The sequence below is a fragment of the Sorex fumeus genome, unplaced genomic scaffold, assembly GCF_029834395.1.
Source record: "Sorex fumeus unplaced genomic scaffold, SorFum_2.1 ptg000051l, whole genome shotgun sequence".
Classification (NCBI taxonomy): Eukaryota; Metazoa; Chordata; class Mammalia; order Eulipotyphla; family Soricidae; genus Sorex; species Sorex fumeus.
The window spans coordinates 37,142,078-37,403,739 of NW_026606108.1; the positions used below are offsets into that span (position 1 = coordinate 37,142,078).

At 42.2% G+C, this 261,662-nt stretch overlaps 6 protein-coding genes across 17 annotated transcripts; 3 read left to right on the plus strand and 3 right to left on the minus strand.

The window, feature by feature from the left end:
- The first annotated feature begins 1,826 nt into the window (after nt 1-1,826).
- On the plus strand, nt 1,827-25,716 carry MYOT (myotilin). 2 transcript variants are annotated; one of them, XM_056124617.1, is made up of 10 exons: nt 1,827-1,905; nt 3,945-4,505; nt 11,477-11,651; nt 13,048-13,152; nt 16,475-16,524; nt 17,379-17,511; nt 19,511-19,718; nt 23,434-23,599; nt 24,176-24,309; nt 25,104-25,716. In XM_056124617.1, exons 2-10 carry the CDS (start codon nt 4,150-4,152, stop codon nt 25,274-25,276), a joined length of 1,500 nt encoding a protein of 499 aa, XP_055980592.1. In that variant the 5' UTR covers nt 1,827-1,905; nt 3,945-4,149; the 3' UTR covers nt 25,277-25,716. The 2 variants fall into 2 exon arrangements, with proteins under 2 accessions (XP_055980592.1, XP_055980593.1); XM_056124618.1 differs by having other exon boundaries at nt 16,478-16,524.
- A 4,273-nt stretch (nt 25,717-29,989) lies between these two features.
- On the plus strand, nt 29,990-80,664 carry PKD2L2 (polycystin 2 like 2, transient receptor potential cation channel). Its single transcript, XM_056124678.1, has 14 exons — nt 29,990-30,020; nt 30,800-30,898; nt 34,250-34,383; nt 37,226-37,482; nt 46,773-46,994; nt 51,265-51,493; nt 51,860-52,030; nt 52,508-52,689; nt 64,856-64,976; nt 65,230-65,331; nt 66,992-67,050; nt 67,629-67,683; nt 76,440-76,552; nt 80,625-80,664. The coding sequence occupies exons 1-14, from the start codon at nt 29,990-29,992 to the stop codon at nt 80,662-80,664; spliced, it is 1,815 nt and encodes a 604-aa protein (XP_055980653.1).
- Nucleotides 77,421-170,973, minus strand: FAM13B (family with sequence similarity 13 member B). Of its 11 annotated transcripts, none has more exons than XM_056124667.1 (24): nt 170,883-170,973; nt 140,973-141,139; nt 139,209-139,400; nt 138,257-138,469; nt 133,723-133,900; nt 133,276-133,417; nt 125,960-126,055; nt 123,062-123,228; nt 120,331-120,372; nt 113,898-114,024; nt 110,145-110,209; nt 107,868-107,916; nt 105,089-105,236; nt 101,442-101,507; nt 99,706-99,916; nt 98,799-98,928; nt 97,457-97,538; nt 93,176-93,405; nt 89,983-90,066; nt 89,618-89,713; nt 84,849-84,932; nt 84,595-84,758; nt 83,075-83,176; nt 77,421-80,875 (listed from the first exon to the last, which is right to left on the minus strand). In XM_056124667.1, exons 3-24 carry the CDS (start codon nt 139,363-139,365, stop codon nt 80,752-80,754), a joined length of 2,757 nt encoding a protein of 918 aa, XP_055980642.1. In that variant the 5' UTR covers nt 139,366-139,400; nt 140,973-141,139; nt 170,883-170,973; the 3' UTR covers nt 77,421-80,751. The 11 variants fall into 11 exon arrangements, with proteins under 11 accessions (XP_055980642.1, XP_055980652.1, XP_055980645.1 ...); XM_056124677.1 differs by lacking the exons at nt 125,960-126,055; nt 170,883-170,973 and adding exons at nt 118,230-118,385; nt 160,260-160,587; XM_056124670.1 differs by lacking the exon at nt 170,883-170,973 and adding an exon at nt 160,260-160,587 and having other exon boundaries at nt 93,176-93,315.
- A 22,260-nt stretch (nt 170,974-193,233) lies between these two features.
- Nucleotides 193,234-198,890, plus strand: WNT8A (Wnt family member 8A). The gene is made up of 6 exons (XM_056124773.1): nt 193,234-193,301; nt 193,391-193,424; nt 193,605-193,740; nt 195,888-196,013; nt 196,924-197,066; nt 198,372-198,890. Exons 1-6 carry the CDS (start codon nt 193,234-193,236, stop codon nt 198,888-198,890), a joined length of 1,026 nt encoding a protein of 341 aa, XP_055980748.1.
- Nucleotides 198,891-224,922: 26,032 nt separating this feature from the next.
- On the minus strand, nt 224,923-246,830 carry NME5 (NME/NM23 family member 5). The gene is made up of 5 exons (XM_056124679.1): nt 246,662-246,830; nt 231,885-232,090; nt 229,687-229,787; nt 227,537-227,655; nt 224,923-225,010 (listed from the first exon to the last, which is right to left on the minus strand). Exons 1-5 carry the CDS (start codon nt 246,788-246,790, stop codon nt 224,939-224,941), a joined length of 627 nt encoding a protein of 208 aa, XP_055980654.1. The 5' UTR covers nt 246,791-246,830; the 3' UTR covers nt 224,923-224,938.
- A 311-nt stretch (nt 246,831-247,141) lies between these two features.
- On the minus strand, nt 247,142-259,952 carry LOC130033079 (bromodomain-containing protein 8-like). The gene is made up of 8 exons (XM_056124775.1): nt 259,947-259,952; nt 258,343-258,621; nt 253,833-253,981; nt 251,065-251,154; nt 250,899-250,967; nt 248,822-248,999; nt 247,770-247,820; nt 247,142-247,291 (listed from the first exon to the last, which is right to left on the minus strand). The coding sequence occupies exons 1-8, from the start codon at nt 259,950-259,952 to the stop codon at nt 247,142-247,144; spliced, it is 972 nt and encodes a 323-aa protein (XP_055980750.1).
- Nucleotides 259,953-261,662: the final 1,710 nt, after the last annotated feature.

Below are 261,662 nucleotides of genomic sequence, written 5' to 3' on the forward strand. Positions count from 1 at the left end.
CAAATGAGGGAGTGGATTTAACCATTTGTCTTAGAACTTTTCTCCACTTGGGTAGAAGGGTGTATGTCAAAGTTTTAGGAATTAAAAGACCTTACATCTAGTATCTCCTCTTCCTTGCCCTAAATAAATTCTATTCCCTTCCAGAAAAAACAAGTATCAGTCACATAGGCCATACTTAAAGTGCTTTGAATAGTGCATTACTCAAAGTAAATGCCCATGTTGGTTATACATGTGATTTTATTATGTTACTTGCATTTACATTTTATGTCTATTTTGTATTGAAAGGCTCTGTTCCTATAAGTGGAATTTGAAAACTACTGATAAATATTCTGGATGGTCCTGAAATAAGACTCTGTAGACAAACATCTACTCCTCAAAACTAGTATGCTTTTTCCACTAAGATTGGGTAGCCACACAGCAATTATCAGTCTTTCTGAACACCAAATGTAAATCTGGTCAGTTGTAAAGAATTTTACATGGATCATAAGTGATCAAATATCTATTTGCCGCAACTTAATGTACATGATAATTAAATCAAGACTGAAGTACACATGAGGAAAGGGGATAAATAGATGAGTGTTTCTCAACCTTTTCCAACTGTTTTTTCCCTGTAACTTCTCTTTCACTTCCCACTTCCTTCTGAGGCCCCAGTCTCATGCAGACATGATTTTCACCCAGGTTGAGAATTCCCTGAAATATCCTAGGGTGAGAAACCCTGCTTTAAACAACAAAAGCATACCAAAACTAAAGTCAACAAGTGGAGATAACTTCCTCTGATTGGCCTAGTTCTCAAGCCACCTAACCCGCACCATCACATTTGCTGACTTGCAGCCTTCTTTCTCAGCATTTATTTGCCCATACAAAAATACAACATAAATACAAAGATGGCTTCTTCGATGAAAAGAGAAAGGAAAATGAGTGAATGATAGGAGCTAGGGGAGATTAAAGAAAGAAAGAACCTACAGAAAATAACCCTAGTTGTATAGATTACTCATTCGTTTCCTGTCTCAAAATTCTTTTAGAATGCAAGTGCAAGACCAGGGACTGGAGAGATAGCACAATGGGCCAGGCAACCTGGGTTCAATCCCTAGCACCTCATATGGTCATTCCCTGCAGGAGTGACCCCTAAGAACAGAGCCAGGAGTAAGCCCTGAGCACAGTCAGGTGTAGCAAAACAACAACAAAGTACAAGGTCAAGGAGACATGCCACACAGAATGAGAAAATTTGCTGAGATTAACTTATGACTCTCCAGCTTCCTCATGACACATCACCAATGACCCTTTCCAGCCTTTGACCACACTGTAGTCACTTTCCCCTTTTCCTTAAAACACACTTATTTCCCTTCCACTCCCAGTCCCATTTTACAAGAGTAGGAAAGAGGAGAAGCCTTTAAATGAAGAAATACCCTATCTGATGCAAGCCAATTTGGAGGCCATCCTTCACTGGACTTGTACTTCTGGAGAAGTATTACAATACAGAGTACCAGTCATAGAATGCTATTTCCCTCTTAGCAGAAGACTCTAAGAATTGTCTTCACCACAAGAAAGAAAATAAAGGTTGTTTTTTTTTTTTTCACTTTTCCCTATTTTCATTTTCATTCCCTTCTCTGTTTAAAACTCAGTCAAAATTCACATCTAAAATAGAGGCTGCAAGAGAAGTGAGTATAATCCCACTTCTAAAATATCACTGACATCTGGGATATTGTTTAGATTGTGGACTCTTACTTTGACACGCCAGCATAGGTAGAGGGCAGGCAAACACATCAGATGTCACTGTTTGGCAGCTGATAAAAGTCACTGGCACTATAACCCTTAGCACAGAGTCACTAGATCTGTGCGGGAAGAGGATGGTTCTTCCTTCCCTTCTCTAGCTGGTTAAACCCAGCTGGCACTCTGAAACCACAGGTAAGTCCCTTCTTTATTTCTGTTACAACTTAGGGTTTTGTTTTTGTATTTTGTTCAAATTAAAGGAATTAATACAAAGGTGATCTTCAGATAAAGTTTGAAAGCCACAACATGGCAATGATATGTAAATGTTGGAGAAGAAAGCGATCTATACATTTCATTGAAGCTTAAAGAACTTAAGAAATGGCAAAGCCAGTCATCTGTCATTATTTTTAAGTCATCATTTTTCTTTGAAAAGGGTACTTGGTCTGACTATTATTGTGGTGATGTCCTATGGTTTCCAAATATCCTCTAATATCCTCTCAATTTTTTGTGCAAGTCTGGGCTGTAATGGGGAAAATGCTATAATTTTCAATAGGTAGTTATTTTCTTTTTTAAATCTTTAAAACATACCAGTATTAAAATGACACTAAAATACAATCTATTGTAGAATTAAAGTGTTGAACAAAACTATAATCATAACAAAAATTTTTGAGTAACTATAGAATTTTACTAAGTCATGAAAAAATTAAACTTTCAACAGAATGTATTTTAAATTGAGCTTTTAAAAAGCTCAGTAACTGTTAATCATGCAGGCTCATAAAAAATGCACAGGAGAGTTAAAATTCATAAAAGTGTAAGGAAAAATAGGAAACTCTTTTTGAAAACTGTTTACTGGTTATTTGTTAGATAATTTATTCCTTGGTAACTGAGATGTATCTGAAAAAATTGCCTACTCAGACTGTAGAGAACAGTACAGCTGCTACTATTCTCTCCTGGTACTATTCTACCTTGTAAGCGACCAACCAGGGTTCAATCTCTGGCACCCCATTATGGTGCCCCAAAGTCCTGCCAGGAGTGAATCATGAGTACAGAGACAGGAATAAGCCCTGAAAACAGCCAAGAGTGGCCAAAAAAAAACCAAAATAATAAGTAAATTAAGTAAATTCGCCTGCTCAAAAAAAGGAATTCAGGAATCAAACTTTGAATTAAAAAATGCAATAGAATAAATCCCTAATTACAAAACCACTTGCCTAAAATTACTAGAAATAGTGTTTTAGTGTTTTGGATTTTTGGCTTTTTGGTTTGGGGGTATTTTGGGGTCTTTTTTGAGAGAGAATCTAATTAGAGTTTCTCCAGAGAAAGAGCTAATATTTCTCATTTCTAAAATACACACCAGAGGGGATTGGAGAGATAGTACAAGTGTTAAGGCACTTGCATTGCACAAAACAGATACGCAGCACCACATATCATCCCTTGAGCACAAAGCCAGGAGTAAGCCCTGAGCACTGCTAGGTGTGGCCCCCACACCAAAATAATAAAAAACAACAATAGAATATACACTCAAGGAAGATAAAATGGTTCATGGGATGACATACATACTCTGCATGCTGGAGCCCCAGTATGATCCCTGGTACTACATGATCTCAAGCACACTAAGAGTGGGTCCCAAAAAGGCACATTTTATTTTATTTTATATATATACTGAGTGACATCACAGAAATTTATCTCCTATATAACTATTTGGCAAACTCAAACTTTAGGCCCCTATATCTTGAAGTCCATGGACATGCTTTAAGAATTATTCTGATGGGACTAGAGAGATAGTTTAACATTCACTGGTCACATGCTATGCAAGCACAAGAACCCAAGTTCAAACCTTAGAACCACATGGCCCCTAAGCACTGTCAAGTGTAGCCTTTGAGGTCCTCAATAGTGCTGCACAACCTTGGGCCTGAGCATTAAATCATCCAGCCAGGTAGGGCAAGAATCAACAGGGGCAGTCTCCAGGCCACATAACGACTGCTTGGGAGGAAAGGTCCCAGCACCTAAAAGAACAGAGAATCACTCAAAGAAAGAGATACTAATAAATCTTTTTTAGAGAGACTTATGCAAAAACAGAAATAAAGAAGGGGAAGATAGGAGCAGTAAAGTCCTATCTTAAAACTTAGAAGCACACAGCTCCAAAAAGGAGGGAGGGAGGGAATGTAATCTCCTAGAGACAGTCAACAATACGGATATCTATGAAAATGTAAATAAATTATTTTCTCCTCTAAAAGGAACGATATTCTTCAAGAGAAGGCCATCCCATCAGAGCCTGGAGCACGGGATTCCCAGGAGCTCAAACAGGAGGGGCAGATTGAGGTCTCTGATCCCTCGCAACCTTCTGTAATTCCAGGCGTGCAGCCTCAAATCTGGAACCCAAGCCCTCTGGAAGCAAATCACCATAGTTATAAAGTGGCTTCTTCTGTACTCCAGCCAAGTATGTTTAACTACGAACGTCCAAAACACTTCATCCAATCCCAAACCCCGTGTGGCTCCAGAGTGCAGTCTCCTGGACCTGAAACTTCCAGCTTTTCCAGCCAGACCAAACAGTCTTCTATCATCATCCAGCCAAGCCAAGGCACAGAGCAAAGGTTTTCTGCCTCCTCAACAGTGAGCTCTCACATCACTATGTCCTCCTCTGCTTTCCCTGCCTCTCCTCAGCAGCTTACAGGCCCCAACCCTGGCCAGAGGGTTACAGCTACTTATAACCAATCCCCAGCCAGCTTCCTTAGTTCCATATTACCATCACAGCCTGACTACAGTAGCAGTAAAATCCCTTCCACTGTGGATTACAAGTAAGTGAGGATTGTTTTTTGTTTGTGTTTTTGTTTGGGGCGGGGGGGGGGGGGGGGGGGGGGGAATGAGGCAGGGTGGGGATGGGGAGGACACGCCCAGTGGTGTTCAGAGATCAGTCCCTCAAGGAACCATGTGGTTCCAGGGTGCAAAGAATGTGGTACAGTTTCTGAGCCATCTACCTGTCCCTAAACGAATTTTTGAAATAAAAATAGGAATGGAAGGGGAATACTGAGGGATGGAGGTATACTGTAGTTTATTCTTCCACAACTAAAAAGGCATTATAACTTCAAAGTCTCGTTCCACAATTCTTCCAGAACACAATGAATCATGGACCTCACAATAAGAGTCATCTGACCCACTGCCCAATGCCCATGAAAAGCTGAACCCAAAATAAGACTTCTAACATACCCAAGCAGAGTGAACTATTCGACTAGTTCTGAGAAAGTCTTCATTCTGTAAATCTGATCACTGAGATGAAGAACAATCTGTAAGCTAGTACTTCCTCTCCCCTAAGCAAAAGCTATTAAGTTTCTTCTCAGTCTTAGTCTGTTCTTCCTATTTTCCTCTCTGAATCCAAATATTCAATTAGCTAAAAAGAAAATCTGGAATGCAAACACTACAGGGTATGAACTTTCCTTACTAACATAAGAAAGACTTGAATAGATAAAGGCTTATGACCTTAAGATTTTCTTTGCTGCTGAAAATCACTTTGATCAAACTGGTTGGGTTGATCTAAATACAAAGATTACCTGCAGTCTTATGCAAGCACAAACTATTTCGAACTATTTCCGTAGTCCTAAAACTGTCCTATGAGAACCTGATATGAAGAAGGGCACAGTGGTTGTGCTTATTTAAAACATGAACTAAATACTTTGTGCTTATGCAAACTTTAGGGCTATCAGTTTTCCTGTTCTTTGGCTGGCTAGAATATCAGAGAATTAAATCAGAGGCATCTGGAAAACTGTCTGATGGAATATGTTTTGTTGCAGGCTTATCAACAGATTTACTAATAGTCTTGCTAATTTCCCTCAGTCTTCTCTAGGGGCAAGTCTTTCTAGGGAGTCTCAATGTTGGTGACTACTGTGAAGTACTTGAGTATAGCAATTTAAACTTGCAAAGAAAACTTTTCAGTACTTTTTAAAATAAAAACCAAAGATAAAAACATTTGTTAAAAGTCAAACCAATTGAAATGGCTAAAAGTTAACTATTTAACCTACAAAAATGGTACTGTCATAGATTTGATGAAACAATGATACATTCAATAATTGAAAGTCCTCCCAAATTTCTACATACCCAATATCAATCAATGTAAGTTTTTATGAAAACCATCCCTAAATTTTTTCATTTAGTTTTCAATTACTTCTAAATTTCCCATATAGCTTTAAATCTAAAACTATTTTTTGACTACTTTTCTTAGTCTTTCGATCCTGTTTCAAGTTTCTGTCCAAAAAAAGGAAAGCTATCAAATAAATGTTTCTGGACCTCAGTTATGAACCTAGCTCTGTATGGAGAAATAAGACAGGAAGAAAGGCAAAAATGGAAAGGAAAAGAAATTAAGGCATAAGAGGTGTCCAAACCAAAGATCAAAGCTTCAGCTTTAGCTGTTCCATTTTCAGCAACCAGAGATAATTCTTTTAATCTTCCCATAGCCACTTGATACCCACCCATGTCCAACTGCACAGGGTGGAAAACTCTGGCCCTTTGAACATTTCTGCACAACTCCCTCATTGTTAGGAAGGACTTATGCCTCCCCATCTCCTAAAATAATCTTGGATTCTGATCTAGAAAAGTTTAAAGGCTTTATTAGCTTCTCATCAAACCTTAAGCAGTCTCTTTCTTATTGATGTAGTTTTCTGAACCTTAACAAAACTAAGGATTTAGGTGATAAATAAAAAATTTTTAAATTATGAACGTGAAAGTATAACGATAGTTTATAAATATGAGTAGATGCCATGACCTAACACTTAAGTCATCTGTCCCTAAACTGGTAAGAAGAGAGATATTTAATGTATAAAGTTACTGAGATTACATTTACATTACAGTTAAAACCAGAATTATTTGGGGCCGGAGCAATAGTACAGAGGATAAGGTGCTTTAACTTGCATGCGGCTGATCTGGGCTCAATCTCTGGCACCCCATATGATTGAACCAACCAGGAATGATCCCTGATTGCAAAGCCCTGAGCACTTCTAGGTGTGGCCCAAAAACAAAACAAATAAAAACAAAATTATACAATACTAAATCATTTTTTTAAATTTAACATGTTTTATGTTACAAGGACAACAAAATGTTACAAAGAAGGCAGAGGGCATGAAAAAATAGGTGACTAGTCTCATCCTGATCTTAGAGGTGTGTATAAGTAGACTATAGACCGAACACAATGGCCACTCAATACCTCTATTGCAAACCACAACACCCTAAAGGAAAGAGAGCAAAAGGGAACTCCCTGCTGAGTTCTGAGATAATCTCAAGCAGCTACAGTGGCTGGTAAAGATCAAAGCTCTTTTGCCTGCCTAAGGGTCAAGATCTCTCTTTCTCTGCAAGCCTGATTATTGTCAAGTTTGGCCAGCAGACACAAAACCACTGCATTCTCTCCCCAAAAGTTTTAGCAAAAAATATGAAGTAGAATTAAGAGGGTGGAAGGTGGGAAGGATACTGGGATCATTGGTGGTAGAGAATGGGCACTGGTGGAGAGATGGGTACTCGATCATTGTATAACTGAAACCCAAGCACGAAAGTTTGTAAGTCTACAACTGTACCTCATAGTGTTTCACTAATAAAAAAAATAAATTAAAAAATTTTTTAAAAACAGGATACTATAATTACATATAGAGAGATAGGGTATCTATGAGGTAAAGACAGAATTTTTACCACTTTGACCTGAGAATTCAATCTTTAAAAAAAAAAAAACTCACTGTTCACTGAAACGTGATTTGACTGAACAAATCAGACTTTAAAAAGTTTAACACAGAAAAACCTGAAGATCTAAAAGTATACAGAGAAATATGCTAGCAATTTTTAAAACAACGCATATTAAATACAAGAAAACACTCAAACAGTTCAAGAGATAGTATCTCTAATATCCAGACTTTGTGTTGAGGATGCCAATGATGAGGAGGAAGGTATTTTTTTTTCCTTAAGGTGATTGTAATCCGGTGGTTAATAACCACAATTGCATTATTAACCCTGAAAAACTTAAAACTCTACCTATAAGTAAACGAAGATATACTTACACTTAGCTTAAAAATTCTTTTATTGGGGCCAGAGTGATAGTACAGAAGGTAGGGCATTTTCCTTGCATGTGGCTCACCCAGGTTTGATTCCAGAAATCCCATATGGTTCCCAGAGCCCCACTAAGAGTGATACCTGAGTGCAGAGCCAGGAGTAAGACCTGAATACCTCTGATGTGAGCCCGACCCCCATAATAATTCTTTTATTGAGGCTAGAGACATAGTGGGTAAGACATTTTTCTCTTGAATGCAGTTGACCTAGGTTTGATCCCAAGCACTACATATGGTCCCCCAAGCACCACCAGAAGTGATCCCTGAGTGCCAGGAGTAAGCCCTGAACAACAAAGGGTAAAAGTAAAGTAAAGTAAAGGCCCTCCCGTTGATCATCGATTTGCTCGAGCGGGCCCAGTAACATCTCCATTGGAGACTTTGTTGTTACTGTGTTTGGCATATCGAATACGTCACGGGGAGGTTGCCAGGCTCTGCCGTGCGGGCGAGATACTCTCGGTAGCTTGCCGAGCTCTCCGGGAGGGGCGGAGGAATCGAACTCGGGTCGGCCATGTTGGCTGTGTGCAAGGCAAATGCCCTACCACTGTGCTATCACTCCAGCCCATTGAGCTAGTGAGAACTTGAAATATGGCCTGACTGACTAAGTGTCTGAATTTTTCATTTTAACATAAGTTTTGGTATGTGGCTGTTCATCATACTAAGGACTACAATGGATAAAGATGAGCTTGTAAGAATGCTCCCAGTTGCAAAGTCTCCCTTCAAGCAACTAGTAGAGACTAACAAGTATCCAGTTCCAGCTTCTTAGAACAGTAACATTGATTGGGCCAGATATGTTATGCACCATCAGTGGTCAACTTCTTTGCCAAAGGGATAGGGAAAATGTATTAACAGCATGGCAGCCAGGGTTAACCTTTATGTGTAGAGAGGGGGATACAATTCATAGAGAAAGATGTCACACTTCAGACAGACTGTCCCACGGGTATCTGCTCCTCATCTTCACTGCCTTCTTATTAATTTCACTGATTATTTTCAAGTCACATTGTTTTCATGTAGGCAAAAGAGACAAGATATGTTTGTTCCAAAAATGGGGACTATACTTTCACTGAAAGTGGAAAGAGATGGCAATAGGATGAAATATAAATTGAAATTATTTCTGGAGACAACCTCATTTCAATTTGTTGGTAGAGATTTAGTTTTTGAGTATAATAGGTCACTGGACTAAGATTCTAGGAACATGAGAATCTTATTCTGTATCTTTATTTGTCTGCTGCATCGGAACAGCACTTGACCCTGAGACAGAGTCCTCTGCCCAAGTGAGAAACAACTTTTCTAGTGTAGGTAGATGAGGGGTGTCAAGTACAGAGTCAAGTCAAAGATCTCACTTTTCTTAGCTGGTGCCCTTGATTTAGACTGAGGAGGACTTCGACCCTGTTTATCTGATTACCTTATCTGACCTGACCTTGAAGCCTATTAGGCTCATTAAGGTCATGGCTATTGACATCTGATTTATTCTAGCCTCAAGCTTTGCTTTCTAACTTCCTAACCCTGCATGCTCCTTGATCCCAATTTTAAAATCAGTTTCCCAACCTTTAGTTTTCCGTGATCCATATCAGGCATTTCTCCAGCCCAACAACAAAGGGTATGATCCAAAATTTTTTTTTTAATATACATATTTTTGTTTAGGGGCCACACTTAGCAGTGGTCAGAATTCTCTGGATTATGTGCTCGGGGATCATTCCTGTTGGTGCTTGGGGAGCCATATGCAGTGTTGGGCGTCCAAACTGGGATCAGCTCTGTGAAGGCAAACACCTTAACCCTTAACCCTATGTGATCTCTCAAGTCCTACAAGTTCTTTTATTTATCTTTGTGAATATATCAATAGGAAGGCTGCCTCTTCTGGGTAACTAAGCATGTTTAGGATGATAATGGTATACCAGTCATTAGAGTAATGGCTAGTTTTCCCATATTAGCTAGCACCCACAGGGCCCTATAAATTGGTAAAAGCTGCACAAAGCACTGTGTAAAGTATGATTTATCTAAAAATACAGTACTAACTACTAAATCCCTCTAGTATAACTAATAGGAAAGTCTGGGAAGGCAAGAATTTTTAAAAGAAAATTGAAGATTATTACATGAAATAAGCATGACAATGCAAACTCATGAATCGTTCCATATTTCTCATTGTAACCATTAAAGAAGATTAATTTTATTAGTACAATTGTGATTTTCCAAAGCATATTTAATTGTTCTTTAAGTGTTCATTACTTTCAAAGTTGGTAGCGGTGAATTCTCATAATGAAATATTAAACTCACTTTGTTCCTTTAATGTAAACACTCAATAAACCTTATAAGTAAGAGACTATATATCTTTTATTTTTTTAAAATGCATTACTGCCTTTCTGACTTTGATCACTTCCAGTAAGTAAAAGTGTTGAATAAACATTTTCCCTATGTTAAAAAATAAAAAAAGAAGAGTTTTTTATTTGGAGTGATTAGCACAGCAAGGTAGGGTGTTTGCCTTGCAAGCAGCCAAACCGGGTTTGATTCCCAGCATCCCATATGGTCCCCCGAGCACCGCCAGGAGTAATACCTGAGTGCATGAACCAGGATTAACCCCTGTGCATCGCTGGGTGTGACCAAAAAAGAAAAAAAAAAAAGAGTATACACCAAATTCCTCAACTGCTATCCAAATTTGCTTTCCTTTTACAAATTTTATTCAATTTATTATTCTTTCTCTAATTTCCCCATTCTTTCTCTAAAAATTACTTTAGCAATGTTAATGAAACTGTTATTAACAGAAAATATTTATTTTTTATGCAATGCCATACTTGAATTTTCTGTAATTCAAAATAAATAGAAACTGGAAATAATAGTTTATTCTATAATAAAGTCAGAGACCATGGAGACTGCAGACTCTACTCAAAGCAACAGAATATCCACTGAAGATCAATGGTCATGCTACTGAATAGTTAAACAACTATCTCTGTAGGAAAAAGCATGATTTGTACTATTTATGCATTTCTCTGACTACCACCAATTTCAAACTATCAATATGAGATCACAGGGATCAAAAGATGCTAAATATCAGTTCTCTCAATCCCATATCAGTCAGTCACAAATCAAACTTGGGAAATTCAAAGCTGCTACTTACTGTCTCTTCTTTGGAGAAAAATCTCTGAGGCCATTCTCTTTAAGTCTAACCTAAATAATAACTCCTGCCACTTATTTTTATTTGCCAAGACTAAAAAGAAAAAAATTTTGATAATCATCTTATACAATGGTTGGTGTTTTTAATAATAGTAGCAATATTGAGTGGCACAATCTGCCAAAAAGATATCAATTCTATTTTAGGTATATACTATTTTCATGGACTGGAGTGATAGCACAGTGGTAGGGCCTTGTGCACAGCCGGCCTGGCTGAGCCGGGCTCAATTCCTCCATCCCTCTAGGAGAGCCTGGCAAGCTACCAAGAGTATCACACCCACACAGCAAAGCCTGGCAAGTTCCCCGGGCCATATTCAATATGCCAAAGTAACAACAAGTCTCACAATGGAGACATTACTGCTCAAGCAAATCAATGAACAACGGGAGGATCGTGCAGTGCTACTATTTTCATAAAAATTTTTAAACTTTTTCTTAATTTATTATAGTTTAAGTCACATTTTTGAAAAAGTGTTAACATTTATAGTTTTGATGTACATAGTTATCTAAAATTCTTTTTCTTTTTAAAGCTATCAACAACCTTCAGTTCACCAGTCTGTAAATGCTACACCATCACAAAGTGCAAATGCTAAGCCTACACCAAGGACTCCTGACCATGAAATACAAGGATCAAAAGAAGCTCTAATTCAAGATTTAGAGAGAAAACTAAAATGCAAGGATAGTCCTCTTCATAATGGAAATCAAGTAAGAGAGATTATTTTGTATAAAAGCTAACTAAACTATATAATCTAATCTCAGTAAGAAAGTTAGAAATTTTGTCTCATAGATCTACATCCATATTATCAGCTAGTTGCACTGCTTTCAACCAGAAATTAGTAAATATTCAGTGTTCGACTGAAAGTTCTCTATAAGGCTAGAAAGATAGTACAGGTGAGGGTACCTACCTTGCACACAATCTGCCTGGGTTCAATCCCTGGCACAATATGATCCCTCCAAGTACAGCCAAGTGTAACTCCTGAGTACATAGCCAGGAGTAACCCCTGAGCATTGATGGGTGTGCCTCTCCCACAAAAATAAATAAATAAATAAATAAATAAAGTGAAAAAATTCGTACTACATTCAAAGACCAAGCTAACTGTAATTTTTTTAAGATTTCTGTAATTTGGGGGGGGGCGGTCACACCCGACGATGCTCAGGATTTACTCCTGACTCTGCACTCGGTGCTCAGGGGACCATATGGGATGCTGGGAATCGAACCCGGGTTGGCTGCATGCAAGGAAAATGCCCTACCCACTGTGCTATCACTCCAGCCCAATTTCTATAAAATTTTGAAAAATTCTGTAAAATACTCTGAAAAATTTTCTCCAAGTAAAGAAAAAGCTATTTTTAAAACAAAGCAGCACGGTAGCACTGTCCTCCTGTTGTTCATCAATTTGCTCGAGCGGCACCAGTAACGTCTCCATTGTGAAACTTGGTGTTAGTGATTTTGGCATACCGAATATGCCAAAGGGAGCTTGCCAGGTTCTGCTGTGCGGGTGGAATACTCTCGGTAGCTTGCCGAGCTCTCCAAGAGGGACGGAGGAATCGAACCCAGGTCAGCTGAGTGCAAGGCAAACGCCCTACCCGCTGTGCAATTTCTGTATAATTTTTGAAATTTTGCTTCAGCCCAATTTCTGTAAAATTTTTTTAAAATTCTGTAAAATACTCTGAAAAATTTTTCCAAGTGAAGAAAAAGCTATTTTTAAAGCAAAGTAGTATGGATAGTTCAACAGATTCAATAATTCTTCCTTGGTATTTTCCTTACAGTTTTAAGGACTAATTCTACAAACAACTTTTATTAAATCATATTACTAAATCCTTGGGCTGGAGCGATAGCATAGCAGGTAGGGCATTTGCCTTGCACGCGACTGACCCAGGTTTGATTCCTCCATCCCTTTCAGAGAGCCCGGCAAGCTACCGAGAGTATCTCACCCGCATGGCAGAGCCTGGTAAGCTCCCCGTGGTGTATTCGAAATGCCAAAAACAGTAACAACAATTCTCACAATGGAGACGTTACTGGTGCCTACTTGAGCAAATCGATGAACAATGGGATGACAGTGCTACAGTGCTACTAAATCCTTAATGATTTATTTCTTTAAAGAAATTAACATACGAGGAGAAGATGGCTCGAAGATTGCTAGGACCACAGAATGCAGCTGCTGTTTTTCAAGCTCAAAATGACGGTGAGGCCCAAGATTCACCACAGGTGAGTTAGAATGATTTACCTACTTGAAGAACTTTTCTTTTGTGTTATTTTTAATGTCTGCTCAACTAAAGGTTTATAAATAGCAAATCATTCTGAAAGGAAAACCACTAATTTCTATATTCCACTAGGTATCAAGGCAAACGCCCTACCGCTGTACTATGGAGCGATAGCACAGCGGTAGGGCGTTTGCCTTGCACGCAGCCAACATGGTCGACCCGAGTTCAATTCCTCCGCCCCTCTCGGAGAGCCCGGCAAGCTACTGAGAGTATCTCGCCCGCATGGCAGAGCCTGGCAAGCTACCCGTGATGTATTCGAAATGCCAAACACAGTAACAACAAAGTCTCCAATGGAGACGTTACTGGACCCGCTCGAGCAAATTGATGAACAACGGGAGGACAGTGATTAGGTATCAAAGAGAGGCCATGATGGATAGAATAAGTATATGTAAATATATATAAATATTTGTGTGTTGTGTGACTTTTGGGCCACACCCTAAGGTGCTCAGGGATCACTCCTGGCAGGCCGGTGGTCAAATGAGATACTGGGGATAGAACCCACATAGGCTTTGTGCAAGGCAAGCGCCCTACCCACTATACTACCACTCTCACCCCTATACTTGTTTTTATTTTCCTAAGTTTCGGACAGTTCTGATATCTGCTTATCAAAAGTCACATAGTCAAAAAACACCATTAGGAAATTAATGGTGTCACTTTTTATCTGGATTATTATTATCATGGGTTATTTAGAACAAGACTATTTACAATGTCTGCATAGACAGAAAATTAACAATTGAAAATCTTTAACAAAGATATAGTTGAAACTCTGAAACTAATTATAGCCTTCTCTCAAAAGCTATTTATTTTGATTTGTGTGTGATATTTTCAATGTTTTAAAATATACTCTTGGTACTAATGAAACATTCCATTCTTTTATGAGGTTCCTATATTAAAAATGCTCTTGGAAACGGAGAGATAGTACAGGGGTTAAAGCATTTCCTGGCATGTAACTGACCCCAGTTCAATCCCTAGCACAGCGTACCATCCTGTGAACTCTATCAGAAGAAAAACCTAAACACAGATTCCCCTACAAACAAGGCAAGAGTAAGTCTTGAGTACCTCCAGCTGTGGCCTAAAAATAAAAAAGAGAGAGAAAGAGAGTGAGAAGAAAGGAAGGGAACGAAGGGGAGAGGGAAGAGGGGGAAGAGAGGGAAGGCAGAATGCTACTTAATTTGTAATTAAGGCAAGCTACTTAATTACAAAATGACAGACCTATTTAGTATATTCTAAAATGAACAAAAGCATACTATACAAGTAGGGATTAACTCCAGGGAAGACAAGTGAATATCCCACAGGCTTGTGTCTGATCAATATAATTTTAATAAGTAAATTTAACCCTAAAGAGACATAATCAGTTGGAGAAAAAGTTTGAATTTTCAATCGTCTTTCTCTTCCTTCAGAAGTGACCTCCCATTTCTTCCCTCAAAAACTCGACAAAAATTGAGAGACAGAGGGATGAAACTGGACACTCACAAATTTCAAGATTCTATGTATTAAAAACTGAAGACACTTGCATTTTGGGGCCAGAGTGGTAGTATAGTGGGTAGGGCATTTGCCTTGCACTCAACCGACCCGGGTTTGATCCCTGGCATCCCATAGGTACCCCAAGCACCGCCAGAAGTAATTCCTGAGTGCAGAGCCAGGAATAACCTCTGAGCATCACTGGGTGTGACCCAAAAAGAAAAAAAAAGACACTTGTATTGCATTGTGGCTGACCTTGGCTTGAATCCCCAGAACCACATACATATATGGGCCCATGCACACTGCTGGGATCATTCCTGGTACAGAACCAGAAACAGCCCCTGGAACCCACCAAATATGACCTAAACTCCCTTCCTCCACACACAAAAAAAGATTTTTGCTTTTGTTTTTGTTTTTGTTTTGTTTTTTAGATTTTTTCCTTTTGTTATATACAAGTAGATATACCAATAGAAAGCAGACTCTTATAGATGAATAACAAAATAGAAATTAAAACATTTTGAATTGCTAAAAATAAAACTATGGAACAATTCATGAGTTCATACATTCAACTAATTATGGAATACCTACCATGAGCTGGATTCTGATTACAGCAAGAATAAGACAAAAGCCCTTCCCTATTGGTCTAAATGACTCAAAGCAGGGGGCTGGAGAGATATAATAATAATAATTCAAAATATTCACAACATATGAATTTAAAGTCAATAATGTATTATTTTTTTGATTCTTCAAAAACTTAGAGAGGACTGAGTTCCATGGGCAACGTGTATTACAGAATTTTGAGACGTTTTTTAAATGACAAAATCTGTTAACATATTTATCCAAAATAGTTTGTAACAAAATTTTCTATGCTACTATACTGTTTTTCAGATATGTGGGTAGGAACTGTATTTTTCATTTGTTTCCTACTTTGTCAGGGTGAATTATGCAAAATAGGCACTAAATATTTACTCAATTCTATTATGCTTCATCAACACCTGATTTCACACTATAATAAAACTAATTTTCTGATGCTCAGTTTGAATCCTAAAAAAAATGCCTGCTTAAACACATTATTATTAAGCAGGAAGTAATTAATGTTTTTAAAACCTTTTCTAGAGCTACACATATCTTCCATGGTATTCACCCGGATTGAATTCCAGGAGCTAAAAAGAGAAGTATTTTCCAGACTAACATGTGTTTACTGCTGTTGGTTTTGAGACAGAGGCATAATACCATGTATCTACTGCCAACACAAGTGACTTCATGTCTATTCCTGTTTTACTAAGGGACAATTTGTACTGTCCCATTTCAAATACACTAGGGACACATCATACTTTGTTGTAAAATGGTAATCTAAAAAACTAACTACCATCAATTCAAAGTCTAATTTTCCTAAGTGTTACTTGTTACATATGCAAGTCATATGTCATATGTCCAATTAATTCTAGGGATTAGACTATTATATTAGTGCAATACATATATACATGTATATATGTGTATATATACATATATATATGTATGTATGGCACTGTGCTCAGGTATCACTCCTGATGACACAATCTGGGTATCATGTGTGATGCCAGGGAACAAACCCAGTTACCCACTTGCAAGGTAAACTACCCACTGTACTACCTCTTTGGCTCCTTGTGCACTCACTGTATTTTAAATGCTCAGAAGCTAAATATTTAGAATGACTGTAAAAAGCTAGCAAAAGCAGAAGTGTTCTTTCAACTGCAATACTCAATCCTCTCTTACTTAATGCTAACAACTACAACTTAATATTCCAACTTTGCTTTTATTTCAAGCAGCACAATGCAGAACATGCACGACTGCAAGTTCCTATGTCACATGTAAGGTAAAAATTCTTTTATTTTTAAAGATGTATTTTGCTACCTAACATGCTGTAAACCTAAACATGTAGTACTTATAAAAGCTCTTCATACACACCTTTTACAAAAATCAGTGTGAATTTCTAATGTCCAATATGATGATCAAAGATTCAACTTAAATGGAACACTTTTAATATTTTGGTCTAATAAGCCAGGACGACATTTCCACTAACAACTTTCTCATGGCAATCTAAACTCAATTTTAGGTGCCGGAATGATAGCACAGCGGGTAAGGTATTTGACTTGCAAGTGACCAACCCAGGTTCAATCCTGGGCATTCCCAGCACTGCCAGGAGGGATTCCTGAATCAGAGCAAGGAGTAATCCCTGAGCACTGCCAGATATGGCCCAAAAACTAAAATAAGTTCAATTCTAGTTATACCATCTTAGTACTTGATAAGCAATGTCCAGGAGATACTACTCTGCATTTTAATAGCTCTTTCGTCAATTCATAGTACTATATATATTAAAAAAATAAAGATGTATAATTTCTACTAATGCTTTTAATTTGCTACCATTTCATTTTTTTTCGGTTTTTGGATCACACCAGCAGCAGGGCTCATGGATTACTCCTGACTCGGCACTTAGGAATCATTCCCGGTGGGCTGAGAGTGGGGTTGGGGGTGCATTTGGGGATTAATCTGGGTCTGCAAGCCCATGCTACCACATTACACTAAATAAATGGCTAAGATCTCTCCACTGTTACTACACATCAGGTCAAAGAGACCATGAGGCTTCAAATATGATGGCTGAGATTTATTTGAGTGAAAAAAAGAACACTAATAACTCTTCTGCATGGTGATTATTAAAATTTTTTTTAGAAGTAGACCACCTTCAAGGGGAGATGTGAATGATCAAGATGCAATTCAAGAGAAATTTTACCCTCCTCGTTTCATTCAAGTGCCAGAGAACATGTCAATTGAAGAAGGAAGATTCTGCAGAATGGACTTCAAAGTAAGAGTTTTCAAAACAACGAAGAAAATTAACAATAGGATACTGAGATTTCCCTCCGCCCCTCTCGGAGAGCCCAGCAAGCTACCGAGAGTATTCGATATGCCAGACACAGTAACAACAAAGTCTCCAATGGAGACGTTACTGGGCCCGCTCGAGCAAATCGATGATCAACGGGAGGGCCTTTACTTTACTTTTACTTTTACTGAGATTTCAAAACTGCTTTTTTCCTCTCTATAGTTTGCTACATAGCTTGAGATGCAAGCAGAAGAGTGGATAAAAATATAAACTCTAGAGTCAGCCTATCCTTGGTATGAATTCTGGCTCTGCTGCTTCCCAATTGCAGAATCTTAGTCACTAAATGTCTCTGCTTATGTCTCATGTATAAAATGGAAACTAACAAATGTACTTACCTCATGAAGTTATTAAGAGGGAAAACTGAATAAACAAGTATCTGGTGCTCACAATAGTGCCTATCACTTATATATGTAAGTACATAACATAAACATAACATAACAATAGAATTTCTAAAGTAAACTGCAACCTTAATTCTTCTCCAACAAGAAATCCAAAACAGCAGCCAGAAAGATAGTACAAGGGTTAAGGCAACTGCATTGGTCAAATCCCTGGCACCACGTATGATCCCCCAAGTACTACTGGTGTCACACCTGAGCACAGAGCCAGGAGTTGCCCCTGAGCACCACCAGGTGAGGCCTCCCAAATGTTTGTAATTGTTCAATTTGGTGGTTTGGAGAGACACTTGGCAGGAAGAGGGTTTACCAACCCAGGTTCAATCCCCACTATCCCATATAGTTCTCCAAGCACTACCAGGAGTGATTCCTGAATACAAAGCCAGGAATAAGTCTTGAGCATCGCCAAGAGTGGACCAAAAACAGATAAAAAAAAATGTCCAATTTGTTTAAATCTTAGTAGCCTTAAACTGCATATGAAAGTGCTACAAGTGGTCTGAGATAGCCTGAAATCGTGTATTTATATCAAAGGTTTTAATTTCCACAGTTAAACTTTAAGTTTTTTTCCAATTAAAAAAAAATTTAAAGGTAACAACTAAACAGTTCTTAGGAAACAAGAGGCCACACCTGGCAGAGCTCAGCCAGGCATGGGTCAGTAGTACTTGTGAGCCACATCCAGCAGTGCTCAGAGGGTATGTGATGCCAGGGGCTGAATGCAGGGCTTTGCAAACACCTGGTATGTGCTTGAGTTACCTACTTGAGTTACCTCCTGACCCTTCCACTGTTTTGTTTTATTTTTGTTTTATATAGCACAGCGGTAGGGCATTTGCCTTGCACACAGCCAACATGGCCGACCCGAGTTCAATTCCTCCGCCCCTCTCGGAGAGCCTGGCAATCTACCGAGAGTATCTCGCCCGCATGGCAGAGCCTGGCAAGCTCCCCGTGCTGTATTCGATATGCCAAACACAGTAACAACAAAGTCTCCAATGGAGACGTTACTGGGCCCGCTCGAGCAAATCGATGAACAACGAGAGGGCCTTTACCTTACCTTTACCTTTTTTTAATTAGATAATTTGCTTTCTATTGCTGATTATGAAGAGCATATGATGTCGCGTCGCCGCGATAGTGGCCACATGATTTTGGATTTCTGATATTTTACTAATTAAGTCTGGAGGGATTTCTGCCAAAAGCCACTAGGTTCTGAGATTGGTTTGTGTGCCTCTGGGATCATGGCCATTCAGTAGCTGGAGGAGCCATTCATGAGCGGCAACTCAGGGTCTCATCGGCAAAGAAGGGCCAGTTCCACCCTTCATCCCGTAAGGTCCTGGGTGTCTCGTCACTGCCGGCTTGTACCTGGCTGTCCAATAGGCTCTCCACTGTTTCATTTTAAATGATGAAAATACCTTTATAAACTCTTCTCTGCATTTTCAATTATAAACCCATTCAGTTGTTAAAATTGTTAAGTATCATAAATGAATCGTGGGTTCCATTTATGCAATAATTTAAAATTATGTCATCTTTTTTGTTTCTAGGTGAGTGGACTGCCTGCTCCTGACGTGTCATGGTATCTAAATGGAAGACCAGTTTACTCAGATGAATTTCACAAAATGATAGTGTCTGAGAAGGGCTTCCATTCACTCATCTTTGAAGTGGTCAGAGTTTCAGATGCAGGGACATATACATGCGTTGCCAAGAATAGAGCAGGAGAATCCAACTTTACTGTGCAACTTGAAGTCCTAGGTAAACCCTCAAAGAAACTATTGCATGTTCTTTAAAATCTAGCCATATTTTAAAAAGCAAACTGTTAAAAATGAAAAGACTAGAGTCAAGGGTGAGTGAGGCTCAGTGTGGTATATATGTTCCAAGAAACCACATTCGCCCAATCCTAGCATTGCCAGGAGTGGCCTAAACCCTGATCACCACCCTGAACAGTTTCCACAACAACAGTGAAATGACAAAAAAGAATCCCAGAGGACTTCACATTAAAAGCTAACATCGGGGTCTAGAGTGATAGCACAGCCGGTAGGGCATTTGCCTTGCACGTGGCCGACCTGGGTTCGAGTTCCAGCATCCGATATGGTCCCCTGAGCACCGCCAGGAGTAATTCCTCAGTGCAGAGCCAGGAGTAACCCCTGTGCATTGCTGGGTATGACCCAAAAAACAATAAATAAATAAATAAATAAATAAATAAAGCTAACATCTATAATGTCTACACAATGCAGTGTAATTTTTTATCTGAAGCCATAATGGTTGGAAGGGAACAGCATTTTTTTAATTTTTGGCTTCTTGGGGCCATACCCAGTGATGCTCAGGACTTACTCCTGGCTCTGCAAATCAGGGTTCACTCCTGGCAGGGTTGAGGGAACTCTATGAGGGACTGGATATCAAACCCAGGTTGGCCATGTGCAAGACAAGAATCCTACTCATCTGTACTATAGTTCTGGCCCTAGGTAAACTCTGTGAAACTAAAATGATAGTCCTATCACCAGAGATTTTTCTGAAAAGAAAATTTTTTAATTATATAAGTTAGTATAAGTATTTCTAGGTAACTAGAAGGTATTAAGATGAAATGTTTCTGTCAGATCATTTACATTTTCTGTCTGATCATTTACCAGTATACATTCTAAAATAATCGACATGACTCTTATTTTCATTAAATTATCATTAATCATATATGGTTTAAAGTAAAATAGTGTATGTCAAATTTCAGCCTTAGGCTATATTCTCTTTAGTCAAAACAGTCTCTAATTATGATAACAAGACATGCCTTCTTGCTTTAGAAAACATATATGAAAAAACTCTTGTCTCAAGGTTTGCCAAAATTCAGGAGAAATGGTTCAAAGGATTAAGCAGAGCAGGTGCTTTACAAGCAGGATCCCAAGGTTTAATCCACAGTACTTAACGGTCTCTAAGAACCATCAGGCTCAGAAGTGGTCTCTGACAATGATAGTTGGAAATGATAACTCTGAACAAAAACTGAGTGCTGAAAGAAGGTAAAGTGATATGCATGATACCCTTTCAGTAACAGTATTACAAACCATAGTGCCTAAAAGGAAAATGATAGAGGGGGAGGAAGGAGGAAGAGAGAGAGAGAGAGAGAGAGAGAGAGAGAGAGAGAGAGAGAGAGAGAGAGAGAGAGAAAGAAAATTGTCTGCCATAGAAGCAGGCTGCAGGTGCAGTGCAGGGGAAGGAGGGCAGGAGGGAAACTGGGAACAGTGATGGCGGGAAATGTGAAGTTGAAACACTTTGTAATTGTATATTTCATAGCCATTCTATTTTTTTAAAGGGGGAGGAATAAGTGGTTTCTGAGCACCACTGGGAATGCCACTAACAGGTCAGGTGGGATGTGAAGAACTGTTGAACTGTTGGTGAGCTGGGGAGATAGCTCAAAGGGCTACTGTACAGCTTGGTATGCTGGAGGCCCTGATTAGATCCCCAGCACCATTTGGTTCCCCAAGAGCTGCCAAAAGCAATTCCCAAGCACTTAGCCAGGAGCAGCCTCTGAGCACTATTAGGTGTGGTTCAAAAAACAAAACAAAAAAAATATAGTTCTTGGGAGGGGCGAGAGAAACAGTACAGGGTTCGGCATGTAATCAATTCAGTGATTCCCTGAGCACCACCAGGGGTCAGTCTGTGCACAGAGACAGGAATAGCCTCTGGCACTACTGAGAGTGACCCCAAAACTTTTTAAAAAAAATTCTTTGGCCAAATAGGATTAAGCACACTTCACATGCAGGAGGCCCAGTTCAATACCTAGTACCACATGATCCCCTAAACACAGCCAAGAATGGATCTGAATAACAAGCTACTAGAAGTAGCACTAGAACAGTGCCATGTTTGGCCCAAAAGAAAGAACTGTCAATGTACTATTTTTAAATATTTGAGCCAGGAGTAAACCCTGAGCACTGCCAAATGTGGCCCAAAATATGAAAACTAAAAAATTACAACTTAGGACTGGAGAGATAATACATCAGGTAAAGTGTCTGCCTTGCACATGGCTTACCTAGGTTCGATCCCCAGCATCCCATATAGTCCCCCCAAGCCCACCAGGAGTAATTTCTGAGTGCAAAGCCAGGAGTAACCCCTGAGCACTGCTGGTTGTAGCCCTAAGGAAAAAAATTACAACTTAAGATTGGGGAGATGCTCAAAAGGCTAGTACTTTGAAGGCAGGAACCCCAAGCTTGATCCCTGCACTACCTGGTTCACCAGGCTCTGCAGGGAGTGATCCCTGAGCACTCAGCTGGGTGTAGCACCAGGGCATCACTGGGAATGGCCCAGAAACAAATAAAAAATTTTCAATTTGTAATGATATGCTCCATAACATATTTTTGCTATAATTTACTGCTAAAGTTAAAATATGAATAATTTTCACGAGTTTGTATTCTACTTAAATCAGTGAAAAATCTTTAAGAGAATTCTTTTTGTTTTCTTTTTTGTTGGTTTGGTTGTTTTTGTCACACTCAGAAATGTTCAGGGCCTACTCCTGGCTCTGTGTGGCTCAGGGGATCATATGAGGTTCCAGAGACTGACCCCAAGGTGGCCACATGCAAGACAAGCCCCTTACCTGCTGTATAAGCTCTCCAGCCTCTCTTAAGATTATTCTTTATAATAAAGGTTCTCATTCTAAGAGGAAGACCAGTGACCTAGAATTTTTAATTCAAGTGATTATACTTCGATCAAATCCTTTTTGTACCCAAAGCTCCTAAAACAGAATAATATAAAACTCAAAAAAAAAAAAAAAAACAATAGAAGACACTGTTCAATCTGCTTGTTTCTTTCAGATACACTAGGTTATTCGAATCCTTTTTTTCTCTCAGACATTTGAAAATAAGTGAAAATAATGATTTTTTATTGATATTTGTATATTATTTTACTGTGTATTTAAAGTGCTTTTTCATTATCTCAGTTGATTCATAGAATAATACTGTGTGTTAGGGACAGCAATCACTGTTACCGGAATATTACTCTACATTATATAAAATTGAGCTTCCAATAATCTAAGCAAATTATTCAGTATTGTGTGGACAGAGGGAAAAAGAATATTTGAACCTACATTTGTATGGTATTCTTTCCATCATTCATGATGCCTGCCTGTAGTTAAAATGATAAATGTAGTTAGGATCAATTCTTTGAAGAAAATGATTATTTTTATTTCTCTAAAACAATAGTATTTTAAATTGTTAAAACTAAATCTAAAACCTAAAGCTTCTAATTCTGTTAATATTTAAAATTTTGGGGAGGATTTGGGGGAGGGAGGGTGCTAACAGTCATTCACAGTAATTCTCATTTGTGCCAGAGACCAAACCTGGGTCTCTTTCATTCAAAGCATATACTCTGGCCCTTTCAGTCATTAGCTCAGTCCATTAAAACTTTTATATAAATATATAAATTTCATACTAATTTTCTTTAACTTAATTTTAATATTTCAAATACTTGTACTTTTATTCATATGTAGCAAAAGAACATAGAAGAGCACCAATGTTTATCTATAAACCACAGAGCAAAAAAGTTTTTGAGGGAGAATCAGCAAGGCTAGAATGCCAAATTTCAGCTATACCTCCACCAAAGATTTTCTGGAAAAGAAATAATGAAATGGTACACTTCAACACTGATCGAATAAGGTAAGATAAGTATTTCAAGGCTTGCATTTAAAGCCTATGTTCTTCCTTAATCATGTATCTTGCTTGCTTGTCTATGTTTTTGCTTGCTTATTTCTACTCTGGAGAAGCCTGTGTTCTCTCTCAAATATGTAGTTCTCTCTAAATCTTTCTAAATAAGTTTCAATAAACTCTATCTTGCTTCACCAAAATTAATAACAACATCTCTAAACCAATTTAATTGAATGAATATTGTTATACTCTAAAATGTATTTATGATCTCAATGTATCTAGTTTTTAAAATATACAGAAATAAAATAAGCCTGGTTAAGCCAGATTCCACAAATTAAGACTTAAGTCATAAAGTTACGATTTATCATTTTAGTTACAATTTAAAAAAATAGCTCAAAAAACAGATGGCATAAACAAGATTAAGAAAGGCTGTTTTTTCCCATTTGTCATTGACTAGCTGCAAATTCAGAATTTCCAAATGCTTCTTTTCTTCCTATTAGTCTAAGTCTATAAGTCAGAAGCAAAGTAAGTACATTTACACAGAAAAAGATTTAAACCCTGTACTTTCATTTTCATTTTTTTTTTCAGTTTATATCATGATAACACAGGAAGAATTACTCTGCTGATAAAAGATGTAACCAAGAAAGATGCTGGATGGTATACTGTGTCTGCAGTTAATGAAGCTGGAGTGATCACGTGTAACACAAGATTAGATGTTACAGGTATTGTCACACTATGAAGCCAAGTATTGTGTTATGAAGGGTCTAACAAGAAGATTTATTAAGATACATATACCCCTCCCTCAAGAAACTTAAAAAATTAAAAAGAAACACAAATCCCAAGTAGATCACATGCTTTATATGTAGAAGGCTGGGATTTGATCCCTAGCAAAACAAATGCCAGGCTTAACACAAAAATAAACAGAAAAAGAAATCCCTGCACAGTATAAAAATCTAAAGAATTTTACACAAGGATAATGTTTTTAATTTTTTATTTCCCTATTAATGAATTGGAACAGATTTTCTGAATGCTGAGGAGATAGTTCAAGGGTTGGGTACATCCCTGGCACCACTTGACCTCCCAAGCATCACCAGATGTAGTCCTGGAGGCCTTCAAGCATTGCTACATTTAGTCTTGGAGACCCATCCCTAGCAGTCCCTGGTACCTCAGTGTCTAAGCAGCACTGCATCCTCAGGCCCTAGCACTGACCCACTGCCTGGGTTAGTAATTAACACCAGAGAAGCCCTGAGTTTCTGAACCCCCAAACACTGCTTGGGAGTACCACTCAAATTTGAGTAGCCTAAAAAAAATGAGAATTTTTTCTGTCATTTATTTTTTATTTTTTGGTGTTTAAGCCACACCTGGAAGTGCTCAGGGCTTACTCTTAGCTCTGTGCACAGGGGGACACTCTTGGGATTCAGGTATCAAACCTGGGTCAGCTCCATGCAAGGCAAGTGTCCTACCCACTATACTATCTCTCCAGCCCCCAGATTAATTTTTATTTTCTCTATTTCAGCTCGTCCAAACCAGAATCTTCCAGCTCCTAAGCAGCTACGTGTTAGACCAACTTTCAGCAAATACTTAGCACTAAATGGGAAAGGTTTGGATGTAAAACAAGCTTTTAACCCTGAAGGAGAATTTCAGCGTCTGGCAGCTCAATCTGGACTCTATGAAAGTGAAGAACTTTAAGAATGCCAACACAGAAAAACACAACAACTACACTATTAATATATATCCAATTAAAGTTTTGAAATAAGTCCATGGCTGTATTAAAAGGTTATAGCTTTAATTAGGTAATATGAACTAATATATATTTTTAATATTACTTATCCTTTGACTCTTGCACTTCTAAGACATCTACTTCCCTGGTTTTTGAAACCTACCAAAAATCTGGATATCTGGGTTTGTAACTGTAAAAAACTACAATGAAATGTGGGATTTTAACACTAAAGTGAAACACACTTAAAAATTACAGATTATGAATATCAACTTTTTAAATATATGTAATGCTCATTAGTTTTATCAACGCTGCTTTCTAAATACTGTATACCTATTTCTTCATAGAATACTAACATGTATATGTTATTGGAGTGCTCCATAGTTTTATGTTAAAATAAAATTTGAAATATTTAAAAGAAATTGTGTTCACAAGTCTGAATCTTTCAAATAAAATTTCTGGGACCAAAAAGATAATACTGTAAGTAGGGAGTTTGCATTGGACACAGCCAATCCATGCAGAAGTGATTCCTAAGTAGAGTCAGGAGTTACCCGAGCATGGACAGGTATGCCCCCCCCAAAAAAAATCAAAACAAAATTAAATAAAACTTCTATATTTCACATATTAAATCATATTCATCAAAAACTATGAATAACAGTTCTAAAAAATAAGCAAATGGCCAAAAATGGGGTCACTTATACTAACCCCCACATTACCATCCCAGATTTAATTACAGACTTGACCTCTCCCCAGAAACAGAATCATAAATCAGTAAATCGAGAATCACTTTATCTGCTTAGCTGAGCAAGATATTCGATAGTCCTCCACCAACCTCTAAAGGAAAGTAGCTTTGTATAAACAATCCACTTTTTCCTTCCATGTGCCTATAAAAAAAGGATCTCATTCTGTTCACCTACTGTGACTTCCTCCTGCTAGCATGCGCGCTGTAAATGCTGACTGAAGAAAGTCAGCAAGATCTTCAAAGCTTCAATTGTTTAGCGAAAGTAATGTTAATCATGACTTTATCTCTCCTGAAATTGTGACTTCGTTTTAGCCAAATGGGTCTCTAGTTCTTCAAGATTTCATTAAGGTCCATGGATTAAGGAATCTAGAATCATCTGAGGAATTTTTCAGATTTAACATAAATTTTAGTTACTCATATTTTGGAATATTCCAAATTGAGATAACTTATTATATGAAGAAAGCATAATTTGGAAAAAACCTGGGAGTTGAAACACACGGGAAAAGCAAATCCTTTTGTTTAACTATTCTTTTATTTTTGTTTTTTAATTTTTTATTAGTGAAACACCGTGGGGTACAGTTACAGACTTACAAACTTTTGTGCTTGTGTTTCAGTCATACAATGATGGAATGCCCATACCTCTACCAGTGTCCATTCTCCACCATCAATGATCCCAGTATCCCAACCACCACCCCCACCCCATCCCCCACTCACCCACCCCACCTCTGAGGCAGAGCATTCCCTTTTATTCTCTCTTTCCTTGTGGGTGTTGTAGTTTGCACTAGAGGCTTTGAGTGGCCATTGTGTTCTATCTATAGCCTACTTTCGGCTTGCATCTCCCAACACGAGCTAGTCTAAATACCCTTTACTTGGTGTTCCCTTCTCTATCTGAGCTGCCTTTTCCCCCAGCATTTGAGGCCGGCTTCCAAGTTGTGGAGTAAACCTCCTGGTCCTTATCGCTACTATTCTTGAGTGTCAGTCTCCCATTCTGTTACTTTATATACCAGAGATGAGAGCAATCTTTCCATGTTGTCCCTCTGCTTTTGACTCATTTCACTTAACATGATACTTTCCATGTTGATCCATTTATACGCAAATTTCATGATTTCATCTTTTCTAACAGTTGCATAGTATTCCATTTTGTAGATGTAGCAAAGTTTCTTTAACCAGTCATCTGTTCCTGGGCATTCGGGTTTTTTCCAGATTTTCGCTATTGTAAATAGTGCAGCAATGAACATACAAGCGCAGATGTCATTTCTGCTATACTCTTTTGCCTCTCCAGGATATATTCCCAAAAGTGGTACAGCTGGGTCAAATGGGAGATCAATTTCTAATTTTTCGAGACTCATCCACACTATTTTCCAAAAGGGTTGAACCAGTCGGCATTCCCACCAGCAGTGAAGGAGAGTTCCTTTCTCCCCACCAGGTGCCAACACCAGCTGCTTTTGTTCTTTTGGATGTGGGCCAATCTTTATGGTGTAAGATGATATCTCATTGTTGTTTTGATCTGCATCTCCCTGATGATTAGTGATGAACTACTCTTTAGCTAAAAAGTTGCTAAGTCATTCTTATTCCTTTTTTCCTTGGTGGCCTTTGATTGTCACTGCTATGCAGCCTCATTTTGCTATTTATCTGCTCATAAGACACTGTTTATCAACTTCACTCTGGGAAATGACAAAAGTGACTTTTTTTTTCTGTTATTATATTTATTCAGCTGCACTAAAGATATATGAGATAGGACAACTAAAGGTTAAGACTGAGGACTTCATTTTTTAATTTTAAAACAGCTTGATGGTTTTCTTTGTGGGCTGCAAGGAGCCTCTGAATTGGGTTCTATAATTTCCCCTCTTCAAAACAGAATGACGTGATTCAATAAATAAATATAAGAAAAATAAACAAATAAAATTATGAAAAAAAAAGTAAGGTGGAGTTCATGCCCAATTCAATCAGTTAATCAGTGGCTGAATAAATAGCAGTACTCCTATATTTAAAAAAAAAAAAAACCAGAATGACTGTCCTGTCCTGTTTTAGAATCCCTTCAGGCTTTCCATCACCTTAATTTACAGCCAAATTTGTTTGGTCTTCGAACATTATTGCCACTCAATGTCTCTTTTGCAAACGACAGCACTCAAAAGGAGAGAGATAACAAAAGGGAATGCCCTGCCACAGAGGTAGGCTGGGATGGGGGGATGGAGGGTGGGAGGGATAATGGGATCAGTGGTGGTGGAGAATGGGCACTGGTAGAGGGATGGGTATTCGATCATTGTATAACTGAAACCCAAGCACAAAAATTTGTAAGTCTACAACTGTACCTCATGGTGTTTCACTAGTAAAAATTTAAGGAAAAAAAAACTTTGTTTGGTCTTTTCTTTTTATTTATTTATTTATTTTGTTAATTGAATCACTGTGGGAAAAGTTACAAAGCTTTGAAGTTTAAGTCTCGGTCATGCAATCATCAAACACATTTCCCTTCACCAGTGCTTATTTTTTCACCACCAAGAACCCCAATATACCTCCCCTCCAACCCTCCCAAGGCCTGAGAGGCAGATGAGTTCTAGTTAACACTCTATCTACTTTGATTAGATTCACTATTTCGAAAAAAATGCACCATTATTATTTAGAGTTTACACCCCAAAATCAGACCTGCTGAAAAGGAATTGTGAAATAATTTGTTTTCTACAGGTGGTTACAAGAATTGTTTGGTCTTTTCTTTACCTGGTTTTTTGTTTTTTGTTTTTCTTTTTTCTTTCTGGGTCACTCCTGCGATGCACAAGGATTACTCCTGGCGGTACTCGGGGGACCATATGTGATGCTGGGAATCAAAGCCAGGTTGGCCGCGTGCAAGGCAAACGCCCTACCCACTGTGCTATCTCTCCAGCCCCTTTACCTGATTTTAAAGACTTCTAGACTCTGCAAAGCTTCTGGGCCAACTAGAGTTCTGGATTCAAGGACAAAGGCTGGCCTTCCCTTTCTGCATAACGTCCACGGTTTAGTTTTTTTTTGTTTGTTTGTTTTGTTTTGGGGTTTTATTTTTTTCTGTAAGCCTTTTAACTTAAACTTCAGTCACGTTTATATAGTGGAAAGAGAACCGGAAGCTTTTCCAGCAAGAGTGCCCCTTAACAACAACCAATTTCAGCGGCAGGGACATGGCCCATAGCCCATGCCACTACCTTCCAAGTATAATAATCACAACCACCAATTTTTGCCGTAGCATGGGGGTGGGGTGGGGGGGGGCTCATGTGAGCATACTGCAATGTCACCCCAAAAGTCTTGGAACTTGGGCAAGTGAAAGGACTTCTCGCTTTCTTAAAATGTACTTTTAATGTGCCAGAGAGAGAGAGAGAGCACAGGGGGTAAAGCACCTGCCTTGTACACGGCAGGCCCGGGTTCGAGCTGCAGCACCCCATATGGTGCTCCAAGCCCCCGCCCCCCGCCCCCCCCCGGCTGTGATCTCTGGGTACAGAGCCAGGAGTAAGCCCTGAGCACTGCTGACTGTGGTCAAAATCCAACCAACCAAACGACAACAACAACAACAAACCCAAAATTTACAAAATTAAATGTCTTTTTAAGACATTCATGTTTCTTTTGAAAGACATAAAACGAGGTCAAAACACTTACCTCTCAAGAGTGTGTGTGAGGACGTGAAATAAGCCAATAAATGTAGCAAAATTTATCAGAGAAGACAGTGTTTGGGGACATTTTCTTGTGACTGACCACGTGCCCAAGAGCAACTGTTCCTGAGGAAGTCGGCCCTTCCTGGGGCAGCAGAACCAGCCTCGAAGAAGTCCTAAGTCCTTCCGGAAGGTTCTCCTTGCGCACACGCACCCAGGAGGTGGAAGATTTGCGCAGGCGCGGAGCGGAGCACAGCCACGCTGCAGGGCGACTGCGCAGGCGCAGGCACAGCTGCGGTTTTAAAAGGGCGTCGTGATCGTCCGGGTCCGCCATGTCTGAAGCATCCCGTTGGCGAGTCGGCGGTGAGGACCGGGCGGGGCGGGGCAGGGCGGGTCTAGCAAGGCCAGATTCCCTGGAAGGTGGACGTGTCTCCTGGGTCAGACAGGCCCTCCGGGTGCCCGGTTGACAGATGGGAAAACTGAAGCCTTGGGCGGACCTGACACTGTCCCCCTCGCCTGAGATTCCCGTCACCTGCTAGACGAATGGTCCATCTCAGGAGCCCTTTGTCAATGTGAAGAGCCTTAACTTGACAAATTGCTCAGTTTTCCCCTTCTGCAGAATCCCAAACTGCAGTTTTGACTGGTGGGAAAAGTGGGGACAGACACGAGGGGAAGTGGGGGGGGAGGGGTGGTTCGCTTTTATGTCTTGCTCTTTCATGATCAGACAAGGGCTGGCGCCGTGTTAGGAACTTCATCCGTGTATATTCACTGATACAGGCCATAAAATGACTTAACCTGTTCCCCCCTCACACCCCGCAAAATATGGAGATTTTTTTTCCTTATTCATAAAAATTTGACTTAAGGGCCAGAAATAGCTTGTAGACTGAGCATGTGCTTCACACACAGAAAGCTCTAGTTGGAGCCCCCAGCGTCACCCTCTAAAACACAAAAGCTGGGAATAATCTCAGGGCACTTAACAGGTGTGGCCCCAAAACAAACAAAAGATTAGAATTAAATAGTCATAAGAAGGTATTGGAGCATCCATCAATGTAACAGCTAAATGTTACTGTTTTTCCAACTGTTACTTACATACAATATGTATTGCATGATGTAAGGAAAACTACTGTTTTAATATCTAACAGGACCTCCACATAATCTGCATTACAGAAAGGAAGAAGAAATTAGAACTACACTTCGGGAATTATTACTCTACTTAATTTTTTTAATAAATTTATGCATATGTAAGTATCCACATGTAGATGAAGATGCTGTTTGAACTAGGACATAGAGATGAAAGTATGGAGAGATGAAAAATGTCTTCATAAACCTATAGTTTTTCAGATTGTTAAAATTTTTTGTCACATCTTAGACTGTTTTTGTTTTTTTGTGGTGTCCACACCTGGCTCGCATGTCTGTCGCCATGTGCTCAGGGATTACTTCTGGCTCTGCTCAGTGGTGGCTGGAGGACTATATAGGGTATGGGGGTTTGAACCAAAGCGACTGAGTGCAAGGGGAACACACCTTACCTGTGTACCTCTCTATCTGGCCCCACATCATAAACATTTTAAGTCTGCTTAGGTTGACACTATTGTTAATTGTTTTTATTATTATTATTGATAATTCTTAAGGAACAAAACTTTAGGTCATAGATATAATGAAAAGTTTTAACGACAATGGTGATGAGGTGGGGAGATGATCCCGGGGTGGAGCACTTGCCTTGCATATGTGAGGTCCTGGGTTCCATCCCAGCACTGTAACAACAAAAAGGAGTCCAGCAAGATGGCTTAAAGGACTTAGAGTTCATATTTTGTCCTCTGAACACAACTGCCTCCACCCTCCATGACCAATGCTGTCCCCAAAACAAAACCTGATAGAATTCTTTGACTTGGTAGTTCTATCTTGAATATATTCATTTCCTTGAGTATTCTAACTTGATTTTTTTTAGAGCCAAGTAAATGTATTATAAGTCAGTTGTATAAGTCAAACTATAAAAGAAGCCAACAAGCTAATCTCGGTGTCTGCTTTTTTCTTTTCCCCTGACTGTTGCACAGTTAATACTAAGATATGCTAACACCAAGTCATAAAAGGTATAAAAAAGTATAAATTATTTTAGGTGTTTAAAGAAGACCCAGAAAACATCTCCACCTGCATTCTTCCTATATATGTGTTGAGACTCTCTGAACATTATTATTAAAGAGTTTTTATCTCTAGCGAGCTTGAAATACACTATATGTAAACTCACTGTCCTAACATATGGTATGTTCTACTTACCATTGTTATGTCATCAGTTAACTAATTAATTGGTATTGTATGAATGGGTTTCAGTCAGATCTTGACTTAAAAAACCAAAGGCACTCCTATAGACGAATGATGAATTTATAAACCTTTGACTGGTTTATAAGTTATTAAAGATTATTTGGGGAATAAAAAAATAGTAAAAGATCATAAAACTGTCAAGGATTTTTAAGTGTCTTTTGGGGCCACAGAGATGTTGCAAGAGTTAAAGCATTTGCTGTACATGCAGACAACACCAGTTCAATTTCTGGCATTACATATGGTCATCTGAGTCCCACCAGGAGTGATCTCTGAGCACAGAGCCAGGAATAAGCCCTGAGCACTACCCAGTGTTACCCAACCTCCTACACACACCCGCACACACACACACACCAAATAAAGCCTTTTAGAGCCAGAGAGAGCACTCAATAGATTGGTTTCATGTTTTGCATGCAACAGGCCCAGGTTCCATTCCTGCACCACATGGTTGCCCAAGCATTACTAGAAATAACCCACCATCAGAGAGCTGGAAGTAGACCCCAAGCACAACCAAGTGTGTCCCAAAACAAAAGTCTTTCTGTAATTAGGAAGAATTGAAAACAATTCCAGCAACCAAGAATGTAATATTTAAGCATATCTAGTGAAGTAATATACACCATTAAAAAAATGGTCTAGGTGGGTGGGGAGAGAGAGAGAGAATACAGGGGTTAAAACCCTTATCTTGCATCCAGTTCTGTCCCCAGCACCACATGCGCCCTCCTTCCTCCCTCCCCCCGAGTATCACAGGGTGCAGCTCCAGAGGTCCACAAGCACTGTCAGGGTGGTTCAGTAATCCCCAGGACCACAAGGCCAGAGCAGTACCACATCCTGGGGCCTCACACTGAGCCAGAAAACTAGTTGACTGAGAATTTCCTGGAGGAGCTATGTGGCTCCTGTGTACTATTTAGGAGCCGCCTCATCACATGCAAAAGAAAGGCATAGTTTTATAATGTCTGTCATGGAATGGTGGTGATAAATGTTTTTTAAAAGCTAATGAGCTTTTAGTAGAAAAATAAAGATAAATTTGGTCTGTTACTTCTCCCTGCAAAACTCACCCTTTCACTCCTGAAGAGAATAAAGAACAATTTTAATTTTAGTTAATAGTTTAGCTGGGCTGGAGCGATAGCACAGCGGGTAGGGCATTCGCCTTACAAGCGGCCAACATGGCCGACCCGAGTTCGATTCCTCCGCCCCTCTCGGAGAGCCCGGCAAGCTACCGAGAGTATTCGATATGCCAGACACAGTAACAACAAAGTCTCCAATGGAGACGTTACTGGGCCCGCTCAAGCAAATCGACGATCAACGGGAGGGCCTTTACTTACTTACTTACTTACTAGTTTAGTTAAAATTGTTTCACATCTTTTTTTTTTTTTGGCTTTTTGGGTCACACCCAGCGATGCTCAGGTTCTGCACTCAGAAATTACTCCTGGAGGTGCTCAGGGAACCATATGGGATGCTGGGAATCAAACCCGTGTTGGCCGCATGCAAGGCAAATGCCCTACCCGCTGTGCTATAACTCCAGCCCCTAAAATTGTTTTACATCTTACCATGTGCCGAAATGGGTTTTGTTTGCTTTCATTTAGGTGGCCATCCTCAGTAGTGCATGTAGATAGCTCTTGACAGAGCTCAGTGAACCATGGGTACCAGGATTTGAAACTGGACCTTCCACATGTGAAGTATGCACTATCTCTCCAGCCCCAAATGCAGATTATAATGTTCCACATGCATTCTCTCACTTTTCATGAAAAAAAAACTATGAGGGGAAAAAATGATAGCCTTATGGGCTGAGATTCAAACCATTATATATTAATAACCTTGGACAGGAAAGGAATAAGTGTTTGCCTTGTGTGCAGTTGATCCAGTTTTATCCCATGCATCACCAATAGTGATCCTCAGCACAGAGCCAGGAGCAACCCCTGAGCAGGGCTGGATGTGGTCCTACCACCTCGCAAAAATTCTTAGCCTCAACTACTCAAATTTTGCGACTCTCAACAGAGAAAAAACTAACTTACAGGAAACAGTGGGGTACTATGTATATTGGTTATATGATTTTTGTAAAACTAAAACTATAATGTATGCCAGCCTAACTCAACAGAGTTTTAGGAAACTTCCTGGTTTGTATATTTCTATTTTAATAGTTACTGTTATTACTTTTTTATTAGGTAAAGTTGTATATTTAAAACAGTTGGATATTTAAAACAGTTGGGAACAAATTATAAATATAGTCTTAATCCTTATAAATAGGGTTTAAATTTTAAAACTATAATTCTTCTCCTTAGTAACTTTTGGAATGGTAAATCCACATATGTATTACTTAAACAAAGTTATGTCATCTTTGTTTTTGGACACTTCTGTGCCTGGTGAAGAAAGAACCAGCTTTAAGTCTATTCGCAGCATAACTGATTTTTGGAAGGTAAGGTATTATATGGCTATTATCCATAAAATAGCTTTGGGTTTTATATTTTAAAAGCCTTGGCATAGCAGGCATACAAAATGTGTTTTTTTGATGTTTTAAGTAAAAAGAAATGAACACAATTTCTTTAGAAGTATTAGTATCAGCCAACCAGTGAGTTTATTGAGAACCTATGTTCTTAGTGTGCTCTCTGTATTATATTTTTAACATTTTAATTATATTTTTAATGTTTACATTATTTTCAACATTGCACTTGAAAAACAAGAGACCTGTGTACTGGAGAGATAGTATAGCAGGTATGGTCCTTGACTTGCACGCAGCCAGCCAGGGTTCAACATCGGCACCCCATATGGTCTCTCAAGCACAGAGCATAAGGTGTGGCCCAGATGCCAAAATGGAAAAAGAAAACAATAGGTTTCTTTCTAAACTAGGTTATTAGGACCCAAAGTTAGTTTCTAATTATGTAGTAAAATTTCTATTAAAGTAGGTAGTAAAAGCTACTCTTAAAAATTCCTAAATATGGGCCAGAGAGATGGCTCAAAGGGTTGGAGTGCCTGCTATGCATGCTGGGCCTCTGGGTTCCATCCCCACCAAAAGGTCTCTTCCTACCACTAGGAAAAAGCTAGAAGTAGACCCTGAGCATTGCCAAATGTGGCCCCAAAACAACAAAAATTCCTTTTGCTAATGAAGTGTAATGTATATAGTTTGGGTATATAATCATGTATACTGTGTGCTTTGGTAATATACAAATATAATAGAGTACTTATAAAAATACATTTTCTAGTGCTTTTAATGACAAAAGATAAAGTCCCTTTTTCCCAGTGTCTAGAATCAGACCCATGTCTCCTGCCTGCAAAACATATACTTTACCACTAAGCCATATCCCTATCCTGGCACAGACTTGTTTTTTCTATTACATTAAACTTAGCAAGATATATTATGAGGGAAGAACAATTAAGAGAGCAGCAGTTTTTCAAATATCCAACTTTACAAACCTTGGAGCTTACAGGTAAGAGGGAAAGCTTTCCAAAGTTGATGACATTGAGTTGAGTTTTCAAGGATGAGCAATAAAGGGCATTCTAGGAAGAACAAAGAATATGTGCTGTTCCTTTATTACAGGATGTGCTTTTATTATTGTACATGTTTGCTTATGTAGATTTCTTCAAAAATGCCGAGTTAATCATGTAAATTTATTTTAAAAACAATATTAAGTAAAATTACACAGAACTAGAACGTTACTATTGAGGAATATGCTAAAGAGCTAAGAATATCAGAAAGAATTAATTTTAGTTTCATACTTATATAAGATGCCTATTATCAGCCTATTTACAAAAATATTTATTCTGTTCAATAGTTATACAGAGTGGTGAAATATTCTGTGTTCCTAAAAAACTATTGAGACTGAACTTTATTTCATCTTCCTGAATGAGTTGATTAAAACCATAGTGTGTTCTTTTTTATTCTAACTTATCCAAGACTTCCTTTTTGTATTCTAATAAAATCAAACTAAAAAAAAAGAATATGTGCTGTTAACACATATTCCTATTCCTCTCTAGTCCAACACTGTAAGTAAGCTATAAGGGAACTATGTTTGCATATAGACTTACAGAAGATGAAGACGAAAAGGTGAAACTGAATTGGAAACAGAATGAATGTCATGAGATATTTTAAGCTTCTCTCTCTCTCTCTCTCTCTGTTTGTGTGTGTGAGTGTGAGTGTGTGTGTGTGTCTGTGTGTGTGTCTGTGTGTATGTAGAGACTGTATCAAGGTCCACATGTGCAAAGCAGAAAGATGTTCTATCACTGAGCAGCATCCCTAGCCCAGTGTTAGGAACTTTTCAGTGCTACAAGATCACTTCCTGAGGGTGATGGCAGAAGTGTGTGAGGTGAAGTATATGACCTATAATCATTTGCTACCACTGGCAGGCCTAGTGGAAGAAAGAATGAGCAAATATTTTCCCTGAAAGAAATGGGACTGTCCCTGTTTTTTTTTTTATAACTGTACCATCTTTGTCAATAGGCAATAAATGAGAAGACAAAACCAGGAAATGAACCCTGGGCTTGGGTTTTCTAAGAGGAAATGGGCAAGGGGGCAAAACCAGGAGTAGTAGTCACTATTGCAAGAATTGAGGGGGTGAGAGGCACAATCAATTTTGAGGTAAAGTCATGATTTGTGGCTTTGATTAGCTCTGATATTCATGTTTTGGGGCACAGTTTTCAATTTATCTTATATAAGTATGAAACTAAAATTAATTCTTTCTGATATTTTTAGCTCTTTAGCATATTCCTCAATAGTAATGCTCTAGTTCTGTGTAATTTTACTTAAAATTGTTTTTAAAATAAATTTACATGATTAACTCGGGCATTTTTGAAGAAATCTACATAAGCAAATTTCATTCTCTTAGGACAAAACAGGTAATCAATTTAAATTCATACTTATAATGAGCAAGACCTAGTACATCATGAGTACTCAGCAAATGCTAACCATCTCCATTAACATTAAATTTGGGGCAAAAATAAATAGCTTAACAGGCTAATTACATATAGGAGTCCTGGGTTCAGTCTCTGGCACCACGTGGTCCCCTGAGCATGATCAAGAGTGACTCCTGAGCAGAGCCAGGAGGGGGCCCTGAGCATTGCTGGCTCAAATCCCCCAGAAAAAAAAAATCCCCCAAGACATCAATATCATCATCATAATGGTCGTGTCATCAACAATTTAGTTTTCATATCATCCTCAAAATCAGGCTTATGCTTTTATAGATAACATAAGCATAAATACAGATTCTGACAAATAATTGACATGAAAATATTTTTTCCCTTAATATGTATCTTTCTATGCAAAGTTTATGGAAGGACCCCTTTTGGAAGGTCTGTACTGGGATGCATGGTACAATAACCAGAAGTTGTACGACTTAAAGAACAGCAGTCGTATCTACTATGAAAACATACTTTTAGGAGTCCCCAGAGTACGTCAACTAAAAGTCCGCAACAACACATGCTTGGTCTACCCATCCTTTCGGTCTTTGATGAATGAATGTTATGACAGATACACTTCTTATAATGAAGACATAACTGAATTTGGCCTTAAACTTGATCCAGAGTAAGTACTATAAAATTAAACGCCAATTTTTCTAGCAGCTTCTTTTAAATTTGCGCAAATGAATGGTAGTGTTTGAAATAGGAGCATGTCAGAGCAATAGAACAAAGGATAGGACATTTGCCTTGCACACGGCTGACCTGGGTTTGATCCCCATCACTTCATATGGCCCCCAAGCCCCACTAGAAGTGATCCCTGAGTGCAGAGCCAATATTAAGCCCTGAACACTGCAGGTATGGGTCCCCTTCCTCCCCACACACACAAAAAAGAAAATGCATGAACTTATTTTGCTTACCTAAAACTGGAAAGTGTTTTCCTCCCCTTTTTTGTTTGTAGTATATAGAGTGCAAAAGATGAAGCAAAGCTTTCATTTTTGGTTTTACAATATTCAATAAATACACTTTTCTACCTCTGGTCAGATTCCAACATATCCTATATACTTCTTGAGATCCCAAGAAGTGTCACTGGTTACTTCACTGATATTTTATTGTTGCTGCTAATAGTAAAAAGGGGAAAGTTATGCTATACAGGCACTATGTCTGACTGTACCTGCCAGAGCTATCTTGACCACTGTTTCCCCAGGAGATTATTATTGTCAAGCTCATATCTACACTTCACTGTCACTGTTATCACTGTCATCCTGTTGTTCATTGATTTACTCGAGTGGGCACCAGTAACAGCTCTATTCGTCCCAGCCCTGAGATTTTAGCAGCCTCTCCTTACTCGTCTTTCCGAATGATTGGAGGCTCTTTCAAGGTCAGGGGAATGAGACCTGTTATAGTTACTGAATTTGGCATATCAAATACACCATGAAGAGCTTGTCAGGCTCTGCCCGTGTGGGCAGGATACTCTTGGTAGCTTGCTGGGCTCTTCGAGAGGCATATAAATATATATATATATACATATATGTATCACTATCACCCCCATTGTTCATCAATTTGCTCGAGCGGGCGCCAGTAGCATCTCCATTCATCCCTGTCACGTGCTAGTGTAGCCCGATGGCAAATTGGGGGCTCTTTCAGGGTAAGGGGAATAAGGACCAAATAATTCTTACTGTTTTTGGCATATCAAGTATGCCACAGATAGCTTGCCAGGTTCTGCCCTGTGGCAGGACACTCTCGGTAGCTTGCCGGGCTCTCTGAGAGGGATGGAGTCTTTGGGGACTGCCTTTAATCACCTTTACAGGTGTTCCCAGTCAGGCACATATTTGGGAAAGATACTCTCAGTAGCCTGCCTCAGTAGATACTCTCTGAGAGCGAGAATTAGACAATAAGAGGTCGCACGGCTGCAAATGCCATATATATATGAAATATATATATATATATATATATATATATATATTTCTGTCTATGATTTGTTGCCTACTGTCTGAACTCCATCAAACATGTTGTGGTAATTATGGAAAATGGGTAGGAAGTGTCTTATGACATCTTCTGCACGGTCCGGAAAGCAGCCTAGAGCGTGGCCATGGTTGGGTTGTGGAGGTCAGCTGCTGGGGCTGGGTCCCTTGGAGCAGGAAGGGCTCTCACCCTCCCCCCTCTTGGGTGCCCTGAGTGAAAACAGCCTGGCACAGAGTCCCACTTAACATTTGAAAATGTGAAAACCCAAAGCACAGACACAGAAACAGTTCGTATCATTACTTTTTGGAACCTACTAAGAAAAGAACAAATCTTTCCCAAAATGTAGCATAAAATGATACAGGGGGCTGGAGAGACAGTACAATAGGTAAGACACTTGCCTTGCATATGGTTCGATCCCCAGCACCCATGGTCTCCAGCTCAGTGTTTCCTTTGTTGATTAACCTTCCCCATTCTCCCAGTATATAATCTTTATTTTATAGGTTTTGTTAACTTATCTTTTCTTGGTATTAGTTTTTGGGTATTCTTGAAGTAAGAAAGTGTTTGTGTAATTTTTATAATCTAATAAATTCATACTTAAGGGATTTAGGTGCTTGCTTTGTATAAGGCCAACTTTGGTTCGCTCCCCAACACTACATATGGTACCCTGAGCCCCACCAGGAGACATCCCTGACCACAGAGTTAGGACTTATTCCTAAGCTCTACTATGTATGGCTCAAAACCCCCTCCAAAAGTTGTAAGAGAAATCAGGGATTTAACAATCTATTTTATATTGGAATCTTAAGGACAGTACAGTGGGTGGAGTGCTTGTCTTGTATGCAGCTCACCAGGATTCGATCCTCAGCATCTCATATGGTTCCTGAGCATTGCCAGGAGTGAATCCTTAGCACGGAGCCAAGAGTAAGCACTGAGCACCACCGGGTGTGACTAAAAATAAATTGAAATCATAAGACTAAGTGCTTTGTATCTAATACTCCAAAGTCTCAACAACTAAGAAAAATTAAATGCCAAAACATCATGGTTTGAGAACTGTAATACCTATCATCCTTAACAACTAAAATAGTCTGTGATATCTACCAGGTAATATTCATTTAAAACTTTTTTTAAACTTGCTTGAGACTAAAGAGATAGTACAGAGGTTACTTACTTTACATGCCGCCAACACCAGTTTGATCCCCAACACCACTTATTGTCCTCTGAGTACCACCAAGAGTCAGGAGTAAGCCCTGAGCACTGTCAAGTATGGCCCAAAAACCCAAAGAGAAAACAGTTATTTAAAAATTGGAATCCAGGGGCCAGAACAATAGTACAGCAGGCAAATCGATAGCACAGCGGGTAGGGCGTTCGCCTTACAAGCGGCCAACATGGCCGACCCGAGTTCGATTCCTCCGCCCCTCTCAGAGAGCCTGGCAAGCTACCGAGAGTATTCGATATGCCAAACACAGTAACAACAAAGTCTCCAATGGAGACGTTACTGGGCCCGCTTGAGCAAATATATTATAATTTATAATTATATGGTTGCCTTGCACACAGCCAACCCAGATTCAATCCTCAGCACCCCATTTAGTCCCCTGAGCCCTGCCAGGAGTAGTCCCTGCTGAGTGTGGCCCCAAACCAAAATAAATAATAAAAGTGGCAGCCAGAAGAAGATTGGTATACACATTTTGTAATAAATTCAGTTTTTAAATTATGGAAAACACTAAAAAATGTAACAACTTTTCTTAAATAAGAATATTTATCTTAAGTGGTTTCACTTCTCTGAGAGACACACAAAATACATGTAGGAGTGTAATAGAAAAATGAATTGGATAATGGCTTCTTTGAATAACTTTTTTTTTTAGTGAAGCAAAGTAATTTTAGGTAAGTGTGTGTGAGAGAGAAAGAGAGGAATACGTGTTCAAGAGAGACTATGGACTTCTAAGTGGAAAAAGCTTTTGACAGAAGGTCAAGTAGCTGTTGAAATCTCTTTCAGGAATACTGAATAGAAGTGAAATGCGGAATTAAAACATTGTTTTTTTAATCCCATAAAGTTAAAACTAGAAAACATGGAAAACTTAAGTTAGCTATATATATTCTACTTTGATTTATCTATTTTCATTAAAATAAGATCCCTATATAACAATAAAGATATTATAACAAAGTTTTAGTTTATTGGACATTAATGGTATATGAAATTAAGCTAACAACTTTTTTTTTCTTATTAGTGAAACACCATGAGGTACAGTTGTAGATTTACAAATTTTTGTGCTTGGGTTTCGGTTATACAATGATCAAATACCCATTCCTCCACCAGTGCCCATTTTCCACCACCATGGATAACATCCCTCCCCCCCATCCCCCCCATCCCACCCTGCCTCTGTGGCAGGGCATTCCCTTTTGTTCTCTCTCTCCTTTTGGGTGTTGTGCTCTGCAAAAGAGGCATTGAGTGGCAAACATGTTCAGTCTATAGTCTACTTTCAACATGCATCTCCCCTCCTGGGAGGATCCTCCAAACACCCTTTATTTGGTGATCCCTTCTCTATCTGAACTGCCCTTTCCCCTAGAATACCCAGCTGGCCTCTAAGCTATGGAGTAATCCTCCTGGTGTTGATCTCAGCTATTCTTGTGTATTAATCTCATATTTTGTTACTTTATATCCCCCAGATGAATGCAATCTTTCTATGTCTATCCCTCTCTTTCTGACACATTTCGCTTAGCATGATACTTACCATATTGTACCACTTGTATGTAAATTTCATGACTTCATCTTTTCTAAGAGCTACATAGTACTCCATTGTGTAGATGTACCAAAGTTTCTTTAACCAGTAATCTGTTCTTGGGCACTCAGGTTTCTTCCAGTTTCTGGCTATTGTAAAGAGTGCTGCAATGAACAAACAAGTGCAGATGTCACTTCGACTATACATTTTTGCCTCTCTGGGATATATTCCCAGGAGTGCTATTGCTGGGTCAAATGGGAGCTCAATTTCTAATTTTTTGAGAAACGTCCATACTGTTTTCCAAAAGGGCTGAACTAGTCGGCATTCCCACCAACAGTGAAGGAGTGTCCCTTTCTCGCCACATCCACGCCAGCATCGGTTGCTTTTGTTCTTTTGAATGTGGGCCAGTCTCTGAGGTGTGAGATGGTATCTCATTGTGGTTTTGATCTGCATCTCCCTGATGATTAATGATGTAGAGCATTTTCTCATGTGCTTTTTTGCCATTCGGATTTCTTCTTTGAGAAAGTTTCTGTTCATTTCATTGCCCCATTTTTGGATGGGGTTGGATGCTTTCTTCTTGTGGAGTTCAACCAGTACTTTGTATATCCTTGATATCAACCCCTTGTCAGATGTGTATTCGGCGAATATCCTTTCCCATTCTGTAGACTGTCTTTGTATTTTGATCACTGTTTCTTTGGAGGTGCAGAACCTTCTTAGTTTAAGATAGTCCCATCTATCTATCTCTGTTTTCACTTGCTCGGCCAGTGGCGTGGCATCTTGGAAAATACCATTAGCCTCAATGTCATGGAGGGTTTTGCCAACTTTGTCTTCAATGTACCTTATGGTTTCTGGTCTGATGTTGAGGTCTTTAATCCATTTTGATCTTACTTTTGTACATGGTGTTAGGCAGAGTTCTGAGCCCATTTTTTTGCATGTAGCCGTCCAGTGATGCCAGCAGAATTTGTTAAAGAGGCTTTCCTTACTCCACTTCACATTACTTGCACCTTTATCAAAGATTAGATGATCATATGATTGAGGGGAGATGTCAGTGTATTCAACCCTGTTCCATTGGTCTGCAGTTCTCACTTTGTTCCAGTACCATGCTGTTTTAATTATTACTGCTTTGTAGTAGAGCTTGCAGTTAGGGAGGTTGGTTCCTCCCATTTTCTTTTTCCCAAGAATTGCTTTAGCTATTCGTGGGGGCTTATTGTTCCATATAAATTTCAGGAGTGTTTGCTCCATTTCTTTGAAGAATTTCATGGGTATCCTTATAGGGATTGCATTGAATTTATACAATGCTTTCGGTAGTATTGCCATTTTGACAATGTTAAGTCTCCCGACCCATGAGCAGGGGATATCTTTCCATTTCCTCATGTCCTCTTTTATTTCCTGAAGTAGCGTTTTGTAGTTTTCTTTGTACAGGTCCTTTACTTCCTTAGTTAAGCTGATTCCTAGGTACTTGATTTTCTGGGGCACAATTGTGAATGGGATTGTTTTTTTTCATGTAGCTTTCCTCTCTCTCACTGTTTGCGTATAGGAAAGCCATGGACTTTTGGGTATTGATTTTCTAGCCTGCAACTTTACTATACAAGTCTATTGTTTCTAGGAGTTTTTTGGTGGAGGTTATTGGGTTCTCTAAGTGTAGAATCATATCATCTGCGAATAGTGAGAGCTTGATTTCTTCCTTTCCTACCTGAATGCCCTTAATATCTTGTTCTTGCCTAATTGCTATTACAAGTACTTCCAGTACTGTATTGAACAGCAGTGGAGAGAGTGAGCATCCTTTTCTCATCCCTGATCTTAGAGGGAAGGCTCTCAGTTTTTCCCCATTGAGGATGATGTTTGCTGTAGGCTTGTGGTAGATGGCTTTAACTATGTTGAGGAAAGTTCCCTCTATCCCCATTTTGGCTAGGGTTTTCATTATAAAGGGGTGCTGGATCTTGTCAAACGCTTTCTCTGCATCTACTGATATGGTCATATGCTTTTTATCTTTTCTTTTGTTGATATGATGAATTATGTTGATTGATTTCCGAACATCAAACCATCCTTGCATCCCTGGGATGAATCCTACTTGGTCATGGTGTATGATCTTTTTGATGAGTAGTTGGATTCTATTTGCTAGTAGTTTGTTGAGGATCTTTGCATCTGTGTTCATCAGGGATATCGGCCTGTAATTCTCTTTCTTTGTGGTATCTCTGTCTGCTTTTGGTATCAGTGTGATATTTGCTTCGTAGAAACTGTTCGAAAGTGTTTTTGACATTTCAATTTCTTGGAAAAGCTTAAAGAGGATTGGGAGTAAGTCCTCTTCAAAGATTTGGAAGAATTCACTAGTGAATCCGTCCGGGCCAGGACTTTTGTGCTTGGGGAGACTTTTTATTACCATTTCGATTTCCTTGGTAGTGATAGGTCTGTTCAGGTATTCCAGGTCTTCTTGGTTCAGCCTTGGGAGTCTGTAGGAGTCTAGGAATTTATCCATTTCCTCGAGGTTTTGATGTTCCATGGCATAAAGCTTCTCAAAGTACTCCCTGAGGATCCTTTGAATTTCAGTAGTTTCTGTTGTAATGACCCCTTTTTCATTTCTGATTCAGTTTATTAGGGTTTTCTCTCTCCCTTTCTTTGTGAGTTTTGCTAGAGGCATATCGATCTTGTTAATTTTCTCGAAGAACCAGCTCTTGGTTTTATTGATCTTTCGGATTGTTTTTTTGGTTTCAATCTCGTTAATCTCTGCTCTGAGTTTTATTATTTCCTTCCTCCTGTTCGGGTTGTGCACCTTTTGTTGTTCCTTCTCCAAGCTCTTAAGCTGTGAGGTTAGTTTATTTATGTGGGCTCGCTCCTCCTTTCTGAGGAATGCTTGTAGAGCTATAAACTTTCCTCTTAAGATAGCTTTTGCTGTGTCCCATAAGTTTTGGTAACTCGTGTCTTCATTTTCATTTGTTTCTAGGGATCTTTTGATTTCCTCTTTTATTTCCTTTCTAAGCCACTCATTGTTCAATAGCTCACTGTTTAATTTCCAGGTGTTTGATTTAGTTGTCTGTTTTTGTGTGTGATTTACTTCTAATTTAAGCGCATTGTGGTCTGAGAAGATTGTTGATACAATCTCCATCTTCTTAATTTTATGGAAGTATGTTTTGTGGCTCAGCATGTGGTCTCTCTTAGAGAATGTTCCATGTACACTTGAGAAGAATGTGTGTTCAGCTTTTTGAGGATGAAATGTCCTGTATATATCTACTAAGTCCCTTTCTTCCATTGTTTCCCTCAGATGAAGTATGTCCTTGCTAAGCTTGAGTCTGGTTGATTTATCAATAGGTGACAAAGCAGTGTTGAAGTCTCCCACTAGTATTGTGTTGCTATTGATGTTTTTTTCCAATTCTATGAGTAGTTGTTTTAAGTACTTTGCTGGTCTCTCATTAGGTGCATATATTTATTATTGTAAGTTCTTCCTGTTGTACAGATCCTTTGATCAATAAGAAATGGCCTTCACTGTCTCTTATGACCTTCTTCACTCTGAAATTGATGTGGTCTGATATTAGGATGGCTACCCCAGCTTTTTTATGGGAGCTATTTGCCTGTAGGATTGTTTTCCAGCCTTTGACTCTGAGTCTGTGTTTGCTTTGACTGTTGAGATGTGTTTCTTGCAGGCAGCAGAATGTTGGGTTCAATTTTCTAATCCATTCTGCCACTCTATGTCTTTTAATTGGTGCATTTAGCCCATTGACATTGAAAGAGATTATTGTTATGGGATTTTGTCCCATTGTTCTGTTGAAATTAGGTGTATTTGAGGAGCCTGTCTTGCCTTAAAGTAGCCCATTTAGTTGTTCTTTTAACCATGGTTTTGAGTCTATGAAGTTTCTGAGCTGTTGTTTGTCTGTGAAACTGTGTGTTGTTCCTTCTATTATGAATGAGAATCTCGCTGGGTAAAGTATTTTTGGAGAGGCATTTATTTCATTGAGTTTTTTCACTATGTCCCACCACTGTTTTCGGGCCATGAGGGTTTCATCAGAAAAATCAGCTGTGAATTTTAAGGATGCTCCTTTGTAAGAGATTTCTTTCTTCGATCTTGCTGCTTTCAGAATTTTGTCTCTGTCTAAAGTTTTGGTCATTTTGATCAGGATGTGTCTTGGGGTATTTTTATTGGGATTTCTTCTAGCTGGTACCCTTCAGGCCTCCTGAATGTGGTCACAAGTTTTCTTCAAGCTAACAACTTTTGTTTACCTCTTTTAGTCACACCTGGTAGTACTCAATATTATAACAAAATTTTAGTTTATTGGGCATTAATTAATGGTATATGAAATTAAGCTAATACCTTTTGTTTACCTATTTGGGTCACACCTGGTAGTGCTCAAGGGACCATATTTATCAGGGATCAAACATGGAGTATAAGGGTCAGAGAGATAGTACAAGGGTTATGGCACTTGCTTTGCATGCTGCCAATCCCACTTCAATTCCTGCCATCACCGTAAGGATTAAAGAGATAGTACAGCTGGCAAGGCACTTGCCTTACACAAGGCTGACCTGGGTTTGATCTCCATTACCTCAAATAGTCCTGAGCCCTCCAGGAGTGACCCCTGAACACAAAGCCAAGAGTAAGCTTGAGCATAGCCAGGTATAGTCATGTGTGACCCCAAAACAAAATAAGAAGAAAAATTCATGGCACCACATATGGTCCCTCAAGTATCACCAGGAGTGGTCCCTGGAACAGAATCCTGAGTATTGCTGGGTGGACCAAAAATTGAAAAAAAAATTAAACCTGGAGTTTTTAAAGATTGACCATCTCATAAGACAACAGACAATATGTTAAAGGAAAACAATTTTCAAGATGCTAAGTTTCCTGAGGTAACAGATAGGTCTAATTTTGTTTTCTCATCGTATATAGTCCAATGTGCTGCTCACAATAAGCATCTAAAAATGAAAATACTAAATATTAATCCTTCTAATTTAATACTTAACTCATCATGCTTGAAAATAATTATGAATTTAATACCACTTTTGTTTTGAGGGTTTTTTTGGTTTTGTTTTGGGACTACACCTAGCACAGCTCAAGGCTCATTCCTGGTGGGGCATAGGAGACCATATGAGGTAACATTAATCAAACTCCGGTCTGCGACATGCATGACAAGTGCTTTACCTGCTGTACTATCTCTCACCCCTCAACAACCGCTTTTGAACCAAACGTTGCTTGAATTCTTAAATACACAGTAAAGTTTTCTCATCTCTCCATCATTCTTTTTGTATCTAACAGATGGAAGTACTCTGCTCCTAGTACCAACTCCCCTTGGCACTGGGGATTTGTTGGTGTTTACAGAAGTGGGGGATTTATTTTCACTTTATCAAAATCAAAATCTGAAACCAGAAATAAGTTTGGCCACCTTCGAACGAATAGCTGGATCACAAGAGGAACTCGAGTTATTTTTATTGATTTTTCTTTATACAATGCTAACATTAATCTGTTCTGTATCGTAAGGTGAGTAACCCAAAACTTAGTAGCATATTAAATTTAAGAAGCATTCAAAGACCTCACTAGTTTATAGTTTGTACATCTTTGTACTGAGATTAAGATCATAAACTTTTAAATAATGTACATCTGCCAATAATGAAAAAGGTCATATCCAACCAAATTTATTGATCCATTGTTAGAATGTATTTCATTCATTATTAGAGAAAATGGTGAATTAGACAAACTGTTAGTTTAATATTAAGAATTTTTATTTTTTAATTTCTTGTAAATATTTTGAGCCACACCCAGCTGTGCTCAGGACCTAATCCTGGTTCTTCACTCAGGAATTACTCCTGGGGACCATATGGGGTGCTGGGGATCGAAACCGGTTAGTGCTGGTGAGTCTACAATTCTACAGTTCTAAAATTTTTATTTATTCCTTCACTTCAGATTATTAAAATCTATAGATTTCCTTTTTGAATGGAGATTTTTACCACATTAATTTTTGTCTTCTTAACAATTTAAATTCAAACAATATCTAAAAGCTGTACCCTAGATACCATGAATGTCTTAATGACTGGACAAAATGTTCTTGCCCGTTCACTTTTTTGCAACATTAACTTTGCACAGTCCTTGATGCTGGGCTCACTCTAGCCAATAAAATGTCAGCAGATATTGTCATTGTCACTGTCCTCCCATTGTTCATTGATTTGCTCAAGCAGGCACCAGTAACATCTCCATTGTGAGACTTCTTGTAACTGTTTTAGGCATATCGAATACGTCACGGGTAGCTTGCCAGGTTTTGCCATGTGGGCAAAATACTCTTGGTAGCTTGCCGGGCTCTCCGAGAGGGGCAAACACCCTATGCACTATGCTATCACCCCAGCCCAGCAGATACTGCATAAGCTTTAAATGAGTTTTCACTTTAAAACATGGTCTCTCTTAGGGCTGGAGAGACAGTACAAGAGTTAAGATATGTGTTGTGCATACTGCCAACCCCAGATTGAGCTTCCATTTTACTTATCCAACCTTGTGCATTAACTATGTGCACAGAGAAAACAGATCTGGGATCTATTGGATAACAGGTTGGTTTGTTTTGATACTTCGGTATCAATAAATTTTGCTAATACTATAAATACAAATAATTACATTGTCACATTTGCAATAGAGCTATTGGCTCATTAGATTACTGCAAATTCTGAATTATCTGGAGTTGTGGAAAACACTGGAAATATAGGAGCCAGAAAGATAGTACAGCAGGTAGGGCACTTGCCTTGCACATAGCCAACCCAGTTTCGATCCCCTGCACCTCAAGACATACCAGAGTTCAGATGGTCCTGAGCCCAAAACAAAAACAAAGGGGCTGGAGAAATATTATAGCAGGTAAGGTGCTTTAGCCCTGCATGCAGCCAACCCAGGTTCATTCCCCGGCATCTCATATGATCCGCTGAGAGTACTGCCAGTAGAGATTTCTGAGTGCAGAGCCAGGAGCAGTCCCTGAAAATTGCCAGTGGTGGCCCCAAAACCAAAATACTAATAATAATTTAGTGATTCTTATTTAAAAATAAATGCTAGAAGTATAGTGAACAATCTCAAAAATATTTTTACTTTTGGTCTTGTAATCAATATTTAGAATTCTATTTGCATATTTATCCAATACCCATTGAGTAAACAAAAAGCATTGCTTCAACAGAATATAAAAACCCATTTAGAAACAAAAAAAATATCTCTAAAGAGTATACTTCCCTCTTCTGAAATATCAAAAATTATATATTTGGGGGGAAGCCTGATGAATAACAGTAAAACAGGACAGCATCTTCCTGAACATCATCTCACTCTCCTGTGGGTAGACAGTATTCCCAGTTATAAACAAGCAATCTAAACATAGAATGAAAATCTAGATGAAATCACATCCTATTTTCCCATTTATATTGTATGTGACTATCATGGAGATATACACATATATGTATGTATACATACATACACATATACATACACACATATGTGTATATATAATATTAAAAAAGAGCCTCTAATGAAAAAATAAGTCTACTAGAAAATATTTAATTTAAGGATCAGGAGATAGCTTAAAGAGCTAGAGCCTCTTCTATGCATGTTGGAACCCCAGGCTCAATCCTTGACACCCATGGTCCTCTGAGAACTGTCAGGGGCTAGTTGCCCCTGAGTACTGCCACCTGTGATCCAAAAACAATCTAAACTTTTTATTTCTTTATTTTAATGTAGGAGTATTGCTATTTATTCAGCCATTGATTAGACTGATTTAATTGGGTATGAACTCCACAAGCAAAACTTTTTCAATTGAACTCATCGCCAGGGGTATGGTGCAGCCAGCAGGTCAATCCATATCTGTGAGGCGAGAGCATCAGCAGCCTGATGATGCCTTCAAACTTCCAGATACCCCAAAATTGCTGCTGTGCCTTTGGCCATACCCCAAAAACTTGGGGTCAAGTTTACCAAGAAAGTAAATGGCCATTGAGATTAGTACCAGGAATTTTACTCCATGGCTTGGAGGCCAACCACACATGCTAGGGGAAAAGGGAGCTCAGATAGAGAAGGAAGCACCAAATAAAGGGTGTTGGGAGGATCCTCCCAGGATGGGAGAAGCATGCTGAAAGTAGACTATAGACCAAACATGATTGCCACCCATTGCCTCTTTTGCAAACCACAACACCCAATAAGAGAGAGAGAACAAAAGGGAATGCCCTGCCACAGAGGCAGGGTGGGACGGGGTGGGGGGATGGGAGGTGGGAGGGATACTGGGATCCATGGTGATGGGAAATGGGCACTGGTGGAGGGATGGGTATTTGATCATTGTATAATTGAAAGCCAAGCACAAGAATTTGTAAGTCTACAACTGTACCTCAAGATGTCTCACTAATAAAAATAAAAAATAATATAAATTTTAAAAAAGTAAATGGCCAAAAGTTAGGAATGTGGGAGACACACCCACAAACCACCTCTGGCTTAGCTATATAATTGGAGGCAAGGCCTCTCTGGTTCCTGATCGAACTGCTTAATGGCCATGATCCCAGAGACTCAGAGACAAATCTCAGAGCCCAGCGGCTTTTGGCAGAGATGGCCATGATCCCAGAGAATCTTGGAACCCAGCAGGTTTTGGCAGAAATGCGTCCGGTCCCTGCAGTAGGTTACAAGTGCTGGGCCATCCCAGTGGAGAAAGGGTGCTATTCCTCCACCTGCTCCCCATTGGCGGCTTGGTGGCGGCCATTTTCCAATCCTTGCAGGTCAGAATTGGGCCCGCAGTGATGAGACATGCAGGGCCTTGCAGGATGGGTGTGGAGCTGGCCCTTTCCTCCTTGTCCCAATGAGATCCTGAGTCGCCTCCCAGGAACGGCCTCTCTGGCTCCTGATCAAGGTCCTTAATGGTCATGATCCAAGAGACTCAGAACAAATCTCAGAACCCTGCAAGTTTTGGCAGAAATCCCTCCAGATTTAATTGTTAAAATTTTGGAATTCCAAAATCGCGTGGCCACTAATGCAGCCACGCGACATCATATGTTATTCATAACCAGCAATAAAAAACAAATTGTCTATTGTTGCCTTTTTGGCAGACCTGAGTATTGGAGTAAAATCCCAAATAATAACGGTGGGTCTGATGTCAAAATATTGAATGTAATCAAAGTAGAGAGAGAGTAATGTAGAAATCATCTACCCCACAGGTAGAGGAAGGGCGTGGGATGGGCGGTATACTGGGGTTTTTGGTGGTGGAAAATGGGCACTGGTGAAGGGATGGGTGTTTCATTGTATGACTGAGACTTAAACCCAAAAGCTTTGTAACGGCTCTCATGGTGATTCAATAAATAAAATTATAAAAAACGGAAAGAAAAAGTAAGGTGGAGTTCATGCCAAATTCAATCAGCCTAATCAATGGTTGAATAAATAGCAATACTCCTACATAAAAAAAAATGAACCCATTGCCTTAGAAAATTTTTATACAGAGTTGAAGTAATAGTATATCAGGTAGGGCACTTGCCTTGCACGCAGCTAAACTCAGGTTTGATCCACAGCACCCTGTATGGTCTCCCAAGCACCACTGGGAAGTGATTCCTGAGTGCAGAATCAGGAGTAATCCCTGAGCATCGCTGGGTATGCCCCCCCCAAAAAAAACAAAAAACACCTTTTATACAAATAAAGTGTATAAGTGAACATCACTAAGGTACAAGGTACATATCATTACTGATTAGAAACTTCACATTTAGTAAAGTACTGAAATAAATGTGCTTGAGATATAGAATTATTCACAAATTTAATCATACAGATTGGTGGCAGAATTTCCTGTAACTGGAGGAATACTTACTTCATGGCAGTTCTACTCTGTGAAGCTCCTCAAGTATGTCAGCTACTACGATTATTTTATTGCTTCCTGTGAAATCATATTTTGTATCTTTTTCATTGTCTTCACAATAGAAGAAATTAAAAAATTAAAAGAATTTAAGTGGGCCTATTTCAGAAGTATTTGGAACTGGCTAGAATTACTACTTTTGGTGGTAAGTATATATTCAAATACTGAAGAAGCTCACATCAGAACCCATCCGTTAGGAAGGTGTAAAAAGCATGATTTTGTACTTACCTGGATCAGACTGATTCTGCATCCAGGGATTACTTCTGGCAGGCTTGGGCAACCACATGGGATGCAAGGGTTTGAAGCCAGGTCAGCTGCACACAAGGCAAAGCAACTTACCAACTTTACTATCTTTCTTCTACTTTTATGATCAGTATGTCTAAGCTTCTATACATTAAGGCTTCCTTTTTTATATGCAAAGGCCTGGGTCTTATTTTCATGTGTTCATAGACTATGGTTATGTGGAAGTAGAAGTAGTCTCTAATCAAACCCTTTTTATTTCCCCATTTAGTTGTGTTCCATGACCATAATCTTCAATTTATACTGTATTATACAAATTTTTCTCTTACTTGATCTGTTGTTACAAAATACAGAAAAATATTCAGACTTTTATTTTCTTGCATACTGGCACATCCACTACAACAATGCCATCGCTATTACCATCTTCTTTGCATGGATAAAGGTATTTATGTTTTATTATACTTGATACTTGATACAACAGTTCAATAAGCTCTTTTGTTATAGTAGATGGCATAATGGGAACACAGGACAGGAAAGTTATGCTAATCAAAAAGATTTCTTAACCAAAGACATGTAAATCTAGTTTTGTTTGGTAATGATTGCTGGTAAATTCCTTAAATCCCTAAACATCATTACATACTTCCTTTAATTTGAAACAGATTTCTTAAAAAAATTAAGTATTATACTCAATACTATTTCCTGGGGCCAGAACGATAGAACAGGTTTGCATGTGGCCAATCTGGATTTAATCCCCAGGATCCCATATGGTCCCCCAAGCTTCCCGCGAGTGATTCTAGGAGTGCCAAGACAGGAGTAAGCCCTGAGCACCACCAGTTGTAGCCCCAAAACAAATAAAAACCAACCACCCCCCCAAAAAAAAACTCATTTCCCTATTTCAGTTAACTTTGTTCTTTTTCAGATATTCAAGTTCATAAACTTTAATGAAACAATGTCTCAGCTGTCATCAACCTTGTCCCGATGCATCAAAGATATAGTAGGATTTGCCATCATGTTTTTTATAATATTCTTTGCTTATGCTCTATTAGGATTTCTTGTTTTTGGATCACAGGTTGATGACTTTTCCACCTTTCAAAATTCCATGTAAGCATTCAGTATAAAAAATTATGTTCTAGTTTTAACAAAAATTCACAGTAATATTATTTATAATATTCTTCGCTTATGCTCTATTAGGATTTCTTATTTTTGGATCACAGGTTGATGACTTTTCCACCGTGCAAAATTCCATGTAAGCATTAAGTATAAAAATTTATGTTTTAGTTTTAACAAAAAGTCACAGTAAGGTCTATGATAAGAGTAACAAACTGGGCTGGGGGTTTGCATGAATGGCTTTGCATGAGGGAGCCCCACGTTTGACACCTGGCATCACACAGTTCCCCAGCACCTCCATAGGGTAAGGTCCCAAAACAAAAAGCAACAAAAGAATAACACTGATTTTACAAATTTAAACCTGGTTTAATATTTTCAGAGTTAAATATGTTACATTCCAATATGGCTGTTGATGTTCATTGTATTCATCTATGGTCACTAAAAAATTCCTTTCCATTTTTCACTGGAGGTGAAACTTTTTTTTTTTTTGCTTTTTGGGTCGCACCCCGCAATGCACAGGGGTTACTCCTGGCTCTGCACTCAGGAATTACTCCTGGCGGTGCTTAGTGGACCATATGGGATGCTGGGAATCAAACCCGGGTTAGCCTCATGCAAAGCAAATGCCCTACCCGCTGTGCTATCACCCCAGCTCGAGGTGAAACTTTTACCTAAGATAACAGAAATGCTCTCCCTATCTCTACAGTCATATACATACATACATACATATTCGATATGCCAAATCCAGCACATACAATGGATCTCATTCCCCTGACCCTGAATATGGCAGCGTTGAGAAAGATGTAGAAGGAAAGGCTGATAAAATCTCAAGGCTGAACTAGGCTGCCAAAACAAAGACAGACAAAAATGACTGTCTGTACTTTCAATGCACGTACGCTGGCATCTGATGCATCCATCGAGGACTTGATGGTACAAGCATGAAAGATCAAGTACGACATCATTGGTCTGACCGAGACAAGGCATCAATCACATCACACCGTTTTTGACACTGGAGAAGAACTGTACCTTGGAACATGCGACAAAAGAGGTGTCAGTGGTGTTGGTGTCCTGATTGTCAACACAAACTTAGCCATGAGCATTGATTCATTCGAATGCCTAACAACCCAAATCGAACGATTACACTTGAATAGATGTGGCTCACTGCTGGCAGTTTCTATCTTTGTTGTCTACGCACCAACATCCAATTATGGTGAAAGAGAAATTGAGAAGTTCTACATGGAGCTGGAGAAGTTCTATAAAGAAGACCACACCTTCTACAAGATCATTGTTAGTGATTTTAATGCCAAGATAGGACTGAGAAGATCAGCCAAAGAACTCCACATCGGGACCCATGGCCTAGAATGGAACGAATAGGGTGAGAGACTGTCTGAGTTCATCATATCGACCAAGACCATCCATGGTAAATCACAGTTCCAGAAGGCCGAATCTAAACATTGGACATGGGAGTCTCCCGGTGGACGATTCCACAACTTAATTGACCACATCTTATTCAATCGATGGTTTTGCCTGACTAATGTTGCTGTTATCCCAAAATTCCAAACGGGATCAGACCACCATCTGCTTCGTGCAAAATTCTACTTTACTGAGCAGGGAGAAAGGAATGCAAAGTTTAAGAAGAGAATTCCCAGAATGACCACCAACTGGGAGCTCTTTGGCACTATTGAGGCAACATGGGAAGATGCCATTGTTGACAACATTGACGATGAATACAATCGACTGGTTCAGCACCTCCATGATTGTGCGAGGCACGCCGAGAGAGATAGCCACAAAAAAATGCCTGTCTTCGAAAACTCTTGAGCTTATTTGCCAACTTGGCTTGGCACATGCCTCAGACAACCACAAGCAAATATCAGAGCTCTCAAAACAGTTCAGAGAAGCGATCAAGTAAGACCTCAAAGAGAGAAGAGCAGCAGTGCTGGTAGATGTGGCAGAAGTCGGGAAAAGCATTCGTAATGCCCGCCAACTACAAGACCAAGATCCTGATGGATCATCTTCCAGAAGGGCAATGGAGAAGATTATTCATGACTTCTACTCAGATATCTTTAATAGCCACGTCCACTTGCCCACATACTAAATTCCGCAGTATGGATATGTCATTCCCAACATTCTCCCTTCCGAAATCCGACATGCCATCTCGTCAGTAAAGAAACAAAGAGCACCTGGCCCAAACAAGGTCAGACCTGAATACCTGAAGAACCTACCGTCAGTACTCATCAATACACTGGCTCGACTCTTCACACACTACCTGTCTGAATGCAAGGTTCCATCCCAATGGAAAACAAGCAGGACTGTACTACTATACAAGAAGGGAGACATCCACGACATTGGCAACTATCGCCCAATCTGCCTATTGTCTGTCATCTACAAGCTGTTCACTCGAGTCATCCTGAATAGGATTGGCAGAACACTAGATGAAGGACAACCATGTGAGCAAGCCGGGTTCCGAAAAGGATTCAGCACCATTGACCATATCCACACGATAACCCAGCTCATTGAGGTTTCTCAGGAGTTCAAGATGCCGCTCTGTCTAACGTTCATTGATTTAAAGAAGGCCTTTGATTCTGTTGAGACGGAAGCGGTCATGGAAACCCTAGCCAATCAGGGCGTACAAACTCAATACATCAGGATCCTCCGTGAGCTGTATTACAGATTCACTACCACGATCTCACCATTCTACAAAGTAGTGATCATTGATGTCAAGAGAAGGATTCGACAGGGTGATACTATTTCACCGAAACTCTTCAGTGCCACCCTTGAGAACATAATGCGACGACTGGAATGGGAAGGAATGGGAGTGAAGATAGATGGTCAGCAACTACACCACCTCTGCTTTGCTGATTACATCGTTCTAATAACACCAAACATCAGCCAAGTGGCACAAATACTGACCGACTTCAACCGTGAGTGTGGAAAGGTTGGATTACAGCTGAATCTCACAAAGACAATGTTCATAAACAGTCTTGTTCCTGACATTCCATTCACTCTCAATGGAACGGCCATCTTCGAGTGCAACAGTTATGTGTACCTAGGTTGAGAAGTCAACATGACAAATGACCTGGCACCTGAGTAGCGCAGGAAGAAGAGAGCAGCTTGGAACGCCTTCAAGAGCATTGAAGAAATAGCTAAGAGGACGAAGAACCTCCAGCTCCAAGCACATCTATTTGATTCCACTGTTCTTCCTGCATTAACATACGCCTCAGAGACTTGGGCCCTACGAAAACAGGATAACACTATTCGGGTCTCTCAAAGAGGAATCGAAAGAGCTATGCTTGGAGTATCACACTTCACTCTAATGAGAGAAAGAACCCGGAGTTCCAATTTCCGTCAGTGCTCAAGAATCAGGGACACTGTCTCGTTTGCCAAGGAATCGAAAATCAGATGGGCTGGACAAGTAATGAGATTTAGAGACGACCGCTGGACTAGAGCCATTACCAACTAGATTCTACGGGGTGCGTGGACGCCCACCTACGAGATGGTCAGACTTCTTTGTGAAGACCCTGAACAATCAGTTTGAGGCTCTTCATGTTCCTAGAATGAACAGATGCCATTGGGCTATGCTAGCACACAACAGGGATGAATGGAGACGTTACTGGCGCCCGCTCGAGCATATTGATGAGTAACTGGATATCAAGTGATCAAGTGATCTCTACAGTCAGTCGCTGGGCCAAAAAAAAAAAAATCTTAAGGGGTTGGATTTAAGAAATCTTAAGCAGGTTCTAAGTTTTTGAGAATCGTCCATACTGTTTTCCAAAAGGGTTGGACCAGCCGGCATTCCCACCAGCAGTGAAGAAGGGTCCCTTTCTCGCCATATCCGCGCCAGCACCGGTTGCTTTTGTTCTTGTGGATGTGGGCCAGTCTCCCATTTGACCCAGCAATAGCACTCCTGGGAATATTTCCCAGAGAGGCAAAAAGGTATAGTTGAAGTGACATCTGCAATTGTTTGTTCATTGCAGCACTCTTTACAATAGCCAGAATCTAGAAAAAACCTGAGTGCCCAAGAACAGATGACTGGTTAAAGAAACTTTGGTACATTTACACAATGGAGTACTATGTAGCTGTTAAAAAAGATGAAGTTATGAAATTTACATACAAGTGGTACTACATGGAAAGTATCATGTTAAGCAAAATGAGTCAGAAAGAGAGGGATAGACACAGAAAGACTTCATTCATCTGGGGAACATAAAGCAACAAAACGGGAGACTAAACACCCAGGAATGGCCGAGATTAGTACCAGGAATTTTGCTTCATGACTTGAAGGCCAGCCACACGTGCTAGGTGAAAAGGAAGCTCAGATAGAGAAGAGAGCACCAATTAAAGGGTGTTGTGAGGATCCTCCCAGGGTGGGAGAAGCATGCTGAAAGTAGTCTATAGGTCAAACATGATTGCCACTCAATGCCTCTCTTGCAAAACACAGTACCCAAAAGAAAAGAGAGAGAGAGAGAGAGAGAGAGAGAGAGAGAGAGAGAGAGAGAGAGAGAGAGAGAATAAGGGGGAATGCCCTGCCACAGAGGCAGGGTGGGACGGGGGGATGCAGGGTGGGAGGGATGCTGGGACCCGTGGTGGTGGAGGATGGGCACTAGTGGAGAGATGGGTGCTTGATCATTGTATAACTGATACCCAAGCACAAAAATTTATAAGTCTAAAACTGTACCTCATGGTATTTCACTAATAAAAAAAAAAGAAAAGAAATCTCAAGCAGGTAGGGTGTTTTGCCTTGCTCACCGCTGACCTGGGTTCAATCCCCAATATCCCATATGGTCTCCCTAGCACTGCCAGAGGTAATTCCTGAGTGCAGAGCCAGGAGTAACCTGAGTGTCACCAGGTGAACCCAAAAAGAAAAAAAAAAAAGAAATGTTAAATGTTTCCTCCAACAAATCCTTTTTATTTAAACTGACCCTACAGGGTCAGCACAGCAAGTAGAGCATTTGCCTTGCATGCGGCCAACCCGGGTTCGATTCCCAGCATCCCATATGGTCCCCTGAGCACCGCCAGGAGTAATTCCTGAGTGCAGAGCCAGGAGTAAGCCCTGTGCATTGCCAGGTGTGACCCAAAAAGCAAAACAAAAACAAAACAAAAAAACAAAAACCAACTGATCCTATAGTCCTTTGTTAACTGGTAAAGCTGTGTTTTTTAGAACACATCTGCAGGCAATAAATATAGATTAGAATCAGTGGGAGAGTATTCAGGCTTTACAGAAGTGATTTGTGGCTGGAGAGAACAGGGATTAAGGTGCTTGCCTCGAATGTAGCAATCTCTGACAAACATATGATCCACTGAACATCACCAGGAGTGACCTCCTGAGCACTTCTAGTCATGGCCCCAAAACCAAAAATTAATAAAATTAAAAAGTGATGTACGTGTGCATGTTTCAGCGATTTTAACTTAGGTCTAATATAAGACTTTGATTTTACTATGCCCCTAAGACAAATAATTTTAATTTTAATAAATGTACTCTCCTTTTGGGATAGGTAAAACAAGTTGTCTAAGAACTGTGGCAATCTAAAATGTCAGTTCTCAAAATACATTCTGTGAAAATTAAACCAAGATTGTCTAGGGAGAAATGGCATCATATTTATGTAAGTTTGGGGAATTTGTCATCACTCACTTTGAAATTTGCAGTGCTTGTTTAACGTGTCTGGAGGAAAAACTGCAATAATTTTAATTACAGAATCCACCGAATTTATTTATTCATGATCCTTTCAATTTTTGAGACTCTGGTCTTAGAAAGTCTTAGTTTGTTCTCTTTTTTTTTCATTGATACTTAAGTAATCAAAATACCAATTTATTAATGTTTTTCTGAAATAACCCTTTGCTAAGCCTGTAGTAGAAAGAATGAACTAGAAACAAAGGAGTATCATTTACTTTTCAATTCTGCCATTAGCTTTTTTTTTTTCCTAAGAGACTGGTCTAGATCACTGATAGTTTCCTTCTAACTTCAAACACACTTTGAGAAGCTTAATTAGCTGCTTCTTAATGGCTAAATCTGTAGTTCCATCAAATGGGTCGTTTCCTAGAACCATAATGAGTTAATAACAAAAGTATTACTAGGCATTGTAACAAATTATAAAATTTTAAGAGTTTTCTTTGAAAAATAGGGAAGGGAAATGATTAAATCATCAAAAAACAGGTAGGGAAGTGTGGAATGGATTAATGAGGAAATTTGTGTTTTTGCTAATGATGTGCTAGGTTATTAAAACTGGATGAAATGTAGTTGAAATTGAAATGAAATTGAATAACAAAAAAGTGAGTAATAACTGGCCCCAAATCAGAAAGCAGAAATCCAGAGGTCGAGCCCAGCATCCAAAGCTCCTTTTACCCAGTTTTAACTGGTATATCTTTTGTGGTAAAATTAAGTATGTCAAAATTTACCATCTAAGTCATTTTAAAAGTATGCTGTTCAGTGATATTAAGCATATTCGCACTGTAAAACCATCATCACCATCCATTTCCAGAATTCTTTGTTCATCTGACAAAAATGTCCCCACTAAACAACACACCTACCTCTCTCTTGCCCTCTCCCTCGGCATCCCCACCAACCATCCTTGTTTTCTGTTTTACTGGTAGCACTGTAGCACTGTCCTCCATTGTTCATCAATTTGTTCGAGAGGGCCCAGTAACGTCTCCATTGAGAGATTTGTTGTTACTGTGTTTGGCATATCGAATATGTCACGGGTAGTTTGCCAGGCTTTGCCTTGCGAGCAAGATACTCTCGGTAGCTTGCCAGGCTCTCCAAGAGGGGCGGAAGAATCGAACCTGGCTCGGCCAGGCCAGCCGTGCAAGGCTTTTACTGGTACCTAATGGAATCACACCACACTTATCATTCTGTGACTGGTTTCTTTTACTTAGCATAATATCACAATTCATCCATGTCAGAATTTTCTTCATTTTTTAAAATTAAAAAAGTTATTGTGGGGCCATACACAGCAGTGCTGATGGGGGTTGGAGGGGGTGAGTTATGGCATGCACCACATCCCAAACTCCAGAATCTTTCTTTTAAAGGCTGGATAATATTCTACTATATGTAGAAACCACTTCGTTTCCCATCTTCAGGACTCTTGGGACTGCTTCCATAATTTAGTTATGAAAAAATAGAATACAGATCTCTTCAAGGTCCTGCTTTCAATTCTTTTCTGTTTACTAAGTAATACTATTGCTGAGTCATTTTCCTTTGAATTTTTTTAGGAATGTCCCTACTTTTTCCTGTACCATTTTATATTCCCACAATCACCACAGAGGGTTCCAATTACTGCACCTCCTCACCAACACTTGCTATTTTTGACGTCTTACTTTTAGTGAAGGTCATTCTAATGGGTGATATCTCGTGGTGTTTTTTGTCTGGTTTGGAGCCACATGCAGCAGTGCTGGAGGCTACTCCCAGCCTAGGGCTCAGCGGCTGACCCTTGTGCTTATCTGTTGCTCAGAATGGACCTAGAGCTCCCACATGGGAATCCGACGCTCTGGTCCTTTGAGCCATCTCCTGGACCCTGAGCTGTAGTTTGGATTAGCACATTTCTTCTGCCAGCTATTTGTACTTTTTAGTTCTGAACTTTAAAACTTTGTTAGATTTTCTCTCTCTACTGGTATTTTCATTTTTGTTTTCACATTGTTCTTCCCCACAACACCTTGTATAATCCACCATCAGGTCTTTTTCACGAATAACTGGTTTATTCCTCCCTCTTAAATGTCTTTTATAAACACTGCTATACTGTAGTAACTCTAGAATTTAGTCTTTCCCTTTCTCTCAGTTTACTGCTTCTCATTTTGTTTTAAATGTAGGCTTCCCCCCCAGACTAAGGGTCAGCCTGAGGTGAAACTTAGGGTCTTCAAAGGCCATTCTGAGTCAGCACCTTTTGGGCCTGCACAGTGACTTTCAGATTAACTCCTATACAATTGCTTTTTAATATCCCAGTCTTTGATGTCCAGCTTCCAAAAGGGAAAAAGAAAAATTTAGAGCAATGGAAGGGGTTGGAGAGATAGTACAGCGGGTAGGGCACTTGCCATATACATGGCTGACCCAGGTTCAACTCCCAGCATCATATATGGTCGCAGTTCCTGACAGGAGTGATCTTAGCACAGAGCCAGCAGTAAGCCCTGAGCATTACCAAGTGTGGCGCAAGAGCAATGGGAGAGCACTGGTCCTTTTAAATTCCAAAAGCACTGCCTCAGCTAGAAGGGATAGGCTTGCAACAAAGTGGGATGCACACCCATTTGTTATCAGAAGCAGTTAGTATACAGCCCTGATGTTTGGAGAAGAGTCCTTGTTGTCCAGTCAGGATCCAACACATCTCAGCCAGCTGCTGCAGGAATCAGGCATGCTGGCTGCCTGCTGCAGGGCTAAATTGATCCAAACTGCCCAAGCTTCCCTCCAAAAGATGCAGTGCTTCAATAGGTTCAGGTTCCAAAACAGTGACATCAGACTTTGCCACAATGACTGTCGTCTGGGTAGGGATATAGATTTCTTCAGAAGATGGTACTGCTTTACCCCATCTTTCCCAGATACTCCATCTTGAAGATAATGTTGACAATCCAAGAAAAGCAGTTGAGAAATGTTCACTCTTTCAGGGAGAAGACAGAAGACAAAGCTCAGGACTGCGTGTGTCTGTCTGTGTGTGAACACTCAGTCTTTGCTTGGGACTTTGACCCTATGTAGTTCAGGAAGTCATGTCTTGAACTCAGATTTAGACTCAGGTTAGAGTGCCTGTATATACCTGCAGTCACAAAAATCCTTTATGGACAAAAGTTATCTTCATTCTGTTTCAAATAAATTCTACAAGTAAATTGTTAAATATGATTGAAAGTTGCTCAAAAACTATTTTGTAACGGGTAAAATTATAAGCAAAATCCAGCAGCTATAGCAGAACATTAGGAACAGACTTAACTGCAACAGAGTATTTAGAGAAATAAAACGCAAGTCAGGAAATATCTTGAAAGAAAAGTGACATTTTTGAAACGTCTCAACTTTAGAACTATTACATAGCTGATTTAAAATTCAGATGAGGGGTCTCAATGAGCTGAGTGGATTCTTTGCGTACAGTAGGCCTGGGTACAGTCTGATCCCCAGGACCACATGGTTCCCCCAAGCAACATGGGAGCGACCCCCAAGTATAGATCAGGGAGTAACAGTACCCTGAGCATTTGCTGGGCTAGAGCGATAGCACAGTGATAGGGCATTGGCCTTGCGCACAGCCAGCCCAGCCAAGCCGGGTTCAATTCCTCCGGCCTTCTCGGAGAGCCCGGCAAACTAACGAGAGTATCTTGCCTTTACGGCAAAGCCTGGCAAGCTATCTGTGACATATTCAATATGCCAAACACAGTAACAAGAAGTCTCAAAATGGAGACGTTACTGGGCCCGCTCGAGCAAATCGATGAACAACGGGAGAACAGCCTCCAAATTTAAAAAAAAAATCAGTTGAGGGGCTGGATAGCAAGGACAAGAATTCAGTTGTATACCTTGCATGCACATGACCCTGGTTTGATACCTGGCACCACAGGGTTCCCAGAGCACTGACAGGTGAGCCCGGAAGATGCCTGAGCACCATCAGGTTTGGCACTGGAGGACTCTGAGCATCACAGCAGCTTCCTCTGGCTCTAGCAGTGAATTTTCCAGTCCTGCTACCCAAGACCAGGTGGGAGCAGCACCAGGACCTCCTGAGCAAAGTTTGGGAGGTCTTTCCCCATAAAACAATCCAGTTGACCAGGGAAGCAAAAATAACTCAATGGGAAGAAATGTGATTCACACGCTTAAGTCCCAGGTTCAACTCAGGGTCCCATGAGCCCAGCCCCCCTCATTTAAATCCAATGAATTGGGTTTGACCACAAATAAAACAGATTAATTCATAAAGTGAAAATGAGTGAAAAAAAAAAACTTTAGCACGGAGACAAAAAGTTGGGAGGGCTATGAGACAGACTGGAAACACCGAGTATGTTTAGCCTGAGAAAAAAAAAGTATTTGGAGACTCTTTAGGAATAGTTGCCAGCCAATCACACCTCCAAGTGAGAAACTGGATCTTATTAACCACAAATAGTACATGATGGAAGAGTGTTTGCTTTTAATAGCAGAAAAAGTTAGCATGTGGGAGCAAGAAGTTTTAGTATTTTCGTTCAATATAACCCTATATGCTAAAGAGCTTTTAAAAATAAAAAGTATAAATTAAGTTCCAATTAAGATAAAAGAGTTCAGTATACTGCATTTGAGGTCTCCAGTTACTGTGTGATTATAACCATGCAATAAACAGCTTAGATGTATGTTTTACTTTCAGTATCATTTGCACTTCCATTGTAAAAAAAAAAGGGCTGGAGAGATAGCACAGCGGGTAGGGCGTTTGCCTTGCACGCGGCCGACCCGGGTTTGATTCCCAGCATCCCATATGGTCCCCTGAGCACCGCCAGGAGTAACTCCTGAGTGCAGAGCCAGGAGTAACCCCTGTGTATCACCAGGTGTGACCCAAAAAGCAAAAAATAAATAAATAAATAAAAATAAAGGCAAATATTTAAAAAAAAAAAAAGGCTGGTTTTAGTAAAGCTAATTTCTGAAATTAATGCCTCTTTTCTTGCACAAATACAAATCAAGGACAAAATATCTCATTAGACATACTAAAACAGAACCTCTTACTATCCAGTGCCGCAGGGGAAAATATGTAATGTGTTAACTTTGGTTTCCTTACAAATCTACATTTCTATTTAGTATAAAGAGCTTTATAAATCAGCATTTAAAAACCTAATACTTTAACACTTAATATGTCAGCTCTTAGACACATGGTATTAGATTATAGATAATTCCAGGTTCTAGGACTCCAAGTACTCAATTTCTCTGGTATGTCCTTCCTTTGATGTTTCTTCCTTCATTGTAATACACCAGATTCCAAAGGGAACAGAAAGGTGTAATTGGCAAAAGCAACAAGTATCAGGAAAGCTCTCCCTTTTTGTGGACTCATCAACCAGGCAATGTATCCACATACAATTTTGTTTCCCCTTAAAATAATCACATATACATAATTTATAACAAATCTCGGTTTGCCTGACAATACCACTGAAAGTATTAACAAGACAAATTAAGACTAAAAGACATTTTTCTTTTGAGGTCATAACTAGCAGTGCTCAGGGCTTACTCCTGGCTCTGCATTCAGTGACACTCTGCACTCTGCTCTGGTCAGTGGCTAAGAAACTACGTGTGGTGCTAGGGAATAGGGAATGAATCCAGGTTGGCAGCTTATAAGGCAAGTGCCATAGTCACTGCACTCTCCAGCACTAGGTTAAATTTTTTTAATTCTCCTCTCTGCTACTGCTTATTAAAAGTTAAATATTTTTTGATTTTCCATATTTGAAATAAAAATTATATTAAATACTATTTCACATGGGCTGGAGCAATAGCACAGCAGTAGGGTGTTTGCCTTGCACGCAGTCAACATGGTCGACCCGAGTTCGATTCCTCTGCCCCTCTCGGAGAGTCCGGCAAACTACTGAGAGTATCTCGCCCACATGGCAGAGCCTGGCAAGCTACCCGTGATGTATTCAATATGCCAAACACAGTAACAACAATCTCCAATGGAGACGTTACTGGGCCCGCTGGAGCAAATCGATGAACAACGGGAGGACAGAGACTATTTCACATCAAAACCAACCTTTTATAGTTAACGAAAATAAACTTCGGGGTTATGTTTGGGGATTATGACCCGTACTCAGACTTAGCAAACTGTTTGCCATCCTTATTTTATCAAAAGAGGCATAAAAGTTAAACACCACTTGTATTGGAAATATTCAGGCCCTTGTGGGTCTGGCATATTGAAAATTAGAGAAAATGCAAATATTAAAAGCTTAGGACAGAACTATGGCTCAAGAGGCCAGTAACAAGACCAGCTACTAAGCACATAATTGAAGGTTCAACTCTTCAATTGGAGGCACCATGGGCTCTTAATGTTTAAATGAAGTTCATGATTTTTCTGAACTACTGTGTAGTTCAGAACTACTTTAAGTTACTGAGGTACTTCAAGTTTTGCGTTTTAGGAATTTTTCTACATGTTTTTAAACATCTCTATTCTATGGTCAGGGTCTATCAACTATTTCCCCAGACATGTTGATAACTCCATCAATTGTCCTGTATGTATGCAATAATTGTTTTCTAATTTTTTCCTTCCCATCAAAGATTTGCACAATTTCGAATTGTCCTCGGAGATTTTAATTTTGCTGGCATTCAGCAAGCCAACCATGTCTTGGGACCCATTTACTTCATCACTTTCATCTTTTTTGTGTTCTTTGTCTTGCTGGTAAGGATCAGTTTCTATTTTTGTTTCACTTCTTTAGAATAAAAAAATAAAACCTGCCAATTTAGAAAACTTACTCAGTGCTTAAACTGTCAGGACTCTATGTTTACGTAGACTTTACGATAATCAGATGTTTCCCATCACTGTATTTTAGGATGAATAGCCATTTATTGAACATGTTACTTTGAAAATATAAACTTTACAAATACAAGTACCTTTCAAACTCGCTAACATTTTGCTGGATATTTCTCCTCAGAACATGTTCTTGGCAATTATTAACGATACCTATTCTGAAGTGAAAGCTGATTTTTCAATAGGCAGAAGGCCAGATTTTGACCTTGGTAAAATGATCAAAGAGGTATGCCAATTTTTTCCCCTAATTGTTTTCTAAGACAAATCTTCCACTTACAGTCTCAATAGCTTAAGTAACATTCATAGCCCATGTGGAATGGATTTTTGGTTTGCTCTGGTTTTTTGATTCAGTGTGACTTAAATTTCTTTACCAGGGAAATGACATCTGCTCTCAGTTTTAAAATGTATTTATTTTTAGGTTTGGGGGCTATACCCGGCAATGCTCAGGGCTTACTCCTGGCTCTGCAGTCAGGAATCACTTGCCAAGAGATCATCTTGGTCAAGTCTTACCAGCTATACTCTCTCCTGTCCCATAAATCAATTACTTTTTAAATGCAAATATTACTTTCTGTTGAAAGTAACAAAGTTTACTCTAAGTTTCCATGTAGATGCTGGTTAAACTTATAACTGAGAACTTTTATGAAAAAAATCTCACTTTATACTTGGGATGAGGGGTCAAATACTCAGTGGCTTACTTTGGGAGACCATGCAGTGCCAAGGAACAAACACCAGGCCCTACTCCTGCTCTCATGCCCTTTTAATGGAAACACTCATTTCTCAATCACTCCTGACTCAAAAAAAAAAAAAAAAACAACCTTATTTATAGGAGCCATACAGCAGTACTGTGAAGCAATATGGAGCCTCACACTTGTGAGCCAATATCCAGTCCTTGGATTTTAATTTTTATCCTTTTGTCCCATATATGAGCTGCTGTCAAAGCCTGTCTATAAGCTCCATAGACTCTGCTTATTAGATCTCTGGAACTTAAGACACTTTGACTTGTGGCACTGAATTAGAGAGTCCGAGTACCTTTCATGCAGATTTCTGCATAGTGATGTTACTTGTTTTAGCTTCTGTGCCCATCCAGCTGATTAAATCACTATTCTGCTCAAAATTCTTCCTTCTCCCTGGCCCATTTGAAATACAACCAAAATCTTTATTCGAATATTCAAGGCCCTTCTCAGATCTCATAATCCCAGCCTATCTTTAATCAGTTACTTAACTGTAGAAGTTCTACTTTCTTGGCCTCCATTTATAGCTAGGGCTAGGAGTCTGAGCACATGCTGCTTGCTTTTGCCAGTCTGCTTTCACGATCTCTGGGCTTCTGCTCAAGTCACCGTAACCCCAGCATTCTGAATTGTCCTGTTCTTTAGTTCCTACCTCACTTGGAGCCATGGACATCACATGTGTACCATCTTGTCCAACTCTGCTTACCAACAATCCAGTTGAGCTTCACCCAGAAGAGGTTCCCAGCTATGGGGTTAGTAGGGTTTACTCTAGAAATTGTCAAGAAAACTAGTAAGATGTTCCCCCAATGAGCCAGGTGATGTTGATTATAAGCATTAAAGTGTTCATTCTTTTCGTATATATTTTTTCAAGTCTGAATGTAGTGGTCTTTTTCCTTTTTCCCGGAAGATACAACCTTAATTGGTGACATCAGCATCCACATTTGACAGGGACATAGCACCAAAAGACAAGCTATTTCCTTGTCAGTGTTCCCTAAAGTAGGTGACTCTGCTACCTACGGGGTGCTGGACCGTTTCAGGATTGGGGCCACTAAGGGTTTTTCCCCCTCTAGTAAGGGGTCCCAGAACTTCTACTTGATCAAAAATAAGTAAAACACAATGCATTTTATAGACTTCTAAACTATCTTAAATTATGCCCAGACTTACAACAAAACTCTTGAAAAACTCAAGTTAAAGAAACCTGAAAATAAAGAAAAAAGGTAAGATGACTTTTCTTAAATTTTTCACTTAACATTTCTAAGTTCTAAAGTTTAAGGAAATTTACAAGTATGGTTTTGACTACGAAATTATCACCATCATACTGATTCCATATATTCTCAATACATGCCCTTGTGCCTTTTAATTTCTGTGTTATAAAACCTAGGCTAATTTAAAATTAAGACCAGCCAGGCCACTCAGAGCATTAACAAAAAAAACCTAAACAGAAAAGTAAAGTTCCTTTACAAACATAGGAAGCAATTTGTCTACTTCAAGTGTATTTATTTAGCTGTCAAAAATATTTTACATATAACATATATGTACACATATACATTTGTTGACTGAATGGTTGTAATGTCAAAATACACCCCCAACCCAGACTTCTGGTAGTGAATTCTAAAATAAACATTTTTCTATAGTAAGAGATGTGATATTCTGAGAACTTACTACAGGCATTTTCCTAATAGCAACAAGAAAGAGCAGAAATGCAATTTAGATCTTTAAATCTGATGGTGTTATATAGCAACATTTCCCTTTTTTAACTGCCCTGTGCCTCTAATTTTTATTTTATGATTCTCAGTATGGAAACTGGTGATTTGGCCAAAAAAGCCAGAAGAGAAGGCTTTGATGAACAGGTAAGATTAACTTTTCTCATAAGAGTGATACCTATGAGAAATATGTTTTAAAAACACTCAGGTCAGAATGGAAATAAGGAGTCAGAGATATAGTACAGCAGGTAGGGAGCTAGTCTTGCATGCACCTGGTTTCATTCCCAGCACCCATATGGTCCCGAGCCTCACCAGGAGTGATCACTGAGCAGAGCCAGGTGTAAGCCCCGAGCACAGCTGGGTGTGGCCCTAAAACCAAAGAAGGGAAAAATGGAAATGATATGCTGGCTGGAAAGAACGTTCAACAGGCTACAGTACATGCTTTGATCTCCCAAGCATCTCCAGGAATGACCCCTGAGCATCAAACCAGGAGTAGACCTGAGCACTGCCAGGTGTGGCTTCCCTCCAAATATTTTTGAGAATGGAAATAACTTGCATTTTTTGGGTCAGCAGCTGCCACCTCCTAATACTTCTCCCAGAATCTAGATCCCTTCCTGTTAAGAACAAAACATTTGTTGGACTATGAGCTAGGAACTCTGTGGGAGATCCATACCACCGTGTAACAGACCTTGGGCTCATTCCTGATACTGTAAAATAAAAACTTGGATTCCATAAGCTCTATCTCTCTCATTAGCACTCTCAGCCAGATATGTGGTTCCTAGATGTTGATTTGAGATAGTGCTTAAATGATTTTTCATATTTCAAAAATTATACTTTAAAAGGAGACTTTTTAAAAGGAGTCTCCTGCCTCCGCACCTGGCTATTCCTTGCCAGGGCCCCTTGGAGGGGAGCGGGTTGAGCTTTCCTCCCCGCCCTGACCAGGGCCCTGGCAGCCGAAGACCTCCAGGACCAGCCACCACCATGCTGAGACCACTCTCCGCACACACAAAGGTACCGGCAGAGGGACAAAGCCATGTGGGTTCCGGGGCCGAGATCTCCAAGCCTACTCGGATTGGAGTCGAGCATCCTCCACCCAGATCCTCCAAATTCCAGTAGGCGGGGGTCACACCCACCAACTGGCCCCCTGGCGCAGTGTAATCCCATCAGCGGCCAAAACTCAGAGACTATAAAAACCAGCTCCTAGAACCGCGCGGCAGCAAATGCGGCCACGCGACATCTTATTATGACATCTCATTCCTACTTTGACAAACTGGCAGGCTACCGAATGTAGCCTGCCCACACGGCAGAGTCTGGCAAACTCCCCGTGGCATACCCAATATGCCAAATACCAGTAACAATGATGGGTCTCATTCTCCTAAAGAGCCTTGAATATAATCTCAGGGCTAGGATGAAGGAGACGTTACTGGGGCCTGCTGGAGGCAATCGACGAATAACAGGATGATCTGTGTGATCTGTGTGTGATACTTTAAAATAATGATTATAAAATAATGCCTTCTCCACTATCATCCAAGTAGAAGAAAATAAAACATTGTTAGAATCATTTGATTCTTGTAACCAGCTGTAGAAAACAAATTATTTCACAATGCCTTTTCAGCATGTCTGATTTGGGGGTGTAAACTCTAAATAATGGTGCATCTTCTGTCGAAACAATGGATCTAATCAAAGTAGATAGATTGTTAACTAGAATTCATCTGTCTCACAGGCATTGGGAGGGTTGGCCGGGGTTGGGGGGGGGGGGTATTGGGGTTCTTGGTGGTGAAAATTAAGTATTGGTGAAAGGAAATGTGTTTGATAATTGCATGACCAAGACTTAAACCTGAAAGCTTTGTAACTTTTCCCACAGTGGTTCAGTAAAAAAAAAAAATTTCCTGCTATAACTCAGCTGTCCTAACAGTTACAAGCTGAATATTCTCTAGTGAATAGAATATGTATGCATTAAAATATTACGTTAAAGATTGAAAAAAAAAGTTTTCTAACAATGAAGAAGTTTTCTCTTCATCCCCCAATACGCTGAGAATGAGGATCAGAGTACTGGAATAAGCAGGTATCATATTAGTGGGTACTGGCAGAGGGACAAATCCATGCGGGTTCCGGGGCCAAGATCTCCCAGCCTACTCGGATTGGAGTCGAGCATCCTCCACCCAGATCCTTCAAATTCCAGTAAGCGGGGGTCACACCCACCACCTAGCCCCCTGGTGCCGTGTAATCCCATCAACGGCCAAGACTCAGAGACTATAAAATCCAGCTCCCGGATGAGAACAGTGCAGTCTTCTGCCCCCGCGCCTGGCTGTTCCTCGCCGGAGCCCCCTTGGAGGGGAGCGGGTTGAGCTTTCCTCCCCACCCTGACCAGGGCTCCGGTAGCCGAAGACCTCCAGGACCAGCCACCACCATGCTGAGACCACTCTCCGCACACATGAAGGTAATGGCAGAGGGACAAATCCACGCGGGTTCAGGGGTCGAGATCTCCCAGCCTACTCGGATTGGAGTTGAGCATCCTCCACCCAGATCCTCCAAATTCCAGTAGGCGGGGGTCACACCCACCACCTGGCCCCCTGGCGCCGTGTAATCCCATCAACGGCCAAGACTCAGAGACTATAAAATCCAGCTCCAGGAACTGGCCGCGCGACATCTTATCAGGACATCTTTTTATGACATCTTATTATCTCATTCCTACTTTGGACAAACTTGCAGGCTATCGAATGTAGCCTGCCCACAGGGCAGAGTCTGGCAAACTCCCCTTGGCGTACCGAATATGCCAAATACCAGTAACAATGATGGGTCTCATTCTCCTAAAGAGCCTTGAATATAATCTCAAGGCTAGGATGAAAGAGACATTACTGGGGCCTGCTCGAGGCAATCGACGAATAACAGGATGATGAATGAATGAATATTAGTGGGAGTTTTCTCATTACTAGATAAGGGAAGCTATTAAAAAAGGAAAGGCTGTCAGTCAAAATGAACCTTTTATGGGAAAAGAACTGTAGATGCATGCTTTTGTGTGAACAGATGTACTTTCTAGCTCTGTTCACCAAGAAACCTACAAGCAACAGTAGTAATATCACAGCTTGGTTTCCAAACATTCCACTCTAAAAGGCAGTAGGTTCCTTGGGGATACAGCTAATTCCATGGACAAAAAGTGTAAGAGTCAAATATTTACTGAACCACAAAGTAGAAGTGCTCAAGAATGATGGAAATCTGCTAAAAAGGAATCAAAGTCAGCTTGAAGGGGCTGCATTTATGCACCATAATGAATAGTAATAAACCCACTAAATTAAAAAATAGGATTCAGGGGCTGGAGCGATAGCACAGCGGGTAGGGTGTTTGCCTTGCATGCGGCCGACCCGGGTTCGATTCCCAGCCATCTCATATGGTCCCCTGAGCACCGCCAGGAGTAACTCCTGAGTGCAGAGTCAGGAGTAACCCCTGTACATTGCCAGGTATGACCCAAAAAGCAAGAAAAAAAAACAAAAAAACAAAAAAAAAGGATTCAAAGAAAACAAGATTCCCTACTCTACACCTATCTAAATATAAAAAAGAACTGAAGTCTGCGGGAAAAAATGTAAAAAAAAAAGATTCCCTGATTCTACACCTATCTAAATATATAAAAAGAACTGAAGTCTAAGGAAAAAATGTAACATTTCCTCCACAAAATACATATGACAGGGCTAGGTAAAGAGCTCAACCATGGCATGTACAGGACTCTGGGTTTATCTGCAGCAATGCATGGCACCCTAGAACTGCCCTGGTGGCTCGCTGCAATGCTGGGGAAGCCTACACTAAAAAAAAAAAAAAAAAAAAAAAAAAAAAAAAGATAATATTTTAAGAAGTCTGTTACCACAACACAGTGATCAATAGAGATCAGAAGCAAACTAAAGCCAGATACCCAGAGAGAGGATGCTTAGAGAACAAATCATTCTTTCAGTGACAATGCTGACAAAGAGGCATAACATGAAGAGACCTAAACTGAGGATATTCAACAGAATCCTCCAAAATGTCTGGATAAAGTCAAGTCAAGCTGTGCAACTACACCAGGTTAAAGATTTAAATGACCAGTCCATAATGCATAATCTTGAACTAGACTGTTTTGCTATGGGCATCACTGACCAAGTGTGAATGTTAATCGGTGACCTGAGCATTTGATCCTCTCTCAATATTCACGCTCTGACTGTGACCGCTCTATGTGACTGTAAAGGAGAATGCAGGAAGCAGACACTAAAGTATACAATGAGAGACAGATGTTGGCAACTTCAAATACTTCAAGGAGGGAAGAGATTTGTATTGCAACTTTTCCATAAATTGATACTCTTTTAAAAGTCAAAAGTCAGAGCCAGAGAGATAGCTCAACTACCTGGCATATGCTTTGCAAGCAAGGAAGTCCAGCTTCAAGTTCAGGGACTACATAGTTCCCCAAAGTATCATGAGGTATGGCCCAAAACACAAGCATAAAAGAAAAACCTAATTCAAAAAACCATGCCTGAATTTTAAAATGGCGACTATGCACCTGGGGGAAATGACTTAGAACATCAGACAACCAAATAAATCTGATTTTACTTGAAAAATAAGCTAGCATTAGAACACTCAACAACGTAAAGTCAACAGAGAGCCAAGGGGAGAAAACGCCAGAGTTATTTTTATATCCAGTAAAACTGCTTCAAGAATAAAGGTTCATAGCTTTTCAATCACCCAAGAACTTGGGGGTTCTACATGTGTATATTTCTGAGGAATCCACAAGATTGGTTTCATCAACCAAGAGACAATTAGAGAAAACTTAGGAAAGGAAGTGAGAGAGGCTAATGTTATTTGCCCATTAACTACAGCTTAATACATTGTAGCCAAAACATGATAACAACCCAAGTGTCCAATGATGGACTACTGAAATGTGAAATACACAAACATATACACACTTACAATGGAATCAATCATAAAAAGGGGAATCCTGCCACCTGCAGCAGTAGGTTGAAGGCGTAACATTAAGGAAAATATGTCAGAGAAAGAGAAATGCCTTGTGATGACATGGGTGAAATCTAAATACCCACATGCACTATGGGTTTAATTTTACTATGAAAATTTATCAAAACTGATCTTAAGAGATTTTTTAAATGCCTAAACAAACTCAAGGCTGGAGAGATAAACAAAGGTTAAGAAACTTGCCTTGCACACAGTAGATCTCAGTTCCATCCATGCCACTGCAGAAGATCCTCCAGAACTGCCAGGAGTAATCCCTAAGCATAGAACCAGGAATGACACCCTCACCCCCCTGCCAAAAAATAGTCTAAAAAGATCTAATTCGTAGAGAAAGTTATCAAAACATTAACCACACAAGAATTAAAGCCCAGATAGCTTGACAAGGGAATTTTGCGGGGATGGAGAGACAGTTCAGCCAATAGGATGTTGGCTTTGCACGTGGCTGACATGGGTCCAGCAAAGCACCACCAGGAGTAATTCCTGAGCATAGAGCCACGAGAACCCTTAAGCATTGCTGAGTGTGCCTCCCCTCAAATAATAGAAATTTATAAAAATGTCTAGAAGAGGAAATAGACAATTTCCAATTTTTATGAAATTAGTGATTCTAAAATACTGCAGGGAGAAGAGGAAGAGAACAGGGAAGAGGGGGCGAGGAAAGAAAAAGGCAGGAAGGACAAATCAATGATCATATACCATTTTTAAGTAAAATCCTAAATACAATCTAGCAGAACAAAATTACAATCTAACCATGCATGATTTAGATAGGTTTATTCTGGAAATGATGGTTCAAATTTAAGTTTGAGCTAGTATCAGCTCATCAATATTCTCTAATTTAATTTAAAAATCCAAAGATAAGAGTACATGATAATTTCCCATAGATACTAAATAACTGGTAAGGTTTAATATGCTCTCTTGAGGGGAAAAACGCTGATCAGTGGATGATTCATCTCTGTTACCAGCATATTTACGTCACCCTACCAGGGAAACAAGAAGCACAACACCCAGGACCAGAGGGTCCAGCCAAAACAACTGTAAGAAATTGGGAGTGTAATTAAAAGTGAAGAGGTAAAAATTACCTCCATGTTTCTCTTGTTTTCTAGGTATACAATAAATTAAAGGATTTTCACTAGATATTTCAAAAGTAGTAGGGGTAAAAAAAATCCAACCATTAGCATATATGCTTCTAACAGCATCAAGGAAGAAAATGCCCAGGATTAATAACATCCAAAAATATCAAGATTAGAAAACATTTTAAGACATTCCTTTAAGATATATTAAAAAAAAAGTCTCGACTAAGACATACTTTCTGTATGTGTCAGTCAGGGCTTTAGGACCTAAATCAGGAAAGCCAGAATCACAGATGGCAGAGAAAATTTACTTGCTTGGATGACAAAGGATAAAGACCAGGCAACTCAAATAAATAGTAACACTCACAAGGCTGAGATTACAAAAGGTGGGATGGTTGGAAGATAGTAACCTGAGAGGCCTGGGGAGTTACTGCTCAGACGTCTGAAGACACGCCCCCACCCACCACCACTGCTGAACCTCTGTGGGGGTGTGCTATAGTCTGGTTCGAAAAGGTGACACTGTGATCCCAAGAAGTCAATGAACCTGAAATATCCACCATTTCGCAGCAGTGCTGAAAAGAGGGCAACCTTTGAGCTACAACATTAGTGAGTCAGCCCAATTCACCCTTTTTAGCCATTTCAGCTTCCATAAAATGATAATTATTTAAACATTTTACTTATTAAGTTGAAACTATTTTTATCAAAAAAGGCATTTGTATTCTTTCCTTGAAAGGAAGATGTGTCCCAACCATAATCACCTCTTCACTGCAATCACAATCCTTGAGATTATCCTATTGAATAGTATTCTGAGATGAGAAATTTTATTAAAAAGGAATCTATTTTATCTTGGTGCCCAAACTAGCAATATTGGGTCTTACTCATGGCTCTCTGCTCAGGGATCACTTCAGGCAGAACTTAGCACTGCACTTCAGGCAGTGCTTAGGAGAACATATACAGTGCGGGGGACTGAACAAAGGTTGGCCACACGCAAGACTTTACCAGATGTACTATTTCTCTGGCCCCCAAAAGTAATAATAGTAGTAACACCCAAGAAAACTCCCTAGCCCTCTATGCATCCATTTTGTAGCAACAATTAATTGTCCCTTGGTAACTAGGATCAGTCACCTCTCTGAGTTGAAGAACCACTCTGGATTGCTGCTGGAGGGAGGCCAAGCCTAGTTTACCCAGGAGTCTGACTTGTACCTGGGCAGTTTTCTCTCCTCTATGGAGCACTGTAGCACTGATCTCCTGTTGTTCATCGATTTGCTCGAATGGGCCCAGTAACGTCTCCATTGTGAAACTTGTTGTTACTGTGTTTGGCATATCGAATATGTCACGGGGAGTTTGCCAGGCTTTGCCGTGCTGGCAAGATACCCAGTAGCTTGCCGTGAGATTTTGTCTAAATTTAGTAAGCTATTTGGACACTACAGAAGTGGGTATGGGAGGACAAAGCACAGGAAGTATTCTCTCAAAAAGGGGTGAGTGCAGTAACAAAATTTTTCTGGTCTGAGGAAATCCTGGGTTATGTGGAGGGATGATGCAGTCATTATGAAAATGGGGGGGTTAAATAAAGGGTGTTGGGAGGTTCCTCTCAGGATGGGAAATGCTTTGAAAGCAGACTATAGACCGAACAAGATTGCCACTCAATGTCTCTTTTGCAAACCACAGCACTCAAAATGAGAAAGATAACAAAAGAGGTAGGGGGGGATGGGGGGAGGGAGGGTTACTGAGACTGGTGGTGGTGGAGAATGGGCACTGGTGGAGGGATGGGTATTCGATCATTGTACAACTGAAACCCAAGCACAAAAATTTGTAAGTCTACAACTGTACCTCATGGTGTTTCACTAATAAAAATTTAAGGAAAAAAAAGAAAATGGCGGGGGTTGCTAATCAGACTAAAGAGACACCCATCCACCAGTATATAAATCTCCAGTAAACAAATCTCAGATGACTGCAGTATTATGATAGCACTCTGTCCTGGTTCATGGGACTTCTGGAAATATTTTGTGGGAATGAAAAATCCCCTGGTGATAACCACAGTTCAGCTGAACTCCATGGCTTATAACATCCAACTGGTCTGAATGAAGATGCTCCAATACAGGCAACATATTCAGGTTTGAAAAATAAGTAGGACTGAAGAAGCACGCAGCCAATACCCAGTATCCCATTTGGTCGCCTGAATTCAGAGTAAACCCAAGGAGTAAACCCCTGAGCATCACTAGGTGTGGCCACAAAACAAAACAACAGAAGAAGTCACAAAGAGTAGTAGCAGAGAGTACAAAGAGCACCCAGAGATGCACTCTGGAGTACAGTTGCATCTTTAAGGGCCCAGCAGGGGAAGGGAGTAGGGGTGGGGGTAGAAAGGACCTTTAGCTTTGTTTTGGTCGATGAAGAAAGAACTTAGGAGAACACTTAACCTGAAAAGTGAATGAGATGACAGTCCTAAAACCAAAAAACCAGCCCTGATTTTGCTAAGCAGTTTTAACTGGGAAACTTATGAAGTAGCTCTGCTGATACACAGACCAAAATTTGAGACAGGGCAAAAAGGCAAGATGCACAAAGCATTTGCTCGAGCGGCCCAGTAACGTCTCCATTGGAGACTTTGTTGTTACTGTGTCTGGCATATCGAATACTCTCGGTAGCTTGCCGGGCTCTCCGAGAGGGGCGGAGGAATCGAACTCGGGTCGGCCATGTTGGTCGCTTGTAAGGCGAAACCCTACCCGCTGTGCTATCGCTCCAGCACAAAGCATAGTGTAGGAGATTCTCAAGCCTAGGATGCTTGTGTGCCAAACACCTAAAACAGAGACAAACTGAAAGGTTGTAGTCTATTCTTTTTCTTTCATTTGACAGGAGATTCAAAGGGCAGAGCGGATGAAAAAGTGGAAAGAGAAGCTTGAGAAAAAGTATTACTCTGAAGTCACTGAAGATGACTATCAACCTGTCACTCAACAAGAATTTCGAGAGTAAGCATTTGTTCTAATCAGAGAATATCATGAGTGGGTATGGGGATATGAGTTACATATATTACTTCCCCAAATCCATAACTTCACTGTTATGTCATCTTTTTCCACTTTTCACCCAACTTTAAAGTATTACACTATTTACATTTAAGATGAGAGAACAATTGCTTTAATCCTTCCATCTCTAAAGTTGATATTCAGAACAGTTATTATTCACCACGCAGATTTTGTATGAGATATACAACTGGCTAGACTAGGTTTGAAATTTTACCTTCCAGGGTCAGGGAGGAAAGCTCAAATGTTAGTGCACATGTCTGGCATGAGACAAAGTCCTGAGTTCAATCCCCAACACCTGTGTTCAATCCCCAACATTCATAGATGTAGCCTCTTAAAAGAAAAAAAAAATCTCCCCACTCAAAACTTTTCACAGTAGATGTGTTCCTATGAATTAAAGTGTTATTCTTTATTTCTTCCTAAATAATCCTCTAGACTTTTTTTATATGCTGTGGAACTGGAGAAAGAATTACACTATATCAGCTTAAAACTGAACCGAGTGATGAGAAAAATTTCAACTACGTAACAGAAAAATGGAGGTAAGGGTTTAGGATGCAATCGCTGAACATGTCTAACAATGACTTCCATTTCCTGACTTTATATAAACTTGAAAAGTACAAAACTTCCTGTCTTCAAACTCTCATTAAGGGGCCAGTCTTCAGGGTTATGGCACTTGCCCTGAATATGACTTACTCCAGTTTGATTCTGGCACAAACATGGTCCTCCCCCATGCACTTCAATAGTAACCCATAAGCACCACAGTGCAAGGCTTCAAAACTATCAAAACTAAACCAAAATCACTATTGTTGAGGTCAATAATTACCAAATGATTTCCAGGATTTAGTGCTCCTGAATGAGCCCCACTAAACAATCCATGCCTCCATAGTATACACACACCGGTACACACAAGGTATTGTATAACAAGATTTATTATTCAATTCTAGGAATGTAAAGGGGGAAAGTACAAAAATATGCTGCTTATTGTTCATGGGACAGGTATCTAATTAATAGTTGGGGTAGCAGTAGAGACAGACTCAGTGCTCCACAGAGGGTAAGGACTGTCGGTGCTCTTCTCATTATTTTACCATGTCCTGATTTCCTCTGGCCATAAATATATTAATAAATGCACAGGATTCTGGGGAAAACCATTATACAATATCAAATGAAGTAATATTCTCAACTCCATCCTTACCAATTTGAAGTTTCCTGAGAAAAAGTGAACGAAATCCCCAATCATCTACAGAAAATTTGCTATCTTCAAACTGTAAATTCAAGAGTTTCTAAAGAGATACATTTTAAGTTTTCCAAAAGTTTTCCATGACTACTTTAAAAGCAAAACATGTTCTAAAATGAGAGTAAGGTAGGAGTACCAAAGTTATGAGAAGTCCTGTTATATTTGGAAAGTGTAGGTGAGGGTGCTATGAAGGCCCTGTTTAGATGGTTCAAAGCAGCATTTTGGAAACTCTTCCATTCTTTTTTTGGTTATATAAACCCTCCTAGAAGAGCTTAACCCAAGTAGCATCTTTTGGCCACAAACTCAGTTTCTGATGCTCAACTGATGCTCAACAGTCTCTGAATTTTGAATTTTGAGTAAAGGAACAAAAACATCTACCCACCTTCCTCAGTTCAAGTTCTTCTCTCAGAGTCTGGCTGCCAAATTTCCTTAATAGAATAATTCACAGCATTAAAGAAATGCGGGCTACTGTCTTTGCATCTTCTCCTTATATTTCCCACAAGGGAATGCACAATATGGCCGCTCTTACCTAACCACCCATGTGGCTTAGCAACCTGTTATCCCCACAGCATGCTTCCGGTGGGGCAATTTAAACAAACTCTAAGAACATTAAAGCAAGGGGATACCTGAAAAAAGTCTATATTTAAAACACCTAGTGACAACAAAAACATTTACAGTGACTTAGAACATTAAAGTTCTTTTATTACAAAAGTCTATACAATCAAGTGCAAGACAATGCAATTATATGGGTGGTGATATATATCTATATATTATTTGTATATAGATATAGCATTTAATTGTACCAAAGTAAATCTATCACAAACTGCCTAATTCTACAACCTGAACTATGACACAAATACTGTCACATAGCATTAAGTGCTGCCATGCCACTTTCATCTACTCTATTTGCAGCCAAACATTAACAGTGAATAAAGAACATCATGAAGCAGCTGTTAATTCTAAAATGATACCAGACAGGCCAGACTTATAAAAATATGGTACTCATTATAGATTTAGAATTATAAAGAAGGAATATATTATTTAAAACATTTAAATAGTGCATATGGACATTTTTGCATGTGGTATATAAAATAAAACATTCATATAAAACAATATACAGTGCACATTAAATTAGATGTTTGGATATACTTTTATCTGGAGACTGAAATCAAATGTACACTGCATGCTGGATTCAGATCAAAATTACACATCTTTTGGCATTTTCAATTTCACTTTTGTAGGTGTACACATTGAGTAACTTAGCCACATTAAAAGGAAACCACATGAAAACAACTGTGTTTAGTACTATTTTTGTTTAATTCCCCAACTACACAGTTCATACTAAAGAATATTCCCTCCCCTCAAAATAGGCATTGCACACAATAGGTGAAATGTGAAGTACTAGAAATGCTACTTATTATCAAGCTACTTCATGTGCTTACTATGTTAATAGTGCCAGAAGTCTGAGGTTCATGCTTCCCTCACCTTACTAAAGGATGCTGCAGTAGTTCATTTGTATAGAACAAACTGCTAATATTAGCTAGTTAAGAAAACCATGCATGAGTCATTGCATGCAAATCATGGGCACAGTCAAAGTTGAGACACACTTATCGATCCAGAAAAGCACCAGGAAAAACATATTAACACTTACAGATTAGCCTGAAGAGAATATGCTATTAATGACTGTTACATTGTTAGCATAAGTAAAGTCACCAATCTGTGAAAATATCAGCAGAATATTAGAAGAATGTCTGTAGAAAAGCCGTGCAAAGCCAGAGGAAAAAGAATGTGTTTCAAGGCAATGAAAAGGGCATACCACTACACATATACTCAATCTCCTGCTTTAAACAGCATGTGACTTTGCAAAAGGTGGTCCCTAAAAAAGATGTTTTAGAGGATGTTTTCTGTATGGATTCTGCTGATTGAATAAGAAAAATAATGCAATCCCCTGAAGCTACAAGTAAAAATGCAGTGGTATAGCCCTTGTTAAGAAGAGATTTACTTCAGGCATAATAATTCTTTTGCCAATTCAAACCCATTTAACTGAATACACAAAATCTGAGCACCATCAAAATTCCTACATACTGACATGGCTATTTTCTCACATTATCTGGAAATGGGTTGGGGGGAAGGCGGGGGATGCAGGATCTGATCCAGACAAATCACACACCACCTGCAGATAAAACAGTAACTGAGGAAGCAAATAGTAACTGAAGTCCCAGAGGCAGCATGTGATATGATTCAGTCCTGTGTGTGATGGTATGTGTTTTCACTAGACTAATAATCAGCAAGGTCACTTTTGGTCTACCCACTGTTAGCTTCATCCAGGAGAGGTGAGACCACTGAACTGCAAACATACTACTGGTGAGAATGTGTTACTTTGGGAATTATATAGAAAGGTGTTCCACAGAGGACTTGAATTTCAGTTGATTTTGGTTTTCTAGGAAAACAAACACAATTGCATATGTGCACACTTATAGGCTTTTCTTTCAATTTCAGTCATTCTGTAAGAAAAAGGCAACTGAAGAAGTCAATGTGAAGATCTTCCTCTCAATTTTCTTCAGTAATGAACAACAAAAAATAAAGTTGGTATTAACAAAAAGCTTGTTTTTCCAAAGTTCTTGAAGTTGAAAGGATAAAGTACTAGTCTTCTGCTAACAGGATGTATCTGTAGTACAAAACAATGAAGAAACCTGCATGTTTCCTAAGGTGGAGAATACAGTCTGGTTAACATGGAACATCACACTCCCCAGAGAGGGTCTACTTACCCTCCCATCATTTCTCTAGTGGCACCATAACCAAGTACAAAATGAGACTGAGTGCCTGACAAAATGAACTCAAGTACCAGCCAAGTACACATGATGATAGCTTCAGGGAATACAACTGATTTTAGGATGTTTTCAAGGAGCATATTTTATATGGATTTTGAAGAATCTTGTTTGCTGATAAGAACTTCAAGAAGTCTAAGCTTGGCTTTAATTTTCTTGTATTCCCTGTACTCCTCAAGCACTGGACCTCGATCCTCTTTCTGAGCATTCCTAAGGAAAAAAACAGAAATTGTACTATGATGAGATACAATGTTACCAAATAAAGATCAAATAAATAGCAGCTGTTATTGAAAAATTTGAACCAATTCCCTCAAAATATAACTAAATAAATTATGATTTTTATAGATTTCTCTGGGCTGGAGCGATAGCACAGTGGGTAGGGTGTTTGCCTTGCACATGGCTGACCCGAGTTCGATTCCTCCGCCCCTCTCAGAGAGCCCGGCAAGCTACTGAGAGTATCTCGCCCACACGGCAAAGCCTGGCAAGCTACCCGTGATGTATTCGATATGCCAAACACAGTAACAAGTCTCACGATGGAGACGTTACTGGGCCCGCTTGAGAAAATCGATGAACAACGAGAGGACTGTGACCGTAACCGATAGATTTCTCTAATAATAGACTACATGATGCTATACTAATTAATAACTAGAGGTAACTAGAGGTAAACAAATAGTTTAGTAAGATGCAGTCATTTCAAATATTCACTGAACTAATTCAAAAACGATATGAAACACGCCTGTACCAAAAAATACAGCTTCCTTGCTTACAACTGAACACTCAATGAAAATTTCATTCAACGAGTAAGTATGATTACTAGCAAATACTTCTTCAATAAAATGAAAAAAGTCAATTGGTAAGGGAAAATGCATTCCTGCAACCGAGCTTTTTTTAACCATGTATACCAATCTACATAGAAGATTCTCATATTAATTTAAATAGTTTGAAACTTGCAAGATAGCTACTGGTTTGGTATGACCACACAGTTACTTGGGGAAAAAAAATTTTTTTTTGGTCTGAGAAAATGTAAGCCTTGTTTCTGGCCACCATCTAACTTTCAATTAATTTTCCTTACTTTTAATTGGGCCCCACTGAGGCAACTGTGCATCCAATTAAAGGCACTTTAACACTTTGTTACAGGAATGAAGAGTGCCACACTGATCCACAGCTTGGAAATGAGAACCCTGAAATTACCCAACAGAAAGCCTCAGCCAGCAATGTCTCGGTAGAGGAATCCAAACTAGCTGAGATATCAATCCTGTTATGGGACTTTCTCTAGAGGAAGAAATACAGCGGTTCATAAACATTACCAAAATGTGGGGGCTGAAGAGAGCACAGCGGGTAGGGTGTTTGCCTTGCACGCAGCCTACCCAGGTTCGATTCCCAGCATCCCATATGGTCCCCTGAGCACCGCCAGGAGTAACTCCTGAGTGCAGAGCCAGAAGTAACCCAAAAAGCAAAGAAAAAAAAAAACTAAGGATACAGAATTGAAGAACACTTTAAAAACAATTTTTTTTCACTCAGTGAACCAGAGAAATAGTACAGAAGTTAAGACACTTGTCTAGCATGCTCCGGTGTCAACAATGTTTGGAATCAATAACATCTCATCTTGGAACAGCATTTGCTCCTCCAGGCTACTTTCAGGTGTGGCCCCTGCTCATCTCTGGATTTGCTCACTCACACCCCCCCCCCAAAAAATATCTCCACTCAACCAAGCCTTCTGAGGATAACCTTAAAATATTTTCATCAGCTACCATTTAGCTCTTTTTCTTGCCATGAATAGCAGAGCTTCACAGTATAAAGAACTATTTTTGGAAGACATCGAGCTTCATCCCCAGGGCCTGATCCCCAGGACTATTGCGTGCATCTTAGTAATAGTTCTCAATCTATGACTCCTCATACAGAAAGTACATTTCATAACACAGTAAAAAGAGAAAAAACTTAAGTAGGTACTCAAAAAAAAAAAAAGGTTCTGGATATCAAACCCAGGGTATCATTTGTGCAAAGCACATACTCTCCCATTAAGATACATTTCCAGTCCTTTATGAAATTTCAATAGTGTAAAAGGATTAAAAAAATACATCTGTATTTTTTCAATATTAATATCCTTTTAAATTTTTTCTTGTTGTTTTTGGGCTCTGCACTCAGGAATCACTTCTGGTGAACTCAAGGGACCACATGGTTTGTTGGAAATTAAACCCAGGTCAGCTGTGTGCAAGGCAAGTACCCTACCTGCTGTGTTCTCTCTCCAACCCATAAAAAATACTCTTATTGAAATAATATTGCTTTACATTATTGCTTTACATCATAGGTACATTTAATGTCAACATCCTTATCTAACAATTTATTTCTACTACTATATTTTAACATAGGGCACTGTAAGTTTAAGCAACTTTGTGACATTCAACAAACCTTCCATTTTGTTGATAAAATGCTTCTTCAAATTCCCGTAATGTTTTACGTAACTTCTTTTTTTCAGCTCTGGCTTTCCAAAGTTGTTCCAGTAATTCAGGCCTAAAATTAACATGGGGAAAAAAACATTATTGAAAGAACATTGCTGATTATTTTTCCCCCCAGTGTCGGGGACTGAACCTCATACCTGTAGGGTATATGCCACTGAACCACATCTGATTTGTTTTTAAAAGTGGTTCTAAGCTTGGGTACAAACTAAAGTCAGTTGAGTAAGCTCTGAGAACATACTAATGGCTTGGGGGTCAGCAAGATAGGTAGTATAGATGTTAAAACACTTGGCCTTGCTGGCAGCTGGCTGCTGGTTTGATCCCTGGCATGAAATGGTACCCCCCAAGCACAGAATTAGGAGTGTGGTATGCGTAACATCTAGTTATCACAGTAGCAAAATTGACAAAGGGAAGAAAAAACAAAGGCACAACAAAGGAAAGAAATTATATCCATCATGGAGTTCAAAGATAAAAAAGCTGATAGAGAACATTCTTTTTGAGGGGTGCGACACACTTGGTAGGGCTTGAGGGACCATATCCAGCACCAAAAACCGAACCCAGAGTCAGTACCGCATAAGGCAAAAGTCTTCCCCATTGTACTATCTCCCCAATCCATATAATTCTCATATTGTTTCTCTATTTCGTTACACAGCAAATGTAGGACATTAGTCTTTATTAAACATTAGGACATTTCAAAATTTTTAAATACTAGTTTAATAAAGAAAACATAAAAAACATAATGGGGCCAGGGAGATAGCTTTGCATGCTCTTCAAGCAGGAGCCCTGGGTTCAAGCCCTGGCACTGTCTGGTCTCCCGATCTACTGAGCAGCCCGAGCAGCACTGCATGTGGTCGAAAAACAAAACAAAAAAACAAAAATATGAATGGGCTGGAGAGTTAGTACAGTTGGTAGAATGCTTGTCTTGTGTGTGGCTGCTCCAGGTTTGATCCCTGGCACCCCATAGTTTTCTGAGCCACACCAGGAATGATCCTGACCCTGAGAATCACCACGTGTGGTCCAAAATTTTTAAAAAATAAAGTAGGGGGAAAAGACATGAAAAATATTTGTAAATTACATTTTAAAAAAGGGATGTACTTTTTATATTCAACACTGTGTTTATTCTCTTCAAGTACTAGGTAATTTAACACTGAGTTTCCTTTTCATTGTGGAGGCCACACCCTGTGGTAACTGAAATCATGTGGTACCTGGGAAAGAATCCAGAGCCCGTTCTACCACTTGAGTTGTATTTCTGGCCCCCCCAGGAGCCTCTTAGTATATTCATGGATGGAGTGGGGGACCCCAAGTTCACACCTGGCACTGCTTAGGGGGGTTTTCCAGCAGTACCTGGAGGACAGTACACTGCCAGGATTCAAATCCACATTCCCACATGCGAGGTACATGCTTCAGCCCTTTGAGCTTTCTTCCCAGCTCACATACACATTTCACTGTAAAAATACAAGCTAACACACATACATAGAAGCAGCTCGAGTACTTGACAATCGGAGATCCAGAGCCAGTTTTTCTTGATTTTCCTCAACATCAGATTCTGAGTTTTCAAATGAAGACTGTGCCTGGACAGCAGTTTTTAAGATATCAGTTAACTCAGAGGCCAAACTAACACCATCTTCTTCTTCTTCCTAAAACAGAAAAGTATCCAACAATATAGGTCATGGCTTGCCACTTTTCATTGAAAAATAGATGAAACCGTAATTCCTCCTAAAAATTACCTTGATTTCTTCAAAAAAATGTGCAGTTTCTCCTTCTATGATTGGCTGCAACATCTGACCCCTTCGTTTGGTAGATGGAGAACCCTGTAACATACAAGTAGTTTGGTTTATAAGTAAAGTTCACTTAAAAAGTGAATTGTGAGATGACTTTTTATCCTTAATTTCACAATGGATGAGATTAGATTTTATTTTTAAAACCCTAACAGTGCTTTTTAATTTTTAAAATAATTTCCCAAGAAATGTTTTTACTGCTCTTTTGTTATGTGTATGCAAGTGATAAATGATAATCTATATCCTTATAGAACTCTCTCAAAGAATTCAGTAATTATTTTAAAAATTCCAAGTGAAATCATTAACAGATTTGTTCCTTTTGTGGTTTTAGGGATTGAACCAGGTCCTCACACCCACAGGGGAAGTGCTTAATTGTAGAGGAATAGCTCAAAACAGTTTTTGAAAAATTATTTTTTTACTTCTGAGCTGCATACAACAGTGCTTGGGGCTTACACTCAGCCCTGTGCTCAGGGATCAATCCTGGGACCACATGTGGTATCAGGGATGGACCCTGGGTCAGACACATACCAGTCCTACCTCCTATACTATCTCTCTGGCCCAACACTTCTCCTTTAACTGCAGCCACCAGCTTTCACTGATCTAATACTTTCATTCTTTATACTTTTAAAAAAGTATTATTAACTTCACGGAGACAGAATTCACATATACATGTTCACATTATCATTAAAACTCATCTGTGAAAGTTTTCGATTCAGTACTTGTAATTAATTAATTTCAATTTAGTAGTACTATCCAATTTCAGGACATTTAATTACTAAAAAAATCCTGTACCTGTTTGGAACCCTGCCCTTGGCAAACATAAAACTAAGTTTGGGTCTCTAGGGCCTGGCCTTTTCTAGATTATTCATATAGAATCACAAAAAAGACAGCCTTTTGTGTTTGAATTTTTTCAATGAGTACAAAGTTTTTCATGTAAGTTGTAAAATATGTTTCAGTATTTTAATTATCAAATAATATTCCATTACATGGCTATACCTCAATTTACTTATTCTTCACATAGACATTTGGGATGTTTCTGTATTTTAGCTATGATAAATAGACTATGGACATTAAAGGTTTTTGAGTGGATATAAATTCCATTGTGTTGGGCATATATTTAAAAGGAGAATGCCAGGTCCTATGATTAACCTTTTGAGAGAACTGCCAAGCATTTTTAATGGCTCCATGACTTTACTCCCAACTGCCCAGGCAGCGCTGAAGGGATCTGCTTTCTCCATCCCGCACCAACAACTTTCTTTTGATTACATACTATCAGTATACTAAGTGGTATCTGAATGTGCTACTGGGAGGGACTTTTTTTGGGGAGGGGGGAGGGGGGAGGGGGGAAGCTGTGGGGAGAGGGCAGGTGTGTGCTCCTTTCTTCTTAGTAAGGGGAGCCCCTGTTAGGGTGGAGGTTTCTCAGGCCACTCCCAGCAAAATTTGGCCCAGCTGTGTGAACCCTATGATGCTTAGGTCCAGTGAGGAGGCGCTACTTGGGCAAAAAGTGTGCCGGGAGCCAGCAGGGCCTGCCTGATCATGGCAAAGTGAGGGTATTGTAGAGCCAGGACCAGTCAAGGCCTCTGTGCCCTTGGGTTATATCCCCAAACCTGAGCATGATTTCTGTTTACATTTCCTAATTAACAACGCTGAACAACCTTTTATATGGTTAATAAACATAATTGTATCTTTTCCAGAGAACTGTTTATTGTAATCCTTTGCCCATATATTAAGCTGAATCAGTCAAATTTTTATTGCTGAATTTTACGAGTCCTTTATATATTCTGCACACAAGTTCCTTATCAGACATATGATTTGCTAACATTTTCTGCCACTCTGGAAAAAAATCTCTCTCTTCAATTTTTCAAGTGTCCTTTGGTGCACCAAAAGTTGCCTTTAAAAACAAAAAGTGAAGTCCATTTTAATTTTTTCTGTTGTCACTGTGTTTTTGGTGTTGTATTTAGGAAAATATCGCCCTAATCCATGATCACATAGGTTTATTCTTTTATTTCCTAAATATATCATTATATGTACATATAGTTACATGTATATAGTCTTAAGCAGTTTCAGCTTTTACATTTTAAGTCTAGGATCCATCTTGAATTACTTTTTGTACATGGTGTGAGGCAATCACACAATTTATTTTTTTGCATGAGAGCAGCTAGGCTGTGTTAACACTATTTGTTGAAAACCTATTCTTTCTACAAGCTGGAGAGATGGCACTGCAGGCCAGGTTTTGCCTTGCACACAGATGACCCAAGTTAGATCCCCAGTATCCCAGGAGTGATCCCTAAGTGCAGAGCCAGGAACAAGCCCGGAGAAGCAGGGCATGGCAAAAAAAAAAAAGGGGGGGGGGGGCAAGAAATTTTTCTTTACAGTAGAATTTTTACCATAAACCTTTAGATTTAACAAGTCTCACAATGAAAACGTTATGCTGCTCGCTCAAGCAAATCGATGAACAATGGGAGGACAGTGCTACAGTGCTAAACCTTTAGACTATAATTTTCTTTTTTATGAAAAATAAGAAGTACTATTTAGAAATAGTACTCGAGCATTTAGAAATACTTGTTTCAAACCTGTGAAATTAGGGCCAACGAGAGTGCACAGGAGACCGGGAACATGCTTTGATTATAGGAGCCTGGTTTGAACTCCAATACCACATGATCCCCTGATCATCACCAGAAGTGGTCCTGAGAACAGGGCGGGGAATAGCCCTATAAAAAAAAAAATCCAGTGTGGCCCCCAAACTAAATACACGAAAAAGTAAAATCTGTGGAAATCTAAAATGTTTTTATAAAGAAAATCCAAAGACTTTACTCTTAGAAAATTATGAAAATGTTAGTAACACACAATGCACTTTATAGTCAAAGGATAAAATCTGTACATCATAAACTAAGTAGAATACATAGCCTAGCTAATTATATATAAAAATACATTTAAAAAAGCTAATTATATATAAATTTAAAAATACTGAGATGGTCAATTTAAAAAAGACCCTAACAGGGCCTAGGAGGATAGCTAGCTCAACAAACTGGACGACATGTTTTGCACGCAAGGAAGCCTGGGTATCACATGGCTACCTAACCACTGCCATGAGTGACCCCTCAGCACTGCCAGAATAAAAAGCAGAAACAAATTTAAAAATACCAGCTTTTATGAGGAATAAATGAAAACTGCTCAGTAAAAAGGTCAAATAATAGGAATCTTCAAATACTGATTAGGAGCAGGCAGTGCAAGTACTAAGGAACTCACACGAAGTACCTATTCAAGACAAAAAGCCTGTAAAAATTTAGCTCAGGTGAATTTCTATTTGAGCTGAGAGAAATCTAGAGTCGTATGTCTAATAGCATTAATTTTATTTTGTTTGTTTTGGGTTTTATAGCCATTTCCAGATTTGCTCAGAGCTTATGTCTAGTTCTGTATTCAGGGATAACTCCTGAACCACGGTACCATATGTGTTACTCAGGAACTCCAAGGACCATATGTGGTCCCAGGGATAGAATTCACGCTGGACATATGAGTGTCAAGTGCTGCACCTGCTGTATGCTCTCTCCAGCCTGGTTCTGTTTTGTTTTGCTTCACGAGGGGCACACCCAGCTGTGATTAGGTCTTACTCCTGTTTTGTGCTCAGACATCACTCCTGGTGGTTAGGGGAACTGTGTGATACTGGGGATCAAACCAGGGTAAGCCACATGCGAGCCAAGTGCCTTCAGCTCTGTACTATTCTCTGACCCCTAATGGCCTAACACTAATTTGAAGAATGAAACTAATTTGTATCTAAATATTAGTTTTCATTTTTCTTTTAAAATGCACATAAATATAGAAGTATGAAGTTGACATAAGGAGGGAGAGGAGAAAAGTACACTATAATGTATTAAGCATTATGTCATTAAAGCACACACTCTTTTTATTAAAAAATCTGAACTTGAAAAAATATACATATTTATTATGCAACTGAGTGGACACTATGGTGACATCCATTACAAAACACCCTTATTTTAGTGTTTTGGGTCACACCTGGAGGTGCTCAGAGCTTTTGCACTTGAGGACCCTCCTGGAAGGGCTCAGGGTACATGTGCCATTCCCAAAATTGAACCCAGGTCAATCTCGTATAAGAGCCTTACCCTCTGAAGTTATCTCTTCAGCCCCTTTAACAGGTGTCTTTTCAATGAAATAAATTAAACAGAAAAAACTTAGCCAAGGTTTCAAAACAGGGGAGGTGTTTTAATTTTATGAAATAGCTAATCCTGGGTATTTTCACTTTTAAGTCTCAGTATCAATGCCTATGAAACAATGCTATATCAGATTCTACCTGTTAGGACTTAGGACAAAAATCACACATCAAATGCTTCTGAAAGGGGCTGGAGCGATAGTAAAGCGGGTATGGCTTTTGACTTGCAAGCGGCCAACCTGGGTTCGATCTCGGGCAACCCATAAGGTCCCCTGAGCACCTCCAGGAGTAATTCCTGAGTGCAGAGCCAGGAGTAACCCCTGAGCATCGCCAGGTATGACCCTAAAAGACCAAAAAAAAAAAAAAAAAAAAAAAAAAAAAAGCTTCTAGAAGTGCTCGGTAAATAGCAGTCACATTGATAGTCTCCTACTCTTTTCACATCAGTAATCTTATTTTTTCATACATACAATTCTAGCCAACTGGGCTGTACTTCTCCAATATACCACAATCACCAGGTTTTTTTTAAAGAGCAAGTCTCAGTAAAACTTACAAGAACAGGGGTGATGCTAGCTCTTGTCAGCATCTGTTTTACAAGTCTGTATCTATCATAAAGAGGTTTAACAATATGCCTTTCTTCCCTGGTCACCTGAAGAAAAAAAAATAATAACTAGTCATCAGAAATCTAGAGTCTCATGCTCTACCGACTGAGCTAGCTGGGAAAATGTCTAAAACTTTAATAATGACTTTCTCCTCACCACCACCACCCCCCCGCCAATTTTTAAAAAGCTATTTAAAATAAGTAGTCAATTTCCTAAATTAAAAAAAAGCTATTTTTAAAAAATAAAAATAGGTGACAGAAATGATTTGTGGTCTTAAGAAAAAAATTTTTAATCTTTTTAGCAATAGACACATTACCGGCCTTCCATGTTGACTTTCATAGAAAAGAAGACTTTTCTGGAGAGAAGTTTTCTCTTCTACCAAATGATCTTTAGTCATTTTCTAAAAGTAAAAAGAAACAAAACTCCATTGGCACCATCATTATTCTCATTCCACAATATACGGAAGTAGGCTCTCTCTGGGCTGGGGAGGTAGTTCAAAGGCTGGATGCACACAGTATGTAGGAGTCCCAGGTTCAATCCCTAGCACCAGATGGTCCTGAGTTCTACACAAGGAGCAGTTGCTGAACAGCACCTGGTGGTCAATGCAAGTGTGGTCTCCCCCCAAAAAAGAATGTGCTGTTTGTTTATGGTTTTGTAGGCGACATTTTCCAAGTGTGTACACATTCTAATACATAATAAACAGATGCCAATATACTCGGCCTGATGGGATAACTGCAACTGAGTGAATTTGGGTAAGGTACGTAAATTTACCCCTTTTTTGTTCAACATCCTAATTGGGTATTCATTTAATTAAGATCTGATGAAGACTGAACAAGGTAATAGGTAAGATAAGCATTTACAATAGTATTAAATTTGCATATTTTATAATTTTAGTCTTCTATAACTAGAGAAACCACACACACACACACACACACACACACACACACACACACATACACACACACCAACCACAGACGCATACAGTTTTGGTGAGTGTTTTTTTTCAGGTCTCACCCAGTAGTGCTCAGGGCTTAGTCCTGACTCTGCATCAGGGATCACTCCTGTAGGTACTCAGGGGACCATATAGAGTGCCAGGAATCAAACCCAGGTTGGCCACATGCAAGGCAAGCACCTACCTCTATTTCTCTGGTCTCATCTTTGAAGTTTCATTTTTTTTCTTTTTGGGTCACACCCAGTGACGCTCAGGGGTTACTCCTAGCTCTGCACTCAGAAATTACTCCTGCTGATACTCGGGGAACCATATGGGATGCTGAGGATCGAACCTGGGTCGGCCACGCATAAAGCAAAAGTCCTACCTGCTATACCATCGCTCCAGTCCCCAGCTTACATCTTTGATCCAGTATTTCTGCTAAACTGTCAATATACACTGGCACAGAACAATGGAAAGATCCTAAAAAAACTCAATAATGTCAATATTGTCAATGTCAACCTTAGCCTTAGCCTATAACCTGTTTCCCTTCATCTGGGACTTTCTTTACACTATAATACTCTTCTCTAATCTTTTAGAACTCAGAATAGTACAGCAGGCAGGATATCCCAAATTCCTTTGTCCTCGGATCTTCTCCACTTGTTCCATAGGACATTTCCCACCTGCCTAGTACTAGGAATCAACCCAGGACATCATTCATGCAAGGCAACTTCTCTACCACCAAGCTACATGCTAGTACTAGGAACACCTTTTAACATTTCAATATTAAATACTGCATTGAGTATACTTTATTTCCAATTATTATAGTAATTGCATCTTACCAGAATGAAATGAAATAAAAATTCACTGGATAATTATTTTCCTATACAAGTATTTAGGGGAAAGGGAGAGGAGGGCTTAGTATTTGGTGGCTACTCCTAGATCTATTCTTAGGGTACCATGCAGAGCCAGGGCTTGAAACAGTATAGACCATGGACAAGGTGAATACCTTAACCTATTTTATCTATCCAATGCAACCAATAAAATTTTAGATTATGTATGTTCAGTGGAGACAGGGGCAGACTTTGTAAAATACTGTAATTATATCTTTGCATAGAGAAGGGCAGGTTCCATCCCTGGCACATGGTTCCTTGAGCACCAATAGGAGCAATCACTGAACACCAAGCCAGAAACAGCTGAGCTCTGTTGTGGCTCAAATTTTTTTTAAGTTTTTTTCAAAAAATATCATAATTTCAACCTCAAGCTTAAACCTTAAACATAGGATAACAGATATAAACACAAATGACCCAAGCCAAAGAATTTGTTGGAAATAGAGAAGAGAATTCAGTCTAAAATGAAACTGGAAACAAGTAGAGGAAAGGGAACTAAATAGAATTTCTAAAGCAACTCTGTTGAAAGAAAAAGATCTAGCATTTAGAACATGAGAGAAGCACACTGCTGTCAAAAAAGTTCACTCAGACACACCAATGCCTCAACTCAAAGTTCACTAAAAATTCAATACTCACAAGAATTATTCTGGTTAACTAAGACTGCCCAGGGGCTGGATAGACAGTACACTGAATAAGATGTCTGCCTTGCACACTGATGACCTGACATGGCCTTATCCCCAGGCCCCTAGTTAGTCCTCTGAGCATCCCCAGGTGTGGCCCAAAAACAAAATCATGACACATGTCTGGGCCAGAGACTTAGTACAGCAGGCAGGGCTTTTTGCCTTGCACATGACCAACCTGGGCTCATCCCTGACACCCCATATGATTCCCCTGAGCCCTGCCAGGATTCCTAAAGCCCTGAGCATCAGTGGCGGGGGTTGGGGGATTAGGGGGATGACACACAATGACAGACAACCATGACACTCCTCTAAGCATGGCCTTTACTGAGCAACGATTATTAAAAGATAAAAATTATGTTTATAATAAACATCTCCTTAGTATTTTACTGACACACACATTCATGCCCACGCAAGTCACAAGAGAAGGGACCCAGCAGAATCATAAAATATGACCTGTCAGGTCGAGCACATATTAAGAACTCAAAAAATATTACAAGAGCAGGATGAGGAGGTTAGTCCAAACGGCCAGAGTGCATGGCTTACATGAATGAGGCCCTGAGTAATCTCCAGTATATCATAACCTCACTGACTTTCAGCACCGCCAGATGTGTTCTTAGTGGCCTACGCTTTCCTCTCCCTGGCCCTGCACTGCCAAGTGTGGTCCCAGTTTCCATGTGCATGGACAGATGAGTATGGTCCCCACAATGATTACACACAAAGATAGTCAGAATTCAAACTAAGGTATGTTTCATGCTCTTTACATACTTACCTTACCAGCCACCTCCAATATAAATTATTAGCATTCTAGATTTTTTGTTTTATTATAGTGACGCAGTCCCTGAGTGATCTGAGCACTTCTGGTGGCTAAGAAAATGTTTCTGTATCTACAAACTTGTGGAGTATACTTAGCCAATCAGACTACCTAGGTATCTCTAAGCAAGTGTCAAGACTTGTTTTGTTCAAAAAATTGTAAAAGCAAGTCTGAGAGTAAAAAGATAGCTAAAAGATTACCTTGATATCTTCTGGAAGACACCTCTCCACACGTTTTTCTTTCAGTCTTTTCAGAATAAGTTCAAGAGTTGCTTCTTTAGACGGCTTCTTCTCCTTCTGAATGATCCTGGATTCATCTTCGTTTTCTTCATCTTCATGGTCTAGGGAAGAGCCAAAGCTTTTTGGAAGAGTGTTGCTACGTGGACGTGTCTGAGGTACAAATTCGCCATCAGAGCTTTTGTGTTTTGCATCTACATTCCAGAACCAAGAGGTTAGAGCAATAATATTTTAGCTAAAATGAAATAAATTAAAGTGAAATAGCAGATAGGAAAAATAATACATTAACGGAATACTAGCTCTGGTATTTCAACAGTATATGAAATGTTTAAACTATGGTATGAGTTATAGTATGATATGTTATAGCTATATATTAAAGTTAACATACGCCATTATATAGTATGTTATAAGAAAGCTAAGGTGATGAGAATAATAATTCACTCTTTGTGTGTGTGTGTGTGTGTGTGTGTGTGTGTGTGTGTGTGTGTGTGCGCGCGCAAGAGGACTATGCCAAGTAGTTCTCAGGGCTTATTTTCGGCTCTGTGCTCAGGGAACATTCCCTGTAATGCTTGGGGGACAATATGTGGTGCCAAGGATTGAGCTCAGGTTGGTAGTGTGCAAGACAAGTGCCTTACCTGCTATGCTATCTCTATGGCACATAAGTCCCTCTTTTATCCAATAAACAGAAAGATGCTTTGATGAGTATAAGATATAATAGTAAACACAATCAGCATGATCCTAATTTCTAATGTACCAAAAGGCAAGGAAAAACAAAAACCAAGTAACCCAATTCATTAATGTCTCAAAATACCAAGCACTGTAAAAAGAGAAAATATGGGGGCCAAAGTGATAGGACAGTGGGGATAGGGTGTTTGCCTTGCACAGGACCAACTCAGTTTTTATCCCTAGCACCACAGTTGCACCAGGAGTGATCACTTAGTGCAAAGTCAGGAGTAATTCCTGAGCACCGCCAGGTGTGGGTTTAAAAGAGAGAGAGAGAGAGAGAGAGAGAGAAGATTAAATATGGGCTCCTTGTACATGGGAGACATGGGTTTGTACTGTATGATTCCCTGGAACTGCTAAACTGCTGCCCCCTGCCTCCATCAGAGTTAGGAGTAGCCCTGATCACTGTCAGGGGTCACCCAATCATTCTCGTCTTGCCTTCCCTGCCAAAAAAAAAGAAACTGTTAAGACTGCTAAAAAGGTGTGTACTTTATGAAGACAACTGCTCTAGGTGGGAATGACAAATAAGAGGTTTCTAAACTGGTGGACATTATAGTCAAACATGTTATGGATGCTATCCTAAAACACACAATTTGAGTGAAAGTTTTTAATCCAATTGAGGAATAATCTATGCTAAGGACTAAAGACTGACATGTTAAAAGATAAAGAATGAAAGAAGGGATAAAATGAGTAGTGGTGCAAGGTCTTTAAAGACATGGCAAGGAGTCTGAACTTTATTCCAGGTGAAAGGAGAGCCCACTGAACAGTTCAGAGTAAGATAAAAGTTATTCCATTTTTATAATTCCGGGGCAAAAGAGTTTGTTACAGGACTAAGCACATATATGCTTTGGAAGCAGGAGGCCTGAATTCAATTCATAGCACTGCATAGTAATCCAACCACCAGGGAGCAGCCCCTAAGCACGGAACCAGTAGTAGCTCCCAAGCATTGCTTGGTGTGGCTAAAAAGTAAATGTAGGAGAACAGTAATTCTGATTGTTGTGTAGAGAATGGAATGTAAGACAATAAAAATTTTAAAAAACTGGAAAATTAACTAGGAAAACAGTGCTAATTTAACAGCATCCATTAGTAATGCATACATTCAAAGTAATGATAGTTATTGATGGTTAGAAACAGGCATTAATAGTAAAAATGCATAAACCGTAAGAGAGAATTCTAAAAAAGAGAAACTTTTTTAACCAGATGGTACCCTGAACCCTCCAGGAGTAACATCTGAGCACACAGCCAGGAGTAAGCCCTGAGCACTGCTGGGTATGGCCCCCAAACAAACAAATTTTTTCACTGCTATAGCTTTATTTTTTTTTTAATATAGCTCCAGCCCCTGAACCCTGGAGCTTTTATTTTTTTATTTGTTTTTGCTTTTTGGGTCACACCCAGCGATGCTCAGGGGTTATTCCTGGCTTTGCACTCAGGAGTCACTCCTGGCGGTGCTCGGGGGACCATATGGGATGCTGGGAATTGAACCTGGGTCGGCCGTGTGCAAGGCAAACGCCCTCCCCGCTGCGCTATTGCTCCAGCCCCATCACTGCTATAGCTTTAGACAATCTACAAGTATTTAGTATGTAAAAGTAAGTTTTAAGTGTTTTTTTTTTTGGTTTTTGAGCAGTATTTGGCAGTGCTCAGCAATCAGTCCTGGCAAGACTGGGGGACCATTTGGGGCATTGGGGATAGAACCTAGGTCAGTTGTGTGCAAGGCAAGCACCCTACCTGCTGTTCTTTTTCTTTCTTCTCCCTCTCCTCTCCCTCTTCCCTCTTCTCCCTCCCCTCCCCCCCCCTCTCTCTCTCTCTCTCTCTCCCTCTCTCTCTCCCCCCACATACTAAGGCTTTTGAATAATTCAAAAGAATAAATGGTTATGCACCAAGTTATAAACTCGTACTTGATATCTAATGTTTAAGTTTGTTACCCCCACCCCTAATTTTTAGGTATTAACAATTACTTAAAAGCATTGTTATTAAACACCAATACTGTAAACATATCTTAGCAATTGCTGTACTGAACTAATACGCAGAAATCACTAACTAGTTTTGATCCGAGGAGTTGAAGTTTAGTTTTGGGGGCCGGATTGATAGTACAGTGGGTAGGGTGTTTGCCTTGCACGCAGCCGAGCTGGGTTCAATCCCCAGCATCCCATAGATCCCCCAAGCAACACCAGGAGGAATTCCTGAGTGCAGAGCCAGAGTTAACCCCTGAGTATCACTGAGTATGACCCAAAAAGAAAAAAAAAAATAGATTTTGTAGTATAAACAGCTTCTTATGATTAATCAGTTTTAGATGAAATACCAAGATTAAGTTCCAAAAGTCAAAATTGCTTGCTTGAATTACTTCAAACAGACTTTAAAATATACCATCACCTGGGGCGACTAAAACCTCATGGGAAGGGGGATGTTCCCGGCTCATCCTTCACGCCCTACCGAGGTCACCAGTTGCCCCCCACGAGCGGCTCTCCGGCACGGCCATGGCCCCAGAAGCACAAGGACTTAATGCAGAGCCCAGCAGCTTGCAGCAGAAAAGTGATCGGACTATGCGTTAATCCATGCCACCATGTCTGCCCAGAGGGGAAAAGGTGTTGGTCCCTTCCGCCTTCTTCCCTCTGGAAAGAAAGATAGCAGCCCCTTGGGAGCCTTGTGGAAAGTCAGGTATGAGCCGGTGGTGATGGGGGTGGTGATGGGGCGACTAAAACCTCATGGGAAGGGGGGCGTTCCTGGCTCGTCCTTCACAGGCTACCGAGGTCACCAGTTGCCCCCCACGAGCGGCTCTCCGGCACGGCCTTGGCTCCAGAGCACAGAAACCAATCTCTTAATTATCTGACTCTCAGTAGAAATACTTCAGGGTTAATAAGTAAAATAGCAGAAATCCAAAACTGCGCGGCCGCTATTCTTGAACCCAGCTGTAGAAAGCAAATCATTTCACAATGCTTTTTCAGCATGTCTGATTTGGGGGTGTAAACTCTAAATAATAATGGTGCATCTTTTATCGAAACAATGAATCTAGCCAAAGTAGATAGAGTGTTAACTAGAATTCATCTGCCTCACAGGCATTAGGAGGGGTGAGAGGGTGGGGGTTTATTGGGGTTCTTCGTAGTGAAAAATAAGTATTGGTAAGGGGAAATGTGTTTGATATTTGCATGACCGAGACCTAAACCTGAAAACTTTGTAACTTTTTCCCACAGTGATTCAATAAATAAATAAATTTAAATATATATATAAATACCATCACCTTTATATAAATTTATATGAATCAAGGTGTACTTCAAAATTACATGACTAATATAAAATTTTAAAAATACAACACCAGGGGCTGGAGAGATAGCACAGCAGGCAGGGCGTTTGCCTTGCACGCGGCTGACCCGGGTTCGATTCCCAGCATCCCATATGGTCCCCTGAGCACCTCCAGGAGTAACTCCTGAGTGCAGAGCCAGGAGTAACCCCTGTGCATCACCAGGTGTGACCCCCCCAAAAAAAAGCAAAAAAAAAAATACATCACCAAATTCGCACATTTTATACCTTTAATTTGCTTCCGGAGTTTAGTAAGCTCTGTCATCCATTTTAATACCTTTGGATTAGCTGCAATGTCACTGTAGGAGGGCTGAAAAATTAAACAGAATCACCAACACCATTGTGGTCAGCAACGTGCAATGCCCACACTATTCTACAGTACAGAGATTTCACCCAATTCTTACTTTAATCTTACCTCAACTATGTATGGCAGGATTTTTAAGTATGTAAAACAGAAGTTCTTCATGTCAGAATTTAGCCACTGGTAGAAGCCAGATTTGAATAAGGATCATCATATTCAGTATAGTACTCTTTCTACATCATAGGTTCTAATTACTGACCTTCTTTCCTCTTTAGTATTTATACTTTTTCTTTGTTTTGTTGAGGTGGAGGGAGGATATTACTGGCTCCATGATTAGGAGTGACCCCTGGCAGTATTCAGGGGGCCAGATGAAGTACTAGTGTCATCATCCACCACAGGAGCGTTCAAGACAAGTGCACTTCTCTCCCATACAAGCTCTCCGGTCCAATAATTATGGATTTTGAGGGAGCAGAAATGGTATTCAAATAAATTGAAAACTTAAAAGTACTTGCTTTTGCAATTCTAAAGCTGTTCTTTAACAAATGGAAATACAAAGTTGCAACTGTGCATATCTCAGATTATTTTTGAGGAAACAATAAACTAATGTTCTCTCAAGACAGCGCCTGGCTGTCCTTGCCGGGGCCCCTTGGAGGGGGGGCGGGTCGAGTCTCCCTCCCCGCCCCGACGAGAGCTCCGGCAGCCGAAGGCCTCCAGAACCAGCCACCACCATGCTGAGACCACTCTCCACACGCATGAAGGTTCCAGCAGAGGAACAAAGTCATGCAGGTCCTGGGGCCGAGACATCCAAGCCTGCTCGGATCGGGGCTGAGCATCCTCCACCCAGATCCTCCACCTTCCAGTAGGCAGGGGTCACACCCACCAACTGGCCCCCTGGCACCGTGTAATCCCATCAATGGCCAAGATCCATAGACTATAAAACCCAGCTCCCGGGCCGTGACATCTTTTTTTCTCATTCTTACTTTGGACAAACCAGCAGGCTACCGAATGTAACCTGCTCACATGGCAGAGTCTGGCAAACTCCCCGTGGCGTACCCACTATGCCAAATACCAGTAACAATGATGGGTCTCATTCTCCTAACCCTGAAAGAGTCTTGAATATGGCACTTTTTAAAAATCTCAGGGCTAGAACGAAGGAGACATTACTGGGGCCTGCTCGAAGCAATCGACAAACAACAGGATGGTCATGATCGTGATCTCTCAAGAAGCTCTCTGTTTTAATACATATACTGGACTATCCTACAAACTTACCTTGCTTTTCCTTTCCCTTTCAAACTGTTCCTCAAATTGTCTGATTTTTTTCTGAAGTTTCTTAACCAATTGATATGGTGTTCTATCTTCTCTTTTTTCATCTTTTGAACTAAAGGATGATCTTCGAATTCTGAATTCAAAAAACGGTGAAGACCGTACATTAGTATCATGTTCTCTTCACTCAACTCTTATTGCTCTGATACAGAACAATTACCAAGAAGTGTATTTTTTAATGTGATGAATAGGGATTTGGTTCAAGTGGTGACCACGTCTAGTGCCCTAGGTTTTATTTTCTGGTAAACGGTACCTAGGGCACTGCCTGTGTGATCCCAGTAGTGTCCAAGCACTGCTGAGTTGCGGCCATGGGACACCACACCACCCCAGGGCACAACTAGTGAAATAAAAAAATAAAGTGAAGATAAGGCCTTAACATTAAAGGGCAAATGGTAAAAGGAAGTGTTACATGCTGTAATGTAATCTAATATAGGTAATGATGAAAAGAATTTGAAATCGTTTGAAAGTTGGGCAGAGAGAGAAAAGTAATAGTAGCTGAGAGCAAATCCTTCACTTGTTAAAGTGAAAGAAAATGTTTTTGATATTCAGAATCAATTTACAGTTTTTACAATAAAAACATTAAAGACTGGTAAGCACCACTTATTAAATTCCCTTCTACAATTCTATGTTTTAAATCGTTAATAAATAAATACACTATCAGGAAATGTCTAAGAACAAATCTCAAATACTACACTACCCTGAAGAACTCAGAATTAAGGGCCATAGTAATTACAGATCACAAAATATGTTCATGGAAGAGGGGCAGAGCTTTGGACTTCCGATACGGAAGACTAATTCTCCCACAAACCCTAAGTATTTTTCAGTAATCACTTAAGTACATAAAATCATATACCGAGCAAAAGAAAGTGCTTTAGATGAGGACTCCATTGTTTCTGGGTCATGGAGGAAACGCTGGCTTTGCCCAAAATCTAAACTACGATGTGATAATACTGGAGGATAGTCTTCTTCCAGGGGGTGATGGTTCATTCTTCCAGCCTGTGGAGACAGCTGAGCTTCTCCAGACTCTGAATCTTCCTGCCAAGACTTAAAAGCAGGAAATGGCTCTGCAAAACAAAGAATAGTACCATGGGTCTCAATTTTACATGGGGGAGGGGGAGAAATCAGCTATAATTCTTTACATTATGTCAATTAAACAGTAGTTTATTAAAATTTACTCTATATGTGTGTACATATATATACGTACATATATACACACGTGTGTGTCTGTATATAAGTTTTTGAAAAATAGGATATCTTCATCGCCTACTATAGGGTAATGTTATCTGAACTCAATGTTTTTCAGCTCAGTTCTATTTTCACAGAGAATGTTAGATCATAAATTTCTGAACTCAGATGCAAAGCAAGAAAGAACACTGTCAAGCACTTTAAAATTATATTAAATAATTTTTTATGTCAGAGGAAGTATTCATTTAGAAACAATAAACACTAGTCCTCAGTAAGATTTAGCTTAGCTTGATAATGCCACATGAAATGTTTCTTGTCAAGTGGCTATCTGAAGAAACAGAAGCCATTCCCAACACTATACAGAATACTATCAAAGGGAGCTCTTTGACTCTAAAACAACTATAACATTTTGGAAGCCAGGGATGTGGCACACTGGTAAGAACACATGCTCAAAAACTCAGACTCCAGCTGGGTTCATTCCCCGGCACCATAAAAAAATACATATTTTTTATAAATACATATTTTTAATTCCCAAAAAACATTAGCTCATCTGAGAGCATATGGTCTCCAACATTAATCTGTGGCAGTTATTTTGTTATATTCAACTTGTAATACATATTTAAATAAACACAATATTATCTATAAAATTTAATATCATTAATTCTTCTCAAGCATATTTTAATTGTTTGCAAATAAAACCAGATGGATCTGGCTGATGCCTTAACATACATAGATTTGATTATATACAGAACATATATATATATAAAAAAAACACACAATCCACAATATATTCCAAATACAAAACTAACTTCATGTATCACTGGAGACCAGGAGTGGGGGAAAAAACATTTCCATCTGTACAGACTTTATAACTTTAATTCAAAACTATTATGCTTTGATTTTATTTATACTAAAAATAAATTCTACATCTTTTTTAATAGCTTGACAGTGTCAAAATTCTAGAATGTTATATTGTTTTTCACAAAACAGCTACAGATGTCTACTTTAGTAATTTAGTTTAACTTTATGTATTAGCAATTTAAAGCATTACTTCTTTTTCCAAGGTATTAAGGACATAATTTAGTTAGTTTTTAAAGTCCAGAGAAATCTGATAACTAAAAAGTAGGTACAAAGCGTGCAATCCCACAATAAACCCAGCAATAAAGTGATTATTATCAAAGCAACCCTTGTACCTGCTTCCCAGCAAATAACTCAAACATTTTATGAGAAATCTCCTGTTTTAAGAAAAGAAGGAAATAACAAAAACAATTTCTTCTGGGTATCGGTTTTAACCCAGAATATTTTTCCCAAGATATGGGGACAGCAGGAGAAGGGCTATTAAGAAGGCAAACAAAGTGAACCATTGAAAGGCAAAACAACTAAACTATGGTGAACCATACTTACCCTCCCCATCTCTCTGCAGATGCATTGTTTTGAAATCAATGAGGGGAAAAGTGATAGGGCATGACGCTAATAAAATGGAAAAAATGGCAAAAAATACTAAAGTGAACACACAGCACAGTCAGAACAAACCATACACATAACTAACACAAAAGCCAAGATACCAAAAACATTTCCCTAAAACCAGTTAGGTATTCTGCTCAAAACTTTATACGAAGAAATTACTAATGACCAAACTTTAAAAACAAACACAAACATACATTTCCATTTCAACAAGCAAGGCAAAAAAAAAAAAATCAAAAGTAGAGCTGTTTATTAAAACTCAAACATAAAACTAAAGAAATGGAAATTCTTAAACAGGTACTGTTTGAAACTTTTTTATAAAATTGGTATGATATAAAAATATCTCATTTAGTTGATTCTTGAAAACACCTACTGTGGTCAAGAGCATTAGCAGAAAACATGTTCATTTCCGTTAAAAGCCAAGGCCTTTAAACCAGGAGTTTCAAATTCATGATGGTGGTAGCCACATACAACCTGCTTGCTAACTGAATTCTGCTTACTATTACTGGAGCAATACAAAAACAAAAGAAAACAAAACACCCACATCCCCAGAAAGAGTGAGGTGGGTCTCTATTTGAAGTCATACAATTTCTCTATTAAGAGTTGCACTGATGGGCCGGAGTAATAGTACAACAGGTAGGGCACTTGCCTTGCACAAGGCCAACCCAGGTCCAAACCCCGGAACCGCTTACAGTACCCAAGCACTGCCAGTAGTGATCCCTGAGCAATGCCAGGTGTGACCCAAAAAGGAAAAAAGAAAATTAAAACTAAAAAGAATTACACTGAACAAGGTTTCCCAGATTCTAAGATTTCTTGGGTTCTGAAGTTAGTTGGCTATTAAAGAAGAATTTCTTATTTAGATTATTCTAAGTCTTAACTATAGAAAACCAATCTTCGTATTAGTGCAAAGTGAGGATTCACATGGTATGGTCTGCTGAGAGCCATAGTCCATCCAAGGTCACAACTGAGAGTTCACCCGATGTCTAATCTTGTTGAGGTGGGGGGTGAAGATTTGGGTATCAGACCCAGTGGTGCTCAGAGTGACTCCTGGAAGTCCTTAGGACACTATACATGGTGCCAGGGATCAAACCAGGCACATGCAGGGCAACATGCTACATCTATTGTCTCTCCAGTCACCCCTCACCAATGCCCAAACCCCACCCCAGGCAACTATGGCTCTTTTAAACTAACACCTAGTCCTGGAAGAGCCAGCAAGAGGCCAGGCAGGGCTATATGAGTCAGGAGGGTGACAGGGCAACTCAGGCACTAAAACTCAGGAATACCAGTTACCTTAACCCCCTACCCATGCTGGAAGAAGCAGATTCTAACATGAGAAGAAAGCAGCCCAGAATCCAGTCTTTTTGGGAAAGCTGACAGATCACTGCAACTGGGCAAAGAATGAAGTCCCCTTTATACTTAAAACTAAGGAGCAGAAGAACAAGGATATGGCTGGGGAAAAAAAGAGGCCCAGTATGTGTGAGATCCTGAGTTCAACCCCTGGCAGAACATGGCCCCACAAGCACCAACTGGGTGGTACTCGAGTGTGCTGGAGCGCTACTGGGGACTGCACCAACAGGCCCCAAATTGTTGGGGTACACACCATTGGTACAGCATTACTAATGTGGCCCCCATAAAGTTTCTAAGTTATTAAAATTTTAAAAAAAGAAAAGAAAGAAAGAAAGAAAAGAAAATCACACAATTAAAGATCAGGAACTTCAGGCCAAAGACTGTAACAGGCTATTTATTCTCCAAGAGGAAGAAAAGTAAATCTCTTGTCACAATCACAGCCATTCTTTCAGACTATTCCTACAGAGGCTCCAGGGATGCTCTGCTGATTATCCCTGCTCCCTTTAAGTGACTAAACATGAATTAACTAAAATGGGTTATTTAGGGGCTGGAGCAATAGCACAGCGGGTAGGGCATTTGCCTTGCACACAGCTGACCCGGGTTCAATTCCCAGCATCCCACATGGTCCCCTGAGCACCAGGATAATTCCTGAGTGCAGAGCCAGGAGTAACCCCTGTGCATCACCAGGTGTGACCCAAAAAGCAAATAAATAAATAAATATAGATAGATAAATAAAATGGGTTATTTATCTTCCCTGCCACCAGGATGTCAGCATATCCCGAAACTCTCGGGAGTATCTCTGTAAGTTACAAGCATTCTGAATAACTCAAAACAAATGTCTTGTTTAATCCAGACATACAATGTGCCACTGGGTATGCCAAACATCTTGATTTTTAAAAGTGGGGGAGGTAATAAAGTTTGGCACAGACAATGACTTGTTTCACATGTATCCAATTTTAAGTATGGCTAGAGACAAAGATCAGAGGTGGCAAAAGAAGTTTGTGGCACTGTGTAATTCCTCTTGTTACTGTCACTGTGTCATCAAGCTAATGCACCAACAGTGAGATAACTAAGGGATCATCTTTCAAGAGAACAAATGAATAATTCTGTTTTAGATTCCTGTATTGCCTCATTGCCTAATTAGAAAGGTATATATCTATTCCCAATTCTCCTATCCCCAACACTTTTATTTCAAAGTTCACAAATATACCAGAAAGTTGACTCTTTCGATGAACATCCATTTACCAATCACCTGCATTCTACCATTAATCTTCTCCTATACTTGCTTTATAACATTTATTCATATGATTAATCATTTTAATTTTTTTCAGGAATATCAAAGTGAAAAGCAATCATACTGCCCCACAAATAGAGTAGCATGTAAATCATTCACTTGAATAGTTACTTTGCTTCTTAAAAAAAAAAACAAAACCTTGGGGCTGGAGAGATAGCACAGCAGGTAGGGCGTTTGCCTTGCATGCGGCAGACCCAGGTTCGATTCCCAGTACCAGTATCGCATATGGTCCCCTGAGCACTGCCAGGAGTAACTCCTGAGTGCATGAGCCAGGAGTAACCTCTGTGCATCGCCGGGTGTGACCCGAAAAGAAAAAAAAAAAAACTTTAGCACAAAGAAATGCAAGTTTTAAGCTATACATATATATATATATGTATATATATATATATATATATACACTGAATTTTGGTAAATATAATGCAACCAGATTGCTTTTTACATTTTAATCTCTCTGTAAAAACTGTTAAAACTCTGCTCCTATACCTTCATCTGATTATAGTACATTTTTTTACTCAGAAATGCCTTTGAAGATCATTTAAAAAAAAAACTACTGATTATCATAAAAAATTTTATCACCCTTATAATTACTGTTTAAAGACATTAAGATTCCCAAACCTGGGATACTATACACTTCGAAAGACTGGCTGTAAAAAGCACCTATGGTATAACAATTAACAAAACGAATCCTGGGTGATTTTCTCTTTTAGTCAATTATAACATCTTCAAAGTTAATGATCAGAAGAACTTCCAGTTCATACAAGGCAGTTGTCCCACAATCTCATTAGAACATTTCAGAAAAAATGCTCAATAATCTCATGTGAAAGAAAAGACAGAAAAATCAATATGAGTAAGGTTGTCCAGAAAGGGTAATGATCTCAGTACCACTCTGGGTAATTTAAGTTACAAATAACATTATTAGGAAAACAATGTGTGTGGGTAAAATTACCTTCCCATTTATCACCATCAGAAACATTCTTCAGATCTAAAAGTGGGATGTGGACACATGCTGCTTCCCCTTGAAAACCAACACTTAAACCTCCTGGCACTTCTGAATCAGTGTTGGCATTCAAATCACAGATCTTGCTACAAGAATCCTGTATTTTAAAATAAAAAATAAATTTCACAATCATGAAGCATTTCAAAACAAGCATATATCCTCATATAGTTGTCAGTTTACCATGCCTATATAGTCAACTGCTCTATTTCACCATCCAAACTATTTTCAAGTACTAATTTACTTTTATAATATGTCACTGTCACTGTCCTCCCATTGTTCATCGATTTGCTCAAACGGGTCCAGTAACGTCTCCATTCTGACAATTGTTACTGTGTTTGGCATATCGAATACGTCACGGGTAGCTTTCCAGGCTTTGCAGTGCGGGCAAGATACTCTCGGTAGCTTGCCGGGCTCTACAAGAGGGGTGGAGGAATCAAACTCAGGTCAGCCATGTTGGCCGCTTGCAAGGCAAATGCCCTACCACTGTGCTATTGCTCCAGCCCTTATAATATGTATATACGTGAATTTTACAATACATTTTTCAGAAGCAAGTTTCTTGTAATCTAAAGCAACACTGTCCTCCGGTTGTTCATTGATTTTCCTCAAGAAGGCACCAGTAACGTCTCCACTATGAGGCTTGTTGTACTGTTTTTGGCATATCAAATACACCACGGGGAGCTTGCCAGGCTCTGCCTTGGGGGCGGGATACTCTCGGTAGCTTGCCAGGCAACTTTATCAGGAGTGACCCTGAGCACAGAGACGGGAGTAAGCCCTAAACATCACCTGGTGTGGACCAAAAAACAATTTTAAGAACTATAAAAAGGGGGTATGGTGCCGCCAGCAGGTCAATCTGTACCTGTGAGGCGAGTGCATCAGCAGCCTGATGGCACCTTCAGACTTTCAGATACCCCAAAATTGCTGCTTTGCCTTTGGCCAGACCCCAAAAACTTGGGGCAAAGTTTACCAAGAAAGTCACTGTCCTCCCATTGTTCATCAATTTCTTGAGCGGCCCAGTAACATCTCCATTGTAAGACTTGTTGTTACTGTGTTTGGCATATCCAATATGTAACGGGTAGCTTGCCAGGCTTTGCCATGCGGGCAAGATACTCTCGGTAGCTTGCCGGGCTCTCCAAGAGAGGTGGAAGAATCGAACCTGGGCCGACTGGGTCGGCCACGTGCAGGGCAAACACCCTACCCACTGTGTTATCACTCCAGCCCACCAAGAAAGTAAATGGCCAAAAGTTAGGTATGTGGGAGACACACCCACAAACCACCTCTGGCTCAGCTATATAATTGGAGGCATGGCTTCTCTGGTTCCTGATGGAACTGCTTAAAGGCTGTGATCCCAGAGACTCAGAAACAAATCTCGAAACCCAGCAGCTTTTGGCAGAAATGCGTCTAGTCCCTGTAGTAAGTTACAGGCACTAGGCCACCCAGGAGGGTATAGGTTTCGTGCCTTGGCCTGTTCCCCCTGGTAGCCCAGTGGCCGCCATCCTCCAGAGGCCACTGGACAGTCGTTTTGAGCTCTCAGTGACGAGACACATGGGGCCTCATGTGATGGGGGTGGAGCCGGCCCTTTCTTCCCCAAACCAACGAGACACCCAGTCGCCGCCCATGAACTGCCTCTCTGGCTCCTGATCAAGCCGTTTAATGGCCATGATACCAGAGACTTAGAAGCAAATCGTGGAACCCAGTGGCTTTTGGCAGAAAGGCGTCCAGTTCCTGCAGGAGGTTTCCAGCACTGGGCCACTTCAGGCGGGATAGGTTTTATGCCTTGACCTGTTCCCCCTGGTGGCAAAGGGTGCTGTCCCTCCTCCTGCTCTACCTTGGTGGCTTGGTGGCCACCATTTGCCAGAGGCCACTGGACAGTCAGGTTTGGGCCAGCAGTTAAGAGACACGGGGCCTCACAGGATGGGGGTGGAGCTGGCCTTTACCTCCCCGTTCCAATGACATCCCAAGTCGCTGCCCACTAACGGCCTTTCTGGCTCCTGATCAAGATGCTTAACAGCCATTATCCAAGAGACTCAGGAAAAAATCTTGGAACCCAGCAGGTTTTGGCAGAAATCCCTCCAGATGTTAAAATTTTGAAATTTCAAAATCATGCAGCCACTACCGCAGCCATGCTACTGTCACTGTCATTATCCTCCCGTTGTTCATCGAATTTTTTGAGTGGGCCCAGTAACATCTCCATCGTGAGACTTTGTTGTTACTGTGTTTGGCATATCAAATACGTCACTGGTAGCTTGCCAGGCTTTGCCCTGCGGGCAAGATACTAAAGGTAGCTTGCAGGGATCTCCGAGAGGAGCAGAGGAATCGAACTCAAGACACGCCCTACCCGCTGTGCTATCACTCCAGCCCAGCCATGCGACATCATATGTTATTCATAACCAGCAATAACAAATTGTCTACTGTTGCCTTTTCAGCAGATCTGAGTGTTGTAGTTAAATCCCAAATAATAATGGTGGGTCTGGTGTCAAAATACTGAATGTAATCAAAGCAGAGAGAGAGTAATGTGAAAATCATCTGCCCCACAGGTAGGGCAAGGGTTTGGGATGGGTGTATACTGGGGTTTTTGGGGATGGAGAATGGGCACTGGTGAAGGGATGGGTGTCTCATTGTATGAACGAGACTTAAACCTAAAAGCTTTGTAACTGCTCTCACAGTGATTCAATAAATAAAATTATAAAAAATTTTAAAAAAAGAACTGCAAGAAAAAAATAATTCTTACCAGCATCAAGTTAGACAATTTATCACTGTCAAATGATAAATATTCATTCCTAAAAATACAAATAAATTTATTAGTCTTTTAATACTACCACAGAATATTTATTAATCATAATTTCTCTTTCCCATAAAAGTGAGCATTTAAAATATAAAAAAAATTGATAACTAGGATCTATGTCCATTCTTTGGAGCCCTATATCTGAAAATCACACACTACTGAAAAGATCCACAGAATCACTTCAAGTTCAGAAAAATTACATCCACCAACCTCCCATATAAACATTCACACCCCCCTAAAGAAAACCATTTTTAAAGGAAAATTTAAATCTACAACAGAGACACTGAAAGGACTGAATAGAACTATTCTGTAAAATGAGTACTTGTTTTAACTAGTTTTATTCTCCCCACTCAGGGAAGTTTATCTTTTATGTTTCATATCTGTGTTTTATTACAATTAAAACTGAGTTGCTACTTCTAAACCTCTCCTTCTTCAAAACATCACAATAACATGTAGCATTGTAGCACTGTCCTCCCGTTGTTCATCAATTTGCTCGAGCGGGCACCAGTAACATCTCCATTGTGAGACTTGTTACTGTTTTTGGCATATCGAATACACCATGTATTCAATATCAAAGAGCTTACCGGGCTCAGTTATGCGTGCAGGAAACTCTCGGTAACTTGCCAGGCTCTCCGAAATGGATGAAGGAATCAAACCGGGGCCGGCTGTACAAGGCAAACGCCCTACCCTCTGTGCTACTGCTCCAATCCAATAAATAAGTAAATAAATAAAATTATCTCTGCATATCTCACCAGTAAGTAAGCCTGATGTGACAGTTCTAAAAGACACTGTGGCTATTTATAATGATACACACGTGCCAGTCTAGCTGGTCACAACAGATTGTGCACTCTGAAGAAAGGTACAGATCTCAAGATGGCAAATCATCTTGTAATTACCCTATTCTTGCTGATCAAGAGAAATGAACTAAATTCCCTGGTAAACTCAAAGACCTTCTTTGATTTAGGGTTGGAGCAAATGGTAGAATGAACTAAACTCTTTCCTAAGAGAGTCAAAGACATAAATAATCTACATCCAAGAAATATGAGTGTTAAACATGCAAAATGTAATTCAGCTAAGGAACTCTTTGGATCTAAAAAAACAAGTTTGCTAACCTATACACAAGTTGAACAGGAAAGAACTTTTTCCAAAAAGATTCAGTCCTCACTAAATGGATCCTTATTGTTCTATCAAATCCAGATGTCATCATTCTGGGGATGCCTGTTAATCTTATATCTTCAGCCCATAGCTCCAATACTCCCTGGGCTGGAAGAGGATCATTCCTGCCTCCTGAAAGGAAGCACAAGGAACTGCTGTAAGCAGGAAATCTGTGGACCTTCAGAGTATGGGGACACTCCAGAGACATGGCTCCAAAGAATCTACTTACCCTCAAAGATCACGTATTTCCTACTCTTAGTTAAAAAAGGACAACAGCAATAACAAAAATTTACCCTTGCTGACAACAGGCTATCACCAAATTAGTAATACTAAACTTGACATTTCTCAGTATTTGCCATCTACTCTGCAACTTCACTACTGGTACTTTTTCAGAATTATCATTTTCCTAAGTTACACTTCTTGGCAACATATTAAAAGAACTACAAAAACAGTAACAAGACCGAAAAATCTACCCTGTGACTCAAAATATGTTGGAAAGCTCTGGTTCAAAGGGATTTTAATAGTGGAGACTTAATATGGCTGTACTATTCACTGCCTCAGGTGATTACTCCTGCTCCCCCCATTATCCAAGGATCAAGGAGAAAAATAAGCATCAACCTGTATTATATTGTTTTGGGAAACACCAATTAAGAATTCAAAAGGGAACAAAAATATCCTGTACAAATTTTAAAAAGTGAATATAACCTTTTAGTTAGCTACCCATAGTTCCAAGATTATGAAGTACTCTGAAAGATAATGTACTCACTTCCCAACTGTTCAACAAATCAATTATAAGGTGTAAGTCTCTCTAAGGAGGCTGTATTCTTCCAATTCAATGTTTTCCAAGTTCTAATTGTAAGTTTTTCAAGTTATTACTACAATTGTCCACACTATACATATGTGGGTATGTTATCTTTTATGCCTACCATTATAACAAAAACTTGGCTTAGAATACAAAGTATATGCTATTAAATGTATACTAAATAAACACATCTTAAGATTTTACCCAAAAATGTGTAAAGAGCTTCAACTCTCAAAATAATTTATGAAACAAGAGTAAATACCTACCTCTCAAGACAGCCATCCTCATTATTTCCATGGGCACTACATGGCTCTAACAGTATACCTAAGGACTGATAAAAGAGCACAAGACAGTATTAATGCAGTCCTCTTAAACTTCCTTAAAGTGAAGTTTTCCACAATAGCCAGAATCTGGAAATAACCTGAGTACCCGAGAACAAACAACTGGTTAAAGAAACTTTGGTACATCTACATAATGGAATACTATGCAGTTGTTAGGAAAGATGGAGTCATGAAATTTGCTTCTAATTGGATGGTAATGGAGCGTATAATGCTAAGTGAAATGACTCAGAAAGAGGAGGACAGGCATAGAATGACTGCAATCATTTGTGGAATACAAAATAACGTAATATGAAACTGACACCCAAGGACAGTAGAGACAGGGCCAGGAATATTGCTCCATGTTTCAAAGCCTGCCTAATGAGCTGGGGGAGAAGGCAGCTAGAATTGAGAAGGGATCACTAAGTCAATGATAGTTGAAGGAATAGTTCCAGATGGGAGATGTGTGCTGAAAGTAGGTAAAGGACCAAACATGATAGCTTCTTAATATCTGTACTGCAAACCATAATGCCCCTGGGGGGATTGTCTGCCATAGAGACAGGGGGAGGGGTGGGACAGGAAAGGGGGCTGTACTGGGGACATTGGTGAGAGGGATGAATGTTTGACCACTGTATGACTAAAACTCAAAACATGAAAGCTTTGTAACTGTATCTCATGCTGATTCAATAAGTAAATAAAAGCCCAGCGGTAGGGTGTTTGCCTCGCAAGCTGCCAGCCCGGCCAAGCCGGGTTTAATTCCTCCACCCCTCTCTGAGAGCCAGGTAAGCTACTGAGAGTACCTCGCCCGCACGGTAAAGCCTGGCAAGCTCCCCTTGACGTATTCGATATGCCAAACACAGTTACAACAAGTCTCACAATGGAGAAGTTACTGGGCCTGCTCGGGCAAATTGATGAACAATGAACGGGAGGATAGACAGTGCTATATATTTTTTTAATCTGAGGGGGGAAAAAGCAGCGAAGTTTCTATCTAAATTAGGGTATCAGACTACTCATATGGCCATCTTTAACATTTTAGTAGGCTATGGATGTATCTCTATTAATTTATCTTCCTCAAAATTTGAACTGCATGCTTTCTTCTATATATTTTATGGCTTCAGGACATACATCAAAGTCCTTAACCCATTTTAAAAGTTTTTCTTTCTAAGGCCTGAAAAAATAAAACATTTGAATTGTGTGTGTCTGAAAAAGGAGCGTAAACATTTTTCAGCAATTTTTACTTAACCTACACTTAACTATAAAATGGTTTAAATAAAATATAAAGGGGCTGGAGCAATAGTATAGTGGGATAGGATGCTTGCTTTGCACTCAGCCAACCTTGGTTCGAGCACTGGCATCCCATATGATCCTCAGAATGGCCAAGAGTGATTTATGAATGCAGAGCCAGGAGTAATCCCTGAACATCATCGGGTATTACCCAAACCCTTCCCCCAAAAATTTAATAAATAAAATATGCAAAGACTAATGTATCTACAATATTAGTTAAAATTAGTTAAAAAATTATAAATTTAATTGTGACCCCATCAGTTACACGACCACTTGTGAGCTGAAACTCAATTTATGATGCTTTGCGCTATATTATGCCCTAAGACAGACAGGTTAGAACATGGCCAGAATCCAATTTAACATAAAGAGAAATAAATACTTTCTTTAGAATAACCAAAATCTCCTTTCCATCATTCAATGCTGGTAAATAAATGAGAATACCATCAAAATTTTTGTAGGCATTTTAGCATAAAGATAGCATTTCAAATCAATGACGCGACAGATTATTCAACTAATTCCTATGCTGAAATAATTATGCAAGCATCTAGGGAAAAAGCTGGGAAGTCTTCATACCTTTTACACACTGGTATTTAAATATGAACTAAGTACTTAAATATGAAGTGATGGAAGACATACTTACCAGGCACAAAGCCCCAAGTTCTATATCCTGCACACTACGCCCCCCACTCCATGCACCATCTCATCAGTCCTGGTGCCCCCTGTCCAACCTATACCACCAGATTCAAGAACCTAACACTGAGTTAACATCAACAGACCAAGCATCACTAGAACTGCCTGAGTCCTCAGGCTCTCTGAGCACTGCTGAAGATGACCGCTATGGGTTGGCTGTTTTTTTTTTTTGAGAGATGGGGCTGTTTTGGACCACCCTATTCCTGGCTCTGTGCTCAGGAGTGACCTCCATCATTTATCACATGCAAAGCAACCCTCATACTATTTTTTCATCCCAGGGGAGATACTAGAATTAAAAGAGAAATATTATTACTAGATTAGAAAAAAATATTTGCAACTGCTCACAAAATTGAGTTTTTCTTTAATAAAGAAGAAATTACTGGGTTGGAAAGACAAATGATAGTGCACAAGCTTAGCACACGGGAGGAAATCTTTAAACTAAATAGCCTTCTGAGCACTGCCAGGTATCTCCATGGTGGCCCCCCAGTACCATCAGTACCATCATGGCCCCCAAAATCATTCACCCCCCTATTCAATAAATTACAATTGTCTACAAACTGAAAGACAAGAAAAATAATCCCATGAGAAAATATTAAAAGGTTGTGGACAACCACAGCCCGCGATAGCACAGTGGTAGGGCATTTGCCTTACGCGCAGTCAGCCCAGCAGAGCTGGGTTCGATTCCTCCGCCCCTCTTGGAGAGCCTGGCAAGCTACAGAGTATCTAGCCCACACAACAAAGCCTGGCAAGCTACCTGTGACGTGCTGGATATGCCAAACACAGTAACAAGGAGTCTCACAATGGAGACATTACTGGGCCCGCTTGAGCAAATCGATGAACAACGGGAGGACAGTGACAGTGACAGTGACAGGACAACCAGAGGTGAAAATGTCTCTTAACAATTTTATCAAAACATTACCAGGGCCATGGGGCTGGAGCAATAGCACAGCGGATAGGGCGTTTGCCTTGCACGCGGCCAACCCGGGTTCGATTCCGAGCATCCCATATGGTCCCCAGAGCACTGACAGGAGCAATTCCTGAGTGCATGAGCCAGGAGTAACCCCTGTGCATTGCCGGGTGTGACCCAAAAAGAAAAAAAAAATTACCAGGGCCAGAAATAAGGTTCTTGCTGCACATGCAGCCAAGCCTGGATCAATCCCCAGCACTGAAAATGGTCCCGTGAGCCCCATCAGGAGGGATCCTCCCCCAAAATATTTTTCACCAGGAAATACAGAAGAGCTTTAAAAGGGGGTACAACTAAATCATAATACTACCAACCACGTGAACAGTTGAGGGGTTAGGGGTGGTTTGTGGGGAAGAGGTTAAAGTCACACTCAGCTATGCTGGGTACAATGGATACTCTCAACCCACTGTACTATCTCTCTGGCCCCTTGGAACTGTAATTAATTAATTTACTTATTTATTTATTTTGCTTTTTGGGTCATACCCGGCAATGCACAGGGGTTACTCCTGGCTCTGCACTCAGGAGTCACTCCTGGTGATGCTCAAGGGACCATGTGGTATGCTGGGAATCGAATCCAGGTCGGCTGTGTGCAAGACAAACGCCCTACCTGCTGTGCTATCACTCCAGCCCCTGGCCCCTTGGAACTTTAATTAAGCAAACAGGTACATCAGCAAAGATACTCAACTATGATTTCAGGTATCAAAAGAACACATAAAACTATCAGTTATACACCTTGCACAACTTTTTGTCTTTGCGTTTCTTACCTGATTATTCTCTTCATCCTCAAATACAAAATCTTGTTGCATAACTTCAGATCCTAAATTAGTGCCAGCCACAGGTTCTGAACAATCTCTGTTCCTTTCACTGGCAGTAATATCAGCAATATCAACCCTAGTAATATATTTAAAAAATCATATCAGGACAAATATGTTGACTATTTAATGCCTTTCAAAAAAATCAGTAACAATTTGAACTTTTTACTTACATAAGAACAGTTTTTTCATAGAATCCACATTTTATCTTGCCAAGTTAAATATTAAATTAAAATTCATTTCTGTCTCCACAAGATGCTATAAAAGTAATCTTTTGCTATCTCATTGAGCATTTTCATAAGCAAATGTTTTTAAAATTTACATAATTGTTTAAATAATTCAATATAACAACATAATTTTCCTTATAAAAGCATACTTTGACCACAACAATAATCTATTTGTTTTGATAAAAATACAAATCTAGTTAGGTATTTCAACAAATTATTAAGAACAACAGGAATAGCTTCCACACAAAGTTTACATATATAGGCAACTTTAAATAAGAAAATCCTTCCTGCAGGTTATACTGATAGATTATTTCTGAGTGGCAAAAATACTACTGTCTGAGCCTGGGCAAAGGTTTACATAATCTTTGGTTAAGAAAAGGACAAATCCCAGAAAGGAAGTGGGGGTTACAATGACTAGAATTAATAGAGGAACATTAAGCAGATGGTCTGGAGCACATGGGTGGTGCAAAGAGAAGTAACAGTGTGCATCAAAACTATGAATATTGATCAACAAATAATGGAAGGCTGGATAGGGAAAGGAAGGTCAGACCAGAGATTATATAGGGACGGATGCGGGGGTAATGTGTGTACTGTTGTTTGTACACCAATACCATAAACACTACCATAACCCCATTTCCTAAAGTATAGTAAGAAATTTTTTGAGAGAGACATGGGGCTGGTGAGATAGTACAGTGGGTAAGGTCATATATAGTCATATACAGTCCCCCAAGCACTTCTAGAACTGATGCCTGAGCAAAGAGCCAGAGTAAGCCCTGAGCACTGCCAGGCATGCTCCCCCACAACACACCCCTGTCCCAACAAAAAGAAAAAAGGACAAATCACAAAGAATCTACTGAAATTTTATCTTTTGAAACATTTCCTAACTTCCAACTTCCTGATACTCCTTTTATTCCTTTGAATTCAGCTCCGCTGAACCTTTAGATTCAAGTGTGTCAGTGCTAATTATTCAAGGCAAACGATCATCCAAAAGATGCACAGGCTAATGGCCATGTCCATGTACTTCATGTGGCCAAACTACAGTTCTACAATAAATATCCTACTGCTAAAAATATTCCCAGAATGCCGACTGGTCCAGCCTTTTTAGAAAACAATATGGGCATTCCTCAGAAAAGCAGAAACTGAGCTACCATATGACCCAGAAATACCACTTCTGGGAATATTCCCTAGGGGCGCAAAAAACATGCAGAAACACCATCTGCACTTTTAAGTTCAATGTGGCACTATTCACAATGGCCAGAATCTGGAAACAACCCAAGTGCCCAAGAACAGACTAGACAAAGAAATTATGGTACATCTACGTAGTCACCAGGAAAAATGAAGCCATGAAATTTTCTTACACATGAATGGACATGGAAAGTATCATGCTGAGCGAAATGAGTCAGAGGGAGAGGAACAAACAGAACGACTGCACTCTTTTGTGGGATATGAAAATACATAGTATGAGACTAATACCCAAGGACAGTAGAGGGGCCAAGGGCCAGAAGACAGGTCCATGTCCTTTTAAGCTTTCCACAAGGAGGGGGAGGGTAGTTAGGATAAAAAAGAAAAACACTATGACAATGATAGTTGGAAATGATCACTCTGGATAGAAACTGAGTGATATACATGATAACCTTTCAGTACCTGTACTGCAAACTATAATGCAAAGAAGAGAGAGGAAAAGAGAGGAAGAGGGGTGAGGGGAGGGAGGAGGGTGTCTGCCACTGAAGCAGGCTAGGGAGGGGGGTGGCAGGAGGGACCCTGGAGACATTGGTGGTGGAATATATACACTGGTGAAGGGATAGATGTTGGAATATTGTTTGGCTGAAACTCAATCATGAAGAACTTTATAACTGTGTATCTCACAGTTATTCAATTAATATATTCCCACCATTGGTTTTCAGTGCCCTTCATTTTTAAGTTTCCTTTTGTATTTAATAGCTTTTCTAGTGGACTAGACATACTTTGATCTCTTATAAAAAATCTAAGTTTTTTAAAAAAAAGACACTCTACCCAGTATCTTTTTTAAGAGGTATAGAGGGACCTCCCAAACAATGTTCAAGAGACACATGGGATCACAAAAGTAACTCTCAACCAACTGGGCAGATGGTTCAACTCAAGGGTCTAGACTTTAATGCTGCTCAGACCCTGTGGTGCTGAGAATTACGCAAACCACCCCAGGGGAACTGCACCCCATGATGTTTGAGGAACCATGAGGTACCAAGGATCAAATCCAGGTCAGGCTGCTGTACAATCATCTCCTGGCCCCTATCCACTCATCCTTTTACCCTCCTATGAATTCTCAAATTTTAGCACAGCTGGAGCGATAGCACAGTGGTAGGGCGTTCGCCTTACAAGCGGCCAACATGGCCAACCCGAGTTCGATTCCTCCGCCCCTCTCAGAGAGCCCGGCAAGCTACCGAGAGTATTCGATATGCCAGACACAGTGACAACAAAGTCTCCAATGGAGACGTTACTGGGCCCGCTCGAGAAAATCGACGATCAACGGGAGGGCCTTTACCTTTATCTGCCCAAAAAATGAAAACTAATGAAAGCAAACTATGAAATCACTGTATTGTGATCCCAAAGAAAGGCATCTATATGATGTCAGGTATAGTGGCTGAGGAAATATTCAGGATTTAAAGGTCCAGGGGCCAGGGAATAGCTCAGAGCTGGGGTGCAAACTTTGCAGACCCCAAGTACAATACCAGCACCATATCAATCCCTGAGCAATACACGCTGAGTAACCCCTGAGCACTTTAAGTATGACACAAAACAAAATTTTAAAAAGATGAAGTACAGAATAATGTTACACATCAAAATACACAAAGGTACTTTTAATTTAGGAATGAACTTAATTATCAATGGGGCACCTAAAAGAAGTCTGTGGGGTCATGGAAAGTATTCTAAGCGAAATAAGTCAGAGAGGAACAGACAAAGAAAGATTGCATTCATCTGGGGAACATAAAGTAACAAAATAGGAGACTAACACCCAAGAATAGCTGAGATAAGAACCAGAAGGTTTACTCCAAGCCGCACACGCTAGGGGAAAAGGCAGCTCAGATAGAGAAGGGAGCACCAAATAAAGGGTGTTGGGAGGATCCTTCCAGGATGGGAGATCGATGCTGAGAGTGGACTGTGGGCCGAACATGACTGCCACTCAATGTCTCTGTTGCAAACCACAGCACCCAAAAGGAGTGAGAGAATAAAAGGGAATGCCCTGCCACAGGGTGGGATGGGGGGGGGGGATGGGAGGTGGGAGGGATACTGGGATCAGTGGTGATGGAGAATGGGCACTGGTGGAGGGATGGGTGTTCGATCACTGTATAACTGAAACCCTGTACCTCATGGTGTTTCACTAATAAAAATTTAAAAAAAAATTTGGGAAGGGCAGAAGATAATTTAAATAGAAAGGCTGATTCTGCCCACCATTCAGTATCTACATGTCAAACTGCTATCTCTGTCTAGATCACCGCCTCTCACAGTACAACTCACTTTTGCAAAGAGTACGGGTCTAAGTTTTGGGATTTTTTTTTTTTTTTTTGCATTAGAACCACACCTAGCGGTACTCTGGGCTTACTTCTGACTCTACTCTCAGCAATCATTCATAGTAGGGTTTGGGGGGGACCATATGGGATACTGGGAATCAAACCCAGGACCTGCTTGCAAGGCAAGTGCCCTTCTTGTTGTACTATCATTCCAGTCACCAGGTTTAATTTTTAAAGTTACTTTTCAAACAACACAATTTCTAAGTAGGCTACTGCACCTGATGGTCTGGGAAGAAAGCTTGACTGTGTTCCACTTAATTTAGTTCCACAAACTAAATGGAAGATTTGTGAAATTTTCAATGTTAAGCATAGAAAATGTATGTATAAGTACACACAGTTTCCACAGTGACCTTCAGAACCTGATTTTTGTGTTTCTTTTTTTAATAAGTACACACAGTTTTCAGTGACCTTCAGAACCTGTTCTTTGTGGTTTTTTTTTTTTAAGGGGTCTTTATAATGAAACAGTAACTCTTAACAAGTAACTCTGACGAGTTTTAAAAATTTCTTACTGGTTATTAGAATATTCCCCATCACAATTAATACTTCCTGCTTCATTATCACAAACCAGACTTTTCTGTTGTAAATTCTTAAGGTCATGATCTATGCTGCTCTGCAGATCAAAAAGGTGCTGTTCCACAGCTGCTCTAATTGTTCTTTCTAAAATTCTACAAAATAGAACACAGTTTAGTGAGAAGCACTCAGATACCCTAACATGCTATTTGGCCACATAAACATGAGTGTTAAAAATTAGGACCAAAGTCTTTGGGGAGACAGTGGTACAGAACATTTGTTCAGCATGTGGAGTCCCTGAACCAGAGCCCTAGAATCACATGCCTCTACACTACAGCACTGCCAGGTGTAGCCCAAATTAAAGAAAAAAAAAAAAACCCAAAGACAAAGTATTGTTTGTTTAAATAGCTAAACTACACAGAAGGAGAAGGAAGGCTCAAAAAACATGCTTTCTATGCAGGAGCTCCAAGTTTGATTCATGGTATAGTATGCCCCCAAGCACCACTTTGAGCACCACTAAGCTCCCACCCCCCAAATAAAAGAAGTTATTAAATGAGCAAGCTAGAGTGTATTTAAAAAAAAAAAAAGCCTGGACTAGAGAGATAATAGAGCAGTTAAGACTCTTGCCTTGCATGTGGCCAACCCTGTTCAATCCCCAGCAACACATACAGTGCTTTGAGCATTATCATGAATGATTCCCTAAGCACAGAACCAGGAGTAAGCTTTGAGGCACAGCTGGGTATGGCCCTGGCCCCAACAAAAAATACATATATATATATAAAAATATGAATTATTGGTAATGACTTAAAATTTTTAAGAAAACTTGCTCATAATATTACATAAATAAAGCCTGGCAAGCTACCTGTGATGTATTCGATATGCCAAACACAGTAACAATTGTCACAGTGGAGATGTCACTGGGCCTGCTCGAGCAAATCGATGAACAACGGGAGGACAGGGACAGTGAATGTCATTGTTACTGAGATGTGAAGGATAATCTGACCAAACAATTTCTTGCTACTATATAGAAACCCATGTAGAGACTTCAAAGCTATACTGATAAAACAACAATTACTGGAGCCAGATAAATGGCTCCAAGGTAGAGAGCATGCCTCATGACCGCGAAGGTCTGACATCATACACACCCACAAAAATCTACCATCATTCAGTTAAATAAAAGATTAAAAATCTTTTATTTTTAAAGTGTTCCTATATTTATAGAAAATGAAAACCAGAGTACAGAGAGATAGTACAGTAAGTAGGGCCTTTGCCTAGCACATAGCTGACCCGGGTTCGATCCCCAGAACCATATAGGGTCCTGAGCCACGCAAGGTGTGAGCCTTCCGCAAAGCCAGGAGTACAATTTCTTCAGAAAATTCATCTTGGGCTAGGGCAATAATTCAAAAAGCTGGAGTACTACGCTTTGTCTACAATCCCTGGCACCACCTGGTTTTCCAAACATCACTGAGTGTATCCCTGAGCACCAAGCTAGAAGTAGCCACAAGAACTACTGGTTGTGGCCCAGAAACAATTAAAAATCATCTGATTAAAGTTTATGCTCAGGGGGCAGGAAAAACAGTACAGGGGTAAGGCAGTTGCCTTGCACAAAGCCAGTCCAAGGGCATCCCCCAGCACTGCATACAGTTCCCAGCACTGCCAGGAGTGATCTCTGTGCATAGCCAGGGGTGGTGGAACCACCCCTCAAAAAACAGCATCTTATTTTAATTCTTCATTTGTTCTTTCTACAGTACATGTTCTAACTAGGTTTACTGTCTTCAGTATAATCCTTCCTCTAAAGTAAACAAAAGAAGTAAATGATTTTCATTTCTCCAAGTACAATTTAGGGATATCTTTAAATTTTTTCAAAGATGACTTCTGGTCTGAAGATGCAGCACAAGAAGGAAGGCACCTCCTTTGCATGTAACAATTACCTGTGACGCTGGTTTGAATCCCCAGAGCCACAAAGGGTTTCCTGAACACCACCCAAGGGTTACTCCTTAGCACAAAGTCAGAAACAGCCCTCGAGCACCACTAGGTGATACCCAACTCCTTCCCCTATCCAACCCTCTTTATAAAAGGTTTCTATCAGTACACACTTACTCTGCAGAGGCTGGTAAGATGTTGATGGCAGATATGTGGGCACTGTAATCAGAGAAAGAAATTAGCTATAAAATATTTCAATACTAAACGACTATAAAATGTGCTGAAAATTGCCACATTCGCACCACTAATTTGACACATCCACGAAAAGTATACAATACATTTGGATCTAGTAAAGTATGTGCCTAAGAGTCTAAAAATATTCTCCACACAAAGACGCATATGTTTACAATGTACAGAACTCTTCCGTTGGTACTCACATGAAAAAATACAGACTTATTAGAATGAAGAGAAAGTAACTGAACACTGCCCAACCTTTAATGGTCCACAGTTACTCCTAAAATGCTTAACATTCTCAAGCCACAACAAGGTTAACAGAAAATTAGTATGTATATTTCACTGTTAACATCCTATAATGTTAGGTATTATTATACCCACACTTCCAATCTACTGGTTAAGTAAGTTAAGAAGCACTATCTAACCCCACAAAAAAACAAATCTTGATCACATTTTCCAGATACTCAAAGGAACCAGAAAGAGCATTAGTTCTAACACTTGTTAAAAAATCTGGTTTTGAGCTGAAGCAAAGTACAGTAGGTAGGGGTTTTGCCTTGCACATGCCCAGCCCAGGTTCAATCCCCAGCATCGCTTGTGATACCCCGAGCACTGCCAGGAGTAATTCCTAAGTGCAGAGCCAGGAGTAACCCCTGAGCATCGCTGGGTGTGACCAAAGAAAAAAAAATTTTTTTTACGTTTATGCAATCCAAGTTACATAAATACTAATTGAAATTTATAAATATCATTGCTTAATATGTAAAACCACTGCTACAGATATAGCTGTAACCCTCCCCCTTACTTTTTGATAAGTGCCCCATTATGGGTATTGGGAGGATTTAGGCCACACCTGATAGTACTCAGGAATCATGGGAACACTCCTGGTAAGGTTTGGCAATAAGGCCTGAGTACTATCAGGTATGGCCCAAAAGACAAAAATAAAACTGAATTTTTTTTTCCTTTTTGGGTCACACTCAGCGATGCACAGGGATTACTCCTGGCTCTGCACTCAGGAACTACTCGTGGCAGTGCTCAGGGGACCATATGGGATGCTGGGAATCAAACCCGGATTGGCCGCGTACAAAGCAAATGCCCTACCCGCTGTACTAGCCCTACCCACTCCACTATCGCTCCACCCTCTAACTGAAATACTTTAACAAACTTCAAAATATTCAAAGATCTAGAGGCCCAGAAATGTTATCACTTTATATTATAATTTTAAACTACTGTGCAAATTTTTCTAGATGACACTGGATAGCTGCTCTCTTGAGATATTACCAATTTTTGTTTGTTTTACGGCCACACCTGACAGCACTCAAGAGCCACCTGGTTCTGTGCTCAGGGGACCATAGGAGGTGCCAGGATTCAGACCAGTATCACCCTTATTATCTTTGTACTCTCTCTGATCCTACCAATTATTCTTAAATGGCATTCTCTTTTCTGATTCTTAAACTATTATTTCCTCTTCTTTTATAACCATTCTACTGCACACAAATTTAATTAAAAATACCTGGACAGATAAAGTATGTAGCTAAGTTCTCTAATTAGAAAAGGTTAGTGAACCATGGAGTTTTACTAACAAAGAATTTAACAATCCTAGAACTTTATATGGGAACTTCTATCCATTAAATTTCTACCCAATGATCCCAACTATGAGCTGGGACAGTGCCTCCAAACTAGCAGTCACTGAATTAACCCAGTAAACTATATAAATTACTTTATACAAAGAAAGAACTGCAAAACCCTATCTGAAAATGGGTCGTGGGGGCCCACCTACAAACTATGCAAACAAGTTCTAGCCTAGAAACTGAATAGAAATCAATTCTATCACTTTAACCATTCTATCAATGTTACCTTCAAAAGTCCCCCCCAAAAAATATTTGCAAAGCAGGACTCCTTAGAAATGCTTAAGGGATCAAGGGACCACTTTCAGGGAAACCTATCCTACCAAACCAGATAGTTCATTGTAAGAACCAAGCATGCATTCTCACTTGGACACTGAATGGCAAGGACCACCAGGGCCACACCTAGCAGAGCCCAGGGACTGCCAGAGCTATACATCCAGCAATATTCAGAGGGCTAGCTAAGCAAAGGGATAAAATTGGGGTCAGACTCCCTGGTCCAAGGCTCCAAAATTTTACCCAACCATAACACTCTAATAATACAAAAATAAACTTTAAGAAGAAACATTTGTAAAATGCTATTTTTGAATCACATCAGGTCTGTTCCTGGCTCTATGTGCTGAGACTGTATGTGGTTCTAGGGATCAAAACAGGATTGGCTGCATGCAAGACAAGTACCTAACCTCTAATACTAGTTCTCCAGCCCCAAACTTTATTTTTCAAAAGGCATATTTACACTAATAACTAAAAATTCCTTAACAAGAATGGGTCTTTAAATTCTTGTTTTTAAAGCAGGTATGGCGCTTGCCTGTGCACATGGCCATCCTGGGTTCAATCCTTGACAATGCATATAGTCCCTGAAGCACTACCAGGAATAATCCCAAGCAAAGAGCCAGTCCTGAGCATAGTCATGAGTGACAAAAAAATCCAAACAAAATTTATAGATAAGCGAAATTTTCTTTCTCTTTTGCCATACACAAACCAGTTTTAAAATGTTTGTGAATCAATACCTAAAATAAAATATTAAGAAAAGTTCTTTCAAATGAAAATACTACCTTGTTGATGCTGTAACACTATTTGGTTCCAGGATTTTTTCAGTCATCCTCAATTGTACCACCTCTGGCATGTCATTTGATTTTGATTTCTCCACACCTTCTTCCGGAAGTTCTTCTATATGTTCCAGCTTTTCATCTTCCTCTTCCTCCTCTGAAATTTCATTAAGCTATATAAAATGAAAGGAAATAAAAATTAAACTTGATAAAACATAACTGTGAGATATACTACTCTAAAACTTTTAAACACAAACAACTGATTTTATTTCTTCATTTCTTAAGACCAGTCTTCTTCACTCCTCCCATCCCCACCCCTCTCTTTGGTAGCACTGGGAATCAAACCCAGGGTCTCATACATGCTAAGCAAGTGCTCTACCACTGAGCCACATCCCTGGCCCTGGATTCTCTCTTAGGAAGTAGAAAATGATAACATTTAAGGCAGTAATTATTTTACCACTAGAAACGCATGAGTAGGACTATAAATTATGCAGGAATCTGAACATTAAACAGCATTATTTCCAAATCATTTTGAACATCCAATAGTATAAAGACTTTTAATCACTTCAATTTCCAGGTGCATTAAACAGGTGTTCTTAATAGAGCAATTGTGAAAAAAAGGAGGGTATACAAGTTTTGTCTTGAGGTGTTAACTATGCATTAGAAAATGTTAACTTCTAAATGAGTCAGGCTGAATTTCTGAAGAAGACATTACCTTATTTAAAAAAAAAACACTCGTTCTGACCTTTATGCACAACTCAAGATAATATTTCTCTTTTTTGGCAGAGGCTATGTAAGTTCTCTATTATAAATTTGGCTATGTAAGGAGATAATCACTCCAGTAGAAAGTCAATGAAATATTAGAGAAGGAAACCAATAAAGTGTCTTTAAGAAATATTTTTAAGTTACTAAAGAATAAGTCATAAATGGTTGTAACATCTTTTTAAATTTTGTAATCATTACAAAGAGCAGTAACATGAATAAATTTACCTCTATATCTAACAGTGGTGTTTGTCATGATCAACAAATATAGTTGGCTACAACTGTGTCAGAAGGAAAACTTAAATGGAAGAACGAAAATCAAGTTGTGGTATTTTATCACATTTCTAAACAAGTACAGAATACCTGCCTTCAAATATAACACATTAAGTACTTAAGTACTCTGGAAAAAAATAGGTACTCAAGGCAGAAAGATCTATTCACATTCCTACTATGCTCTTAACTACTGCAGGCAACTTAACTTCTCCAGTTCTAAATCGTTAATGGACATCCTGTACTACCTACCTCACCAAGTTAACTGAAAGGATTAAATAAAATACTGAACCTTTTGATTGAGCATCTATATGAAATAACAGCTATCATTATAACCAGAATTCCTATCTTATTTCAATATAGCATAGGCCTAGTTTTCTATGCATAGTGTCACTTTTTCAAGACTGAGTCTGTCATCCACAACTACCTAAAGCATGCATTCTCAGTCACAAGTGGATCAAGAGACTTTCAATAAACAGGAACCCAAGCAAGAAAAAAAATGGCAAAAAAATGCTATGGCTGGGTCAGAAAGATTTGGACACAACTATAGGATTTTTTTTTAAAAATCTTGGGTCAGAGAAATTGCTCAGTGGGCTGAGCATATACTTTCTAATGCAGGAGGGTACACGTTTATCCCTATCACAATCTGGGCCCCCGAGCATTGCCAGGAGCAACCTCAAGCTCAGAATAGTGACCCCTGGACAAAACAAAATGAAACCGGGAAAAAAAACTCTTAAAGGCTAGTAAGACAAATCAATAGGCTGAGCACATGCCTTGAATGCAGAAACCCCTGGGTCAGTACTCAGTACCATATGGACCCAAACACTGTGAGGAGCAAAGGAGTTAAGATAATCTCTATGCATTACTAGATGTGGACCAAAAATAAAAACAAAAAACAAAAATCCTTAAAGGAGGGTAGTGGAAGGGCCCGGGAAATGGCTTTAAAGTGTGGAGATTACAGCATGCTTTCCAGGCCAGAGTCCCAAATGCAAGGTGTGTGTGTGTCCAAATACAGAAACAAAAAACTAAATTTTTTTTAAAAAGCGTACTTAAGAAGAAAATGGGAGTATTCACAGTCAAACAAATTTTTGGTACAGAGGTGCCATTATATCATGCATTTTACCATGCATTTAAAAATCAATTTTAACTATAGTCAAAGTTCTTAGAAACTACAAAACGTAAATGTAACTATATTAACTATAATATATATACATACAACATAATTTATACATATATTATAATCAATATAATTACATTTAGTATTACATTTACACACACGAACACATTCTCTCTCTCTCTCTCTCTTTCTCTCTCTCTCTCTCTTTCTCTCTCTCTCTCTCTTTCTCTCTCTCTCTCTCTCTCTCTCTCTCCAGGATGCCTCGGGTAAATTAACTGATATTCTTTGGTATTTTCAACAATAATCATCAACCAAAATATGGTATGCACAATATAATGTCTGCATTTTTTTCCTTCCACATTCCACTCCAAGGTTTCCTATTATAGCTTCCAATAGTAAAAAAAGACTGAAGTCAGAAAAATGACACATTAAAAGAATGACACATTAGATCACCCCACAGATAACCTCAAAAGTCCTTGACTGGACATGCGGCTCAAGTGGTAGATCATGTGCTTTAAATATGCAAGGTCCCTGGGTTAGATCCCTGGCATGGCATGATATCGCCCCCACCCCAACCTCCCGGCACCACCAGAGGTGGCCCCCAAAGAATTGAGAGGGAAAACTACTAAATTCTCTCTTTCATGACTAGACCATCTACCTATCACACACAATTCTGGTTCAATTACTATGAACCTGCCCTGTGTATGCAGCAGCCGCTTCAACTCCACTTATTATAAACCCTCATCCATACTTACATCTCTTCTTTCTTTGACTGCTGTAATTCCCTTCTCTAGGGCCTCGTGAAATGCCTGCTCTCCAGACTCCAGCTTGTGGAGAACGCTGCTACCTGCCTTCTCAAACGTATAAAGAAACATAATTATCACCTACATCTTCAAACCACTCTACCGGATTCCATTCATTTAAGGATCCCATACAAAGAACATGGCCACTGAGTAGGCATTTCTCAAACACTCCCTTCATCATCATCGACAGCCATCTCTCACATGCTTATCAATAAAAACCTCTACTAACATAAAAAAGATTCTCAAGTCAAAAATTATTGGGATGAAACAAAGTAGAAAACAAGTGTTAAGAAAACATTTCTTCCTTCAAATACCAAATTCATGAGAAAAATTAACACTGTCAGAATAAGTAGGCAGTTCTACCCACATCTGTGTATGTGTAGGTAAGAAATTAGCAGATTTGAGTCAAGCCAATTTAAAAATACAACCAAATAGTGTAACACTTCAGGAGTTTTTACATTCACTCAATACCTTATTGATTAAACCTCACAAGTCAAATGGAAATTATCAAATAAATTCTGAAAACACTTTTAGAAAACTGTTCCACTGTTACTTATAATTCAGAAACATAATAAAAGAGTTGAGAGAAAAGGATTCTAGCAATTACCAGTATTGGCCAAGACAATGAAATATACGTTACTCTCAGTACTTGTTCAGTAACCCATTTAATAAGCATTCTGTTGAACACTCTAATAGTCTCCTTTCTATCCAAAGGCAAATCTTTAGAATTTAACATTATCTCCTGCTATTATTTATCCACCATCCTATAGAACATAAGATTCAATTTTCTAGTGTTTACAACACTACAAAATAAGTACATAAGAGGGACTGGAGAGATAGTACAGCAGGTAGGACACCTGCCTTGCATGCAGCCAGAGGCCAAGCCAGGTTTAATCCCCAGCCTCCCATATTGTCCCCCCAAGCACTGCCAGAAGTAATTTCTGAGTGCATGCAGAAGTAACCCCTGAGCACAGCAGGGTGTTGCCCAAAAACAAACAAAAGAAAGTAGTACACATTAGGAGCGTGAGAGAGATAGTAGAGCTGGTAGGGCATTTCCCTTGCATGAGGCAGACCCAGGTTCAATCCCCAGCACCCCTATAGTCTTCCCAAGCTTGTCAGGAGTGTTCGCTGAGCACAGATCAGGAGTAATCCATGAGCACAAGTGGATATGGCTTAAAAAAAAAAAGCAAAACAATCCACAAGAATCAAAGTAGATCATGCAGACTTTAAATGAATAATTTAAAAATATCAGAGCAAACTGGCACCTTCTGCTTCTTATGTTAAAATTATCTTGAAACATGGAAAATAAATAAAACATGTATTATTGAGTAATCACAGTAGGGAGCCCACACCTAACAGTATGGGGTGGGCCAGACTGCTCAGGACACCAGAGATTTGAACTTCTGCCCATTATGTTTGTACAGCAGATGCTAGAAGCTCTTGCATTACTCCTCGGGTCTTGTTTTGGATAGGTGGGGACCAAAAACTGAGCTGGCTCAGTGCTCAGACAACCATGTGGTGCCAGGAATGTACATTGGGCAGCTGCATATAAAGCATAAACTCAGTCTCTGGTCTCTCTGGTCCTCTATTAATTTTAAAAATAACCGACTGAGGGCTGAAGAGGTAGTACAGCAGGTAAGGTCCTTGCCTTGCACATAGCCACCCAGGCTCAATTCCAGCACCACAAATAGTTCTACCATGTTACGCTAGGAGTGATCCCTCACCAGTGAGGTGTGGCCCAAAAACAAAACAAAACAAAAAAATCGTAACTTGAGAAAGGTGGTACAAAAAATTTTCAAAAGGTAAGACTTCTCTAAGATCCCAGAGACTCAAACAAATCGTGGAGCCCAGCAGCTTTTGGCAGAAATGCATCTGGTCCCTGCAGTAGGTTACCAGCACTAAGCCACCCCACGTGGGAATAGGTTTCATGCCTTGGCCTGTTCCCCCTGGTGGCCCGGTGGACGCCATCCTCCAGAGGCCACTGGACAGTCAGGTTTGGGCTCTCAGTGACGAGACACATGGGGACTCACAGGATGGGGGTGAAGCCAGCCCTTTCCTCCCCGTCCCAACAAGACCCCGAGTTGTCACCCACAAAAGGCCTCTCAGGCTCTTGATCAAGCTGCTTAATGGCCATGATCCCAGAGACTCAGGAACAAATCTAGAAACCCAGCGGCTTTGGGCAGAAATGCGTCCAGCCCCCACAGTAGGTTACTGTCACCAGGCCACCACAGGGAGGGAAAGGGTGCTGTCCCTCTGCCTGCTCCCCCTTGGCGGTTTGGTGGCTGACATCCTCCAGAGGCCACAGGACAGTCAGGTTTGGGCCCACAGTGACAAGACACACGGGGCCTCACAGAATGGGGGTGGAGCCGGCCCTTTCCTCCCCACCCAAGCAAGACCCCAAGTCTCTGCCCACAAACGGCCTCTCTAGCTCCTGATCAAGCTGCTTAATGGCCATGATCCCAGAGACTCAGGAACAAATCTCGGAACCCAGCAGGTTTTGGCAGAAATCCTTCCAGATTTGTTAAAATTTCGGAATTTCAAAATTGCGCGGCCACTACTGCAGCCACGCGACATCATATTACTTATAACCAGCAACAGAAAACAAATTGTCTACTGTTGCCTCTTCATCAGATCTGAGTGTTGGGGTAAAATCCCAAATAATAATGGTAGGTCTGGTGTCAAAATATTGAATGTAATCAAAGTAGAGAGAGAATAATGTGGAAATCATCTGCCCCACAGGTAGGGGGTGGGTGTGGGATGGGGGTATACTGGGGGTTTTTGGGGTGGAGAAAGGTCACTGGTGAAGGGACGGGTGTTTCATCGTATGACCGAGACTTAAATCCAAAAGCTTTATAACTGCTCACAGTGATTCAATAAATAAAATTATAAAAAATGAAAAAAAAAGTGGAGTTCATGCCCAATTCAATTAGCCTAATCAGCGGCTGAATAACAGTACTCCTACATTTAAAAAAAAAAAAAAAGGTAAGACTGCTTGCAAGCATCAAAGTCACTAAAGGAGTAATAATACTGTGGGTAGGGCGCTTGCCTTGCATGTGGCCGACCCGGGTTGGATCCCCCTCATCCCGTATGTTTCCACGAGCACTGCCAGGAGTAATTTCTGAGTGCAGAGGAGCCAGGAGTAAGTCCTGAGCAACACTGAGTGTGGCCCAAAAATTAAAAAAGAAAAAAAATAGTCATTAAAAGGGCTGGAGAAATAGTACAATAGGTAAGGCCTTGCAAGTGGCCGACTGGAGTTCAACCCAAAGAACAACATATGGTCCCCTGCTAAGCACCCACCTAGGACGAACCACTGAGCACAGAGCCAGTAGAAAGTCCTGAACACAGTCAAGTATGGCCCCAATATAAAACCAAACCAAAAAAGTCATTAAATTTTTAAGAAAAAGCTGTCATCTACTTGCCATCTTCTTGTGAGACACCTGGGTTCAATTCTCAGCATACAATCACCCAACCAATGCCAGGAGCAACCCCACCCCACCCCCAGCACAGAGCAGGGAGCAGACCTTTGAGTGCCACCAGGTGTGACCCAAAAGCAAAAGAAACAAAAAGGTGTAATTTTAAAAAGATGTGTCAATTTTTCACTTTAATCAAGTTTTTGTTTCTTTTGTGCTGCCAATCAAACCCAGGATTTCATATCCACAAAGCATATATTCTAAAACTGAGCTACATCACACGTCATTATTTTAAACAAGTCTTTAAGTCAGGTAAAATGTAAGAGGAGAGTTGGAAAATTTAAAAACAATACACTATAAGTTCCAGAGATAACCAGTTCAAGCTATAATCAAAGACATCCACAAATCCTCCTCCTACAACTTCCCCCTCTATCTCCCTCCTGAGAGGAGTTTACTATTATGAACTGCAATCTGATTATTTCCTTAAAGTCCCAGACACTTGAAAAAGAATGGAAGGAAAGGAGGGAAAAATGAGAGAGACAAAAATTTTAGGGGCGGACAGTATAGTTGGTACGGATTTGGCCTTGCACACAGTCAACCTGGGTTTGATACCCAGTATCCCATATGGTCCCCCGAACACCACCAAGAATAATTCCTGAGGGACTGGAGTGATAGCACAGAGGGAAGGGTGTTTGCTTTGCATGCGGCTGACTCACATTCGATCCCTGGCATCCCATATGGTCTCCCAAGCATCTCCAGGAGTAATTCCTGAGTGCAGAGCCAGGAGTAACCCCTGAGCATTGCTGGGTATGACCCAAAAAGAAAAAAAAAAGAAGAATTTCTGAGTACAGAGCCAGGAATACCCCTGAGCAATGCTTGAGTGTGTGCCCCACCACCACCACTTAAAAAAAATAAATGTTTACATGAAAAAAAATTTTAACTTCTTTGTATCAACGACACTTCTTTTGTTTGGGAGGGTATTTGGGGTTTTTCTTGTTTGTTTTTGGTTTTAGGTTTTGGGCCACAACCAAGCCACACTCCTGGCTCTGCACTCAGGAATGACTCCTGCAGTATTCATGGGACCCTGTAGAATGCCGGGGATCAAACCCAGCTGGTTGCATTCTAGGCAATAATAATTACCCGCTGAATTACCTCTCCCCATTTTTTGTTTTTGTACCATACCCAGTGATGTTCAAGGGTCATTCCTTCGGGGCTTAAGTGACTATATGGAGTGCCGGAGATGGGACCCACATCACCCACGTCTAAGGCAAGTACACGACCTGCTGCATTATCTCTGTGGCCCTTAACCCCACATTTTAAAAAACATGTATTCATAGGGACCTGAGAGACAGTACAGCAGGTAAGGTCCTTAACTGCTGAACAGGTTCCACAGACGGCGCAGCATACTGTCCACTAAGCCCTGCCGGGAGTGATGTTTGAGCACAATGGCACGAGAAAGCCAGCTATAAGCACCACCTGATATGGCCCCAAAACAAACTATATTATATACTTTGTATATTTATATATAAAATACGTTTTGTAAAGAGTACTCGTAAAGGGAAAGGTGTTTGATCATTGTATGACCGAGACTTAAACCTGAAAGCTTAATAACTTTTCCCACAGTGATTCAATAATATAAAAAAATAAATAAATAAAATTTTTAAAAAATTAAGGTGGAGTTCATGCCCAATTCAATCAGCTAATCAGTGGCTGAATAAATAGCAGTCCTCCTACAAAAAAAAATACGTTTTGTATATAACATATACACATATATACATACACACATTTATTTATAAAGTTCAGAGCAATACAGAAATTCTTTTGAATAAAAGTTAAGCTATCTACTGGTAAAGCTCTTGCCTTGCATGTATGAGGCCGTGAATTGATCCCTAGCAACATAAAAAATAAAAAAGGAAAAAAGTTAAGCTACATAGAAAGTTAAAATCCTATTTATATAGTACCTGTCAAATGTTAAAGATAAAAGAAAATTTCTATGACAAACCACTTTTCATGAGATGCTACTTTATAATAGCAAATAAAAGGAAACAAATGTTAACCAAAAAATAGTGTGATAATAAAATTTACCTAAACCTATTTATACCTAGATATATTTAAGCTTGAAAAGGGGAGTTACTAATTATACAGAAAATAGAAAAAAGAACTGATCAAAATGAGAGATTAACTATGTATGAGGCCCTGAATTCTAACCATGGCAATAAAAAGGACAAGACTGAAAAAACTGGATGGACTATCACCTTTCAAGAGGAGACTGCACTATGAATCAAATTATAAGATTACATCCATTCAACAGAGAATTAAGAAGATACAAAAACAGCAGAGTATAGTCTATATTTCAGTAAGAAAAGAACTCGAGGGGGGGGGAAGAGCTGGAGAGACAGTACAGCAGGTAATGTGCTTGCTTGCACAGACAATTCAGATTCAATCCCCAGCACCCTTTATGGTTCCCAAAGCCCTGCCAGGAGTGGTCACTGAGCACTGAGACAAGAGTAAGCCTGAGTTGCCAGGTATGGACAAACACAGAACAAGAGGCAAAACTGTGTATGGTGTGCCACTTTTCTGTTAAAAAGTTGTGAGAGGGGCCAGAGAGATAGTAGTGGATAGGGAGCTTGCCCTGTAATATATTATTTATGCTAATTCCTCAGCAAGATTTTGAAGACCTAATCTTCAAAATTTTGTTTTTAAAGTGGCTATGGTGCTTGCCTTGCATATGTCTGACCCCAGTTTGATCCCTGGTACCATATATGGTCCCCCCAGTCTCTCCCAGAGTAATCCCCAAGTGCAGAGCCAACAGTAAGGCCTGAACATTGCCAGGTGTGGCTATAAAAAAGGAAAAAGCTGTAAGGAAAATATTACTTTCATTTGCTTAAATGAAAAACTGAATAGGGCGCTTGCCTTGCACAGCTAACTCTGGCACTCCACGGGGTCCCCTGAGTCCTGCCAGGACTGATCCCTGAGGGCAGAGCCAGGAGTAAGCCCTAAGCACTGCCTAATAACATCATCATCATCAACCAAAAAACCTGGAAAAACAAGTTTTAAAAAAATCCAACAGAAGTGGGCAGGTATAGATAACAGTACCACAACGTTGTCCTTTGTACGTGAATTACTGTTCATTTTAAGAAAAAAAAGGTAGTGCTCTATCCCACACCCCAAATATAACTAATTTCATAGGCTTTAACCAAGAAAACATTTGCTGGAAAACTGCACTTAAATACAAAAGGAAAACCTCCACATAAAACTAAAAATCACAAATTCTAAGCCTTAGAAGTCAGGAATTATGTGGCTTTATAATAAATTACAGTCTCTCAGCATTAACAGTCTGATGTTATAAAAAGAAGCAAGTTTCTGAATCCCTTACTTCACAGCATAGTTATACCAGCAAAATATAATGAAACCTGAAAAATGGATTTTAATATTCAGGAATCAGTGTTAAAAATACTATTTACTACCTGTACTAATTTCCCATTATTTCCATTAATAACAAGGAGGCACCACTATACTGACATTCTGTTTTTAAGTCTGTGTCAACTTTATACTGCAACTTCTTTGCAAAAATAAAAAATCACTATTCTTACCAAAAAAAACAATGCTTGAGTTATTAACAGGGTAAAAAAGACACCATAGTATTATATATTCTAATTTCAATGTCTCTTATTTTCAAACTGAAGACAAAAAAAAATTAGAAAAAACAATACACAGATCTACCTATTTCTTTCGACTACATAAATTAAACCAAAAGAACTGCTTCCAATTAAGCAATTTGGAATTCCACATTTGTGCCAAACTTTTTAAAGTCCATTTAAAAAAAAAAACCCTCCAAGTAGAATACTTTATTCTCACCTGTTCAGTAATTGAACTCAAATCATTAGATGAAAAATCTTCCTCTTCATTCTCAAAAAACTCAAAATAATTTTCCAGAAGTCCAGCCATGATCCTGCTCACTATTTCTTGTTCTTTCAGATCTTCCACATCTGTGTAAATGCTAAAAATAAAGGTCTAAATTGAATTCAGTGTGCTTAAATCAATCATGGTAATCTTAAGAGGATAACCAATGAGTCACTTTATAAACCTGAGCAATTTATGTCATCATTCCGTGCCTTAGTTTTCCCATCTGTAAAGCCTACCCCTAATTTGTACCCTGTTCACAAAATGCTGAAGGGATTAATCATACTATTAAAAAATAATGGCTCACAAAGCAACCTATGACCACTGGGATAGAATGCTATGATTCTATTTCACAAATTCAATTTTTTTTAAGTAAACAAAAAAATATGGAAAACATCTTACTGGAAGACATCTGGACCAAAAACAGCAGCCAAAGAGTTTGCAGACCAAATTTCTTCATGATGTGATGCTACATTGGCTAAAAATCTACACAGAAACTTTAACAAACTGTAATTAACAGGTGGAAGTTGTTGCAAGAGGAACCTCAACTTTCTTCCAAATTCATCTTCGTTATTATCATCTATAAAACATAATAACAGGGTTTTTTTTTAATGAAGTAAAAGCAAAGCTCAGATATTTTGCCAGGTTCACATTAGTCCACCCACATTATCTTTTTACTGTAACAATTCCAAACCTCTTCACTTCCTCTACCAGAGGCCAAATGCCTTAGGGATTTACATTTCACTTAAGTGGAGGAGAAAAGTTGGAGAGAAGGAACTCAAGCCCTCAATTGCTGGAGGATGTTTTTGTCATTGGCCCCAATTTTCTAACTTTTTAAATTCTCATCACAGTGTCTTGCATGACAGTTCCTGTGTTTCCAAATTAGTGCCGATTGTAAGTAAAAATGCACTCACTGGCCAATGTCTGTCAACAACTACTTGTAATGAGCAAGGAAGAGAAGCTTAATTAACTAATATCAGTGACACTTTTTCATTTGGATGAAAGGAAAAGAAGGAATGAACAAAGCGAGACTTTCTTTTTCCTCCAACATCCTGAAAAGAACAATTAATTTCAGCATAATCAGTACAAGCAAATAAAAAAGAATTCCATTTCTCATTTGGTTCTTCTCTGAATTGATTTTTTTTAAACATGGTGAATCCCAATGTTTACAACGTTTTCATTACACAAAGAAGGCCTTGTGTAATGAAATATCAGGACACTTGATTTTGTGAGGTGTCATTCAGATGAGATAAATTTCTCAGAGGCAACCTCAAAATTAATTTATTGCTTAAAGTGAAAAATCAACTTTTTTTTCAAGTTCTTTAAATTAATTTATAAAAACAGTCCTTGATAAAGGACAACTGTCATGGGGGCCAGAGAAAGACACTACAGATGGTAAAGTCACTTATTTTGAATGTGGTTGACCAAGGTTTAACCCGCATTTATATCATATGGTACCCTGAACATGCCAGGAGTAATCTCTAAGTGCAGAGCCAGGAGCCAGCCCTGAGCAGAGCCAGGGGTGACCCCAAAACAAAAAAATAAATGAGACTAATGGTCATGAGTTTGGCCATCTTTGCAAAATAATACAAATCTAACGTATTTGTAAGCTATGGTCACGAGTCTTCATTAAAGTTTAAAATGTAATGAGAGCCCAAAGACCTGAGCACTTGGCTTTGCACTCAGAGGCCCGGCTTGATCAAAAACCAAAATAATTATTTAAAATTTAAATAGCAATTGTCCTTAATTTTAAAATACTACCAACTGTAAAAAGAAACCAGTAATTTTGAGTTTAAAATTAAAGTCAGGGACTGGAGCACAGCAGGTAGGGTGATTGCTTTGCATGCAGCCAATCTGGGTTTGATTCCCAGCATCCCCAGGAATAATTCCTGAGTGCAGAACCAGGAGTAATCCCTGAGCATCGCAGAGTGTGACCCAAAAAGCAAAAAAAATTAATTAATTTAAGTCAGTCAATAAATGATCAACCATGACAATAAATGATGGCTATTTTAACAATTTATCTCTTTTTTTAGAAAAGTAAAATCATACATATCAGCAAAACATAATTTACACAAGCAATTAAAGCTATCAATATGGTGACTACAGCAACTATGACAACTCCTGTAATTATTTTTGTTCCCTTAATATTTTTTATTTTAGATATGAGAATTTAAAAGTATAAGTCTTTTGAATTTGTAGGGATGGTAAAACCCATACATAGATGAACAGAGCATCTCCTGAAATTCCACAAAATAAGTTGAAGTAATTTTTTTCAAAAATGGAATCAAAAAATATCGAAAAAGATTTATTCATGGTCCAGAGAGAGTGAGTACAGGGGTTAAAGCACTTGTCATGCACATAGCAAACCCTAGTTCGATCCCTGGCACTCCATATGGTCTGCTAAGCACTGCCAGGAGGGATTCCTAGGCACACTGGTGTGCCCCAAAAACAAAAGAACAACGAAAGTTATTTTGGAGGACTGGAACAATAGTACAGCAGGCAGCGTGCTTGCCTTGCATGAGGCCTACCCAGATTTGATTCCAGGCATCCCACATGGTCACCTGAGCACCACCAGGAGTAATTCTTGAGTGCAGAGCCAGAAGCCCTGAGCATCGCTGCGTGTGCACCCCATCCACCCCCAAAATAAGTAATTTTGAGCCAGAGAGACAGCTCGAAGAAGCAGAGGACATGCTCTGCATACAAGAGATCTCCAGCAACAGGTGGTTCCCCAAGCACTGAGATGGGATGAGTCCAAGTAGCACAGGGCATGGCTAAGAAAAATCTCTTTTATTTCATATATCATGTATCCAAGAGTAGACAGGATAAAAAAACAATGGAATGCTACTCTGCCAAAAGAAAAGACTAAATCATGAAATCTGCTGCTTGCTAATTGGATAAATCTGAAAAGAATCATTCTAAGTGAAGTTAATCAGAAAGAGGAAGTCAGATAGGAAATGATCTCTCTCATATGTGAGATATAAACAAACCAGGAAGGGAATAACAAATACCCAAATGCAACAGAAACTTCAGTAGAAGGCTTGGGGATGTGGGGGCATGTTGGGGGTGAAGATAGTGGAACAGTGATAGAGAGAAGTAAACACTCTGGTAGAGGGTGTGCCTGGAATGATTTATGCAAGACACGCGACCCAACCATTAACAGTACTATAAAACAGTACTGTGCTTAAAATATTTTTTGGGTGGGGGGGGTCCCACATGGCAGTGCTCAGGGGGTTACTCCTGCTTTGCATTCAGGAAGCTCTCCTAGCAGTGCTCAGGGGACCCTATGGGATGCTGGGGATTGAGCCCGAGTTGTCCCAGGCAAGCTTGCAAGGCAAGCCCCCTACCCACTGTACTATCACTCCAGCCCCTTAAAATATTATTTTTTAAGGGCAGAAAAAAGTCGTTTAAAAAAATTTTTAGGATGGGGCCAGAGCGACAGTATAGTAGGCAGGGTGTTTGTCATGGACTCAGCCAACTGAAAGTTCGATATTAGTATCCCATTGGATCCCCCAATCACCTCCAGGAGTAATTTCTGAGTGCAGAGCCAGGAGTAGCCCCTGAATATCACCGGGTGTGACCCGAAAAAGCAAAAATAAATAATAAACAGGATTGTCTTTCAAACAAAAAAAATTCAGGGACCAGAGTGATAGTATAGCAAGGAGGGCATTTGCCTTGCATGCAGCTGACCTGCGTTCAATCCCTGGCATCCCATATAGTCCCCCAGCATTCTAAGGAGTGACTCCTGAGCACAGAGCCAGAAGTAACTCCTGAGGATCATCGGGTGTGACCCAAAAAGAAATAAAATTTTTAAAAGCACTAAATAGCAAACTTTATAACCTTATATAATAAAATATATATCTATTACATAGACATCGATAGCAATTGGTTTTGGGAACATTTAAGCATTTTCTCCCTACCTTCATTTGTCCTGTTCCAATTCCATTTCAGCTTAACTCTACCTTTTGTCACCACTAAAAAAATTAAAAAGGACAAACCAACTTTTTTTCCTTAGAATCTGACATCCAATTTAATATTTTGTTTTCTTCAGTCAGATGTCCAAAAACAAGATATATTCCAAACCTCAATAGATTTTTTCTGATTTCTACTCAAAAACTTGGGTTTTTGTTTTTTCGTTTTTTCTTGCAAGGACCACACCCAGCGATACTCAGGGGTTACTCCTGGCTCTATGCAATTACTCATGGCAGTGCTTGAGGGACCCTATAGGTTGCCAGCAACACAACTTGGGTGAGTCGCATGCAAGGCAAACGCCTTGCCCGCTGTACCATTGTTCCAACCTCTCTGCTCAGAATTTCTATCAAAACAGGTATAAAATCCTCAGCTGGGACTTGGCAGATAGCTCAAGCACAGAGTACCAGCCTAGCAAATGCAGGGTCCTGTATTCACTGCACATCTCTCCCACCTTGCAGGATTGCCCCCCAGAAGTGCTGGGTATGGCCTCTCTAAGAAGATAAGTAAATATGAGCCGAAGAGAGAGCACAAACTGGAGCACATGCTTTTGTTTGAAGGAAGCATGGCTTTGTCCCTGAGCACTGCTGGTGTGGCCCAAAATCAAAATAAAATTAATACAAAACAACCCTTTCACCTGCCTTTAAAATAATAGAAATAACATCCTAAGCAACACCACTGGTTATAATAAATTCTCTGCCACATTTATCATCTATCTTTTTCTTTCTTCTTTCCTACTTTCACTCGTTTTTTTCTCTTGTGTCCTCACCTCTTATATCTTAGACTAAGACGAATAACAACAAATAGTATCACAGGCAGCTAAGAAATTGAACCAGACCATACAATTCCAAGTTTATGTCCACAAAATGAGAACATAAGAAAATTTCTGTAATTATTAGTTACAAGTCCAGATTTCTTAAAGATCTTTGAAGTTAATGTTAAAAGATTGATAAGAATCAAATTATATTACCTTGAGAAAGTTGCATCAAATGAATGTGAAAACTGCCTGGGATAACAGGTTCAGGAAGTTGTTGAAGGAAAAACCTAAGAAGACTAATAGCTGAGGGAACATCTGCTTCCTTAACCAAATCCACCTCTTCTCCGCTGTCGTATCTCTGCCGAAGCCACTCCACTGTCTCAGCATTTCCATTGACTTGAAAAAGTCCTTGTTGCTCCAGACCTCCTGCATTAATTCAACGCAAAAATGGAAGAAGCTGCAACTCTGACTAGTCACATATGCTCATACTGCAACCAACTTGGAATAGCCATACCTCTGGAAAGCCACTCCAGCAATTGCACTAAATACCTTCATATTACACATCTAGAAATGCAGCACTTCTCTATTTTACCCACCCATTAGTGGCACTGTAGCCCTGTTCTCCCATTGTTCATCAATTTAGCGGGCCCAGTAACGTCTCCATTGTGATACTTGTTGTTACTGTGTTTGGCATATTGAATACGTCACAGGTAGCTTGCCAGGCTTTGCTGTGCAGGCGAAATACTCTCAGTAGCTTGGTGGGCTCTCCGAGAGGGACGGAGAAATTGAACCCGGCTCAGCCGGGCCAGCGGCTTGCAAGGCAAACGCCCTACCACTGTGCTATTGCTCCAGCCATCCATTAGAGGCATTAGGGTGGTTCAGTGGTAGAATTGTGTAGGCGCAGGTTCAATTCCCGGCCCATGCAGTTCCGTTTAACCCTTTAGCACCCATTAAAAATATTATTTCCCACTCAGTGCCCATTTAAAAATGCTCTAGCCTGAATGTTTCCAATGATTTTAAAATAAAACATAATGAAATGTTTAATAATTTCTGTCTTTCCTCATGACATTGTACTTTCCATAGAGAAAAAATTCAAGGCAAAAGGGGAAACAAGAAGTTGTTTTTATAAAACAAAGGCTAGCCCTGAAAGTAAGGAAATGTATACCATGTTCCTCAATATAGTCCACGACGTGGCGGACTATGAACGGAACCTCATTGTCTGGATGTCCTCCCTGCTGCAGCTCATCAAGTGGAATTCCAAATATTTTGTTAGCAAGAACGGAGTTGCAGTTACTCAAGGAAGGGGAGGAGCTCTTCCTCATATCTTTTTTGCAGCCAGAAATCAAAGCTGTCTTTTCTGCCAAATGAAAGAAACAAAAAATAAGAAAAAAGGGAAAACATTGTAATATAATTAACAGGTGGCAAGAGACTAAACATATTAAAGAAAAATGTTTAACACCTGAACGCTTTTATCTATTAAATATGTAAATAAGTTTGTTACCAGATCCATAGTGTTTCCCACCAATAACGCTCGGTATCATCAACTAGTTTCTCTAATATGTAATTACTTTTGAGTGGCTCCCTAGTATTTAAATATTTATCAACCAATGGCAAAACTGATTATTAAACTTAGCAAATGACATGAATGTCCCAAGCAAATATGGTTCTAAGAACTCGAATGTGCTTGCCCAGCAAACAGCAGACCGGGTCCGGTCTCCAACACCACAAAGGGGCACAACTTCCAAGCCAGGAATAGCCACCTGAGCAACACAAGGTGTGGGCTCCAAAACCAAAATAAAAAGGATCTTATTAAGCTTATTAATGAAAGTAAAAAGTCAAACCCAATCTATGAACTCTGCTATATAAAGTTCATCTAAATTCTCAATTTCTAAGTATCCAACCAAGAGGAAAAAAAGTAACAGGCAACTAATAATCATTTTTCATAAATGAAACAAAGAACAAGATTAACCAGTTCTTATTTCTACATGACAAAGCAGTCATAACACTTATTTACAAAGGAAATTAGGTATCAATTTTCAATAAGAATTTTTAATGTGCTTCAAAATTATTCCCAAAAAAGTTTCCAATGTAGTTCAGAATTATCATTGAGAAACTGTGATCAAAAAACTGTCAAAAAAATTAAGACAAATTCATTTTCTATCCATTTGTATTAGAAAATACTGCTTTTAGGCTTGCTCTCTCAAGCCTATGTTCTCCCTTTAATTTTGTTCGATGAAAACTACCTTATTGGGGCTAGAGTGATACTATAGTGGGGAGGGCACTTGCCTTGCATATGGCACTCAAGTTCAATCCCCAGCATTCCATGTGGTCCCAAGGAGCATCACCAGGAGTAATTCCTGAATGTAGAGCCATGAATAACCCCTGAGCAACACCGGATGTGCTCCCAAAAATAAACAAAACCTATCTTCCTTTAAAAAAAAAAAAAGTATTTTTTAAAAGAACAGAACATGTGAGAGACCCAGATTTCATTTGATTCCTGGCACAGAATGATCCCTAGAGCACCACCAATAACAACCTCCAACAAATACCATGATTAGTCACTGAGCTGACAATGAACAAAACTGGCTTTTTAACATTATTCAAGAGAAACATAATAACACTAAGATAAATCTACTCAAGATTCTAAAGCTTTACAAAAATTAAGTCCACATATATAATAGCCACTGAATCAAAAGCATGTCACACTATGATTGAGAAGCAATCCATCTAACTTAACAGAAAAAGTGGAAATTAACCTAAGGGCAGCAAAATCTCATAAATTTACATCATTTTTAGACATTCTTTATCCACTCTGCATACAATGTGCCTGCTAATAACTACGAAACTTCAATAAATAGCAATGAGATAAACCCAGAATCTCTGTATATATACAGCAAGGGTTAATAACCAATTTGAAAAAAAAAATTACCTTTGAGTACTTAAACACCTAAGTTTAAAAAATGGCTTCTGCACCAGCTACCCTCACTGAGCAAGCATTCTTTTGTCATTTATGGCTGTTTGAGATTATGGCAGAAGATCAGCCTGTAGTTCCTCATTGAAGAAACGCAGAACTCGATCAGTACTTCAGCAGTTAATCTAGGACAAAAAAAAATTAAATATGTTAATGATGGAGATATAGCACAAGGGTTAAAGTGCTTGCCTTGCAGAGCCGAACCCCATTTGATTCCCAGCACCGCATATAGGTACCTCAAGCACTTCCAGGAGTAAGCCCTGAGCGAAATAACCAGTATTAAGTTCTGAGCAAAACCAAGGGTGGTCCAAAACCACCCCCCAAAAAAATTATTTTACTTTCCCACATCTTTAAATCATGAAAGAAGACTAAAAATTGAAGTATATTTTGAAAGACACCTGTATAAAATCTGTCTGTGAGCGAATTAGAGGACAAGGCTTCAAATTATGATGCCTAACTTGGAAAAGAACTGTGACTACTAACATGAGAAGGAATGAAGGTGTCTTTAGATATTGTGCTATTCAAACAACCCATTAGCACGGTCTGGAAAAGAGCAGTTAACAGAACCAGAAAGGCTGGGCCAGAGTGACAGTACAGGAAGTAGGGCATTTGTCTTGCACATGGCCGACCCAGGTTCAATCCCAAACTCCCTGAGCCAGGAGTAATTCCTGAGTACAGAGCCGGAAGTGACGCAGCATCACTGGGTGTCACACAATAAGAAAAACAAACAAACAAAAACAACAACAACAAAACTTCAATAAAGAGCAATGAGATAAACCCAGAATCTCTGTATATATACAGCAAGGGTTAATAATCCATTTGAAAAAATTTACCTTTGAGTACCCCTCCCCGCCCCCCCCCATACACACACACACAAAATGTGAGCATTTCAGCCAGGAAGTGCAAGTCCCGGCAAGCACCTGCATGTGAGCACCACAGTAGCCTTCAGCAAACACTACATGACATTCAGGATCATCTCCCCTTTTCTGTAGGCATTATCTGAACAACTTCCATATTTCTAAGCTAGGTTTCCTTATATAAGAATAAAAACCTATACAGCTGTTAAATTTAACAAATACAAGATGGTAGTAGAAAGAAAACCAGTCTCCTTCCTCAGCCTAATGAATGGTAAAAAGACTAGCAAATGAACTCGGTAACTTAGAACATCTCCCTTATAAGCATAAGGTGGTGAGTTCAATCCCAACATGGCCAAGAATCAATCTGGCTGTTCTACTACCCCTGGTAAGAACCCCTTCCCCACCCCCACTCCAGCTCATCCCCCCACACACACACACAAAATATGAGCATCTCAGCCAGGAAGTGCAAGTCCGGGCAAGCACCTGCATGTGAGCACCACAGTAGCCTTCAGCAAACACTACATGACCAGAATGTACTCAAGCACAACTAAAGAGTGCAGCTGCCAGCAGCAGGCACAGGCCCAAAAGGAGTGGAAGGAGTACAACCCTCAGCACAGTGGGCAAGCAAGCACAACTGAAATGTGCAAGCACCACAGCCAGGAGTGTGTATGGAAACCTCCATCATGGCAACAATAAAGGGAGGGCAAGGGGAGAAGGGAGGAAGAAAAGCAAATAGGCTGGGGAGAGACGGAAAAACCAATCTGGCAAAATGGTTTGTACTTATTAACATCATTTACTATGAATTCTAGTTATCCACTAACTTTTCATAAGCTCAGTAAGCTATACTGCAGCGTTCTGCTAAACAGGATGCAGGGAATCGAGAGAGTATTATCATTTAGTGTGGGCTGCAAAGAAATCTTTCTAGTTACATGCAGAGGGAACATGAAAAACCATGGAGAGTTAGGAAGTTAGTTCAAAAGGCTTACTTGCATGTGGAAGATCAGGGTTTGACACAAAGCAGAGCACTGCCAGCAACAGCATCTACATCCTCCAAGTGTGACTCAAAAACAAGAATCCAGAGACCAGAGAGACAGAAAAGTGAATAGGGGGCTTGCCTTGCACGTGGCCAACCTGTGTTCAATCCCTGGCATCCCATGGGGTCCCCTGAGCACCATCAGAAGTAATCCCTGAGTGGAGAGCTAAGAGTAAGCCCTGAGCATCACTGGGTATGGTCAACAATAAAAAGAACTCTAAGGGTAGGAAACCCATATGCCCACAATGAATCTTTAGCAGGTGATTATATGTCATGAAATGCCTGCTAAAGCATGTAGTTACTCAACATTATACATTAGGCTGGAGAGACAGGACAGCAAGTAAGGTACTTGCTTTACATACAGCCAAACCAAGACTCAATTCCCAGCATCCCATAAGATACCACCGAAATTATCCCTGAGCAATGACCCAAGAGCCCTGAGCACTGCCAAAGTAGCACTGCACTGCATTGTCCTCCCGTTGTTCATCGATTTGCTTGAGCGGGTCCAGTAACATCTCCATTGGTGACACTTGTTGTCACTGTGTTTGGCATATTGAATACGTCACAGGTAGCTTGCCAGGCTTTGCTGCGTGGTCAAGATACTCTCAGTAGCTTGCCAGTCTCTCCGAGAAGGGCGGAGCATCAAACTCAGGTTGGCCAGGACGGCTGCATGCAAGGCAAAAAAGCCCTACCACTGTGCTATCGCTCCAGCACACTGCCAAAGTTAGACCCAAAAAAAATTTTAAAGAAAATTAAGTTATGCAAGAGGTCCCCATAACCATGCCATCAGACTCAGCGCCAGGCTGTTTCACAAGGGGCGCCTGGGCTGGGGGGGGGGGAAGGGGGGGAAGAGCCCTTCCCACCCTAAGGGACTGACCCAGTACCAGCAGCCAAAAACCTCTATAACCCAACCGCTGCCACACTGAAAGCCGCTCCCCACACGCTCGGACTGAGCCTCACATGAGTAAACATATTCCTGGACTACACGGCCATAAAAACGGCCGCATGACACATCATAAAACACCCCCTACCCATTCTCCATAATTACACCACATTTGATGGGATTCAGAAAGTAGGCTACAAATCAGAGGAAAATATATATATGCATATATACATATTTTCAGATATATATACCAAAGCTCACGACTCCTGCCAAAACAGAACAATCTTCACATTGTTTCCTATATGAACACTTTTTTGTAAGCATGTTCAGCAGCTCTTCATAACAGACAATAAGAAATACATTGTTTCGGTTGTGTTTTGGAAAAGGGATTGGGGTTTGGGATGGAAAAATCCCCAATTTGGTGGTGGGAAGGTGTAAGGTGGTGGGATTGGTGTTTGAATATTGAATGTAATCACATTGTGAACTAACTTATAAAATTAAAAAATTAGAAAGTAATGTGGAGTTCATGCTGTTCATGCCCGATTCAATCAGCTTAATCAATGGCTGAATAAATAGCAGTGCTCCTATATTATTTTTAAAAAAAAGAAAATTAAGTAATGAAATTTCCTTTACCAAGGATAACCAGGAAGATGTTTCATGTCATAACAAAAAAAAAGGATTCAGCTGATATAAAAGGAAGATTCTCTAAAGAAGCTTTTTTTGTTTGTCTGAAGGCAATATCCATACATAATCAGTAGCTACTCCTGGTTTGGTGCGCTCAGGGGTCTCTCCTGGCCTTGCTCAGGGGAACTTGTGATACTGAGAATCAAATTCAGGGCCTCACATATGTGCTCTACCACTAAGTCACATCCCCAACTCCATCATTAGCAGAGTTTTAGAGGCAAGTTATATAGATCACTAGCTACCCAGCAACAAGTATCTCATTAATAAAACCAGGAACCAGTTATCTCTACAACTACTAAACAATCTTATCTTTCCTAAAGCTTAGGATGTACAGAAGAAATCTAAAAGTACAAATTTATCCTTACTACTAAAAACAAAGGCATAATAAACCTTTCAGGTTTATTCTCTTCAATTTCACTCTCTTCTGAAGAGCACAGATTAAGTGAAGAGGATGATGACAAATATGAAGAAATCATCAGCACCTAACATTAAGTGAGGAGTAATTACATGCTAGACCATTCTGTACATTTTATATGTATTGATATTATTATTATTATAACCCTTACTTTTAAAGAGGTTCACAAGTGCATTAAGGTTCACCAATTTACCCAGAGTCCCACAAGCAGAGGCAGAATCTGAAGATTGTGACTCAGAACGTAGCTCCAAAAGTCCTTTTTCTTTTTTATTTTCAGGGTGGAGGGAAGGAACCCACAACTGGTAGTACTCAGGGCTTACTCTGGCTCTGTGCTCAGGGATCACTGCTGGCGAAGCTCAGGGGACCCTATAGGATGCCAGGGACTAAACTGGGGTTGGCTGAGTGCAAAGCAATTTCCCTACCAAGGTACCATCTCTCTGCCCGCCCCCCAAAGTCCTGATTCTTAATAATCATACTATACTGTTGATCTAGTAGGGCATTTGCCTTGTGCGCAGCCAGCCCAGCTGAGCGGGGTTCGATTCCTCCACCCCTCCCGGAGAGCCTGGCAAGCTACCCGTGAAGTATTCAATATGCCAAACACAGTAACAACAAGTCTCAAAATGGAGACGTTACTGGGCCCGCTCAAGCAAATCGATGAACAACAGGAGGACTGTGTTTGTTTATACTATGTAAATTTTCACAATTTAAAGTACCACAGAAGGTGGAGTTCATGCACAATTCAATCAGCTAATCAGTGGCTGAATAAATAGCAGTACTCCTACAAAAAACAAAGGAAAAAAATAAATAAAGTACCACAGAATCTTGTATTTTAGAACTCAAATTGTTGGAAATCTCTGGGTTAGTGTTATCTGAAATTAAGGAGTTACTTTGTCTAACTTGCTAAAAGGTATTTAATGAGGTCAGGTCAGCCTATGCTTTGGGCCTGACAAGCAAGAATTATTCATAGAAGGCCTCTATCTCAGAGCACACTGCTGAGAGCATTCAGAAGAGAGTGGTTTAAAATAAAATTCCTGCAAACAGCAAAATAAGTTTCGACATTTAGTCCTGTTTCCTGACCTTTTTTCAGGTCTTCAATTGTTTAAAAATTCCCTTTATGCCTGTAGCGGATTGAAGTATTACCCCCAAATTCATGTCCACCAAAAATGTGACCTTATTCAGAAATGGGGTATCTGCATATGCAATCTGATGAAATCATCCTAGATTTGGAGTGATGTCTATTATCTGGTGTCCTTGTAAGAGCAGCACAGAGCAACAAGGTTGCGTGAAGAGGGAGGCAGAAACTGCTGCTTTGCTGTCACAAGGATCAGCAATTAACGAAAACTGGAAGAGGCAAATAAAGAATTCTCTCCCTAGATCTACTGGAGAAGAGGAGACCTGCCCCTTAACTTGGCAGGTAGGGAGTTGACCACACCCAGTGATGCTAAAGGGTTACTCCTGGCTCTGCACTCTGGAATTACTCCTGGTGGTGCTCAGGGGAACATATGGGATGCCCAGGATGGAACTCAGGCAAGGCAAGTGTTCCACCCAGTGTAGTATCTCTCCAGATCTAAAACTTTAATGTTAACCTTTGGTCTCTTAATCTGTGAGAGGGAATTTTTTGTTTTAAGATTACTTCATTGGGGGCTGGAGCAATAGCACAATGGGTAGGGTGTTTGCCTTGCACACGGCTGACCCGGGTTCAATTCCCAGCATCCCATATGGTTCCCAAAGCACTGTCAGGACTAATTCTTCAGTACAGAGCCAGGAATAACCCCCAAGCATCGCATGGTGTGACCCAAAAAGAAAAAAAAAAAAAAGGAAAAGATGAACTTCATTGGGCTGAAGCGGTAGTATTGCGGGTAGGGCATTTGCCTTGCATGTGGCCAACCCGCATTCAATTTCCAGCATCCCACATGGACCCCTGAGCACCTCCAGGAGTATTTCCTGAGTACAAAGCCAGGAGTAACCCGAGCATCACGGGGTGTGACCCAAAAAGCATAAATAAAAAAATTACCTCATTCCTCATTGTACTAACTTTTCGTGGAAACCCTAGAGAACATAAAATCTAAACCACAATATACAATTCTAAAAGAAAATAGAGGTGCAACAGAAAAATGTTCCAAAGAGGTCTGAAGAATATCTTCAGATAGGATCCAGTAAATGCAAGTAAAGCAGGTAATATACTAATTTAAAAGTTTTATGATGGGGCCTTGAGATAGCACAGCAGGTAGGGCGTTTGCCTTGCACGCAGCCAACCTGGGTTCGATTTCCAGCATCCCATATAGCCCCAAGCACCGCCAGGAGTAATTCCTGAGTGCAGAGCCAGGAGTAACCCCTGTGCATTGCCAGGTGTGACCAAAAAAGCAAAATAAAGTTATGACTTTACAAATAAGACAAATTGTAGATAGAACACCATCCACTGAAACGCCATTTTCATAAGGAAGATATTCAAACTACCTTCAAACTGAATAAAAAGGTATATAAGAAAGTGTTTTTGACAAAATAGGATACAGACCATAGAGGAAAACTTTTTTCTGGTTTTTGGGCCATACCAGGCAATGCTCAGGGGTTTCTCCTGGGTCTGCATTGATGAATTACTCCTGGCAGTGCTTGGGGAACTATATGGGATACCAAGGATGGAACCCAGGTCAGTCATGTGCAAGGCAAACTTTCTACCTGCTGTACTATCTCTCCAGCCCCACATAGAAAACTTTTAAAAAAAACTATCTCAATAATTACTAAAGTCAAAACCAAAAATCCTATCACTACCCAACGAAGAGGAAATGTACCCACAATGAGCTGGGTTTCAATATAGATGGTAAACTTGTGGGAACAAATAATTTAAGTTAGCTAAGGTAGTGGCTCAGCAATAGAGCACTTGCTTTCCATGTGTGGCACTGCATTCAATCCCTGGCACCATATGGATCCCCCCCCCACAGCCATGAGCACTGCCAAATACTGAGCCAGTAGCAGCCCTGAAACACTGCTGGTTGTGGCCCCAAAACAAAAACAAAGTATTTAAGCAGGAAGTAGTGGGGAGATGGCTCAAATCCTGAAATACACTCTGCGCTGGGAAACCCTAGATTCAGTACCCATTTGGTCCCCCAACAACACCTGAGTGATACCAGAGCACAGCACTAGGAGCTGCCCCATTCCTACCTCAGCATGACTGAGTGTGGCCCAAAAAAGCAACAAGGGAACAAAATTTAAGCCTGTATACAAGTGCTGTGGTGTCTAAGTCAAAGAGAAAAGTTAAGGTTAACAAATATATCCCTCCTCAGCACAAACTCTAAATTTACCAAATCAAAAGAAAAGAGGCACCTCTCTATTACAGTTGAACATGAGGGTACTGGAAAAGTTGCCAATATGTTCTGTAAGTGTTCCTTTCTAGCCTGAGAAACTGACAAGGAATTAAACTAAGATGCTTAACTAAGATGCTTAACAGTATTCAACCAATCCAACACAAAGGTTAAACAAAAAGTCTCCACAATACAAGCTCATCTGTCAAAAGTTCATAGGCACTATGCATTACTTTAATCAGGATAACACGAAGTCATACTTAAGTCTACTATTAAATCCATACTGGCTTTGCAGTTAAGTCATTTAGTGTAATTAAGTATAACTAGAAGAGAATTCAAGACTACAAAGCTTTGTAAATTAAAGAGCACTCTAATCTCAAAAGTTCGCCTTTAAGAAAAAGTGGAAGGTCAGGAAACGAGCTGAAAGGCTGCAGCATATGCTTTGTCCCTGGTTCAATGCCCAGCATGGCATGATCCCCAGGAATAGCTGGTAGTAAATTACTGAATACAGCCAGGTGTGACCCAAACCCTCCCTGCCACCCTGCCCCCAAATAGAGTATTTCTGGCAACAATTAATACACCTTTATGTCAGATTTGCCTGTCTATGGGTATTCTGAGACACTACTTGAGGGAATAACCCTTTGTGATGATTCCACAAAGAGGCACACACGTATTCCATAGGATGACAGTCTGTGATACTAGATAAAGCACAAGCATTACAAGCATTTCTCACAGAGGGCAAACCACTAAATGCAAAACACTTCACCTTGAGACAGCTCATTATTCCTCTTATTCAAAATACATAGGCAAAACTGGTTTCCCCTAGAGGTAACCCATTAGCAAACAGCCTGGCTATTTTTGAGAAACTCTCAAAAGGGTTGCATGACCACAGTCAATTACTTTATAACCTCCAGCCATGATTTCAAGCTATTCAAACCAAAACAAAAGTAATAAAGCCAGAGGGAGGACAAAATCTCCTGTGGCCAAATTTCCTCTCATCATCTATTTGCCCCAATCTCCTTAATACTGAAAATCAAACTTGCAAAAAAAAATCCCTCAGCTGTCTTCCACTGCCTAGAGCTCTGGACTCCTTTTTTTTTGTTAGTCAGGAGAAAAAATTACAAGCAGACTGCTTGTGTAAATATATGTATTTCTACAGGAGAGATATAACAATACATTTGGATGTATTGGTTTTTGTGTAAGCATGTGTGTTACAAACATAATAAACACAAAATTAGCATTTAAAAAATTTTTAAACAATTACAAATGGTAATACTAGACAAACGCTTCAATCCAAAATGCCAGCTGCTCACTTTTCAGACCAGTGACCGAAAGCAGGCTTCTTCAACCTCATTTTTTTTTTAGGTGGGGGAAGGAGGAGCAAGGTCGGGGTGTGGTGCTCAGGGATCCTTTTGGCTCTGCACTCAAAAGATCAATCCTGGAGGGGCTCAGAAAGCCATATGAAGTGCCAGGGATCAAATTTAGGTGGGCTGCATGCAAAGCAAGAACCCTACCTGCTATACTACCATTCTGGCCCCCTCCTTCAATCTCTTTATACCTGTGAACAGGGGACATATAGAAGAAAGATTTCACAGACCAGCCGACATTTCAGACAGAAGCAGAAAACAATGAAGATAGTATTTTATTTATAAACCCAATGTTATAAAATTAATTTCTGGTAGTGTGACATCTACTGCTACTTAGCCACTGCAATACTAGGGAAGTTTGTTGGACCAGCAACATTTTGCAAACTATGGGGTTGCAAAACAGAGACCTAGAATTTCAGTTCTCTACCTTTATCCTGGGAGTGGGGTTTTATTCAACATAGAGTCCAGATGCAATTCAACATACAAGGTCTAGACATCTAATTTAATAAGCTCTCCTAACAATTAAAATGTATACCAAGTTTTAAGTATACCCAGCATACAGGATAAACTCAAACTTCACATGACTTACAAGCACAAACTTGTCTCCTAAGGAGCCACTCCTTATCTTCAATCTCTCTAGCAGTACTTAATCATAGTTGACCCCTGAACAATGAATAAGCACTGCACACCTCCCTACACCAAACACACACACACACACACACACACACACACGCACGCACACACGCACACGCACGCACAAAGGAAAAAATCCACAAACAATAGGACAGCAAGTAGGGAAAGGTGCCCGCCTTGCACAAAGATCCCCACCACTCCACAGGGTAACCTTAGCACCACCAGAAATGATCCCTGAGTGCAAAGCCGGAGTAAGCCCTGAGAGCACAGCCAGCTACAGCCCCAAAACAAAACAAAAAATTACAGGTGGCTGTAATTTTGGGGGACCACACACCTGACAGCCTCTTGGTGCTGCCAGCTTTGTACTCAGAAGAGTGCAGGGGAATGAACCCAACTGAGTCCCACACCCAACCCTGGAGTCTACCCCACATGCCATGTATGTGCTCTAGACAACTGAGTTGTGGTCATCCACACATAACTTTTGACTTCCCCAAAGTGTTTATTGAGAGGATGGAAGAGATTTTTTGAGTGCAGACCAAAACTAGCAGTGCACAGGGGGTGATTCCTGCTCTTTACTGAGGAGTGATCCCTAGCAGTGCACACATGACCGAATATGTCAACCAAAGTGGCCCCATGCAAAAACCTTAGCTCCCTGGCACACTCCAAAATTTTTTAATTACTACTGATCCTCAAGTCCTGTGATAACAATTAACATGTATGATACAAGTAATATATACTACATTCATACAATAAAGTAAAAGTTGGTCAAAAAAAATAATCAGCAGACCAGGGGAGGTATCTCAAGAGCTTAGGCATATGCTCTGCAGAGGCACAGGTTCAGTCCCTTGTACCATTCATTGTCCCCCAAGCAACCCGCAAAGCACCAAGCAGAGCAACCTCCAATGCACTAAGCCCCTGACTATGACCAAGAATGGCCCAAAAACAAAAACAAAAAAAGGAAAAAATATGCCAGAGCAACAGCACAACGGGAAGGTGCTTGCTTTGCATGCAGCCGACCTGGGTTTGATACCTGGCATCCCACATAGTACCCTGAGCACTGTCAGGAGAAATTCCTGAGCACAGAGCCAGATGTAACCCCTGAGTATTAAGTTAAAAAAAAATTTTTAAATAAAAGAAGAACAAGCAAATCATGAGAGGAAAGACATTTACTGTACTGTACCAATACATTTTTTGTTGTTTTGAGGACCATATCCAACTGTGTTCAGGGCTTATTTTTGACTCTGCACCGTATCACTCCTGGCAGTACTTAAGAACCATACGCATTGTCGCTGAATCCAGGCAAGCACCTTAACTCCTACACTATCTCTCCAGCCTAATAACTCTCTTTTGCTTTTTGTGCCATAGGACTGACTCCTGCCTCAGCACTTAGGCATAACTCCTGGCTGAGCTCAGAGGACCTTATGTGGTACTAAGGATCAAACCCAGATTGCCCAAGTGTCAGGCAAGAACCCAGTTAGCTGTACTATTGCTCTGGCTCAACCCTAATACTTTAAATTCATGTTTCCTTTTTTACAAAATAAATATAAGTAATGACACATTAATATATATTGTGGATGTTAGCCATATTACTGCTATTAAAACTTAAAATATAGGGGATGGGGTGGGAGGGATACTGAGATCAGTGGTGGTAGAGAATGGGCACTGGTGGAGGGATGGGTACTCGATCATTGTATAACTGAAACCCAAACACGAAAACTGGTAAGTCTACAACTGTACCTCATGGTGTTTCACTAATAAAAATTAAAAAAAAAAAACTTAAAATATAGTGGCGGGAGCAATAGTAAAGAGGGTTAGGTGCTTGCCTTGTACACAGCCGACGCGGATTCGATCCCTAGCATCCCATATGGTCCCTTGAGCACTGCCAGGAGTAATTCCTGAGTGCAGAGCCAGGAGTAACCCGAGTTGGGTGTGACCCCCCCAAAAAAAAATTAAAATAGGGGCTGGAGCAATAGCACAGCGGGTAGGGCGTTTGCCTTGCACACAGCCAACCCGGGTTCGATTCCCAGCATCCCATATGGTCCCCTGAGCACCACCAGGGGTAATTCCAGAGTGCAGAGCCAGGAGTAACTACTGAGCACCACCGGGTATGACCCAAAAAGCCAAAAAAAAAAAATTTAAAATATATGAAAAACAAATTCATTTTTATTATGTTAATAGAAACCAGAGAGCCCAGCAACAAGGAGCTTGTTGTGTACCCAGCCAACCAGGGTTCAATCCCTTACATCACAGATACTCCAGAGTCCTGCCAGAAATGATTCATGAACACAGAGCCAGAAATAAGCCCTGAGTAGCACCAAGCATGGCCCATGTTTATATGTCCTCCCTACCAGAATAAAAAATGTGATTTCAGTATAGAAAAATAGTACAAGCACTTGCCTTGCATGCAGCCAATTCAGATTTAATTCCCACACCACAAATGGAAGCCCCAATACCACATACTTTCAAGTCTCCTGAGCACTGCCAGGAGTGATCCCTGAGTAGAACCAGGAGTAAACTCAGAGCAACACTGAAAGTGGCCCAAAAACCAACAATAATATACATAAATATGCATATGTACATTGATGACTTATCTTTGTTCCTCCACGTGTGAAAACTAAAGAGCAGAATCCCAAAATCTTAACTGATAGTATCATTTCTAATGTACTTCCTAGACCACTATCCCAACTGAATCCTCAAAGCATCCCATTGATAGGAAAAAAAAATCCTTCTTTCTCTGAAGAGAAATAATTCTAAGAGCTCAAGAAAAGAACTCAGTTCACATAGCAAGTTCCTTTTCCTTTCTCTACTATATTCCAATAAACTTTTCCACTTTTCAAAAAAAGTAAAAATTTTTTTGAATAGAAAAAATTTCCAAGTTACTGAACTAGTGAAAGAATACTAAACTACATTTTGGAGGATATTCTTCTGGGCAACAATAACAATAGCCATCACTGAAATTTTCAATAAAAATTTCAATTCTCAATTAAATTAAACTCAATATGTAATTTATATTGCTGCACATAGTGGGACTTTATGCAGCACATTTTACATTTTTATTGAAATTCAGAAGGTAATTCACAAAACTCATTTTGTACTTGCAAGTTTAAAAAAATTATTCAGTGACAGAGGGGCTGGAGCGATAGCACAGCAGGTAGGGCGTTTGCCTTGCACGCAGCCAACATGGCCGACCTGAGTTCAATTCTTCCGCCCTCTCGGAGAGCCCAGCAAGCTACAGAAGAGTATCTCGCCTGCGCAGCAAAGCCTGGCAAGCTACCCTTGAAGTATTTAATATGCCAAACACAGTAACAAGTCTCACAATGTTACTGGGATGAACAACAGGAGGGAGGACAGTGACAGAGGAAAGAGCTACCCATAACATATTTAATATGCCAAACACAGTAACAAGTCTCACAATGTTACTGGGATGAACAATGGGAGGGAGGACAGTGACAGAGGAAAGAGCTCAAGGGCTTGGAGTACATGTATACAATCTACCCCAAGTTTGATCCCTAGCATTGCAAGCTCTGTCAGGTTTGGCACTGGTAGTCCAGCATCACTGGTTCTGAGCAGCACCAAACCACTGGGCCCCAGTTATCAGGCTATCTGGTCAGCACTGCAGGGTAAAGCACTGCTAGGAGTGCTTTTCAGAGCCCTACTCAAAAAATAAAGTCATTTTTCAAACACTATAACCCTTTAAAATAAAAGAATATGTGTCTTTTGAAATTAAGTTTCAAGGACCATGGATGTAATTCAATGACTTACAGCGTAAGTCATTTTTATGATCACATATCAAGATTCTAGGTTCAATAGTTCAATCCCCAGCATTGGGAAAAAAAAAAAAGCAGAAAGTTTTAAAAGTGACCTATAACCAACCACATGGTATGGTTCAGTTTTGGGATATATTTGGGTTTTTAGGTAACAAACACCAAGCAATATTCAGGATTAGTATCAGCAAGTGCCTTAACCCCTGAACTATCTCTCTGGTCCCAAACTTTCTAATTTTTTTAACCCATTAAAACTGGTGTCTGGTCCAAGTAAGAACCACAAAGCATCCCTCTCCCTGCCAAATATTATGAATTACTGTATCAACAAGCAGTTTTCAGTTTTCACTTTTTCCTTTTCTTTGTAACTGTATGAGATAGCTTGATATACAAGAACAAAAAAATAATCTGAATAAGTAAACAACTTGTTGTATTTTCTATTTCTGAAATGCCAATAATATTATTTTGAACTAGCCTATGAAAACTGTTTAAAATCAAAGAGATAAAGGGGCTGGAGCAATAGCACAGCAGGTAGGGCGTTTGCCTTGCACGCGGCTGACCCAAGTTCGATTCCCAGCATCCTATACGGTCCCCTGAGCACTGCCAGGAGTAATTCCTGAGCGCAGAGCCAGGAGTAACCTCTGTGCATTGCCAGGTGTGACCCAAAAAGCAAAAAAAAAAAAAAGAGAGATAAAAATCATTATACATCATACACACAATTAAAAGAAAATGTTAAATATAATTGAGTAATAACCTAACAGAAAATACTTGGAGTTCTTCCTTTTCAGAAATCAATTAAATTTCACTATCTCTCAAACCCAATGCATTTTCTTCTATTTCTTCTAACTAACGCTTTTACTAATGTGGCATCGTTCTGGAGCAATAGCACAGGGGGTAGGGCATTAGCCTTGCACGCAGCCAACCCGGGTTCGATGGTTCGATTCCTCCGCCCCTCTCAGAGAGCCCAGTAAGCTACCTAGAGTAACCTGCCCGGGCGGCAGAGCCTGGAAAGCTCCCCGCAAGGTATTCAATATGCCAAAAATAGTAACAAGTCTCACAATGGAGACGTTACTAGTGCCCGCTCAAGCAAATCGATGAACAACAACAGGAGGACAGTGCTACAGTGCAATGCTTTTACCATGCTGGTCCATCAACCCAATACACTCTCCCCTACTTCTCTTTCCATTTTCAGGTATCTTCTTCTCCAACCCATTCAATCTCTCCTGTCAATTTCTCTCAGGGCATATTATTCCTTCACTCTAAAACATTCATTGTGAGTTTTACAATATATTCCTCCTAATTTGTTTCTCACAGGAGGGAATAAGCTCCTTAAAGTTTATTAGCTGAGAAGTCAGAGTGATAGACAGCCATTACAGCATTTGCCTTGCAACGCAGCTGATCCAGGTTCCATCCCTGGCACCCCACGTGGCCCCAGAGGCCAAGTGGGAGTTATCTCTGATACTGGCATGATGGGGTTGAGGACAGGAACTGTACACAAGGAATTTGTTCATGGCTGATTGTAAAGTTGGGTGCTATAAATAACTTTGTAAACTACAGAACCTCAATAAAAAAATATTTTTAAAAATGTTTGTTAGTTGGGGCTGGAGCAATAGCATAGCGGGCAAGGCATTTGCCTTGCACACAGCCGACCGGGGTTCAATTCCCAGCATCCCATATGGTTCCCTGAGCACCGCCAGGAGTAATTCCTGAGTGCAAAAGCCAGGAATAACCCCTGTGTATTGTTAGGTGTGACCCAAAAAGGAAAAATAAAAAGTAAAACTCTCCTCTGTTCCTTGTCACATTCACAAAGCACTATAGACAAGCGAAGTTCAGAAGCAGTAATCTCAAAGGTTAGAAGTTCTTCATACTGAAAAATAATGAGTTGAGATCTAAATATACTGTGACCTACACAAAATAATTGGAAACCTCTTTTCAGGTATAAAGCCCATCTCTCTGTTGTTTATCCAACTGCAAAACAGGTTTTCTATTCCTTTTTTAAAAAAAAAAGTACTTCAGGGGCTGGAGCGATAGCACAGCGGGTAGGGTGTTTGCCTTGCACGCAGCCAACATGGCCAACCCAGGTTTGATTCCCAGCATCCCATATGGTCCCCTGAGCACCGCCAGGAGTAATTACTGAGTGCATGAGACAGGAGTAACCCCTGAGCATCACCGGGTGTGACCCAAAAAGGAAAAAAAAGTACTTCATTTATTTTCAAAAACATGAGTTTTTCAAATAAAAGATTTATGTACAAATAATTTTAAGTTATTTGAGGGGCCAGAGCCATAGTACAACAGATAATGTGCATGTCTTGAACACTCCAAATCGGTTTTTGATACTCACCTCCCCATATGGGCCTCCAAGCACTACCAGGAGTGATCTCTGAGCACGCTGTGTGGCCCAAAAACAAAAGGTTATTTTGAGGGTCAGAAAGGTAGTACAGTGGGTAAGACACTTGTCTTGCATGCAGCTGGCCTGATTTTAGTCCCTAGTACCACAAATGGTTCCCCCAAATGCCACCAAGAGTGATCCCTAAGCGTAGATCCAAGAGTAAGCCCTGAGCACAACTGGGTGTGGACAAAAAAAAAAAAAAAATCCCCATACTGTTTCTCAACAGATGGGAAGTTGCTTTCCCTTCTACTTGCCAATAAAGTTTTCTATTTATAAAGAAAGAAAACTAGTGGAGTTCATGCCCAATTCAATCAGCTAATCAGTGGCTGAATAAATAGCAGTACTCCTACAAAAAAAAAAAAGAAAGAAAGAAATCCAGAACCAAAGATGCTTCAACGGTTTGAATGAAGCATATACTTTGCACGGAATGGGCATAGGTTTAATCCCCTGTGTGATCTGATACTGAGCAATACCAGAAGCAACCCTTGTGAATAGAACAGCCCATGACCCCCATAGGGTGTTGCCACCCCTCTATCCAAAAACCCAGGTCAGGAATTGGCTCACATGGTAGAAAACATATGTCCCTGACATGTGCAAGTATCCTCCATGAGAGCATTGCACGTGCCCTCTACCACCACCAGCACTGAGTGTGAACCCAAAATAAGAACTACAACAAAATGATGACAAAATAAAAACCAGTTCTAAAATGGGCAAACAATTCTCCAAAGAGATACACAAATTAAAAGTCAATAATCAGGCCAAGGAGATAGCAGGGACTGATGCAAATAAGTTTGATCACCACTGGGTGTGGGTACAAAAAAAAATCTAAAAAAGCAAATGAATTCATGTCAAACACCACTATCTCAAGGAAATCAAAATCAAAATCACAAAAGAAATACCAGTTCACCCAAGTAGATTACAGTTTCCAAACAATTTTAAAAGGGATACTAGCAGGGGCCACAGTGCTAGTATAGAGGGTAGGGTGTTTTGCCTTGCACACAGCCAACCCAGGTTCAGTCCCAAGGACCCCATATGATTCCCTGGCCTGGCCAGGAGTGATCCCTGAACAGAGAGCCAGGAATAAGCCCTGAACACCACTGGGTGTGAAGTAAAAATAAGCAAACAAAAATCCACGCAGTTAGCACACGATCCAACAATTCCATTCCTAGGAATATAACCCCTACATATTAAGCAAGACATTTGCACTCTACTGTTCATAACAGTGTATCATTCACAAAAACTAAAAAGTAGTACAAACAGAGAAAGGGGAGATAACACAAAGGGCTGAGCACACGTTTTGCATATAGGAAACCCAAGTTCCATCCCCAGCACTGAATGTTCCCCAAACACCCCCTGGAGCAACTCCCCAGCACTGAAGCAGGGAGTACTCCCTGAGCATCACTAGGTGTGGCCCATAAATAAACAAAGCTAGTGGTGCTGGAAAGAGTCCCAATGACTACCAACAGATGAAATGTCCAAACATAATGTAAACGATGTAATATATTAATCAGCCTTAAAAAATAAAAATGTTTTTAAGGCTGATTATTATATTTATGGAGTTCATCTGTACTCCAATATGGATGAACCCTGAAAACATGCTAAATGAAACAAGGCAGAGTCAAAAGGACAAATGCATGATTCAACCTATGTAAAGTACACAGAAAACAAAAATACAAAGTATAAAGTAGAGATTACTGGGGAGGAAAGAAATGGGAGTTACTGGGGCCAGAGATATAGCAAAGCAGGTAGAGCAATTCGCCTTACATAGAGCCAACCAGGTTCAATCCCTGGAACCCCATAGGGTCCTGAAGCACCATCAGGAGTGATCCCTGAGTGCCCAGCCAGAAGTCTGCCCTAAGCACCCTAGGGTGTGGCCCAAAAAACAAAACTAAAGAAATGGGAGTTATTGTCTATAGAGTTTGCAAAGTTCTAGAAATAGTGGTGATCCAGGTCCATAGCACCACCAATACACCTTAATGCCAATGTAACAGACTTAAACCCGCAAACTCCCTGTGTCTGTGTGTGGTGGTGATGATGGTCCCAGGAATCCAACCCACCACCTCACAGATGCACCACACATCCTCTGTTGCTGAGCCACATATTTCTGGCCTCCTACAATTAAAGTTTTGTCGTACATATTTACCAATTTAAATTTTTTGAAAGTGTAACAATATTTTATACTCTTACATTCACCAACATCAATATTAGTTTACAATATAAGCATGCACAGAATGTTGTTCATGATGTTTTTTAAGTAGCCTTTTACTGGGGGCAGGAAGTGACAGGTTACAATGTACTATATTCATTTCAGGGGCTGGAGCACTAGCACAGCAGGTAGGACATTTGCCTAAGACATAGGCAGACGACAAGGGTTCGGTTCTCAGCATCCCATATGGTCGCCCCCCCCCCCCCCCCAGCACCACCAGGAGTAATTCCTAAGTGCATGAGCCAGGAGCAACCCCTGTGCATTGCCAGGTGCGACCCCAAAAAAAAAAAAAACAAAAAAAACTATATTCATTTCAGCCATTTTATTTCCTAAAACAATGGCATCTAATTAAAAAAAAAAAACACTAACAGCTACTTCACCCAATGTCATATGACATTGCAGCGGGCCTTTCTGTGAGGATTTAAACTGTGTCAAAGATCCCTAACTGCTGGCACAATTAAATTGGAGAAAATACTTCCCCGCTCTTACAAGCAGAACAATTTAAGAAATACAGAGGGGCTGCAGGTGATATGCAAAGAACAGCCAATTCATTCAATTCCATTCAACAAGTACCTACAGCTGCACAATACCTGTGAAACCCAGGTACTACACGCTACCAAGAAAGTTAAAGGCATAGCCTCAGGTAAGCCCAGAAAATGAGTAATTCAAAGCTATTTAAATTGTATGCCTTTGAATGGAAGTGCACCTCAGTTACTTAGGTCCTAAAGTTACATTACAGTAATTCCTGGGTATCACTTTTATTTTTCTTCGATTTTCAGACACTACCAAAAAGAAGGTAACGGCTAACTTTTCACATACTTTTTATCTCCCAGATATAACGGGAAATCAGTGAAACTCTGCAACTGCCTTCTTGAAAGTCGGGGGGGGGGTGGGGGGTCGGGGTTTTTTGTTTGTTTTTGATTGATCACAAACGCTCGCTCGCTAGCTTCCCTCGAGGCGCGTGTGCAGACGCAGCCCATTTATCTCCCTATCCCCGAAACCCGGAGCCCCGAGCGAAACTTGACGCGGCCCCCTCCGGCCGGCCGCAGCCTTGGGCGGGGTGCCTTCTCGCCGAGTCCCCTGCGCGACGACAGCCCAATTTGGCCATATTCGCGGAGCGATTTGAGGAAGTCAGCAGCCACTCGCCCCACGTGACCTGAAAAAAACCGGGGGGTGCCGCCGAGCCCGGCAGCGACCGTCGCCCCCTTTTTTCTTTTCCCCCATCCGCTTTCCCCGCCCAGCCCCGAAGGAAGCGGGCCAGGGTGGAGGCCGCAGGGTCCGTCGCGCGGCCCGGGGTGGCCAAACAATCGCGGGTGGCCGGGCCCTGCACTTCGGAGGGGCGCGGCGGCGAGAAGGCGCGGCAGCTCGCGCGCACGGGAGCGCCTGCAAAATCGGAGCCTGCCACACCCCCACACCCCCGCGGCAGCCGGGCTGCGGCTGCATCTCCTCAGGCTCCAGCAGAGGAAAAAAAAAAATTTTTTTTAAGGGGGTGGCGGGGAAGCTTTCCAGACAAATGCCCCATCTGCAGTGCACCGTCCCTGCTCCCCCCGCCCCCGCCCAGCACCCTGACATACAACGCCCTTGAGGCCCGCGCGGGGGTGGGTGGTGGGACCCGGAGCTGGGGGGCGGCGGGGGGGGGGGAGGGAAAAGGGTGGGGGGCGGGAAGGTCCGCGGCGGCCGGCGCATGCGCAGACGCCGGCGGCCGCCCGTTTACCCACCGTTGGAACCGCGACGCCCCGCTCCCTGGCCGCGGCCGCTTCTCCAGGATCCGCAGCGACGGCGAGTGGGCGAGAACGGAGGCCCCAGGTGGCGCCGCGGCGGGCGAGCGTCTTCCTGAGGCGGCCGCCGGCGGGAGGCTGAAGCGACGGCTGTGGCGCGGGGCCAGCCCGGAAAGCGACCCCCCCCCCGGGTGCCCCCGGTGGTGGAGGCGGCGGAGCTGAGGAGAGAGGAGGCGGGAAAGGCGGAGGCGGCGGGCGAGGCGGCGGCGGTGGCGGCGGAGACGCAGAGCCTCCCTAACGGCGAGCGGGAGGAGAGCGGAGGGCGGCGGGCGGGGGCGGGGCCGGACGTGACGCGCGTGGGAGGGGCGGGGCAGGCCCTGGGGCGGGGGCGGGGCCTGCGCGTGGCTGGGGGTCGGGGTCCCCCCACCCCCGCTCCGCCCCCAACCCCCTCAGCGGTTTCTGGCGGCCTCGGGCCTGGCTGGGGTCCGTGGAGGGTTCAGAATTGGCGGCGCTTCCCCCCTCTGCCCCCCACACCTGGGTCTCTGGGGGTGCGAGGGAGGTGTCGGGGAGGGATCCTCCGGAAGAATTGGAGAGGACCGAGAGGAAAACGGGCGAGGGAATGACAGAGTTAGGAAAGGGCGATTCTGAAAGATTGAGGTCGCTCTCAGTCTCCCGGGAGGGGGCCGTACGCCGCCCCCCACCCTCTGCAGAAGGACAGGGTGACCCACGGTGCCTGTATCCAGTTGAGCACAGAAACCTTAGCCCCCCCAAAAAAAAAATCACTGGACAGGCATCCAAGGGATGACTCAGGTTCCCATTAAGCATCTGGGTGTACCCTACCTGCCCCCCCCAACCTTGCTTTTCGCCTGAAGACCTCACTACCAGCGGGAGGGGAAGCCTCCGGGGGAGAAAGGGACTCAAAAGCTTCTAGGGATGTGAAAATAACCTTCAGTTATTAAGAAGCTCCAGGGGAGCTTCTTAATAACTAAAGCACTTCAGGCATAGCTAAAGGCAGAAAGGAGGAGGCGTTGGCTGAGCTGAGCCCCCCAGACCGACCCTGCAGCCCCCCCACCGGCGCTCACAGAGGTGCGGTATTCAGCCTCCACCTTACTTCTTAATCTGTTACTGGTTTTGAAATATCCCTGCTTTTGGACTCCTTCACAGCAGATAAATCCACACCTGCACAAAGAACTCTGGGCGGCATAAAAATATAAGCCAGCACATAATTCGGTGTCCCACTACCTTACCAGCGCTGGAGTCAGTTACCAGGAAAATGTAAAAAATTAAGAGCCCTCTTAAAAAAAAAAATAGGACAGGACGCGGCTGGGGAGACGGTCCAGTGACTAGGGCGCTTGGCTTGCTTGCAGATGAACCAGGTCCCATATGTCCCCTGTGTACTGCCAGGAATAGTTTCTTGAGCTTAGAGGCAGCAGTAAGCACTGAGTACCGCTGGGTGTGGCCCAAAAACCCAGAAAAGAAAAATAGGACAAGATTTTTTAGAAAGGAAAGAAAAGAGTCAGAGGGACATTACAGGGGCTAAACCGCTTGCCTTGCACATCACTGACCAATGCCAGTTGACCCCAGGGTACCACATATGGTCTCCTGAGCACAGAACCAGGAGTATGCCCTGAGCACTACCCAGCATTACCCCAAAATTAAAAAACAAGCAAAAATAGGAAAGGAAAGAAAAAAAAAGTCACCCTATGAGATGATCTGTAAATGTGTTACAGAGGCCAGGATGGATCCCAAATTTCATCAGAGAGTCAAATAAATCATCTGTAACCCGTGTCACCTGCCCTGTTGATGGTGTCATAGAAGAAGGGAGGGGTCCATAGAGTCTAGAACACACATCATTGAACACGGTTATGTTATGGGCACCCACTCTTTATAGGACAGGCACTATAGATTCTAAAAAAAAAAAAAAAAAGGATTGGTCTCCACCAGGATAGTTCAGATTTTTCATTGAGATTGTAATTCACTCACCAAGCAGTTATTAAGTGCTTACTGTGTGTTTGTGTGTTTGGATTTTTTTTTCTTTTGGGGGTCATACCCACCAATGCTCAGGGGTTACTCCTGGCTCTGTGTACACTCAGGAATTACTACTGGCAGTGCTTGGGGGACCATATGGGATACCAGGGATCAAACCTGAGTCCGAAGCATGCAAGACAAACACCCTACTCTCTATACTATCACTCCAGCTTCAAGTGCTTACTATGTTCTACTCACATCAGCAATTAAGATCTCTGCCTTTATTAAGTTTATACCCTTGAAAATTTAAATCCTGGGTATTCTTTAAGAACATCCAGGGGCTGAAGCGATAGCACAGCGGGTAGGGCCTTTGCCTTACACGCAGCCAACATGGCCAACCCAGGTTCGATTCCCAGCATCCCATATGGTCCCCCGAGCACTGCCAGGAGTAATTCCTGAGTGCATGAAGCCAGGAGTAACCCCTGAGCACCGCCATATGTGACCCAAAAAGCAAAAAAAAAAAAAAGAAAATCCAAAGGCTCTTGTCACACTCAAAGTAGTCTTCCCATCACACAAGGGGTCTGGATGGAATAAATAAGCAAACCCAGTAAGAAGCCCTTGTCCAAGGCACACAAGGCTGGTACTAGTTATACCATCTACAAAGCCTTTCTCAATTAGCACATTTCACATCATGGTTTATAAATCAGCTTCTGTTCTTTGAGCTGAATGATAAAGTTGTTTCCTCCAAATAGTTGTCTCAAAGCCTGGTTAAGCGTAAGAGAAGTAAAATGAGTTTTTGAATCTGCCAAACAGGGACCAGACAAACTCTGGTTTCTTAACAGTCTAAGAGAGAGCTCCTGTACTCAGCCTCGAGTCCCTCTATCAATATCTTACATGGAAGCTTTACCTCTGATTCCGTGCTTGAAGAACATGGGCAGCAACATGATTGCTTCTAAAACTTGCTTCTTTTACTAGCAAGTAAAATTAATGAAAGCAAATCACTGGGAACCCTGAACCCAGCCTGCCTGTGTCACACAGGCTCTTGGTGACATAACTGATTGTGATGCCCAAGACTCAGCTCCCAAAGGACCTGGACTCCCTTGCCTTTATGTGCACTACTCCCCAGGCATGAGCTCTCAGAAGACGAATGAATTCAGTACCCGTTTGTCCATTTTTCTATAAAACTCGAATGCTGAAGCTGGAGCAATGGTGCTTGGGTAGGACTCTTGCCTTGTATGCAGCTGACTGAGGCTTTATCCCCAGAGCCCAGCCAGCGTGATCCCTGAGCACAGAGCCAGGAGTAAGCCCTGAGCAATACCAGGTATGGCCCAAAAGCCAAGTGCAAGTCCTTGATCCTTTTATAGATCCTACTTTATAAATAACCAGTATGCTCAACATGCAGACTTCAAAGATATATTGGGGAAGGACCCCACTTGTGCGGGGGGTGGGGGGGGCCAGATGCTAGGAATTTGAGCCAGGGTCACAGCTGGCATAGCCATAAAAGCAAGCCCTTCCCTCCTGTCCAATCTCTTTGGCCCAGGGGTATAATTTTAAACAAAACAAGATTTTTGTTCTATCTTTCACCATCCCTTAAAACCTGTGCAGTCTGCATGTCTGATTCAGACAGGTTCCATGGGTTCTGGGGTCCCCCTTAGGAAAAGGAAGTTCTGTGGTCATTGAGTCACAAAACGTAAAACATACCTCATCTCCACCTGGGGACAGAGGGCTCAGTGCTCCCCATAGAGAGCTTCTTTTACTAGCATCATTCTGGCACAACCTGGTCTTCCCAGATCAGCAGCCAGACCAAAGGAAGAGTGAAAGAGAACGCGGGAACTTTTAGAAAAGCTTCTTCTACTTCTATCTAATGTTAACACTGGGGCCAGTCAGTGTTTAAAGCTGCCTTTTTATGATGGATACAGTTATAATTACTTCAGAAACCACCGCCATCCCCAATTGTCTGCTAGTTTTCCACCCAGATTTCTTCTGAGCTGTTCCTTCACGTCTGTCTATTCAGTCAGTTGTCCATTCCTCTCTCAGCCCCTAGGAATCTAGTAGCCAACCTCCAACTCTTTGTCTCTGTTTTCTCTAGGGGCCGGAGAGATAGCTCAAAGGGCAGGAACACATGCTTTGCATGTGGAAGGAAATGTCCTGGGGTACGGCCAAATTAAAAAACAAAACAGATAACCTCTCTTTCTAAACATCTCTCTCAGGAACCTGTCAGCTAAAATCTAAGATAGCTGTCACTGACCCACTTACAGGTCACCCTAAGGATACCCATATTGTGCAAGTGGTGGGTACCATACCTCAGTGCCACCCTAGTGCAGTTCTCTTCATCCTTGCAGATTGGCATGTTTATTTTGAGAGTTTTCCAGCAGGTGGCAGTATCAGATCCAAATTAATTTGGTTGCGAATTTTTCTTTGGCTTTGGTTTAGGGGCCACACAGGACAGTGTGCAAGGCTTATTCCTGACTTTGTACTTAAGGATCCCTCCCAGCAGTCTCAGGGGCCAGGGATGAAACCTGGGTCAGCAGTGTGCAAGGCAAGTGCCTACTGGCTTAAACGATCTGTCCAGCCCCTGGGGGCAGGGGGTGGGGGTGGGGGGTGGATTTTGGTATTTAGGCCACACCCAGGGATGCTCAGGAGTTACTCCTGACTCCGTACTCAGGAATTCTCCTGGCACTGCTCAGGGACCTTATGGGATGCCGAGGATTGAACCCGCATCTGCCACATGCCAGACAAATGCCCTGCCCACTACTATCACTCCAGCTTCTCATTTTCCTGCTGGTACTGTTTTGTTTTGTTTTATTTTTGATATATGTGTATTGAGGTTTCAATTGGGTGCCTGTTTGTTTTGGTTTGTGGTGTTTTTGTTTTGGGGTCCCACCCAGAGATCCCCAGGGCTTATTCCAGCCTCAGGTATTACCCTTTTTGTTCAGATAAACTTGAGCATGCAGGCCGTCTCAAGGCAGCTCAGCCTTCTTCAGCTCTGGTCTTCTAGTCTCTGCTGGTGCTCTTCTTAGCCTGTTTGTAGGCAGGTATGAGACAAATGCACCCACCATCTGCAAGAGGCTCAGCATTTGGCTCTGAGTAGACCTATGGAATGCCACTCTCAGTGATCCAGGCAGAGTCTGAGGCCAGAGAGCTAGTACAGCAGATAGGGCACTTGCCTTGCACACAGCTAACCCAAGTTCAATCCCCAACACCACATATGGTCCCCCGAGGACAGCCAGGAGTGATCCCTGACTAGAGAGCTAGCATAAGCCCTGAGCACCACCGGATGTAACCCCCAAAAGACAAGAATCACAGCATACAGCAACAATCACTAAAGAAATATATTTCAGTCATTCTCACTTGACTTTTTGTAACTTAATGTATTTATTTATTTATTTCTTGCTTTTTGGGTCACACCCAGCAATGCACAGGGGTTACTCCTGGCTCTGCACTCGGGAATTACTCCTGGCGGTGCTCAGGGGACCATATGGGATGCTGGGAATCGAACCCGGGTCAGCCGCGTGCAAGGCAAATGCCCTACCTGCTGTGCTATTGCTCCAGCCCCATGTGTAAGTATTTAGAATTACCTGATTTTATCTAAACTCTTATTTCTAGGGCATGATGGTGAGTCTGGCAAACTCCCCGTGGCGTACCCAATATGCCAAATACCAGTAACAATGATGGGTCTCATTCTCCTAACTCTGAAAAAGCCTTGAATATGGCACTTTTTTAAAAATCTCAGGGCGAGGACGAAGGAGACGTTACTGAGGCCTGCTTGAGGCAATCGACGAGTAACAGGATGGTCGTTGATCGTGATCTTATTTCTAGGAACCCATTTTAGAATTCACTTAAATATGTCATTGGAGAAAGAATGCTGCATAGGGGCTTGGCAGGGAGACAGTTTGGGGCTCTTAAATCTTGGTGCTTAGTTTACAATAGCAAGTCTCAACTGGGAATGAGTTTTTTGGCCACATCTGAGGACATTCCTTTCTTTCTTCTTGGTTTCTGGGCCATGTGCAGCGATGCTCAGGGGTTACTCCTGGATCTGCACCCAAGACTCACTCCTGCTGGTGCTCAGAGGACCATAAGGAATGTCAGGGATCAAACTGGGTTACCCACTGAACTCCAGCCCCCGGAGACATTTCTTAATTGCCAAAAGTGGAGAAGTGCTGTTGTTATCTAGTGGGTAGAGGCCAAGGCTGCTAACTCCTACACACACACACACACACACACACACACACACACACTACCTTATGTGTTACCTCTAAGCCAAAATCTTGTAGCAGTATCTTCACTTGACAGGTTTTAAGTGATTACATCATTTTTTTCAACCCTTTTCTACATACCTTACATGTCAGTGTGGAGAACCTACTTTAATATATACTTTGTGTCAAAAGGAGCATTTCAGTAGCTATTTTGGCAGAATGAGAAATGACTTTTCTAAGATGTGGTCTGGCAGGAAAAGAATTACCTGAGGTAATGCCCAAAAGGAAAGAAAGGTGGGAAGGGAGAGAAAGGGAGGAAAGGAGGGAGGGAGAGGGAGAGAGAGAGAGAGAAAAGTACCTGCCATGGGAGGGGATGGTGGGAGGGAGAATGGGGACATTGGTGGTAGGCAGTGTACACTGGTAAAGGGATGGGTGTTGGAACATGATATGATAAAATTCAATCATGAACAACTCTGTAACTGTAGCTCACTATGATTCAATTAAAAATGATATATCAATTAAAAAATTAAATAATTACTTGAGGTAGATTTTTTTGTTTGGTTGGTTGGTTTTAGTTTGGTTTGGGGGCCATATTGGGCATGGCTGCGGCTGTTCTGTGCTTGGCACTCCCACCTGGCTCTGTGGTATCGTGCCAGGGATCACGCCTGGGCCTCTTGGGGCCTGGAGTGATGGTAGTACAGTGGGTAGGGCGCTTGCCTTGCTCAAGGCCGACCCAGATTACATCCCCACAACTTATATGGTCCCCTGAGTCCCTCCAGGACTGATTCTTGAGAACAGAGCCAGGAGTTACCACCTGAGTACAACCAAGTGTAGCCCCCAAGCAAAACAAAATCCTGGCCTCCTGCATACAAAGCATACTCACTTAGCACAATGAGCTATCTCTCCACCCCAAGGTTATTTTAGTAAATAATTTGTTATAATATATATACATATATGTCTATATACTGTCACTGTCCTCCCATTGTTCATCGATTTTCTCGAGCGGGCCCAGTAATGTCTCCATTGGAGACTTTGTTGTTATTGTGTTTGGCATATCGAATACGTCACGGGTAGCTTGCCAGGCTCTGCCGTGCAGGCAAGATACTCTCGATAGCTTGCCGGGCTCTCCGAGAGGGGCCAAGGAATCGAACTCAGGTCGGCCATGTTGGCTGCATGCAAGGCAAATGCCCTACCGCTGTGCTATCGCTCCAGCCCATGTATATATACATACATATATATACATATATACATATATATATATATATATATATTTCGCAGGGGTAGGGAGCAGGGTACTCCCTGTTCAGAAGGCCTAGGGCCTATCCTTGTGATTCTCAGCCTTCTGGGCCAGCAGTTCTTTGCAAGGTAGTGGTACTGGGAGTTAACCAGGCCACGTCAGCTATGCTCAGGGGCTTCCAGGTCTGTACCAGGTACTGCCCAGGTACCCTGTGGACCTAGGGGTCAAATTAGGGTCAGCTGTATGCAAGGAATGCCCCTGAAATCCTGTACTCTCTCTTTAGTTCCAGCAAGATTGCTTTTATGAGACAGGGAAACAGATTTGTATCCTGTTTCCCTGAGTGGAGGCACTAGGCCTCTCAGGAGAAAAGTGCCGAGTAAAATCACCCGGGGAGGATGATCTCTCTGCTGCAGCCCCAGAGCAGGCCTCAGCTGCCTCCCCACGGTCTGTGAGAGCAGGGAGCAGCTCTTGCTCTGCTGTGACTTTCAGAGGCATGCTCCTGTCATTCTTAGAGAATGCACAGGGACACGCTTCCCAGTCTCAAAGGATGTTGGACTCACTTCTTGAGCTATCAGTAAGGAAATTTTCATTATTTAAGTGTCCTCCTCATTCTCACTCTCCCATCTCTGACCAAGATTCAGGACTAGCAGGTAGATTCTTTTCTGTTCAGTCAACGGCGTAATTATAGGGGCCAGGGAGATAGCCCAAGGAGTAAGCAGAGGCCAGGCATGTGCTAAACCCTGAGTGGAGACCCTCACACTACAATACCCATCCCAACCAACATGGCCAGAAATGGCCCCTGGGCCACAGCATCACTGGATGTCTCCTCTTTTAAAAAAATAAAAAGCTTGCAATGATAGGGGGTCAGGGATAGCTCAGCTGCAGAGTACCTGAATGGAATCAGCGAGGCCATAGGTTTGATGGCCTGCATTGCTCCATGTGTCAATGCGACCCCAGCAGTTCTGCTATTTGGGATCCCAGTGCCACAACTAACTGGCTACTGCTTATTGCAGAAATGACAGCAAAAAAGAGAAAGGGGGGAGGTCAAATTATATATTTGTTTTGGAGACACACCTGACTCTGCTCAGGGCTTCCTCCTGGCAGTGCTTGAGGGACCAAATATGGTGCCGGAGATTGAACCAGTGTCAGTCATATGCAGGACAAGTGTCTTACCTGCTGTACTGTCTCTCCAACCTGATTTTATTTGCATTTGATATTCCTAAGACACTGAACCACCCAGGAGCCAGCAAAAGGAAAAAAGACATGCCATTCACACCAAATCTATCATTTAAAAAGAAGAGCAACAAGGCAGATAGTGGTAGAACAAGGTAGGACACTTGCCTTGCATCGGCTGACCTGGGTTTGTTTGTTTATTTATTTATTTATTTATTTTTTATTATTATTATTATTATTATTTGCTTTTTGGGTTACACCCAGCAATATACAGGGGTTACTCCTGGCTCTGCGCTCAGGAATCACCCCTGGCGGTGCTCAGGGGACCATATGGGATGCTGGGAATCGAACCCGGGTTGGCCACATGCAAGGCAAACGCCCTACCCGCTGTGCTATTGCTCCAGCCTCTGACCTGTAACCTACGGTCCCTCCAGCACCATCGGAAATTATTCCTGAGTTATTCCTAATAACTCATGTGCAAGAAGTTATTCCTGAAAATCACTGGGTATGGCCAAAAACAAAAACATAAAAAATATTCAGTACTTATGAATATTGAATATTCCAGTGTTATATATTTGGAATAGTATTATACTCATAGAAACACCTGTATTTGAATTCTAGTCTTGTCGCTTACTAGCCAAGTAAGGCCTGGTCAAGTTACCCTAAGCACACCCATTGATAAAATGAGAAAAATAACAGTGAAGAGCTGGAGAGATAATTCAGTGGGCTGAGCACATGCTTTGAGTGAGGGAGACCTGGATTTGATCCCCACCATCACATGGTCCCCCCAAACACCACTGGGAGCAACTCCAAGAACAGAGTAGCCACTAACTACCAGAAGGAAGGAAGGGAGGGAAGGAAGAAGGGAGGGAGGGAGGATGAAAGAGAGAGGGAAAGAGAGAGAAGGAAAGAAAGAGAATGTCAAAGCGATAGTACAGCAGGTAAGGTGCTTGCGTTCCACACAGCCAACCCAAGTTTGATCCCCAACATCCCATAGGTTCTCCAAGCACCACCAAGAGTAATTCCTGAGCAAAGGTGGGGGGGATTTAGTATACACAAAACTTTATGAGCTACATACTACAGTTTTTTCACTCTTCTCATATACTGTCCTTAGGTACCTAAAGAAGTTTCTAAAAATGTTTTTTTCTCCAAAGCATGAGGCCACATGTAGAAATCTTCGTTGGTCAAAGTTGCTAAATTCTTTTTTTTTTTCTGGGCCACACCTGGCAGTGCTCAGGGTTTACTCCAGACTCTCTATTCAAGGGTCGCTGGACTGCTCCTGGTAGACTTAGGGAATCGTGTGGCACTGAGCATGCACGGCAAGCACCCTACCCACGTTGGACCCACGGTTGCTAACTTCTTCTTTTTTTTTTTTTTTTTGCTTTTTGGGTCACACCCAGCGATGCTCAGGGGTTATTCCTGGCTCTGCACTCAGGAATTATTCCTGGCGGTGCTTGGGGGACCATACAGGATGCCAGGGATCGAACCCAGGTCGGCCGTGTGCAAGGCAAACGCCCTACCTGCTGTGCTATCACTTTAGCCCCCATGGTTGCTAACTTCTTGACCAATTATTTTCAGATGAAAAGCAAAAAATCTCAAACCCTGTTGCTATATATTCTATACCTTGTGAATTACAATAAATGCAAGCATATCTCCTCCCTAATTAGAGTTATATATACACTGCCCATTCATACAATAAGACATAGACATCGGATGGGAAAATAAATGCAGTTTTGTGAATAGGAAAGACAGTTTAATAGGGAGCTACAAAATGCTATCAAGGAACTAGAGAGAGAGTACAGGAGGTAATACTTGATTTGCATGCAACTATTTTGATTGCAAACCTGGTTCAGTCCTTGGCACCACATACTAGTCTCTTTAGCATCACCTGGTGTACCCACCTCACCAAAAAAAAAAAAAGTTGTCCAATTCAGCAAATAAATTTATTTTCTACTTCTGAAATTATTTGGCTCTTCTGGGGAGAAAAGAAAGAACTAAAACCTAAAAAACTTAAAATCTTCTCTTAAGGAAGCAACTCAAGCAACTCACCATTTGAAAGTAGTTTTGTTGAGTCTTCTGAGAAATGCAAGGGAAATCTGTCTGTGCCACTCTCTCTGGAACCACGATGCCTGTGTTCAAGAATGTGTGTTCTTCACCAACAAAAAAATAGTACTAGCTGCAGAGAGAAGAAACTGTTCCAGGGTGTACAAAGCCCACGCCAAAATCTAAAATAATGGCAAATACTGTTCTGATCTCAGCAACCCAAAGTAACCTTTGTGCCACTAATTTACTAGACATGTATTTCTTCTGCAATTATCAGTCAATATATTAGAGAACAGAATCATGATCTCTAAGTTTGGGTGGGAAAAAAAACCTCATTTTGCATATCTGGAATAGAATAATTTTGAAGCAACCAAAGTTAACACAATGTTGATTTCAGTTTCTATACTCATACAGCTACTGATATCCAGTTGGGGGGAGCTGGAACAATTGACAATAACTCTTATGTTTGCCAATCCCACATTTTTGGCCTGATAACTCACAATTCAATGGATGACAATAATAAAAGTCAGAGAGATCACCAATTATAACACCAAGCTATTTTGGCCTTTTGATTGAATTTCTATAGTCAATTAGAATCTGTTTTTTTATAATAACTTTTTGTTTTTTGTTTGGTTTTGTTTGAGGGGCCACACTGGCAGTGTTCAGGGCTTACTCCTGACTGTGCTTAGAGATCACTCCTGGTGGAGCTTGGGGCACCATATGGGGAACCAAGGATTAAATCTAGATTAGCCAAGTGCAAGGCAAGCACCCTACCCGCTGTACTATCTCTCTGGCCCCAACAAGAACTTATTATATAATTATTTTTATTTCATTAAAGCACTGTAACTTACAGAGATATTCATAGTTGAGCATTAGGCATACAATGGTCCAGCACTGATCCCACCATCAGTGTCAGTTTTCTTCTACCATTGTGCCCAGGTTCGCTCCCACCCACCCCCAGCCTACCATCTTGGCAGGCACATTTTTAAAACTGACTGTTGAAGTTTGAATCTAATGATTTCAGTGTTGCTGACTGTGTGATTTGGATATAAAGCTACACCACTCCTCTATACCACCAGTGTACCCCGAGGCCCCTTGATCCCAGTCTCCTGTTCCTTCCCAATATCTCTTTTTACTTCCCCCATCAATTTCTTTCCTTCTCTTTCCTTTTTTTAAAAAACAGATATCCCGAGCTGGAGCAATAGCACAGCGGGTAGGGCGTTTGCTTTGCACGCAGCTGACCCGGATTCGATCCCCAGCATCCCATATGGTCCCCTGAGCACCACCTGGAGTAATTCCTGAATGCTAAACCAGGAGTAACCCCTGTGCTTTGCCGCGTATGACCCAAAAAGAAAAAAAAAAAAAACCCACCCATTTTTCAAACAGACTGCTGAGGTTTGAATCTAATGATTTCAGTGTTGACTGTGTGGTTTGGATATATAGCTCCACCACTCCTCTCTACCACCAGTGTACCCCGAGGCCCCTTGATCCCAGCCCCCTGTTCCTTCCCATCTGTCTCTTTTTACTTCTCCCATCAATTTCTTTCCTTCTCTACTTTTTTTAAAAAACAGATATCCCGGGCTGGAGGTATAGCACAGAAGATAGGGCGTTTGCCTTGCACATGGCCAACCCAGGTTTGATTCCCAGCATCCCATATTGTCCCCAAGCACCGCCAGGAGTAATTCCTGAGTGCATAAGCCAGGAGTAACCCCTATGCAATGCCAGGTGTGACCCAAAAAGCAAAAAAAAAAAAAAAAAGGATATCCCTTCCAAGTACATTGGTGGTGTAATGGAGTTGTACAGCTAACTATCCACAGAGTTAACAATACTGAAATAAGAGATTCAAACTCCAAACTTCAAAACCAAACTTTAAAAAGTGCCTGTCAAGATGATAGACTGTGAATCTGGGAACCTTGGTGGAGTGAAGAAGAAACTGAGAAACTGGTGGTGGGATTGGAGCTGGAACATATTATATGTAAAACCCAGCAGTGAAAAACTTTGTATCTCATGGTGATTTAATAAAATCTTGTTTGTTTGTTTTTGTTTTTGTTTTTGTTTTTGTTTGGGTCACACCCGGCGATGCACAGAGGCTACTCCTGGCTCTGCACTCAAGAATTACCCATAGCAGTGCTCAGGAGACCATATGGGATGCTGGGAATCGAACCTGGATTGGCCGCATGCAAGGCAAATGCCCTACCTGCTGTGCTATGGCTCCAGCCCTGGTTTAATAAAATCTTTACTATTTTTTTTAAATATCAAAACTTGTCATGGAAAAAAAATTTAGTTAAAATAAAAGAATAAAAGAGTATCCCTTTCTTTGCCCTGTCCATGTGGGTAGTAGGGGGGAGTGGGGAAGTGCTTAGAAATTCAGTGAAATTGTGACCTACACAAAACCATGGCTGTTTCCTCTTTAGCCAGAAATGCAGCCATATACCTTCCCTCCTTTGTAGAGACACTAGTCTTGGGACCTTCCTACCAAGTCCCTTTCCCAATTCATTTCTTTAGAACCACACCTACGACAAACTGTCACCTAAAATAATTGCAGAATGCAATCTAACTGCAGCCAAACTTTGCCTAATATACCTCTTTTTTTTTTTTTACCAAAACCAGGAATATAATGATTTGCGGAAGCATTTTTTTTTTATCCACTCTCCAAGGTCATCAGTAGAGACACTAAGGTGTGAAGACTCACAATCCTATTTTAGGCTCTTGCAGTGAGAAAGAAAGCAGCCTGTGTTTTCTTAAATAGACACAGAAATTGAAAATATGAGATTGAGATGCAAGGAGGATAGAGGGGAAACATTCAACAAGTATTAGAATTCAAGGAAATAAAGGGTCAAAGAGATAGAAAGGGGCCAAGGGCTCGCTTTGCATTCCACCAACCCCAGTTCAATTCCCCATCACCACATAAGGTCTCCTGAGTACCACCAGGATCACTTCTAGGTCCAGAGCCAGGAATAGCTCCAGAGCACTGTCAGGTATAACCCAACCCCCCCCAAAAAATTTAAGGAGATAATATAAATAATGAATGAACAGCAATATTCAAAGAAACATTACTAATTTTCCAGGACTGATGACATTTAAACTATGGAAGACAAAAACCTTGCCATGCTGGTACAGAGGTAGTACAGCAGATTAGTTGCTTGCCTTGTACATGGCTGACCCAGGTTCAATCCTGGTCAATCTCCCAAGTGGGGGACCTGGTACCCCACTTGATGCCCTAAGCCCCACCAGGATTGATCCCTGAGCACAGAGCCAAGAATAAACCCCAAACACTACCAGGTATGGTGCAAACCCTGCACCCACCAAAAATTGCCATAGTGAAAAAGTTAAATGAAATCCAGAGTGATTTCACAGTGAAAATTCAGGAAACAGTGGCAAAGAAAGGAAATCTCAAAAGTAGGCAGAAAGAAAAGAGAATAACTTTCAAAGAAGCAACAGTGCAACTGACAAGTATATTTCAAATGGAAACAAGAAAACACTGGAATTTATCTTCACAAAGTTGAAAACTTGCCATCAACTCCCAAATCTATCTCAATGAAATTATATTTTACGAATGAGAAAAAACAAATTATTAAGAATATGAAATTTGGGGCTGGAGCAATAGCACAGCGGGTAGGGCGTTTGCCTTGCATGCGGGGCCAACCTGGGTTTGATTCCCAGCATCCCATGTGGTCCCCTGAGCACAGCTAGAGGTAATTCCTGAGTGTAGAGTCAGGAGTAACCCTGTGCATTGCCGGGTGTGACCCAAAAAGCAAAAAAAAAAAAAAAAGTCTGAAATTTGGGCCATAGTACAGTGGGTAGGGCATTTATCTTATATGCAGTCGACCCAGATTCAATCCCTGGCACCCCATATGGTCCTCTGAACCTGGCAGGAGTGATCCCTAAGCTCACAGCCAGGAGTAAACCCTGAAAACTGCTAGGTGTGGCCTCAAAACATAAACAACTCCCCCCCCGCCCCCCCCCCCCGCCAGTATGAAATTTGAAAAATCAGATAAAATTCAGAGTTTGAAAAGAGAATTTACTACTAATAGAAGCTCATTAAAGAAAACACCAGAGGATTTTCATATGGAAAAAGAAAATAATGCTAGAGGAAGATTCAAAGTGAAAGTAAAGAGATAATCAAAGAAAACTGTAAACATGCTGTAAATCTAAACAAACACTCTCAGAATAATATCAGTGGGGGCCAGGAGGTAATTCATCACTACAGTGCTTGCCTTGCTTATGTGAGGCCCTGGATTTGATCCCAAGAACCACACACAATATAATAATAATAATAATAATAATAATAATAATAAGGTAAAGGCCCTCCCGTTGATCATCCATTTGCTCGAGCGGGCCCAGTAACGTCTCCATTGGAGACTTTGTTGTTACTGTGTTTGGCATATCGAATACATCACGGGGAGCTTGCCAGGCTCTGCCATGTAGGCGAGATACTCTCGGTAGCTTGCCGGGCTCTCCCAGAGGGGCGGAGGAATCGAACTCGGGTCGGCCATGTTGCCTGCGTGCAAGGCAAACGCCCTACCGCTGTGCTATCGCTCCAGCCCAATAATAATAATAATTAATAATAATAATAATAATGTCTAAATTCCTACACTAATTTTCATGTAAGAAAGGCCATTGGGTATGGTTTGTGGATTTAGTTTTGGTTTTGATTCCTGAGAGCCACAGTTGGTGGCACTCTGAACATTCCTGACTCTATACTCAGAGGATCATGCAGTGACAGGTATCAAAATCAGGTATCCTGCAGGCAAATCATTCATTCAGTCTGTTAGATCTCATACCCTGATCCAAGGTTTGATATCAGTGGAGAGAAGGTTAAATACTCTTTATAATTTGAGTTAAATATGCATGTCAAAATTTCTGTAATCACTACAATACAAAAAAAACTGTATTACAACTTATTTATTAGAAAGGCTAGAATAAAATGGAGGGAATTTATTTACTATTCTTAGTTTGGGGGTCACTCCTGTTGGTGCTGGGGTTCAAACCCAGGTCAGTCACATGCAAAGCAAGCACCTCTACTCTCTGTACAATCTCTCCAAACCACAAATCAAATAATTCTCAATTTAATAGATACTGCTGAATCTATCTCAGAAGAGGCTTCTGAGTAGGATAAGGAATGCATATTTGCTTAAACTTTCACCAACAATGGACTGTGTGTGTGTGTTATTTATTTTTGCCATTTCATGGCAAACAGTGGCACATATTATTTAACTTGCACTTCCCCAACTACAAGACAAGTTGAGTATAAACTTCCTGGTTGTTTCTTTTTCCTTTTCATTAAATTACCTATCATTTTCCATTGCCTATTTTTCTACAGGCAACTTCCTCATTTAATCATCAGTAAGCTGCTGTCCATTGAGAACCTGGCTGAGTCACTGGGTGCTTTAAAATAAATGTTTTTGAAGGTGTCACACCCAGGTGTGCTCAGGGGCAGTTTGTTGCTTGGGGGTTGCTCCTGGAAGTGCAGGGGGGTGGGAAGCAGGGGAAAGCCATGTGGTGTCAGGAATGAAGCAGCCTCCAGCATGCAAAGCATTTGCGCCATCTGTTGAGCATTTTTCAGTTTCATAAAATAGACTTTTTTTCTGAATGCAACCCATTTCTCTGAGATTTTGGTCTCAGTCTTACCCTATAATGGCTCTTTTCCCACTTTCTCACTGCCCAGAAAGCTCTCTCTCTCTCTCTCTCTCTCTCTCTCTCTCTCTCTCTCTCTCTCCCCCCCCCCCGCCCCCTTTCTCTCAATTTTATATCGGGTTTTGTCTTCGGGGCCACATCCAATTGGTGCTCAGGGCTAATTCCTGGCTCTGCACTCTAAAATCACTCCTAGTGGGCTCCAGGGACCATATGGGGTGCAGGCTGGCCATGTGTAGGGCAAGCGCCCCACCTGCAATAGTATCACTCTGACCCCAGAAAGCCTTCCTTTACCCAAATGTGCAAACCCAGGGGGAAATGACTCACCCAGACACTCAAGCCTCCATTGGCCTGTATAGTACTGTTCACCAACCCAGACTCCCCTGAAGGCAAGGCTGCAGCAACCAGAGATCGCTCGGGCATATATATCAGACCAGCTGCCAATTATCTGTTTCTTTAGAGATAAAGTACCAACTGGCAGGACAAGGGTCAAAGATAAAATAAAATGGAAACACCAAGAAACATGGAGACCTTGGCCCCTTTCCGTCCCCAGCACCCAGAGACCCGTGCGCTCACCGGCCACCCCCAAGCACCCACGGCCAGGATCAAACACTGATTTAACCAGACTCGATGAAATATTAATCACAGGCGTGCACAGCAAATAGCAAGTTTGAGGCTGTGCTCGTTATAAAGTAGGAATGTTTATTTTGCGATCCTTCCAGATAACCCAGAGTGAAAAGGTGTTGCTAGGCATCTCACTTTGGCTTTTCTTGAACATGTTTGCTTAATTAAGATAATCGGAAATGAGAGTTTTCTGGCTATATTGTTCTGGTTGATGATAATCTATAGAAAGGAGTATGGGGTAAACAGTCTAAGGAGCTGCCAAGCTCCCTCCCTTCCTTCCAAAGACAGTAATGAAAATGCCTTTTGAATGAACTGATTCATTCCTGTAAGTTCATGCTGCTCAGTTTACTTACAGAAGGGTCACGAGCCAGTGGTGCTCCAGGGCTACTCCCAGCTCTGTAGTCTGGGGCCAGCACATAAGATTCAATAACTTTTTCTTTTTCTTTTTTTCTATTTTGTCAATGCCAGGAATCAAACCTCACATACCCAAGGCTCTACCACTAAGCCATATCCCAAGCCCTAAACTCTTCTTGCTACCTTGGTGTGATTAAATTTTTCAATAACATAAAGTTTCTGTTAAGACCCATGTGCCAGTGTCGGATCAGGCACCCGAAGCACAGCCCTGAACAGATCCTAGTTCCTGTCTTCTGAGAAGCAATAATCTCTTGGTTATCATGTTCCAAAGCACTTTCATCTAACTTTGCTATTGCTTCATCCTATTAGGATTACAAAATTCAACCTGGAAGCCGCCCACTTTTTATTCTTCCTTTTCTGCTGATCTTTGTTTTCTGTGATAAATATAATCTAGGGAGGGTCAAATCTCCCACAGGTTGGCAGAGAGAGAGGGTGGGGTGAGCGGAACCAGAATCACAAGCCCTTTATCCCGTGGCTGGATACCGGGCAGGCGGGGTTAGTTTCAGGATGCTTTAAGACAATGGTGTCAGAATCTTAAGACACCGTCTCTCCACCCTTTGAAACACTTGGGGTAAGCCTTTGACTCACAAAATCTTCCTTTGAATCAAGGGGGGTTCTCCTATTTCAAGACAGTTAAACTGGGTCACTGAAAAAGAGCCACTTTCCCAGGGTTAGATGGCAAAACGGAGTAAAATTTCATCCCTTCAGCTTCTAGGGTCTCCTTCTGAAGGTTCAGCCATGAAAGGCAATGGGACTGGGATTTACAACTGAATCAGAACCATCACCTTCTCCAGAATACTGTGGAGGTGCCCCACCCCCCTTACCTCTGCCATGTTCTCCCTCAGTCCACAAAACATCCTGCTCTAAGTCTTTGCTTTTTTCATTCTTTTACGGTGCTGGGGATCATACCCAGAGTCTCACATGTGCCAGGCAAGTGTTCTGCCTCTGAGCTACATCCCCCATCCTTTGGGAGATTCTGCCTAGTTATTCCCACCCCCCCGCCCCCCATGGTTGTAGAGTCCTGTTCACTATACAAACATCCTCTTCTTAACAAGTTAGCCCTGAAGACCTCCTTCCAAGGTCTCCCATGGTGATGCTCATGCTGCTAAAGTAATTTATTTACCTGTAAGAAGGGGTGTTGTAATCCAGTGGTGCTTCGGGGCCACTCCCAGTTCAGTAGCTTGGTGTTTTGCTCCCTACAATACTGGGGAACCATATAGAATCAAACCTGCGTCAGCCGAGTGCAAGACAAACACCTTACCCAGTGTACTATGGCCCTGACACCCCTTTTTTAAATGTGTGAAAAGAGGCAGGAGTTTGCTCAGAAAGATTACCCTGATTATCTCACCCTCAATTACTTTATCCTTCCAGCCTCAGCTGCCCTATTCGCACACAGCCTGGCATCAAATGTGTCTTTCCTTCTTCCCAGGAAGCTTATATTTTGTTTGGTTAATTTTTAGCTAAACCCAGCAATGCTTCTGGCTCAGCGCTCAGGAATCACTCCTGGAGGTACTCAGGAGACCGTATGTGGTGCTGGCGATGAAACCCAGGTTGTCCACCTACATGGCAAGTGCACTGCCCACTGTGCTATCTCTTCAGCGTCCAGAAAGTTTCAAGTTTTATGGAAAAAAAAAAGCCAAATATTCACTAGTTTCAGAGAAAGTTCAATACAAGCCACAATTCTGCAAGAACCAAAATTCCCTGGTCAGGGCTGTCACTGTCACTGTCACTGTCCTCCCGTTGTTCATCGACTTGCTCAAGCGGGCCCAGTAATGTCTCCATTGTGACACGTGTTACTGTGTTTTTGGTTAGGGCTAGGCAGAGTAAAAGGCAGAGGCAAAAAAGTGAGATGATTAAATAGAAGCCCCAGGACCGGAGCAATAGCAGAGCAGCGAGGGTGTTTGCCTTGCATTCAGCCAACCCAGGTTCGATCCCTGGCATCCCATATGATCCCCTGAGCACCGCCAGGAGTAATTGCTGAGTGCAGAGCCAGGAGTAGCCCCGGGATCACACCGGGTGTGATCCAAAAAGCAAAGAAAAAAAAAATTTTCAAAGAATCCCCAGGTGCCCTGATTCTCCTCTTGGCTGGACTCAGTCATTTTCTGCTCCCAGCCAAAGAGGGCCAAGAATGAACTGCAGTGAGGTCCTGAAGTGGCCAGGCGACAGGCTTTGTGGGCTATATATGTCCTAAGTTTGGCTGACTTCTTTGCTCATCTCAGAGTTTAGTATCATTCCCCTGACCCTGAAAGAGCCTCCAATGTGGCACTTGCTAAAATCTCAGGGCTAGGATGAATGGAGACGTTACTGGTGCCTGCTCAAGGAAATATATGAACAAGGGGATGACAGTGATACAGTATCAAGTTCCAGACCTTCTGAGAAAGGGAAAAGAAGAAATCAAAGTGGGTAGAAAAAGGGGCCAGAAAAATCTGGAAAAAACTCGAGTGCCTGAGAACAGATGACTGGTTAAAGAAACTTTGGTACATCTACACAATGGAATACTATGCAGCTGTTAGAAAAGATAAAGTCATGAAATTTGCATATAAGTGGATCAACATGAAAATTATCATGTGAAGTGAAATGAGTCAGAAAGAGAGGGACAGGCACAGAAAGATTGTACTCATCTATGGAATATAAAGCAACAGAATGGGAGATTAACTCCCAGGGGTGGTAGAGATAAGGACCAGGATGTCTGCTCCACCTCTTGGAAACCGGCCTAATATGGTGGGGGAAAAGGCAGCTCAGGGGCTGGAGAGATAGCACAGCAGGTAGGGCGTTTGCCTGGCACACGGCTGACCTATGTTCAATTCCCAGCATTCCATATGGTCCCCTGAGCACCTCCAGGAGTAACTTCTGAGTACAGAGTACAGAGTACTGAGTACAGAGCCTGTGCATTACCAGGTGTGACCCAAAAAGAAAAAAAAAAAAAAGAAAAGGCAGCTCAAATAGACAAGGGAACACCAAGTAAAGGATGTTGGGAGGACCCATTCAAATTGAAAGATGTGTGCTGGAAAATAGATCGAACACAATGGCCACTCAACACCTCTATTGTAAACTACAACACCCAAAAGGAAAGAGAACAAAAGGGAATGCCCTGCCACAGGGGTGGGGGGAAAGGATATTGGAAGGATACTGGGAACATTGGTGGAGAAGAATGGGCACTAGTGGAGGGATGGGTAAACAATTATTGTATGACTGAAATATGAAAGTTCATAAGTTTGTAACTGAACCTCAAAGTGGTTCACTAATAAAAAATTTTTTAAAAAAAGAAAAGAAAAAAAAAGGGGGTCAGAGTGACAGTACAGTGAGGAGGGCGTTTGCCTTGCACATGGCCCACAGCGTACACATAGCTCTCCATAATCTCTCCTGTCAGTCACTTTCTTCTTGTGGAAGCAATGAATTTTGTCTGCTGTAGTGGATATTGTACCTCTAAGATGTTCTGGCATCCCTTCAGATGGGAGCTGCTTTAGCATGAGAGGTTCTGATACACATTGGACAGGAAAAATTAGTTAAAAGAGAAAAAAAAAGTACTATAAAATGAAGGGCGGAAATAGAAGTTCTGACCTCATTTGCAAATCTGCTGACAAAAACTTGCTATCTAATTTTATTGCCAACTAAGCTCATGTCACACGAGGAAGAGTCTTTTCTTGGAGTCTCAACATTTCCGTTGTAAAACTGAAGGGTTAAGATAGAAATCCTGGGGACAGGGAGACTGACGGCAGGTAGGGCACTTGCCTTGCATGCTGTCCACCAGGGTTCAATCTCCAACATTCCATACGGTCCTCTGGGATTTTCAGGAGTGATGCCTGAGAACAGAGACAGGAGTAATCCCCAAGTAAGCCAGAAGTGCCCCATCACCCCTCACACACACACACATAGACACACATACAAACCAGAAAGCCCATGAGCTTAAAACAACAGGAATAGTAGAGCATTTGCCTTGCATATTTGAGGCCCTGGGTTTGATCCCTGGCACTGCAAAAATAAAATCACCTTCAGGAGTAAGCAGATAACCAAAGTGAACATCTATTCCCAAGTCCTAGACCTCCAGCCTGTGCTGGACGAAAGCCATGAGCCCTCTTCCAGGTACTCTGTGCATTGAAGTGAACAAAACCAGCAGAAATGCCATGACACGCCTTTAGGATACCCACATAAGGCTTCCCTCGCGCCAGGCAGAGGTGAGTACTTCAGATGTCCATCCTGCCTGACCCTACTGACAGCTCTCAGAGGGTGCAGTTTCTGGAAGAAGATGGATGGGGCTTTGGATGATCATGTGACACTGGACCCAGCCCTCTGTCTTCAGGGTCTCAGCTCTTCCACCGGAAAAGCTCCAGGGAAAGTGCCCTCTGCAGAAGGTTTGAAACTGTTGCCAGAAGAGAACGACCTTGTAGAGCTGGCATAAAAGGCGCTTTTAGGACAATGTGTGCCTGGAAGATTTATAACAAAGAAACATTTTCTATTTGATGTGAAAACTGAGAGACATGTATCAGCCTTTTAGTAGCAAAGTCAAGGTCTAAACAGAAAGGTAAACACAGACCATCTCAAGATGAGCCTTTAGGCTTTGATTAAAATGAATAAACCATCTGGGAGCTTTGAGAGATTTCCTTCCTTCCTTCCTTTGGTGAAAGAGATTTCTTAAATTTCATATTCTTGGTTTAGATTTTCCTTGGGAAAAACATGACCACTAGCAATAATGATCTTCACTTTATTTTGCAGGTGACAGGTAATAATCAATACACTACTGATAATAATTCTTACAGGGCAGGAGAGTGACCTCAATGGACTGATTGCCCCCTTCACATGTAGCAGGCCTGGGTTCAATCCCTAGCACCGCATGGTTCTTTTAGCACTACCAAGAGCATCCCCCAAGCATGGAGCCAAATGGAACACTTATGCATTGCTGCTTGAGACTCCAAAACAAACCAAAAACTTCCTTAGCTGTCTGAGACCAAAGCAGGTTTACTTGCCCTAGAACTTTTTGGTGCTCCCTCTGTTGGTGAGATGAGTTCTGCCCAAACTCCAGAGTGCTCAAATGTCCAGAATATTCCATCAAGGGCTGGGAGGCTCTTTCTGATCTTCTGCTCTTCTGTACTGTACTTGACAAATGAAAAGGAATGGAAGCCGAGAGATGGAAAGAGTTAATGGCAGGTACAGAGCTAGCGCCAAGGCCTCCTGGTGTGTGATCCGCTGTCCCAGGATCTGGGACATTCAGTGTTAGCATGGGAAAATCCAAGATAGCCAGAACTAGAGGGGAGATAGTGCAGCGGGCAGGGAGCTTGCCTTGTACACAGTTGGCCTGGGTTCAATCCCTAACACCACCTATGGTCCCCCGAGGACCACCAGGAGTAAGCACAGAGCCAGGAGTCAAGGCTGAGCACTGCCAGGTACGGTCCCAAAATGAAACCAATCAAAAACATATGGGGTAGCAAAACAGTGATTTTTTTTTTCCTTTTTGGTTTTTTGATGCTACATGTCTGCAATCCCCTCCCAGAAAGTGTTTAAGACTGTATCGTCCTATCCCTTCTTTCTCCTCATCTCCTCTCCCTTGTTTGCTCTAGAAAAGCTGTATATTGGGAGTATTGCCCCCAGAGGCCTCACTGTTATCCTCTCCCACTTCTCTTGCTTATGCCTCTCACAGTTTCAGTTAATTCCTCTTGGTGGCAGACTTCCAAATCGAAACCTGCCCATTTGACTCTCTCCTCAGATCTCAAGTGAGATTTCCAACTGCCATCCAGACCCTGAGCTTCTGCTGCCATCATCAGGGGTACCCTGACTTTATAGATAACACTGTCCCTTTCCCCCTAATCGCACAGGCTCAGTGATGCTCTGGTTGTGGTGGGGGTGGGGGTAAGGGAGAAAGATAAATTAAGTACCAAGACACAGTCCTTGTTCTTTTACTTGGGGTGGGGGGTGGTTGGATTACACCCAGTGGTACTCAGGGCTTACTTCTGGTATGACCCCAGGAATAAAATAATTTAAAAAAGAAAAAAAACGTTGAGGGCTTGAGAGAGAGTACAGGTATTTGCCCTTTGTGTGACTGACCCTATCTGTAGTTCAAACCTCAGCTCCGCTGGAAGTGACCTCCTGACTCCCATGTGTTATGCCACTCAGAGCCACCAGGTGTCAGCACTCTATCAGAAGTCCTGTAGAGCATTTCCTCCTCAGTTCCACGCCCCTTTCAATCCTGCTCTTTTTTTTTTTTTATTGAATCACCGTGAGACAGAGAGTTACAAAGCTGATCATGGTCAGGTTACAGTCATAGACAGTATTCCAACACCCATCCCATCACTCTACCAATGTACATTTCCCACCATCAGTGTCCCCAGTTTTCCTCCCGACAACCTCCCCCTTCCCTTAGCCTGTATATCTATGGAAGGCACTTTCCTTCTCTCTGGTTCTCTCTCTCTCCCCCACTCCCTCCTCTTTCTATCCCCTCTCCACCGAACCTCCCCTCCTTGCCAGACATGCCAGGTATTATATGTTGTATGTTGTACCACTGAGATACATCCCCAGCCTCTAAGATGCTCTTCTTTTGGTGGGGCAGTTGGGCTTAGGAGACCATACAGTGCCTCCCACATGAAGAGCATGTACTTGGGAGATATCCTGTTGAGCTATCTCCCCAGTCCTATTTAAGCTTCTAAACCCATAATGAAAATCAGAATAAATCCCTCCAGAATAAAAACTTCCTGCTTCATCTTAGACCTTTAAGAGTTGAGTACTACCCTTAACCCTATAGGTGAATGAATACTTTTAGAGGGAAAGTATGGGTACGTGCATATTTCTCTGAAAACATAAAATCCTGCAGGCATCTGTCTATTTTCTTCTCCAACAGCCATTCAAGAAATACTCTTGGGGCCAGAGCGATAGTACAGCAGGTAGGGTGGTTACCCTGCACGTGGCCAATCCAGGTTCAATCCTCCCTCGGCATCCCATATGGTCCCCCAAGCACCACCAGGAGTGATTCCTGAGTGCAGAGCCAGGAGTAACCCCTGAGAATTGCTGGGTGTGACCCAAAAAGAAAAAGAAAAAAAAAAAGAAATACTCTTGACTGGGGCTAGAGAGATAGTAGTGGGTAGGGCTCTTGCCTTGCACTGGGCCAACCCGGATTCAGTCACCGATACCCCACATGGTCCCCAAGCCTGCCAGGAGTGATCCCTGAGCACAGAGCCAGCAGTAAGCTCTAAATACCACTGGATGAAGCCCCCAAATCAAAAACCAAACAAATATTGACTAGTAACTTCTATGTCTATCCAATCTCCATTCTGGAGAAAGAGAATGAAAAGTATAACTTTAGGGCCCAAAGAAATAGTACATGGGTCAAGGCTCTTGCCTGTAGCCTGACCCTGATTCAAACCCCGGCAGTGCAGTAACAGTTCCCAGAGTGATCACTGAGTTCAGCCCGTGGTAGCCCAGATACCATCCCCTTACTCCCCACCCTCCCGCAAAAGAAAAAAAAAAACCCACAAGAGCAATGTGAACAGCTAAAATGTCCATTTCAATGAGCTCTTCCAAGTCCAAAGCTTCTGCCATCCCGGCAACATGCTCTGTGTGAGGAAAGAAGTATAGCTATACACATGAACTGACTAGGTCAGACTCACGAAGGGATGCACTCATCTTGCATTCCACCAGGTGAGAATCCCCAGCACCACATAAGGTCCCCCAAGCCCTGCCAAGGTAACTCCTGAGCACTGATCTGGGAATAGCCCCTGAGCAATGTCAAGTGTGTCTCAACACCCCACCCAAATGTCCTCCAATGTCCTGCAGTCCTCATAGGATCCCAGGTTCACAGATCCCCCTCACTTCCAGTGGCCACTGGAAGGGCCTCCTAGTCCCTTTCTACCTCTTTGTGAGGGAAAACTAAGGGTGATCCCTCTTGTTTGAGCATATTGTTGAGAGTCTTAACACCAGAGGAGCATGAGGCCTCATGAAACTGTGGCATTTGGACTGGCAGTCAAGTACCATTCCCACCCCCACCCCCCACCTATCCCCACCCCTGGGGTGGCAAGATGCAGGGTTCCCAGGAGGGAGGAGGAGTGGAAGCTAGAAAAATCCCTGAGCTCTGCTCAGTGTCACCCTCAGAGAATATGCATGGGGACTCTTTCTCCCCCTTCCCTACCCCTTTATCTCTTTAGCAGAGGGGTGTCAAAAGCCAGAAATCCTCTCTCTCCCCTGACACTCTCTAGCCACCTCCACCCTCTGTACCCTCCTACCAGCACCCCACCCCCACATAGCATCCCCCTAACTTGCTCTATAGTCAAAGCAACTAAGTCATCCTGGATGCTCAGAGTCCTGGAAGGAGCCTGAACAAGAACTGCAAGAATCCTTGGGTGTTGGATGTTGGCCTTAGGTGTTGTCTGGGGTTTTGAGGGGGCTGGGGATGGGTTTGGGCCATACCCAGCTCTGTGCTCAGGGGTTGCACCCAGCAGATTGTGTGATGGTGCTATGCCCAGGAACAAACCGGGGTCAGCCAGGAACTGGCCACAGGACTTTGCCATGCATGCATAAAGTAAGATGGTCATAGGAAAAAATGACTGGCTGTGCCCAATGCAAATGGCATGCCTCCAGATGCCCATGGTGTGCCTCCTGGGCCAATGCTTCTTCCTAGGAGCTCTCACTGCCAGACCCAGACCCAGAGAGACAGTGCAGGGGTAGAGGCGCTTGCCTTGAATGCAGCTGACCACAGAGTTGGGGGAGGGCAGTCCCTAGTACCACCAGGTATTCCCCCAAACTCCCCCCAAAAAAGTGAAAGGAAGGATCCTTCAGGATTATTGGCCCTCTGCACTCACGAGCTCTGGGGATACCTGTCCTGAGGCCCATGCACTTAGTCTTTGCATCCCACTGACACTTCCTGCCCCACACCGCATGCGCGCACACACACACACACACACACACACACACACACACACACACAGTGAGGACCCACTTAGCCAGAGAACTGCCATGACAGACTTTGTGGCCTTCTGAGTGACCTAGGCTTTTTCCAGGAACAAGAAAATGCTTTTGTCAAAGATTCCATCCCCGGAATAAGATTAGATCTTCAGAATGTAACTGTCAGGGAGGTGGGCTGGAAGTTGTGGACCAAAACAACAACAGCAAAATATATGTGTACTCTGTAGCAAATTGAAAATTGCTGAGTAATGCTTACTTGCCAAAATGAAAGTATAAGAGCTTGCTGAACCTAGTGCTCGGGGTCCTTGTTGAAGCCCGCTGCGCTGCACGGACACTTGGACCCCAGCTAGCTGGAACAATAACCCTCGCTATGTGATCTGCATTATCGGTTCTGTTCTCTGTCCTTGAGGGGTGGTCCACTCCGCACACTAACAACACACACACACACACACACACACACACACACACACACACACACCCTCTGTCTCTTATTTCCAGGATCCTAAGCTTCCTGAAAGTTGGTAGCAAGACCTATCAAGAGGCCAAACTTTGTCCAGAACCACAACAAACACTCATGGACTAAGTTCTGCAAAAGAAGCTTTTGCCCTTTTCCTCCCAGTGACTGCCAGCCAGGACACGGCCTCATTCCTGAGAGCTGAGTTCTAGATTCTCAAAGAATCTACAGCAATTTCAGCAAACTTTGCAGCTAAATGCAGTCAATGATTGAAGGTGAGACTCAAGACATTTCCCATTCATTCTATTAGAAACATTTCACAAGGGCTAGAGCAGGCAAGCAGGTAAGGTGCTAGCCTCTTAGTGGCTAATCTGGGTTCAGTCTCAGGGACCACATATGATCCCCTGAGCCTGGCCAGGTGTGATCCCTGAGCAAAGCCAGGTGTGGCAAAAAAAAAAAAGAAATCAAGTAAAATACAAATAAAAAACAAAAAACAGTACTCCGCACCTGCCTTGCAAGTGTGAAACCTCGAATTCAATCAATCCCCAGCAGCACCCACATGTACTAAGTGGGTCTCCCCAGCTCTGCTGCTTGCGTCACACTCTTCCCACTCTCCAGGGGCTGCCATCGCAGAACCGGCCTGTTTCGGTGTAGGCACGTGGCAGGGGGAGAGAGAAAGAGAGAGCTCTCAGCTAAAGCCTTCAGCCTCAGCAAGCACCCACCCACCAACTGACAAGTTTGCAAGCGCAACAGTCACAGCCAAGCATCTGCAACTTCATCACAAGAACAACAAAAGGAAGAGAAGGGTGGTAGGGTAAATAATCTTTACAGAGAGAACAAGCACCCAAGGCCTCACCTCCTATTGATTTCTGTGACCTGTCCTCCTAGTGTCATCTGCTGGACCTCTGTGATCAGAGGGGTTTAGTGTGCATCTTCTACTGTGCGTCTCCTCCCAAGACCGCAGTGGGATAACCCCCAGCACCAAGTTGTGAATAACCCCAACGCATGACCAGGAGTGGCTCAAAAAAATAAGAAAGAAAAATGAATTAGTCACTGGAGCTATGACTCAAGTGATAAGCCCCTGAGTTTGATCCTCAACACCACTAGGTTTTGCCCTATTTAAAAAAACATCAATAACAATAATCAGCTATCAGGAGCCGGAACCCAGGCTGGCAACCACAGGGGGGGAGGGGGGAGGCGGGGAGTCTGTCTCCAGCTCTTCTCTGCGTCCAGGGGACCCTCAACCATTGCTGGGTGTGACCCAAAAAGAAAATAAATAAGTAAAATATAAGCATAAAAATACAAAACACTGCTCATTCTAACTGGGAATATAATTATGATTTTTTTTGTAATCCACCATTATGTTTAGGAAGTTAGACAAACATAGATCACCGATTTAAGTGAAATACACAAATATGTAGCAAAGTTATTATGGTTACAAAGGTACAAAAGCACAAAAAAAAGGACAATAATTTGTTTGGGGGCCACACCCAGCGATGCTCAGGGGTTACTCCTGGCTCTGCACTCAGGAATTACTCCTGAAAAGAACATTCTGGAACAGACATGGAATCTTCTACCTCCTTGCCAGGGTGTGTACCTTGAGACAGGTGCCGTGGTAGAACAGTGCAAGGTCCCGCTCCAAGGAGTCCCACGTGGGGGCTCCAAACCCAAGCTGCTGCCAGCTGGGCTCTCCTGGCCACCCCATACCCCAGAAGATGGTTCCCAGTGTCCACTGCTCTGTGCTTGGCACCAGTCAACCCTGACCACTGGGAACTACCAGCACGGCTGCACGTGGCAGCGCCCAGCCACGCTTCGGTGGGGGATGCTTTATTTCAGAAACAGCCAGTTTATGAAGGAGCCAGGTGTCCTGGGAGGGCACCAGCTCAGCTGGACCTGCCAGCTGGGCCCTAGATGAACTTGGGGGAAACCTGCAGGGGCAGCAGTCATGTACCTCCTCCTTTTCAGCTGCACCTTCCATCAAAGCCATTTTATACCTAGTGGAAGGGGGCCCTGCTCTGTTGCGCTGACATGAGACAGTCACACTTGCAAAGCAGATGCTGGGCACACAATTTTGCAGCTTATCCTGCCTCTGGGATGATCTGGTCACTAAACTCGGCTTTTGATAGTCAAAAATAAATAAATTAATTAATTAATTAAAAGGAGTCACTTCTGGCTGGGGTTGGAGGATCGTATTGGGATGACATGGATGGAGCCCAGGTTGGCTGCATGCAAGGCAAACACCCAACCCACTGTACTATTGCTGGGGCACAACAGCACATATTTAATGTTTTCTATATGTCTCTGTCATATTCCTGATCCTTCACCAATGAAAGGAAAAAATTTAAAGCAAAACAAAACCACTAATGTTATCAAGGAGGAAAAGAAATTCAAATGTAGCAGGCATTTATCTGCAATAGTATAGTAAAAGCAATGCTGTAAAATAGAAAAAGAAAAAAACTGAGAAAATCATATGCATCACACTCTTTTCTTTGTTTTTCACAGGGGTGCAGGGGTTTAACCCCCAGAAGTGCTCTGCTCAGATGACTATGTGGTGCCAGGGATTGAAAGGGGTTGGCTGCATGCAAGACAAGCACCTTAACCTCCAGACTATCTTTCTGCCCCCGCATCCTAGTTTTTCCAAACCAGCAAAATAATTTACCTTATACAATGGAACATAAACAATTTTTCCCAGTAAGATAATAGAATTGCAAGTTTTTTTTAAATATTGTGAATAGGTAAAATGTATCTATCATGATAATTCTACAACAGCTATTATACAGTGGAACAGGAACACATATATGGATTCTACGATTGACATGTACTGACACTCTTTGATTAGGCTAGGGGACACTCTAGCCAAAATTAAAAAACATGAACACAGTAGTGCAGAGATTCTTCAACACATTCCTGCTCCCCCATTTTTCTGATCCAGAGTTCTGCATGGTGGAAAAGAGCTTGCCCAGGGCCACAGAAGTTAGCGGCCCGAACCCAGGGCTTCAAATCCCTGGAATAGAGGCCATGAATCCCTTTTAGCAAAGCGGTTTGGTTGTTAGAGAATCTGGGCAGGAGCAAGAACAACACACGGTCACACCAGCTCAGTACTCTCCCCTTCCTGGAAACTGAAGGCTCATTTTGTCTTTTTTTTTTTCTTTTCTTTTTTTGAGTCACACCGGGGATGCACAGCAGTTACTCCCGGCTCTGCACTCAAGAATTACTCCTGGCAGTACTCAAGAGACCATATGGGATACTGGGAATCAAACTCAGGTCGGCCATGTGCAGGGCAAACGCCCTATCCTCTGTGCTATCACTCCAGCCCATCTGAAGGCTCATTTTGGTAGAGCACCTCCTCTATGCGTGCAGTTACAGGGATACAGGAAGAAAAGTGGAGTCGCTCCTACAACTTGCCAGGCAGCGGGGCCAACCTCCAGGCTGGGCTGGTGCTGGAAAATCCAATTTGGACTGAAGTGAGACTTAAACATGAGATTATTATTAGTTGGAAATGAACACCCTGGACCGGAACTGAGTGTTGAAAGTAGGTAAAGGGATATTCATGATAACCTTTCAGCATCTGTATTGCAAACCATAATGCTTAAAATGAGAGAGAAAGAAAGAGAGAGGAGAGGTGCTTGCCATAGAGGCAGGTGGGGGTATGGGTGGGGCTTGAAGGGTACTGGGGACACTGGTGCTGGGAAATGACACTGGTGGAGGGGTGGGTGTTGGAACATTGTATGACTGAAACCCAATCATGAACAGCTTTGTAGCACTGTAGCACTGTCCTCCTGTTTGTTATTCATCGATTTGCTCGAGCAGACACCAGTAACGTCTCCATTGTGAGACTTGTTGTTACTGTTTTTGGCATATCAAATATGCCACCGGGAGCTTGCCAGGCTCTGCCTTGTGGGCAGGATACTCTCGGTAACTTGCCAGGCTCTCCGAGAGAGGCGGAGGAATCGAACCCTGGTCGGCCACGTGCAAGGCAAACAGCCTACCCGCTGTGCTATCACTCCAGTCCAATAGTTCAGTATGACTGAAACCCAATCATGAACAGCTTTGTAAGATAAATAAATAAACACACGAGATTATTAACTGGGGAACAGAAAAGGCCAGAGACAAACTCGGTGTCCCCAGGTCTGGGATCCCTCAAATCTGGGATTCCTCTTTCCCCACCTCAACAGACTCTCCCAAGCAGCCTGGCCCCTTCTGGTACTTTCTGGAGCCCAAGCGGGTCCTTAGCCCAACGCTCCTGGTAATTCTATGATTTTCTGCCAATAGGGCTGATTCGCTGTGGGGAGTGAGCGAGGCTGTGGCACGTTACTGTCTCTGTTGCTCAGGCCCCGCACCGGGACTGCGGTGCTGGGCAAGTACCTGGATCAGGTAGATTCAGGAATATGCCCCGACACCTGTACTCTCTGTACTATCTGTCCCAGCTCCAAATTCCTGACTTCAAAATACCTATAAATGATTCCTTTTTGTTTGGTTGGCTTTGAGTCATACCTGCAGCACTCCGGGCTTACTTTTAAATAGACCTCAGGGATCACTCTGGGCAGGGTTCAGGGTCCATATATGGTACCAGGTTAGCTGCATGCAAGGCAAGCAACTTACTACTGTACCATCTCACTGGCCCCCAAAAATGACTCTTATCCCCACACATGAAAGCTTGTAACTATCTCACGGTGATTCAATAAATTTTTTTTAAATGACTCATCAAATTGCTATCAAAATTTTGTTCCTGTCACAAGAAAAGAACAGTTTGGATCTGTAGCAGGCTGTGTGGTGAAGTGCCAATCTTGCAAACACAAGGCGGACAAGGCCGTGGGCACTGGAAATAAAAGCTGTAACCCCCCTCCCAGCCCCCCCAGCCCCCCCCAACTCCCCAGCATCATAACTAAAAGTATAAACAGCAGTACAGTATGACCCTCGGTGATCACAGGGAAAGCGGGTAGAAAGAGAACTGTTTGCAGACCAACAAAGGCCAACAGCAGCCCATACTTTGGGTACCCTGTCCTAAACAAAAAAGCCTAGAGCCCTTTGCTCCTGGTCTGCTGTGGGGGGTTAATGACTGAATCCTGTCCTCTTCTAAGTCCAGTCCAGAGTGCCAGGAGGTGGTGTGACCAATAGTCAAGGGCTAGTGTGTCTAGACTTCCTGTTGGTACAGAGGAGACTCCTCTGCCCAGTCCCAGTCCTAGGTCAGAGCTATACCAGCCTGGGAAGACCCGCCCCCATTACCCCCCACCCCCACCCCACTGCCTCCCCAGAGTCCCAGATTCCACCAAATGGAGCCTCTAGGCCCAGAAGGGGCTGCAAGATGTTTCAGTCACTGATATGTTCATTCACCCAGGCATCTTCTTAAGCACTAATTTGATACACAGTCAATATAAAAGACAAACGCTGTCTAAAGAGCAGATGGCCTTGCAGTGAGGTGGGGTTGGAAAAAGACTTCCAACTCCTAAAACCCTCATGTGAGTCTCAGTTAACTAATTAGAGCTGTAGCTTTAGGATAGACCAATAGCCTTTCATTTTGAGTTTTGACTTTTCAAGCCTTCCCATAGCATGGAGTTGGGGTTACACCAGGGCTGGGGGAGTGAGTGAGCCATGCCAGGTGGGGGACCTGCACAGGGCAGTCTTGTGCGACAGCGCTTGGAGCTCTCTTCCCCAGTGACAGATCGGGGAATAAAGGACATTTACTAGAACTTACTTTGGTTGGATGCTGTAGACAGAACCAACAGAGGGGTGCCCTGTGAAGCAAGCCCACGGCTTTATGGCCACCTTGGAGGTGGGAGGAGGCGGGAACTCATGTCATGCTTGTTTACTAGGGTAAAACCAGCTGGAGGGGCCGCCAATCAAGTTTCTCTATAATTATTAATGCTTTGAGGGAGAAGGCAGGGCCAGGAGAGAGGGGGCTTCTTGACAGATGTGGACATCAGAGCTCCAGGGCCCAGGGAGTCTATTTAGGGCATGGGTGTTAGCTTTCCGGGGCCACCAGACCCTGAGAAATGAACCCTGGGTCAGAGACTCCAGACTGGCTTGTGAGCCAGAGAAGCCTGCACAGCCAAAGGCTTCAGGCTCAACCCGCCTGAAGGAGGGGCGGGGCCAGACAGTGGGTGGGCGTGGCCACACTGGCAGGGCGGAGCCCTCCTTGAAGACTTTGGGCTGAGACCCTCCTCCTGGTCTCCCATTGGGTCAGTGACTCTTGCAGTCTTGCCACTGAGGGACAAATGAGAGAAGCTTTTGATTCCCGCCCCCTCGGGGCATTCAAAACCCCCCACATAAATACTGAGCAACACACTGCCCCTCTCCCCACTTCTCTGCACTTGGCCCTGCCCTGGAGCTGAGCCTGGCAGGGCCATGGGGGGCCTGAATCTGCTCAGATTGACGGTGGTCCTATGCTCTGTCACCCTCAGTGCCTCTGCCTGGTAAGCCCTCTCCCCTCTCTGGCTCCCAGCCGGAAGTCCCCATGAGCTGGTCTCTATTCACCCCTGCCTTACTTTTTTATTTTCCATAGGTCAGTGAACAATTTCCTGCTAACAGGTCCCAAGGTAGGCTGGTCTCTGGCTCCTGTTTGGCCCATCAGTTTACCCAAAGAAATTCTTTGGGGGAGGGGAGACAGTGCCAGGAGTCTCTCACCCTGATGACCCCACGACTGTCCCGACTGTCCCGGTGGGGAGTAGTCCCCTTGGGCCTGGGGCTGACGCTCCCTGCCCCGCTCCCTCTACCAGGCCTACCTGACCTACACAACTAGCGTGGCCCTGGGCGCCCAGAATGGCATTGAAGAGTGCAAGTTCCAGTTCGCTTGGGAACGTTGGAACTGTCCAGAGAACGCGCTGCAGTTATCGGCTCACAGGCTGAGAAGTGGTAAGTCGGCTGCAGGGGCCTGGGTACCTGGGGGGCTTAGGTTCCGACAGCTCAGGGGCAGAGGCGCTTGCCTGGCATGCCACTGACCTCGGTTCCATCCCCAACACTACATGGTGCCCAAGTACAGCTGGGAGTGACCCTGAGCACAGGTGGGTGTAGATCCCAAACTCCCCTGGCCAAGGAATTGGTGTGTCTATTTAATGTATATGTGTGCTGGTGATTCAATAAATAAATTTATTAAAAGGAAAAAAAAAGTAATGCGGAGTTCATGCCCAATTCAATCAGCCTAATCAATGGCTGAATAAATAACAATACTCCTACATTTAAAAAAAATGTATATGTGCACAGTGAAATGACAGAGTTCTCAGTAACCTGCTGACCTCATGCTGCTGTGTGACCCGCAGGGGGAGGGGCTCTGCCTCAGAACCCCAGTTCTGCTACCTGGGTCAGTAAAGCTAGTTCTGTGGATCTCTCCGGGAGTAAGGGTAGGCTGGTGCGCACACAAAGCTATCTTCAGGAAAATGTGATGATTTAGCCTATTTTCGTTCTACTTATTCTCAGCATGTGATTTCATGATGCTTCCCCTTCCCTCCTTGTTGCTGTTGTCACAGTGACCAAGGGCCACACACTTAGCTGTGGTACTCACCCATTTTTTGGCCACAGTGCTTGCCACATGCACACTTTGGTCATAGTGCTCATCAGACACAAACAGGGAGGTCCCTGGGGTACATCAGCAGTGTGAGCAGTGCCAGGGATGAAACCAATGGGCTCACCTGCAGGGCCAGCACTGTACCTCCCAGCTTTCAGAATTACTCCCTTTTGTTTGTTTGCTTGATTTGAATCACACCAGGCAGTGCTCAGGGCTCATTTCTGACTCTGTGCTTAGAGAACATTACTGCAGTGCTCAGAGAACATATGCAATGCTAAGGACCGAATCCAGGTACCCTGCCCACTGCACCATCACTTTGACCCCAAGCACTTCATTAAAAAATAAAATTCATGCCTATCTCTGAGTGTTCGTTGCACACTTACACTGGCTTACCTGACATAAAGATGGGGAAAGTGGTGAGTGCAGCCTCTGAGGGAGGGAGCTTGCCGTCTGCTTGGCTGTCATCAATCCCAAACACAGGAACACTGGGAGAACACTGTGAGCTCAGGCAGGGTTTATTTATGTACACACACATGCATCTGTATAATGCATCTAACTGTGCACAGTACTTTATTTCTATAGGAATATTAGAGAATTGCCCGAGGAAAGTTGGGTGGGAGGGGATTCAAGAAAATTAGAGAAAGGGCTAGAGAGATAGTACAGAGCATAAGATGCTTGCCTGGCCTGTGACTGACTCTGGCTCAATCCCAGCATCCCATATGGTCCTCTGAGCACCTCTGGTAGTGATCCCTGAGCATAGAGTCAGGTGTGGCCCAAAGAAGGAAAAAAAAAAAAGAAAAGAAGGAAGAAGGTAAAATTAAGATCTTTTCCCATGAGTTGTGATAAAATGGAGAATATGGGCTGGAAAGATAATACAGTGGGTAGGCTGCTTGCCTTGCATGTGGCCAACCTGGGTTTGGTCTGTGGCATCCTATATGGTCTCCAGAGCACAGCCAGGAGTAATACCTGAGTATAGAGCCAAAAGTTGCCCACTGAGTATTGCTGGGTGTGGCCCAGGAACAGCAGCAACAACAGCAATAACAATAAAAAAGCAAAACAAAATGGAAACTATGTGGGAATGAAGCGCAATAGGTTTTTGACTAATTGGGTAAGATGTGAGTTCACTAATGGGTATTCATGACCGCTATCTACTACTCTGCGAACTCTGGCTTCCTGCCAGATTGAAGGAAAGTGTCCCTTGTTGCAAAGCCAGGCTCATGGGGCCAAGTCCCAAAGGACTAGAAAGAGTGCCTAAAGGACAGAGGTGCAGGATGGATATGAGGAAACCCGGGTCCTTGTCCCAACACCAGGATGGGGAGGTGAGCGGCCTGTATCTCCTCACTGTCTCCCAGCTCTTCATTCCTGCCAGATGAAGGGTGCTGGAAAGAGGGCCAATATTCTCCCAAATAGAGGAGATTCCTGCTAAGCCTACAAGGGGGCAGGTCCTCTGCTTTGGGTCATCAGAGGCCAGTTCCTAGCCCTCTCCTTCTCTCCCAAGCCACCAGGGAGACGTCCTTTCTCCATGCCATCAGCTCTGCCGGAGTCATGTACACCATCACCAAGAACTGCAGCATGGGCGACTTTGAAAACTGCGGCTGTGATGAGTCAAAGAAAGGAAAAACAGGTAAGCTGGACTCTCTGAGGGGCGATGAGCATGGAGAGGCAGGGTGCAGACTAAAGTTCCCAGGGAAAGGAGGAGGGATACGGTTCTTTTCAACCCTCTCATCTATAATAGCAGCTTCACTGGGGCTGACCTCTGGCCTTAGGTCTCCTAAACACTGGGGCAGGGCCCACAGCTCCAGGGAGCAGCAGCAATACATTGGGGGAGCAAGGCTGCAGGGGGTAGGATCACACCCAGCTGTGCTCAGGGCTCACTCGTGGCTCTGGTGCTGGGATTACTCCTGGCTCTATGCAGGAGGACCTTATGTGATGCCAGGCATGGAACCTGGGCCTTACATGCAAGGCAGATGCTGTGGCAGTGTGCTCAGGGATCACTGCTGGTGGGCTCGGGGATGGGGGTGCCGGCGATTGAACCCGGGTCAGCCACTTGCTAGGGAAACTGTACAAGGCTATCTAGGAATGGGGAGGCCAAGAGAGTGTTTAAAGTTAAACCAATTTCAGGCTTAGAATGGCTTGTCAGTACGTTAGAGCTTCATGACTAGACACTCGATACTCAAGCAGATTTGACACTGGTAAGAGAGAACGTCAGCTGTCCCAGGAGTTTTATAAAGTTAACGTTTGCAGGATTCCAATGGCACTGGAGCTGCACCATCCAGCCACTCTGATGCCCACTGTTCCTGTGGGCATAGAGATGAAAGGCCTTGAGCTGGGAAGTGCAGACAGGTGGCAGTTGGCAATGGGCAACAGCACTGCCGGCTGCTGAAGGTCCTGCCCCCTGCACCTTTATCCCCTCGCCTGTCCCACCTTCGGTGATGGGGCCCTATGTCCCCCAGTCTGGGTCTCTCTTTGTCTCTTGGGGTTGATTTGGCCACATCAGTCACAGACTAGGACACTGATTCTCTCCTTCTGTCTAGGAGGCCATGGCTGGATCTGGGGAGGCTGCAGCGACAACGTGGAATTTGGAGAGAGAATCTCCAAGCTCTTTGTGGACAGCCTGGAGAAGGGGAGGGACGCCCGCGCCCTGATGAACCTTCACAACAACAGGGCGGGCCGGCTGGTGGGTAAAGGGGGCCTAAGGGCCATCAGGCTGAGTCTGTGCAGTCCTCTCACAGCTGTGCAGAGCTGTCCTGTACTCCATTTCATTCTCCTCTCCCCCTGCAGGGTGGGGACAGTTCACCCCCTTCTCTGCTTGGCAGAGAGAGTGAAGGTCAAGTCCCAGTGATCAGCTAGGGAAGCAGAGTCAGTGAGCGTGAGAGCCAGGCAGTGACCTCAGACCTTCCAGTCCAGTCCTGTTTGGTTGCTTTCCTTTTGTCTTTGGGACACACCGGGCAGTATTCTGGGCTTACTCCTGGCTCTGCTCAGTACTCAGTCCTGGAGGTGTTTAGGGCACTGGTTAGCTGCATGCCAGGCAAACGCACTCCCCACTGTGTTCACCCTCCGGCCCCAAGTGTAGTGGTCCTGCACTCACCCTTGGGCTTCAGCTCCTCCACAGGGATGGACCAAACTTTCATGACTTCACATCTTAAGCACTTGAACTGTCTGTTCTAGGAAGGTGATAGGGCCTTTACCATCCAATCTGTGTCCTAATGTCTATCTGGCTTAGATCCTGCTTTAGGTCCACTGGAGGCCTTTCTGGAAGGTGTAACCTTCAGAAGACTTCAGCTGGGGTAGCCATCTCTGGGCGTTCCTTGGAATTCAGAGCTTAGAGCTTTGAACCCTGTACCTAGATGTCTTGGGTGCCCAAGGCAAGGCAAGGGGCTTTCAAGGCAGTCACAACCATGGGGAATCTGTTTGGAGTAGAGAATCAGACTCAAGGAGTTTTTCTCTGGGAGAGGATCTCAAACACAAACCCCTCCCTCTGTTAATTCCCCTCCCCCAGCCAGCAGCAACAGAGATCTTACTTTTCTCTATTATTTCTGAAGTCTTTCCTTCATCATTCTTATTTCAACAGGGCAGACAGAGAGACACGATCCATGAAAAATAGAACTGGGCCTGGTGCTTCAGTTTTCTGACTCCAGGAACATTTCTCACAAGAGCTGACTTTCCACAGGAAGTGTGGCTTAGAGATAGACACTTTTCCTAACATGCATGAGCCCCACCAACTGCACCGACCCCCCCCCCCCCCACACACACACACACACGTGTACACAGTCCAATGCTGAGATCTTTAAGGATTGGAACAGGTAATTGAGAAGATCAGAGGTCAGGCCCAATAAATATACCCTGCAAGATCCTTTTAACAAGCTTCCCTGGTAATTGTGATATTTCCTTAAAGTTAGGAAGTAATTCCATGTGATTGCTAGCCTTTGGTCTGCCCTACCCCCTTCTTCTCTCTCTCTCCCACTCCTTCTCTCTCTTGAAGGCAGTGAGAGCCACCAGGCAAAGGACCTGCAAGTGCCACGGCATCTCTGGGAGCTGCAGTATCCAGACGTGCTGGCTCCAGCTGGCTGACTTCCGGGAGCTGGGCGACTATCTAAAGACCAAGTACGACCGGGCACTGAAAATCGAGATAGACAAGCAGTGGTTAAAGGCTGGTAACAGCGCTGAGGGTCACTGGGCACCCACCAAGGCCTTCCTGCCAAGCGCAGAAGCCGAATTGGTCTTTCTAGAGGATTCCCCAGATTACTGTACCCGCAATTCCAGCCTGGGCATCCTTGGCACAGGGGGCCGCGAATGTGTGCAAGGCAGCCGCCACACCTTGCAGAGGGGCCAGGGCAGCTGCGGGCGCCTGTGCACAGAGTGTGGCCTGCAGGTGGAAGAGACGATGGCTGAGGCCGTCAGTAGCTGTAACTGCAAATTCCACTGGTGCTGCACGGTCAAGTGTGAGAAGTGCCGGCATGTGGTGAACAGGTACAACTGTGTACACCCACGCAGGGCTTGACACACACACACACACACACACACACACACACACACAATGCCCCCTACCTTGTCTCTCCACTGCCCGCATAGGGCAGCACCCCAGAGCCTGCGCGTCAATTCTTTTGCTCCAGTGTATGCCTTGGAAGGGGACACAGCTCCCCTCTTGAAGACAGTCCATCAGAAAACATTTGGAAAATCACAGGGCCCGTCTGTCAACCTCTTGATTTCAGCCAGAGATGAAGAATGGAGGTCCTGGGGAACCTTCGTGTCTGGATGTACTGAGCTTTCTAGTGTTGGATTTGGGGGTGCTCAGGAAGAGGGCACCTCAAAGTGCTTGTAAGGTTTTTTGACCATGTCCAACTCAGAGTCTGAATCAGGGGAAATGGAAGCAAAAACTGAAAGCATCTGTTCCCATGCCTGATGTCCCCTGGCCAGTCTCTTCTTTTCTTTTCTTTTCTCTTCTTTTCTGTTTCTTTTCTCTTCTTTTCTTTTCCTTTCTTCCTTTATTTTCTTTCCTTCCTTCCTCTCTTCCTTTTACTCCTTTTTTAATTTTGATTCTGGGTTCATGCCCAGTAGTCCTCAGGGCTTACTCCTTCCTGGCTCTGGGCTCAGGGATCACTCCTGGAAAGACATGGGGGGCCAATGGGGTACTGGGATTAAACCCAGCTTGGCTACCTGCAAAGCAAGCACCTTCCCCTTTGCACTATCTCTTTGGCCCAGGTGTGTTGTGATTTTCAACTAATAATGCACTTTAAAAAAATTGTATCAATCATGGGCAAGAGAGGTAGTAAAGCAATAAGGCACTTGCCCTGCATTTGGCTGACCCTGATTCGATCCCCAGAGCTACACATGGTCCCCAGAGCACTTCCAGGAGTGACCTCTAAGCACAAAGCCAGGGATAAGCCCTGACCACCACCAGGTGTGGCCCCAAAACAAACGACAAAAAAAGTTTGCCCACCAAAACCAGAGGAAACCAGAACTCAGCATCACCTAAGGACTTTGCCAGCTCTTAAACTCTCCTGAAGACAAGGAAAAAGGAAGGTGATGCAAGTGACTACAGCTTCAGCAGATACCACCCCCAGGGGGACTCCCTCCAAAGAACTGTAAAGCAACTCTGTCTTGTTATTTTTTTCCCAGATTGGGAACTACTTCTTGTGGCAATAAATGTTTTAGGGGAAAAATGTGTGTGTGTGTGTGTGTGTGTGTGTGTGTGTGTGTGTGTGTGTGTAGCTTTATTTCTCTATTTGGAAACCTTAGGACTAGGAAAGGCTCCAGGGACCCTGCTTCTATAGTTCAGCTTTATTCACACAAGTAATGCACAAGCCCCTTGATATACTATTGGACAGATAAAGTTAAAACCCAGAAGCTGGCTGACAGGAAAACAAGGCAGATTCCTGAATTTGCCTGGTGCTATTTTAATGCAGCTGGTAAGTAACTGGGGAAGAAGAAAGGAAGCTTTGAACTTGAACCAGATTAAAAGGGGATTTGCTCTCTGAACTTGGGCCTCCCAGGGTGTCTGGACGCCAGAGACCCTGGGCAGTGACTAGGAAAGTTGTGGATTCTGCCATCTTCATTTGCACTTCTACACATTCTGTGGTAATCTTTGGGGACAAGACTGGTTTGCCATTAAAAGTCCTGGGGCTCATTCTCTCCCCTTCTAAATGTTTAAATTGAGTATGAAGGCCATACCCCTGCAAGCGGGGAGGTATTTCAGAGATGAAAAGTTAAAAAAAAAATGACTGAAATAAAAGACTGTCAAGTAAAATGACTGAAGGCTGGGACTTGGGTGATAGTGAGTAGGGCGCTTGCCTCAAATGCTGTTGACCTGGGTTTGATCCCCAGCTTCCCATATGGTCCCCAAGTGCAGTGCCAGGAGTAACCCCTGAGCATCACTGGGTCTGACCCAAAAATGAAACAAGAAAGCCTGATGGTGAGTGAGCATGAGAAAACATGCTTCACTTGATGTTTTATGTTAGAAAACAACATGAGTGCTCAAGAGCAGGGTCAACTGAGATTCCATGCCATGACCTACAGTGGAGCATTTACTGTTAACAGTATAAAGGTAAAGGTAAAGGTCCTCCCGTTGTTCATCGATTTGCTCGAGCGGGCCCAGTAACGTCTCTACCATGAGACTTGTTGTTACTGTGTTTGGCATATTGAATACATCACGGGTAGCTTGCCAGGCTCTGCCGTGCAGGCAAGATACTCTCGGTAGCTTGCCAGGCTCTCCGAGAGGGGCGGAGGAATCGAACTCGGGTTGGCCATGTTGGCTGCGTGCAAGGCAAACGCCCTACCGCTGTGCTATCGCTCCAGCCCAACTGTTAACAGTTAACAGTATATTCGAAAGAAATATTGATATGTAATGACAGCATGTTCAGGATGAACCCAATTTTGCTTCTGAAAATAGGCAAACATTTCAAAAACCAAAAAGGTGTGTGTTGGGGGGGGGTGGAGATTCTGGATTGATAGTACAGCAAGTAAGATGCTTGCTTTGCACACACATGGGTTCAATCTTCAGCATCTCATATGTTCCCTCAAACCCACCAGGAATAACACCTGAGCAGAGAGTCAGGAGTAATCCTTGAGAACAGAGGGTGTGGGCCCTCTACCCTCCCCTCCAAATTTTTTTTTTTTTCAAAGAAACAGGTAACGAAAAGAAATTATTTCCCTGAGGCTTAGAGGTGAGATAGGAAAACATTACACACACACACACACACACACACACACACACACACACACACACACAGATCTGAACTTGCAGTTAAACCCCCAGTAAATACAGATGCCAAACGATGAGGCCAGAGAGATAGTATAGCAGGTAGGGCATTTGCCTTGCATGCAGCTCACACAGGTTCGATCCCTGGCATTCCACATGGTCCCATGAGCACCACCAGGAGTAATTCCTGAATGCAGAGCCAGGAGTAACTCCTCAGCATCGTCGGGTAATGCAAAAAATAAATACAGATGCCAAAGGATAAAATCATCATGAAACTTAACTTGTACTACTATACTAGGGAAATGAACCAACTCAATGCTATCCTTTAATTCCTCAACTGAAAATCTATGAGGGGCTGATGACATAGTGGGATAGGAGAGGACATGCTGTATACATGGACCAGGGCCTAGGCTGGCCCTGACACTCAGAAAAAAATAAAACACAGCTGCCTGATGCTGGAGACATCACCAAGTCATCTTGGGAATTTTGTTGTTGTTTTTGTTTGGGGGTCACAACGAGCAGTGCTCAGGGCTTACTCCTGGCTCTGCATTTAGGAATCACTCCTGACAAGGCTCTGGGCACCATATAGGGTTCCTGAGATTAAACCTGGATCAGCTGCATGCAAGGCAAATGCCTCACCTACTGTACTATTGCTCCAATCCCTGTCTTGGGAATTTTAAAATAAAATTAAGTTTGGGGTCCCTAGGTTCAAAGGGTCATTCAAAGAGAATATACCTTGAATTTCCTATGGGTTTCTACTTTAGGTTTTCACTAATAAAACCCAAAACCTGGCAAAGTCAGGAATAGTTCCTCACTTTCCCCCAAACCTTCCAGTCCCACTCTAGGCAAGCTGCTTCTAGCCTCATTCATCTTAGCCCAGGGGCAATCAATCACACTCCACACCCCCCCCCCCAGCCCCCCACCCCCCTAATCTTCCCTCTAGGCCCAGGACCAGAAACCTCAGGAATTTGGATTTCAATATCCATCACCTTCCTCTCAGGGATTCATGACAAGGCATTCAGATGCGAGCGATTTGGGAGATGCTTCGCATCCTTAACAAGCTGGCTTACGTGAAGATGACAGGACAATAAAACCTGTGTTCCACAGATTCAGGGGCCCAAGCTGAGAAATGGGCCACAATCTGACTGGGGATCCTGAAAACCTACTGGAAAAGGAATCTGCTCAAGGAGGGGCTCTCCCCTCACAGGAGTCCCCTGCAGATTTTCAGGGCGCAGGCACTGCTTTGCAAGGCCCACAGGATAGGAGACTTTTCTCCACTTAGACATACGCTTGCTAGTCTCCTGCATCTACTTCTCCTTTGCTGTCTCCTCCTCGTTTTCCTCCTCATTCTCCCGCCTTCTACCCTGCAGGTTACCTTGGCCATGGGTAAAACGAGGGACTCCCAAGAAACTCCTGACACCCAGGCCTGCTCTCAGCCTCTTCCTGACCGGGGATCATTTCTGCTCCTCCTAGAGGTGTCTGCAAACTGAGGGTGGAAAGGAAGGCCCCAGGCACCTCAGGTGTGTGGTATTTATTAACTTCTCCCATCTACCAACGAAGTGTTACAAATTTTCCAGTTTTCCCACTCAGGAAACTATGGCTTGGAAGGCTAAACACCCCCACATAAAGTAGAACACAGAGAAAGAGGTTGGAATTCAGGCTTGCTCTCGTCTAAATTCCACTTTCTGGGGCTAGTGCAATAGTACCCTGGGTAAAGCACTTGCATTGCACACTGCTGACCCAGATTTGATCTCCAGCATCCCATATAATTCTTCCAAGCCCTGCCAGGAATGATTCTTGAGCACGAAGCGGAGTAAATCCTGAGCACCGCCGAGTGTGGCCCCTAACTCCATCCCTGCTAAAAAAGAAAAAAAGACGAGTCCCACTTTCTCACAAACCCTTTACACTCCCGGAGCCTGGCAATCTCTTGAGGGCAGGAGTGGGGGTGGGGGTGGCGCGGCTTTAACGAGACAGACGTGTATTTCCCCGAAGTTGGGGGGCTGGGGGAAACGCTTGAGGCTCTTAGGAAAGACTTCTTTCTCCCTCTGTGACATTCATCCCCAGGGGCTGACTGCTTTGTGGAAGGAGGGTCATTCAAATGCAGAGCAAGGCTTGTTCTTCCACACTCTACTGCAGGGAGGAGAGGCCCATTTCTCAGCTTTGCGCTGGGAGGAAGAAACCTACTTTTGACTTGCAAAGGCTTCCTTAGAATGATAAAGCAGTGAGCCGGCCCCCGCTGGCAAGGGAGGGTGATCCCCGCCTCTCCTGGGGGCCACTCAAAGAAAAGTCCAACCTGTTGGGGTCTATCTGAGAGGTCAACATTTCAAAGGGAACGGTTAAGTCGGGGTGTTTATTTTAGAGCACAAAAGAGGGAGAAACAAGAGCCAGAGAAAAAGACAAGTTTCTAGCTACTCAGAATCATGATCATGGAGGGGACCAGAGCGAGGGGATACAGCATGGAGGGGATACAGCAGGCAGTGCGTTTGCCTTGCACAAGGCTGACCAGGTTTGATCCCTGGCACCCCATGTGGACCCCTAAGCACTGCCGGGAGCGATGCTGAATGCACACCCATCAGTAAGCCCTGAGCACTGCCAGATGGCTGTGTCAAAAAAAAAAAAAAAGAAGAGAGAAAGAAAAAAGAATCATGACCATAGAAGATGATGTTTCGGTTTAACCTCGGACCAGAGAGATTGTACAGGTGGTGAGAGATGCTTGCCTTGCACCGGATGACCTGGTTCGGTCCAAATGGCCCCCTGAGCCTGCCAGGAGGGTTCCTGTGTATCTAGTCACTGAGCATTTCTAGGTGTGCTCTCACCCCCACCAAAAAAAGGCTCTGAGAGAGGTTAAGGACCTCTGACAGGGCAACCGCTCAAATCCCCTAATCCTGCTGTCTTCCCTAGCACTGGCTAAACTCGGGCTAAACTCAGAGGTGAGGATCCAGCCCAGTTTCCCAGGACAGTGAGGTAGCTGGAGAGTTGCTACTGCAAGACTTCTGCAGGCCCTCAAACTTGACCCAAGGAGAGGAAAGGGGAAAGGATGGAGTGGGGTGGGGGGGGCAAGAAAAGCTCTTTGAGAATGAGACCCCAGACTGGGTAAGCGAAGAAAGGATGCAGGGCTGTGGGTGGGATGGGAGGGAGGGAAAGACCTGACAGTATACCAGGTGTCCAATTTTGCTCCCACAAACTCAGCTTTTCAGGAACTAGTGAGAGTCACGAGATGTTTTTCCCCCCTAGTTCTTGAAAAATTGATGAGACTTGGTTCTTGGTCATTTTTTCAACATGAGCTTCTTACTGTCTGTAAGATCACCATTTCAGTCTTTGCTCATCTACTTAATGAGAGATCAAGTCCTTTATTTCTGCTTTTGAGGGGGAGGCGGAGGGGGCTGAGTTTGGAGAGTGGGCCCATCCCAGACAGTGCTCAGGGCTTACTCCTGGCTCTGCACTCAGAGATCACTCCTGGTGAGGCACAGGGGACCATGTAGGGTGCCAGGGATTGAACCCAGATTGGCCATGTGCAAGGCAAGTGCCCTACCTGCTGGACTATCTCCCCATAGTATGATATTTTTTAAGGTGTCAGGGGGCTGCACCTCAGTTCACTTAGAAACCTCTGCTCCCTCAGCCCAGCTCCTTTTACTCCCTATTCCCTCAGCTGGGTCTCAGTCACCAGGATCCTCTGGTGCAAGGGGTCTGCAGTCCACACTCTACCAGCTGCCTCCTCTTCCCATCTCCTCTGAGGAGAATTCACCTCCTCTAAAATACAAGTTTGGGGGTTGGAGGGATAGCACAGTGGGTAGGGCATTTGCCTTGCACACTGTCGAGTCGGGTTCAATTCCCAGCATCTCATATGGTCCCTCAAGCATTGCCAGGAGTAATTCCTGAGTGCAGAGCCAGGAGTAACCCCTGAGCACCGCCAGCTGTGACCCCAAAAGCAATAAATAAATAAATAAATAATACAAATTTGGGGCCAGAAAGATACGGTAGGAGTTAAGGTGCTTGCCTTGTACATGGCCAACGCAGATTCAATCCCCGGCACAGAACCAGCAGAAAGCCCCCAGCCCTACTGGGTGTAAACACCCCCGCCACAAAAAAGTAAAATGCCAGTTTTATTTTTCTGTATATAATTCTTGAACCCCCATCTCTCTGAAAGCTCTAGAGTGAGGCTCTAGAATTTTATTGGCCACTCATTTTCTCTGAGTGACAGTTTTCTCTAACCTGTTTCCATAAGCCCAGTGAAACTTGAAATGACTGTGTTTTAAAATTTTTTTTTAATTGAATCAGTGTGAGATAGTCCCTTACAAAGCTGTTTATAGTTAGGTTTTAGTCCTTTAGTCATACAGGATTCCAACATCCATCCCTCTATAACTGGTACTTCTTTTTCTTCTTTCTCTTCCTTCTCTTTCGTGTGTGTGTGTGTGTGTGTGTGTGTGTGTGTGTGTGTGTGTGAATCCAGGCTCTCACACATACATGAATCCTATGACTTCTCTTTACCCCAGCTCAGGGGCTGATTTCTGAGCTGTTCTTGATTCTTCTCCCTGCTCAGTGCTTCCTATTTAGCCACCTTCCTGTGGCTTGTCATCCAGATCTAATCTCTCCTCTCCAATACGTTTGCTTCCTCTTTGGATTAAGACTATTTTGACCCATACGTCAATTTTGCCTCTCAATGCTCCATCTAATATATTGTTACTATACTTACATCACTAATCCATGAAAGCAACTCTTCAATAATTCATCAACCTAGTTTTAGAAAGACTGATAACGTTCTAAAGCAGTATTTCTCAGTTGGGAACTACATGTCATTGTCATCCTTAAGAGTCCAGGATATTCTGGGGGTTCACAGATGAAAATTTCATAAATGGGGGGCCATAATAAGAGACTAGCGGGTGGGTCAACCAGTAGCACAAAAGGACCATAGGAAAGAAACAAGGTCAAAAGCGTTTGGAAACAGGTTGAAAACACTGTCCTAGGGGCTGGAGAGATAGTACAGCAGGTAGAGTGTTTGCCTTGCACATGGATGACCCAGGTACAATCCCTGGCATCTCATATGGTCCCCCAAGCACCCCAGTTCCTGAGTGCAGAACCAGGAGTAACCCCTGAGCATCGCTGGGTGTGGCCTAAAAAGGAAAAAAAAAGAAGGAAAACACTGTTCTAGGGGCTAGAGAAATAGCACAGTGGGTAGGCATTTGCCTTGCACACAGTCGACCTGGGTTTGATTCCCAGCATCCCATATGGTCCCCTAAGCACCGCCAGGAGTAATTCCTGAGTGCAAAGCCAGGAGTAATCCCTGTGCATTGCTGAGTAAAGGTAAAGGTAAAGGCCCTCCCGTTGATCGTCGATTTGCTCGAGCGGGCCCAGTAACGTCTCCATTGGAGACTTTGTTGTTACTGTGTCTGGCATATCGAATACTCTCGGTAGCTTGCCGGGCTCTCCGAGAGGGGCGGAGGAATCGAACTCGGGTCGGCCATGTTAGCTGCTTGTAAGGCGAACGCCCTACCTGCTGTGCTATCGCTCCAGCTCGAGCATTGCTGAGTGTGACCCAAAAAGCAAAAAAAAAAAAAAAAAAAAAAAGAAAAGAAAGAAAGAAAGAAAACACTGTTCCACAGGCCAGAGACACTGGACAGCTGAGACAGGTTCAGTCCCCAGCACTGATATGGGGTCCTGAGGTATCCTGAGCACCTCCAGGCCTGATCGCAGAGCAAAGCCAGAAGTCCTGAGTGTCCACCTCCACATGTGCTCTCCTCACATACAATTTCTTTTCAAGAAAAATACTGTCCTGAAGAATAAAATCTCAATTCCTTGATCTCACATTTCAAGACTCCTAAAATTGATCCTATCCTACTCTATCATTTTTTGAGTTTTGTTTGGCTTTGGTGAGGGTGCCCACCCAGAGGTGCTCAGGGATCACTCATAGGCCGCTTGGTCTATTTCTGCTCTAAGTGAGCACCAGAGCCTCTATCATGTTCTCCACATACAAACTTCCTATGACATCAAACTCCCCTTGGCTTTGGCCTTGTCTCTTTTTTAATAATACAAAAGGAGTGTTTTCACACATTGTGAGTCTTTATTATTTTTTGGGGGGGCACATCTAGCAGTGCTCAAGGGTCACTCCTGGCAGGCACAGGGAGGGGGGAGTATGGGGTACAGGAGATTGAACCCATGTCAGCTGCATGCACGACAGACACACCTCCCACTATACTATTGCTCCAGCTCCACATGCTGCATGTCTAATGTTAAACTAGGAGCCAGGTACCCAGTCATGGGAAAGAGCAATCACCAGGTTCTCTGAGTGAGTTCTCTGAGCTTGGTATGTTCCTGGAAGCAGGGATTATTTCTTCAGAGTTTTTATCTGAAGCAGACCATCATCCTCCAACCACTGACGCCCACTGAAGAGCTACATGGTCAGACCCTCTCCTTGCTACCCATTTCCCAATATATTTTTTTCTCTGTTAGGAAATCCCAACCTGGGACTGGAAAGATAGCACAACGGGTAGGGTGTTTGCCTTGCACGCGGCTGACCCGGGTTTGATTTCCAGCATCCCATATGGTCCCCTGAGCACCGCCAGGAGTAACTCCTGAGTGCAGAGCCAGGAGTAACCCCTGTGCATCGCCAGGTGTGACCCAAAAAGCAAAAAAAAAAAGGAAATCCCAACCTGAGAGGAAGGGTTTTGAAGGTAGTCTGCCATTTTAGGTTGCTAGCATCTCTCTCTCTCTCTCTCTCTCTCTCTCTCTCTCTCGCCACACCCACCACTGCTCAGGAGTTATTCCTTGCTTTGCACTCAGGAATCATGCCTGGTGGTGTTGGAGAACCATAGAGGATTCGGGGGTCAAACTTGAGTAGGTCGTGTGCAAGGCAAAAGCCCTCCCTTCGGTCCTTTTACTCTGCCCCAAACGCTTCTCTTGAGTACTGGCTTTCAAGTTGTAAGCAACCAAAACTTGAATCTGGTAACATTACTATGAACTTAAGAATTGTTCTATAATTATTCAAGCAAATATAGAAATAGGCCAAAAAGTGAAAAATCACCTTTGCTCACTTTCCCCACCAAGCCACTGGGATACTAGCTTCCTTTTCCATTTTTATTCCCTGCTTCCTTAGCACCAGCTAATCCAGCTGGAAATTTCTCGTACATGCTATTCCCATATAAGTTCTGCATCCAAGTAAAGACCATTCACCTCTACACTTATGTTCATTATAGCACTTCGTACAATAGCCAAGATATGAAACCAACCCAAATATGGATAAGTGGATCAAGAAGTTGTGATGTGGGGCTGGAGCGATAGCACAGCAGGTAGGGCGTTTGCCTTGTACGCAGCCAACATGGCCGACACAGGTTCGATTCCCAGCACCCCATATGGTTCCCTGAGCACCGCCAGGAGCAATTCCTGAGTGAATGAGCCAGGAGTAACCCCTGAGCATCGCCGGGTGTAACCCAAAAAGCAAAAAAAAAAAAAGAAGTTGTGATGTATATATATTTTTATATATTTATATAATATGTAGTCATAGATATATAAATAAATCTATATATACATACAATGGAATACTATACAGTTCTAAGAAAGGAAAAAAATCATGCAATTTGCAATGACCTGAATGGAAACAGGGGCATCATGCTGAGTGAAGTGAGAGGGAAAGGGATAAATACAAAATGATTTCTTCCATATGTGGGACTTTAAGAGAAACATCAAGGTAGCAATGAGGGATCAAAGGCAACAAAACAGGAAAATTGATCCACAGAAGTGAGTTTGGCAGGCAGGGAGGGAAGGGGGGAGAAGAGCATAAAGGGGAGAGAGTTGAAAGAAAGGGGCACTGGGGACCTTGGAAGGGTGAGGGGTTACATTACATTGGGTGTGGATGAAATTACATACATGGGAAATCATCATTTTGAATTAATTTGTTTTCGTTTTGTTTTGGGGGTGACACCCTATCGTTCTAAGAGTGTACTCCTGGATCTGCACTGAGGAATCACTCCTGATGGGGCTCAGGGACCATATGGGACGTCAGGGATCAAACCTGGGTCAGTCACATGCAAGGCAAGCAGTCTACTTGCTATACTCTCTGGCCCCAGGAAACTATCATTAACAGTTTTGTTGGGGCCAGAGGGAATAGTACAGCATGCAGGATGCTGGCCTTGCAAGTGGTTGACCTGGGTTTGATCCCTGGCATCTCATATGATGCCCTCACTTGCACCAGGAGTAACCCCTGAGTGCAGAGCCCACCATAGTAAGCCCTGAGAACTGCTGTGTGTCGATCAAAATCTAAACAATTTTTTTAAGCATTGCAGATCATAGAATATCAGTCAATTAAAAAAGCTTTTTTTAAAAAACCAACAACAAAACTCTCCATGAAATTCTTCTGCCCTTCTTCCTGTGTCTCAGTGCCTTACTATCCTTAGAGTTCCTTGAAATTGTGCATGTTCAACTGGATAGAATTTAAGAGATGCTGCACTAACCTCTTCACAATAGGACCCAGAAACCTCCTCAGGGAAATGGCTCTGTTAGCCCTCTTGGCACCTCTGCAAGCTCTGCAGGACTCTGCAGGTGGTAGGTGATTTGTGCTCTACCAACAGTAAAAAGGCCAAGGAGGTGTCAGTATGTATGTCAGGGAATCAAAGGTCCTGCAAACCTTAGAAGTGCTCTCTTACAAGTCTCTCACCTTGCAGAGGAGGGAGAACAATTTGCCCAAGGTCATTTGGCTACTTAAAAATCATGCTGGGTGGGGGGGGAGAGAGAGAAAGAGAGAGAGAGAGAGAGAGAGAGAGAGAGAGAGAGAGACAGAGACAGAGACAGAGAGAGAGAGAGTACAGGGTTTAGGTGATGCCTTGCATACAGACCACCCTGGTTTGAATCCAGGCACTGCACATGGTCTCTTGAGACCCACCAGGAGTGATCCCTGAGCACAGAGCCAGAAATAATCCCTGAGCACCACTAGATATGGCTTCAAAACAAACAAGCAAAAAGTCAAGTTGAGGACAGATGTCAAGTCTCCTAATTCCAAGCTCAAGAAACCTTTTTATCCTCTGTTCTGGAGTCTCCTGGCTATTCTTTGGATTAACCAGCTGAGCAGTAACTCAGATAACTCACTGGCCTGGTGAGGGAGGGCTGAGAGCTGCCCTGGACAGTCTCTTCCTCCCACACCCGTTACCATTTAAGCCCAAGGCTGAGGAGAGGATCAACCTCTCTTTTACTGCCCTCTCTTATAAGCCTTACGCTCCACTGGCTATGGCCCCCAAACAAACAAACAAAAATTTTTTTTTAATTTAAAAAAAGGAAGAAACGGGACTGGAGCAATAGCACAGCGGGTAGGGCGTTTGCCTTGCATGCGGCCAAACCGGGTTCGATTCCCAGCATCCCATATGGTCCCCTGAGCACCGCCAGGGATAATTCCTGAGCGCAGAGCCAGGAGTAACCCTGTGCATTGCCGGGTGTGACCCAAAAAGCTAAATAAATAAATAAAGGAAGAAAAAGAAATGGGAAGCTGCTGAAATCTTTGAATTAGGGTGGCGATAGGCCCATATTTACTTCGTAAGGAAACTCATCCTGGCTGTGGGAACCAGACTGAAGGGCTGGGGAAACAGTAAAACAGGCAGGGTGCTTGCTTTGTAAGGCTAACCAGGGTTTGATTCCTAGACGCTTCATATGGTCCTCTTAGCACAACCAGAAGTAATCCCTGAGAAACACCAAAAAAAAAAAAAAAAATAGACACAGAAACTGGAGAAATGAAAGCATGGAAGCACCAAGCTGAGATAATGATTGTAAAAACTAACAGTACCTTGAACTAGAGCAGAAACCAAGAGAATGAAAAGAAGAAAGAGGAACAGCAAGTTTAAAAGCAAAATCAATGGGGCTGGAAAAATAGTACAGCAGTTAAAGCCCTTCCTTTGCATGCAGTCAACCCCAGTTCTATCCCCAGCACCACATATGGTCCCCTGAGCACCCCTAGGAGTGATCTCCGAGTGCAGAGCCAGGAGTAAGCCCTGAGCCCAGCTGGGTGCGGCCACCCAAAATAAATGAATAAATATAGACCAATAAAATTTGCTGATGAATTGGATGTAGTGAGAATAGGATATTTAAAATAATTCTGTTCTGGTTTTAGTAACTAGTGACTACTTATGGACAAACAGGCCAAATGAGAATGGAGCAATTAAATGCAAAAGAAGACAAAGATCAAGAGTTCAGGTGAAAAACACATGAACTTTTGACAGTCTTTTCTGAGATATTCAGGAGGTGGTAGCAAACAGGCAACAACTGAGTCTCTAAACAGAGAGGAACTTGGAGATGGAGATAAGAGACTCATGAATCACACAGAGAGAGAGAGAGAGAGAGAGACAGAGAGAGAGAGAGAGAGAAAGAGAGAGAGAGCTGAAACCAGGGAGGTAAGACATGAAGGAGAGGGGCTGGAGAGATAGAGTGGGTTGGGTGCTTGCTTTGTACATTCAATGCCCAGCATCCCATATGGTCCCCCAAGCACGACCAGGAGCAATTCCCGAGTGGAGGGCCAGGAGAAAAACCCTGAGCATCACTGGGTGTTGCAAGCAAGCAAAAAAGTAAAGAAAGTAAGGAAAGGAGGGAGGGGGGAGGGAGGGAGGGAGTGAGGGAGGGAGGGAGGGAGGGTGGGAGACCACAGTGATGTCCATAAAGGCCCGGGGAGGAAACTGAGCACGGGGACCTGTTTTTTTTTTTTTCTTTTGACACTGGGAATAGACAGGTCCAAGACTACTTGCAGCAGATATAATAATTAGCTGACCTTCATGAAGGAGTTCTATCAGTGTATTCATTCTATGGACACTTCCCTAGGTCAGAGTCTATGTCAGTACCTATCAGGGACCAGAAAAGAGGGACCTGGTTCTCCCGGTCTAGAGCACAGGAGCCTCCCACATGCTCTGTAAGGGAGCATCCAAGGGAGAGATGTACAGAGCAATGGAAACAGGGATAAAGGCAGCCCACCCTATCCTGGCCTAGACCTGAAGCCAGATACATTCAAGACAGAGAGGAGCTACATATTACTTGGGTGTTCTGAAGCTCGAATGGCTTTCCCACCCTGCTTGTTTGTTTTGTTTCCAAACAAAACTTGTGTTTCCTAGGACAAAGGTAATATCAGGACAAATTGGTTGGAATGCAAAAGAAGGCTTTGCTTCTCTGACCACGGACAATGTGTCTTAATCAGGTGTGGAGTGGGGGTGGAGGTAAGAGGAAAACAGTAGTTTATTGCAGCTCCCCCACCCTAACTCATCTCCCTCCCCCCCCAAAAAGCAATAAAATACTTTTCCCTGAGCTGCAGAAGGGCCATAATCAGTATGATAAGCTATCGTTTAACATGAGGAGGAAATTGAAGTTTCATTTCCTTGCTTTTGTGGCACCCCTGAATTGGGTTGATGACACCATTCAGTCCTAGTCAGCATGAGGCCTGCTTGACCAATGTTGTTTTGCAAAACAAAGCCAGTCACGGTCAAACTCAGTTGGTCAATTCCATAGATTAACATGAAAGGGGCAGGAAAGTAAGAGGGCGAGGACAGCTCTGGCTGGAGAATGATGGGTTAATCCCAGGCCAGCTTGGCAGGGAGCCTCAGAAGATATTTCAGGCCCCTGGCACCCTCCCACTCCTAACTGAGCTGCCCTCTCCCCAGCCACCCCCACCGTCCCCACCCCCTCTCCCAGAGCTTCCCACATTTCAGAGTCCTGCAGTTGACTCAATCTCTAGTATTTGAAGGACAGGCCGGGGCCAAAGATGCCTCTCTGAGCCATTGCATATCTTCCTCCTGGTTCAGCCTGATTCTTTAGATCTAGACTAGTCACAGAAAAATCTATGGATCAATGAATTGGAAAGGATGACACTTTTTTTTTCTTTTTACTTTTTGGGTCACACCAGCGATGCACAGGGGTTACTCCTGGCTCTGCGCTCAGGAGTTACTCCTGGAGGTGCTCAGGGGACCATATGGGATGCTGGGAATCAAACCCGGGTTGACTGCATGCAAGGCAAACGCCCTACCCGCTGTACTCTCTCTCCAGCCTGATGACACTTTTTCTTAAAAAAAAGTACAAAACTGGGGTACAGAGTGATACTATAGCGGGTAGGGCACTTGTCTTTCATGTGGCTGACCTGGAACACCTATGATCCCCTGAGCACTGCCAGGAATAGTCCCTAAGAGGTAGAGCTGGCAGTAAGCCCTGAGCAATGCCAGATATGACCCAAAAACTAACAACAATAACAAGGTACAGACAGTACAGTGGGCAGGCCTTGCACTGACCTGAGTTCAATCCCTGGCACCCCTTATAGTCCCCTGAGCTCTACCAGGAGTGATCTCTGAGCACAGAGCCAGGAATAAGCCCTGAGCACTATCCCAGTGTGGTCTCCAAAAAAAGCATAAAAATTTGTGGGCCAGAGAGATAACAAAGGGGTTAAAGCATTTGTTTTGCATGCAGTAGACTCTGGTTTGATCCCTGGTTTTACCTGTTCCCCTCAAGACAGAGCTGGAAGTAGCCCGTAAGCATTGCCAAGTGTGATCCAAACCACCCTTCTCCACTGGGAAGTAAAAAAAATTTTTTTTTTTTAGAAAGTACAAAATTTCTTAGGACCCCAAGACACAGAACAGTGGCTTAGAGCACCTGCTTTGCAAGTGTGTTCAGGAGTTCCAATCCCCATGTCCTGCCGGAGAGGGATTTATCCAGGAAGAGCCATGGCAGCCATGCTGTTGGGCATCCCAGCACTACCAACAGGGGAGCGATGCCTGGGGAACACAACCAAAACTCACGTGCCTCAACTAAGAGTGCTCACCAGAGGACTTGTGTGCAAGCACCACAGCTCAAGGAGTGCAAACCTCAGGCCACAACAGAGCTGAGCGTCAAAGCTAAAATAGGATCCCTGGGGTGCTAAAACTCAGAGCACTGTGCATATGTCCAGTTCTAATCATTGGGGCAATGACATTAACAAGAATCAAGAGGCCAGAGCAATAGTACAGCGTGGAGGACATTTGCCTTGTATGTGACCAACTTGGGGTTGATCCCTGATACCCCATATGGTCTCATAAGCACCACCAGGATTGAATCCTGAGTGCAGAGTCAGGAGTAAGCCCTGAGCAGAGCAAGGTGTGACACCAAAACAACAGCAACAATCAAGACAGGGAGGTGGTGAGGAGGGGAAAGGGCTGCTGGGAAACGACTCAGAGGACTGAAGCACCAGATTTGTGTGAAGGAGGATCAGTGTGATCCCCCACCCTGAAAAGTCCCTAAGCACAGCCAGAGAGTCCCTCCAAGCAAGGAGCTGGAAGCAGTCCTGGAGCTCTATCAGATGTGGCCTCAAAAGTAAAAGCAAAGCAACAACCCATGCACACAAAAGTGGAGAAGGGGGGCTGGAGCGATAGCACAGCGGGTAGAGCATTTGCCATGCACACGGCCGACCCAGGTTCGATTCCCAGCATCCCATATGGTCCCCCAAGCACTATTAGGAGTAATTACTGAATGCAGAACCAGGAGTAACCCCCAAGCCCCTGAGCAACACTGGGTGTGACCCAAAAAGGAAAAAAAAAGTGGGGAAGGGAAATGGGGATGTGGATTATATAGCTCCTTGTTAAGGGTTCCCATTTAACTAAGATCATTCCATTCTATCTTTCTGATTTCTGAAGTTTCGGGGATGTGTGTGGGGGGGGGGGGGAAACAATTTTGCCAATAACACATAACTAAGAAAATCTTCATGTGGTGTCAAAGGGCCTGAATAACATTGAGGTTCAGGGTCTGAGGCATAGTTCGGCGGCAAGAGTGGGCCTTGTTAGCATGAGCTGTGTGAGACCAGTGCCACCTCCATGACCCAAGTGTGGTTCCAGAGGCTCTTCTCTCTGGGAATTGGTCCCTGTGACAGAGCCCGCAGTCCCCAGAACACTGCAGCCAGGGTACTTGATGCCACAACTAGACCTGGTGACCTGGTGAGCACATGTGTAAGCCTGGTGACCTGGTAAGCACCTGTGAGCAGCACAGAAATTCCAGGCAAGTGTTACAAAACAGAAACTCTGGCCTGTGTATAAGCAGCCCAGCACAAGAGAGAGAGAGAGAGAGAGAGAGAGAGAGAATATGTGTGTGAGAGAGAGAGAGAGAGAGAGAGAGAGAGAGAGAGAGAGAGAGAGAGAAACCTGGTCATCATCACAAAGCAGCAGCAAAAAAAAGGGGCAGGGAAGTGAGAAAGATAATAGTGGGGTTCATTTTCCAAAGGAATTAGAAGGTCTTGTTTAAGTCTCCTCAAGCTTGCCTTCCCTTTTCTTTCTGAAGGGTTTACTCGCCATCATCATTTGTGCTTATCAGCACTACTAAGTTTTCAAGTAATCAAGAGAGGAAATTTAGTAATTTGGGAAAACTATTTGGCCGACTTCACCACAGATTTTATGATAGTTGCATGCAAATAATTTCTGAGCTTTAAAATCTTTATTATAAAATAGAAATGGATTCATTTGCATTAAAGAGTAACATTTCCCCCCTAATTCTATAACTCTATTCTGAGACTCTAACTTTCCCTACCCAAAAGTTCTGGCATTCAAATGATGTTCCATGACAATTACGTACAGAACAAATTAGAATGACTTTTTAAAAACTTATAGCCTATAAAATAGAAATAGTCAAATGTACTTCACGAACATATAGTCTTATGAGAAATACTAGGAATCAAGTCTCAGGCCTCATATGTGCAGGATCTGTGCTCAGTAGCAAGTTATATCTACTGCCCTTTTCATATTGTGAAAGGCTTTACTAATAATAGTCACATATAGTACTGTAGGTGGAGGTTTAAACTGTTTATAGACACAATCTTTTCAAGTGTTGTTTCTCTTCAGGAGACCAGCAGAGAGAGTGGAATTCAGGATGTAAACCAGGAACCTAGACCAGCAGCCATTAATTTGATGCAGCCCCTTGGGCACTTTTCTTGGTTATTTCAGCTCTTTTTGATTCACCTATCAGTGAAGGAATTAAATTAGGTGGTTTCAAACAAATTGCCAAGCTTTTAAAAAGCAATGAGCAAGAGTAAATAAAGGCATTGTACCTTTCATGGGTTGGAGTAATAGCACAGCAGGTAGGGCGTTTGCCTTGCATGTGGCCAACCTGGGTTTGATTCCTCCACCCCTCTCAGAGAGCCTGGAAAACTACCAAAAGTATACTGCACGCACAGCAGAGTCTGGCAAACTCCCTGTGGCATATTCAATATGCCAAAAACAGTAACAATAAACCTCACAATGGAGAAGTTACTGGTGCCTGCTTGAGCAAATTGATGAACAAAGGGAGGACAGAGTTACAGTGCTACAGTACCTTTCATAATATGGAAATTCGAAAAGAACCTGTATGTGATGAAGGCAGAGTGCTGACAAGTATCTACTACAAAAAGCAGGGTCAGCTGCAAGACCTGACCATTGATTCCTAGACAATAAATCCATTAAGCAAGTGAACTCTGTACACAACCCTAAATTTGCCTATGAGAAACACTTCTCCCATTCCTGGAAAAGCATCAGGAGAAAATAGGAAGGCATTAGAGGCCAAGATAAAGAAGTTCAAAACCCACGCCCTATAATTCCTAGAAATCACCTTAACATCAAGTCACTTTCACTTAGATTGCTATGAGAATTAAAATACAAAGGAGGTGTGCCTAGCACAACAAATAATAATAGTGCCAATATTGATGGGCAAATCACCCACATAAGTTAAAAAATACATGGTGCACATAGAGCCACCCTGTCTATGCTGTGCCACCGGGCACTGTCAGGTATTTCATATATATTATAGTTTTTTGAGGGTGTAGGCTGATTCCTAGCTCTGTGCTCAGGGTTCACTCCTGGTAGTGCTTGGGGGACCATATGAGGTGCCTGGAATCAAACAGCAAGTACCCTACCCGCTGTCTTGTCTCTCTAATCCCATATATATTATTACTTTATATATCTTCACAATATCCCCGTGAAGTGGGACAAGGGATATTGATTAGTGGTAGAGCAAGAGCTCATATGCCAGAGTTTGATTTAGGACACACACACACACACACACACACACACACAGCAGCAGCAGCAGCAGCAGCAGCAGCAAAACAAAACAACCCTGTGAAGAAGATATTATCTTTTTGTTTTGTTTTGTTTTGCTTTTTGGGTCACACCCGGCAATGCACAGGGGTTACTCCTGGCTCTGAGCTCAGGAATTACCTCTGGCAGTGCTCAGGGGACCATATGGGATGCTGGGAATCGAACCCGGGTTGGCCGCGTGCAAGGCAAACGCCCTACCCGCTGTGCTATTGCTCCAGCCCCAGAAGAAGATATTATCTTTACCTCTAGTTTATAGATGAAGAAACAATCTTAGTGAGGTTAAGTACTTTTGCTCAGGGCCACAGAACTAGAAAGTCATGGAGTATGATACAAAACTGCTTTGCTCTTTCTAAAGATCAGATGCTAAACTACTGATATGTCCATTACATTCTGTCAAAGGAATATATACAGTTAAATGCAAGACACATCAGATATTAAGTATGAGCAGTTCACAAGACCAGAGAAAAATGGCAGGAAATTATCTCTGAGGCTAGGTTGGATCACTGGCACTTTGGGGAAGGAAGGGTGGAGAGTCTTCTAGTTTTTGTGATGTGAGGGAGCAGGAGGAAAGGAAAAGGAATAGCTTTAGCATAGGTTCAGAGTTAGGAACAAATTTACAAAGTGAGAAAATAGATCTAAAGCAGGTTTAGAAAACAAGGGTTAAAAAGATAAACACTGGCCAATTAGTGGTGTCTAGAACACCAGACTAACATATGTGAAAAAAAAAGTTGAAGGGCCACACATAGTGGTGCTCATGATTTGTTCCTGGCTCTGCACTCAGGGTTCAGTGGATCTTATGGATGCTTGGGATCAGTCTTGGGTCAGCAGCATACAAGCAAGCATCCTACTTTCTGTATCATTGCTCTGGCCCAAATGTGAAATTCTCTATCACATCACTAATTATGTATAGATACAGAAATGTGTATGACTTAGTGTCACTTAAATCACTTAAAAACTTCCCGTTAGTTGTCGAGTTGCTTGAGCGGGCGCCAGTAACGTCTCCATTTGTCCCTGTCGCGTGCTGGTGTAGCCCAATGGCATCTGTTCGCTCTGGGAACATGAAGAGCCTCAAACCGATCGTTCATGATCTTGATGAAGAAGTCTGACTATCTGGTAGGTGGGCGGCCACGCGGTCTTTTGACATCCTGTGGAATCCAGTCAGTAACAGCTCTAGTCCAGCGGTCGTCTTTAAACCTCATCACGTGACCAGCCCATCTGATTTTTGACACCTTGGCAAATGAGACAGCGTCCCTGATTACTTAGTGTCACAGGTAAGGTAAGGTAAAGGTAAAGGCCCTCCCGTTGATCGTCGATTTGCTTGAGCGGGCCCAGTAACGTCTCTGTGTAGTGTCACAGAATAATTTATTTCAGAAGTAGCTATTTAAGGCAATAGGAAATCTGTTATCAGTAAAGGCAGTATTCATTCAACTTGAGTTCCCTAGTCAACTAGAACAGGAAAACAGAAGCGGGGCCAGAGAAATAGTACCATGCAAGTAGCCTACCTGGTTTCAATTTCTGGCACCCCAGATGGTCCCCCAAGTACAGCCAGGAGTTACTCCTAAACTCAGAGCCAGGAGTAAGCCCTTAGTACTGCCAGCGACAAGCCCACAACCTCAAAATCTTCAGAGCAGCTTATGTGGAAATCAAGAATACCGAATTCATGCATGGATAAAGGAAATGATATGGTATCTCTAGTGAAAAGACTTTAAAAACAATAGATCTTGGAGCTGGAAAGATAGTACAGTAGATAAGGTGCTTGCCTTGCATGCATCCAACTCAGGTTGGATCTCTGAAACACATATGGTCCCCTGAGCACTGCCAGTGAACCCTAAGCATGGAGCCAAGAGTGAGTATTAAACACAATTGTGTGAAAAAAATATATAGAGAGAGAGAGACAGCTAAACTGGCTGAATGCATGCTTTGTACGTGGAAGGCTCAGGATCAATCCCCAGAATATGATCCTCTGACCACTGCCAGAAGTGACCCCTAAGCACTGAACTGGAAATAGCTCATGAGCACCACCAGATATGGCTTACAACTCCTCCCAAAATAAAAATAATAGATTTTCAGGTCGGAGACATAATACAGCAGGTAGGGCATTTGGCTTGCACACAACTGACCTGGGTTTGATCCCCAGCATCCTATATAGTCCCCAAGCACTGCTAGGGGTTATTCCTGAGTGCAGTCAGGAATTACCACCCCCACCCCAGCACTGCCCCTTTCACCCCCCCAAAAAAAGTAGAAAAGTTTATTGGAAAATAGAAGAGAATAGAAAAAGGAACTCCCCATGTGGGGAGGAACTTAGCATATGACTAAGTTCACTATTGGTATTTTGTATATTTCAAACTATTCCCCAGCCATAGGAAGGAACTTAAAATAATGATTTACCCTTTCTTTGTGGAACCTATTTCTCTTAAAAGTGCCAACTGGTTAAACTAGACTAGAATTGGTCAGATATAGTATTTTATTTTAACTGAACTTTGAAAGACTGAAGCCTTAAAGTCTGAACGTTTTCATCCGGGATGTTTAGTCTGTAGTCAGTCATCAGGTGGCTAGAAGTTTGGCATGACTAATTTTTCACAGTCCATTTGCTAAATGACACATTATAAAAGCAAGCACCACTAAAAAGGATGTGCTTGTTTCCAAAGCTTCAATCTAATTGTAGACTGACTTTTATATTGGTCCTTGTCTAACCATTTTATGGTGCAAGAGGCTCTAACCACATATATATGTTAAAGACTCCTTGAAATGTTCTCACATTGACAAGGACTAGAAACACTAGATAAAGTCCAGGGAGGGGGGGGTCATTCTGGCATCAACATAAAGGCCACCCATAAGGATCAGAATTTTACAATCCTGATTAAGATAAGATTTATTAACCTTCACAGCTGAGACACCTTTTTCTATAAGCCTCCTAACCCTCTTTACCCCACAATTAAAAACTTGTGCCTGGAAAGTAACTGGAACAGTTGAGAATGTTCCTTTTGCTTAGTAGAGATGTTTCAGAATAAAAACACTGAACATTGAAGAGATCCAAAGTCAGACAACATAAAGTTTAAAGGAAATTTAGGTTGATGCATCATTTACTTTCAAGGGCTTTGTCTGTTTCATTTTATATTTACTACTGGCATTTAAATACCTGTAAGGTGTGTAGTGATTTGATAATGTTGGACTGAATGAGCACTAGATTTGAGAAAAAAAATCTCAATTGATTGAAGAGAGAATAAAAAGGGAGGAGAGAATTTGAGGATGCTCTGCTAGGTCATATGGAGCCATAACTTTTCTAGGGGAGCATTCCCTCCACCTCAGCCAAGAAATGCAGATGAGGCAAGAGGGGCAAACAGGAATTTTTTATGGTCCTAATGATGGGGCTGTTGGTCGATTAGCTGCCCATTTGTCTGCAAGCTGCTTTCCCCCATTCTCTGGCCCCTGTCATTGCAGAGCAGCTGCCGCCCAGGAAGCAGACAGGAGGGGCTCCCTCTGGAGCTGAGGGCGGTGGCACTTTGGAAAGTGTTGGCAGGGGGTGGGCTATAAAAAAAACAATTTGGTCTGGGAACAAAAGGCATCAATCACTGCTGTGTCATCAGCCCTCTATTGGGATGCAGTGAAGAGAGAACTTTTTGGGTCACCTTGAAACCAGGAAAAGAACAGGCATCTCCCCTTTCCCAGAGAGAACTGGTTTACTAGGAAAGCCATGCATGACTGTTCCACAAAGATCTTTTTCTTTAGTCATGTCCTTTGTTTAAATATTTACTCTTAATAAAAAAGTACTTTACAACTACAACCTGGAACTGTAAAAGTAATTTAGATTTCAGTAACACTTAAGAATTTTTGTAACATTTTGGGGAAAACAATACCTTGCACAAAAATGCACCTGGGGAAACACTCACCTAAGAACTCTTTGGAAGAGTGATTACATGTTCCTTTTTGCCCAGAACTGACACTGCACTGAAGATGCAGACATTCCAGGTATATGATTAGAAGAATCTCTGGCAAACACATATATCAGAATCTTTTGTACTATAATGTATTATGTATTTAATAACAGGATACGTGCTTGGGAAGAGAAAACTAAAATCTCATATCTTTCTCAACCTTTTAAAAAAGAAATTAAGGGGGCCAGAGGGATAGTACAGTGGGTAGGGTGTTTGCCTTGCAGGTGACCAACCTGGGTTCAGTCCCTGACATTCCATATGGTCCCCTGAACACTACCAGGAGTAATTCCTGAGTGGAAAGCCAGGAGTAACCCCTGGATATCATCAGGTGTGGCCCCAAAGCCCCCCCCCCCGAAAAGGGGGAGGGGATATCTCAGCACCTGAGTCTTTTACTACTTATTATAGCACTGAATTCACCACCATCATCACTGAATTCATCACTACTTATTATATGCCTGAATTCACCACCATCTCCATATATGAAGCTTCCCAGAAAACAGAACCAGGAAAAGTGAGAGTCAGATAGCTCTTGAGAACTATGCTTTACTGAGGAAAAGATAACTAAATATGGGCCAAGGAGATTGAAAGAAGCTTGAAGCAAAATCTTTTTTTGAGGGGGGAACCACACCTGGCGATGCTCAGGGATTGTTCTTGGCTCAGCACTCAGGAATCACTCTTGGCAGTGCTCAGGGAACCATCACTTAATCACTTAATCCCCGTTATTCATCGATTTACTCGAGCGGGTGCCAGTAACGTCTCCATTCATCCCGGTTGCGTGCTAGCGTAGCCCAATGGTATCTGTTCGTTCTAGGAACATGCAAAGTCTCAAACCGATCATTCAGGGTCTTGACGAAGAAGTCTGACCATCTTGTAGGTGGGCGTCCACGTGATCTTTTGATGTCCCGTGGAATCCAATCAGTAATGGCTCTAGTCCAGCAGTTGTCTGTAAACCTTATTACGTGTCCAGCCCATCTGATTTTTGATGTCTTGGCAACTATAGATCTGTTTGCCATGGATCAAACCCGGGTCAGCCACATAAAAGGCAAGTGCCATTTACCCACTGTACTATTGTTCTGGCTCCAGAAGCAAAATATTTTTATTTATTTTTTGCTTTTTGGGTCACACTTGGAAAAGCACAGGGGTTACTCCTGGCTCTGCACTCAGGAATTACTCCTGGCAGTGCTCAGAGGACCATATGGGATGCTGGGAATCAAACCCAGGTCAGCTGCGTGCAAGGCAAGCACCCTACCCGCTGTACTATTTCTCCAGCTTCCGCAAAATATTTTCATATGCACTCCTTATGCACACTTGGGGGAGAATCACAAGCCCTTAGGCATTTCATCATTTCATGACCCTTCTCTTGAGTTACGCGGAAAACTAGTTCTGCTAAAGAGAAAGAAAAATATGAAGCCATGAAGAAGGCAGAAAAACCTTTAATAAAATGGAACTGATGGAAGTTTAAATGCTTTGTTCACCAAAAAAAAAAAAAAAATAAGGACCAACTCAGTTGTCTTCATCTTCTCTTCCTTTTCGTTTTTCTTGTATTTAAAAATCTTGTCGTTTTTCTGTTTCTCTCCTCTCCTTTCTCTCCTCTGCTCTCTTCCCCTGGTTGATGGTGCCAAATCAGTTGGTTTTAACCCCAAGGGCTGGAGTGATAGTGATGTCGGTGGGCCCCACGGGTGACTTATGTGAAGTGGGGAGGAGAAAGACAGACACTTTCTCCCCACCCACCTCTGCCACCCAGAACCCTGGGTAGGCTAGGACCGGTAAAGTCTGCAGTGAGCACCTGCTCGGCACGGGCCTAAGCCCCGCCAGCCCCACAAGGTGGCCGTCAAGCCACACCTGAAGTCCGCTTGATCTTCTCGGCACGGGAGTTAATCCCTGCCACCCGATTGCTCGGGGAGCCACGGACTCAAGCTGGGGCGAGAATTTGCTCTTCGCAGGAAAGGAGAGACCAGTCCCAAGCCTTACCCGAGGTCTCTGGGGTTCTTGTCTCGCTCGCAGAAAAGAATTTCAGGAGTAGATGAGCAGTGAAGTAACAGGTTTTATTTGGAGGCTTTTGGAGAGGGAGAGAAAGGGATAAGCAGATAAGCGGGAGAGAGAGAGAGAGAGGGTAACACGTCCCGAGGGAACGCGGGCTTCTCCGAGGGTGGAGAGAGCGCCAAGTGGGCTCTCGAGCTGGTTCTTGTAGATCCTTCTGACTCAGAAGGTTCTGGAATCTCCTTGGGGCTGGGTCGCTGGAGTCAACCGGATTGAAAGGGGGTTCGAGAATCATCTGACTTGGAATGTCCTGGAATCTCCTTGGGGCTGGGTCGCTGGAGTTAACCGGATTGAAAAGGGGTTCGAGAATCATCTGACTTGGAGTGTCCTGGAATCTCCTTGGGGCTGGGTCACTGGAGTCAACCGGATTGAAAGGGGGTTCTCGGAAAGGAGGAATTTCATGGGGAGGAGGCCCATATCTTCAGGGTCTGGGGATGGTCTTATCAAGTTCTTGTTCTCTGTCTCCACAGGGTGGGTTGGTCCTAGAATTCTTCTATGAGACTTTGTTTCATTGCAGAGAGCCTTTCCCTATCTACCTGCCTACATCAATAGTACAGTGGGTAGGGTTTTTGCCTTGCACACGACCCACGTGGGTTCGATCCCCTGCCATCCCATATGGTCCCTTGAGCCTGCCAGAAATGATCAGGAATGATCATGATCCCTGGTGCAGAGCCAGGAGTAACCCCTGGGTACTCTCAGGTATGATCCAAAAGCAAAAACAAACAAGCAAAGCCAACTGGCTTTAGAAACTCAAACTCCTTCCCTCTCCCTTTTCTCTTTTCTCATGCCCACACGGCTTTCACCCAGTCTTATAATATACTCCATGACTCACCCACATTCCTTTCAAAAGAAAACAGAGATGGAAAGCCATGTAACATGTGTTTTGAAGCTCTGTAGTGTCTTTTTCCTTTTTTGTATAAGCATCACACTATTTCTTGTGGTATTTTCAGGAATCACTAACCTTGCCTGGAACAATATGGATGTTGTAAACTGCTACAAAAATTTAAAACAGGTTTTTGGAGTCAGAGAGATAGTTCAATGGGTAAGGCGCTTGCCTTGCATGCAGGTTACCGAAGTTTGATCCCAGGTACCCCATAACATCTCCTGGGCCCCGCCAGGTGTGATCCCTGAGCACAGAGCCATAAATTGGCTGTGAGAATTTCCACATGTGGCCCAAAACCCAAAATTTAAAAAAAGAAAAACACGGTTACAAGTAGCTTATTTCACATATGGACCCTTAAAAATCACAATTTTTCTTTTTTTGCTTTTAAGTAGAAGCATGTCTATTATAACAAGACAATTCATGATTTGTTCTTTGGAGGACTTATTTTTATTAAGAGTCTTATATAACTGGGTGTTGACCAAGTTTAGGTTTGTTGGGATTATTTTTCAGCAACCAATCAGCTAGCCAAACCTAAGAAAAAAAAGGGAAAAAATACTTAAGTTAATAATCATTTACATATTTAATATATATATGTACATGTACATCCACCACTTCAAGAATGATGAGAAATCAGGGCTTCAGGCTAAAGCTCCAGCAGAGCACCTCCCTGGCATGCCTGAGGTCATGAGTTTGATCCCCAGTACTGGCCCACATCACTGCCCAGTATGATCCCTGGCTCAGTGTGATCCTTGGTGCAAGCACCATGACCAAGCGCACGTGACCTCTGATGCACAGCAACCACAGCAAAGGGGGATAGGGGAAGAATGAGAAACTGACCACAAATGCCGAAATACGTGTACATGAAGCCCTGTCATTAACAGTGTTATAAAGCAAGGTACTTCAAAAAAATACATCGTCTAAGGGAATAAATCTGGGGCTGAAGAGATAGTACAGGGGCTGGAGTGATAGCTCAGCGGCTAGGGTGTTTGCCTTGCACGTGGCCAACCCGGGTTCAATTCCCAGCATCCCATGTGGTCCCCAAGCACCGCCAGGAGTAATTCCTGAGTGAAGAGCCAGGAGTAAACCCTGTGCATTGCCGGATGTGACCCAAACAAACAAACAAAAAAAAGAGATAGTACAGAGGGTAGGGAGCTTGCCTTGCATGCAGCCAACTGGGTTTGGTCTCCAGCATCCATATGGTGCCCCGAATGTGGGGGATCCCTGAGTATAGAGCCAGGAGCCAGCACCGCTGGGTGTGGCCCCAGACCAGAAAGAAAAAAGATGCAGTACTGTAAATATGCTAAACATCCTGAGCGGAGGGCTGACTCGAAGGCCTGGAGAGCTTGCTGTGTGTACAGGAGGCCCACAGTCAACCCCTAGCACCCGCTGCTACTGACCCATAAGCAAAATGCCAGAAGTGGTCCCTGAGCACCACCAAATGGGTACCCCCAAATCACATCAAAAGTAACCCCAAGCACAAAGCTAGGAGTAGGCTCTGAGCACTGCTGGTGTGACCTTCCCTCCCTCCTCCAAAAAAGTTTATGTACACCAGTTTGAATGCAGGAGATCCAGGTTCAATCCCTGTATTGTTCCCTGAGCACCACCAGGAATAATCCCTGAGCACTGAGCTGGGATTAATTCCTGAGCACTACAGAGTATGACCTGAAAACAGCAACAAAACTTTGGTATTGAATTGTAAGACTGAAACGCAAGCACAGAAGTTTGTAAGTCTATAACCGTACCTCACGGTGACTCACTAATAAAAAATTAAAAAAAAAACTTTGGTACTGATATAAAAAGAGATATAAATGTATAGAACAGAACTGACAATCCAGAAATAAACCCTCTGTAAATAACCAATTAACATCTGTCAATGATAGCTAGTCTATTCATGGGGAAAGTATAATCTCTTCAACAAAGAATACTAGGATAAATGAACTTCACTGTCACTGTCACTGTCCTCCTGTTGTTCATCGATTTGCTTGAGCAGGCCCAGTAACATCTCCATTTTGAGACTTGTTGTTACAGTGTTTGGCATATTGGCATACAGTGTTTGCCATGCAGGCAAGATACTCTTGGTAGCTTGCCAGGCTCTCCAAGAGGCGGAACTCGGGTCGGCCATGTTGGCTGCATGCAAGGCAAATGTCCTACCTGCTGTGCTATCACTCCTATCCATGAAAAATAATTAAATTATGGGTTGAAGTAATTGGACAGGGATTGAGGTGCTTGCCTTGCAGTGGGCCAGCCTTGGTGCAAATCCCAACACATGATGGTCTCCCAAGTACTGATGGGAGAGACCCCAGGGCACAGAACAAGGAAAATGCCCCCAGGAGTGATCCCTGAGCTCAGCGCCAGAAAAAAGCCCTGTAATATTTTATTTTACATATTGTTTACAATAGTATTAATGCTTAATGCTTTGGGTATATATAAAGTTATTTACCTTTACCACCTCCAAAGGGCCAGAAAGCACTTACCATTATTCTTTGGTCACTTTATAATAATAGCGTTTAATAACTGCCTTTCACTATTTAAAAAATATAAAGTTTTATTACTTATTTGTTCTTTATCATCTTCATTGCAGTTCTATGGAATATAATTTTTCAATATGAAAACTACAGGGTCAACAACAGTGCAACCAGAGACCAAAAACTTAACAACCAAATTTAAAAGGTGCCCATCAAACTGGCAAATTGGGGCTGGGGTGAGCGGGTAGGAGAGGGAACCTGGGAACACTGGCAGAGGGAAGTTGACACCAGTGTTGGTGTTGGGACTGGTGATGGAACACTGGATGTCAAAATTCCAACTATGAGTAACATTGTAATTCATGTGTGCAAAATTTTGAGAAAAAAAAAAAGAAAGAAAACTAGAGATCGTATTTTTGTAGATGCCATACCTAACAGTGCTTGGGTGACCTAGAATCTCCCCCACATGTCCTTAATTATCAGTCAGCTGGTGCTGGGGGCAGCATGCAAGACTGTGAATAAAACTCAGGGTTCATACATCTGAACTATCTTCCCAGCCTGCACAATATTCTTTTAATATGAAGAGTTTTCTTACAAAAGGATCTGGTGGCTTTTCCTTACAAAGTTCTGTGAGTCCTCGAAGCAGAGTTGGTTTTACATATAAATTCAAATAATCCTGAGCAGCATGTCCAACTGGAATGGGTTCAACAATCACTGGAAATAGAAAGTATTATTAAAGCTGAGTAAATGAAGAGATACTATATAGTCATTTAAAAGGACACCTTCAAAAACCTCTCCCTCCCTCTCTCCCTCCCTCCCTCCCTCCCTCCCTCCCTTCCTTCCTTCCTTCCTTCCTTCCTTCCTTCCTTCCTTCCTTGCTGGTTGGAATCCTGGTACCCCCAAGTATTGCTAGGGTTTACTCCTGACCACAGAACCAGTAACATCCACTGAACACTGCTGGTATGCACACCACTCCCCCCCACAAAGGGTTAATTAAAAATAAATGGTGCGAAACCTTGGGAAATACAGTATTTTTCACTCTGTTTGAACACTATGCAGCAGTGAACCAGACCTGTAGTATTGTGAAGACTATGTTAAGTCTGTAGAAAGCCCTGACCACAAGAGTGTCCTTAAAACCAACAGGGATGGAGTGGTAGTACAGTGGGGTAGGGTGCCTACCTTACATGCGGCTGACCCAGATTCAATCCCCAGCATCCAATATGGTCCCCTGAGCACTGCCAGGAGTAACTGCTGAGTGCAGAGCCTAGTAACTGCTGGGCTCTGAGCATCACCCTGAGCATCACCAGGTATGGTCTCTCCACCCCAACAAAAAACAAACACAAAAAAAAACTAAAACCAACAACTACAAAAAAAGTGCTTGCCTTGCATGTGGCTGACTCTGTTCAATTCCTGGAATTCATGTTTTAAAATATACTGTGCTGGGGCCAGAGAGATAGGACTGCCAGAGAAGTCATAGCACATTGGGTGTGGCCAAACACTTCATATATATTTTTTTTCCTTTTAAAAATTGATATTCAATTAAATATGGTTTTTATTTTGGCATAATGAAAATTTTGACTGTACTAACCTTCACCAATGTTGAAATCTATTTTTAAAATAATGTGTTTTATAAGGTTCAGTACATCTCTTGCGATTGGACTCCATCAGTGTGCTTTTTTTTTTTTTTTTTTTTTTGCTTTTTGGATCACACCCAGCAATGCACAGGGGTTACTCCTGGCTCATGTACTTAGGAGTTACTCCTGGCAATACTCAGGGACCATATGGGATGCTGGGATTCAAACCCGGGTGGGCCACATGCAAGGCAAACGCCCTATCCGCTGTGCTATCGCTCCAGCCCCAGTGTGCTACTTTTGATTAAACCTACTAAACCTACTGGTTTCATGTGTTCATATCTAAACCATTACTGGCCATAGGGAGAAGAAGGTGGTAGGAAAGATTTCTTGTAACTAGCAGAAGTGCTCAGTCTCAGGAAGACAATGACTAACAACGGGAGTATTTTGCCAGGATACTAGAAAAAGCTGGGAGAATTCTGCTGGGTCTTAGGCAAAAGATTTCTTTCATATTAGTCTGAAGCGCCCTTTATTGCATTTATCACTAAAATGACAGCGGTTAGGGCGTTCGCCTTACAAGCGGCCAACATGGCCGACCCGAGTTCGATTCCTCCGCCCCTCTCGGAGAGCCCGGCAAGCTACCGAGAGTATTCGATATGCCAGACACAGTAACAACAAAGTCTCCAATGGAGACGTTACCGGGCCCGCTCGAGCAAATCGACGATCAACGGGAGGGCCTTTACCTTTAACATAAACATTAGCATATATTAGTATTTATATAATTTGATTGTCCTAGCCTGTAAATTAAGATCATGTTTGTCACACTATCAGGAGTGACCCTGAGCAATGTGGCAGGAATAGTTCCTGAACTACTGCCAGCCAGTGTGGCCCCAAAGGCCTATATAAATAAGTGAATTTTGGTGGGGGGACTTTGGGGCCACACCTGGTGGAGCTTAGGACTCACTCCTGGCTCTGCCCTTAGGGATCACTCCTAAGGAGGCTCAGCAGACCATAAGTGATACCTTGGATCAACCTAGTCAGCCTGGCGCAAGGCTAGTGCCTTAACCTGTTTATCTTTCCAGCCCAGACAAAAATTTTTTTTCCTTCCCAGCTACATTCCCTAATTAAAAGAAAGAGCAAACAACACAGTGCAAATTACTCATGTCTAACTCACCTTCAGGAAACAGGAACCGAATTTCCCTTTCTGCAGCAATGAAGTCTTTACTCCCATGAAGTGCATTCCTCAGATCATCTGTGCCATAAATTGCCCTTAGACTAACAGTTAAAGACGATTAGCTTTCTTGCTTTTTACAAATGCTTTATACTTGAAAATTAAAAAAAAAAATTGGGGCCACAGCTGGCAGTGCCTAGGGGTTACTCCTGGCTCTGTACTCAGGAATTACTCCTAGTGGTGCCTGGGGAACCATATAGGTGTCAGGGATCGGATCCAGGTCAGTTTTGTGAAAGGCAAAATCCCTACCCACTGTACTATGACTTTGGTCCCTATACCTAGGGATTTTTAAAAAAGGGATTGTCACTTATCACAAGCATGTCACAGTTGACCCTTTGAACAAAGTAGAAAAGAGGTATTGATGGCTTAGCCAGTCAAAATATTGCGTATAACTTTCAACTTCCCAAAAATGTAATTGTATTCTTTTAACTGAAGCTTTACAGATTAAATAGTTATTTAACATATATTCATTTTGTTTGGGGACCACACCTGGCAGTGCTCAGGGCTTCCTGCTAGCTCTGTGCTCCGGGATCACTTCAAAGTGGAGTTCAGGCGACCACATGGGGTGTAAGGAATTGAACCTGGGTCAGCCACAGCAAGGCAAATGCCTTATCTGCTGTATTTTCTCTCTGGCCCCAAGTTTAACACATATTTTATATAAAAGTATATATACTATAATCTTACAATAAACTAAGAGAGAAAAGTAAAGTAAAGTAAAGGCCCTCCCGTTGATCGTCAATTTGCTCGAGCGGGCCCAGTAACGTCTCCATTGGAGACTTTGTTGTTACTGTGTCTGGCATATCGAATACTCTCGGTAGCTTGCCGGGCTCTCCGAGAGGGGCAGAGGAATCGAACTCGGGTCGGCCATGTTGGCCGCTTGTAAGAGAAAAGATTGAAGAAAAACCCCAAAGAATCTATATTTACCATATTGTATAATATTTAATTCCATAAATTCTTCTTTCTTTTTGAAGGGAGAAGGTCTGGTTTTGGGGCAACACTCAGCAGTGATCAGGGTTTACTACTGGCTCTCGCTGTGCTCTGCCATCACTCCAGGAGGTGCTCAGAGGACCATGTATGGTGCTGGGGATTAAATAGTAGTTGGCTGCATGCAAAAGCAAGTGTTTTAAATGCTGTACTATCTCTCTATCACATATGTCATCTATTTTTAAGAAAATCTACATATAACTGCAGTTCAACCTTGTATTGTCCAAGGGTCAAGTGTATTTTAAAATCAGACTTAGGGCCAGAGTGTTTGCCTTGCATGCTGCCAACCTGTGCTCGATCCCATTCCAAATGGTCCCCTGAGCACTGCCAGGGGTAATTCCTGGGTGCAAATCTAGGAGTAACCCCTGAGCATCACTAGGGTGTGGTCCAAAAAGCAAAACAAAACAAAAAATGGATTTACATTTATTTAGATGAGGCCATAGAGAAAATATAAGGAGTCAAGGGACTTGTCTTGTTTGTATTGGACCCTGGGCCGATTCCAGCACTTTATACAGTCCCTGGAACACAGAGCCAGTAGTAAGCCCTTGGCACTGCTGGGTGAGGCCCAAATCACCCTTCCTTGGGAAAACATGTGGTGCTCGGGATCAGACCAGAATCTACAGCACACAAGGCAAGAGCCACAACCCCTATCTCTCTGGCTCAAGGTGGGAAGAAGTGAAAAAAATCAATGCAGGGGCCACAGAGATAGTTCAGTGGGTAGGGCACTTGCCTTGCAAGCACCTAATCCAGGTTCAATCCTCAGTACCCTATATGGTCCTCCTCCGAGCACCACCAGAAGTGATCCCTGAGCACAGAGCCAGGAACAAGACCTCAGCACAGCTTGATGTGGACCAAAAACAAATCAAGAAAAAATAAAACCAAAACCAGAAAAATAAAGTACCATCCCCGTACCAATTTTCCATGAAGATTTAACTACAGTGACAGTTTATTTTAAGGATGAGTGACAAGAAAATCAACTGTATATAAATTAGACATTTCCTCGACTTCTTCTGTATTTTTATGAAAATATACATTTAAATAGTTTAAAATGTAAACTGAAACTCATCTCCATAAAAAAAAGTTGATTTAGGAAAATTTTCAAATAAAATACCCATTCCATACAATGAAATCATTCCACTTTTCCCTGGGAACATTACCTCTCTGGGTGTGTTTCTTTAGCTTCTAAGCTATTACTTGGTCCCAAAAGTTCTTTCCAGTAAGAGATTGCTTGGTATCTAGCTAATATCATGGCAACAAGTGGTCCAGAACTCATATATGCCGTTAAGTTTGGGAAAAACATCTTTCCATATTGTTCCACATAAAAGTTACTACAGTGTTCAGGACTAAGACGCAATTTTCTTCTCTATAAGAGAAACAAAATGAACAAGAGCCTTTAAAATAAAATTTAGTTATACCCCATTAGTAACTGAGATTAAAAGGCCCTCCCGTTGATCATCGATTTGCTCGAGCGGGCCCAGTAACGTCTCCATTGGAGACTTTGTTGTTACTGTGTCTGGCATATCGAATACTCTCGGTAGCTTGCCAGGCTCTCCGAGAGGGGCGGAGGAATCGAACTCGGGTCGGCCATGTTGGCTGCGTGCAAGGCAGACGCCCTACAAATTTGAGGTGTGCATGATGAAAGGTGATATGAGAAAGTGAAATGCTTGGGGTTGGAGCAATAGTACAGTTGGAGGGCCTCTCCTCTGCCTTGCAAGCATCCCACACATCCCGTATCTTCTCCTGAGCACTGCCAGGAGTCATTCCTGAATGCAAAGCCAGGAGTAAGCCCTGGGCATCACTGGATGTGACCCAAGAAGCAAAAAAACAAAAAAAAAGGTCAAATGCTGTAAATATTATAAAAAGAATTATAGATTTAACCTCATTAAAAACAACACCAGCTTGTCAGCTCCCCTTAATATACAGTTTGTTAATGACATATATATCATGAAATCCTCTTTAAAGTAAACATTCCAGGAGTGATAGGACAGTAAGAAGGGCACTTTTCTGGGTTGGCAGACCTGGATTTGATCCCCAGCATCCCATATGGTTCCCCGAGTCTCACCAGGAGTGATTCCTGAGTGCAGAGCCAGGAGTAACCTGAACATTGTTGGATATGGCTCCAAAAACAACAAGAATAACAGAAAAATAAAAGCATCCTATTTATCAATACCATGGCACTGTATGCTTTCTATATATAAAAGTAACAAAAATAGATCAAGTTCATCTTTCCCAACCTATCTGTGATAGTATCCTACTTACAGTGAAGTGCTAATCTCCTTATATTTATTGGAAATAACATATAATATACTGAGTTAAAAGTTTTCCTCTAGAAAACAGCTGTGTATCTTTGGGCCACACCCTGTAGTACTTGGGTGTTATTCCTGGCACAGTGCTCTGGGGTCACTCCTAGTAAAGCTGAATGGAACATGTGTCAGGGATCAAAGCCATGCCTATCATGCATTCAATCATCTCTTCAGTCAAGCACTCTGTATTCTTTTTGTGTTTTTGTTTTTTATACCTAAGCATCATCAGGTGGGTGACCCAAAATTAAAAAAAAATTTAAAAAATATATACATAATCAGGCTGGAGCGATAGCACAGCAGGTAGGGCGTTTGTCTTGCAAGAGGCCAACGTGGCTGACCTGAGTTCAATTCCTCCGCCCCTCTTGGAGAGCATGGCAAGCTACTGAGAGTGTTTCCCCCGCACGGCAAAGCCTGGCAAGCTGCCCATGACATATTTGATATGCCAAACACAGTAACAATTGTCACAATGGAGATGTTACTGGGCTCGCTCGAGCAAATTGATGAACAATGGGAGGACAGTGACAATGATATACATAATATACATATATAACTATTTGAGGCCAGAGAGATAGTACAGTGGGTAAGGCAGTTGCCTTGCACAGGGCCGACCCAGGTTGAATCCCCAGCACCACCAGGAGTGACCCCTGAGCACAGTCATGAGCACTTCTGGGTGTGGTCCAAACAACCCTCTCCCCCAAAACAACTATTTCATATTTAATTATAACTTGAAATGTTTTATACATATGCTATTGCCTTTTGGGGAGGAAGGGGGGCTGGGTCACACCAGCCTTACCCAGAGGCTATTCTGACTGCTCTAGTCACTCCTTGGGGCTGGAGCGATAGCACAGCAGGTAGGGTGTTTGCCTTGTAGGCTGCTGACCCAGGTTCAATTCCCAGCATCCCATATGGTCCCCCGGAGCACCACCAGGAGTAATTCCTGAGTGTGTGAGCCAGGAGTAAACTCTGTGCATCACTGGGTGTGACCCAAAAAGAGAAAAAAAATAAATAAAAAGAGTCATTCCTAGTGGTTCTCAAACCAGGGTTGGCTGTATGCAAGGCAAGAACCTTAACCCTTGTACTATCTCTCTGGCCCACAGTATTAACACCTGGCAGAGCTCAAAATTTATTTCTGGTTGTGAGCTTAGAGATCACTCCTGGTGGGATGGGATGCCTTGTGCAAGATCTCTCCAGCCCCTCACAGTCCTATTTCATGAATGAGAAGCTACATGAAAGAATTATTAAATTTACTACTGCTTTTTATTAGGGTAGCACACCTCACAGTGCTCAGAGTTCACTCCTGATGGGCTCAGGGGCCCATATATGGTGCATTGGTTGCATGAAGACAAAGTGCCGATATCTCTCCAGCCCCTACTACTGCTTTTTTGATGTCACTGAAGATGAATCCTGAGAGGAAAGAATCTAACCGTAACTGAGGGATTCACAGTAAAAATTTAAAAAAAAATTCTGACTGGACTAATGATGATGAGTCATAGAGAGAAGTTGCTAAAGTGAAGGTTTAAAAGTCTCCATGACTCAGCGGGTAGGTGTTTGCCTTGCACACAGCCAACCCGGGTTCGATTCCCGGCATCCCATATGGTCCCCTGAGCACCACCAAGAGTAACTCCTGAGTGCAGAGCCAGGAGTAACCCCTGTGCATTGCCAGGTGTGACCCAAAAAGCAAAATAAATAAATAAATAAATAAACAAATAAAAGTCTCCATGACTGGGGGCCAGAGTGGTAAAGCACTAGGGCTTTTGCCTTGCATGAAGCTGACCTGGGTTTGATCTCTGGTGTCCCAAAATGAAACAATAAAAAGTAAATAAAAAAAAATAAAAACCTCTGTGATTAAAAAAAATTTTTTTTTTTTTGCTTTCTGGGTCATACCTGGTGATGCACAGAGGTTACTCCTGGCTCTGCACTGAGTCACTCCTGGTAGTGCTCAGGGGACCATATGGGACGCTGGGAATCGAACCTGGATCGGCCACGTGCAAGGCAAATGCCCCACCCGCTGTGCTATCTCTCCAGTCCCGTAAAATGGGTTAAATTTTTTGAGTTTCGTTTGTTTGTTTGATTTTTGGTCTTTTGGGTCACACCTGGCAATGTTCAGGGGCTCCTCCTGGCTCTGGACTCAAGAATTACTCCTGGTGGTGCTTGGGGGACCATATGGGATGCCAGGGATCGAACTCTGGTTGACTGCAAGCAAGGCACACACCCTACCCACTGTACTATTACTTCGGTCACACCCAATAGTGCGTAGGACTTACTCTTGGCTTCTACTCGCAGGGATCACTTGTGGTGGGCTTGGGGGACAATAGACCAGGAACTGAACCAACTTTTTTTTATGCTAGGTATCCAACCCAGAAGCTCGAATAGGCAAGGGAAGTGCTCTAGTGCTGAACTACACCTATGGCTAAATAGTCCTCTTAAAGCCCCTTTCACAGACATCAGGTGTGCTAAGATTCCAGAAAATTGATAAATGGGTTTCTTTCTAGGAAGGGATCCAAAATGCCCAGAACAAGAAGCTTTGAATGATGCTTACCCAAGTGGGTCAGTACTTATGGCTAAATACCAATTACCATAAAAATAAGGTGCCAACACCCTATTATTCACTGCAGCATTTAGTATAGTAGCTAAGATCTGGAATCAATCCAGCTGTCCAATGAAAGTTGAGTGAATAATGAGGGGGTGATTGATAAATATCTATCAATCCTTATATATATCACCATGTATATACCATATATATATATACACATATACATACATATGGAATACTAAACAGCTGCAAATAACAATAATAAAATCACGTAATTCATTGCAACTTGGATGGAACTGGAGGATATCATGTTAAGTGAAGGAAATCAGGAGAACAAATACTGGATTTTTTCACTTATCTATGGTATACAGAGTTTAAAAATGAAGTGAAATGTATTAAAGGGTGAATACCTCGATTATCCTTGACTGTAGATTACAGAAATTAGAACAGAAAAGGAGTCAAGGGGGGGTGGGGGGAGTAAGAAGGGATGAATGGGAGATAACAGGGGTCAGGGGCCTTGGGCACATCAGTGGTGTAGAGGTATTGCATGTCTATGTATTTAAACCACAGAGCCCCAAAATATGACAAAACTTAAAAATATGCCTGTCAGCTATAGTACAGTGGTTAGGGCATTTGTCTCGTATGTGCCAACCAGGGTTCAAACCCCAGCATCCCACATGTAAGTCAGGAATAATTTCTGAGTGCAGAGCCAGGAGTAACCCAGAAGCATGTATGGGTCTGGCCCCAAAACAAAAACAAAAACAAAAGTGACTGTCATGGAGGCAGGCCAGGGGTTGTGAGGGAACCTGGGGACACTGGCAGTGGGATTGTTGTTGGAATACTGTAAGCCTGAAACTGTGAATAACTTTATAAATCATGATACCTTAATTAAAACCAGAAAGAAAAAAAAAGAATCAATGGGTTAGAGATTTGGCTTGGTTGCAGAGCCCTTGCCTTGCTTATGTGAGGGCCTGAGTTTGATTCTCGGCGTCCTCAAAAAAATATTCAAGTAAGATGCTGGTGTATGGAAGCACCACAACTAGAACAGGACAATGCTCTTAAGAGCAGAACTAAATATATGGCACCACAGCCAGGCTTGTGGGTTTTACTGGGATGGGGGACCCTGGAGTTTCAGAGGACTATGCAATGCCAGGGATTAAACTGAAGTCTCTAGCACACAGTGTATGTCTCCAGAGGAGTGATTCAAATGTTTGTCACAACAGAGTGTAAGAAAGGGGCAAAAGCCAGGTGCTGTTATCTGTTCTCATACTGATATTTATATATACAGAAAAGAAATTTGAGAACTGGAAAGACTGCTCAATGGGCTGCGCACATACAAAGCATGCGGGAAGGCCAGGTTCTGATCCCAAGGGCCAAGAAGAGTGACCTCTCAAGCACAGAACCAGTAGTAGCCCCTGAGCACTACTGGAAATGACCACAAAATTTAAAAAAAAATTAAAGAAGTTACAACAGCACCTACTTTAGTATGACCCTTGATGTTTTTTAGTATTTAAAATGAAGACATTTTATTATGTGACTCCATCTCCAAAACCTCAAGCACCATCAGGAGTAACTCCTGAACATCTGCACCCACCAAAAAATTAAGGGCTTAGCTGAAAAGTTGAGAATGAATCACCAATTTCATTGGATGCTTTAAAATTAGTTCAGGTAAAATGTTTTGGAATTAGATGATTGTTTTCACAGTAAGGCAGTGATTTTAAGAGAAGAAAAGGAACCATTTGTAACAAAGGAAAGAGTGCCACCTATTGAAAGCCCCATCATCTTACAGACGATCTTCCATAGAGGGGACAAGAGAGTTAACGACCAGATACAATAATGCTTGCATAAAATGATATCAAACTGGTCAGATAAGATCAAATATTATATGATCAATCCACTTATACCTGGAATAGTCAAAGTCATACAGAAAGTTTTATAGTAGTTATTAGCAACTGGGGAGAGAAGAAAACAGGAAATACACTATAAAGTTTTTGGTCTTTTTTAAAAAGTTTTTGGGCCACACTAGGTCAGTGCTTAGCACTTACTCCTAGCTCTGCACTTAAGGGTCATTCCTGGTGGGGCTGGGAGGGCCATCTGGGGTGCTGGGGATTAAATCTGGGTCAGCCACATGCAAGGCAAGTGCTTTACTATCTCTCCGGCCCTGTTTACATTTTTGAATGTGTGTGGTGGCATGAACAGAACCCAGAGCCTTGCGTATGGCAAGGAATAATTCTAATATTTAAGCTCCATCCATTTCCGAAGGAATTACTATTTAGGAACTTAATAGGTACAGTTTGTCTGAGATGATGAAAAAGGTGAGATGAGAACTGTATACCTGTACAACAGTAAAAATATACTTAATACCACTGAACTGTGCACTTAAAAATGATTATAATGGCTCAGAAGACTAGGGCCCAGGTTTTTTGTTTAGCAACCTCTCTCCCCACCCCCTCCCACTCTGCTCCAGCAGTTTTTGGTATGACACCCCCCCAAAAAAAAAACCCAGTAAATTTGATGTGAGTACATTGAGCACAGTTAAAAAGACAAGCATATATGCAAAATATTTAGTTTGAAACTAATTGCTAACTAGGAAAAGTTATCATTTTGGACCACACCTTGCTCTGCTGAGGGCTTACTCCTGGCTCTGAGCTCAAGGATCACTCTTGGCTGAGCTTAGGGACCATATGTGGTAATCTAACCCAGGTTGTCTGTGCAAGACAAGAGGTCAACCACTGTATCTCTCCAGTCCCAAAAACTATTTGAACTAATTTAAACCCACAGTGAGCATTAGCCACTTTTGGTTGGTTTCTTTTTCTTTTCCTTTTTTTTTTTTTTTTGCTTTTTGGGTCACACCCAGCGATACTTAGGGGTTACTCCTGGCTCTGCACTGAGGAATTACTCAGGGCAGTGCTTGAGGGATCATATGGGATGCCAGAGATTGAACCTGGGTTGACTGCATGCAAGGCAAACATCCTACCCTTTATTCTATGTCTCCAGCCCTGGTTCGCTTCTTATTTGGGGGCCAAACCTGGCAACACTCAGGCCTTACTCCTGATACTGCTCAGAGATCACTCCTGGACATGTTCAGAAGATCCTGTGTGGTACCTAGTACTGAACCTAGAGTTGGCCAATGAGAAGGTAAGCGACTTAACCACTGTATACTCTCTCTCTGGCCCTGAATTAGTCACTTAATTTTTGTTTGTCACTAGTTCTAGGGATCCAACCCAGGGCTTCATACAAGTGGACCATGAGTTCTAATACCCAACTGCATTCTTAGTTCCTACCAATTCTTTTTATTTAATGGTTTTGGGGCTATTTTTTTAGTGGTACTCGGGGCTTACTCCTGGCTCTGCACTCAGGGATCACTCCAGGTGGGCTTGGGAAATCTTATGGGATGCCAGGGATTGTACCTGAGTTGGTCGCTTACAAGGCAAGTAACTTACCTGCTGTAGTATTGCTCTGGAACATCTAATTCTTTTTTGGGGGCTAGGAGGTTACTCAGAGCTTACTCCTGACTGAACTCAGGTATTTCTCCTGGCGGAACTCGGGGACCATATAGTGTGGTGGGGAACTAAACCTGGGCTAGGTTTGCCACATGCAAAGTAAGCGTCTTACCCACTGTACTATCACCCCCGTCCCTAAATTCTTTTCAAAATACAGCATTTTGAGACTAGAGAGAAATTTCAATGGGTGACTATATGCATTGTATGTAGGAGGCCAGTTTGATTCTTGGCACTGAATAATTTCCCCCTGCTCCGTATGACTGGAAGTGATCCCTGAGCACTGAGCTGCCAATCCCCTCCATAAGTGACCCCAAAGACAAAATTAGTTATAAATATATATATATATATATAGGTTGGAGTGATAGCACAGTGGTAGGGCATTTGCCTTGTGTGCAGCCAGCCCAGCCAAGCTGGGTTCGATTCCTCCGCCCCTCTCGAAGAGCCTGGCAAGCTACCGGGAGTATCTCGCCCGCACGGCAAAGCCTGGCAAGCTACCCGTGATGTATTCAATATGCCAAACACAGTAACAACAAGTCTCAAAATGGAGATGTTATCGAGCAAATCAATGAACAATGGGAGGACAGTGCTACAGTGCTACTTGATATATATGTGTGTGTGTGCTATATAACATGTCACTATAACTATCACCCCATTGTTCATTGATTTGCTCGAGTGGGCACCAGTAACATCTCCATTCATCCCTGTCATGTGCTAGTGTAGCCTGATGGCACACTGGGGGCTCTTTCAAGGGTCAGGGGAATGAGGACCATAATTGTTACTGTTTTTGGCATATCAACTCTGCCACGGGTAGCTTGCCAGGCTCTGTCGTGTGGGCAGAATACTCGTGGTAGCTTGCCAGGCTCTCCAAGAGGGATGGAGGCTTTTGGGGCAGCCTATAATCACCTTTACAGGTGTTCCCAGTCAGTTCCCAGTGGGCAAGAGATTCCTGGTAGCCTGCTGGGTTCGCTGAGAGTGAGAACTAGACAATAAGAGGTCGCGTGGCCGCAGTTGCGGGAGCTTGGTCGTTGATGGGGTTACATGGCAGTTAGTGGGTCTAACTGTCTAGCTACTGGAAGATGGAGGATCTGGGTGGAGGAGGCCCGGTCCCGAACCGAGCAGACTTGAAGACCATACCCAGTGGTGCTCAGAGGCTATTCCTGGCTCTGGGCTCAGGAGTAAACCTGGCAGTGCTCAGGGGACCATAATCAGTACCCAGGATTCAAACAAGGGTTTCTGAAGCAGCCACATGCAAAGTATGTACCTTCCTCCTGCACTATTTCTTTGGCCCTTTAAGATTTTTAAAAATGTTTTTAGGTTTGGTTATATATATATAATTTTTTGACTCACTGCACTGCACTTAGTTATATATATATATACACAAATAACATATATGGAATATATATAAGTATACAGATTTATATGTATTCCATATATACGGAATTTAGCAAGTAAGGAATACTTCGGCTGGATAGCATAAAAAGGGATAGTAATCAATCTCTTTCTCAGTTTGGGAGTCACACTCGGCATTGCTCATGTGGTACTCCTAAAATGCTGCTTGGGGAGCCCCTCAGGGTCTGGGATAGAACCCCGGGCCTCCCACATGCAAAGCATGTGCCCCAACTCTTTGAGCTATCTCCAAATAAAACAAATCTTCTATGCTGGGTTATTTTTAATCTTTTGTAGCCAATGCTACAAATAAATAATTTGTATTTGCAACTTCATTTGGGTGGGGGGCATACCCAGTGGTGCTGAGGACTTATGCCTGACTGTGCTCTGAGGCCATTAGTAATGGGGTTTGGGGGAACCGAATGTGGTGCTACGGATTGAACCTGGGTTGTCCACATGCAAGGCAAGTGCTGCACCTGCTGTACTATCTATTGCTCCAGCCCTATGCCACTTTATATTAATATATTGTGTTGTCCTCAGTGTTGCTTTACTTTCCCCCCGAGGTTTAGCAGTTTTGTACATTTTAGGTATCATTTTTCTTGGGGCTGGAATGATAGTACAGTGGGTAGAGCATTTGCCTTGCACGCAGTAGACCCAGGTTTGATTCCCAGCATTCCATATTGTCCCCCAAGCACTGCCAGGAGTAATTCCTGAGTGCAGAGCCAGGAGTAACCCCTTGAGCATCACTGGGTGTGACCCAAAGAGAAAAAAATATCATTTTTCTTTTTCTGTTAACAGTCACTTCACTTCTTGTGCCTATTTTCTACTAAATTTCTCATTTTCTTCAGAGCTCTTCACATATTAGGGTAATTAGCTCTTTGTGATATGCATGAGATTAGTATAAAAGTTTGGATTTTGTTGTTTCTAGACCATACCCAGTGGTGCTCAGGGGCTATTCCTGGCTCTGGGCTCAGGAGTAACCCTGGCAGTGCTCAGGGAACCATATGCAGTACCCAGGATTCAGACAAGGGTTTCTGAAGCAGCCACATGCAAAGTATGTACCTTCCTCCTGCACTATTTCTTTGGCCCTTTAAGATTTCAAAAAATATTTTTAGGTTTAGTTATATAATAAGGCACTGTCCTCCCATTGTTCATTGATTTTCTCGAGCGGGCCCAGTAACGTCTCCATTGTGAGACTTTTTTGTTACTGTGTTTGGCATATAGAATACGTCACGGGTAGCTTACCAGGCTCTGCCGTGCAGGCGAGATACTCTTGGTAGCTTGCCAGGCTCTCCAAGAGGGGCAGAGGAATCGAACTCGGGTTGGCCATGTTGGCCACTTGCAAGGCAAACGCCCTACCCGCTGTGCTCCAGCCCTAGTTATATATATGTATATATAATTTTTTTTGACTCACTGCACTGCACTGTCCTCCCATTGTTCGACTTGTTTGAGTGGGCACCAGTAACGTCTCCATTGTGAGACTTGTTACTGTTTTTGGCATATCAAATACACCACGGGGAGCTCGCCAGGATCTCCTGTGCAGGCAGGATACTCTCAATAGCTTGCCGGGCTCTCCGAGAGGGATGAAGGACTTGAACCCGGGTCAGCCGCATGCAAGGCAAATGCTCTACCTGCTGTGCTATTGCTCCAGCCCCCCCCCCTTTTTTTTCTTTTTGGGTCACACTCGGCAATGCACAGGGGTTACTCCTGGCTCTGCACTCAGGAATTACCTGGCGGTGCTCAGGGGACCATATGGGAAGCTGGGAATCGAACCTGGGTCAGCCACATGCAAGGCAAACACCCTACCCGCTGAGCTATCACTCCAGCCCTGACTCCAGCCCTTTTGGACTCAAGGTTAACAAAATGAATGTTCTAGAGATGTGGCACATGGCAGATAACAGGGCTTACATGTGTAAAGCCCTGTTCTTGATCCCAATACTTAAAAACAAACAAAAAGCTCCAAAAGAATAAAGAGAAACTCCTCCATCTTTTGTTCTTAATTCATATGGTTTTTGTTTTTTGGACCACACCTAGTGGTAGCTCAGGCATCACTCCTCCTAGCACTGAGGATCAGATGCAGTGCCAGGGCTGAAACCGGGTTGGCTGCATGTATGGCAAGGGTCTTGTACTAGCTCTCTTGACCCGAATTTTTTGTTTTATTTTGTTTGGGGTGTATGGTTTGGGCCTCACCTGGCGGTGCTTGGAGCTTACTCCTGGCTCTACACTCTGGGATCACTGTGGCGGTGTTCAGGGGAGCATATGGAATGCTAGGGTTGAAACCACAGTTGGAAAGGCAAGCTGCCTGCTGTACCATCATTCTGGCCATCTTGAGCCCTGGTTTTAACTTGTAAGCAAGGCATTGGGGCCACACCAGATAGAGCTCAGGGACTATACTTTGCCCTGTGCTCAGTAATAACCATTAGTGGTGCTGGGGATTTCAAGGATCGACCACATGCATGGTAAATGTCTCAATCCCTCTCCTATCTTGCCAGGCCTCACACCTGGCAGTGCTCAGGAGACCATATGCAAGATTTGAAACAAGGGTCAATTACATGCAACACTAGTGCCTTGACCCCTGTTACTATCTTTCCAGACTTAAAAGTTCTTCTTTATCCTAGGTCTTTTAATGAAAATATTTCTCTATACTGTATCCTATATTGTATTATTTCCTTATGTCTTTTGGTATTCTGGTATCATCCCCCTCTCAGCTTCCACTTACCTTTTTAGCTTTTTGGGTCACACCTGGCAACGCACAGGGGTTACTCCTGGCTATGCTGCACTCAGGAATTACTTCTGGAGGTGCTCAGGGGACCATATGGGATGCTAGGAATTGAATCCAGCAATCAATTTGGATTGGCCACATGCAAGGCAAACGGCCCACCCACTGTACTATCGCTCCAGCCCACCCCCAAAATAATATATTTTTTTTTTTGCTTTTTGGGTCACACCTGGTGATGCTCATGGGTCACTCCTGGCTCTGCACTCAGGAATCATTCCTGGCGGTGCTCAAGGGACAATATGGAATGCTGGGAATTGAACCCGGGTTGGTCGTGTGCAAGGCAAACACCCTACCTGCTGTGTTATCACTCCAGAAGAACTCACCCCCAAAATATTTATAAGGAATTATTCCCAGGGCCTGATAGTACAGAGGCAAGATGCATGCCTTACATGTGGCTGACTCTCCCCCCCAACCCCATCACTGCCTACTGTCCCCCAATTCCTGTCAGGAGTGACCCCTAAGCATAAACCCAGGAGTAAGCCTTGAACATAGCCAATTGTGGTCCAAACCCCCCCCCCCCCCCCCCCAAATTTCAATCCTTAGAGCTGGGAAGACAATTCAAGGGCCAGGGGCACATGTACTGCATGCTTAAGGATCTGAGTTCCATCCCTCCAAGCACTGCTGGGTGTAGTCCTACAGGCCCACACACATCCAGGGTAACTCTGATGCCCCCCCACCTCTACTGCCCAGTCCAAGAACTGAAGTAGTAAAGCATCACCAGACCCTAACACTGACAATCTGTCCTGTCCGTCAAATATCACCAGCAGCATCTTCACAGAGCATGGTTTAGGAGATCTCCACCAAAAAATACTCATTTCTAAGGGTCATGGTATCTTGACTGAAGTGGTGAGCTCATGCATTGCATGTGTGAGATGCTGGGTTTGATCATTAGCACTGCATGGCCTTTCAGGCACCACTTGGTGTGGCAAAGAAAAAAATTCTGTCTTTTTTTTTTTTTTGCTTTTTGGGTCATACCCAGCGATGCACAGGAGTTACTTCTAGATCATGCATGCACTCAGGAATCACTCCTGGCAGTGCTCAGGGGACCTTATGGGATGCTGAGAATTGAACCCAGGTTGGCCACGTGCATGGCAAACGCCCTACCCGCTGTGCTATCACTCTAGCCTTCCCCAAATTCTAATACTCTTTTAACAACACTCTTTTTTTGGGAGGGGTCACACAGGGTGATGCTCAGGGGTTACTCCTGGCTCTGCGCTCAGGAATTACTCCTGGCGGTCCTTAGGGGACCATATGGGATGCTGGAAATCAAACCCAGGTCAGCTGCATGCAAGGCAAACGCCCTACCTGCTGTGCTATCACTCTAGCCCCCAACAACTCTTTTCACATTCATTTTCAAACTTCTAGACTAACAATGTAATAGGCAGAACAAGTATTTGTGTAAACACTAAATTTAGTTTGAAGGCTGCAGAGATAGTCCAGTGGGTAAAGTGCTGTCTTGCACACAGTTGGACCAAATTTGATTCACCACAAATGGTACACTAAGCCCTGTCAGGAGAGATCCCTGATCACAGAGCCAGGAGTAAGAGGATAGCTCAAACACCCTTCCTGAAAAACAATTAAAAAATAGATATTTGTAGTAGCACTGTAGCACTGTCCTTCCATTGTTCATCGATTTGCTCAAGCGGGCACCAGTAATGTCTCCATTGTGAGACTCACTGTTACTGTGTTTGGCATATCAAGTACGCCACAAGGAGCTTGCCAGGCTCTGCCGTGTGGGTGGGATACTCTCAGTAGCTTGCCAGTCTCTCTGAGAGGGACAGAGAGAGGAACTGAACCTGGGTCAGTCACATGCAAGGCAAACGCCTTACCCACTGTGCTATCACTCCAGCCCAGGTATTTGTAGTAACTCAAAAAATAATAATTATGGGGCTGGAGCGATGGGACAGCGGGTAGGGCATTTGCCTTGCATACGGCCAACCTAGGTTCTATCCTCACCATCCCATATGGTCCCCCGAGCACTGCCAGGAGTAATTCCTGAGTGAAGAGCCAAGAGTAACCTCTGTGCATTGCTGGGTGTGACTCAAAAAGCTGAAAGTAGACTATAGACCAAACATGATTGCCACTCAATGCCTCTTTTGCAAACCACAGCACCCAAAAGGAGAGAGAGAACAAAAGGGAATGCCCTGCCACAGCGGCAGGGTGGGATGGGGGAGATGTGGTGGGAGGGATACTGGGATCAGCAGTGGTAGAAAATGGGCACTGGTGGAGGGATGGGTACTCTAACACTGTATAATTGAAACCAAAGCATAAAAATCTGTAAGTCTACAACTGTACCTCATGGTGTTTCACTAATAAAAATTTAAAAAAATAATAATTATTATGTAAAGTCAACAAAAGACAAACCATGGTTGATCCACACATGGGAACAGTACACAAGAGTCAAAAGGTGAACCCTAAGGAGTAGTAAGTCCTGAGAACTGCCTAGTGTGGCCTCCAAAAATAACAGGGGCCAGAGCAATAGTACCGCAGGTAGGGCATTTCCCTTGCACGTGGCTCATCCAGGTTCGATCCCCCGCATCACATATGGTCCCCTGAACAACACCAGGAGTGATTTCTGAGTGCAGAACCAGGAGTAACCCCTGAGCATCACCGGGTATGACCAAAAAGAAAAAAAATTCAACAAAACAAAAAATATATACAAAAATAAAAGTAAATACATATCTATAAATCTATAGCCCATATATACGTAAAGAAATCCATGTCAAATACCTTTCTCATTTCTCTAGATGATAATGTTCCCTCTATTCCCAGTTTCAATAATTAAAAAAAATCTTCGATTTATAAAAAAAACACTTATTTATAGGGTGGCAACATATGTATGTCTATATATGTATAATACACACACATACACATATATATGTATATATATGAGCGGGAGAGATTGTACAATGTGCTTGCCTGTCCAGTGGGTCCAGTTTAATCCCTAGTACTATACATGGTCCCCTGAGTACCACCGGGTGTGGGCCCAAACCACCTCCCCTCAAATAAACTAAAAACAACAACAGCAGCAAAACCACTGAATAGATTAATAAGGTTGAGATAGCTCAAAAGGTTGGAATGTTTCCATATAAGAGCCCTCATGGACCTGTGAGCACCACTGGGAGAGCCTTCCAGGGCACCTCACTGGGACAAGTTCTTGAGTTTTCAGAGCATGGTCCCAAAACAAACAAATGAAAAAGTAAACAACTCCGCTTAATTAGGGGTTAGGATGTAGGTTCAGCAGTAGAGAACAAGCTTCCCTGTCTGAGGTCCTGGGTTACTGAGGTCCCTTACTACCCCATCACCACCACTTACTACCTCATCACTACCACTTGAAAAAAAAAAAAGGCTACCGGAACTTTGTGTAAGGGTATAAAAGGAAGCACGGAGAGAAAAGCACAGAGAGCATGGTCATGTAACCCAAAGTTACCTGAACAATGGTGAATCCAGATCTGAGAATAATATCTTTTATTTCCTCCTCTTTGTCAACAATATCTGGTTTGATAATTGCCAGAGTTCTTTCTATATATATCTGAGGTGGCAGCATTGATAGCTCCATTCTGCCTTTTCAGAGAACAATTAGATTTCTTGACTGGTATCAACTGCAATGACAAGCATTCCCCCACCCCAATTAAATGAAATAGTAACTGAGAATGGAATTACTGGGTGTTTTGATTTTTATTATACTTAGAAAGAGGTATCTTTTTCTATAAAGTAGTGTCTTAATAATATTATAAATTAGACTCCACATCCTGGGTTTTGCTAAGAGTCTTCATTCGGGTTAAGAACTAAGTTGGAATTGATGTAGACTTCGGGCCGCAGCAAGACAGAGGGCAGCAACTATGCGCCGCAGGGAGGAGTCTCTCCCCACCCTCTATCAGGGGGGCTGACACCAAGGCTATGCATTAGGTCAAACCTCCTTAGAAAGCTGGGTTCCTGCTGCAACAGTGAATTCCGAATTCCGAGTCTGAGCCTCACAAGGGAACTCACCTGAGCGCTCCTCTCTCTGTGCGTTACTGCTTTTGTTGCTAAGAGACACAAAAGCAGCCGAAGACGGTGGCTACAGAGGGCCAATCCAAGCAAGTGCACTTCTCAGCCTGTGATCGCTTCCTTTAACTAAGAGAGGGAAGGGCCAGCTACAAGCATGTTTTCATTCTTCTGGCGAATTTGAGGGGTACTAGATGTTCCTTTCTAACGTTTTCTCACAGTTTATCTTATTTCATCCTCCAACCCATTTGATGGACACTTCAATTATTTCCATGTTATAAATGATGAGACAATCCCTTATTCCACCTCATCCCTTCTGACATCTATATAAAGAAATCCATGTCCAATACCCTCTTTATTTCTCTAGAGGATGCTGTCCCCTCTATTCCCAGTATCTATAGTCATTAAGAAAGAAGTTTTTGACTCATTAAATAACATTTATTTATAGGGTGGCAATAAACAATTTCATCAGGTTACTTTTAAGCCCCCGGAACAAAAATGTAACAACAACTTAGGGCATGACCCAAAATCTCAGCTTTCCCCAATTTTACATTATGTCCATAGGCATCTTTGGCTTCTTGGTTGTGAGGAAAGGCACAATTCTTATTAGGAAAAACCACAGACGTGATAAACAAGTACTGTGATCTTCTGTGGATCAGTGTTTCAGTGAGAAGTGCAAATTCCAGAAGAGCTCAGAGTAGCAGCATCAGAGTGACAAAATTTCCCCCTGGGTTGGTTGGATCTCATTCCAGACTACTTAAGTCTCTTCTTTTGTCTAACCAAATACTCAGCACCTACAGGTTAAAGGCAGATAGCAAACTATAAATCCTAAAAACTATACAAGTTTGAATGCAATTTTATTCAAAGGGATTTGACTATGCTTTTTTTCCCCTTTAAAGTATGATGCTGCCCAGAGAAGAAACCTTCAAATGTCTTCTTCTGGTTGCTATGTCTTATTCCTTATAGATGGAACAGCAAGAACATACAAATGAGAACCAACAGGTATAACAAACAAATGGAAAAGGACAAAGGACAGTGACTCCTCTGGGGCCAGAGTGACAGTATAGTGGGTGAGGTGTTTTGCTTTGCATGTGCTCAACCCAATTTCAATCATTGGCTTCCCACATGGTCCCCTGAGCACCACCAGGAGTGATCCCTGGGCTTAGAGCTAGAGCCAGGTATGGCCCAACATACACACACACACACACCAAAAAAAAAAAAAAAAAAAAAAAAGAAAGAAAAAGAAAAAAATAAAATGGACAGTGACTCCATTCTCTAGGGTTTTGCATATTCAGTCCTCTGATTGGAGGCTCTGGAAATAGAAGTGCCCATTTCTTATCTATCCTAAACCCTCTTGTGAGCTTTTTTTTTTTTTTTTACTGCTGCCTTTCTTCCTAGACTGCTTTACTATCCACTAAAGCCGGTCCTGCTGAGCAGCAAACAGGCATGTATAATGTCAATCATTCAGGGCCCTGAAGCACTTCTAGAACAAATGCTGAACACACAAGGTCTCTTCAAAGTCACCTCCATATTCATAGACTTTCTAAATTCAGATTCTAGAAGTTATCTTCCTTTTTTTCTTGAAGCATTCTACAAATAGTACCTGAATCTGCTCCAAGACTTCTTGCTGCATCTCTACAGCCATATGGTACACATGATGATCAGAGTCATTGTACATCACGGCATTTTGGAACATCAGCATCAGGTCCCGCTGGAACTGAGCCATTGTGCGAATCCGTCCCTTAGACAGATTCCTTTTCAGGCTAGTTAAGTCCATGGGTCTATGGGAGGCCAACAGAAACCAGAGGAAATCAAACCTTCATGTGGTGCATGTGACCTCTCATGCTCTCTTATAGAACTAACCAGGTTGTTATGAAAACAATAATGTTAACATTCCCCATCAGGTAACAAAATAGCAGCAGGAGCTCACATTTGACTGCTTACAATAGAACTAGGAATAAATATACTAGGTACATTCTATATTGTACCTACCTAGTATATATTGTAAAACTCACTCGATCCTCTCAATAAATCTATATCCACTGACATCAAGGAAGCTGAGATCTAGAGGTTAAGTACTTGCTCTCACTCACACAACTTGGATTCCAATTCAGAGGCAGCCTGACTCCAGAGCCTATATACCCAGTTACTTCACTCTGAAGTGCTAGCCCCAAGTAGCAAAGTTTCAATGATCAGTTTGTTACACGGCAGTTAATGACTGCTTATAAAGTGTTGTCCATATTAAGTACTCAGTCTACTCCTTTTATCGCACAAATCAAGAGCCAAGATATTTTTTCTCCTTGCGTGCAGAAAAAAAAAAGAAAATATTCTGATAAATTATGATTTAATGAGACAGAAAGTGGGTGATAATATAGGTACAGTAGTGAAGAAAGAGAACTGAACTTGGAGGAAATAGTCTCGGATTTAGTTCTAGCTCTACCAATCACAAGCAACTGCTGACCACCTCTAAACCTTAGCTCCTCATCTCTAGAATGAAGAAATGTTTCCCAAGGTCTTTTCCTGATGCTTTAGACTCTATTAACATAATAGTTTATAACAGAATTTTAGGTGACAAAAATCCAAAATACTGCAATTAACCAATAATTGTAACACCCCCCCTGATTTCCTTTGCCTCAGCATATCATTCCTTCATGTCTTAATGACGAGTGTTTCTTTTGAAAGATTTTCTGCAAAAGAACAGTGTCAAAAACTACCAGAAGCTAATATAAAATTATAATTAATGAATCATGTTATTTAAATGTCAATACTTTAAACCCAAATTATACTTTGTTCCCTGCATTTATTCTCAAAAGGAAACTAAGCTCAACAACTTAAAATTCTGCAGATATACAATATAACTTGAAAAAATTTTTATATATGTATAACATAAATCCCCTCTCGGAGAGCCCGGCAAGCTACCGAGAGTATCTCGCCCGCATGGCAGAGCCTGGCAAGCTCCCCGTGACGTATTCAATATGCCAAACACAGTAACAACAAATTCTCCAATGGAGACGTTACTGGGCCCGCTCGAGCAAATCGATGATCAACTGGAGGGCCTTTTATAACATAAATGAAATAATCTAATATATGTGAAGTAAAACACGAAAAGATTATAAAAGCAATCAAACTTTCCTGGGACCGGAGACAGTACAGCAGGCAAGGTATTTGCCTTGCACACAGCCAACCTGGGTTCAATCCCTAGAATCATCTATGGGAGTGATCCCTGAGTGTAGAGTCAGGAGTAAACCCTTAGCAACACTGGGTGTGACCCCAAGCCCAAAACAAGTAAATAAATAAAAGGAACCAATTTTTTTTTTGGGGGGGGAGGAGAGTCATAGCCAGCAATACATAGGACTTCCTGGTTCTGTGCTCTGGGTCTACTCCCATATGGGAAGCAGGGGACTGAACCCAGGATGACCACATGCAAGCCAAACACCCTACCTACTGCTATTATAGCTCTAGTCCTCAATGTACCTTTTTTTTCAGGGAAGAGGGAGGGAGATGCTCAAGGATTACTCCTGGTTCTTCACTCAAGAATTACTTCTGGTGATATTCAGGGGACCATATGGGATGCTGGAGATGGAACCCAGGTCAGTCACGTGTAAGACAGATGTCCTACCCATTGTACTATCACTCCAGCCCTCTCAACCAACTTTTTTAGACCCCCTTTTTTCACTGACCTTTTCACCACATCCTTGTACCCTGGGGCCTGCCTTTCTGACACAGGCTTCAGAAATGGACTGCTGAACCTGTTAAGGGATAAACCCAGAGAAAATGAAGAAACCCTGGATGCAACTCTAAATAAGAACTGTGATCATGAAGAGAACGAGTGGTTTAGAGACCTACCTGTGACTGGCAATCATCTTCCAGACAGGCAGGAGAGTCTTCTTAAACAGCAAGTGATCCTGGACAGGGTCACTCTGGCCTAGACCAGATCTATGGAATAAAACAGGGCAGAAAAGTAACAGTGATGTAACAGTTTTCTGTCGCTCCAAGATGGGTAAATTTTCTCAATACTTAGTGCTTAGTTAGCGACTGAAGGACAATATCAAAGGAATAACTGTATAAAGGTGCTTTTATAAAGATCCCCAAACTCGAGGTGTACTCTTTTACTGAAAACAAGCAATTAGGAAGCCGGAGAGATAGTACAGTGGGTAGGGTGTTTGCCTTGCACTCAGCCAACCTGGGATCAATTCCTGGCATCCCATATGGTCCCCCAAACACTGCAGGGAGTAATTCCTGAGTGCAGAGTCAAGAGTAATCCCTGAGCAGCATCACTGGGTGTGACCCAAAAAGAAAAAAAAAGTGGTAAAGAAGTGGTTATTGTCCTGTGAATCACACATCTGTCTATGCCTTGTCTATGTCCCTCTGGGCCAAGGTCTTCAGCACTTGTGACTCTAAAATATACGATTTTAAGGTTTGTCCAGAATTTCCCTTTTTTACCTTTTGATTTTTTGGGGCCACACTTGACAATACTCAGGGCTTATTCCTGGCTCTGCACTCAGGATTCACTCCTGGTGGTGCTTGAGGGACCATATGGGATGTCAGAGATCGAACATGGGTCAACTGTGTGCAAGACAAGAGCTCTGACTGCTGTGCTATCCTTCTGACTCCATCATGACCCCTTTTAGTCTGAAATTTTTGTTTTGTTTCTGGGCCACACAAGCAGTGCTCAAAGCTTACCAATGGCTTTATGCTCAGGGGTTACTCCTGACGGGGCTTGGAGGACTATATGGGGTGCCAGGGATTAAACCAGGGTCAGCCGTAAGCAAGACAAGCACCCTACCTGCTACTATGTCTTACTCCCCCCTAATTTTCATTTTTAAGTTCTAAGTTCTAAAATAAGATGGATGGGAGTATCCTGAAGAGGTAGTTTACTGGCTGGACCACATGCTTTATACAAGGATCCCTGGATTTAAGCCCTGGTATCCAGTGGTCCTGAGAACACTGCCAGGAGCGACCCTTGAGCAGCAATCCTAGAAGAGGCACTCAGCACGATATTTCTGGCTCAGTCGCAAAACCCAGCTGCTAAATTACATAAAAATATACAATTTACCATGGAGGCCATCTGAAAAGCCCTAAAACAAAATACCCCAGATTAGAGACGTCCTGTTTTTTTATCATCTGCCAGCCATCTGCTCAGACTTGGAGTCAGAGAAAGGCAAAGGAAGCACCATTCTTCAACAACACAGGTTAAAGCTGTACTATACAGTGTAGCAAAGAACTAAAATTACTTTTTTTTTAAGGCATGGTCTTCTAATTGTATTCTTAAACAAAAGAAGGCTAGAATAATTATCAATTTGCTAATATAGGAAGATCTGAGGTGCAAGAAGGGAAAAAACCCAAAACCATTCTTGCTATCTTCTCTTAAAAGATAGGTGTTTTTAATACCCCCAAAATAACAATTAATTTAGCATAATAAAAATGATTTTTTGGATTTAAAAGGAAATTTACTCAATTAAAAAGAGTAAGATTATAAAATGTGTCTTTTATACAGCCAGAAAGATGATGCAGGGGTTAAAGCACTTGCCTTGCATGCAGCTGACCCGACTTTAATCCCTGGAACCACAAATAGTCCTTTTAGATCTATTCCTGAGCACCACCAGGTGTGGCACCAAATCATACCCACCCACCCTCAAACAAAATAAAAAAGGACCAAGGAGATAGAAAGGAGGTAAGGCTTGTCATTAGCAGCAATGATCATTTATTTGTTTTAAATCTTATTTTATTTATATATTTTTATTTGCTTTTTGGATCACACCCAGCAAGGCTCAGGGTTTACTCCTGGCTCTGCACTCAGGAATCACTCCTGGTGGTGCTCAGGGGACCATATGGAAAGTTAGGGATCGAACCTGGGTCGATCAAACCCTGGTTGACTGTGTGCAAGGTAAGCACCTTCTCTGCTGTACTATGGCTCCAGCGCCCAGGAATGATAATTTATTAAAGAGGCAATGTTGATGAAATAGAACTACTTCATAAGAGAACGAAGACCTCTAGTTTTATAGTAATCACGGTCACGGTCCTCCCGCTGTTCATCGATTTGCTTGAGCGGGCCCAGTAACGTCTCCATCATGAGACTTCTTGTTACTATTCGATTCCTCCGCCCCTCTCGGAGAGCCCAGCAAGCTACCGAGAGTATCTCGCCCTCATGGCAGAGCCTGGCAAGCTACCCGTGACGTACTCGATATGCCAAACACAGTAACAGTTTTATAGTAAAGCAATACTTAATTCCTTTTTTTTAGTGTTTTTCATTTCTTTACTTTTTTTCATTTACAAAAATAACCCACATTCACTGTCACTGTCCTCCTGTTGTTCATCGATTTGCTCAAGCAGACCCAGTAACATCTCCATTTTGAGACTTGTTACTGTGTTTGGCATATCGAATACGTCACGGGTAGCTTGCCAGGCTTTGCTGTGGGGGGCGAGATACTCTCGGTAGCTTGCCCGGATCTCCGAGAGGGGCGGAGGAATCGAACTCGGGTCAGCTGTGTTGGCTGCATGCAAGGCAAACGCCCTACCGCTGTGCTATCGCTCCAGCCTGACCCATATTCACATTAACAAATCCAAATAGGCAGTATGAATTGTAACAACCTTGTGTAAAAATCTACACTTACAGCTTCGAGGAGGCAGCACGGCTGAGAAGAATATCCATGAGAGGCGTCTCCTTAAGGCTGAAGGTGTCATCACCAGAAGACTGATCTTCCATCTCTGACAGAGACCCTTCCCCCAGGTACTCATCTCTGGCTGTGCACTCAATCTCCTCCTAGGAATGCCAGAAAACAAAGGTACATTTGGAAAGAGATTTATAATCTGCACTGGATTTTGTTTTCATGATATAAATGAAGATGAGGTGAGAAAGGTGATTTATATAGAGTTATATAAAAGCCTAGCTGGAAAAGATAGTACAGCAGACAAGGTGCTTGCCCTTCATGAAGTCAACCTGGAGCCCCACATGCGCCCCCAAGACTCACCAGGAGTGATCCTGAATGCAGAGCCAAGAGAAACTCTTCATTGCTGGGTGTGCCTCCCCCACCAAAAAAAGATAATAATAATTGCATATTTTAGGTGAGGGAGTGAAAAAAAGTATATAATAAAGAAAGATTATTTAACCAGACTTAATTGATTTTTGGAAAAAATTATGCTAAAAAATTTTACTCTGCACCTGAAGAAAAACATTAAAAAGCAATATACTCACTTCTAAATGAATACTGCATTTTTTTGACACACTCAGAGGTGGTAGGAGTTAGCAAGGCATTGGGGACTGAACATACAGGGCGCCCGCAGATGAATGCCAGTCCTTTGAGTTCTCTCCCCAGTCCCTAAATACACTTTTTTTTTTGCTTTTTGGGTCACACCCAGCGATGCACAGGGGTTACTCCCAGCTCTGCACTCAGGAATTATTCCTGGGGTTGCTCAGGGGACCATATGGGATGCTGGGAATCAAACCCGGGTTGGATACATGCAAGGCAAATGCCCTACCTGCTGTGCTATCGCTCCAGTCCCTCCTAGATACACTTAAAAAAAAAAATCATCTTATGAATTTGTGATTGCTGCTCGGGAATAAAGCCACATCACTGACCATTTTATATGTTTATATATATGTTTTATCTATATGTTTATGGGCTAGAGCGATAGGACAGTGGCAGGGCATTTGCCTTGCACGCAGCCAACATGGCCAACCCGAGTTTGATTCTTCCGCCCCTCTCTGAGAGCCCAGCAAGCTACTGAGAGTATCTCGCCCGCACGGCAAGAGCCTGGCAAGCTACCTGTGATGTATTCGATATGCCAAACACAGTAACAACAAAGTCTCCCATGGAGACGTTACTGGGCCCGCTTGAGCAAATCGACGAACAACGGGAGGACAGTGACAGTGACAGAATATGTTTATATTATCTGTTTGTCTATATTACTTATATGATAAACTTATATATTGTATATTAATATTATATATATTAGAGGGATTTGGGGTCACACTTGGAGGTTCTGAGGGTTACTTCTGACCTTATGTTCGGGGTCATACTCAGTGGTGCTTGTGATACTGTGTGGTCCCAATTATTAAACCTAGGCCTCCCACAAATTAAGCATGACCTCAGCCCTTTGAGTTATGTCTCCAGCACATACTCTCTTTTTTCTGCTATGCTGGGGATTCAACCTAGACCTCATGAGTGTAAAGCATGCATTTTGCTGCTGAGTAACATCATAGGCTTTGGTCATTATCATCACTTATAACCTTGAGGCTAAAAATTAGCTTGCGTGACTGGACAAATAATAACAGTATCATTATAAAGATTGATTGCAAGGCACCATGCCAAGTAACTGAAATGAAATGTCTCATTTCACCCTCAAAGTAAGGGCTGAAGAGAACTCAGGGGGCTGAGTACATATTTATTGAGAGGCTGAGTTTCACATGGTTCCCCAACACTGCCAGGCACAACCTTCAAGCACAGAGCTGGGAGTAGTCCCCAGGCACCACCTGTTGTTGCTCAAAAAAAAAAAAATGGTGCTGGAGCGGTGGCACAGGGGGTAAGGTGCTTGCCTTGCATGCAGCAGACTTGGATTCCATCCCCAGCATCCCTTTATCGTCCCCTAAGCAACACCAGGGGCGATTCCTGAATGCAGAGCCAGGAGTAACCCCAGGATCACCAGGTGTGGCTCCTTCCCCACCCCACCCCCCAAATTAAAAAACAACAACAGCAACAATAACAAAAATCAAATAAAAAAGTTTGCTTTATTTCAAGCATTCAGCAGCACTCAGGGTTTACTCCTGGAGGACTCAAGGGACAGTATGGGCTGCCAGGGATCAAAACCCAGGTAGGCGACACACAAGGCAAGCACCTTACCTGCTGTCCTATCACTCTGGCCCCTCAAATAAGAGTTTAGGGTACTATTGTCTTTTTCTTTTTTGCTTTTCTGGGGAACACCTGGAGGTGCTTTGGAATTACACCATTTGTAGGGCCCACATATAAAGTATGCGCTCCAGCCTTTTGAGCCATCTCACAGTCCAAACACAAAGCACCACTGTTTTATTTATATCAAGAAACTCTAAGTCTTTCATTTCCCCACACTACTTAAAAGGGGAGTTTTAAAATATTCAGTAGGCCTAGAGGAACTGTACAGTGGTTTTAGAGTAACTTGTTTGCAAGCATATGGTTTAAATTCAAATCCCCAGTGCCCTACATGCCCTGAGCATGATACAGGCAATCTGCTGTTTGAGATCAGCAGTTCTTCTGACTGTGATCCCAAAGCCAAAAATGACCTTCAACCACACCACAATCAGGCATGTGCCAGCACCACAATAAAAATGGGCACCACAACTAAAAAGATGTGTGAGCACTAGAACCTGCAAAGTCTGACTGCTGGGGTGCCCCTGAACTCTGTGGCAACCCCCAGTCAGCACCACGCCCATCACTGCGTACCGCAAACACCACAACCAGATTAATGCAGCACAAGCCTCAGTGAGCACAGTTTAACACGAAAGCACTGCAACCTAATGTGCAGTCCCAGAAAGCATAACTGAACGATAGTGAGCACCCCAGCCAGGCAAGTGTGTAATCCCCACCTAAAGCAACAAAGGGAAGGCAGAGTGAACTGGGACCAAAACCAGGACTTGGACACAGGTAACTGATCTCTGAAGTTCATGTGCTTGAACCACTCTACTCTGCCTGCCTAGGCAGACGACCAATCAGGTGATGGCTTAAATCAATCATTTACCTCTTCACTCTCTGTGGTTAATCCCTGAACTGGATAAATATCTGAGGGAGATGGAGCCAGCTCTGGCCTTCCATTTTCTCCCAGTGACTTCTCAGCTCCCAAGGGGTCTACCTTGGCTGGAAGCTCTTCTGTTTCTCTGCAGGGCTCCCCTTCTCCTTCAATAGCCTCGATTTCCCTTCCCTCTTGCCTGGTACCAGAGGGCGGGCAGCAGCCTTCGCTTGATTCTTTGCTGCTAATGCACAATGGCTCCATTAAATAAGCTACCTGCAATCATAGTTTACTATTAGATGAATACAAACACTCCATTTTAATAATGTCATGTGATTACAATGCAACTACATCTGAGATGGCAAGTAGGTTAATTCATTTACCTCAATTTTAAGAAAGGTTTTTGTATACATAGGCACTAGACATGCTGAGGACATAACAAAAAGGAAGACAGACATGGTTCTTGCCTCTTCAAGCAGTTTGTTCTAAGTTTTCACCCTAGGCGTAAATGCTGACTCCAAGTGGCTGTCAATTATTATTAAAAATACCTACTACTGGCAGAGAAGTGGTTTAACATTTTTGTGTTTTTGAAGCCACACTCAGTGGTGCTCTTGTGGTCAGAGATCACTCCTGGCAGGGCTCAGGGGACCATACGGGATACCAGGGAGCAAACCCAGGTCAGCTATGTGCAAGGCAAGTGCCCTACCCGCTGTACTATGGCTCTGGCTCAGAAGCAGTTAACTATGAATTTTTGCTGACACTGATCCACTTCTCCTGAATGTATACAACTGCAGGATAAATATAAACTGTTCCATTCCTTTCATTTGTTTCTCAGATCTTAACCAGAGTAATAAAACATTAAAACGGTGCCTGGAAGTGCAAATACATAGGAGAATCAAGTAGAATCTTACATGACAATGCAAAAATAAATGGCAAGCATACTCATAAGGGAGCACTATGTATAGAAATTTCACATCTAAGGTCTCAGCCTCCCTATGATGTACAGAAATTCCACATCTAATGCCTCAGTCTCCTATGACTTGGAGCTTTATGTTCAGTCCAAAAATATTTACTTACCACACAGTTGGTATCACTACCAAGGGCCTGGGCACAGCAATCAAAGTCCCCACCACTATGAAGCTTATATTTTATTTATATATTTATTTTTTTTGCTTTCTAGGTCACACCCGGCAATTCTCAGGGGTCACTCCGGGCTCATGCACTTGGGAATTACTCCTGGTGGTGCTAGGGGGACCATATGGGATGCTGGGAATCAAACCCGCGTTGGATGCCTGCAAGGCAAATGCCCTACCCGCTGTGCTATTGCTCCAGCCCCAGGAACTTCTATTTTAATAAACAATATTCAGAGCAGTAAAAATCTATATGGGTAAGCAAGCATTCTTAGAAATAATAGCTGCCCATTACCTCAGAGAGGAAGTGGAGGAGGTTGTGGCGGCTGACTTGCGCTGCCTCTTCCTGTGATTCCTCACTTCCTCCGTCCCCCACCAGCAGCTCACTAGGTTCTCGCCTAGGGCTGCTCTCCTCTAGTTCCTCAGCCCCTGGCTCCTCCGTTTCCCTCCAGCTGCCCACATCAAGGTCCAGACTGGATTCCCAGGAGCTGAAGAGAGATCTGCAGTCGTTGCTCAGCTCAGAGTCATTGGGATAATCTTGTTCAGAATCCAACCAAACCCACTCATGCCCCATCTGTAAATACAGAAAAAAAAAAAGCATTAACTTTATTCAATTATTTATTTTTTCAAGTTAATATTCCTGAGGTATTTCCATTGCTCAAGTTTGATAGAAAGATAGGAACCACAAATCTCTTTTCTATTCAATAGAAAGGATAAAAGCTGAAAAAAATTTAATCCATAAATGAAAATATTTTCATTATCGAGAATAAAGTAAAGCCCAAAGTCAATAGTATAACAGATATTACCAAATAAGTTTGGGTTTTGGACCACACCCAACTGTGCTCACTCCTGGCTCTGTGCCCAGGGATCACTCCACAAGGTAAGAGTCTTATCCCTGTACTATCTCTCCAGTCCCCAAATTATTTTTATTTGGATTTATCCTACTTCCAAAAAAAAAGAACTGAAGCACAGCTTGCTCAGCAGTGTTCTTCCATCCCAAATCATCCGCAAATGCTAGGCAATAACATTTGTGGGATAATTAACAATTTTTCTGGTTTCTTTTTTTTAACCTATTGTAGTCCAAATCCTGACCCTAACCTCTTACAAATAATTTCTTGCTTTCATTACAGGACGTGTTCCTTTCCCCTCTCCCCGCTCCCTTTATGCATGCACTTTTATTGAGCTACAGTCCTGGCCTTTCCTAATTCTGTTCCCTTTTGTAACTACTAATGTATTATCTTGTTTTTGCTTACTTTTTATTTAGGAACTCTAAAATAGCAACTTTGATCTTTTCAGTATCTCCCAGTTCCTCCTACCTTTACTATTTTATGCATTTTGGTTTCACTTGTCCAGGTATCCAACCCTTGGACAAGGTCTGGCATTTCCTTCAAATGAGTATTTCTGTACCTGAAATTATTTTTCTTCCTGAATAGCTCCATAATTTGCTCTCTCCAATTTCCTCACTTAGCATTTTTGTTTTGTAATACCAAGAAACACATGCAAGGCATGCAATCTACCACTGAATTACATCCCCAACTATTTTTTGAATCCTATTCCAACTTTCTGAAGTCTTTACTGCAAATAAGCAACAAGATTTCTCAACTTTTATAATTCCTCCATGCCTATCATTCGTTCTGATCAGTTTATTCAGTCTCCCTATCCAAGGATTTGGGGACCCTCCCTGTATCTAAATCCTATTAATCCCTTAATTACCTGCAGCAGTTCTCTAGTCCATAGTATGAATTTTAAGATAATTATATGCTGTCTTTCTACCCTCCCACATCTTCAACTTGGCTTAAATTCATACATCGCCTTTTCTACCAATCCAAGGCTAACTTCTTTAATAGACACTCTTTCTCAACAATCTTCCCCAATTTTAGGGCTTTATTGCTTAATTACCTGCATGTTTGTGGGTTCCTTTGGAAACACAGATTTGAATTTTAGGGCTACACCAAGCAGTGCTCTGGGCTTATTCCTTGCTCTGGGCTCAGGGATAACAGCTAGTGGTGCTAGCGACAGGGGCGGGGAAGTGTTGAAGGGGGATCCCCAGGTAGCATATGCAATGCTATAGATATAAAGACTACAAAGCCAGTACTTTAACCCCTGTATTCTTTCTGTGGCCGTGGTAGAAGTGAACCCAAGACCTCAATGTAATAATCTACCCTGGTATTGGGAGGATCCTCCCAGGATGGGAGATGCATGCTGAAAGCAGACTATAGACCGAACATGATTGCCACTCAATGCCTCTTTTCCAGGCCACAGCACCCAAAAGAAGAAAGAGGACAAAATGGAATGCCCTGCCATAGAGGCAGGGTAGGGATGGGGGGTTGGGGGGGTTGGAGGGATACTGGGATCAGCGGTGGTGAATGGGCACTGGCGGAGGGATGGGTACTCGATCACTGTATAACTGAAACCCAAGTACAAAAATTTGTAAGTCTACAACTGTACCTCATGGTGTTTCACTAATAAAAAAAATTAAAAAAAATATACCGAGCCATATCCCCAGTCCTGACATAATTTCTGCATTGACTTAACTCCCAACACCTTGTAAAACTTTTATCTTCCCTTAACATCCTAAGATTTATTTTTAAGTCAAAAAATCCCAATATTTCTAATATATTTCTTATATCTATTTTTCTCAAAAAGGCTCAAAATATTAGACAAATCATTATTTTTGCAGTGGTGCTTTGGGCCACACCCCAAAGTGTTTGGGGGTTGCTCCCAGTAGTACTCAGGGGTTTGGAATCTGCTGCATGCTTGGTAAGCACTTTAACCCCTTTACAAACTCTGTATTCTCTCTCCAACCCTAATTTCTATTTCTTTACAGAATTCCTAATTTTTTCTTTTTAAGAAAACTATTTTTACAATGATATTTTGTAAAGAGAACTATTTACAAGAGAACTTCGTTAACATTTTCTCTTTAAAAGATAAGCACTCTGTATGAACCAGCATCACAACCAAATTTGTACTAACCTGTATCATCGGAACACAGGGAAAGTGGGGGGAGACTCAAAACTAGTTCAGTTCATTGCATTTTTAGTTACTACAAAGGGTGGATAAACTCACATGAAAACTTATTAAGTGTAATTTAGTCTTCAATGTTATGATTCTAAAACACAAGAATCCTACTTAGAAATAGACAAAAGGTAAAGAGAAATACACTATCCTAGAAATCCCATCTGTAAAGAGAATATCAAAGTATGACAAATGTCCTGAGATAAAGGTAAAGGTAAAGGTAAAGGCCCTCCCGTTGATGATCGATTTGCTCGAGCGGGCCCAGTAACGTCTCCATTGGAGACTTTGTTGTTACTGTGTCTGGCATATCGAATACGTCACGGGGGGCTTGCCAGGCTCTGCCGTGCGAGCGAGATACTCTTCGGTAGCTTGCCGGGCTCTCCGAGAGGGGCGGAGGAATCGAACTCGGGTCGGCCATGTTGGCTGCGTGCAAGCTGTGCTATCGCTCCAGCCCTCTGAGATAAAAGTCAATGCTATTTATGATCACGCTCAATAATCATTTTTAAGCAATACCAGAGTTCTTACAATCCCAAGTTTTTCTAGAACAAAGTCAAATAGTCATTATGGGGCCGGAGAGAGAGTGTAGTGGGTACAGCATTC

What these genes read in the sequence shown, in the direction of transcription:
- MYOT (XM_056124617.1), top strand. Translation starts at nt 4,150, where the DNA reads ATGTTTAACTACGAACGTCCAAAACACTTCATCCAATCCCAAACCCCG. An exon ending in TGTGCAACTTGAAGTCCTAG is followed by an intron (nt 19,719 to 23,433) that starts GTAAACCCTCAA and finishes ATTCATATGTAG; the next exon opens with CAAAAGAACATAGAAGAGCA. An exon ending in CACAAGATTAGATGTTACAG is followed by an intron (nt 24,310 to 25,103) that starts GTATTGTCACAC and finishes TCTCTATTTCAG; the next exon opens with CTCGTCCAAACCAGAATCTT.
- FAM13B (XM_056124677.1), bottom strand. Translation starts at nt 139,365, where the DNA reads ATGAGGAAGAGCTCCTCCCCTTCCTTGAGTAACTGCAACTCCGTTCTT. An exon ending in CTAGCATCACCCCTGTTCTT is followed by an intron (nt 84,933 to 89,617) that starts GTAAGTTTTACT and finishes TGTATGTTACAG; the next exon opens with GGTTCTCCATCTACCAAACG. An exon ending in AGTACTCGAGCTGCTTCTAT is followed by an intron (nt 83,177 to 84,594) that starts GTATGTGTGTTA and finishes TGTTAATTTTAG; the next exon opens with GCCTGAATTACTGGAACAAC.
- WNT8A (XM_056124773.1), top strand. Translation starts at nt 193,234, where the DNA reads ATGGGGGGCCTGAATCTGCTCAGATTGACGGTGGTCCTATGCTCTGTC. An exon ending in ACCCTCAGTGCCTCTGCCTG is followed by an intron (nt 193,302 to 193,390) that starts GTAAGCCCTCTC and finishes TATTTTCCATAG; the next exon opens with GTCAGTGAACAATTTCCTGC. An exon ending in GTCAAAGAAAGGAAAAACAG is followed by an intron (nt 196,014 to 196,923) that starts GTAAGCTGGACT and finishes CCTTCTGTCTAG; the next exon opens with GAGGCCATGGCTGGATCTGG.
- NME5 (XM_056124679.1), bottom strand. Translation starts at nt 246,790, where the DNA reads ATGGAGCTATCAATGCTGCCACCTCAGATATATATAGAAAGAACTCTG. An exon ending in CTGGATTCACCATTGTTCAG is followed by an intron (nt 232,091 to 246,661) that starts GTAACTTTGGGT and finishes TTTCTCTTATAG; the next exon opens with AGAAGAAAATTGCGTCTTAG. An exon ending in AAAAGCCACCAGATCCTTTT is followed by an intron (nt 225,011 to 227,536) that starts GTAAGAAAACTC and finishes TTTTTTTCTTAG; the next exon opens with GTTTGGCTAGCTGATTGGTT.
- PKD2L2 (XM_056124678.1), top strand. Translation starts at nt 29,990, where the DNA reads ATGTCTGAAGCATCCCGTTGGCGAGTCGGCG. An exon ending in ATCCCGTTGGCGAGTCGGCG is followed by an intron (nt 30,021 to 30,799) that starts GTGAGGACCGGG and finishes AATATCTAACAG; the next exon opens with GACCTCCACATAATCTGCAT. An exon ending in GGCCTTAAACTTGATCCAGA is followed by an intron (nt 37,483 to 46,772) that starts GTAAGTACTATA and finishes TGTATCTAACAG; the next exon opens with ATGGAAGTACTCTGCTCCTA.
- LOC130033079 (XM_056124775.1), bottom strand. An exon ending in TCCTCCACTTCCTCTCTGAG is followed by an intron (nt 253,982 to 258,342) that starts GTAATGGGCAGC and finishes TGGCATTCCTAG; the next exon opens with GAGGAGATTGAGTGCACAGC. An exon ending in TACAAGGATGTGGTGAAAAG is followed by an intron (nt 249,000 to 250,898) that starts GTCAGTGAAAAA and finishes GGCCTCCCATAG; the next exon opens with ACCCATGGACTTAACTAGCC.